Here is a 288,358-nt window from a genome sequence, read left to right as displayed (position 1 = left end):
CGGGTGGCTCAGTGGTTAAGCATCTGCCTTTGGCTTGGGTCGTGGTCCTGGGGTCCTGGGATCGAGTCCTGCATCGGGGTTCCTGCTCAGCAGGGTATCTGCTTCACCATCTCCCTCTACCCCCTGCCCATGCTCGTTCTCTCTCTCTCTCTCTCTCTCTCTCTCATTCTATCTCAAATAAATGAAATCTTAAAAAAAATAATAAAAAATTAGAACTAAAAAAATCTATAAACTCAGTATCTTCCAACTGTTGGTTCATTAGCCACATTTCTTACCAGTAAAAACTGCATGGGCCCAACTCCACAAATTTCCAAACTGCCCCATTTCACATCTATACGGCATCCCAACACATGGAAGACACTCAAAAAGTTATTGCCCATTAGCAGTTAGTTGAGTGTCTCCTACCAGCATGTGCTCTCTCTCTCTCTCTCTGGATGCTAAAGTGAGAAGTTACCACTAAAGGAGAGACGGGGAGGACCCTGTCATTATCAGGCACAGACCTAACTGACCCTTCCAACAGGAGACAGGTGAGGGGAGGCGGGCCTCAGGCTGGAGGCTGCAGGAGGCCGGCTGCAGGGGGAAGGCTGGAGACGGTAGGAGGTGCTCTGATGTGAGGGAGTGTGAATGTGAGTGTGTGTGTGTAAGTTCAGAGTGCTCCAGAAGGGAGGGCCCGAGGGCGATAACATTCAGGTCCTGACTCACAAAGGACACACATGCAGAACCAGTGCCCTACAATGCCACCCTTCATCTGACGGCCGTGCGCAGGAGAGGAGAGGCCAGGAACCGCACAGCCCTCCACGGGAGCAAACAGCCTCCGTCAGGCCCTGCAGGTCAGAGAAGGAGTATCAAATCAAACAGAGATGAGCCCACATTGCAAAGCAGAAGACTGCCCGTGAGCGTCTTTTTAAAGTCAGCAACTTTGAAAATTAAAATAAATCAATTTTATGCTAAAATTAAAAATGTAAAGCCACAGATGCAATGCTGAAGTTGCTTTAATTCATTGTTACCTGTAATCAAAAATGCTCACCTTTTTTTTTCTTTGGATCCTGGTAGTGTAAGAAACAGCAATGAACAGGACACTGCTTCAAAAGGCTATTTCTTGGGGCACCTGGATGGCTCAGTGGTTGAGCATCTGCCTTTGGCTTAAGATCCCGGGGTCCTGGGATCAAGTCCCACATTGGGCTCCTCTCTGCTTCTCTCTCTGCCTGTGTGTCTCTGCCTCTCTGTGTCTCTCATGAATAAATAAATAAAATATTTAGGGGGAAGAAAAAGGCTATTCCTTCCGAGGTAGTACCCCCAATCATAGATGACAGTAACAGTAAGAATCACTCACACCCATTATTCTAGGAATCTTCAGTCTTGTATGTGTGTGTGTGTGTGTGTGTGTGTGTGTGTGTGTGTGTTTTACTCAGTCTGTGTTTTGGTTGATTGTAGCCAACCTCTGGTGAAGGATTGGAGGGACGTTAGGTACATTGTTATTCTCCTTGAAGGGAGCCCTTTCTCCAATAAATGAAACAACAGCTTGGTAATAAACCCAGTTTCCTTCACAGCATCCTTAGAGTTCAGCAATAATTCTTGGGCACTTTCCACTCTCACTTTGGCACTTCTGGGAGCCAAGAGGAGATAGTGAGACACTTCAAGGACATAAAAAATCTACTGAGTTTCGCTAAGCTACTGCCCTTGTCAACACTACAGGTTGGGTATCAGAGAGAGAAGGGGAACAGCTCGTCCCCGGGGTGAGCCAGGTCGGTAGGGCCACTATTGTCTGAGCACATCCATGGCTTTCATCTCTCACGAATAATTTCGAGTCCTAGCCTTTCACATCTATATAATGGGATGCCAGCCATTTATAAAATTTCAAGCTGTCTTAAGTGAAGAAAAAACAACCTAATTACACACAACCAGGAACACTGCCATTATGTTAAATACATTAAAAAAAATATAGATCTACATAAGCCGTAGGGGCCGTGAGTAATCCTGGAATGCCAAACAGAAGGGGCCTGCGGGTTGGGATGGGAAGTACAATCCCATTTCACTGAATATGCTTTTGTACTGTTTCCCCCTCCTAGGATGAGTTATTTTAAATAGATCCCAATTTCTGGAAATTTAACGTAAGCTCTGTTTGTAGCAAACTATGTTCAAAAGTTCAGCCCCGGGGCACCTGGGTGGCTCAGTGGTTGAGGGTCTGCCTTTGGCTCAGGTCATGATCCCAGGGTCCCAGGTTCGAGTTCGACAACGGGCTTAGAAGTTATCAAGCTCAACGCGAGAGCTGTGGTGCGAGTGCTGGGCATGAGGCCATGTATGTGCGGCTCCTGCCCCATGGAGGTGGGCTGACCAGGGGAGAACCCCCTGCCCGTGGCACCCAAGGCGACCAGAGAGAAGTCTCCAGAGCCCAGGAGCCCAACACACCGCTGGCTTCCGCATCCTCCTCCCTCTGAGTGTCCATTCCCGACTCCAAAGTGACTCCAAGGTCTACCAGCTCCAGAGGCAAAGAAGGGAATCTGGTCACATCCTCCTTGACCCTGACCTTTCTATCCTGCTCCCCTGCTGCTTCTATTTGTAACTTTGCCTGTTGCCACTCTGAAATGCTCCGCCAGGACACCTGTCATGCTGAACTCCATCGAGCCGGAGATCCCACTCTCCAGCTCCTGTCTGGGGGTAGACAAGCTGACCATGGCATCCCCACCCCAAGGTGGGTGCAGGACAGCAGGCTAACCCAGGCTCACCTGCCATGCCCTACAAACTGGCCAGCCTGGACGTCTACCCATCACCGGCTGTTCCCTGCATTGCTCCCCATGAAGACCAGTGGGACAACAGCGAATTGCAGGGACCTTTGCCCCTCACATTGTTCTCATTTGCCCGGCAGCCCTGAGTCCCTTGGGAGGAGTGAACCGTAACCCTGATTGTCCATCATCCCATTTCCTAAGGAAACATGACAACTGCTCCCACAGCCTCTCTTCATAGGCAGGGAAAATAGAAAATGGAAAATCCATGGGCTCTGGACTGAATCCCAGCTCAACTTAGCTTTATTCTGGGGCAGCTTCCTTACCTTGTCTGCAAATGGGAGTAGTTCCTACCTCGTGTTTGTGAAAATCAAATGAGTCATCCCCCTCTTTATTCCTGACACATCCCTCTCCCATTTCAGCCCTCCAGCTAAATCCACCAGAGCAGCCCTGACCTGGTACTATTTGGTGATCAACCTTTAACACAACATATGAGGGATGCCTGGGTGGTTCAGTGGTTGAGCGTTTCCCTTCGGCTCAGGTCGTGATCCCAGGGTCCCAGGATCGAGTTCCGCATTGGGCTCCTTACAGGGAGCCTGCTTCTCCCTCTATGTCTCTGCCTGTCTCTCATGAATAAATAATAAAATCTTAAAAAAAAAAAAACCCATAGCATATGATTTCAAAGTAAAAATCCTATTTCTGATATTCTCTTCCTATCAAAAGGGAAGTTTGGAAAGTCTTGTAAGCATATATTACGAGAAACCAAACCAAAAAAAAAAAAGGAAAGAGAAAGAAAACCTGCTTCTCCTGGAGAGCTACAGAACCCACAGCCCCAGCAGCACACGGAGTGACAGGAACACATACACACCTACCTGCTCTTTGGAGACCAGGGTTCCCTCTGTCGCTGGCCTTCTTCGGGGCCTGCTTACCTTTACCTTCCTTATAATGGTCATGACTCAAACTCCAAAACCCTCCCAGATCACCTCCCTCATTTTTGATAAGAGAAAACAAAAGGCCCAGACAGTTTAAGTGACTTGTTCGAAGTTGCACAGTGAGCACATGGCAGGCAGCTGAGTAACTTTAGCCCAGCTGGTGAGCACAGCAAACAGAGCACCTTGTGAACCGCTCAGGTAAGAGGAACCACACTGCAAGGCTGTATTTCAGGGAGCCTTAGCAGACTCTGGAGATGTTCTGTGCATCTCAGCTTATGTTTTCAGCATGGAAAACAGCAGACTATTGAAAAATACGGATCCAAATTCCAAGAGTCCACTTATCTGCAGATTTTTTTCGACAAATATGGCAGTGTTATTAATGGGTTTCTCCCCCTTATGATTTTCTTTATAATATTTTCTTCTCTCTAGCTTACTTCCTTGTAAGAATACAGTGTATAATATGTATAACATACAAAATATCTGTTAATCGACTGTTTCCGGTTATTGGTAAGGCTTCTAGTCAACAACAGGCTATCTCAGCTAAGTTTTCGGAGAGTCAGAAGTTAACAGATGCATTTCTGCCCGCACGGGGGGGGGGGGGGGGGGGGGGGGGGGGGGCAGTGTTGTTCAAGGGTCAACAATATGCGTATTTATTTGCCAGCAGGATTTCCCAGATCTTTGGTGAATTTCTTAGAACTCCTGCTATCTAGATCTCCTACCATTAAATGGCACTCTGAGAAAAATGGAAACGCACATCTTCTAGCATTTTTAAATACCTAGAACACAAGTTAGATTTGCCTACAGGGCACTTGACATGTGCAAGTGAGGAACTGAGGGGCTTGAATTTTTCAACACTTTTTACATGGTAAAATACACATATAATTTACCATCTTAAATCATTTTTAAATACACACCATAGCAATACTGAACATATTCATAATGTGCCACTATTGCTACACCATCCCCTCCACTGCTCTCTTCATCTTTAAACTGCAACCCTATTCCCATGAAACAGTAACTGCCCCTTCCCTCTGCCCTCTGCCCTCCTCAGCCCCTGGCAACCACCAATCTACCCTCTGTCCCCAGGATTCTGATTACTTTAAGTACAACCACACAGTATCTGCCTTTTTGTGACCAACTTATTCCACTTGGCATAATACCCTCAAGGTGAACCAAGTTGTAGCGTGTGCCAGGATTTTTTTCCTTTTTAAGGCTGAATAATATTCCACTGTGCATAGACACATTTTGCTTATCCTTTCATTAGTCAATAGACATTTGGATTGCTCCCACATTTTAGCTATTATGAAGGCTACTAACAATACCGGTGTATCTCTAGGAGACCCTGCTTTCAATCCATTTGGGTAAACAGCCAGAATTGCTGAGTCATCCGCTAATTCTATTTTTAAGTTTTGAGCAAGCGCCATATTGTTTTCTATAGCAACTGAACCCTTTTCTTTTCTGCTGAGAACACCCAAAGGTTCTGATTTCTCCTCACCCTTGGCCAATATTGTTGTTTTCTGGGATTTTGTTTTGTTTTTTAACTTTTTTGATAGCAGCCATCCTAATGGCTGAAGTGAAGTGCTATTGCATTGTAGTTTTGATTTGCATTTCCTTAGTGATCAGTAATGCTAACTGTATCTTCTTTGGTTCAATGTTTTCATTTTATTTCACTGTAATTAGGTCACATTTAAATGGCCCCATGTGGCCAGGGGCTTCCACAGTGATTCTCGGGGCAATCTGGAGACACAGTGCAGTAAATACAATGAGCTCTGGAGCCACGTGGATCAAGTCAAGTACTTTCTAGTTCTGTGGACTTAGCCAGGCACTTAAACTTCCTACACCACAGTTTTTATATGCATAAAATAGGGTTAGGACAATCCAGATTACTACAGCTACGAATGAAATGACATGCATCAGGCCCCAGTATAGTCTTAGCATACGGAAAGAATCGAACCCAATGGAACGGGCCTCCCCTCCTTTCCCAATGCCCACCAAAACTGGACACCTAGGAGGTGGACTTTAAAGACACTTTCTCCAAATGGGCTGCGCCCCCTGCCAAAGAAATGGGACTTTCAGTTCTAGGAAACAAAAATCTTTTAGCTCCCACCCAGTGAACCCCAAAATGGAGGGCAGACAGAGATGAAATCTGGAATCCTGCCCCTCTGATACTCAGTGAGTCTGACTCTGTCCCAATCCAGACTTAGCAAATCACCAGCAGGTTACCAAAATCCCAATTTTAGAATTCCTGGCCATCTCCTCTGTGAAGTAGCCAAAAACAGACCTGCAGGGGAAGAACCCCTTCTGGATGTGATGCATGGCTCAGGATAGCCCTGAGATGGGTTCTGCGGGCCCGAGAGCCCCAGGCCCCTTACCTGACGCCGCAGTGGTGGGGGTGCTGGCCGGCGCGGGCTGCGAGGGGCTGCTGCTCTCGGCCATCAGGCACGGGTTGCTACCACCGCTCTCTCTCTTGACAAGCAGCTCGGCGGCGCTGGGCAGCGGGATGGGGTGGCTGATCCCCAGTTCTTCCTCCTGGGCCTGCTGCCTTCTCAGGGCCACCTGGGAAGCACAGGGCAAGCAGGTCAGCCTCCCGCGCTCCAGAATCACTCACCCGGCTTTGCCAAAACCCCCGGAGCCCCGCTCATCCCCAGACATCAGGAGTTATGAGCTCCGGAAGCAAGGTCTGAGAGTCTCTCGTTCCTTCTGAACGGCAACTAGGTAGGATGTGCAGCCAAAGCCGAGGCGTGGCTGAGAGCGCACAGCAGAGTCAAAAAATGTCCATTACACAAATGAGAATGTACAGCAGGAAATAAGGTTGGTCCAGGAGAATCCGGAAAACCTGTAGAGTCCGCCAAGCAGAGGAGGTCAACCTGAAGAGAGGTCAGCATTGACGGATTAGGAAGGACATTTGTAAAAGGCCACTGTCCTGGGGCCAGCGAGCAGCAAGATTCAGTAGGATCAGATGAGATCCCAAGGTACTCACTGACAAAAAGCAAAAATAGGAGTTGGGCAAACATGCAAATGCAGCTTAACATGAAATGTGGCAAATACCCCAGGAGAGGGACACATCGATCCTACAGCAGGGCTCGCAAGGCAGAAATGGCTGTAAGCATAAAAACTAGCTAGAAGTGGAACTAGAAGAGGATCCCTGGATAGCAGAATGACTAACACCTGGACAGGCAAGAATGAAGGGGCGGAACTATCCTGAGCAAGGGAGCAGGGTGGCCAGGAGAGGCAAGCACTGCTCAGGAAACCCCAGAAGGGCCCTGCTCTCCGGAATGGAGGGAGCATGCAGGGCAGTAATGCGGGAATGGGGCTGGAACAGGGCGCTGACGTCCATGGAGAAGGAGGAGGCCAGATAGAAACACAGGCAGAAGACAGGGGCTCTATGCTAGCAGGACAGAAGGGGCTGGAAGCCAGGGTGTAAGGGACCTCACCTACCTAGGAGACTCCTCAGGGTCCCTCTTCATTTTATCTGCTTTTAAATAACATTGTTAAAGGTTGCAAAAAAAAAGAAAAGTGTAAAGAAATTAAATTGTACTTTTGCCTACCACATGTAACAAAAAAGGAGACTTTCTGTTGAAACTTGACTACTGGTGATGGTGAAATGAGAAAGTAAACTATCCGTGCCTCCCTCTGAGGCCCAAATAAAAGCAAAAAGCCAAGATCAAAAATGTAAACCAGAAACACAAACTGCTATTTATTGTTTTAAGGAAACTGTAGTCCAAGGTTAGCAAGCTGATCAACTCACAAATAATTTTACTCATAACATGACCCTTCAACTTACAAAAAAAATCTTAAATAATCAATTAAGATTAAATGATCCAGCTTTAGTCTTGGATTTTCTATTATTAACCAAGTTTAGAAACAATATTAAGGATTTGGCCAAAAAATAGCAACAAAAAAACTCCACAAATCTCTGAAGTATGTCAATGAATGCTTATATCCTGATTCAAACAAATCTCATGGATGCACAAAATGTGGATATTTATTTTATATGCCATAAACGGAGGAGGACATTTTTATGAAAGCCTCTCCAAGATTTTAAAGAAATATTATTTAATCAGGGAAGACGGGCAATTGATTAAAATGCAGTTAGTAGGGTCATATTGAAGATCCATTTTGCACTGTTTCAGAATGAAAAAAACAGCTGGTACAGGGGAATTTTACAGGATTTCATCTAGGACAGCACAAGCCTTTCTGGTGTAAAAAATGCTTGTTTCATATTATAGAAGTAATCCTGAGTCGCTTTTGTTTTTAATGTAGCAAACAGTTTTTTTCCAAGTTGGTGCCCCTATGAATAAAGCTTACTCAAAAGGAATGGCCCTACTTAAATACATGCTTTTATTACATTTTAATACATTTCCAGGAAAATTAGTCTCCGAAGCATATTCTCCACACAATAATATTTAAGCCAACAACTCAATGTTCAGAAGATTTTTCTGTCTACAAATACAACTTCAACGTCCCTGTCTTTTTCAGTAAATGTGATGCATTTTAAGGCTGGATGAGTATAATCTGTTCCCCCACTATAGATCACACTAAAAATCCCCAAAGAAACAGCTAAGGAAAACCTGTATTCCATGACTGCACTTGCAATCTGCGAAGCCAACATATTTCCAAATTCAGACACATTTTTTAAAATGAGGTGTATATAAAGAGTAGAATCTTTAAGCATTTATCTGGCCTTTCTGTTACACACTTGGATGAATTATTTTCCACGGAGGTTATTCACACGTTCCCAGCCACAAGTAGCACCTCGCGTTAGTAAACTTTTCTTTGCTATCTTTTCATCTTAAATAAACTGTCTTAAAAGGATGAAACAAATTTTAGCTGGAAAGAATGTATATTATTCTCTCTCTCTCTCTCTCTCAAAAAAAAAAAAAAATCCTTTCAGGATACCAAGACAATCATTTTGGTTTAAGATGCTAAATTACCGAACTGCCTAGAATGTTTTTTTTTTTTTTTAAATTACAGATCTAGCCTCAAACCGTTTCCTATTCCCCCCCCCCTCCCTTGCGCACGCTTTTTAAAAACTTTTCAGCGTGCATTTTAAGCCAGACTCCAAGCAACTCGTACCTGAGTGAGTCAGGTGCAGAGGCTGGAAGGCGAGGAGAATCCCCGCGGTGCGCAAAACGGCTGGGGCGCGCGGAGGGCCCGCGGGCGGCGACCCCCGGAGGGAGGGCGCCCGGGGCCGCGGGGACCCCCCTGCGCCCGCCCGCGCTGCCGCGGCTCTTCCACAAGGACCGTGCGGCCCGCCCGGGCCCGGAAGGGCGGCGGCACCCTCCCCGGTGTGCACCTCTCTGCTCCAGGTGCGGGGGAGGCCGGGCACCCTGGGGCCTGCTCCCGGCGGGAGGGCTCCCAGCTCTCCACTCGGACCGCCAGGTCCGAGGTGCGCGGGGCCCCCGGAGGGCCGAGCCCGGCCACTCTGTGCTCTGAAAGCGGGAGCAGAGATCCTGGGGGACTGGGGGGCCGTTCTCCCCCGCTCGAAGGGGCGAACCCGGCCACTCTGCTCTGCAAGAGGGAGCAGAGATCCTAGCGGGTCTGGGGGCCCCTCTCCACCCCCCCCCCAAGAGGCGAATTGCCACTCCGTGCTCTGAGCCAATGATCTGAGACCCTAGGGATTCGGGGGGCCTCCGAAGGCGCGAACCCCGCAAGTCTGCTGGAGGACGGGATCGGGGACTCCTGAACAGGGCCAGCCCCGCGCCAACTTACTGCTCGGGAACGGAGACGGGAGATCCTGGGGACGGATTCTTGAGATCTCCCCCCAACGGGGCATGCACCCGAACTCTCGGCCGGAGCGCCCAGCAAACCCCGCAACCTCCCTGCTCCGCGGGCCGGACCCCAGAGGACCGGGAGCTCCGCGAGGCTGGGAGCCCCGGGCCCCGCGCGCCTCTCCGGAGCCCCGCACCGCGTGGCGCCCGCCGGGCCCCAGGGACTCAGGGGGCGGGCTGACCCCCGCGCCCCGGACGCCGCACTCACCTGCGCGGCCATCACGCGCTGTCGCTCGGCGATCAGGTTGCACTTCTTGCACTGGCAGTCCCGCCACATGCAGAAGCGCTTGTGGCCCTTGAGCGGCGACGCGTAGCCGTGGTTCCTGCATCGCGCGCACTTGGGCAGCCGCGGGGACTTCTTGCTCGCGGAGCCCATGCCCGACGCCCCCGAGCCCGAGCCCGAGCCCGAGCCCGAGCCGCCGCCGCTGCCCCCGGCGCCCGCGCCCCCGGTGCTCCCGACCAGCGCCCCGGCCGCTTTGCCAAAGCCCCCGGCCTTGCCCTGCGGCGGTGCCCCGGCGGCGGCGTGCGGGGCCTCCGAAGGTGCGGAGGGCTTGCTGAATGCGTCGTCGTTGGGCATGGTGCCCCAGGGAGAAGCGCCAGGGCCCTCGGGGCCCCTCTCCGGTCTGGAGACGGCTGCAAGGAAGAGCGCAGCCGGGGCCGAGGCTCCGGAGCGGAAGGCGCAGAAGGCGTGTGCGCCGCGGCCCGAGGTGCAGCCGGAGTGGCGAGGTCGGGACTCACAACGCCCAGACTGGTGGGGGGTTGTGCCCTTTTTTTTTTTTTTTCCTTTTGGCGCGCGCGCAGCGCAGAACTTTTGGATACTTTTCAGAACGTTCCCGGGATTGCCTGGGCGGGAGAGGGCGCGAGGGAATGCGGCCCCGCCCCCCGCCCCCCAACTCTAGCCTCCGCGTTCCAGCCGGGAGCCGGCTTGCACTGGCTGCAAAGGCCGAGGGCGTGGCTGCAGGTGTCTGCAAGCGCACCTCGAGGTGCAGAGCCCCGGGGAGAGCGCGATCCCCACGCTCCCCCAGGTGCCCGAGCTCGCTGCACACGGAGGAAGCAGAGCGAACGCACTTGTGCATCCTCGTGGCGCACGCTGCTTGGAGGAGGTGCAGACCACCCCGTGGGGTCCTACAGCTCCCTTCCCCCACTCTCCGCGTTAGCTCCGTTAGCTCGGGAGGCCCCAGGTTGGCAGACGCCAACTCCGGGAAAAGGGTTCTTCCTCACTTAAGAGAAGTAGGGGATTGTAGGCCCGACAAAAGTCTCTGCCCTTAATCAGCAACTAAGACCCTCATTGTGTGGGGCTCGGGCGCACGAAAAATCGGGTCTTTCTGTTCTCCAGTCACTTCTTCCTGCCCTTGTGTTCATTCGTTCACAAGATTTCTACCTGCGGGCTCCCAATGACTCTGAAATCTGAAATTCCAGCCTTTGTGGCTTCTCACTTCAAATGCTTCGCATAGAAAAAAAAATGTTTCACATAGGATCTGCACGCAGGGGCGTGAAACTCAGCCCTTAACAAACCTCATTGGAATGGGGTTGGGGGGTTACTTAGCAGATGAAGACCTTTATCAAAATTCATTCTACACTTAAGAAATGTGCATTCATTGTGTACAGTTATACCTCTAGAAACCCCCGGTCGTCTTACAGCCTCCCCCCAACCCGTTCCTCTCTGTTCACTTACACAGTAAATCCATCCCTAAGGCTGTGGATCAGATGATTTCTTCCCTACACACCCACGTGTCCCTGCAAACAACCAGCCCTCCCCATGTCTGGATCTGTGGTAGCTTCCAGCTCCTATCCCTGGTTCTTGATCTTCCAGTATATTCCACACAGTTAGCTGGCCTCTGTGGTGGTTGGATATGGCTTGTCTTGTGAAAAAAGTTAAAGACCCAAGGCTGTGTTTTAAAGGGCTTCAGTGATCTCCCTCTGCATTTCTCAGCCTCAGAGTTTCCAACCAGCCGAAAAGAGCTGTGTTGGCCCTTTACCTACCTGTTCAGTACCATTTCCCTAACCCCACAATGGCCTTTATCCAGCCAGGGGGTTGCCCTAACACCTCTCCTCCACTTTCCTTGCTTTTCCCCAGTATTAGTTCTCAGGCCCCAAATTCCAGGCCCCCAGCCCAGGGGGAGGGTAGGTCCGCAAAGAATGGAGACCATTGCACTTGGCTCCTCTCTTAGCAGAGGAACATTTTCAGCACTGATCTTGGAAATGCTCTAACCTACTTTTCCTATTATTCTGAAGCCCCTCTCACAGGCTCCTTCTTCGAGCCTGAATTTTCTCCCATTGGTGCTTCCTGGCTGAAAATATTTCCCAAAGAAACTTCTAGCTTTACACAGTACCTCATATCTTTACCATCAAGCCAGTGAAGCTCTACTCCAGACAGAGGCCAGGGTGCAACAACCATTCATCTCATTCTGGAACCTGTTAAAGGATAACCACTATTTTATTGAGGAATATTCCTAAATCTTCCATTAAAACACACATGCCAACTGCTGCTACCTATCATTTATCCTTTTCCACATATTTATACTTCAATACCCTAGCTCGAGCCAAATCATTCCCAAGGTTCAATCCAGTTTGAGAGAATGAAGTAAATGCTGGAAGCAGTGGCTGTCATATCCCAAATTACAGGGGGACACATGTGTCTTTTGAGCCTCCCATCACTAGAATCTGTGATGGAGAAATTTAAGGCTACAGAAAATTTGGGGCTAGGAACCTGTGTGAACAAGGTAGTAAAACATAAAATGTGACGAAGTTAATAGCCTAATAAAGCTTTTATTCACAAACCATAGAGGAGGTACAGGGCACAAGGTTATCCAGAAGGGAAGTAGGGAGCCCCTAAGGATGAGCAAGAGTGGTTCTGGATATTTGGAGTGGTCTGCCCCTGTTGTCTTCTTTCTCCCCTCCTGTCTTTCCAGAAACCAGAGCTATGAAGGTGTGCGTTGATGATGCAGATCAGTGTGCGTTGAGTTAGACAGATGGCCAAGACATACTGATGAGTGTTGGGGAAGGAGGGGTCTGTTCTAAAACTTGGTAGGATTAGGCAAAGACTTCTTAGATATGATACCAAAGCACAAGTGATAAGAGCAAAAAAAATTACAAACTGACTTTATCAAAATTTAAAACCTTTGTGCTTCTGAAGGTAGCACTTAGATATTGAAAAACCAAATGCTGGAAAAAAAATATTTGGAAATCATCTATCTGATAGAGGACTTATATCCAGAACACATAAAAACTCTTGTGATTCAATAATAAACAGACAACCCAATCAGAAGCATGGGTAACATTTTGCATGGACATTTCACCGAAGAAAATGTTTGAATGGCCAATGTAGACATGGAAAGATGCTTGATATTGTTAATCATTAGGGAAGTGCGAATCAAAACAACAGTGAACCATCACTGCACACCCACCAGGATGGCTATGATCGAAAACACAGTCCAGTAGCAAGTATTGGCTAGGATGTAGAGAACCTGAAATTCTCAGATATTGCTGGTGGGAATGTAAAACACAACCATTTTGGAAAACTTTGCAATATGATCAAATTTTCACTCCTAGATATCTACTGCAGAGAAATGAAAACATACATCCACACAAACACTAAGACATGAATATCCATACCAGCATCACCCATTTGGAACAACACAAATCCTGCCCCTTTGGGGCTGCATGAAAAAAAAAAAAAGGAACAACACAAATCCTTTAACGCTTCAATGAATAAACAAAGTGCTATATACATACAATGGACTATTATCCAGTCCTCAAAAAGGATGAGGTAATGATACGCTCTACAGTAAGAATGAACTCTGAAAAAAAAAAAAAAAAAAGAATGAACTCTGAAAACAGTATGCTAAGAAAAAGAAGGCAGATTCAAAATACCATATATTGTATGTAACCATTTATATCAAATGTCCAAAAGAGGCAAATCAATTTAGGGAGGATAAGCCATCACCAGGGGCTGGCTGGGAACAGAGAGGAAGTGCAGATGGGTATAAGGGGTCTTTCTGGGGGTGATGCAATGATCTAAAATTGTATTGTGGTCATGGTTGCAAAATTCTGCAAATTTATTAAAATTATTGGTATGAAAAAAATTATAGGTATGACTAAACTGAGAGAATTTTAAGGTATATAAATTATGCCTTGGGGCACCTGGGTGGCTCCGTCAGTTAAGTGTCTGCCTTAGGCTCAGGTCATGATCTCAGGGTCCTGGGATAGAGCCTGGTGTCAGGCTCCCTGCTCAGTGGGGAATCTGCTTCTCCCTCTCCCTCTTCCCCTGCTCATGCTCTCTCCTGTCTCTCTCTTTCTCAAATGAATTAAAAAAAAAAAATCATGCCTCAACAAACAAACATGTAAACGAAAAACACCATGATATACAATGTGGTTCCATTTCTGAAATGAGAGCAAATGTGGATTTATATTTGCTTGATAGGCTAATAACTCTCCCTGGGTTACCGGATTATGGGTGATAATCTCCTTATACTTTGTTTTGTTTTTATTTTGTTTTTGCAAAGTCGATCCAGATTCTGGCACCCTCCATTCTGTCTCTTCCCCCCATGGCTGTGTGGTAAGAGCTGACATCCGGGTTGGGGCCAAACTGGCCCTGCCTCAGCCCTGTGGTCAGCCCCAGCTTACCAGCATTCTTAGCATTAGAACTTGGAAACCGGGATCCCTGGGTGGCGCAGCGGTTTGGCGCCTGCCTTTGGCCCAGGGCGCGATCCTAGAGACCCGGGATTGAATCCCACATCGGGCTCCCGGTGCATGGAGCCTGCTTCTCCCTCTGCCTGTGTCTCTGCCTCTCTCTCTCTCTCTCTGTGACTATCATAAATAAATAAAAATAAAAATAAAAGAACTTGGAAACCAAGTTCATTGCACCAAAAAATTATTACATGTTTTGCTTTACAGTTGCCATAGTTCTGTGATGCTTACACTTTACTAACTGATTTTTAAACACATTTAGCAGGCATTACTTTCACCATCAGAAAAAAAAAAAACAAATATATTATTTTATTAGTGAGGCAGTATGGCATCATAATTAAATGCCTTGCTTTGAATCCCATCTCTGTGACCTTAGACAAGTTTCTTAACCTCTCTGTGACTCAGTCTGCCTATCTGTGATAGGAGCATAATAATATCTGCCTCAAAGGATTGATAGAAAGACTAAATTAGTTAATAATACTCAGGACGTGCTTAGAGAAGTATTTGGAACCCAGTCACAAGTCTGTTGTTTTTGTTGTTAATATTATTTCCATATTGGAAAGAAAAAAAAGAGGTGGGAGAAAGCAGGGCATATATACATATAGCCTCCCACATGTTAGTATAATTTAGTGAGGAGGGAGCTATATTAGAAAGCGTTTATGATAAATTTCATCTACTTTGCATTTCGTCCATGGAAAGCAGCCCTAGCCCCTGGTCTTGGTGGGATCACAGGGAAAATTCTCTGTGCTGCTTCTGACCATATATATGAAGCGAGACAGTGTATGAGTCAAAATACTCAGCTCAAGGGCAGCCCAGGTGGCTCAGCGGTTTAGCGCCGCCTTCAGCCCAGGGCGTGATCCTAGAGTCCCACATCGGGCTCCCTGCATGAAGCCTGCTTCTCCCTCTGCCTGTGTCTCTGCCTCTCTCTCTCTCTCTCTCTCTCTCTCTCTCTCTTTCTCATGAACAAATAAATAAAATCTTTTAAAAAAAAAAAAAACTCAGCTCAAGGGTCAAGTGCGGAGCACTCAGTCCACTGGCCTGAACGAAAGACTCCGCGTGCAGCTGCATGTGGGCAATGCCCTGTGATATGAGCAGGAGCAATCTGGGGAGGAGCAAGAGGAATAGAGCATCGGGCACTGTGTGGAGGACCGGAGTAAGAGGAGGACTGCCCTGTGGCCTGCAGTGTCGCAGGATCTGAGCAGGCACAAAGGGGAAAACAGAACCTTCTAGGCTGTGGGAACGACAGATGGGAGGCTGGATGCTGAGACTGAGCCTGCAGGTTGGGGGAGAGGGCAAAGGTATGCCAGTCTGGAACAGAAGAGTCAAGCTGGAGCCCAGCAGGAGATAAGGGTGGAAAGATAGCGTGGCACCTTGCCTGCCAGTGAGGAATTTGGCCTCTATCCTATAGGCAAATGGAGAAGGATGAAGGTCTCCATCCTTGAAGTGTTTGAGGAGTGGAAGTGGTGGCTCTGCCAATCACCGTGTGATTTGGACAAGCCACTTAAACTCTCTGGTCCCTGTGAGGCGATGATGACAATATCGGAGGGATCAGTTACTGGTAAGATGCCCAGAATCGTGATGGGGGTGGAGGATGGGGGATGGCAGTCAGCGCTGCAGGGCGGGGTCTATAGGAATGAAGGCTGCCTGTGTTAGAGTCACGGCCTTGCCACTTACCAGCTAGTGCTGCTCCTGGGCAGGTCACTCACCCTCTCCAAGCCTCCGTTTCTTCTACTGGACTTTGGAAAGGACCTGAGAATTGTAATGATGCAATGACTTACATATGTAAAGATGTGTGCAAGAGAACAAGCATGATCGTAGTGTGAGCGGTTGTTTCAGAATACTACAGGGGCAATCTAGAAGCACCGGCGGAAGACGAGGGGGGCCCAGCAGGCAGCTCCGAGGATCTGAGCAGTTGGCTTGTTCACCCCAGGAAACTGTTCCCAACAGGTCAGTAATTAGGAGCCCAGCCTGGCACCTGGAGACAGAAATCCGAGTAGCAAACATCTATCGCAAAGCACGCTGTCCTCACATCATCTGAGCATCTGGGGCCAGCTCAGGCCCCGAGGAAGGCTGCGGGACACAGTAAAGTGCCACTCAAAGGCAGCACGGGGGCAGAGCAGCAGGGGTGGGCGCCCATGGGAGGGAGGAGAAGCACCCTGGCAGGGGGGGCTCTGCGTTACCCAGAGCACAGACCCCGAGGGCACCCCTGTTTTCTAAGACTGGGCAATGAATGGTTTCTCACAAGTAATGCCCCACTGTGAGTTAGCAACAGAAGTTTAAATCCTGTCCTATTCCTTACCTTTTGCTTAAGAAAAGAATATAAATGTTTTATAATTTTTCCCAGTTAGGGACACCTGGGTGGCTTAGCGGTTGAGCGCCTGCCTTCTGCACAGGTCATGATCCCAGGGTCCTGGGATTGAGTCCTGCCTGCATCAGTCTCCCCACAGGGAGCCTGCTTCTCCCTCTGCCTATAACTCTGCCTCTCTCTCTGCCTCTCTCTGTGTCTCTCATGAATAAATAAACAAGTAAAATCTTAAACAAAACCCAAAAAGGAATATTTATTTTAGGGGCACCTGGTTCAGTCAGTTAGGCCTGGACTCTTGGCTTCTGCTCAGGGTCATGATCTCAGGGTGGGGGGGTTGAGCCCCTCCTCCTCAGGCTTCTCCCTCAAGGGGCATCCGAGGGAGATTCTCTCCCTCTGCCCCCTCCTCCCACTCGCCCATGTGCTCTCTCTCTGGCTCTCTTTCTGCAATAAATAAATAAATAAATGTTTAAAATATATATTTAGTGTAGATGGGGATTAAAGAGTACACTTACCATGATGAGCACTGACATGAATAGATTTGAATCACTAAATTCTACTTTTTCATTTTAAGATTTTATTTATTTATTCATGAGAAACAGAGAGAGGCAGAGACACAGGCAGAGGGAGAAGCAGACGCCCCGAGGGGAGCCCGATGTGGGACTCGATCCCAGGGTCACGACCTGAGCCCAAGGCAGGCGCTCAACCACTGGGCCACCCAGGCGTCCTGAATCACTAAATTTTGTACCTGAAAGTAATATTATACTGTGTGTTAACTGGAATTTAAATAAAAACTTAAAAAATAACTTACTAAAAAAAGGAAAATTTTAAGTTCAAAAAAATTATTTTACCAAGCTTAATTAGGTGGAGGAAGAATAACAAGATACCTTTAATGTTTGATATTTGTAAAGAGCAAACACATTCAAATTGCTATTTGGATTTTAATTTACAAATGCCTTATTTTAATTGACCATTTAAAAACAAAGGTGTCTACTTTTTAATGTTAATAATCCCCCTGAGATTACTATTTATGTCAGTTCTTTCTCACACAGGGAAGGCTCTTGAGGCTCTTGGAAGAGTTTTGCTGAGACTAGTTTTAAAAGATCAGAGGAAACAGTGAACACAAATCCTGAAATAACATTTAAGAGTTTCAAATGAATTGGAAGTTAAAATGTATATCAACAAAGGTGCTCAGATACATCTCCCATTGGGTTCAACAGCCACTATCTTGCCGATTTCTCAGTTTGCTAACAAAATAAAAAGAAGACAAACAGATTTGCCATGCTAATATTGCCAAGATAAATAACAATGTAAGCTCGCCTGAATTTTTACCACAGGCCACCTACATGAGGCAGAAGGACTGAGAATAGTAAAATGAATATTTTGTGGCTGATTCCAAGTTTAAAAATTGAAACCTTTAGTAGACACATATATCAGTTATTATGTGCTTTACCAAGCTTCTTTTTTTCCCCCAAAGAAGGCCTTATCAGGTTTCCAACTTTCCCAACAAATGGATGAAAACTACACCAAGTTTTAGAGATACGTTAAAAACACAAAAATTCATCTAATCCCAGAATGATGAGCCAAGAATCTAGATAGTGAGAATGATGATGGTATGCAGATGACAAGAACTAGACTAACCCTAATCGCTGCAGTTGTTGGCACATATTTCAAAACTACTTGCAAGGGACCTGGGCAGTTCAGTCGGTTGACTGGACTCTTGGCTTCAGCTCAGGTGGTGATCTCGGGGTCCTGAGATAGAGCCCTGCTTTCTTCCAGCTCTGTGCTCAGCACAGAGTCAGCTTCAGACCTCTGCCCCTCCCTCACCTCCAAATAAATAAGTAAAATCTTTTTTTTTTTTAAGATTTACTTATTCATGAGAGACACACACAGAGAGAGAGGCAGAGACATAGGCGGAGGGAGAAGCAGGTTCCCTGCAGCGAGTCCGATGTGGGACTTGATCCCAGGACCCTGGGATCACACCCTAGGCCAAAGGCAGATGCTCAACCGCTGAGCCACCCAGGTGCCCTCAAGTTGATTACTGTATGTGGTTACTGTCAGAATTGACACCCCTAACCAAACATGACTTCAGCTACACTATAAAGCATCTTCCTGGGGCTCAGAAAACAAGACAAACCTGTGCAATAGTTCACCAAAGAAAACATCAGTAACCATTTGGTTCAAGAAATGTCTTGGGGGCAGCCCCGGTGGCACAGAGGTTTAGCACCACCTGAGGCCCAGGGCGTGATTCTGGAGACCCGGGATCAAGTCCCGTGTCGGGCTCCCTGCGTGAAGCCTGCTTCTCCCTCTGCCTGTGTCTCTGCCTCTCTCTCTCTCTCCCTGTCTCTATGAATGAATAAATAAAATCTTAAAAAAAAAAAAAAAAGAAATGTCTTGGGTTGGTGCAGGATTCACCCCCACCTGAACGGTGGCATTAAACGCTAAGGAGTTTAGAAAACACTGAAGACTGGAGGGGCCCTGGAGGGCTTCCTGGAAGAAGGAATTTGGATTAAGGAACCAGTCATGAAGGGGTGGTAAATTGATACAAACTAGAACTGCATCTTCCAAAGGGGGAAATGGGACGGCCTGGTGATGGGGACATTCAGGCAGCCTCTGCCCTGTTCTAGAAATTTTCATCCCTGGGGTCCTCATTCCTTACTGCCCTATTTGGATGACATTCCTACTGGATGCGTTCCTCCTGCTTTATTAGACTCAGGAAGAACAGAAAGCCTTTGCTTTCAGGAACCTTACTGAGACAAGGGTGGAGTATTTGTTTATTACTATTTAAAAATATGCATAAAAGCTGAGAAAAACAAGGAGATAATCCCAGAGTGTAGTGAGTGGACACACTCCCTCTTGTAAAGTGTCATCTCCTACCCCTCCTCCCCAGGGACTCCAAGGGGAAGGGTCATTGGTGGGGGTGCTCCCAGGCCACAGCCAGGCTTGCCACCACAAGCCAAGCACTGCCTTTTTTTTTTTTTTTAAGTTTTTTTTTTTAATTTATTCATGAGAGACACACAGAGAGAGGCAGAGACACAGGCAAAGGCACAGGGAGAGGACCTGAAGGGGAGCCCGGTGTGGGACTCAATCCTGAGACCCCAGGATCACGACCTGAGCCAAAGGCAGATGCTCACCACTGAGCAACCCAGGCATCCCCAGGCACTGTCTTTACTCAGTGTATCTGCCAGCCAGTATGTTTGCCCCACATGACTGTGCCATCTTACCCATCTTACCCACATGAGCTGGTGTAGGGGGGTCCTGGGTGGGGCAAGGAAGCTTCTCCTTGCTCCCCTTCAGGTCCTATTTCCTGCCCAGAAGACAGGTAGTGTCTGTGTGTCCCCCCTACAAACACTGTAAACCCAAAGGGGTCTCCACGTGGGAATATACACAATTAACTGTAGTGTAGATACCAGCACAGTGGTATTAGAGGTGATGGGTGGTGGGAGAGTGGGATTGGTAGCCTTATACTTAATAAATACTACTGATACCCTCTAAAGTAGGGGTGCCAGATGAAATACATCAATATTGCATGGGACATACTTAGGCTAAAAACTATTATTCCTTGTTGATCCTAAATTCAAATTCAATTGGGTGTTCTGTATTTTTATTCATCAAATATATGGAAACCCTAATATTATAGGTCCTGAGAAGCACCATTTCCCCAAGTCTTCTTAGGAGTCAGGAGGAAAAATAGATTAAAAACCACTTTTGGACCAGGGGTCCTCTAGGTATATTCCTGTAGGACAAATTCAGATGACCACAAGTTTGCTATAGCTTGTAGGCTCAGAATGGGTTGTACATTTTTAAATGGCTGGAAGAAAATGAAAAATAGAATTTTTGTTACATGTGATATTCAAATTTCGGTGCCTGTAAATAATGTTTTATAGGAACACAACTACACCCACTCCTTTATGTACTGTCTATGGCTGCTTTGGAGATAGGAGGGCAGAGCCCAGGAATTGTAATAGAAGCCAAATGGCCCCAGAGCTTAAAATATTTTCTATTTGGTCCTGTTATCTAAAAAGAGTGTGATGGGCAGCCCCGGTGGCACAGTGGTTTAGCGCCGCCTGCAGCCCAGGGCTTGATCCTGAAGACTCAGGATCGAGTCCCGCATCGGGCTCCCTACATGGAGCCTGCTTCTCCCTCTGCCTGTGTCTCTGCCTCTCTCTCTCTCTGTGTCTCTCATGAATAAATAAATAAAATCTTTAAAAAAAAAAGTGTGGATTCCTGCTATGGGCCTCCATTTGTTTTGGGGGCTCCCAGGATGATTTCTGTTTTTTTTAAGACAATATTTCAAAATGGGATAACACATTTGGAGGTACCTTCAAAGTCTTTTGTGGACAGCAGACTTGGTCTAAAATGATGGACCTGTCTTTACACTCAGACTCCCTCTCTTCTGACAGGTCCCTGCTGGCCCATGGGTTAAAGGAAGCATGACATTGACCCTCTCTTGCTAGAGCTTCTGAATCCAAAGGAAACAGCCACATAAATAAAGTGTTCTTCTTTTTAATATTTTATTTTTTATTTATTTATGAGAGACACAGAGACATAGGCAAAAGGAGAAGCAGGCTCCCTGTGGGGAGCCCGATGTGGGACTTAATCCCAGGACCCCAGGATCACGACCTGAGCCAAAGGAAGACGCTCAACCACTGAGCCACCCAGGCATCTCTATAAAGTGTTCTGCTAGGTGTGTATTAAGGAAGTGTATCAAGCCCGGGGAGGAGAGGAGTCTTGTGTAAAGCCCAACCCTGCCAGGCAGGCAGGGAGGGCAGGAGTCTTTATTTTGGCTCAACAGGAGGATAAAAGTACAAATGCATGCCAGCCTAGGATATACTCCAGAAATGAAGGAAGTTAGGCAACAATTAATAAAATTTGCATGGAGCTTTCCTAATGTCCAACACTGTAACTAGGGGTTTCTCTGTTAATTTGCTGAATTATCACAAGGGCTTTTAACATAGGTCCTGTCATTATCTCCACATTATAAATGAGGAATCTGAGGTGCATAGAGGTTAAGTGGCTTTGTGCAATCTACAAACAAGGAGCATGTGAGGAGGTGAACCCGGGCTCACATTCTTGACCACGTTAAGAAAGGTCCAGCTGCTTACCTGTTGTCTCTCAGATACTGGCAGGGGGAACAAAGTGAGTAGTGGGAACAGAGAGGTGGGGTGTTTCTGGGGTCCCAGGCTTATCTATGACAAGTGTGCTACAAAAATTAATAAAATGAAACTTTATTTAAAATGGAGATGGGGGAGGGGAGCCTGGGTGGCTCAGTGGTTGAGCGTCTGCCTTTGGCTCAGTGTATGATCCTGGGGTCCTGGGATCGAGTCCCAAATCAGGCTCCCCACAGGGGCCTGCTTCTCCCTCTGCCTGTGTCTCTACCTCTCTCTCTGTGGCTTTCATGAATAAATAAATAAAATCTTTTAAAAAAAATAAAATAAAATAAATAAAATGGAGTTGAAGGAGTGCCTGGGTGACCCAGTCGGTTGAGCATCAGCTCTTGATATTGGCTCAGGTGATAATCTCAGGGTCATGAGATTGAGCCCCACATCAGGCTTAGGAAGCTCTCTCTCCCTCTCCTTCTGCCTCTCCCCCCTGCATGCTCTCTCTCACTCTCGCTCTAAAATAAATAGACATTTAAAAAAATAAAAATAAATTAAATTAAATGGAGTTGGGAAGCCAGAAGGGAGAGCCCTGGTACCCTACCACTTGGCGATCCCAAAGGAGGAGACAGTACCTTGCATTCCCAGCAGGAAGAAGCCCATACTTGATTACTCCAGCAACAAGGAGGAACATTTTCTTCTTGCCCAGGAACAGCCCAGCCAATGAGAGACGTCACAACTTGGCCAATGAGGAGGAGCCACGATGCTTGGAACTGCGAGTTTACTCCAAAGGGCCTTCTGTTTATAATAGCCCCCCTCCCTCCATAGAAAGGTATTCCTTGATCTCAGACTTGCTTTACTGTTTTCCTTTCCCTCAGTTTGTGTGTGCCCTGTTGTAATTCCCTACCATTCCTAGATAAGCTGCTTTTTGCTGGTAAAGTAACTGACAGTTTATTTTATTTATTTATTTTAAGATTTTGTTTATTAATCATAGAGACACAAAGAGAGAGAGGCAGAGACACAGGCAGAGGGAGAAGCCGGCTCCATGCAGGGAGCCCGATGCACGATTCCGGGTCTCCAGGATCACACCCCAGGCTGCAGGCGGCGCTTAACCGCTGCACCACCAGGGCTGCCCCTGACAGTTTATTTTTAAGGTCGGGGCTGTGAACAGTGACAGAAACTTAATTAAATTAGGGTTATTTGCACTGAGATCCCCTGAAGCCACAGCAAACAAAACAAAGGGGGAGGTAATTAACAGTTATGTGTGATGCAGACTAAAAAATGCTGTAGAAAATCAGAGAGGAAAGGAGGGGGAGATTCCGGGCCATCAAGGAGTTATGACTGATGGCAGGGCAGCTGGCTTTGAGCTGGCCTTTTGGACACTTGGAAACAAGAGGCATGAAGTCTACAAGTGTCTTTTCCATGTTTTTGTTTGGTCTTGTTTACCGCTGTGTCTCCACCACCTAGCCCAGGCCCTGGGATGCCCTAGGGGCTTATTAGTGTTTGTTGAATGAATGAGTGGATTTTATTTTATTTTTATTGAAAGATTTTATTTATTTATTCATGAGAGACAGAGAGAGACAGAGAGAAAGAGAGAGAGAGGGAGAGAGGCAGAGACACAGGCAAAGGGAGAAGCAGGCTCCACGCAGGGAGCCCGATGTGGGACTCGATTCCCAGACTCCAGGATCACGCCCTGGGCCAAAGGCAGGCACTAAACTGCTGAGCCACCCAAGGATCCCTGGATTTTAAAATAGGCATGTATTTTTGAATAGATAATACAGCCTCATGGTTCAAAAGTTAAGAGATTCAAATAGCTGGAGAATGAGGGGCGCTTGGGTGACTAAGTTGTGTAAGTGTCTGATTCTTGATTTTGGGTCAGGTCAGGATTTCAGGATTGTGGGTTCGAGCCCCACCTGGGGCTCCATACTAGGCAGGGAATTTGCTTGAGATTCTTTCTCTGTCTCCCTTTGCCCCTCCCCCTAACTTGCTCTCTCTAATAAATTAATGAATTTTTTAAAAAAGAGCTAGAGAATGAAGTTCCTTCCTGCCACTGTCCCCAGTCACTCAGTTCCCACCACACAAGCAACTAGGTTTTAAACTTTTTGAGATTTCCTGTTGCTACTGTGTATGTACACAAGCAAATGCTTTGGGTGTATGTTTTTATTCTCTACTCCCTCTGCCCCACACATTTTTTTGCGCGTGTGGTAGCATAGTTTACACACTATTCTGCATATGGCTTTTGTTCACTATGTGTGTATACATATAAATATATGATTTATGTATTTATTTATTCATAAGAGAAAAGAGAGAGGCAGAGACACAGGCAGAGGGAGAAGCAGGCTCCCTGTGGGGAGCCCGATGCAGGACTCAATCCCAGGACCCCAGGATCACACCCTGGGCCAAAGGCAGATGCTTAACCACTGAGCCACCCAGGTGCCCCTATGTTTTTTTTTTTTTTTAAGTTTATTTTTAGTAATTTCTATACCCATTGTGGGACTCAAATTCAGAACCTTGAGGTCAAGAGTCACATGCTGTTCTGACTGAGCCAGCCAGGCACTCCTTGCTGTGTATCTTTTTTGTTTTTTTTTTTTTAAGGTTTTATTTATTTGAGAGAAAAAGGGAGAGAGCACAGGTGGGAAGGGGCAGAGAGAGGGGCAGAAGCAGGGTCTGACTCAGGAAGCCAGAGTCAGATCTTGATCCCAGGACCCTGAGATCATGACCTGAGCCAAAGGCAGACGCTTAACCACCTGAGCTACCCAGGCGCCCCTCACTGTATATATCTTGATATTACTCCCTGGCCTTCTGTTTTAAGGCTGTGTCCACTGTGTTGACTGCCATACCTTATCAGTCCTCTTCCTGGACATGTCTGCCTTTTTCTTCCTTTGCTCCAGAGAAGGCCCAGCAAGGATGAATGTATGGTATGGAGTGAGGAAAGCTTGGGATAGAGAAGTAAAATGTTTTAAGAGCTCAATGATTGGGGGGCTCAGGGTGTGATCCTGGGGTCCTGGGATCAAGTCCCTCGTCAGGGTCTCAAGAAGGAGCCTGCTTCTCCCTCTGCCTATGTCTCTGCCTCTCTCTCTGTGCATCTCTCATGAATAAATAAATAAAATCTTTAAAAAACAGCAACAACAAAAAAAGAGTGCAAAGATCACCACCTTCCTAGATCGGCTGCACGTCGCCCACCACCGTGGTTGTGAAATCCCACCCTCAGCATCTGACAGCTCCAGGGGTGGTGACCTGGTCAAGTGAGAGGTGACAGGCTTCTGGGGGGACAAACCGGAATTCCTGTCCACGTTCTGCTCCTTACGACTCGCATTCCCCTGGAGAAGTGACTAAGTTCCTCCGCCTTCCATCTGAATTGGGGATAGTCACATCTCAGGCTCTGGAGCTTAAATGAAACAAGAAAATGAGGTGCGTGGGACGAAGGAGGGACCCACTTCTGGCCATTTCTTTGTGCTGCCGTGCGGTGACCCTCTGGATTCTCTTCCTCACGCCCCCTCCGCCCCTTCATTCCACCTCCCTTGCCGAGAACAACTGGATGATCTGGAAACCTCCAACGTGGCTGAAGCTTGAAAACATTATGCTAAGTAACAGATGCCGGTCACAAAGGACCACATATTGTATGATTCCGTTGACATGGAACGTGCAGAATAGGCAGATCGATGAGTTGATGGTTTTTTGGGGCTGGGGGCAAATGGGGCATGACTGCTAGGGTGCAGGGTTTCTTTTTGGGGGAAGTGATGAAAAATGTTTTAAACTTGATGAGGGTGCACAATGTCAATGTGCCAAAACCCAGTGGGTTAACTGTACACTTTCAATGGACAGATTTTATGACTTGTGAACTATACTGCAATAAATGTGTTATTTAGGGACGCCTGGGTGGCTCAGTAGTTAAATGTCTTCCTTTGGCTCAGTTCCTGATCCTGGGTCTTGGGATCGGGCCCCACATCTGGCTCCCCGCAGGGAGACTGCATCTCCCTCTGCCTGTGTCTCTGCCTGTGTGTGTCTCTCCTGAATAAATAAAATCTTAAAAAATAAAATAAATGTGTTATTTAAAAATGCCCTGGAGGCATAGAATGAATCAGGAGCAGCAGAGAGAAAGGGCTGAGCTACAGGTGCAGGTTCAGAGCAGTGATAAACACCAAGGGCTAAACTCTAGTACTGGTTCAGCCTCCAGCTGCTGGATGACCTTGGAAAAGCCCCCTCACCTCTCTGTGCTTTGTTTGCCTCCAGAAATAATAAAATGAAATAAAAAGAAAGAGGTAGGAACTTAATGACCTAGGGTCTCTTTGCCACCTGAACGTCTGCAATTTGCCTCCTGCCTGGGGCGGGGGGAAGGGAGGAGAGAAGCCAGAGATACTGGCTGGGCCTCTTCCCTCCTCTCTCTGCCCTGCTCTGCACCCTGCCCTCCCCTTGAACCCTAGGTCTTTGTTCAGCTTCCCTCAACCCTGGAAGTCCATGCAAGCAGGGGAGAGAGTGAGGGCTGGGTCAGGTCAGGGTCAGGAGGAGGCCCGGGCAGGAGCCATACTCGCAGATACGATTCTACTTGCTGGTAGAGATTATGGACCTTGGGAAAGAAGGAACTTGAGCAAATGAAAGCAGAGAGCTAAGGCAAGCTCTCTGGGCAGAGAAATGGCTTTCCATCTATCATCAGGACAACATGGCCATCGTTAAGGTTAATTAGCATCTTTAATATATGAGCGTGCCCTCTACCAGGTCAGGTGTGTGCATTTAAAAAAAAAATGTGGTGGCAGGATCCCTGGGTGGCTCAGCGGTTTGGCACCTGTCTTCGGCCTGGGGCGTGATCCTGGAGTCCCGGGATCGAGTCCCACATCGGGCTCCCTGCGTGGAACCTGCTTCTCCCTCTGCCTGTGTCTCTGCCTCTCTCTCCCTCTCTCTGTGTATCTCATGAATAAATAAATAAAATCTTTTTAAAAAATTGTGGTGGCATTTACATGAAACGTTAACCATTTTGTTGTGTGCAGTTCAGTGGCACGAAGTGCATTCACACCATTGCACAACCATTCCCCCCATCCATCTCCATTTTAAAAATTTTATATTGACATAGAGCAAAAACAAAGTGCAAGAATCCTAAGGTTCCTGTCCATGAATGTTTACATTGTATATACCCAGGTAACCGCCATCCAGATGCAGATGCTCAGGCCTTAGCTACCTCTTGACCCCTCCCATCAATTATATTCTTTTTTTGCTGAATTTAACTCTTTGGAGGGAAGAAAAGTTCCTCTGCAAACAACTTAGGTGGTTTCGCAAATTGCATAGTCAGTATCTCCATGTTTCTTTCCTGAAGGGTTCAAGTCCCAGTGAACCCGGACAGGAAGGCCCTGTGCTAGGTCAGTGAACAAGTTGCTCTCCAGGAAGGCTTGCTCGCCCTCAGCCAGCTGGAATCCTGTGAGGCGCATCCAGGGGCCAGTTCAGGGAATGAGAAGTTCTCCCTGGAATGTGCTCTAACTCTCACTGCTGATGGAACAGAGGTGATAGCTCTTTCTGCTAAACAGAATGCAGAGATTTTCTTCCCGTTGCAGGTAACTTGTTGGGTGAGGTGTCCAAACCTATGACCCATCAGCAACATTAGAATATCTTCTTGGGGGCACCTGGGTGGCTCAGCAGTTGAGCATCTGCCTTGGGCTCACGTCGTGATCCCGGGGTCCTGGGATCGAGTCCCTCATCGGGCTCCCCGCAGGGAGCCTGCTTCTCTCTCTGCCTGTGTCTCTAGCTCTGTGTGTCTCTCATGAATAAATTTTTTAAAAAGTCTTAAAAAAAATGTCTGCTGGTTCTGCAACTGCCTTAAAAGTAGCATAGCCTAGCCCACTTTACCATTTTGTAGCAGAAGCTGAAAGCTAAGGTTAGCACCAGCCTATGAGTTTTTTTCCTCCAGATTTTAAAGTTTAATTTTTTATGGTGATGCAATTGGCAGGAACATTCATTGTAGGTGTGTGCCATAAAGGTTCCAGGTTTGTATATACTATAAAATGATCACTCTGATATGTTTAGTTAATGTCCATCAGCCGCACACACAGCTACACATTTTTTATTGTGATGGAAACTGAAGATCTACTCTCCTAACAACTTTCAAATATACAAAACGGTGTTATTAACTGTAGTCACCATGCTGCACATTACATCCCCAGGATTTATTCATTTTATACCTGGAAGTTTGTACCTCTGCCCACCTTCAGTGGGCATTTTTGGATTTAGTGATATCGAGGCTGCTTGCAGGTGAAGGAAGAAGCAGAGAAGGTAGGGAATAACTCATCAGGCTAAGAGAGCAGCCCGTAGGAAACTAGGGAATACAGATGAGGAAAGAAGCTTGAAGGGCCAATCGTTGGAGGATCATATCGATCCCAGAGAGAGAAAGAGATCACACAGCTCTGGTCAAGGAATCTGGAAGAAGGCAAAAACAAACCCCTGCCCATCTTCACCTCCAACTTTCTTACCTGCAAGCTGGCTCTGTGTGTTGTTTTACCTTTGCCAGAAGCGCTGGGAGAGCTGGTGTGTTTTACTCACCACTGTCTCTCCGGAGCCTAACACGGGGGCCTGGCATATGGTAAACCATCAAGAACCAGTGAACAAAGGAGAAAGAACCAGCTGGGATGGCCCATTTCTTTTTTTTTTTTTTTAAGATTTATTTATTTATTCATTCATGATAGACACAGAGAGAGGCAGAGACACAGACAGAGGGAGAAGCAGGCTCCATGCCGGCAGCTGACGCGGGACTCGATCCTGGGACTCCAGGATCGTGCCCTGGGCCAAAGGCAGGCGCTAAACCGCTGAGCCACTCAGGGATCCCCGGATGGCCCATTTCTAAGTGGAGAAAACAGCCAAGGCAGGGATAGTGGAGGCAAGGAGGAAGGGTCACCAGGGAAACTGTCCCCTGTTAAGAGTGAGCCGGACTGCTGCGGGCTTCCCAGGGTAAGCAAAGGTACATGGGGCAAGAAGGAGATGACCTTAGGGGATTTTTTTTTTAAAGATGGGGGAAAAATCGCACTTATGTGTGACAAGGGATGATAACTGGACTCATGTGGTGATTGCTTTACACTATATACAAATACTGAACCATTATGTTGTACACCTGAAGCTAATAGAATGTTACCTGCCAATGCTCTCTCAGTAAAAATAAATAGGAGCAAGGGAAGTAAATACTTAGAATGAATGAGGCAGAAGTGCCCTGGGAAGATGAAGAAAAAGCCTTTGCTTTAAATCGATGGGAGGGGGCAGCTGGGTGGCTCAGTCTGTTGAACTTCCGACTCTTGATTCCCACAGGGAGAGGGGTGACCTCAGCCCTGCGTGGGGCTCTGCGTGGAGTCTGCTTGAGATTCTCTCCCTCCGCCCCACCCCCCTCACTCCATCTCTAAATAAATAAACAAAACCTTTAAACCAAAGGGAGTAGGGCAAAAGAAAAATCTAAGAAAAATAAAGGGAAAGCAAGGCATATATTTAAAATTTTTAGCCTTCTTGGCAGAAGCGGGGAGTAAATGGAACCATACCCACAAGTGCTAAATTTCTTTGACGAATCAAAACCATGGAGATGGGGTTTTTAAAGTGAATGCTGTAAGCTTTTCCAGCTACAGAACAATGGATGTAATTTGGTTTTCCTAAAAGTAAATTTGGAGTTTTAGAATTTATTAAGCTTTTCTGTGTGACTTAATACATGATCAATCTGGAGGCATATTCTACAATTATTTTTGTTAATATTTTATTTATTTATTTGAGAGAGATAGAACAAGCAGTGGAGAGGGGCAGAGGAAAAGGAAGAAGCAGACTCCCTGCTGAGCAGAAACCCTGATGCAGGGTCTCAACCCCAGGCCCCTGGGATCATGACCTGAGCCAAAGGCATAGGCTTAACTAACTGGGCCACACAGGCACCCCTGTTCTACAGTTATTTAAAAATATTGTTGCTCTTCTAGGTATTTACCCCAAAGACACAAATGTGGTGATCCGAATGGGCACCCTTACCCCAATGTTCATAGTAGCAATGTCCACCATAGCCAAACCATGGAAAGAGCCTAGATGTCTGTTGCCAGATGAATGGATGAAGAAGATGTGGTGTTGGGATCCCTGGGTGGCGCAGCGGTTTGGCGCCTGCCTTTGGCCCAGGGCGCGATCCTGGAGACCTGGGATCGAATCCCACGTTGGACTCCCGGTACATGAAGCCTGCTTCTCCCTCTGCCTGTGTCTCTGCCTCTCTCTCTCTCTCTCTCTCTGTGTGTGTGACTATCATAAAAAAAAAAAAAAAGATGTGGTGTTATGCGTGTGTGTGTGTGTGTATTACAATGGAATATTACTCAACCATAAAAAAGAAGTCTTACCATTTGCAATGACGTAGAACTAGAGGGTATTACGCTAAGTGAAATAAGTCAGAGAAAGACAATTATATGATTTAACTCACATGTAGCATTTAAGAAACAAAACAGAGAAGCATAGGGGAAGGGAGGGAAAAATAAAACAAGACAAATTCAAAGAGGGAGACAAACCATAAGAGACTTTTAACCATAGGAAACAAACTGAGGGTCGCTGGAGGGGAGGTGCATGGGGGGATTGGGTAATTGGGTGACAGGCATTAAGGAGGGCACGTGGTGTGATGAGCACTGGGTGTTCTATGCCACGGAAGAATCACTGAACTCTACCTCTGAAACTAATAATACATTCTATAGGTGGGATGCCTAGGTGGCTCAGGGTGTGATTCCGGGGTCCTGGGATTGAGTCCCCCTCTGCTTTTCCCTCTGCCTATGTCTCTGCCTCTCTCTGTGTCTCTCATGAATAAATAAATAAAATCTTTTTTAAAAAAACACACACACTCACAACTTGAAAATTTCCATTAATTGTTTTTTAACACAACTTTATTGGGGTATAATTTATAAGCCAAGCAATTCACCTGTTTCCAGTGTACCACTGAGTGATTTTAAGTAAATGTGCAAGTGCTGCACTGGTCATTGCAGTCCAATTTTAGAACATTTTCATCACATCGAAGAAACCCCCTGTGTCCATTTGCAGTCACTCAGCCCAAGGAGCCACTAATCTACCTCTGTCTCCACAGATTTGACTTGCCTGGACAGCTCATAAACAGAACCGCATACTATGTGGCCTTTTTTATTCTGACTTTTATTGAATGCAATTATTTTTGTGGCTTATCCACACTGAATAGTATTCCACTGTTTGGAACACCACTGTATTCATACATCTGGAACATTTTGTTTATTTATTAACCAGTCAGTGGACATGTGGGTTTCTTTTTTAATATTGTGAATGATCCTACAATAAACATTTACATACAAGTTTTTTTTTTATACAAGTTTTTTAAATGCATATATTTTCATTTCTCTCAGCTAGACCTTAGGAGTGGAATAGCTAGGTTACATGACAATTTTATATTTAACTTTTTAAAGAAAATGTCAAATTGTTTCCCAGCGGGGATCCCTGGGTGGTTCAGCGGTTTGGCGCCTGCCTTTGGCCCAGGGCATGATCCTGGGGTTCCGGGATCGAGTCCCGTGTCGGGCTCCCGGCGTGGTGCCTGCTTCTCCTTCTGCCTGTGTCTCTGCCTCTCTCTCTCTCTCTCTCTCTATCATAAATAAATAAAATCTTTAAAAAAAATTGTTTCCCAGAGTGGCTATCCTGTTTTACCTTCCCATCAGCAATGTATGAGGGGTCCGGTTTCTCTACATCTTCTCCAACACTTAATGATTTCTGGATTTGTTATTATAACAATCCTAGTGGGTATAAAATGTATCTCATTGTGATTTTAAATTTCCATTTTCTTGCTGACAATAATGTTACACATTTTCATATGTGCTTATTGATTATTACCATCTTTGGTGAAATAATTATTCAAATAATTTTCTCATTTTTTAATGGGGTTATTTGTCTTATTATTCAGTTTGAAGAATTCTTGCTCTAGGGCACCCAGCTGGCTCAGTTAGTAGAGCATGTGACTCTAGATCACAGGGTTGTGGGTTTGAGCCCCACGTTGGGAATACAACCTGTTAAAAATAAATAATAATAATTCTTATTCTGGATACAAGTCCTTTTTTTAATATTTTATTTATTTATGATAGTCACAGAGAGAGAGAGAGAGAGAGAGAGGCAGAGACACAGGCAGAGGGAGAAGCAGGCTCCATGCACCGGGAGCCCGATGCGGGACTCAATCCTGGGACTCCAGAATCGCGCCCTGGGCCAAGGGCAGGGGCCAAACCGCTGCGCCACCCAGGGATCCCTGGATACAAGTCCTGTATGAAACATGATTTGCAAATATTTTCTCCCAGTCTGCAATTTGTCTTTTCATTTTCTTAGTGGTGCCTTTGGGAGTGTAAAACTTTTGAACTTTGACCGAGTCCGATCTATCAATTTTTTTTCTTTAATGTCTTATGTTTTTGAGTGCCGTAGCTAAGAACTCTTCGTCTAGCTCAAAGGAAGACCTGGTTTGTCCCGTTGTAGGATACGCTGCTTGCAAATAGGAGGTGACATTTCTAGGTATTGATGTGATTTTAGAACTCGCTTCCTGAATACTTCTTGAGGTAAATATTTGAGTTCATGTCTGATGAGGAATGGTTTTTTACCTTCTTTGTTTTTGACCTTGGGCGATTTCCCTTATTTTCTGGTCAGCTGTGGATTTATAGGTATCTATAATATTTTATCCAAAATTTATAAGTCTTTCATTGTGAGAAGTTGTTCCAATATCTGTTCTGCCTTTTATTTTTTTCTATTTTCATTTTTTTGGAAATGGGAGTCAGCCAAGAACTATGTTTTTATCCGCCTTCGCATTTTCCTCAATATCCAACCCAGTACCATACAGAGGCTGGATGCTCCATCATAAATGATGGTCACAGGAGTGTCCGTGCTATTGTCAAGAGAAAATATACCATCACACGAAGATAGGTTTGGGTATCATCTTTTAATTTTGAACTGGTACAAATCCATTCTCCCAAGGGAGGTGACACATGGTGGGAGTTTTAGTGGAGAGTAGGGGAGATGTGATGGGAGTGGGAGTGATGGGATTCAAAAGCATGGAGAGCCTCTCAGGAAAGCCACACCCAGGCAGGCTCCTGGGGGGACCCAGGAAAGGGACGGGCGTGTCCAGAGACAGGTCACTGCCGGTCAAGGTCACTGTTGTTCACTAGAGGGACTTCTGCTAACCCCGTCCAACTTTTATGAATTTTTGTACCAAGGGCAGTTTCTTGAGTGTCATTTTTCCTCTGAGCAAGTCTCTGAAGATTTGTTAGGAAGATTAAGTGAGGCAAGAGCAGAAGTTAAGCTTTCTTTTCTAGCTTTTGTGGTTTTGTTCTAAGGATCAAGGGTCCTTCTGAGGAAAGTAGGGAGGAAAAATAAATCCCAGCTATTTCCTTTGGGTTTTGGGGAAGAGAATCTTAGAAGGGACAGGACAGGCATGTTTTTTCACTTTTACTATTTGTTGAACACCTCCCAAGTGCCAGGCTCTGTGCTGTGAACATAGCAGATGAAGAACGGGCTCCCTGGAACTTCTGTTCCAGGAGCGGAGACTGATGTTTTCCCAAGAACCACAGAAATAGATGTCTGTGTACAGACTGTGAGGAGGGTTATAAATGAATCCGCTGAAGGGTGCAGGGACAGATTGCAATCAGAGGGCTGATGCAGATGGGAGATCTAGGAGGGCTTCTTGGAGGTGGTGATTCTGTGCAGAGGATGAGCCCTAGAGGTCAGGCTGATGTGTGCAGAGGAAGGAACAGCTGGAGGAGCAGTGTGTGTACAGTTTCTCATTAGAGATAACCTCTTTGCAGAAGATACTGGGGCTTTTGCTTCATCATAATGAGACCTGACATTTGGTGGTACTTCCTGGCTTCCCGAGTGTTCTCCCAGAGTGGGGCAGGCTGGCATCATCACCACTTTCTTTTTAAACTTTTTAAACTTTTTATTTTATTTATTTAATTTATTTATTCATGAGAGATACATAGAGAGAGAGAGGCAGAGACACAGGCAGAGGGAGAAGCAGGCTCCCTGCGGGAAGCCTGATGAGGGACTCGATCCTATGACCCCGGGATCATGCCCTGAGCTAAAGGCAGCCGTTCAACCACTGAGCCACCCAGGTGCCCCCATAATCACTACTTTCATGATGAAGGAGCCAAGGCTGTGCGTTGTCCTGTTCCCTGCCCAGATCACACACTGAAGTTAGGATGGAGCTGGGGGCTGTGCTCTGGTAGTTTAAGTGCCTCATGTTGGAAAGGAAACTTTGAAAGGTCCCCAGACACAAGTGGTTTTATTTCAGGCAGCAGTCTGGCAGCTCATTTGACGCTCACCAGAAATAACTAGCCGTTTCTCGAAATAAATGGCATTTTGAATAGCACAGAGGCCTAGGAGGAAGAGGCCCTGGCTGTAGATTTAACTGTAAGTCATCATCATAAATATAACTTGTTTCATCAGGCCTGTAATAAGGTTCCTCTGGGCAGAATGAGCTAGGATGCGGCTGTGGCGGGTGTGGGTTTGAGTAATGGGTGGGAGCACCAGGCTACTGACACCACCACACATTTCTATGGAAATTACTTTTAATATTGAGTTACTACAACTTAATGGCCACGTTTTTCTAAAGATTGGCTAAATCAAAGAACACAAACTCCTTTCATCACTCATAAAATTAGAGATGGAACAGCAGAAAGGGTCAAATCCAACCCCAGTCAATGAAAAACACAGTGTCGTGCCTTTCCTTTCATTGCTAGAGATGTTTAAATATGTGCCACAAAAGGGACAAAGGTACTGTTCCTCACCTTTGTTCATGTTCATGTTCATGTTCTTTGTTCATGTTCATTTTACCCCCAAAAGAAAATACTTTAAGTTAATAAAATTATTATTTATTTATTTTTAAATTCTTTATTTTTTTTTGAGATTTTATTTATTTATTCACGAGAGACACAGAGAGAAAGATAGAGGCAGAGACACAGGCAGAGGAAGAAGCAGGCTCCATGCAGGAGCCCGACGTGGGACTCGATCCCCGGTCTCCAGGATAACGCCCTGGGCTGAAGGCGGCGCTAAACCGTTGAGCCACCAGGGCCGCTCTATTATTTATTTTTTAAAAAATATTTTATTTATTTGAGAGAGAGAGAGCACAAGCAGGGGGAGCACTGGGCAGAGGGAGAAGCAGACTCCCTGCTGAGTGGGGAGCCCCGTGTGGAGCTCCATACCAGGACCCTGAGATCATGACCTGAGCTGAAGCCAGCCAACCGACTGAGCCACCCAGGTGCCTCTAATTTAATAAATTTAAATTAATTAAGCTTAAATAAGTTCAGTTCTATAATGTGAAATCCATAATATGTAATTTAATTTCTTCCTAGTGAGAGAAATTAAATAAATACCGAGGAATAAGATTTTTGTCAGAGTTTTGCTTTGGAGGAACACAAGTCTTTGTACCATCTTGGAATTTTTTGTTCCCCAAGAAATCAATTTTTATCTCTCCCCCTGTTGAGAATTCATGACCTAAGGACAAGCATGGAAAGAAGACACAAACTGTAGAGCTACAACATCCTGTGGTCTTTAAAGGATGACACGACATGGAATTCAAATGGTCATTGTGCTGGTTAATATTACGTGTCAACCTGGCCAGATTACGGTGCTCACGTGTTTGGTTAAACACTCGTGTTGATGTTGCTGGGAAAGTATTTTGTAGGTGTAATTGATATTTACAATCAGTTGACTTAAGTCCTTATTGTGGGTGGGTCTCATCCAATCAGTTGAGGGCCATAAGAGCAAATACGGTTTTCCCTAAAAAGAAATTCTTCCCAACAGCTTCAACATAGCAATCCTGTGTAGGCATCCAGCCTGCTGTCCGGCCCTACAGATTTCTGACTCATGACCTCCACAGTAGTGTTAGCCACTTCCATAAGGTAAATCTACTTCCCTCTCTTTTCATAGTGACATCTAGTTGTCATCTATCTAGCTATCATCTATATATCATCTATTCATCTAATCTGTCATCATCTATCATCTATCTATCTATCTATCTATCTATCTATCTATCTATCATCTATCTATCATCTATCTATCTATCTATCTATCTATCTATCTATCATCTATCTATCTATCTATCATCTATATCTATCTATCATCTATCTGTAATTTTGGTTTCAAAGGAAGAAAATAAAATTGAGTTCCTCTTATGTGATCACCATTCCACTCTCACTGGACCCTCCTAACAAAGCTGTGACGTAGGTATAATCACCTCCATCTCATAGATGAGAAAACTGAGACACACAAAGTTGACATAAAACCTGCCTAAGGCCATGTCACTATGAATTGCCAGAACAAGATCTGAATCCAGGACTTCCTGACTTCCGAGCTCCCTGCTTTCCCTCCGAGGCCATCCCTTGCTCCCTGATCGCCAGGTAAATGGTTTCCCCTAAGCCTCCCACGGCACCGGGAGCAGGAAAGACTTTCCTAGTGGGGCCTGTAGCCGCTACTTGCACGGAACGCTTGGCTGCAGTGGGAAGTGTTGGCTTGTAGTATTGGTCTTCTGTGCATAAGAACCTTAGCAAGCACCTACTGTCGCTGTTCACCTTTTTCTACCCCGGTGGCGTGCTCTTCCCACTCTCTTGGGGCTGTTTCTTGCTGCAGCAGCTGCTTGTCCTGCACAGGGACGAGCAGCAGTCTGATGAACAGTTTCGGGTGTGAAGCTTCCTAGCGTTGGCCTTTTTTTTAAAATTTTTACAAAATATTTTATTTATTTATTCATGAGAGCCACAGAGAGAAAGGCAGAGACACAGGCAGAGGGAGAAGCAGGCTCCATTGCAGGGAGCCCGACGTGGGACCCATCCCGGGACTCCAGGATCACGCCCTGGGCTGAAGGCAGGCGCTAAACCGATGAGCCACCCGGGCTGCCCATATTGGCCTTTAGACAAAGGACACGGGGAGACACAAAACCTGAACCCCCAGGACTGAATGGTGGCTTGAGCAGGTGGGCAGAACTTGAGCAGGTGGTGGACGTGGAGGCGGGATGGTCAGGGTACCGACAGGAGGGGACGGCACTCTCAGGGGGGAATGGAGAACCGAGTGAAAGCACAGTTAGCGGGGGTGCGAGGACAGGGCAATCCATCTGGGATGGTACAGCCGGGAGCCGTCACCCCCTTGCCCCGAAGGGCCAAGGGCCGGAGCAGGAATAGTCGGGGCCCCCCGGGATGCCGAAGGCTTGGGGAGGACCAGGCCCACCAGCACTCACGGGAGGGCCTGACTCTGCCTCACACGGGGCTTAGCTGAGGGCGAGCCCTGAGCAAGCTCTCGCAGAAGACTCGATTGTCAGAAGAGGGACTCACGTCCAGGGAGCATCCGTTCACATTCCCAGGCTTCTAAGGAAGGAAAGAAGGAAGGAAGTCCGATTGGGGGATTAAAGAGATTAGAGGATTTGTAGATGCTCAGAGGACAAGAAAAAACCCGCCCTGAAATTGGGGCACGTCTAAGCAGTGCAGCCAAAATCCAGCAGGTGGCATAAACAGGCTGCTCATTTGGAGGGACTTCCATTCGTCATAGTCTATCTCGAGATTTGGGGAGTTTGTTTTTTCTTTTCCGTCCCTCCCTCCCCGCTTACATACAGAACGGAGAAAATCCTTATCAAAAGACCCACTGAACAGGGGCTCCCTGGGTGGCTCAGCGGTTTGGCGTCTGCCTTTGGCCCAGGGCGGGATCCTGGAGTCCCGGGATCGAGTTCCGCGTCAGGACCCCGGTAGGGCGCCTGCTTCTCCTTCTGCTTGTGTCTCTGCCTCTCTCTCTCTTCCTGTATCTATCATGAATAAAAAAAAAATTAAAAAATACAATTAAAAAAAAAAGACCCACTGAACAATCCAAATACATCATTTTCCCCCCTTTTTCTCTTCTCTCTTAGCGTTTTCTGGTCAAGATTCATGGTTTCCAGACATTTCTATGTGCATCTTCCAGCTATTTTACCAAATACATACTGCCCATTTCATCAATACAGAGATTAGAAGTTTTATATGATCTTTATTTAGCCACGTTAGATTATTTTTAAAACTCAAAGCAAGCTACTTTCCAGAGAGCCAGATATAAGGATGAGCCCATGGTATCTTTTTAAAAAAATATTATTTATTTATTCATTCATGAGAGAGACACACACACACAGAGGCAGAGACACAGGCAGAGGGAGAAGCAGGCTCCATACAGGGAGCCCGACATAGGACCTGATCCCAGGTCTCCAGAATCACACCCTGGGCTGAAGGCGGCGCTAAACCGCTGAGCAGGCTCCATGCCCAATGCAGAGCACGACACAGGGCTTGATCCCATGACCCCGAGATCATGACCCGAGCCCAGATCAAGAGTTGGACCTTTGGCGGAATGAGCCACCCAGGTGCCCCATTCCTGGGACATTATTAATATACTTTTCTTTATGCCATTGCCTAGACTTCAAAACCATCATTTAAAAGCAAGACACAAAATTCCACCAAGTAGATCTTTATTAATTAACTTTGCCATTTTGCCTAGGAAAGTCATATTCTTCTAACAAATATCCCTGTGTGGCAATATATGCTTAATCAGAAAATTGCCTCCTTTTAAACAAGTTGCTTCACCATTATCGTTTCTAGCTGTTATTGATTTGGAGGTTATTGCACTAGACCTTCTTGCTTCTCTTAAGAAAGTTCTTTTGTAGCTGGGGCATTTGGCTTCTTTACATTGTAATGAAGTTAAGGAGAAGCAGAGTTAGATAATTCTGTCAAATTTAAGACCAAGCACAGAATGAGAGAGCAAAGTAAGAATTTCACAGCGATCAAGTCTTTCCGCTTCTCCCCTTCAGAGATCCTATCTCCCTATGAAAGGCTAGGATCAGGAACGCTATTGTCTGAGGCAGGAAAAATAACATTTCTGAAGCTAGTGAGCTTTGATCTGCACTTCTGTGCTCTGCATCGGAAGCCAAGGAAATCTAGCAGAGCTTTGCTTCAGAATAGAAGGAAGGAGTACACAGTGGTTTCTCCAGTTTGCCCGTGTTCTGTTAGGTGATTAGAACAAGGCTGCTCCAGACTTGCTGGTATTTTCACGGTTCTGGGAACATGATTGTTTTAGAGAACAATTTTATCAAGGAGCTCACTCTGTGGTTTTTAGCAATGGACGATGCAAGGATTTGCACCCTGTGAGAGACCTGAGTGCCCTGTGCATTTATGGTTAACTTGATTTTGTTGTTATTTCTGATGGTGATGGTGCCCCAGGCTGCGTAGCCAACTTGGTGTGCCAAAGACCCTGTGCGTGTGTCCGATGGAGCCAAAATCCTTTGGATACTTGGGGGTCACTCACCAAATAACTGGGTGCATGACACTGGCAGGACAAGGGTCTGCTTGTCTTACTTAGCAGCTGCTAACACCTACTTTAAAACACTTGGATCTTCTTTTATTATCTGACCATAAGCCTCCTGTAAAACTATATCTGTGTTCCATTGTCTATCCAAGTTATAAATTCCCTCCTGGGCTGTTTGGGCTTAGATTTTGAATACTGGAAAAATTTTAAAGCTTATCTCAAACTCCTCATTTTTACAGATAAGGAAACAGAATTCAGAGAGATTATAGGACTCACCCAAGGTCATTTAGCTAGTTAATATTTATTTAGAGGTTGTGTGTGTGAGTGTGCTTTTTAAAGAAATCCAACATTATTTTCTTTACTTCTAAATCAGCTTTGTCCCAAACAAAGACCAGGTTCATACTGGCAGATTTCACTGAGCCACTCAATCATTTTTCCTGGAAATAAAGCAAAGATATCTGTTGGGAGTGGAACTGGGTCCCTCAAGAACTCATGTGCTGGGGCACCTGGGTAGCTCAGTGGTTGAGCGTCTGCCTTTGGCTCAGGTCATGATCCTGGAGTCCTGGGATCGAGTCCCACATCGGGCTCCCTGCATGGAGCCTGCTTCTCCCTCTGCCTGTGTCTCTGCCTCTCTCTCTGTGTCTCTCATGAATAGATAAATAAAATCTAAAAACAAAACAGAAACAAAAACCTCATGTGTTGAATTCCTAACGTCTTTCAAAAGTTCAAATTCAAAACTTGGCCTGCTTTGGAAGTGGGGTCAGAGTAGGTGTAATTAGTCAAGTTGAGAAAAAGTGGAGCTGGAGTAGGTTAGGCCCCTAATCCAGTAAGACTGGTGTGCTCATCATTGGGGGAGATCCGGACACAGACATGCTCTTAGGGAGAAGGCTGTGTGAAGATGAAGGCAGAGGTCACGTTGATGAGTCTACAAGATGCGAAGATAGCCCCCGCCCAGGACGGATCCCTCCCTCACGGCCTCAGGAAGAACCCACCCTGCCTCTGTGTGTCCTCTCTTGATTTTGAACTTCCAGTCTCCACAACCGTGAGACAGAAAGTCTCTGTTGCTGAAGCACCCTACTTTGCTGTCTTTTCTTTGCAGCCTGGCGTGCTAATCCAATACCCACAGCTGCTGGTTATCTCATGAATTAGGGAGTCCAAAAATAATGTGACTGTGCTTTCGGGGAAACTTGTAAGACCCTCATTGAGCCCTCAAATACCTAATATTAATATAATGTTGTTGGAGGAAGCTGGGGACTGAATTTCAGCATCCTGGCTAATTCTTTGGATTTTTATGGGTTTTTGCATGTTCTAACCTGATTTCTATATAATACAGCACATGATAACGACTTTAAATTTTGTTCCCTTCCTTTCCTGGGAGCCATTCCCTTGTATTTTGGGAAGAACCATAGTCTTGTTCAATTTAAAATCTTTCTCTCCCGGGGCGCTTGGGTGGTTCAGGGGCTGAGCGTCTGCCTTGGGCTCGGTATGATTCTGGGGTCCTGGGATTGGGTCCCGCGTGGGGCTCCCTGTAGGGAGCCTGCTTCTCCCTCTGCCTGTGTCTCTCTGCCTCTGTCTCTTGTGGATAAATAAATAAAATCTTTAAAAAAATAATTCTCTCCTAAGTTGTCATTTTCTTTAGCAAGTCCCCAACATGTCACTGCATATTCGTGTGCAGTGGCATAACAGAGGGAGATAACAGCAAGAGGGACGTTTGTTTCCTTTTTAGGTCTACTCGCACCTGGACCAAGGACAGCATAGAACCCTTCTATGGTTCCCCAAAAGTCCTGCCAGGAGGTGACCCCAGGGGACCCCGATGCTTGGCTGGTATGACCAAATCTCTCTTAGGAGGACTCAACGTGAAAGTACAAAGTCTCAGCACAAAAGCAAGTACGGTATAACCTTTCGAAGCCTTTGTCCTATTAGAGACTATTTACCTGAGTTGGCAGGTAAAATTATGGCCAGGAGGTGAAACTATGGAGTGCAGCAAATGAAAGAATTAGTGCACTGTTCAAATTAGATTTGTCGATCAAGCAGGGAAACCTTTGCCCGCAGGGGCTGCTGAGGACGGTCTCCCCGGTCTCCGGCCAAGGACACCCCCACGGCCAGAGGAGAGGATTTTTAGCACATTTCAGGGGGGCCCTTCCAGCATCCACCTGCGCGCTCTGCCCTGGCACTAGCTCAGGAAGGGGTGGATTCTGGGTGGCCTCTGCCTCGAAAGCCCTCCCAGCCACCCCCTCCCACCCGGCCCTCCACCCATTTCCTCACCTTTGGGGGTTTTGTTTTGTTTCTTGGTTGTGTGTGTGTGTGTGTGTGTGTGTGTGTGTGTTTCCTGCTTGGCTCTGATAATGATTCTGCTTATCAGACCACCTCTGGTTGGGGTCCCTGGAATGCTTTTGCTTTTTCAGAAAGCAAGGAAATTACCAAGAATTATCAAAAGGCAAGTCAGAACCGTGGCATTTAGAGAACAACCATATTACTCTGCCTGGCCTGGCCTTTGGAGAGGGGAAAACAATTGAACCAGTGGCTTTGAATACTGAGCCGCTTTGCATGACTCATTAAACTGCCATTTTGAACACTTTTGCCTCGTGCTATAAGAATGACAGACTCCTAGACCAATCTATATGCTTAAATTCTTTTATATCTGGAAAGCCTCGTGGTACAAGTGCCTTCAGACGTGAGCACAATCATCAATTGAAGTACAAGACAGTCATAATAGACCTAAATTTGATAAGCCATTTGAGCGTGACCCAGGCAGCCCGGCCTCTTAAATCAGGACACACACAACTAATTGCTACTCTTTTATTTATTATCTTTAATCCCTCATTGGATACAGTTGACTTGCTACTTCCTGGGATGAGGCCACAGCGAAAGCGGCGGAGGGGTGCGGAGGGGACACTGGGGGGATGAATAATTTTAAAATTACGAACTGATTTCTTCGTTACAAACCAGGGCTCAGACAATGTCAATTCCAGACATGTCCTTTACCCAGTGCAGCACCCTCTGAACTTGGGGAGGGCATTCAGTTTTCCTTCCTTCTACCTCTGGGGAGGGGCAGAAAGCCAGGCAAGTCTAGATCCTGGAAGCCACTGGTGTCTTTCTGGTCCTCACCAAGGAATTAGCATACTTTCCCAGGATCTCCTTCTTGACACCCCAAAGGCTCACTCACACCTATATTATATTGAAAACAGGAAGCCTCTCTCCTGAGTGAACTTGCCCCTTCTACAGCTCTCTTCCAACCCACCTCCAACTTGGTTTATTCATTCCCGGTAATTTGATCAAGGCCTGCTCCTCTCAGGAGGTAAGATTTCGCACCTTGAACTGTCTGATTTTTTTTTTAAGATTTATTTATTTATTCATGAGAGACACACACACACACACACACACACACACACACAGAGGCAGAGTCATAGGCAGAGGGAGAAGCAGGCTCTTCACAGGAGCCTGATGTGGGACTCGATCCTGGATTCCGGGATCGCGATCTGAGCCAAAGGCAGCTGCCCATCCGCTGAGCCACCCAGACGTCCATGTCAGATGGTTTTGAGCTGACTTAGCCTAATCAATCACCAGGATTTGATTTCCCACGCGTGGGAAAACCACTTTCCTTCCTGCTTATTTAATAGCATCCGCTTTTGTCTTGATGGTGTCTGAAATTCTACTGTTAGGGATGTCATCCTTTGTCTCTGTTCCCTGGTAAAACATATATTTTCGTGGGAAGCCTAACACTTCAAGCATTAGCAATCTTTTACTGTTGAGCCTGAATAAGTTCACAGACTCCCTATTTTGAGAGGAAGCCAAGTAAGGGAGAAAGGAGGGAAGTGAAAAGATAGGACGGCAGTGGTGGGGGAAGGACCACACACAGTGGGGAGATGAAGAGAATAGACAAACAACCCTTAACCTCCACTTTGGGGCTGCGAGGGCACTGATGTTGGGAGAAAAGGATTGGCAGTATTTGATACATTTATGTATTCCAAGATCCTTCTTTATTTAAAAAAAAACCTGTTTATTCCTGATTATAAGGCATTGGTGCTTATCATAAAAAACCTCATAAGATAGTTAAAAATAGGGATGCCTGGGTGGCTCAGCGGTTGAGCGTCTGCCTTAGCTCAGGGAGTGATCCTGGGGTCCTGGGATCGAGTCCTGCATTGGGCTCCCCTAAGGGAGCCTGCTTCTCCCTCTGCCTGTGTCTCTGCCTCTCTCTGTGTGTCTCTCATAAACAAATAAAATCTTCAAAAAAAAGATATGTAAAAATATAAAAATGCTCATGATCTCACAGTCTGGACATATCTAATGCTTTGCTGCAATTTTATGTGATCAATATCGTATTTTTGTGTAAAGTTGTCTTTATTCCGTCTCTCTCAATTAACATTATGTTGTATTTATCTTCCCACAGTGGTTTTTCCTGCTACATAATATTCCGTTGTTGATTTAACTAGTTCCCTAACACTCTCCGCTATTAAATAGGACAACAGCCAACACGTACAAAGCTTTCTCAGTCCTTTTCCAAATGGCTTACATGGGTTAACTGACCACACCTTCACAAGGGCCCAATGAGAGGTACAAGTATTATTCATATTTTAGAGACGAGGAAATGGGTACGGAGAGAGGTATCTTGTCCAAAGTCACATGCCAGCAGGGAAAGAGGAGAGTCAGGATTCAAACCCTGCTGCTTGGCCTCCAGGGCCTGGGTTCTTAGTATTTCTGCACAAGAGTGATCATATCCCTAGGTTGCCCAGAGATAAGAGCTTCCAGGTCGGGGTTTCAAGAGCATGTTCAAGGCTCTTGAAATACTGCTCAATTGCTTTCTGCAAAATTCACTCGTTTGGCAATGAGTTTCTTTTTTTCCTTTCCTTTTTTGATGTCTAAAAACAAAAGTCAAAGACAAAACCACCTGTGTTGCCTTCACTGAATGGCTCTATTTACATCTTGCCTCCCCATCCCGGGCGGGCAGCAGGAGGAGAGCCGGAAAACAAAGGTTAGTCTGCGCAGGAGACCTCAAGTCCTTGAATTATGGCAGTTTCGGGCATTTCTGAAAGCACATTTAGATCGGGCGCATCCTGAGCCTTTGGGTTGCCTTGGAAATGAGGCGAATTATCAGTGTGCCTCCCTGTGGGCTGCTTTTCCAACCGCAGGCTGGGCTGGGGAGTCAATGACCAGGAGTCCTCCAGCGCTCTATCTCTGGGGTACAGAGTGTGCGCTGGGCCTCAGGCATCCAAATGGCCTGGGGGGCCGGGCCTGCCGGAGCCCCAGCTAGGAGGCCCTGACTTTCACAGGGTTAGTGGCTTGTCTGCAAGCTTGATGCTTTTTTTTTTTTAAAGATTTTAAAAATTTATTTATTCATGAGAGACACAAAGAGAGAGGCAGAGACACAGGCAGAGGGAGAAGCAGGTTCCCTGCAGGGAGCCCAATACAAGACTCGATCCCAGGACCCCGGGATCATGCCCTGAGCTGAAGGCAAATACCCAACCACTGAGCCACCCAGGGATCCCTATTTTTTATCTTATGTTTGTATTCATTGAATTCAAGTGAACATCCTCGAATCCAGTGAACATCCATTATTATTATTGTTGTTGTTATTTAGAGACAGAGAGCATGCATTAGTGGGAATAGGTGAGAGGGAGAGAGAGGTTTTTTTTTTTTTTGGAGAGAGAGAGAGAGACTCTTAAGCAGGCTCCATACTCAGGAGCTGGATGCACCTCTCTATCTCATGCCCTGAGATCATGGCCTGAGCCAAAATCAAGAGTCAGATGCTCAACAGACTGAGCTACCCAGGCACCCAAACATCTATTATTTTTAAAACTAAGTTAAAACCAATAGAGAATTGGCAGTGAGGTAGAGTACCTGGGGCATAAAAATTTAAAATACACAAACATACAAACTCACATTTACAAATAGGGATAATTTATAAAGAAGAAAACGAGATCTAGTACAATCAACACAAATCTAGTACAATCAATGCACAAATACTTACTGAGCTGGTATTTGGGTCATGGAAGTGTGTTTCCTCTTGCTGCATTTCCTAAATGTTTGCTAATGTAATTGTATAACTACTCTATAATATTTATATGCTTTAAATGTAGCTGTAATGAAAGAAGAGTGAAATTGCATTAAAAGTAAACCAAAAAGGCAACTCTGCACAGGGAGAGTGTACAGGAGCAGCATGAGTGAAGCCTGGGGTCCAGATTCCTGGGTCTCCCCCAGGCTTGCTGTGTGACCTGGGGCAAGTCACTTGGCCTCTCTGGGCTTTAGATTCTTTATCTAGCCTGGAGGGTTCTTAATCCTGACTGTGCATCAGAATCACCTGAGGAGCTCTTAGAACCAGCCCTGGCTTCTTTGGGGTGGGGCCTGGGTAGGCCCCCAGGTGATGCCGGTGGGCACATAAGGTAAGAACACCCATCAGCCTGAGTTCAGGGCACTGTTACCCTGAAGCCTCTTGACCCAGACCCAGAAGCGATTAGTGATCATTTAAATAAATAAATAAATAAGGTGATGTTTAATGCAGCTCTTGGAGAAGCAAAAGTTTGAAAGACACCATTTGGCTGGATCACCTCTTGCTTTGGAAAAGTGGTTGCTCTTTGCTCATAATAACCACTTTCTGTTGGGATTTTCACTCAGCATTTGGGTGTAAAGAGTATGCATTTTTAAAGCTGTCCAAATGCCTATTTATGCAGCAGACCATAACTCCTCTCTGGATAGGCTGCTATGCTTTATCAAATAAATGATACACATTTAAAAAACTGTCTGAAGGGGCATTTACCTGAGGGACTGTTATTGTGTTAGGATTTTTTTTTTGAGCCCTTATGGTTCATTGGGTAAATAATAACTTTTAACCAATTTTTAAATAGACGTGTCTAGCAAGATGCCATTTAATCAATCTTATCCATTCTCATACCCTTCAAAGGGGGCTCTTTTAGGCTGTTTTTATTTTAAATTTTATATTAAGATACTTTACAAAAAATAAAAAATAAAAAGGATCAGATCTTTAAAAATGGAGCATAAAAGCAGCACCTGGCATCTGACTTTTTTCCCCCCTTTGGGTTCTTAGAACTTTATTTTTTCTTCTGTGGGGCTACTTCAGTTTCTGTCCTGAACAAATCCTCGTAAAACCCTCTAAAAAATTCAAGACATGTTTGCCTTTGAGGCAACAGGTCCTAACCCTGTCCTTCAGTGAGCATTCCTGATTTGATTATTTTTGGACAAAGTGGGGAGTTTGGGACCATTCCAGAACAAGGGGGAGTTATTTAGATATGACAGTGGATGGGAGGATGGGGTTTGTGTCAGCATGAGTCATGGCACTTCTGAAAGCAACAGAGTCAGGGATGGAGAACTGATCTGAAGACCCCAGTGGAGGACAGCCCCGGTGGCTCAGTGGTTTAACGCCACCTTCAGCTAGGCATGATCCTGGGGACCCCGGATCAAGTCCCACGTCGGGCTCCCTGCATGGAGCCTACTTCTCCCTCTGCCTGTGTCTCTGCCTCTCTCTCTCTCTCTCAGTCTGTGTGTGTCTCTCATGAATAAATAAAATCTATAAAAAATATTTAAAAAAATGAAGACCCCAGTGGAGGCGACGGGAGGCATGGGTAGAGAATTACAAGAATGTTTAGGGCATCGGTACAGAAACCCAACAACCTCATATGAATCACAGTTCTTAGTTGCAGACAACGGAAGTCACTCAAGCTAGTTCCCAGCAAAAGGGGTTCCCTAAAAGGTATTAACTGATGCACAAGAACTCTAGGAAGGCCACACCGGCTTTGATACACATGGGAAAGTATACAAAGGAATAGTGCAGCCACCGATAGTGCACCCAGGAGAAATGGGGAATGAGACCTCAAAATAGAAGGTTTTTTTTTTTCTTTTCTCTCTTGGTTAATTCCCTTTTCAAGTACATTCTTTTGAAAATGTGCACGTCTATTGATGTGCACATTTTCAAATAGACCATCTCTTTGTTTCGTAGTTTTGTATTTCTTTTTTTGTTTTTATTTTTTTTTAATTGGAGTTCAATTTGCCAACATATAGCATAACACCCAGTGCTCATCCCATCAAGTGCCCCCCCCAGTGCCTGTCACCCAGTCACCCCCCACCCACCTCCCTTTCTACCACCCCTTGTTCGTTTCCCAGAGTCAGGAGTCTCTCATGTTCTGTCTCCCTCTCTGATATTTCCGTAGTTTTGTATTTCAAAAAGCAAAATAAACATAAAAGCAAACTATGTCCAGACCTAAATGCTCTGCACAGAGGTGGTCCGGGGCCTCTGTGGAATCCACCTGCAATTCACTCAACTTCTCAGCACCGTTATTGTCCTTTGTCAAGTAGGGATGATGAGGGTCAGCCTCCTGGCATTTAAAAAAAATTTTTTTATTTATCCATTCATGAGAGACACAGACAGAGAGGCAAAGACACAGGCAGAGGGAGAAACAGTCTCCCTGCAGGGAGCCAGATGCAGAACTCGATCCCAGGACCCCGGAATCACACTCTGAGCCAAAAGCAAACGCTCAACCGCTGAGCCACCCAGGCATCCCATAGCCTCCTGGGATTTTTGCAGCAATGTAATGAGCTACTGCATGTTAAATTATATAAAGCCTGGCCCAGGGCAAGTGCTCAGCTGTGAGGGCCTCCTACCAGAAAGCCGGCTACCATTCTGGGCTCTGGTAAGATCTTTGACTTTAAGATTACGAAGACCTTTTCTTTTTGAATTCCATGGCGGAAGCCAAGGCACCTGCCCAAAGGATCGGCCAGGGTAGCCTTCAGTGCTGCTTTTCTGGGTTGAGGTGGTGGCTGGCTGGCTCACCTACTTTGCCTCATTCCTTTGGGAATCCTTGGTAACTACAGAGCCATCACCACTGTCTTAAGTCATCATAACACCTTCCTCCCCTCAACCTCTCCCACTCCAGCAGAATGGCTTTAAACTTGCAAATCCTGGGGCACCCGGGTGACTTAGTCAATTGAGCATCTGACTCTTGATTTGGGCTCAGGTCATGATCTCAGGGTTGTGACATCCAGCCCTACAGCGGGCTCTGTGCCCTGCAGGGAATCTGCCGGAGATTCTCTCCCTCTCTCTCCCCCTCTGCTCCTCCTCCTGAGTGTGCTCACTCACTCTCTCTCTCAAATAAATAAATAAATCTTTAAAAAATTGCAAGTCCCAGGGTTGGGCGATTTAAAGAAAATACACAACTAAGATAAAATAGAAGAACAAATTCCCATAAAACCCTCTAAAAATATTTCTGTTATAAATCTGGATTAAATAATCTATTATACCTGAGTGCTCACCTGCGGATCCTTCCCACTGGCCTCTTCCTCCAGAAAAAGCTAGCAGGTCTGAGATTCCGTGGGAGATTGGAGTTAGTGAGCTAGTGGCACCAACCACATGCCATGGAAGATACAAAGTCCAACCTTCATGTCTTGCCCAAGAATGCACTTCACTGGTGATATGATTGCTTTATTTATTTTTTTTTAATATGATTGCTTTATAATCTCCACACAGGTTCTGGGGGGTCAGCGATGGGCTGGAGACCCCAATGCTGAGCAGATAAGTGACCCAGAGCCTCCAGGCCACCAGACCTCAGCAGGTTGCCAGTCATGGGGGCCCGAGTGGTGGCCCTCCTCCCATTTTGTGCCAATACTGGTCCCCTTTCTCTTAATATTCTCTCCCATTTGCTCCAGAGCTTTATTGTATCAATGAACTATTTTTACCCACTTTCTTTTTCTTTTCTTCTTTTTTTGAGTGCTTTAACTTAAACCTTTATTTGTAGTTGTTTCCTCCTCCTCCTCCTCTTCTTATTTGTTTATTTATTTATTTATTTATTTTAGACAAAGAGAGAGAGAGAGGCAGAGACATAGGCAGAGGAAGAAGCAGGCTCCATACCGGGAGCCTGACGTGGGACTCGATCCCGGGACTCCAGGATTGCGCCCTGGGCCAAAGGCAGGCGCTAAACCGCTGAGCCACCCAGGGATCCCCCTTCTACTTCTTCTTCTACTTCTTCTTCTTCTTCTTCTTCTTCTTCTTCTTCTTCTTCTTCTTCTTCTTCTTCTTCTTCTATGTTGAAGTTTCCCATATGCTGATTCACAGACCACCTTTTTTGGAAGACAGGTATAACCAGTGAAAATAAAAGGCAAAAATGTACACTCATCATTCAGCCCCTTCCGGCTACAAGGGGGCCTGAGAGTGCATCCTTGCTGTGCACCCAGAATGGGAGAAAATTGGAATGCCTAGTGAATGCCACCAAAGGCCACCGCACTCTACCCACCGGCCGCCCCGCATTCAGCCTCCCTTCCTGCTGTGCACAGGATATTCTCATCCCTCTCTCATGGCCCTGGGAACCCAGGCGTCCTATCCAGTGTCAGTATCCAGTTCAAAATCTGGGATCTCACGACAGCCTGTACTTTAGTGATTGAGATGCAGTCTCATCCACTTGGAAACCAGGGGGCTAGCATGCTGGGTTACCTGGGGACCCCCCTCCCCACCCGCCGACCCCACATGCAGCAGTGGCTTCAGGATAGGATTCATGCACTCACCACTCCTTTGCAGAAGGAGAACGGGGAGCTGCACAGCATCCCTGGTGCAAGGCCTGATGCAGACAGAGGGTACGCAGACACTCCTCTGCCTTTGCAGGGAATTCTCTTTCTCGAATGGACCCTGCCTGATTCAGGGGTCATTTCCCCATCTGTGCTGCCCATGGCCTGTGGCTCTGCTTGGTTTTTTTGATCACTGTCCTAAATGTCATTTGAATAGGACATGAGTAGAGGACACCCTTGGGGATGGGGAGGGGCAGCTTTCTCAGCCTGCTTGCTGCCCAAAGGTCGCTGAGGAACCAAGGGTCATTTAAAAATCTCAAGCAGTAGGGGATCTCTGGGTAGCTCAGCTGTTCAGTACCTGCCTTCGGCCTGGGGCACGATCCTGGAGTCCCGGAATCGAGTCCTGCGTCGGGCTCCCTGCATGGAGCCTGCTTCTCCCTCTGCCTCTGTCTCTGCCTCTCTCTCTCTCTCTCTCTCTCTCTCTTTGTCTATCATGAATAAATAAATAAAAAATCTTAAAAAAATAAAAATCTCAAGCAGTCACAGTTTTAGGAGAGGCTGGTGGTTAAAAAAATATATATATATTATCACCACAAAAACGCAGTCAACTTCTTACCTGAGTCTAGTCAGCCTCTTGTGGAGGAAGCCCTACCTATGGATCTTTCTAGACATACCTGTTAGATCTGCATTAGTTATTGGTCTTCGTGCCTCCACGTCTCTGTGGGCACTTGAGCTTATCAGGTTCAGGGGGGGAAAGACTCATCTTCATCTCTTTCTTCAGCCATGGAAACCAGTAGCGTTCCAGAAGGTGGTTGTTCCCCTGGTGGGGTCCAGAGGAAGGCCAGTAGTAACACCGAGCAGAGCCCCTGGCTGATCCTTGATGAACATGTAGTAGACATGAGAGATGAACATGTTGTGGGTTAAGCCACTTTTTTTTCCCTTTAAATTAAGAAATCTTTAAAAATTATGGTAAAATTCATACAACATGAAATTTACCATCTTAATCATTTTTAAGTGCACAGGTCAAGAGAGTTAAGTACATTTGCATTGCTGTGCACTGGTCTCCAGCACTCTTTTCGTCTTGTAAAAACTGAAAATCTGTACCTGTTAAACCAGATACCTCAGCACCTGCCCCCCAACCCCTGGAAATCACCATTTTACTTCATGCACCTAGGAATCGGACTGTTCTAAGTTCCTCATCTCAGCAGAATCATGCAGTATTTTTGTCTTTTTGTGACTGGTTTAATTTTATTTGTTTATTTATTCATGAGAAACAGAGAGAGAGAGAGAGAGAGAGAGAGAGAGGCAGACACAGGCAGAGGGAGAAGCAGGCTCCATGCGGGGCCTGAAGTGGGACTCGATCACAGGACCCTGAGATCATGACCCGAGCCAAAGGCAGACGCTCAACCGCTGAGCCACCCAGGCGTCCCAATGACTGTTTTAATTTTACTTGGCATAACGTCCTCAAGGTTCATCCATGTTGTGTAGGTGATAGAATTTTCTTTCTTGCTTTCTTTTTAAAAGACTATTTATTTATTTATATATTTGAGAGAGAGAGGGAGAGAACATGAGCAGGGAGCGGGGCAGAGGGAGAGGGAGAAGCCGACTCCCCACTAAGCCGGGAACCCAACATGGGGCTCGATCCCAGGACCCTGAGATCATGACCTGAGCCAAAGGCAGATGCTTCACTGACTGAGCCCCCCCAGGCACCCCAGAATTTTCTTTCTTTTTAAGGCTGAGTAATATCCCATTGCAGGTATATATTATACTTTGTTTATCCATTCATCCACCAATAGACACATGGGTTGCTCCTTCCTCTGGCTATGGAGAATAATGCTGCCATGTGCGTGCTTGTGCAAATATCTCCTTGAGACCCTGCTCTCAATTCTTTTGTGTATCCAGAAGGAGTCACTACAATTTTTCTGTTTTTTGTTTGTGTAGCGTAAGTGATCCTATCCTGTGCAGGACCCATGGATAGCTGAAGATGGATTGCACTTGTATTGCTTTTTTTTTTTTTTTTTTTTAAAGGATGGGCTACGTATTCTTCCTGAGTTACCCAAACCGACCTCCCCCTTGGGGGCACCTGACTCAGTCGCCAGAGAGGAGGCTTGGAGCCCCCCAAACACGTACCCTCCAGTCAATCAGACCCTCCTGCCTCCGCAGAGTTCTCTTCCTCCCTCCTACTTCAGCCTTCATGCTTCATCCTTCCAGCCAAATGATTATTAACATTTATGTTTTTATCTCTAGCGCCTGGCAATGTGGTTGAAATATAACTACAATTTCTCCCTTACTATCAAGGATTTTCTGGGGCACCAGGGATGTAAATCTTAAATGAGGGTTGTTCTGGGCTCCAGGGGCATAAATATTAAAGAGGACACACTCGGCGCTGCACAGCTCCCCAGGCCCAGCCAGATCCCCTCTCCACCTCTCCACCCTGCTCTCCCCGGAGGGTGACTGTGTAGACCACCTCCCTGGGCCTCCTGGCCTCTGGCGTCGGTTTGGCCGATCGGGAGCCCCGGTAGAGACTGGGGGGCAGGACGGGAGTGAGGCTGGGGTCTCCGTTCCCCTGGACTGTCCTTTCCTGGCCCCGAGGGCTGCTCATGTCCCTCAAGGAGGCTCTTTTCCACATGACTCTCCCCTCGTGGCTCTGCTGGCTCTGGTACCGTGGCATCCTCTGTGGTTTCCCCTTCTGCCAGCCTTTATCTTGCCAAATTGTCCCTTATGAAGTCCCCGGGGAGCATCCCAGTTTGGCAGTGGCACCTGTTTCCTACTGAGACCCTAACTGGGCCACAGCTCTGTCCTATGAAAGACGACAGAGAGTCAGCAGTGATGCAACCTATGTTGTGATGCCAACGCTGACACAAGAAGCCGCAGGTGTTGTAGTGGGTGGGTGAGAGGCAGCGTTTAAATGAAACTGCATCTGCTGTCCCCAGAGCAAGACGCCTGATTTGGGTATCTTAGAATTCAGTCGCTCACTACTACCACGTTCATAGCAGTGTACAAATCTAGAACAGATTCAGATTTTAAGACTCTTATCATTTTGATAAAGAAAATAAAACAAGGGACACCCGGGTGGCTCAATTGGTGAAGCATCTGCCTTTGGCTCAGGTCATGATCTTGGGGTCCTGGGTCCTGCTCAGAGGGGAGTCTGCTTCTCCTCCTCTTTCTGCTCCTCCTCCCCACCCCTCCCCCCGCTCATGTGCTCTCTCAAATAAATAAATCAAATCTTTAAAAAAAAAAAAAAAAGCCCCACAGTTTCTTCTAGAGGCTGCCCTTTGTCTGGGGCTATGGTACTGTGTTGGAAGAGAACCTCAACTAGGATGTGGAGAACTCGGGTTCTGGCTTAGAACCCATTATTTTTGTAACATCGACTGAAAAATCTCATTTCTCTGGGTTTCCATTTTTGTATATTTGAAGAGGGATAAAAATGATACTTCTATCAGTTGATTCTTTAGAGGCAGGTATAAGTCAATCCACCTCCATCTGGCTTTCTAGAAGTTCATTGTTCAGCATCTAGCAACTTTAGCCTAGACTTTCTTACCTATCACAGCAGTTCCCCTGTAAGACCTGACTTGGTTTCAGAAGGGGTCTTCCCACCTACATCCTGCTGCCACCACTGCCTGGACCAGAGTCTCTGGTGGTGCAGGGAACACCGCCCAGGATGTCAAACCAGTTCGCAGGGACCAGCTCCTTCCTGGTTTCCCTTTACTCTCTCAGCAGCAGGAATGGACCCAAACCCAGTGAGGCCAATCAGTTTCTTCTCTTTAGGGATTTGGAAGTGGGACTCCACGAGCTGGATTGATGGACCGACCTTCTCCCCAGGTTCGGTCAGTGAGCTGTTCTACTCATTCTTTCATTTGTTCAGGAAGCATTCACTGTTGTAGTGACTTGTGGGCACTTTAGGTTATTTCAATCTTTACGACGACATCACAACGACATCACACCCATGTGGCTTTCTAGAGGTTCCATGGCGACAAGTCTGAAGGCAGGCATTCTTATTATCACCTGCGTGCTACGGGTGTAGACACAGAAGTCTCAAAAAGGGAAAGTAACTTGCTCAGAGTCTCAGGTGTAAAGGAGGAAACCAGGAGAGAGTCTCGGGCTTGATTCTAGGGTTCCTGCACATTCCCCTGCTGGAGTGTCATGGTGCTAGTTCTCCCATGACACGGGGGCGGGCTCGGTCTGCGGCTGGGTGCCCACTGCTGGCGCTGGTCCTGGGGCTGGTGCTGGTGCTGGTGCTGGTGCTGGTGCTGGTGCTGGTGCTGGTGCTGGTGCAGAGGGAGAACTCCGCCTTTCCCGGACCGGGCGGTGCTGAGGATGGTGCAGTATCCAGATGTAGACACAAGGTGGCAGAGATCCCCAGGACACACAGCTCCCTTGGCCTGGGCCCCTTATGGTTCTGGTTTCTAGATTCCTGCCTTTTACATTAAGAAAATGATATGTACAACTATTCAGTACAGATGTAAACTATAATGTGTCATGATTTACTACAAGAAATGGAGAATTGTAGAGGGAAAAACAAATATGGAGAGAAAAAACCAACAGTAGTGACAGTTATCAGCAAAGATTCACTTAAAACTGTCTTTTTGGGGACACCTGGGGGACTCACTGGTTGAGCGGCTGCTTTTGGCTCAGGGCATGATCCCACTCCTGGGATGGAGTCCCCCATCGGGCTCCCTGCGGGGTGCCTGCTTCTCCCTCTGCCTGTGTCTCTGCCGCTCTCTCTGTGTCTCTCATGAATAAATAAATTTAAACAAAATCTTAAAAAAATTTTTTTTTAGTATGGTTGTTTAGATGTCACAGTGCAAGAATTTATTATTAAGTGATATTTCGATTCCTTTTTTTTTTTTTTAATAGAAGGCAAGTGCTTGTATGTCAGTGCAGAGCCTGACACAGGGCTGGATGTCACAATCCTGAGATCATGACCTGAGCCCAAATCAAGAGTCGGTCGCTTAAGTGACTGAGCCATCCAGGAAGAGTATCTTTCTTCTAATTATGGACCAGGCAGGGTATATAATCTCATTTTATAGGAAAGAAGTCTACTCAGATGGTGTTTTACTTTAGTCTTACAGTGTTTTTGAATGTTAGTACTGAGACTCGTAATCAGGTGTTTCTACGACGGCAGGCGAGAATAGACCCATTGCTCCCTATTGCCCACAGAGTGAGTGAGGTTAGGGCAAGAGGCAGATCTCGTGTTGCTGACCTAGGGAGCCCTCTTTGGACCTCACCTTTCTTGATATGAAGCACGGTATGTTCGGTGGCCTACAAGAGGAAAGAATTTTAGCCTTTTTTCCAAAGAGCATAGAACACACTTTCAGAGATGAAGACTCTCCCACTTTAGCCATAAGCACGGTCTGAAGCATTCTCCTCTGTGTGCCATCATTACTGGTCATGGAAGCTTCACTAGTGACAAGATACAGCCAGAAAAGCAGGTTCCAAGAGTCTGGTCTATGAGAAATGAGGGACGACAGCTACCAGCCAGAGAACAGAAGCAAGGACTCTGTGATGCTGAACTCCCTTCATGCCCTGGAACAAGCTGGGAAGGGAGGCCTGGGTTTCCCTTATAAAACTGGATTCATGTCTATGTTGGCCACCTTCCCTCTAGATGAATGGATATAGAAGGGGTGCACTGTTTTGGTCCACCCTGATTGTCTACCGATGGATCTGCTGGTAAGGAAAAGGCCACCCTTTACCATCCCGGTTGGGGCCATGCTTCTCCGCATGGCACAGACACATTGCTTGGTGAAGAGACCAGAAATGAGAGAACCTAAGGAGCCTCAGTGCTTTGTTGAACACACCAGGGGGAGAGTGTGAGTAACCTAATTTTATTAAAGTGGGTGACCTGTGTCTCTCTCTCTCTTTTTTTTTTAAAGATTTTATTTATTTATTCATGAGAGAGAGAGAGAGAGAGAGGCAGAGACACAGGCAGAGGAAGAAGCATGCTCCATGCGGGGAGCCCGACGTGGGACTCGATCCCGGGTCTCCAGGATCACGCCCTGGGCTGAAGGTGGCGCTAAACCACTGAGCCACCCAGGCTGCCTTTTTTTTATTTTTATTTTTTTAATGATTTTATTTATTTGTGACCTGTGTCTCTAAGGTCACAGGGACCCATGTGGTGATTGGGTTTAGCATAGTTGGAGGCTCTGGGAGGCGTGTGATGGGTTGAGTCCAAATTATGGAAGGCCAGGCTGAGGAAGATGTGAGGGAACTACTGAGGGCCTCGAAACAGGGAATAGTGTAAGCTACTGAAGATGGACAAGCTGGTGGTGCAGAGACCACTTCCTGTGCTCTCCTTGCAATCCAGGAGTGAGGTGCCCTGGAGATGGGGACAGACCCAGAGGCTGCTAAGGAGGCAGGAGCAGGGAGCTTGGTGACAACCCAGCTCAGAGGATTGGGTGAGGTGCTGCCTGGGAAGTGCTTAGTACAGGATCAGGCCATGGGAGAGAACTGGCCGACATGGGCTGCTACCCCATGGTAGCAGGGGTGGGTGGGCAGTGACAGGGGTTGGGAGCCTGGAATGCAGCGTCACAACCCAGGGGAGGGTGGAACCAGACCCTCCAACACTGGGAGGGCACAGGAGTGCACAAGGGCCCCTTCCTCCTCACGCCCCACAGAGAGGTGCCAGGTTCCTCAGGCATGTCTTCTCACCACCCAGTGGCCTCCTTTCCTTTCTGCCCACCATCAGCGCAGCCTGCTGGGGACCATCCTGTGTTTGAACAGGGAAGGTCCACAGAGCAAACGTCTGCCCATCAGTCCAGCTACTGTCTGTGCTCATGGGGAGCACGGAGGACACTCTGTGTGAGCATCTGGGTGCCCTAGGGAGGAACACCAGTGACTGCAACTTGAAATGAAAAGCTACCCGACCTCAAGGAACAATGAAATGCCCCTACCCTCGGCAAAATCTGCTGGCCCTGCTGGAGCGCTTGGGGGGGTTGACCAGATGACCTTGTGTGATTCCTCATCACTTGCTTCTCTGGGCATAAGAGGCTCAGTGTAAAGCAGCTATGGAGTCTCCCTGGCTTTCCTTCCAGAAGCTTCTCTCTTCCTGACCAAGTCACATGACCTGAATGTGACCCGGACAGGCCAGTGGGGGTGCTTGTGTGGCTCTTCTGGGGTTTGTGCGGCCCTGGCAGAGTGCTGTATTCTGCACGGCTTTCCTACGCCCACAGAGTCTGTCCTGCCCTAGCACTGGACCCAGTCATCTGGCCTCAAGGGCGCCCACCCACAAAGACTTCTGGGTGAGAGGGGGTATCACAGAACCCCAGAGGATAGTCCTGGAGCTGCAGCCTCTTCTGCTTGACTGTATCACCCAGATCTCTCTGGTATCTTTACTGCTCACAAAGGAGACATTGGCTAGCGCTGGTCGAGGGGGTGTGGGGGGTGGTGCGGGCCAAGGTGGTTGAAGAGAACAAATTCAAAATGGCTCAATACACACAACAGCAGAGCGTGTGTGCCCTCGTTTGCTATTTCAGCGATCTGCGCCACAAAGGCAAGGCTGGAAGGCAGCAAACTGGTGGCTTTCGAAGGGCACCTTGCAGACGTCTTATCACAGCTACAGCCCGATGCTCTGTGGCAGGTGAATAAGTCCTGTCCTTACTGACGGATCAGTTGAAGTCCTTAGACTTGCGGGCTGAAACCACCCACCACCTGGGGTGCTCAGCAGGCCACACTGCAAGGACACACAGTTCCCCGCGGCTCAGTCCTTCTAATAATACATTTTCTCGGCACTGCCCGTAAATAAGCATCCCTGCTTGTTTTGCTGGAGACAGCGGGCTTGTCTCCTGTATTCTCCCTCCTTAGGGTGGGGGTGAGTCCCTCATCACTTGCCTTTCCACACAGAACAGACTTGGAGAAAGCGCCTGTGCTTTGGGCTTTTGTTCTAGAAAGTTCTGTCTTCCTAGTCAACAAGTCATATGACCTAAGTAGAACTGGGGCATGATTGTTGGATGCTTGCTTCTCTGACCCTTCTGGGGTCTGCAAATCCCTGGCCCAGCCCCAATGACAGTGACTGTTGTAGGCTGGCGCCCGAGACTCAGACATATAGAATCTGAGTCATTGTACTTGGAATAGCAAAAGCATCCCTGGAATGAGACTTCTGTCTCATTCTTTAGCTGAGCAGAGTCTAGAATAATTTAGGGAACAATTTTGGGCCTGAAGGGTTTACATTTGCCCTGTAGTTCCTAGGTCATCTGGCCGGGGGAGGAGACTGTCCCATGAAACCCATGCAGAGTTCAAGGCCACAGACACTGGCTGCAAAAAAGGCAGGTGTGACTCAGCTTGTAGTCTTTCCCCTGGAATAAATTTGTCTTCCCGGGTTAACCTCAGACAAAGGGCAGCCTGATTGATTTCCTCTCTGGAATTCGAGTCTCTAACACTAGAAATGTAAACCCAGGGATCCCTGGGTGGCTCAGTGGTTTCTCGCCTGCCTTTGGCCCAAGGCGTGATCCTGGAGTCCCGGGATCGAGTCCTGAGTCGGGCTCCCGGCATGGAGCCTGCTCTCCCTCCTCCTGTGTCTCTGCCTCTCTCTCTCTCTCTCTCTGTCTATCATAAATAAATAAAAATAAATCTTAAAAAAAAAAAAGAAATGTAAACCCACTGGATGTCCTGCTTTGGTGAAGAACGCGTTTCTCTCTGCCAGACGGGCAGCATCTTGGAGTAAGTACGGGGATTCCGGAGCTGGGCTCCTGGGCGGCCCAGCTCTGGCACTTAATAGCTGCGTGAGGTTGGGCAAGTTACTTAACGTCTCTGCTTCTGTTTCTCTCTCTGTAAAAAGGGGAAAGTAATGGTATCCATTTAGCGGACAGGTTTACGGTGAGGCGAAAATGAGTTAACATGGATAAAGCACTCAGAACAGTGCCTGGTATACAGTTAAGGTGCTATATAAGGGATTGTTATTTTTCGCTATATGTGAATGCAAAATAAAGCAGAATGTGCAATAAAGGGGTGTCAGGCTGGTAGCTTGGTGTAGTGACCATTTGGGCCCAGGAGGCAGGAGACGTGGATGGACGTGGAATCAGGCTTCCCATTAAGTAATGGGTGACTTGAAGCCACGCAAAGATTTAGTTCCTTCATTTTTTAAGATTTACTATTATTTTTTTATGCTAAGTGAAATAAACCAGACATGACCAGATGCGTGATTTCGCTTACGTGAAGCATCCAGAATTCACAGGAAGTAGAACTGGGGCTACCCAAGGCGAGTGGGAGTGGGACGAGCTACTGCTCCATGGCTAGTTTCTTGCAGGTGAGGAGTTTCGGAGATGGACGGTGCCCATGGTTATTCAACAGTGTGCATGTACTTAATGCCGCTGAGTTACACACTCAAAAAGTGGCAAACTGCATATTATGTGTCTTTTACCACAATGAAAAAAAAAATCAAACATCAGAAGTGAAAATAAGAGAGGGAGAGACAAGCTTTGAAAGAGAAAGGTACTTGCCATAAACTTTGAACTTTTATAGTCCACGAGGCCGTAACTAGGGGTTGCCAGTGGGAAAAATGAGGTGGTGACATTAGCCCGAAAGCCCTGTCCAGCCCCAGCCTGCCGCCAGGTAAACTCCCTTTCGGCACCTTCATGCCCTCTGCTTCCTTCAGGACACCCACCTGGACAGATCTTCACAGCCCCTGTGCCTCTGCCCGCTGAGCTCTCCTACCCACCCCAGGCTCCACCTGCCAACCTTCCTCAGGTGCCAGCTGCACCCCAGCTTGCTTTTACTTGTGTGTGGCCGTTTATCAACTACATTGTGATCCTCTGGGTGGGGAGGTCGGGTCTCCACTTTCTGCTGCCCCCTCCCCCCACGCCCCAGCCCAGGCCCGGACTTAGAATGAGTCGCAACAGGCACTTGAGAGGCTTCCTCCCTGCTTCCCTGATGAGGAGCTACAACCCTGGCCCGGCTGCATCACATGCTGGACTTGGGTTTTGCAAACTTCGTAGACTTCTGCTCTGCCCACTGCGACCAAGACATCCTACCTTGGGACCCAGAAGGTACACGCGTGCATGTGCGTACACACACACGGATGCAGTTCCATGAACTATTACTAACCGTTGCTATACGTAGTACAATCTCAAACTCTGGATTTATTGGATTTTTAAAAAATGATTGTAGTGACGCTTTGGCAAGCCTGACTTTCTGCTGGGAAAGCACACTCAGTAGGAGACTGGCCCGTGCATGGGTGCGTCCACCACTGGCCACTAAGGGGAGCTGACAGGTCAGGATGCTTGGAGATCAGAGTGACCGGTTGGTGGCTTAGAGGAAATCAGAGAGGAAGTCTCCGCGCTGCTGGGACCTCAGGATGCCCACGCAGGCTCCCACACCCCTTCACGCCAGCGGAGCCCATTCCGATTGAAGTTGATTTAGCTGAAGGAGCTTTAACTGGTTCACCTTTTATTGAAGGGTAGCCGTTTAACTGTGTTGTGTGCCGGGGGTTGGATTTTTGGCTCAGTGTCCTGACCCTCTTTCTCTTGCAGGACAGAACTCCTCTTCTGATTACACAACTGCCCTTGAGATGTGTGACCGCCACCTCGCCTTGAACAGCCTCATGGGGCAGGTTCTGAACCGTCCTCGGGGCCGGGTACCCTCCTCCCCACCACAGCAAACGAGGCCACTTCTGCTGTCCATCCTGGTCGTGGGGAAAGTGGGGCCCCTAGAGGGGAACGGAGGTGAGAGATCCTGGCCCTGGTGAGCCTGGGACCCATGGTGTCTGAAGAAGGCATCCCCATGAGCCCCCAGGCCACTGGCTGTGCCAGCCTTCCTCTGCAAGGGCCAGAAGGCCACCCTGTGACTGAGCGTTTACATAGGTCTCTTGTCTTACTAGCTCTGCTAGTTCTCCCACAAGCATGTTTCTTGTGCGTGACCAGAGTGATGATGCAGTCAGCTTGACCTTAACAGTGGAACCTGGGAACACAGGCTTCCATATTTTGAGGAGATTCAGTAAACAGTTTATATCCAGAGCAGTCAGAAAGGTTATGCTGTCCTTAGGCAGTGAGAGATAGCTTTCTTTTTGTTTTCTTTTTTTTTTTTTTTAAAGATGTATTTATTTGAAAGAGAGAGAGAGAGCGCGAGAGAACAAGCATGCAAGCAGAGGAAGGGGCAGAGTGAGAGGCTGAGAGAATCCCACTTGAAACCAGCTCCCAAACTCTTAGGACAAGTCGTGTCTTCCAGCTGCTTCTGGGCTGCAACTCTCTGCCCACCGCTGCCAGTTCACAGTCACTGGCCGCCCTGTGGCAGGTGAGTCTTGTTTGGGGCTCCCCTGCGGCGGTGCTCATGGTAGTGATGACGGCAGAAACTTTCCATGAGGTGCCTACCGTGGAAAAGCTCTGCAAACACCAGTTAGCCTCAAGGAGGGACCAGATTTACCATCTCCACCCTTTCCCACAGGTATTTATGGAGGGTAATAGAAGCACGTCTATTTAGCAACACCCAAATCCCGGCCAGAACCACGCAGGGGGAGGGTCTTACAGTGAAAAATGTATTGCATTTCATGGCTCTGCCTCCTTCACTCAGTCAGAAGTCGAACATTCTGACTTGTGAAACTGCAGTTCTCACTAAGGAGGCCTGACCTGTTTCCAACTCTCCTTGAATCTGGGCTGTGACTCGTTTGGGCCAAGACCATGTCCAGGACCTGGTGGGGTGCCAGCTCTGGACCTAAGGCTGGGGAAGCTGTTGTCCACTTACTCTTCTTGCATCTTTGTCATGGCTTCGACAGCATTCTCGGGCTATTCAGCTGGAGGGTACGAGTCGCAGTGCTGCACACCTCAGCCACCTGAGCAAAGCCAGCTTCAATCAGCTGACAGCCCAAAGCACGACTGGCCAAGGTCAGCAGAGCCGGAGGTCAGTGGGCTGCTCAGACATGTGAGCAATAACAGCTCCTGGTTGTAGGCCGCCGAGGCTTCGAAGGCTGCGTGTTACATACAGCTTCACTGTGGCTACAGACAACCGACATGTCCACTGATAAGTCAGATGATGACGCACCCTCTGAAGAACTAGTAGCAGCAGCTTTCACCTTCAAATAAAATGGGTCCCTACAGATGGCTCTTCACTTGCACTACCTTGAGCTGAAGACCTTTCACTGGCCTTCAATTCTACAGATGTGATCCTGGAGACCCAGGATCGAGTCCCACGTCGGGCTCCCTGCCTGGAGCCCTGCTTCTCCCTCTGCCTGTGTCTCTGCCTCTCTCTCTCTCGGTGTCTCTCATGAATAATAATAAAAAAAAAAATCTTAAAAAAAAAAAGAAACCACAGAATGAGCACATCAAGAAGTAAATATCATTCTTTATCAGGCATCAGGTCAATGGAGATGGGAGAAGCAAAGCCAAGAAAAGTGATGCCTCCCCGTATTTGCACAACTTCAGATAGTAGGGGACAGACCTACCTCTACCCAGACGGGGTGGCTGTTTGCAGCAAGAGATGTTCTTCATGTTGGCTTCTGGATAAAACTCGTCTTCACGTAGAGGTCAGCGTATGTACAGATCATTGAAAGGGAAACCCTGTAAGACTTACTGGTAAGCAGTGGTGGTGTTTGGCTTTCCTAATTTCAATGTGGATCAGAAGCACAGATAAGAGTCTGGCAAGACAAATTCATGAACCAAAGTCCGTTGTTCTAGCCATCGCAGCCTCACTGGCCTCCTGAGCTGGAGTCTCCAAACTCTTAACACATAGAGACAAATAAATAAAAGTATTCTGTTCTACTGTTTGAAATATTATGCGGACCAGAAAACACTGCAGGGTTTATATGATCAACACCAAGCTTCTGGCTATTTGGTTATATATTTCGTCATGTACCCTGACGATGATTGAATGGGGCATAGGAAGGAACTTCATTAATGTTCTTTGGTCAGCCAAGGCCTGCCATCAATCAGTGTCAGCAGGTGCACTTCCTGAAAGTGAGTCTTGTCTCTGAGATTAATTGACAGATGGGGGAGGATATAAACAAGTTGCCTCTGTTTCCCTGTGAAACACTAATTTCTCCTTCTTTTTAAAAAAAAGATTTTATTTATTTATTCATGAGAGACACAGAGAGAGGCAGAGGGAGAAGCAGGCTCCCTGCAGGGAGCCCGATACAGGACTCAATCCCACGACCCTGGGATCACGCCCTGGGCCAAAGGCAGATGCTCAACCACTGAGCCACCGGGGTTGCCCCTCCCCTCCCTCTTCTTACTCATCTGTGACCCCAGAACTGTGGACATGCCCTATTTGTGCCTTTGGGTGGGGAAATCCCAAGTTGGTTTCTGGTCCCGTGGGTCCCAATGGCTTTCCTTCACAGATGTCCCTGTCTCTCAGACCCTAGCATGAGCGCCCAGAATGACCGCCGCCCTGGCTCTGCAAAGGGAAGCCACTGTGCCTGTGCCCGATGCAGGACAGGAAGAGAAACAGGAATTCAGGGGCAGCAGCTGGGAGCACATCAACACAGCCCACCCTCTCCTTAGTGTCTCACTGGGGTTTCAGGAAGAGACGGTGATTTTTCAAATGAGGATTTATGATGGGGTGCAGCCAACACAGAGGGAAACTCAGTGTGATCACATAAAGATTTCTTTCTTCCCAAGTATAAATGTGTGCCTCATTTTTCTTGCAAGACTGCTGTGATTCCAGTCAAGGCCCCTGGCTGGGTTCTAAAGCCCCATTCTGGATGAACACAGGATTTATGAACACTTGACGTGTTCTACAAACTCTAGAAAGAAAGAAGGGCCAGAGGCAACAGCGCTTTTGTACGATTTTATTTTTTTAAAAAGATTTTATTTATTTATTCATGAAAGACACACACAGAGAGAGAGGCAGAGATGCAGGCAGAGGGAGAGGCAGCCTCCAGGCAGGGAGCCCGATGTGGGACTTGATCCTGAGACCGCCGATCACGCCCTGAGCTGGGGGCAGGCACTCAGCCGCTGAGCCACCCGGGCATCCCCGATTTGATTTTTAAACCGAGAAGCCAAGGGTGTACAGCTCACGGGCTCACAGTGAAGTCTTGGTCGCTGGAAATTACAAACAAAGCCCACAGAGATTACTGAATACAGACCTCTGGGATGCCCATCCAGCAGGCACCTGTGGTTGACATAAGAGCATTTCCTTTTAATATTCCTCCCCCGTGGGACGCCTGGGTGGCTCAGTGGTTGAGCCTCTGCCTTTGGCTCAGGTCATGATCCTGGGGTCCTGGGTTCGAGTTCTACATCAGGCTCCGCACAGGGAGCCTGCTTCTCCCTCTGCCTATGTCCCTGTGTCTCTCTCTCTCTGTCTCTCATGAATAAATAAATAAATCTTAAAAAAAATACTCTTCTCCCGTGAGCAGTGTTCTTAATGTGAGGTCTCCAGACCAGCAGCATTGGCATCGCAGGGGAACTTGTTTCCAATGCTCGTTCTCAGGCCTCCTCTGGGATCTACTGAATCAGAAACTCTGGGCTGGGGCCCAGCAGCCTGTGCTGTCACAAGCCCTCCTCGGGACTCTCATGTGTGCTCTAGTCTGAGAACTACACGTTCATGAGATACCATCAGCCCCACCAGGTACACAGGAAATGGCTTTCCTTCCCAGAGACTAGTCATGGTGCCCTGAGGCGTCTAGGTAACAGGCTCCCTTCTCCCCTGAGCATCGAGGATGGTAGCCACTGGCACGTTCCAGCCTCGGGAAAATAAGGAAAAGCGTTCACTGCTTTTCTGTGTTCTTGACTGAGCACACAAAGCCAGAGTCCCTGCTGTCCATACAGTATCTGCCAAGCCACTTGGGTACAGCAGCACCCACTTCCCAAAACCAATTTCTTTTTTTTTTTTTAATTAAGATTTATTTATTTATTTATTTATTTATTTATTTATTATTTAAATTTATTTTTTATTGGTGTTCAATTTGTCAACATATAGAATAACACTCAGTGCTCATCCCGTCAAGTGCCCACCTCAGTGCCCGTCAAAACCAATTTCCTTATCAGTGAAGAAAGCCTACACCACACTGTGGTGACACCCCCTGCTGGCGGGGGGCATGCTCTACTCTGCGAAGTCGCCAGGGGACGGGGGCAGGAAGGGGGAGCTGAGTCCATCTCAACACTTGCTTCCATGAACACCATGGCTGGAGAAGGGGACACGATGGCACGCTGGCTTTTCAAGCTCCTGCCTACAATTGACACATCACTCTCACTAATGATCTGCTGCCAACACAATCACATGCCGAAGCCTAACTTCAAAAGTAGGCAGGTAGTACCCAGAAAAAGCTCCGGGATATCTGGAAACAGACCAAATGATTACTATCCAAGGTTATGAGTGGGTCACAGCACCCCTTGTATACACAGCTGGGTATTAACATTAAAGAAACGGTGGGACCAAGTTGTTTCTAATTTTATGTTCACTCTCATTTTATTCCTGCTCACTTTTTTTTTTTTCGTTTAAACTCTATGCCCAATGTGGGGATCAAACTCATGACCCAGAGATTGAGAAGATTGAGAGTTTACATACTCTACCAACTGAGGCAGCCAGGCACTTCTGTTCCTGTTCAGCTTCGAATCTACAAAATCTATAACCTCCCCACCTAAGAGCTTTTTTGATCAAACTTTTTCAAATTTAGGGGCACCTGGGTGGCTCAGTTGGTTAGACGTCTGCCTTCGACTTGGGTCATATGATCCCAGGTTCTGGGATTGAGCCCCGCATCGGGCTCTCTGCTCAGAAGGGGGTCTGTTTCTCCCTCTGCCCCTCCCCTGCTCATGTTCTCTCCCTCAAATAGATAACATCTAAAACTTCTTCAAATTAATTTTTTTTGAGAGAGCGTGTACGTGTGTAAGCAGGGGGGAGGGGCAGAGAGAGAGGAAAAGAAAATCTTAAGCAGGTCCCACGTCCAGTGCAGAGCTGGACCTGGGGCTCAATCTCATGACCCTGAGATTGCTACTTGAGCAGAAATCAAGAATCAGATGCTTAACCCACTGAGCCACACAGGGGCCCCTAATTTTTTTTTAAATTAAAAAGAAAATGAAGTTCATTTACATGCAGAAAAGTGCACAAATTTTGAGGATACAGCCTGTTGAATGACCACAAAGGCAACGTAAAGAGTATAGCTACCTCAAGGGTACAAAGCAAACCATTCTAGGGAATCACCAGTTCCTCACAGGCTCCCCCCCACTAGTGTCTCCCCCCCCCCCCAGTACTAATAGTCTCCTGACTCTCAATGCTGCCCCCCAATCACTTTTACACTCATTTGTTCAACTAGTACTGGTCAGCCAGGCACTAGAACTTCTCTGTCCCGGCAGGTGGTGTTCCAGACCCAAGCACGAAAGCTGAACTTGGGGAGCTTCCTTCTGGAAGACTGGGTGTTTTGGGGGTGGTGGTGGTGACATCTCTTAAATAGGATTGAGGGACTCAGTCTAATTAGTGACTATTGTCTCTACTACCTGTTTAAGCACATCCTTTCATAGCGGAGCGGATGGATCACAGCCAGAATTTCTCTGCTGCCTGACACACGAGAAATCAATGGCCCGCCCAGCTGGCACTTGGTGTTGAGCTGCCTGACAACCCTGCCCATCTGCGCTCAGGGCTCCTCCTCATCCCATACAGCCTCACCCTTTCAGGTAGTTCTAGGGCTGGGCAAACTGGATCTTTCTGGGTTGGGGGTGGTGAACATGTATAAAACTTGTTTTTGGCTGCAATACAAGACTGGCATTTGGTCTTCAGAGTATTTCTTATGTAACTTCCATTACCCGAAAACGAGGGATGTAGTTCCCATTCCCGTGCCTATTAAATCGTCAAAGATCTTAACAAAAAGGCAGTGGGGGCAGCTGGTTTTCTAAAATGCCAGCTCCTCCGCCAAATGTCCTCAAAATCGGACATATCCGTACCAGCACGCACCCATAGAACGTGGTATTTTGCTTTCTAGCTTCTCTGCAAAAATCCTTGCAGGGATTCAGGTCAGGAATCTCGGGGACCCCACGGCAAGTGTTGGATTCCACCCTTCAGGCTTGCAGAGCACACTGCGACTTCCCGATTCCACTCCCTGGGAAAGCGCCAGTGAGTTTGGCGGGGAGGGAGTGTGAGTGTGTGCAGTCCTAGAACACCGTGGCCAACGGCTCAGCCACATCCTTTTGTGGTAATCATCTCCAGCAAAATGGACTGTAAATATATTTCTATAATCGGCTGGCTTCTAAATTACAGCCACGCTGAGTAACAACAGAGTAAACATATGATTAGTAATTTCCTTATGGCAGAGGATAGTCTCTGGCTAAGGCCCAGGGCCTAAAAAGAATTTTCTCCCAGTAGAAAAGAAAACAGAACACTCTATTCCAAAGCCAACACAACGGGTCACGGCCTTCTTCCTGAGCAGAAATGGTCCTGCTCCTCCAGGAAGAGGGGAAAGCAAAGATGCACGTAAGGAAGACCGCCGAGCAGTCTGGCTGCTCAGTCGCAGCCCCTCACGTCCTGGGCCACCCCTCCTCCACCGCGGCAGCCACGGCTCCTGGCCTTCTAGAAAGGACTGCTCCAGCATTGCAGAAGTGCCACCAAACACAGAGAAACACCAGGTAGGGGCTACGCTGGCTCCTTATACAGCAAAGATCAAAGATGAGGCATCATATTTCTGGTTTTGTTCTAGCTCTCTCCATCCCGTCTAATTTGGCTGGAAGAGAACCATGGTAGTGTCTCCTAACTTGAGAGTAAAACCATTCTCAGTGTGCACCCAAGGCCACCCTGAGAAATACCTGGGATGCTGCTCCTTGGGGTGGGGCCCACGATTGGCCCCTCATAGCTCTTATAATCGGTTCTTATGCACGCAGTGAAGGCAAAAGTTCTCACAAAAGCATCATGAAAATCAAATGTGCTCTGCTTGCAGCAGGCTCCCTGCAGCCAAGAACCCATTAGGATGGGATCCTATCTGTGAGTGTTAGCACCTGTCTGCGGTATTTAATGCCACAAAGTCGGGGGTGAAACTGTCCCCCTTAGACTGCGGGGGGGGGGTCCCCAAGAGTCCAACACTTGGTTTATCTGGGGGACCCGTCTAGACAGCACGCTCCTGCTAACTCACTCCGGCAGCAACACACCCCCCAGCCCTGCCAACCCCCGCACAGGGTTTACATTCCTTAAGTCACAACGGAGGCAGGACGACTCGTGTTTCACTTTCTTAATGTTAGAAATCTCAAAGTTCCCACTGCTTTATTCCTTTTGTCTGGGGGAGGATGCCGGCCTTCAGCTTCTAATTCTACAGGGCAAGGCTGCCTGAAAAAAGAGGCTGCCACTTAAAGGCTTTGGCTTCTCCTCGCGTCAACCAGAAATCCACCTCAAGAGTCTCCAGGCCTACACTGGCCGCACTCGGGGAGCCTTGGCCAAGTGGCCTGCCTCAAATCCCTTTATGGACACGCACCTCCAGAAACTGCAGTGAAACCAATGGGGGCGAATCAGCCTAGGTTTATATAATGTGCCAAGATCCCAAGATAAAAAGCCTTCTAAGTGCCCAGAGTAGACAAGGCAGAGGAGACAAGGCATAAGGCTGGCATATCCAGAAGCTAGATATGGATTGAAAGAGACCTCACTCCATGATAAAACAATCGCTCACTCTGTTACTGCAAAATTTAGTCTATGGCATCTGAATGCAGCACAGGGATGTAGGATTCATTTTCTCGTGCACGGACAACATGAACGACTTACTTTCTCACACAGAACAACACCCTCAAGACCTCAAACCACCTGAGATACAGCCCTGCCTACTCAAAAGGGATGTCATGCCATTTAAGGGGCAGGAAACCCAGACCTACTTTTCTTTAAACACAAACGCTCTTCTGCTTTAATTTATCATGTTATTTCAGGTCTGAAGGAGCCTCAGTAACGATGTGAATCGAAATTTAGCCCCAATCCTGTAGCTAGCGGATCTGTCCTGGGATGGACAAAGGTGCTCATGCCTCCAGGTAGCTGCAATCTCACTTTCATGGTCCAGGTCCAGCGCCCTTCTGCCCCAGACACCCCAGCATGGGCCCCAGGTGGGGGGCATCTCTTACCGTCCCAAGTAGGCCTCAACTCCTAGCACCACTTTTCCCAGCTCCTCTGAGTTCTTCCTCTAAACGACGCATTCCTCCCAGCCCGTGAAACAGGCTTTCCCGGACAGACACCATGGGGCACACCTGCTGAAAAAAAATCTGTCCTCTGTTCTCTTTCCTGAGCTCAGCAGTGGATGAACAGATGAGAGGAAAGAAAGGTGTGAGAAAAGCCTCCGTGATATTTTCCCCGGGGCACCTGGTTCTCACAAACAGCCTGGGTTAAAATTCACCACCTGGGCCCGGGCCCAAACATCTCATCTACATTTCAGCCTTCATACTTCTTCATTTTTTGTTTTGAATTAATTTTTTTACGCTTCCTTATAACGGGATGGACTCAGTGCCCTTTAACTTTGTAAAAAAGACTGCAAGCCAGCAGCTGCACCCAAAACGAGGTGCAGAGGCCAGTGCTCTGCACCTGAGAACAGCTAACTTGCCTCCCCTCGGAGATTACCTGTCTAATGAGCTGCTTGCCAAATACGGTCTCACGCTTCTGATGCGCAATGGGCAACTGGGCAAGGGGCAGAGCTGTTTGTACAGGGTGGTGCTCTCGGGAGGGGTCCCCTCTCGGTCGAGGGCAGGGGCAGCTGGCCAGCGCTCCCCACCCGCACCCTCTGCCGGCCTGGGTGCTGCCACCACCAGAATTCAATGGGGCCAGGCAGGCCGCTGTCGGAGACGAAGGAGGGACAGGTGGAAGGGCTTAATGAAATTTTATTTTGAAAATATGGCAAGAGTCTAAGGCACTTCAAACATTTAAATACACGTAAGACCAAAGTAAATGTGGCTTAGTAGAAAGGAATCCATAAATACGCAGAGAACTACACTAGGTTTCCCCAGAGGCAAATACAGAGCCGGTTCCTCTAACACGATCCAACCTTTGCCATCAGACGTGGACTTGGGCGATGATTAATAAAAAACACGGTAACGTAACACGTAGTACTTCATGTCTCAGTGACTATGGAATATAAAAGTCGAAAATACTGCTGTCATTTCATATAGATACCTTTCATATAAAAAGTCATGTAATACAGCCACCTAGATCAACCCCACTGAAAAGATTTCCTTTCATAAGTTTTCTGCTTTTTAGAGAGTCCCGCTTTTTGAGTTTTAAACCAGAAATCTCCCAGACCAGGCCCCAGGTGCTGAAGATCGGTCACCTCCGCTGCCAAGTAATTACTTTAGAAGAGTAAATACACACACACGTCAACAAAACCATCCTGGAATGGACTTTTCAGAGAGCTTTCCAATGGAAAATTTATATTTACATCAAGTAAATATAAATACTTGTGGAACATTTTTAAATTTTAAAAACACCGAGCCGGTGACAAGTGGACACTTCCTGGTGGGGGCCAGGGGAGGAGGGAAGGAGGAGACGGTGCCTGCTCAGGTCAGGTTACGACATCCTACGACTGTACATAACGGAGCAGAGACTCCACAGCAACAGAGCCGGGGGGCGGGGGGCGGTAAGCACACCCGAGGCAGAGGGAAGATGGCCAGGAGGGAGGCGGCAGGGGCCGGGGGCAAGCTCCTGCTGCCTCAGCCTCCGCTGTGCAGCTCCAGGCCTCAGCCCTCCCGTTCTGTTTGCTGGTGAGCTCAGGCACGATACATATACATTCAGTATCTGTCACCCCAACAGGAACATTTAGCAGCTTAATGGTGGCATGTAAATGGACGGTTATTTGTGTATCATCAGTCAAAGGAACTTCGGTGGGTGGGAGCAGGAGATGTCTTCCTTCCAAGCCTTGGGGTGCCCTAGAGACCAGGAGAGGGGGAAAAAAAAAAGAATGCAGGGTTAGCACATGACCTCAGGCAGTGTCCTCTGTGACCTAGGAACTCTGTCCACCACAGCTGACAACCACCCAGGAGCCAGAGCGAGGACAGCTGGAAGGTGGGATAGAGACCCACTGGCAGCGGCCACGCTGGAGCCGGCTGGGCTCAGCAGGTGCCACATCCGACTGTTCTGGGAGGTCAAGGTCCTGCAAAGTGCAGACTCTTGGACCACAGGTCGCTGGTCACTGTCTGCTTTAGGAGAAAACCCAGGAAAGGAGCAGTATGTACTCATGGGCACACGATGTGCCATTTGGGTTCATTGTGTTCATAAACCCTTCACGCGAGGGCTTTGGAGCATCTATCTCCTGGGGACAAGCAGAGGCCCAGCCCGTGCTGCGCTAACCTTTAGCACTCCCAGCCATCTGGGTATGGCAAAAATAGCGAACTCTTAAGCTCTAGGCTAAAACTTCCATTTTCAGAGTCGTCAGAAACCCCATGTCTCCCGTCAGCTCCTTGAAGAAGGGGGGACCACCCACCCGGCGGGCTCCAGCCCGTTCCCTAATGCCCCAACGCGCAACACTGACCGGAGACGGAGCCTTGGCGAAGTTGACGTGGGCGTACAGAAGAACCGCAATGTCCTTGTGTCCAGCCTCCAGGGCTATGGAGAGTGCGGTGCTGCCATCCTTAAATGGAAAAGAACAAGCCAGGGTGGGTTTTTCAAATTTCCAGATAGCTGACAGGTGGCCCAACAAATACTCTCTAAGATCCATGAAGTTTTTTATCCGTGGTTTGTGTCACAGAGGCCAGTGTGTAGGGGCGAGCCCTGTGCACCCCCAACAAATGCAGGCAGCCCTCAAGGCCCTTACACACCTGCTCTTCCCACCAGCTGGAAACCAAAGTTTCTTTTTTTCCTATCTTTACAGCAAGCAGGTAGTACCCCAGTGTATGTCTGGACAGCCTGCAGTTTGCCAAAGGTCTCTCAACTGTGCCCTTGGGGCGGGAACCGGCCCTCCAGCCCTAAGCACACCCGCCCAACGCTGCGAATAATATCTACATGCCATTTACTTTCTGTCTGGTCTTAGGGTAAGGAAGGTCTTCTGGTCACTGGCAGCAGGAAGCAATTCTTGTCCTTACAGTCCTTCCCGCCTACCTGGAATTCTCGGGGCTACTTGTCCTGGGAAGGCCAGCTGCAAGGCCTCCTCTTCCGTGAAGGGTGAAGGACGCAGACAATTAGCTGAGGGGACTAGCATTTCTGGAAGCCACTGTGGCTCTACCTACTTGTTACGTGTTGTTACTTACATCTACAGGCTGTTCTTTGCTGAGAGAGAGGGAAAAGCCAACAAACAAAAATCAAGACACGTGAAACACAAAGTCCTCCTGAGGAGAGGTGAGCTGGAAATGCTCCCTCCGTTCCAGAGGATGACGGGAAAGGTGCCTGGAACCAGCGCAGCTTGCTCACTGCTGGGGACGCGTTGGCCACCGTGCAAGCCCACCACCAGCCCCCCTGTCCTCGGTGCCAGTAAATGCCTGCTCTGGTTTGCACTTCCTGCTGGCTCGGGCCCAAGGGAATGTGACGTTTAGTGCAAAAAGGAGTATTTTCCTTCTAACTTTTCTACATGTTTGGAGCTGGAGGAAGCTCTGGGCGAAACCCGTGCTCCACTGAGATAAACTTCCCAAAAGAACCAACCCAGCCTGACCTCTGCGACATCTGCACTCTGAACCCTGTCACCACCCAAATGCTAGTTTCTGTGCCTTCACCTACAGATACTCCTCCCCTTTGGCCCGAAGCAGCAGATCCCCTTACAGTGTTTTCCAGGCAAGGGGTTATCTGGAACAGGGACGGCGTGGGAACCGGAAGACCAGATGGGGGCTATGATGATGGAAAAGCCAGACAGGAGTGGAGACATGTGTTCAAAGGAGCCTGACGGTCTGCAGGGCCAAGCTGACGAGATGCTTGGGCCATTCACTCCAATGGGCCCCAGGGAAGGGCACGGCTGTCTTCATTTCGGGCGTGGGAGAGTACTTCACTGCGCTAACCATTGGCTCTAGTCAACCAGGAATTTGGCCTGGAACGACCAGCAACCCAGATTTCCAGACACTCTGGGGACCTGGTCCTCTCTTCTTCATGGACCTGTGAGTTGCCTACACTAAACCTACTCTGTGCCATAAATCTGTGCATTCCCCTTCCACGTGCTGGTGCTCGGACGCACCCGTCACCCCCTTCCTGTAATGACTGTGGGGGCTGAGGCCTGACCGTCCTGCCTTTGGCTCTAGCTAACGGAAATGCGAGCTTGTCCAGAGGAAATGCTGCCAAGCTGGGCTGGGAAGGGAGGCAGCCCGGACCACCCCACGAAATCCCTAGTGAACATCTTGGAGGAAGGGCTCTTCTCCCTCCACCAAAGGGCCCTGGGGGGCAGGCCCAGCGGAGGCCACGGAGGCTCACTCACATTGTCCTCCAGATGGCCATTGCAGCCCGGCTGAGCCAGCAGCAGCTTGACGATCTCCACGTGGCCGTGCTCGCTGGCGCACATGAGCGCAGTGGAGCCCTCATCGTCCTGGATGTTGACGTCGGCCCCGCAGGCCAGCAGCCCCTTCACCATGTCGATCCGCCCGTGACTAACGGCCAGCATGAGGGCCGTCTGTCCTGCCTGTGGTTGGAGGGGGGTGCATCAGCAGCTTATATGGGGGCTGGGGTCATGGGGGCAGGAGGTGGTAGGGGGACAGCGTGATGATAGATGGAACACAGCAGGCCAGGAGTTAACCTGGGGCTGGGTGGTGGCGGGCACGAGAAAGAGTTTCTAATTCTGAGCTCCCAGCCATGCAAGATCATAAAGTGACGAGTCAGTTTCCCTCCTGTCATTCAAGGATCTGTCTCATCATAACAAGGAGCTGGAAAGTTCAGAGGTGCTTAAAAGTCCAGCTGGGGACACATATGGACCAGGGCCACTCCGTGCCTGGCGTGCAGACACAACAGGGAGACAGTGAGGAAGCAGCCACCACCGGGTAGCCGGTGGGGCTCCCGGGCCCTCAGATGCGATCAGGGCCAGGTGTGTGCGTGGACTCAGGCAGCAGGTGCGCTCACCTGGCTGGCTTTGGCGTTCACGTCACCGCAGCCGAAGAGTTCCTCCACAACACGCATGTCCTTCTGTGCTTCCACGGCAGCAAGGGCTGCCAGCATGATGGGGGTGTACCCCGCCTTGTTCTGGTGATCCACGTTACACACATCTGCAAAGACACGAGGCTCGTCGGGGAGAAGCCGCCTGGCGGCATCCATTCTCCCCACTGACCAAAAGAATGGGGTTCATTGGAAGAGGCCAGTGAAAGGGCTCCAAGGGCTCCAAGTCCCAGGGTGACTCAGAAGGAACTGAGAGAGATGTTTTCATACTAAAGGAAAAAAAAGGTTTTCCGGTATCCTGTGAGGCCAGAAGCTGAAGTGAGAGTAAGCCTTCACGGCACCTCTTGGTCACAACTGGTGGCTGAACGGCAACAGCCCAGAAAGGGTCTGAGGGGTTTGTTCTCAGGATGGTTGCTTTGAAGAGCCCATGGTAATGGGATGTGGACATTCCTCTGTGTTTAGGGCATCGTGGTTTTGGAACGAAGGCCGCAGGGAGAGCTACGAATAGCAAGGATTTGTAAAGGCTTGTGTAGGGAACAGACTATGGCATCACCCACTCAGAAATCACTACTCATTCTGAGACCCAGAGTTCCCTCCTCTGACTTGCTGGGGGCCCTTGAAAGCTGAATTCCAATCCCATGACACCTAGAGCTTAGCTGTTTAGGAACTGTGGTCTGAGGGCAGACGACAGAGGCCAGCGACCAACAGACACAGTGAACCAGACCTTTTCTGTCTCTGTAATTCTTACGGAGGCGTTGGGGTCTAAATAATCCTGTTTAAATTCCTTTAGCACTTTCTAAAAAAGTGGAAAAGAATGGGGAGTGCTGGGAGGAAGCTTTCCTGTGTGACCAAATATAGTTAGAATTGCTCAGGATGCCTCCATCACAAGGAGGTAAGAAGTACCATGAAAACTTCCCCTGAACTCAAAAACAAACAAACAAACAAACAAACAAAAAAACCCCAAAAGCCCCAGCATAGTAGGGACATGACAGCATTTACACACAAGTGCATGCCTTTTAATGTAGAATAGGAGAAAGAAAAAGCTATGTGATGGAGGAGCATATGGGCAGATGAGCTCTCTGAGGCTCCTCCTTATCTGTGATGTTTGGTCCTTGACAGATGCTGCAGGCACCTGTGTCCTATGCAACCCCAGTCTCACTTCTAATGGGGAACAGTACAGGGTCCGGTTATATCCAGCCAGGTGAGTAAGCAAAGCTATCCCATGGTGGAGCTGAAATCTTAATTTACCAAAAAACATCTTGTCCACACACATTTTCCAAGGGTAGATCACACAGTTACTTGCAAGAGCAATCTGAAATCTTGTTTTTTGGCTTTTCTGGATATTATCCACTTCTCTGTTTAAACAACAACGTGGGCTGACAGTACCAGCAGCTCTGTTTATAGTCTGGGAAGTCTAAAGGGAAGGAGGCTTGGAATTCCTCTAGGACGGAAGCAATTTTAGCCTCATGTAGCCCCATCTGTTGGGAATGAAGCAAACTTAGAAGGGGAGATAAATGTGCTTGGTGACTTCCATGCATGAATCTGATTTCCCTGAAATGGAGTAGAAGAAATTAGAGAGAGTTGGATCAAGAAGTGGTATGGGGGGGATTGGACAATTTTATTGCATAAGCTAAATCAAATGTTCTCACTGTGTTCTCACTAATTAGATCGAGGTAGCGTAAAAATTCTCTATCAGTCACATACTAGAAGTAAAAACACATATTTCCAAAAATAAATCAGAGGGACTTGGGGACTGTATGTATCACTGGCTACTGTATTTGAACAAAAAGTTGAGAGCTCACTACCCTCCAAGGAGACCCTTCTATGGGGCACACCCTTGCTTCGGGTCTACAACACGCAGTGGCTGGATTCTGGGATGGGATGTTCCAATTAGAAACCAGAAGTTTCACTGTTCTCATTCCTGTGGCTCAGATACAAGAAGAGCACTTTCCTCACTCTGTGCTGAGTCCCCAGTAACAGGGCATATTTTGGTGGCAATGGTCACGATTCTGCTACAATCCATGACAACGGCTTTGCACGGCCCCCGTCTGGGCTACCGGCACACTGCCCGCTGCAGAGTGGTGGGCCGGGGTCGTGGAGCGAGGACACAAAGAGCAGCCCGCCAACACCGAAGCCGTGACTCTGGTCGCGTGAGCAGAGATCTGTCCCCCGAGCGTGCACCTGCCCAGCCTGCGTGATGCAGCTCAGGAGGGGCCCCGAGTCCTGCTCATCGCCGGGGATACAGCTCGCCCGAATGCAGCTGGACAGCTGCAAGACGATCCCCCAAACCTCCTTCCAAAACGGACCTGGAATCTGTGTCACCAGCTCTGTGGCGAGGTCAAGCCTGCCCCCCCCCCCGACCCCCGCCCCCCCCAATGACTCAGGAAGGCTCTTCTTGCCACATCCTGTGGGAGAGCAACAGAAAGGGCCCCGGGGAGCGGAGCGACCAGCCTCTCGGAGCGACTCCCGACCCGGCGGCCCACGCACCGGCGTCCAGGAGCAGCTTCACGATCTCGAAGTTGGAGTGGGACACGCTGTAGTGCAGGGCCGTGTTGCCGTTGCCATCGGCCATGTTGATGATGTAGCGGAGCACGTCCGGGGAGATGGCCTCGAAGGCGGCTATGTAGTCGCCCACCATGGCCGGGCTGGCCGACTTCTGGCTGGACACGCGGAACCACTCGTGCTGCAGGGTGTTCAGACAGAAGCGCTGCCAAAGACACCGCCAAGCGGCCGTTAGTCCTTCTATTTATAGACCTTCCCGGGACCCAGCCGAAAGCCCGAGAAGCGAGGCCTTTTATAGTCAGAGTGTGTGCAGTTAGAATTGGCTGTCGACGGACAGCTAAGGAAACCCAGGGCCCCGAGAGGGCCTCAGACTCCAAACGGGAGCATCCCTCCTGATTTTCAACCACAGACATGATCTAACTCTCTAGAAGAGGCCATATGGCACCGTTCAGGGGCTCTACCAGCCACGGTCAAATGCCGGCTCTGCTACTTTGTGAGCTCTAGTCTCCTGGGGAAGATACTTACTCTCTGCCTCGGTTTACTCATCTGCAAAATGGGGGCAATAAAAATACCTTCTCCCCACAGGGCTTAGGATGAGGACAAACGAGGCAATACACATTAAAAAGAAAGAAAAAAAAAAACTTAGGCCTGGCTCTACTGATTACTGAGCCATTAATATTATGTAATTATGCTGGCCCTGCACATGATTTTCAGAATAATCAGGACAGAAAAAATGACTTCACTCGCACTTAATTCTGCTGCCTTCTTCCTATGCAGACCACCCTCAATTCCTTCCACATCCCTGCAGCGCTGGGCTGAAAGGCGGGCAGTACGTAGCCAGCCCAATCCTCACTCCAACCCCAAATACAAATATTCAACCATGCAAAGGGATTAAAAAACCGGTTCAAGACAAATTACATCTCCCATTTAGGAGTCTTCTGCATCTGATCATGAGCCCTGCATGCCCTTGCTTAGGCTGTGGACACATGAACACGGGGCTTATTTCATGAGCAATCAAGTCAAACCCGGGCCACATAAAGTTCAATGCAGGTTGTGCATGGCCAGGGCTGGTGATGGGAAGAGCTATAATGCTCTGTCCGTGAGCCCTCTTTTACACTAGTCTACCGTTCATTTTTGCTTCGCTTTTTTAAAGAAAGATGGAAAGCCTGTATCAACAGCACCAGAACCCAGAAAGTCCCCCCCCCTACAGAAAAGTTGGAGCTGGAATTGTACTGGCTTCTGCATCTTTATCGTCCTGCTACTAACGATTCAGTTTCAGCCCATTCAATCATATTTTATGTCACTTGGTGAAAAGGGTCTTGGGAGGGAAAAAAATTCATCTAACGTTTTCTTTTCTTCTGCTCACATATTCAGATTTCCATTTCTGTGGAGTCCGTCCTTACACGGGAAGAAGGGAACTTGTGTCATCTGGGTGTTGAATTCTGTTCTGCTCTATCTGTGGGTGGCTGTCCTGTCATGGTTATTGGCTCTGGCCACTGTGATCATTCACTTGTCTACCACTTTCCATGGCACAATTCCTTAAGCACTTTTTCACCAAAACAGTTCAACTTAACCAAAAAGGTACTGACCACAGTGTTAATATACTTGGCAACCTGGGGCCAGAGAAATGGAAAAGTTCCTCCCTGAAGACCACATAACCCCGTATTTGGAGAACGGTAAAAGAAAAAATATATTGCAGCTATAATACCTAAGGTCTAGAAGAACCTGTTCTAAGTTCACATTAAACCTCGTGGGAAATATTAACAATGCTGTGACATTTCATGGTTTTGCTACCTGTGACCGAGGCATAGACAGAAATCTACTTTATACTGATGAAGTTCAACAGGTACTTCTGTGTCTGCCCTCGCCCCAGGCTAGGGATTTTATGTAGTGTCTTCTTCTGTAAACATCACCACTGTGTTCCTCTCTCAGCACACTGACTCAATGTCAAGACACAGCTGGCTCCGAGAAACTTAAGTTTCTACAGCAATATAAACAAATATGAGAAGAAACCATAATTTTAAAGAAGGATGTCATATGATAAGGTAATATGACACAGGATAAATAAAACAGGGACAAGTATTCGAGAGGTATGTTCTTGCCCCAGTACTAATTGCTAGTTAACGAACTCTTGACAAAACCCATAACCTTTAGGGTCTCAGTTAAAGTAGAACAGGGACGCCTGGGTGGCTCAGAGGTTGGGCGTCTGCCTTCGCCCAGGGCGTGATCCTGGAGACCCAGGATCGAGTCCCACATCGGGCTCCCTGCGTGGACCCTGCTTCTCCCTCTGTCTATGTCTCTGCTTGCCTCTCTCTCTGTGTCTCTCCTGAATAAATAAATTTTAAAAAATCTTAGAAAATAAAGCAGAACAGACCAGAACAGCATGGCCTCACAGGCAGGTATGCTCACGTACCTCTCACACCCGTGACAGCTGTCCCAGTTCTTTCTTATAGACTGTGTGTTGTCCATGAGGAAAACTGTGCCTTTATGGGATGAGGGAATCCCTGATGTCCCTTCTAGTTCTAACATTTTTAAAAAAAATATTTTATTCATTCATTCATTCATTCATTCATGAGACACACACAGAGAGAGGCAGAGACACAGGCAGAAGGAGAAGCAGGCTCCCCTCGGGGAGCCTGATGCAGGACTCGATCCCAGGACCATGGGATCACAACCTGAACCAAAGGCAGATGCTCAACCCAGGTGGCCCTAGTTCTAACATTTTTGTTTCATGGCTTTATCATCTGGTGAGACTCATAAATCGACTTTCTCACTAGCTGCTGATTTGTGTTATATGGCATAAAACTTCACATTGATAAAATGTACAGATTCAAATGCCAATTCTATGTAATGTAACATGAGCATCTACGTCTTCCGAATGCACCAAGGAGAACTGCCAACCAGAGGCTGGTCTGGGTCTGACCTGTAAGAGAAGCTGCACCTCAAGACTTTCACCAACACACAAGGGAGGGACATACTTGGCAATGGTGTCAGATTCACCATCTGCCACAGAAATGCTCCTGTGTCCTGTGCCTGTGTCCTGTGTACTACTGAAGCAGCCACCGGCTTCTCTGCCATGTGCTTCCGAGTCTGTCAAACCAGGCAAAGAGGACAAGTGCAGTGACTCCTAAGTTTAAAAATAGTGGCCGCCTGCATTCCACATGAGAACATAATATGCACTTGCATAATTGAAAGGAATGCTGACCTCGGCCCAGAGAGGTTGCTTTTAAGAAACTGTATGCTAACTTAAAAAATAGAAAAAAGAAAAAAAAAAGAGAAAATTCTGGTGACTCTTCTCCCTGGATCACAAGGCTCTGTGAATGGAAGCAGAACACGTAGAGAGCTGACCACTGAGTACGATTAGCCCTCCCTCCCAGAGGCTTCATGCCTGAGCAAAGCACAGTGTGGGTTGGGGGGGATGTCTGATGTTGGGCCCAAGGGAGATGTTCGCAGTGTGAGGAGGGCAGTATGATGCTTGCTCCACTACACGAGCTAGAAGTATCTTGGGGGGGGGGGAAGCATGGGGGTGCCAAGAGTTCAGGGGCAGGCGACAGACACCCTTACATTGCCATCTGCTCTGGCACTTTGTACCAACTGGGGACAAGGTCTGATGGGCCGACTCACCATATCTTTGCTGGTCAAAGCTTTGGGGTCATTTATGTTATTTTTCAGTAAGTGGCACGCAGACAACATCTTTTCACTTAATTCATACCTATAACGGGACAAGATAAAAGAAAGAGTGTTCAGGATTGGTCATCAAAGGAAAGGCATTTGTTTTTCAAACCCTGGAACCCTTTCAAAGGCAAGAGGCCCCACGGTGTGTGTGGTGCTTGCCTAGAGGCCACACAGGCATCCCAAGGACTTCCAGAGCTCATCAGGCCTTTCCCTTAAGGGCAGCTTTCAGCTTTACCTGTTTGGCCTTTTTGACGTTATGGGATAACACCTGGAGGAACCTTTTCTTCTAAGTTCTTAAAAATATTTTTACCCTTAAGGTGTTGACGAGGTCAGAATGACCACGTATCCAACTATGCTGACCCAGCAAACCACACATCTGAGCTTAGAGAGTGTTTAACCCCCCATGAAAATATGAACTTACGAATCGGATGACATGTGGTATATCAATCATAGCTCAACAAAACTGTTTAAGAAAAAAAACCCTAGATGACAAGATTCCAAGCCATGTGAAAATACTTGGAAATATGAGCTAGAAATACTTACCTTGTGTTAATGCAGTTACACTTTCATTTGCAAGATTAGATAGAAATTTTCTGAAATGTTCTATTTATACTTCACACAGCGAAAAACCATCTTGAAATTTCCATCTGTTCTAGTCTCTGTTTTATAAGCACCGGTTCCACGTTTGCTAGCAGTCTTTAAAATGCACTACACCCCTAGGTACATGTTTCAGCCAACCAGAGTGTTTATTTGGTATCTCAGCTGCTTGTTTAGGAGACTCCCGAACCCATTCTTGGGGTGTTCCCTTTCACTCAAGGAGCCACAAGATGCAGACATGTGACTGATTATATCATGTCTGCAGTGAATGTGATCTTTGGCTGAGGCCAAAAAATGCGCTCCTCTCACACACAGCGATCCCATCGTAACAGTAATGACATCTGTATCGAGACAAATGGCTGATGATAAAATCTGAAACCCGAAAGAAATGCGCCGGCCACACAATATTCTAACATGCCTTCAAGTCTAAGCGGGATTGTTCAAACACTGGAGACCATCGTGGCACAGGACAGTTCTGTGGGCGGTGGCTCTGCACGTTAAAATGAGCTAACACACAAATGTAAAGGCAACAAAGGTGACAGCTTGATTAGGCCCTTCTCTTTGGGAAATCTCAGAGTTACCTCCCTCTGCACCTGTATTTATCAGCATCACGACACGACAGTCGTGCCTCTGCGTACGTACCCTCCTTTGGGGATGGGAGAGACCCAACCTGTAGTTACAGCTGCAAAATCTCCGAATCGGCTAATTCTCTCGCCAAAGGACATTGAAAAGTGGGAAGGGTTAGGGAGGGAAGGGGAGGGTACCACACCTCTCTCTGATTTCCACCTTCTCAGGTTCACATTCTGGAACCTGCATCTCATCTTCCGCCCCGGCGGACTTGAAACCTTCCATATTAACTGCATGCTGCCCTTCTGCCACTCCCCGGGTGTCTTCCTCCTCCTCCTCTTCCTCCTCCTCTTCCTCAGGAGGAAACTCAATGACATCACACTCGTCATCTGACTCGGAGGAAGAGCTTTCATCCGAGCTGGAATCATCACTTGAAGTTGTCTCATACCTAGGTGGCAATTGGGAGTTCAGGAGATGCAAGGTGCGCCCAGAAAGACCCCGGGACAGAAATTCTTACGCAGGGAAAGCCGCTAACAGACTCCAGACATTTGACCGGTGGCTTTAGACTCTGCATTTAGAAGTTCAAAGGAAGGTCTATTTAAAAATATGGTGGCTTTGAATGGGTTCTGACCTGAAAGGGGTAACATGTGTTGCCAATTGGTATCGTTATACTACTTGCAGGAAAAAAGAAATACATATATATAGCATGTCTGGCTTAGTGCAGGTCAAAGGAAACTTACTTCACGAAAGCCAAGTCTGCAGTGGTTCATTTTTTCTGTTCCTTTTTTTTTTTCCCCTTACATTCTTCCTATTTTGCTCCATTAATCGTCCCAGTGTCATGATGAACAGATTACCAGTGAACAGATTACATAAGTAATCAAGAGTTCCTCTGGTACATGTCCCGCTCCCCGCAAACCTCCTGGGCCACGCTACCCAATTAAGCTTCAAAGATTCAGAAAATAGGCCCCATGAAGTTAAATGTCAATCGTACGCTTTGCTATCAACGTTATCTCAACTAACTGCATCACTGCTTTCGTGTCGAGGCCGAGGCCGTGTCCAGATTAACAGATTAGCTGCTCTGATTCAACTGCAGGAGGGCAAACAGGCTTAACTATTTATGTGGCCCAATGAGAAGGAATAGACAGCCAATCAAACATTCTGGTTAGAAGGTAAACCACTGACGGCACAGCCAGATTATGGGTCAGGGGACAGGACCTACAATTTTGTACGTAGGCATGGAGAGCGAAGCCAAAGAACCCATTTTGAAGGAGTGGATGCCCGTCACCGGCCCGTGGAGAGATGCTCTCGCCTCTTTCTGTTGGTTTCTGAGTCTGACACGGGTAAGACCAAGCTGTCCAACACCGCAGGACACCTGCTGCCTGCGGCTTTTGTTGAAGACTACCATTTTCAGACCAGAGGCGGGAAGATGCCAACCGCTCAGCGTCACCAGGTGTCCTTTCGAGAGTGGCATATCCTTAGAGACAGCATGGAGAGGAGAAGAGAGAAGCCCAGTGCACCTTTCTGAGGGGCTCATCCGTCACCAAGATGTGGCTGCAGCCCATCCCGGGCCCCTCTGAGTGGGACGTGAGAAGACAGGAGGCCCAGGAGACAGACAGAGCACATACAGACCGCTGGTGGGCCATCTTTCCTTACCCTCCATTAATGCCGACAAACTGGAGATTCTTCTTCGCTCCATTTGAATCTCGGTTGCCATCCTTCTTCTTCATGATAGACTTGAGTGTGTTTTCACTATTTGTACATACTGCGAAAAGGGGAATCAAGCGGAGCAAAATGAACACAATTCACACCCATCCAAGTTAAGGGAGCAAGAAATCTTTTTTTCCTCACATTCATTTTTTTTTCTCTCATTCACGTAAATCTAGGATAGATCGTGGCACGTGCATATGAGAAATGTGCCCAGAATCCACTGGAAAGATGTATGCGTGTAAAGAAAATAATCTGCAGTTCTTTAAATGGGAAACTCCCCCCCCCATTAGTACTTCTAGACAGAACAAAAGCAGTGACAACTAGTGTTTAAATCAGGCTCCACTGTTTTTAAAGTGAAGTCGTATCTCACTGAGGCCTCAAAAACCACGAAGGCACAAAAATAGGGATTGTAATTGTTCTTTTCCTCCAGCTGAGATAATCTGGGGAAAAATTATGCCTGCCAGACAGCGAAGGAGTGAAATGCTATTTAAAATATTTCACAACTTTTTAAAAAAAAAAAAAAAAAAAAAAAAAAGGGATCCCTGGGTGGCGCAGCGGTTTAGCGCCTGCCTTTGGCCCAGGGCGCGATCCTGGAGACCCAGGATCGAATCCCACGTCGGGCTCCCGGTGCATGGAGCCTGCTTCTCCCTCTGCCTATGTCTCTGCCTCTCTCTCTCTCTCTCTCTCTCTCTGTGACTATCATAAATAAATAAAAATTAAAAAAATAAAATAAAATATTTCACAACTTACAAAATCTGAGGAGTTTACTTCAGGGGACGGCCCACTCCCCTCTGTAGCCATCTTTTTAAAAGATATTCTAAGCCAACCTTTCTAACACTTCTCAGGTTAATGGCTCTTCCAGGTCCATCTATGAGGCACTCGGCCATGGACTGCAGCGCCGGTCCCGGGATCCCCTAGCCGAGAAGGGCTGAGGGGGGAAGTTACCATAGAGGCCGGCGGCGATCTGGTCGTCCGTCAGGTTCACGGGGGACAGCGTGCTCTCCTGAGGGGGGAAGGCGTCCTGGCCGCCCGGGGGTCTCCCTTCCGTGGGCCCCACCGCCTGCTCGTGCCGCGACGCCTGACTGCTGAATGGAGCTCCTGCCGGAAGGCCTCCGCACCTACAGGTGTGTTCCAAACTTCCTGTCAGGAAGGAAGGTGCAGAAGCATGTGACGGAGGGCCAAACAAAACGGGCTAAACAAATTTTTAAAAAATATTTTTGCAACTCCTCATTTTCTCAAGTGCCTTTCTCTGTTTTCTTTTTTTAAATTTATTTTTAAGATTTTATTTATTTATTCATGAGAGACACACACGGAGAGAGGCAGACACACAGGCAGAGGGAGAAGCAGGCTCCCCTCGGGGAACCCGATGCAGGATTTGAACCCAGGACCCCAGGATCATGACCTGAGCCTAAGGGAGATGCTCAACCACTGAGCCAGCCAGGTGCCCTCTCCCTGTTTTCTTTTTTGCATATAGGGCAGTCCTATGGAAGCCACCCAAACCCCACCCCAAGGCCTTCCTGACCCTTACCCTTCCCTTTGTCTCCACATCCGGGTCTGCCCAGGCCTGTCCGTCCACTCCCTCTCTTCTCTCTGCGCCTGGTGCCCCCGCCCAGCCCGGGGAGGACCCTCAGCGCGGGATCCTGATGGCCCTCTTCTTCTACCACAGCCTCTCAAACACACAGCTGCAGAGTGATACCCCAGCCCCACAAATCCCAGTGCAATCCAGCTCCAACAGACTTGTGCAAAGCTGAAAAACATTGCTTTCTGCTCAGGAAACGCCACCCACACTACTTGGCCACATATTCTGGACCATCCACAAGCTGGCTCATCTCGTTACCTCTCCACCTTTATTTCCCACTACACCTGGGGTCCCCTTGGTGGGCAGGACTGCCTTTCTCCCCAGGAATGGGATGCTGAGGGTGGGGGTCTTTCATCTTCCTGACAGCACGTCTCAGGGTTTGCTGCTCTACTGGGAACACTTCTTGCTCCCCACCTTCGTGGGGTCAAGCCCTCCATCACCCTCTCTTCTGAGCCTTCCCCAACCTAACTAAAAATGGCTTTCCTTCCCCTGCCTCTCCCAGGCCAGCTCTCAGACCCTCTTAGAGGATCTGGAAGACAAAGTGCTAGAGGACTCATGGGACTGCCTGAGACGCCCTTCTGTCTGTAAGGATTGTGAGGGCACGAAACCATTCGAATCAACTTTCTCTTCTCACAGCTACTAGAAGGCTTTTGTGTATTTTGGGTACTTAGTACTTGTTCCCTGACTAAAGCAGAAGAATCAGATTAGTTAAGTGCATATAATTAATGTCATAAGAATATCACGATATTTCCAATGTGGCTGACACGGAAAGATTTTTACAATGTATGGCATGAGAAAAGCAGGTAATAAGATTCTACATAAGTGATCCTATTAAAAAATATAAAAAAGTTATCTGGAAGCTATGGAGATTTTAACTTGTCCCTGTATTTGACATTTTTTATTATTTATTCATAAGAGACACACAGAGAGAGGCAGAGACATATGCAGAGGGAGAAGCAGGCTCCCCGTGGGGAGCCTGTGCAGAACTTGATCCCAGGACCCCAAGATCTTGACCTGAGCCAAAGGCAGATGCTCAACCAATGAGCCACCCAGGTGTCCCGACATTTTTTTTTTAGAGCAAATAATAACTGTGTTCAAAATCATTTTAAAAACTAAGAAAATCCTTTGACTAGCAATTTGCTTCTAGGAATTTTATCCTAAAGACGTACAAAAAGATACAAAAGGATTTTCATTGTCTCCATGAGTAAAACAGTGGAAAGAGGGAGATATCACAGAATGTCAACAAGAAACTGGTGAAATAAGCTCTGGCACATTTATATAAATAAATTCTATGCAGCCAAGAAAAATTTTGATGTAGGTGGACATTTTTAGCACAGAAAGAAAAGCATAATGTGTGAGTTTTAAAAACAGGTTATTAAATTGCTTGGGGCAAATAAACCTATTTTGGCGAAATTCTATTTACATGTATATATATTAGAAAAAGTCTGGAAGGACACACAGCAAACCTGTTTATGCTTTTCTAAGGCTAAAGAATTCTAGATTGTTACAATTTTTTTCTTGTGTTGATTTCCTAAAGTATGCATTATAAATATGTTATTAATACAAATAAATTTAAACCTACCCACAATGTCATATAAGAATATGATCATAACTCTTTTTAATGCTCTGAAATTGCTTACCTCCTCAGAAGAAAAGAAATTTAAATACTGATTGTATTTTGAGGCAATTAGGAAAAAAGGAACCACCATAGATTCTACAACAGTTCTCTTCACACTCTACTGTTATGAATGGGCTGGGATATTTGCTAAAATGCAGATTCCTAAGCACCTGCTGCCATAAGACAATTCTGTACATCTCTGATGAGCCCCCAGGGGTGGGCGTTTCTGACATCCCCACCGACCTGTCCACAAGAGACTCTGATGCACGCGGCCCACTATGGAAAGTACAATGACCCTCTGATTTAAAAAAAATGTGGAGGGAGGCAAAACTGTTCATAGTAAGACATTAGAAATCACCTAAATTGTTTTTTTTTAAGATTTTATTTATTTATTCATGAGAGACACAGAGCAAGAGAGAGGCAGAGACACAGGCAGAGGGAAGCAGGCTCCATGCAGGGAGCCTGACTTGGGACTCGATCCCAGGTCTCCAGGATCACAACCTGGGCCGAGGGCGGCGCCAAACTGCCGAGCCACCCAGGCTGCCCATGTTTTTAAAAAAGATTTTATTCATTTATTCACAAGAGACACAGAAGGAGAGACAGAAATATAGGCAGAGGGAGAAGCAGGTTCCCTTTGGGGAGTCCGATTGGGGACTTGATCCCAGGACCCGGGGATCACACCCTGAGCCGAAGGCAGATGCTCAACCACTGAGCCACCCAGGTGACCTGAGATCACCTGAATTTTAATTCATATATCCAAGCTAAGAATTCTGAACTTCGCAGCTAGACCAGAACCCACATTTCCTAATATGTGAGCGGGTATTGTGTCTGAGAATCAGTAGCACAAGTGGCCTTGTCCAGCTCTGTAGGCAAGGGGCCTCCCAGGTGACCCCACAAATCCACCTCCCTCCTCGGCACACACCTGCAACACTGAATGGAGCCCTCCAGATAATATTTAGTGCTCCTGTGACCTGATGTGCTCCCCCAACAGCAAAAACAAACCTCTGAGACTCCCTATGACTTACTCTGAGCAAAGTAAACAAAGCAGAGCATCTGCCTCTGTTCCTCCGTTCTCCAGCCCCACTCATCAATGTGGCAAAGTTACCTCCCCAAGGGCTCAGCAGTACAAATCCCCACGTACCAGCACACTTTTCCTGGAGAGACACTCTTGCTGAGCACGTTCCTATTCAAAACCAGCGAGGACTTTTAAAATGCAAATACACCAACAGTTTTTTTTATTATTTTTGAAACCAGAGACGTACAAAAGCAGACACCAGTATAACGAATCCCCGCGTGCCCATCATGGGCTTCAACAGCCATCAGCACTCTCCCTGGCCCCAGCCAGCCCCCTCCACCCACTCACACGGGAGTGCTGTGAACAAGAACTAGAGGGCAATGGCTCCGTCCATAATTATTTTAGCATGTATTTCTCAAAGAGCTCTTAAAAAATAATTATAGTGCAAAAAAAAATCCTAATTTTTTTTAAAGATTACTGCATATTTGGTCAGTATTCAAATTTCTCCAAGGTCTCAGAAAAAACTTTTGTCAGATATCAGAATCGGGATCCTTGTCACAAATTTCCACTGGTTGCTCTGGGTTTTAAGCTTTTGGATCTATAGATTTCTCTTTTTTCTTTTCCTTTTTAAAATTTGTTAAAAAGATTTTATTTATTTGAGAAAGAGTGAGCTTGAGAGAGCATAAACAGGGATAGAGGCAGAGGGAGAGGGAGAAGCAGACTCCTCGCTGAGCAGGGAGCCCGATGTGGGGCTTGATCCCAGGACCCCTGAGATCATGACCTGAGTGGAAGGCAGATGCTTACTTAACCGACTAAGCTGCCTACGCAACCCTCTTTTTAAAATTTAAATACAGCTTTCACAAGATATTTATAAGTTGAGGTATAATTTATATACAAGAAAATGCACAACTGTGGAATTGATGAGTTTTGGTAAATGCATATACCTATGTAAGCACCCTCCTCATTAAGATACGGAACATTTGGGACACCTGGGTGGCTCAGCAGTTAAGTGCCTGCCTTCAGCTCAGGGCGTGATCCTGGAGCCCTGGGATAGAGTCCCACATTGGGCTCCCCTCAGGGAGCCGATTTCTCCCTCTGCCTGTGTCTCTGCCTCTCTGTCTCTAATGAATAAATAAATAAAATCTTTAAATTAAAAAAGATACAGAACATTGCTAACAACTCGGTAAATTCACACTGCCCCTGAGAGTGCCCACCTGAGGCACTGCTCCTCCTCACCAGGGCTTAGTTGTGGGCTTCTTGAAGTTCTCCCATGTAGGGTCAAACCCTGAAGGGGTCATGGAGGGTCCTTCATAATGAATACACTGCTTCCCCTCGCCTGTGGGAGCTCTAATCATCAACTATTCCTACCCTCTATGGCTTCACGGTGCTCATGTGACTTCATCACTCTCACCTGTGCCCTTGTTTTCTAGAATGTTCTGCAGGCCTGGAATTTCAGCAAACGTCACCACATGACCTTTAACTGTAATCTTTTCAAGGCTTGCCCCAATTCTACTTCCTCTATAGCCTTTCTTGGATGGTGCTGGTCCACAGGGCTCTCTTTCTCCTTCCATGTCCTGTAGCACTTAATCATCCAGGCAAAAGCAAGCCCGCCCTCTGTTTTCTTGGCTTCGAGGGCATCTCCTCCATAAGAACGTAAGCTCCAGGGGCACCTGGGTGGCTCAGATGGTTCAGCGGCTCAGGTCAAGATCTCAGTGTCCTGGGATTGAGTCCTGCATCGGGGGTGGGAGTGGGACTGGGGATGGGGGTGAGTGTGTGTGTGGGGGGTCTCTGCTCAGTGGGGAGCCTGCTTTTCCCTCTACTCCTGCTCTCTCTTGCTATCTCTTTGTCTCTCAAATAAATAAAATCTTAAAACAAAACAAAACAAAACAGAACATAAGCTCCTGGAGTCCCTTGTGCTAAGGCCTTACTTAGTTGGCTGCCTCTTCAGTGCTGAGGAATGGAAAGCCTTCCATAAGTGCCTATGTAATTCGATGCAATGTCACCAGGGTTCTGTTGAGACTAACTAGCAAGTCAAAGAACAATGTTAAACATTAAACTAGTCCTCATTCACTGGGTCCAAAGGGAATGTGGCACTTTTATTGCCAGAAAATATTTTTCAGATGGGGCTGAAACTCTAGTTGCTCTCGAATGGCCCATAAACCGTCTGAACTTGATAAGGACCCATCAAAGTTAGACAGGACACATCAGTGACACATGCACCAGCACAAGACTGGCAGATGATAGTTGTGTTCACTTCAAACACAGGAAAACCACAAGAAAACCAAAATAAAGAGGTCAACCACAAAATCCCAATGGTCTCGACCCTGGCTGTACTTTAGGATCAACAAGCCTGGGGGGTAGGGCTCTTCAAAATACAGATATGATGGACTCTCTCTGTAGGCGGGCCTAAGGGTTAGTACGCAAAGAGCTCAAGTCATTCTAAGGTGCAGCCAGAATTGAGAACCCCTGAATTAAATTAAGGAATATAAAACCTGCTGAGGGGTGCCTGGCTGGCTCAGTCAGCAGTACAGCATGCAACTCTTGATCTCAAGGTCATGAGTTTGAGCCCCATGTTGGGCCCAGAGCTTACTTAATTAAAACAAACAAACTTGACTGCTGAAAAGCAGAGTTTAGACTTCCCTTTGGTTTCAATCCATCAACTTGGACCATATGAATTCTTAGGAATTACTGGAGTTTAGTTAACAGGCCTGGATCAGTAAGGGTAGAAGTCCAAGACTACTAGTAAATGCTATCCCAAACGACATGGGTAAAACAGAAGTAGCCACAGAATACCTGCAGAATTCCAGTACTCTGGGCCTAGATGCTCCAAGCTCAGTCACTGCTGGGGAGCCCGGGAACAGGGGAGTGGGGACAGCGGCGCTTTGGTCTTACAACTTATCATGACCATAAATGCCAATAAAGTATGGACCTCATTTTACAAGTTGACCAGATTAGTAATAACTAAAAGAGAGTGAGTCACAGGAATCTCTGGAAAATAAGAGCACCTGGAAGCATTTGTTCTAATTCTAAAGTACACCGTAGCATTTAATATATGGATAATTATACTAGCTAAGGCAAACTATAATGAAAAATAAGTCACTTTGTCAAAGTGAAAACTTTGTGTACGTTCCTGATTTGAAAACATTTAGAATGCAACATTTAGAAATGTTAAAAGCAAACTATTTTTGTTTTTTAAAGATTTTATTTATTCAGGAGAGACAGAGAGAGAGAGAGAAAGAAAGAGAAAGGCAGAGACATAGGCAGAGGAAGAAGCGGCAGAGAAGAAGTCCTGATGCAGGACTTGATCCCAGGACCCCGGGATCATGACCTGAGCCAAAGGCAGATGCTCGACCACTAAGCCACCCAGGTGTCCCCAAAAGCAAACAATTTTTATAAGAAAAAGCCTTCAATGGAAAATAGAACTGGAAAAGTGTTTTTTAACAAGATCATCCTCTCCAGTTTCCTCTGTGACGCTTCTCCACCTACAATTTGTATTAGTTCTTGGAATACAACAATGTGTATCTATACTTGTTGGAAAATGGATTTTAAAAAATGGCTTTTAAAAATTGCTCTGTTCACATATTCCAACTCTTCTTTCATGCCAACCCATACTTTTATTTCTTTTTTCAAGATTTTACTCGAACACTTGTCCTTTGTTACAAAATAGCTAAAAAAGAAAAGAGCCACACACATTTATTCCCTTCCAGAAATAGCTTGGATTCATAAAAATACCATTACTGGCTGACACAGGAGGCCACTGGGCAACTAAATTTGGTATAAAAGGAAAAAGTATGAATTTTCATCTTGTGCAGACAGAATTTATTCGAGAGTGAGCAAAACAGAAAATGAGCACAAATGGGGATAGGGGCAGAGGAAGCAGCAGACTCTTCAATAAGCAGGGATCCCAACGTGGAGCTTGATCCCAGGACCCTGAGATCATGACCTGAGCCAAAGGCAGACACTTCACTGAGCCACTCCAGTGCCCCCCCAGCCAAGTGCTTTCTGAAAGCACAACTACGAACACTGTGGCCAGCTAACTAAAGACATTTTTTTAAAAAAAGATTTTATTTATTCATGAGACACAGAGAGGGAGAGGCAGAGACACAGGCAGAGGGAGAAGCAGGCTCCATGCAGGGAGCCCGATGCAGGACTCAATCACGTCCTGGGCCGAAGGCAGGTGCTAAACTGCTGAGCCAGCCAGGGATCCCCTAAACACATATTTTGTCAAAACTGCAGCTTGACATTCTGGTCTGATTTTTAAGGAACATGTAGCTAATTTGTCAAGAAGTAGACCTGAAATTTTGGATTCATTATGGCGGCCATGCAATCACTTAGGTATTTTCCCCAAGTAAAACTAAGAATTCAAAGGAATCTGAACACATCTAGTTTTTCCAAAAAGAAAACGGCTTGAGCACAAATTCACGCTTTTCAGCCCACATACTGGCTTGGGGAACAGATAGGAGAGATTATTCAGGAAAGATCACCTGCTTCTTTGGTACGTACCACCTGTGGGAGAAGGTATGCCTTTGATGGAGGGCAATCGTATTCTGACTCAAGGCTCAACATTCAGAAAACTGTCCGAAAGGCCAAGGGATGTGGCCACCAATACAGTCAACTTGAACGGGAGAGTTTCAAGGGTGAGAGCTGCAGTTTAATAATTTCTAGGGCCATTTTAATCTTTTCCTGGGAACATTCCAGACAGCTGTCATGAATGTATCTAAAAGTGGGTACTTAGAAATTAAAATGCTAGAGTGGATGAAGAATCAGGTTTTCCTTCACCACAACCCCACCTACATTTAATGACATGTCATCCCAAGACGTGACCCAAAAAAGCCACACAGACAGGCTGCATTGACTAAAGTTAAGCATGGGTGTACTTCCAAATACAGGTAAGAACTTCATCTCCTCCCTAGACCTCAGGGGGCCTGGCTGCAGCTGAACTCTTGGAGCACTTTCTATTTGCACATTATTTGGTGGCTAACACATGCTGCCACAGGTTATCGTTCATATTTCTGGTATACGTGTCTTGGCTTGGATTGGTCTAACTGGATTGCAAGTTCTTCAAAGCACAGACCCTGTAAGATCTGTGTTGCAGTACCACACTTTGCACAGACTTGACAGTGAATGGGTAGCTATCAACTGACCTGAACAGAGAAGGGGACAGAGCAAAGTGTACATATTTTTACTGAGGGGCACGTGGGTCAATCCGTTAAGTGTCATGTCAGACTCTTGGTTCAGCTCAAGTCATGATCTCAGGGTCTTGACATCAAGCTCTGTGTCCGGCTTGGCGCTCAGCCCAGAATCTGCTAGTCCCTTTCCCTCTGCTCCTGCTCTCTCTCTCTCATAAATAAATCTTAAAAAAAAAAAAAAAAATCTTTACTGAGATATGAATGACTAGCTACTTGGAGGAGGAATAAACAGTTGTGGCCACTGTCCAATATCAACAAATTCACTACGTCCTTTATGACGGCACATCCAAGAACTCACTTCAGCTCTTAAAAATGATCCATCTCAAAAAAAAAAAAAAAAAAAAAAAAAAACGATCCATCTCTATGCTTTAGCCAGAAACGAAGGGTATGCTCTAGGATTCAGAATATATGTCAAAGTAAACTTGCATCTCTTTCCAGAGTTGCATGTCCATGTCACCAATATCCATTTAAACCAATAAAGCAGGGCAGCCCCGGTGGTGCAGCGGTTTGGCGCCTCCTGCAGCCTGGGGTGTGTTCCTGGAGACCCGGGATCGAGTCCCACATCGGGCTTCCTGCACGGAGCCTGCTTCTCCCTCTGCCTGTGTCTCTGCCTTTCTCTCTCTCTCTGAATAAATAAATAAATCTTTAAAAAAATTATTAAACCAATAAAGCATCGGTTTTTAAGAGCAAGATTTTCTTTTTTAAAAAAGATTTTATTTATTCATGAGAGACAGAGAGAGAGAGAGAGAGAGAGAGAGGCAGATGCAGGGAGCCCGATGTAGGATTCGATCCGGAGTCTCCAGGATCATGCCCCGGGCTGAAGGTGGTGCTAAACCACTGAGCCACCCAGGCTGCCCAAGAGTAAGATTTTCAAACATGTGTCCACTGATGATTCACAAAGGTGGTGGACAGATTTTAAACCCTTGCAAAAGATTTTGCTTTGGGCGGGGGCACATTTCCCCAAGGTTTGTCCCAGATGTCCCACACAGATCAGCAATTTCAATTTTTCAGAGTGTCAGCTACCTCTTTTGAGAATCTGGTGATAATTATTCTATGTCTTCACAAAAATTGTTAGCACAAAACCGTTCATGAAGCAATGGCCCCCAGATTAAGAGGCCTTGCTCTAAGGTGGTTTATTCCAACAATTTGCCCTGTAACAGGGCCTGGGTGTGCCTACCAGGTAGTGGTGATGGTGGAGGGTGTGAGAGGGGAGGCAGAAAACCCATGAATTTTAGAAAAAAAAACCTTCTTAGATGAATCTGATGGGCAGCCTAGTAAAGAGCTACTTTTGGAGAGTAATTCTGCTGAAAGGGCTTCAAGCAAGAAATGGGGAATCCAAACTTCTCATGACACAGGAGGACACGGGACCCCCGACTCGTTCTCTTTCCACCAACATTGCAAGTTCCTGAGCAGCTACTTCTGGGTCAGCAGGCTCTCCCCTCCATCACACAAGGTTTCAGAAGCATTTTGTTTGGATTATAGCATGCTCTTGCAGCATGTATTTAAAAAAATTGTAATGAAAAAACCTTCAAGTCCTAGGACAAGTAAATGGTATATTATTTGAGCTGAGAGAAAAATCACTAGAAAGGATGTTTCTAAAATGACTTTATTTTCCTGATTCTGCTTTGGCTCAGATCTCTGTCTACCAAATCGCTTTCAGAGTTACGGGAAGGACTTCAATTCATTCTATATCTATCTATCTATCTATCTATCTATCTATCTATCTATCTATCTATCATCTATCTGTTATTTATTTATTTACAAACCCAAGATAACTGAGGGTGCAAATATGGAAGCTTATCTAAAAAGCAGTTCTGAGTATAAGAGATTAATTTTCTATAAATTGTGGCAGTTAAGTTACATTGTTACAGATAGTTTTGTTTGCATTTGTTCAGAGAGAGTTATATAGTATTAGGATAAGTGCAAGTCATTCATTTAGGATTTTTCTCTCTCCAGAGGGAAAAAGGAAAAAAGAAAGAAAGAAATATTAATTTAGTAATTCACTCCTCAAACCAAAACAATCCAACTGCTTTACAGGAAGAATAAACATTTTTTCCTAAGGTTTGTATGAGAATAGAAACTTATTTCCTCTCAACTTCTTTTTTAAAGATTTTATTTATTCATTCATGAGAGACAGAGAGAGAGAGAGAGGCAGAGACACAGGCAGAGGGAGAAGCAGGCTCCATGCAGGGAGCCCGACGTGGGACTCGATCGCCAGTCTCCAGGATCATGCCCTGGGCTGAAGGCGGTGCTAAACCGCTGAGCTACCTGGGCTGCACGCCCCCTCAACTTTGTAATTCCATAAAAGAAAATATTAAGTACAGGAAACTCATACCACGAGGAATCAAGAAGTGCTCTATGGATATATGCACCTTGATGTTTACTGCAGCATTATCAGCAATAGCCAAACCATAGAAGTGGCCCAAGGGTCCCTTGACTGATGAATGGATAAAGATGTGATATTAGAATATTATTTAGCCATAAAAAAGAATGACATCTTGCCATTTGCAACAACATGGATGGAGCTAGAGAGTATAATGCTAAGTGAAATCAGTCTCAGAAACACAAATAGTGTATGATTTCACTCACATGTGGAATTTAAGAAACAAATGAACAAAGAAAACAAGAGACTAAATACAGAAACCTGATGGTTATGTGGGGGAGGGAGGATGGGTGAAATATTTGAAGGAAATTAAAAATACACTGAGTACTGAATAATTATAGAACTGTTGAATCACTATAGTGTGCACCTGAAATAAATATAACATTGTATGTTAATGATCCTGGAATTCGAATTTTAAAAAAGATATGTTTTGGAAAAAAAGTATAGAGCATCTTTGGTCATGTGAAAAATACATAGAAAGAATATGTATGATTCAACTTATGTTAAAAAGAGATTAGATCCCTAAAATAGAGCCACATGCACACACACGTATACACCAAACACACAAGAGGTTACCCCAAGAGACCACGAGGGAGGCTTTCACTCTTTATGCTCTTCTGAACCATTAAATTGTTACAAGCACGTAATCCAGTTACAATTTTAAGAAGCTGAATCGGAGGGATCCCTGGGTGGCTCAGCAGTTTAGCGCCTGCCTTTGGCCCAGGGCGCAATCCTGGAGTCCCGGGATCGAGTCCTACGTCGGGCTCCCGGCATGGAGCCTACTTCTCCCTCCTCCTGTCTCTGCCCCTCTCTCTCTCTACGTCTATCATAAATAAATAAATAAATCTTAAAAAAAAAAAAAAGAAAAGAAAAGAAACTGAATCAGAGTGCTAGGCATTACAGTGCTACAACAAAAAACCTCTTTTGCCCATGAAAAAGGGACACTTCTTAGGGTGCCCAGGTGGCTCAGTTGGTTAAGTTTCCAACTTTTTTTTCCTAAAAGTATGTTGCATGCTAGGCACGCAGGGCTTGAACTCGGGACCCTGAGATCAAGACCTGAGCTGAGATCAAGAGTCAGAGGCTTAGTCAACTGAGCCACACCCCAAGAGTGAAGCCTACTTTAAAAAAAATTTAAAAAGGCAATGCCCCTAAATCTCCAACCTAGAAAAATTGAGGAAAAGTCTCTGGATTGGGCACAAATACAGGTAATTCAATGTAAGCTTTGTTTTTAGCTTTTATTTTTTTTTTTTTTTTTTTTTTTTTTTTTTAATTTTTATTTATTTATTATAGTCACAGAGAGAGAGAGAGAGGCAGAGACACAGGCAGAGGGAGAAGCAGGCTCCATGCACCGGGAGCCCGACGTGGGATTCGATCCCGGGTCTCCAGGATCGCGCCCTGGGCCAAAGGCAGGCGCCAAACCGCTGCGCCACCCAGGGATCCCTGTTTTTAGCTTTTATACAGACTCTGACTCAGAACTGAAAATTTACTTACTTTGTGTTTTCCCATTTTTACCAATATTTTTCTTTATCTTGATAAAACTATTAGTAGGGGAGGCATAATAAATTGAGAGGGAAAGGTGACAGCCAGAATTATGAAGATAAACATTTAGATTAAAAATAAAAGACCATCTGTCCAATCTTTGGCAATTTGTTCTATATCTACATTTCCATTTCTGGAAGTACTAAAAACAGTAACAGCAATGACAGCCAGCATTTCTTGAGCATCTACGCTCTGCACTGCAGACTATTACAAATGCTTTACTCATACTGACTCATTAAATCTTTACTTCCACCCTAGGAAGGAACAAAGACAACTTGTCCTACTGGCAGAGAGAGAATCTGAACCCAGAATGTCTGGCTTCAGAGCCCAAACCTAACTTTTAAAAACACCAGGTTCCCGAAAGTGATCATTTATATGCTCTTCTGTGACGTTAAACTCTAATTCCACATCGTTTCATTTGGGGAAGAATATGTTCATGGTCTACGTGCCTTTTGGAGTGTATTCTAGACTGTGGGAACAATATTCCACATTGTATGGAGCCACCAGTAAGCCCCAGTGCATTGTGACACACCTTCATTCTTCCCAGCTTCCAAGTGTTGAAAATCTCTACTAGATCGAGCTGCTTTAATGTTCGGTCCATATAACCACCACCAAGTAATGAAAGTTTAATGCTCTGGGTGAAGGCCCAAACCTAACTCCTTCTTCATGAGAACTTTAGAATGAATACAGGGGCACCTGGGTGGCTCAGTCAGTGAAATGTTTGCCTTTGGCTCAGGTCATAATCTAGGGTCCTGGGGATCGAGCCCTGCACTGGTGGTGGTGGGGGGAATCCCTGCTTAGCAGGGAGTCTGCTTCTCCCTCTACCCCATCCTCTGCATGTGCTCCCTCTCAAATAAATAAGTAAAACCACTTTTTAAAAAACTTAGAATACAAATGTGAATTGCAGAAATACTTCAAAATCATTCTTGTGTGCTCCGAGAGGAAGCTTCCACCACGACCAAATAAATGCTATTGAAAATATTTATGCAGGTCTCATAGATTCTAGCAGATTAATTAGATGTTCCTTTGCAGCATCAGATCGAAACAGCAATGTCTGGAACGTCAGTGTGCCTGGAAACAGACCACAAGGTACTGCGATGCAGCCAGACAAAACCCGCTCCCTGTTCCTGATGCTCAGGGTGTCAGGCAGATGACGGCAAGGGTACAGCTAAATATTTTTGGTAGGAATGTGAAACAGAAACCCCAGTTTGGGGAGGAGGGAGGAAGCCGGCAGGAAAACGTTCTTCTAGTGGCTGATCCACTGTGCCATCTGTGTCTGAGGATATTTAAGAGTTTTATTTTGACTTCACATCTGACATCATGATTTTTAAAAAGAAGTGGAAACAGACATGTTATTAGTTACTCAGGACTCTGCCTCAGTCCACATGTCATTGTAACCCTATTTATCCTAAAAAATGACCTCTGTGTGTGTGTGTGTGTGTATTTAAAGATTTTATTTATTCATGAGAGACACAGAGAGAGAGAGAGAGAGAGAGAGAGACTCAGGCAGAGGGAGAAGCAGGTTCCACAACCCCTCTGTATATTTACTGGATTTGATTCTTTAAAAGGCAACCCCCCCCCCACACACACACACACATCGGCTCACTCATTTTTTTCATCTACGACAAGCTATCGGCTCTACAGCATGTCTACTAAAAACTAGTAACGATTCAGGTGTGGAAGTAGAAACCTGGGAAGATAGAAGAATAATCAATTTTGGTCTATTTTCACCATTACCTTTTTGACTGTAAATGGAAAGAGGGAATTTAACATTTTTGTTAGGGGTTTGCTAACCAGCCTATAAACTACACCTTTTCACATCAAATTTAATTCGGTATGCACTATACAAATCATGTGAACCACTGACATTCATTTTACCTGAGGCATTTGGTCAGAGCGGAGAGTGTGTTTCTGGTAGCTTCCCAAACCTCAACAATAGTTTGGTTGTCAACAAAAGAAGCCACAGGCAATGCGCTATGAGCACCACCACCAATGACTACGAGGGCCTATCCTGAGCTCCCTGCATGTCAGTGGTGAGCACAATGACAAGGGTGGGTGCCCTTCGAATTCCCATTTTACAAAAGGTATAGAAAAGGGGGGCTTTCCCCTCTCCAGGCCATGCTGGTTTGAGAGAGCTGGAGAGCCAGAAACAGAGCCCTGTCCTAGGATGACATGATGACCACTTAGGGACACATCATGCAAAGGGAAGTCATTTTAACAAGGCCAGTGGGGAAATATTATATGCTGTAAAATCTTTCAGGGTAATTTCTCAATTAGTTTCAGTTTAAAGAAAAGGGTGGGGTGGGGGGTGAGCCCGAATCCCAATGAGTAAAGGAAGAGAGACAAAAATGTTAAGCACCTATCAAAATGAACCGTGGGAAAGGCTCCCTTCTCTGGCTCTGGAGGTCCTCATCAGAGAAGCCTTTCTGGACCACCCCATCTCTCCAGAAGCCCCCACCCTGACCATCACCAGTCACTCTCCCTATAACCAGAGTTCTTTTCTTCATGGCACGTGTTACCTCCTGACACATTTCAGGTCTACTGTTCATTGCCTGTGCCTTCACTGGAATGTGAGCCCCGTGAGGACAGAAGCCTAGGCCTTATGCCTGGAACACGGCAGGAAGACAATCAGTGTTTGCTAAATTAACACATGAATTAATGGAATACCTCCCCCTTCGTCAAAGCCTTAATTAAGAATGTTTTATGCCAGAATTTTTTAGTGATCAAGTACTGGTAACTATGGTAACAAACACGGTGGGACTTTCCCAGGCTGTCCTGTGCAAAACGAGCAAGGACGTAACGAGAAGACATTGCAGCAAGCCAGCAGGCCGGCCAACCCAAGCGTGTGCTTTTCTGCTCCTGGCCACTGTCCTCAGCCAGAGCCCAGCGACACCATCAGACAATGGCAATCAGCAGAGCTGCTTACAGGTTTCGGTCCTTGGTGTTCACTCTACGCACTACCATTCTGAAGCTTCCTCCAGGGTTCCAAAACATGGTTCCAACAGGTAAAAAAAACAAAAACAAACAAAAAACCCTACCTCCTGGAAGTACATTATCCCCACCTCTCCTCATGCCCAGGAGGGGTAAAGCCACCTTTAGCCACCTACCTGTGACTTTACCCAGACTCATCTTGGGGAAGTCCGGGTTCCTCAGTTCCTCCGTACTCGCAGACTTCATGACAGAGTTGATTGAGGACAGGGTGCTAATGAGCTGTGAGTTCAGAGAGCCAATCTGCGAGTGCGGCTCCCCAAAGGCCTCTGCCAGCTCACTGTAGTTCTCCGCCAGCAGCATCTGCTGCTCTGCCAGCAACTTCTGGACGCGCTCAATGTAGTGATCCAAGCCGGTCATCATTCCAGGAGGAGCCTGCAGCTGGGGGCTCTCCATGAACTCGCCAACAGGTTCATCCCCAACACCTACGCTCCTCCTGCTGGCTGCCAACCCCAAGGTCAACTGGGGAGGACCACAAGCTATGGTCCTCATCTTGAGACCAACCAGATAGTTGTCGTTAATATTTATCTGCCCCACGCCCGACTCTTTGGTCTTCACAGCCGATGGCCTGTCAAACCCAGCACTGCCAGAGAGCACTGTTCCAACCCCAACGGACCGCATCTTGGCGGAGGAGTTGACATCCTTAACCCGGCCTTCTCCTATAGCCACCGTCCGCGTCTCCACCATCTGGGTGCTGGTCTGCTTGTCCAAAGTGCTGACGGAAGTGTTGGTGCAAGATTCCACAAGGGTGGCCACCTCAGTGTTGGTGGCCTGGTTCACCTGTCCCAGGACCGTGCTGGTGTGCTGGCTTGCGGTCTGAGGCACTGCCGTGACAGCAGCGTCTACCTGGCTTATAGCCTCCGTGTTCACGCTGCGGGAGGTACACTCCTTGGGGGGACAAACCGTCACGTCAACAGAACAGTCTCCGCAACCAATGGACCGCACTTCTTTGAGATTCAGGTTGGTCTTGAGGAGCGAGAGGTCATTCACAGACTCCTCTGTGTTGCTGCCTGTCTCACAGACGCTGGTTTCCACGCCCACGCTCTTGTCACACATCTCCACGGATCGGCTGGTGCACTGGTCACGGACGTCCACGCGTTCCTTAACGATCCAGCAATTCATGGGCAGCTCGGGCCCAGCGAGCCTACTCTCCCGGCTGGGCTGGCAGGAGACGCCCACGCTGTGTGTCTGCACCGAGGTCCCGACACACGCGTCCACCACGTCCAGGTGATGGCCTGCCATCTGGTCCCTCGTGGGCACCACGGCCTCCACCATCTTGTCGCCAACCAGCGGCTGGGCCATCACGGCCTTGTCCACCTTCTTCCTCGATCCGGCGGCCTGCAGCTCTTGCTTCAGTTTAGTCATCTCGCGGTCATGCGTGGTTTCCTTAAGTTGAACTTCCAGGCGGTAGATCTTTTCCTTCAAGGCTTCGATGGTCTGCTGCTGTAGCTCTATTTCTTTGTCGGCCTCGGTGGTCACTCCCAGCATGGCCTCGGTCACGCTGATGGCACAACTCCTCATCTCGGTGGCCGTCCCCACGGCGGCGTCCCGCCGGGACCCGGCGGCCCTGCGGTACACGACCACGCTGTCCATGGTGTCGTCGGCGCCCACAGCCACGGACCGGCCCTCGGGGGCGGGCTGGCAGCCGCTGTCCTGGATCTTCCGCTCCAGGGCCTGCATGTCGGCCGCCAGCTGCCGGAACTCCCGGATGCTCTGCGCGCTCTGCTCCACGCTCTCCATCTCCTCCTCCTCGTAGTCGATGTACAGTTCGCCGCCGCTGCGCCGGGCCCTGGAGAGCTGTTCCAGCTGGGACGCGTTCCCGGCGCTGTAGGACCGCTTCCTCACACCACAGGCGTCGTTCTGGGCTGTGGCTCTCTGGTTTTTCAGCTGTGAGGCCAACTGTCTTTTCTCCTCTTGCAGGACGGAGATCTTCACCTGGAGCACGGGGATGGTGCGCACCTGCTCCTCGAGTTCCTTCAGGCGTTTCAGGGCCACGGCCATCTGCTCGCGGATGTGCTGCAGGTGCATGGGGCTCACGTTGGTCACGGGGGTGGAGATCCCTGAGCTCAGGGGGCTGTGGCGGATGGAGCTCCCCATGGAGGAGGTGGTGGCAGTAGCTGGGACATAGCCCCCATAATCCCCGTTGCCTTGGTATCCATTCTGAAGTTGGTGCATGGCAGGATTGTGGTTTCCTGAACCCAGAAAGGAAGACAACGAGCTCGTAGAGCCCATGCCTCCAAAACTGGCCAGCCTGGGCCTTCGGAACTCACCCGGTGCCACCTGCATGGTGACTCTCTCCTGTTCCAGTCTTCTCCGCGTCTCCATCAGTGTCTTGGTGACATGAAGGTTGTGCTTTGGGAGCTGTGGGGAGGGTGGTGGCAGCTGTCGACTTTCTGGGATGGTGAGAAAAGTGGGTGAGGTCTCCAGGGGGGCAGGCGGCCTTGGGACTGGAGTCGACGTCACTTGGCTTCTGGCTAGGAGGAAGTGGGGGCACTGCTTGTTGTCATCACTGTTGGAGGATGAGAGGGACTCAGTAGAAGTCCACACACCTTGCTGACCGGTCGTGGCCCGGCTTTCCGGGCATGGCACAGATGGCTTCCGCCTCTTCGGGATGTTCAGTTTTTTGATGGTGTTTCCTTTCTGTATGTCATCCACGTACTTGAGGAAATCCAAGTCTAGTTGATAACCGTAGGGGGTCTCCACAAAATAAGGATCTTTCTGTTCCTTGTCATGATCTCCGTTCAGAACATCCTCTGCTTTTCCTAGGAGAGCGAGAAGAGAAGATTATAATTCATGTGAGACGCTCGATGATTAAAAACTACTCTCTGTGTATGCTGCAGCGTGGCAAGCTAGCATGCTTTAAGAGTTGACGGACTTCTTTCTCTTCTAATCCTGGATCTACACTCTTAACAGCTGGGTGAGTAAGTTAATAAAGCCCTTGGAACTTCAGTTTCTCCCTGAGTAAAAATGGCAATACAAGTATTTACCTCATAAGGTTGTTACAAGAATATAATGAGACAGTGGTTTTTAAAGGGCCAAGCGTGTATGAAGTCCTTACTAAACACTTTCTTTTTGAAAAGAATGCACTGAAAAGACTTGAAAGCATTTCAAGTAGATCATTTCTTTTCTTGTCTACAGTCCACTGAAGGAGAGAGAGCAGTCCTTAAGACGCCTATTTTAGAAAGTAAATTCTGAGGCACAAAGAAGTGAAAAGTCATGATAACGGACCAAATCGGTGCAGATCCAGGAAGCCCGGGATGTAAGTTCTTACAGCATTGCTCTTTTGCAGACTTTCTAAATAGCGAGTGCACCCCTGTACTTGAACACCTCCACAAGAGTATGATTTGCTCTGACGCCCCCCCCCCACCCTTCCTTGCTGAGAGATCCGGGACACAGGACAGTGAGTGATGAAGTCTAGCAGCATGGGTGCAAGAACACAGTCGGAGGACAGACCTCAACTCTATTTAGTGTCTTCCCCTTTAAAACCACCACCGCCACCAAAACCCTGCCCCAACCAGAGAAAAAGTTTCCTCCTCTTTGACTTCTTTGGGATAAAACATTCGCTATCCCGAGAATACCTCGTTTTGTATTTGTAACACATCCAAGCAGATGCAAGAGAGAATGAAAATAAAAGCAAACCTATATGCCAAACACTGGATCATGTGGCATTCAGTAAATGCTACTTCTGGCTAAACCAAACATTTAGAAGAGGAAACACAGGAACTTTTCAGGGCACAGACCTTGCTCCTGACCTGAGCTGTGCATTTCAAACTGAAAAGCGAGGCCGTTTTTGTTTGTTTAAATTGCAGGATTAAGTAATGTGTTTCCCTAGAGTCCTAATAACAAGCTCTGCATTTTTTGAGTTATGGAAAGGACCCAAAAGCAAGGAGTGAAAATGCAAGCCATTTGTACCCCTGTTCCTACCCTGGGGGTAAACCTCCCCCCACCCCGACTGCTGTCAAGCAATTTGGGTTGCCTGCCTGCCTGCCTGCTCTTCCCAGTCCAAATACTGCTGAGCATTTACACCTGATGGTGTGAATGCCCGAATGCTCTGAGCAAACCTTTCGCCTCCTATTCACCCTCTTTCCTCTGAAACGTTGGAAAGAAAAATACAAAAAAGACTGCCAGGTAGCAGAGTAAAAAAGGTGGTGTGTTCTTCGTGTCCTGATTTAAAACAATAATAAACTGTTCTTGCCGATCGCGTTTGGCACTTGATTTTATTTCTGAAACGTGGAAAGAGAATTCTATTTGAACGAGGTGCTCAGCCTCAATCACTTTCTAACCTAAGTAAGGGTGAGCTGACCACGAGCAGGCACCCGGACACTTGGGGCTCATGCTAACGCAGCCCGTCTTCCCTTCCTTATTTCTTTCCTTTTTAACTCCACATGGACAACACGTTCACTCAAAATATGCAGCCGGACCTGTTTCCAGGGCTGTCTGAAATTCCACAAGCAAAGAGAAGCTGCCGGCTCGGGTGTCAAGCAAAAAGCAGGCATATCTGGGACGCCTGGGTGGCTCAGTGGTTGAGGGTCTGCCTTGGGCTCAGGGTGTGACCCTCGGGGCCTGGGATCCAGTCGCATATGGATCCCTGCAGGGAGCCTGCTTCTCCCTCTGCCTGTGTCTCAGCCTCTCTCTGTCTCTCATGAACAAATAAATAAAATGTTAAAAAAGAAAAGCAGGCAGATCTGACCCACGGAGCCGGCCATTGGCCATTCTAAAATTGAGCCGAGGCTCCTGCAGCCCACAGAGGCGAGGTGGGGGTGAGGGTGAGGGGTGATGATGGGGGCGGGGCCGCTCAGCCCAGAGACCGGGCCGGCGTGCACCCACCCCCTCTGCTCACCTCTGCGCTCCTCTCCCTGCTGGGCCCACAACCCCCTCAGGGGCGCACACCGCCCTCCTCCGGGGCACACGCCCTCCCTCCCCGGGCACACCCCCACCCGGAACGCACACCTCCCACCGAGGGCGCACTCCCCTTCCCGGGCGCACACACTCCTACTCGGTGCAACCCCCCCCTCCCGGGCGCACACACCCCTGCTGGGCGGACCCTCCCCTCCTGGGCGCACACCTCCCTGCTGGGCGCACACCCCTCAGGGCGCACCCCCTCCCTCCCGAGCGCAAACACCCCTGCTGGGTGTACCCCCCTTGGGCGCAACCCCCCTCAGGGCGCACATCCCCCCTCCGGGCACACACCTCCCTGCTGGGCGCAACACCCCCAGGGCGCACCCCCTTCCTCCCGGGCGCACTCCCTCCTCCCAGGCGCACAGCTACCTGCTGGGCGCACCCCCCCCCCCCGGGCGCACACCTCCCTGCTGGGCGCACTGCCCCCCCCCCCGGGCGCACCCCCTTCCTCCCGGGCGCCCGTGCGCGCCGCTCCCCGCCGGCCTGACCGCCTCCCGGAGCTCACCTACCCGGCGCCCGCTGCGCGCCGCTCCCCGCCGGCCGCGCACCCCTCCCCGGGCGCCCGCTGCGCTCCCTACCGGCCCGGCGCCGCGGCAGCGGACCCGCCCGCTCCCCGCCCGCTCCCCGCCCGCTGCCCGCCCGCTCCCCGCCCGCTGCCCTCCCGCTCCCCGCCCGCTCCCCGCCCGCTCCCCGCCCGCTGCCCTCCCGCTCCCCGCCTCCGGGCCGCCCGCCCCTCACCGGCTGGCTCGCCGCGCGCCGCGGCCCCCGCTCGGGCGCCCTCCGCGGGTCTCCCCGGGTGAAAGGAGGTCGGACGTTCGTGCGCGCTGCGCGGGGCCGCGGGCCGGGCCCTCCCCGGGGAAGTGCCTGCGGCCCCGGGACGCCGCCCGCTGCTCTCCTACGGACAGCGGAAGCCGCGATCCGGGGAAACGGCGCGGCCTCCGTGCGGGTCTTGCAGACGGACGGATAAAGCCGCGACTTGAGGCCTGCGCGCAGAGGCTCGGCGTGGGCGGCACCGGCCCCGGCCCCCCGCGGGGAGAGCGCGCCGGCCGCCTAGGAGCTCCGCAGCGCGGGGGCCACCGAGGCGAGCGCCAGGCGCAGGGCCCCGCAGTCCCGCAGGTCCGCGGCGCGCGCCGTCTGGCCCCTGGCCATGAACCAGTGACGGCCGTTCTCTCCCCAGTGAGCCTGTGCCCCTGATGGAAAGGTCTTCGACCAACCTCACCTGTTCCCAGTACAACAGCAGTCCACGCTCATATATGTAAAAAAAAAGAAAAATCACCTACAGGCCATTGAAAGAAGGAAACATGTCACGTTTCCCCACTTAGTGGCAATATCAATATTTTGGTAAACTCCAAGATTTTTCTGTGTATTTCTTAACATGGTTATCGCACCCATTTTTCAGTAGAAAAGGTTAACTTTTGTTTTTATCTATTTCTCTTCAAAATGCCTTCTTTAAAAACAAGAAACAGATTGTATTTATTTATTCATGAGAGACGCAGAGACGCGGGCAAAGAGAGAAGCAGGCTCCCTGCGGGGATCCCAGGACCCCTCATCATGACCTGGGCCAAAGGCAGACACTCAACCACTGAGCCACCCCAGCATTCCTTCAAAATGCTTTTTTTAAGATGTACCGATTGAATGTCAGGATTTAGAACACAACAGAACGCATCACATTTTTTCAGTGGAACTTAACAGGCCGGCCCATCTCTGGTTATTTCTTTAGTTCACAAAAAGGCATATCATGCTGAATTATCCCACAAAATGAACTCTGGACTTGTAAATCTGGAAATCAGGAAAGGTTAGAATTTAACCATGTTAAGCTTGATCATTTCCTAATGCTGCTTACGGCAGACGATCCTAAGGACCTACAACCCAAGTTTTAGCCTCCAGCAACCCGTGTTTCTCGTGGTGTCATTTTTACAATCAACTGTCCAGCGCATGTTGGGCAATTAAAGACATCCAGGGTCATTCTTTACCTCTTACTTTCTAGTGTATCTTCACATACAGGAACACATACATGGCACTTATTAGGGGCCTGAGTGACTTCCCAACTTCTCCCCATATGTATGTCTTGTCTCTCTGTGCTTGCCTAAGTACCTGGAGAGCAACAAATTTAATTTTTTTAACAAATTTAATTTTTAAGATCTCCTTCACTGCTCCCCCTTTCCAACCACACACATCAGTTAATAAGAGGTGGGAAACAGAGGAAATGTTTAAACATGTTTACTGCAGGGACAATGGAACATAAATAAGTTGTGTATAATCAATTTTTAAGAACATCTTAATACTCTGTAGGCAGAAATTGCTCTGCATTAGTATTTAAGACAATTCTCACATGACGCTGCCTCAGTGGTTATCTTTAGGTTGTAGAATCCTAGAAGGTTTTTATATTATTTTTTATATTTTATAAATTTTTGACATGTAGTTATTTGTCTTTTAGAAAAATATTTATAAGAAGTTACTAGAAAACAAGAGAAAATGTATTGAAATAAACTCCAAGACAATTCGTTTAGGAGGGGGATGAACAGGACAGCCATGGCAGATAGCCAGACGTTTCTCAGTACGTGTTATCTCATCTTTGAAACTAATACAACCCCTGGTCTAGTTGGGCATATATAAAGACTACATTTCCCTGGTCTCTTTTACTGTTAGTATGGCCCATATGCAGAAACCTCATAAAACAACCCCCTGGAACCTCCCTTAGAAAAGACAGGAATAGTTAGTTCTTAGGCCTCCTTTCTTCCTTGTTACTTCATTCATCTTGCTGCCTGGAATGCAGATGTGATGACTGGAACATTTGCTGCTTTACTGGACCATAAGTTCATACACAGAGATGGCAGAACAATGTGCTAGAAAAAATCTGGGTCTCTAAGAGCTTTGATGATCAGAGCTATTATACTATCTCTGGAAAGCCACCTCTATAGTTCTCTGTCAAAGAGATATAAACTTCTCTTTCGTTAAGCTATTTTATGTGTTGGATCTCTGTTCCTTGGAGCTACTCTGAATTCTAATGGATATAGCAATCTCTCCCCTGTGTCTCCCCTCCTGCACAAAAAATTAAGACCAGATCTTGAAAAGAAGAAAAATGTTAAACGATGAACTGGGGAGATGTTACAATAAAACATTTTATTAGAGAAATTTTTATTAGTTCAAGAATAATCAGGAAAGAATAAAAACAGCAGTTTTAAAAAAATCTCTAAATGGGTTATAAAGAGATTCTTAACTGCCTGAAACCTTTTTTTTGGTGGCGGGGGGACTAACAAGGTTATGCCTGTTTATATATAGCCAAAAATCACTAGCTGTGTCTGCAAATGGAATCCTGAAAGTAACAGCTTCCAACCAAATATCCTGGAATCAGAGGGCCGTCCCCTGGGGTTTACAAGAATTTTCTAAATGTCTGGAAATCCAGTGGTGGAGACTGCTCCTGGCACCACCTCTGCCTTCATTATATAGTATTTATTAAAAGCTTAATTGGGTGCAGAAAATGGCCCTATTCAGTGGAAAGAGTAGGAGGAAGGATTATAAGAAATAAAAGGAGGTATAGTCTAGCTGGAATATAAACGCCAAACATCCTAAACACTAATTGAGATCAGCTACAAAGGCATATTATCAACAAGAACAATATGATTGTATGTGAATAATTAATCAAAACAGAATGGAGTTAACCAAGAGCTGACTTTTTAAGATAAGGCAAGCAATGACACAGTAAAAGGAAAGAGGGGGTGGACGGCCAAGAGCCAGGGCAGAGAGGGCTGGTACAGCCTGGGAACATATGAGTTCAGAAGAGAGGGGGATGGCTGGGTATGAGAGAGGCCACCAGACTCAGGTCCCAGACTTGGGGCATCATGTCCACTTAGAGTTCCCCTTAGGTGAATACCCAGCCCCATGCTAGAGGTTAAAAAGGCATCGATGAAGACTGGCTTGACAGTGTGTGTGGATTAGATCAAGGTAGGCAAAGAGATTAAATTCAAGGGGACCAATTAGAATGTTATAATCCTCAATTGTGAAATGAGGATGAACCAAATAAAAAATTTCTTCATTCAACTTTTAATTAATATTCATGAAGAAAAACAATCTTAGTAATAATATCCATCCATCCATCCATCCATCCATCCATCCATCCATCCAATCCATCTATTGTCACTTACTATTTATCAGGCACTGTTCACACAGTGTGAACAAGAGTTGAGGTTCCCACTTTCACAAGGCTCACAGTCTAGTGGGGAGTGGGGTATATAGGAATAAAGCCCCAATAAAGTACAAAGTAGAAATGAAGCAAAGAGGTAGAATCACCAGCATTTCTATTGTTGCGTCAAGATAAGTAGATGGGTCACTCCACGTGGGTCCATGGCTTCCTGGGTTGACATCATCTTTGAGCTGACATACTTCCTAAACACAAATGTTCCCTGAGTCCCTCTCTTCCCTCTCTCATGACGCACTTTGTACGGTCTGCAATTTGGAGTAACCAAACACCAAATGAGACACTAACTAGAGACAATGTCCCAAGTCCAGACCGAAATTAGAGACAACGTCCCAAGTCCAGACCAAATTCCCCTGTGTTCAGAGAGAAGCTGAAATCAACAAACTGATGGTAATTCTACTTTTTAGATATTTACCACCTATAAAACTTAGCACTCCGTGAGAGAGGCCCAATTTATGGCCTCAAGAAAAATTTAAAATCTCCTTGTAGTTTTATCTGCATTAGTAAGGTGTAATGGAGATATGGAGATCTCAAAAATAACCTTTTTGAGAGAGAGAGAAGGAGAGAATCTCAAGCAGGCTCCATGCTCAGTCCCATGTGGGACTCGATCTTGTGCCCCTGAGATCACAACCTGAGCTGAAATCGAGTCAGCTGCTCAACCGACTGAGCCACCCAGGTTCCCAACTTCATCTCTGCTTTTAAGCAAGCTGTATGCCCAATGTGGGGTTGAACTCAAGACCCTGAGATCAAGAGTCACACGCTCTACTGACCCAGCAAGCCAGACGCCCCAAAAATAATTTCTTTTAGATGAACAAAAAGTATTATATGATCTTACTTTCCAAACAATATTTGGTTTGAGCAGACAAAAAATATATTGATCGGGAGGTGGGAGATTAGACTAGATGTAGTAAACTAGTCACAGTATTAACCTAGTAGTGGTGGTTCTCAAACGGGGTGGCGGGGGGTGGTGATTTTTGCCTCCCTATGGGCCATATGGTAATGTCTGGACACATTTTTTTTTCTGGACACATTTTTGGTTATCACCACTGGAAGGGTGGTGCTACTGGCATATCGTGAGTGGAGGCCAGGGCTGCTGCTGAACATCGTACAGGGCACAGGACAGTCCCACCCTCCTCGACAAAGGATGATCCAGTCCAGGATGTCAGTAGTGTTGAGGTGGAGATGGCCTATGCTAAGGACACTGAGCAGAGTAAAAACTTCCCACAGGGCGACTGAGAATGTGGGCCATAGAAGTCACAGTCTTGAAGACCCCCACTTCTCAGTGGGACCGTAACATCATGTTCCAGTGACAGGGTGAAAAATGCCACTTGTAAGAAAACACAGAAATCCTTTTCTACACATTCTACCACTGTGAGCCATTCTTTCTCCCCCCCACCTTTTTAAAAAGATTTTATTTATTTGAGAGAGAGAGAGAGAGAGAGAGAGCAAGCATGAGCAGGGGGAGCGAAAGAGGGAGGAGCAGACTCCCCACTGAGCCGGGAGCCCAATGAGAGGCTTGATCCCAGGACCTCAGGATCATGACCTGAACCAAAAGCAGACGCTCAACCTCCTGAGCCACCCAGGTGCCCCTGAGCTATTCTTTAACATGAGCAAATATTAAAGGTTTCTGATCGAATATGTCCTGGTAGATTTTTAAACCGACAAGCCTTTTGCTATTATTACTTTATCTATTAGGATACAATGACTTCTCTGTTCTGGTTTCCCTGTTGCACACTCTAGGCCCAACTACTGACTGACTGACTGTACCATGAAAAATACTTACACCCATGTGCCCCAACTTCCACACTTGGTGTGTTTGTCTTCACCAGATACTCTGCTGAAAACCGAAGAACTCTGCTAATTCCCATAACCTGCGCTGTCTCCACTCCCACGAAGCACTGAGGCTTTGCCCCGAGAGCTGAGTCAGTCCCTGAGAAGCACATAATTATCATGGATTCCCATATTTAAAAGCAGCTGAGTTGCAAGCATCCTGTTGTGGGAAGCAGTCAGAAAGGTTCCGCATTAGCTAGGGCTGAGAGGCGGGAAAGAAAACCAGCAGGATGAACGAGGGAGGAGGGAAGAGGGGAGAGAAAGAGAGAGAAGTGCTCACAAAGTTAATTACTCAAAGTACAATAGCAACTGAGTTATTATTAGCAAATCCACTTTTCTGGGCTCGCACCAGTGGCAATGAGGAAACAGTAAAGTGCACTAGATCCTTCTGGACAGGTTTCACAGGAAAGTTCTCCTGATGACATTGTCAGCACTAAGACTTTCGGCCCCAAGGACCTTCCCTGTTACCAAGTCTCCAAGCAACACCATGTGGTGGAGAACGCACAAGAAAAAGGAGCACCATGTGAGTGTCCCTCATTCTGCTTTTTTTTTTTTTTTTTTAAAGATTTTATTTATTTACTCATGAGGGACACACAGAGAGAGGCAGAGACACAGGCAGAGGGAGAAGCAGGCTCCCTGCAGGGAGCCCAATGTGGGACTTGATCCAGGGACCCCTGGATCATACCCTGAGCCAAAGGCAGACGTTCAACCGCTCAACCGCTGAGCCACCCAGGCATCCCCCTAATTCTGCTTTATTTTATTTTTTTTTTAAATTTATTTATTCATTCATGTGACACACAGAGAGAGAGAGAGAGAGAGAGAGAGAGAGAGAGAGGCAGAGACACAGGCAGAGGGAGAAGCAGGCTCCATGCAGGGAGCCTGATGTGGGACCTGATCCTGTGTCTCCAGGATCAGGCCCTGGGCTGAAGGCGGGCTAAACCGCTGAGCCACCCAGGCTGCCCCTAATTCTGCTTTAAAATAACAAAAGACAGATGAGATTTCCTCCTGTTCTTTCACTTACCAAAGAGTTACTTTTGAACCTGTTCTTTGTCCCTCCCAGTTAACAAACCCATCCATCCGTTCATGCACGTCAGGAGCACCTACCAGGTGTCAGAGCCTGTTCTGTCAAGCCTGGATTCCTGTTCCCACGAACGTACCTGATGTCACCTGGACGTCCCCAGGTTGCAGCAATTTTACCCAGCTACCCACGTGCTTCGTGCATGGAAAGCGACGAGAGGAAAGAGAGCAAAGGTGCAAGCCAGAAGGGCGTGGGAAATGCCAGGCCAACTGAGCGGTCACACGCAGCCTAAGTACGATTTTATGGGCTTGGCCTGTTCACGCGGCTGGGCTGTACTGTGGTCTTGTTTCTTATCTCTGTAACTCTTTTTAACTTCTTTTGGATTCTCCCTCTAAATGTTTACGTTTCCTCTCACGGCTGATCCCATCTCTGCTTTTTTAACCTTTGCCCACAGACATTAACCCACACCCCATCCCCGCATCTTCTGCTGTCTGCCATTATCACCCCCTCTCCATGATGGCTCCATGATCCCACACCCCATAAAGGGCCTGCTGATCTAGGGAAGGTGCAATGAGTAGGACGCAAGAAGGATTTGGTCCTCTCACTCAGTAAATATTTATTAAGTACCTACCGTGTGTGCCAAATCCTGCTGGGAGCTACTAAGCCACTCAGACCTAGAGCTTGTCTGGGAGAACCTGCAAAGTGCAGGGGGAGACACCCGGGGGCTGTAGAAATGAAGGGCCAGTGGTGAGGAGCACCATGAAAGTCAAGTACAAGGGAGCACGCTGGACAGAGCTGTGGGGGCTGTGGGGGCCAGAGGTGGGGGGCTCCGGGGTGCTCTGCTGTATTTGAGGAGTGCACTGGGCACCGTGTAGGGTGTGAGCTTGCACGGGAGAAGAGGACAGGAGAAGCTCTAGCTAAAGAAACTTTCACATGACAAACCTGCCAGTTTTAGACACTGAAAGGAGGGCTCAGCCCCAAGAGAGGCAGAGAGGGGGTTGCGCCCCAGCCATGCAGAGCCGGGGGAGTCAGGTTTTTGGCTCCGAAGTGCACTGGGAAGGTATTGAAAGGTTCCAAGCAAGGGAACAAAATGACCAGATTTGCATTTTCTTTCTTTTTCTTTTTCTTTCTTTCTTTCTTTCTTTCTTTCTTTCTTTCTTTCTTTCTTTCTTTCTTTTTTTAAGATTTTATTTCTTTATTTGAGAGAGAGAACAAGAGAGACAGAGTGAGCATGAACTTGGGGATGGGCAAAGGGAGAGGGAGAAACAGACTCCTTGCTGAGCAGGGAGCCCGATGTGGCGCTCGATTCCAGGACTCTGAAATCAGGACCTGAGCCAAAGGCAGATGCTTAACTGACTGAACCCCCCAGGTGCTCCCCAGATTTGCATTATAAGAAGACTGCTCTGGCTAGATGCTGGGGTATGGATTAAAATTCCCTTTAGCATTCTCTAGTAGGTTTCCACGGATTGCTCCAAGCCCCCATGAATTTTTCTCCCAGCATCACAAATTCCTTTGCATGGAGTGAGTTTCAAAAACAATTCGATAAGTGCTAGCCATAGTGTTAAAACCACCAGAACTTAGAATTTGCATTTTGGGACGACCTGTGGCCTACTGAGAAGACTTGACAACCCTCAGCTGCTCTGGGCTGGGCTGGAGACCAGGACGGGCTCTCGGGACTCATGCTCTGGGGCTCTATCCATGACCTCATTACACTGTTAAAAAAGAAAATATTTTTCTTTAAACCAGTGGATGACTCACCACAGAGAAAAATGATAGGATTTCCTTTACTGAAGGTCATTAAAACATGATAAATCTAATCTGGGAGGGACACGTGTGGCATGGACGAGGGTCTGAGTTGGTGCTCTGAGATGCAGGGTACAAATGGGCTCGGTGCTTCAAACTCTAGGATGGGAACTGTAGGGACCGAACATGTTTGTGAAGCAAAAACACTGCCCCTGACAGCCAGCAAGCATCTCTGCACAAGACGGAAAGACAGGCAGCACGTTACTGCCACCCCTAGCGCTCCCTCCCACCCCATCCCATACTTGACCCACACCTGCCCAGGGACTGATTCAGCTAAGGGCAGAGGCTAAAGATAGAGGGTAGAGTCTGGAAGAACCTAAGCAGTACACGCTAAAAATCCAAGACTTCCACTCCCTAAACTGGTCTCTGAGCAGCTCAATTTCAAGCCAGGTTGTCCCTAGCATCACCTGTCATAGTCTGCCTCTATGACAAGGATCTCGCTGCAGGTGGCTGCCATGGCATGAGGCACACACAACAGCGAGAACTCAGAGAACACACACTTGCCCATTAGTTATTCTCAAACATCAGCACACGTCAGATCAGCTATTTAAAGACAGTGTCAGGACACCGGGCTGGCTCAGTTGGTGAAGTGTCCGACTCTTGATTTTGGCTCAGGTAATGATCTCACGGTTGAGATCAAGCCCCACATGGGCTCCACGCGGTGATTGAAGACTGCTCAAGATTTCTCCCTCTCCCCTATCGCCACTTGCTCTTGTGCTTTCTCTTAAAAAAAAAAAAAAATACAGTGTCCATCTGGCTCAGAAACTTTCGGGTTCTCACTGTCCCAATCCGGGAAAATTTCGGCATCAAAATGTTATGATTAATGATACAGCAGATTACAACCTGGCGAATAAAACAGGGACCTCTGAGCCCATGATGTTATAATAAATAAATACACTAGATGCCAACTACTGAATAAAGGAATTATGAAAACAGAAAATCATCACATAACAACCGTTATAATAGTGCCTGGTTTGGGGGGGTATTTGAGTGGCTTAGTGGTGGAGCATCTGCCTGCAGCTCTGGGTGTGATCCTGGAATTTCAGGATCAAGTCCCACGTCGGGCTCCCCACAGGGAGCCTGCTTCTCCCTCCACCTATATCTCTGCCTCTCTCTCTGTGTCTCTCATGAATAAATAAATAAAATCTTTAAAACAAACAAACAAACAAAAAAAAACCAGTGGCTGATTTGGGAAGGAATCATCATCACTGGATCCTAAAGCCGATGACCAGAGACTTTCTCCCGACGACCCGGGTACTGCTGTGGCATCACAATACCTTCCCATAAAGTACTGATCAATCACAAAGGGAAACATGGGGGCTCTGTGGTGCAGGAAGCTGACAGACAACCAGGTGGACCAGGTGGTCAAGGCTAACATCACGTGCCCCTCACAGCAAGCTCTGAGAAGAGCACAGCATCGTTTCTGTGGTGTTCCTACCTAGAAGGAATGGTGAGTCTGGAAATCTTGATGGATCCTACCTGAAAGGCATCCTGTAGAATAGAAGGGCTCTCCTTAAAACCAACAAGGTCAAAGCTCCTGGGAGGCTCAGTCCGCTAAGCATCTGACTCATGGTTTCAGCTCAGGTCATGATCTCAGGTCATGAGATCGAGCCTGGTGTTGGGCTCTGAGCTCAGTGGCGAATCTGCTTGAAATTCTCTCTCTCTCCCTCTCCCTCTGCCTGCCCAACCCCCACCCCAGCTCACTCTCTTGCACACTGTCTCTAAAATAAATAAGTAAATCTTAAAAAAAAAAACAACCCAACTATCAACGTCATGCAAGAAAGGGAAGGTCAAGATCTGTTCTCTAAAGAGATATGGGCCAGGCAGGCCTCCACACACACGGAACGAAATGAAGCAAATGTCCTGAAATTTTAACCACTGGGGGATCTGAATCTGGGTGAAGGAGGTATGAGAATTTCTTTACATTTTTGTTAAGTTTGAAATTATTTCTTAATAAATTGTATCCATATACATATAGGTAGAGAGAATGAGAGATAGAGGTGATGGTAAGCTTCCTTCGCTTGCGCCATCAATGTCTTTAGGGGAGGAGAGCAGGGAGCCACTCCCCAGGAGCACTGCCAACCCTCTGGGTTGCTCCTAAATGCAAATAATAAGGCAGCCTGGTTGTTTTTTTTGTTTGTTTGTTTTGTTTTTTTTTTTATCAGGGCCTGGTGCCCCTGCTCTTCTGAATTACATACACTTCGAGGAATTTGACATTTGTTTGAGGTATCCCTGGAAACGGGAAGACCTTCTTCATTATTAATGTTGTAGATGGATATGCCAGGAGCCCCATCAGAGAGAATAAAGTCTACACGCTCCTTTCTGTGGTGCTGGAAGTCTTCGACAATTTGGCCCCAATCTGGCAGCTTCCATTTCCCTTCCCACCCAGAACCTCAGCCTACGGAACGACTTTCTAGCCTATCCACCTTCACTCATTCTATTCCTTCCACCTGCACTGCCCTTCCTGTCTGTCGGAATTAGCTGCATGCCACTGTCCTGGCCCAACCCAAACAGCCCATCCTTCGTCAAAAGCTTCACTTATCCCCAGCCTGCTCTGTCCTGCGAAGAACTGGTCACACTCTTCCCTCGGGTCTCAAACACTTTCCCTGCATATCCTGATCAGCAGGCACATGTAGGTCCTTTCCCCACCGGACGGATGACGTCTGGGGCATAAGGGAGGGTGCGGGAACGAAATAGAATTCCTTTTTCCATCCCTGAGTGCTTGGCACATGGTACACTCAGTATGTGTTGAAATGAAAAACTCTGCATCAAGGCATCTACAGATTAGTAAGGGATGGCGGAGAAAGAGACGTCATGATGAAGAACAGCCATTCTGGGGCTGGGCTGCCTGGGTTTGAATTTTGGGTCTGCCACTTTCCAGCTGCTGTTGGCAAGTCAGATCCTATTTCAGCTGCATAATTGTGAAAATAACAGACCTGCTTCACAGCGTTGTTGTGGACTGCTTCGATGGATGCCTGCAGTCTGTTATTATTACTTACTATGACTGGATCACCCTCTGTTGTTTGGTGAGGTGGCCCAGATGATCCAGAATGCCTTCCCGCTATCCTGATGCTTCTCTCCTACTCCATGAAGCTAGGGATTGAGGTGTTTAGAAAATGAGTCTGCTGAAACTTTGAGGTCTACACTGGACTGTGCTTCTGGGAGTGAATGGGGGAGATGCTGACCAGGCCCCACAATGGGGTCATGCTTGTGTGCAGGGTGCATGGAGCACAGAGAGCAGGTGTTGGGTAGGGGCAGACGAAGGCCTGGCCCAGCATGAGCCATGCAGAAAGGAGGTAAGATAAAACAAAAGCAGAAGTAGAGGAACATCCCTAACCTTTAAGAACCAATTATGGCCAAATTAAAGCATTCTCTTCTCATAATAAGGAGACACAAATCCACATTAATTTTTCTGGCGCAAAACCGCTGAGCCACCCAGGCTGCCCGTTCTAATTTTTCTTAACAATCTCATGCTCTCACCTCTACTAAAGTCCTAAGAGGAAAGCACTCTTTAACATACTGTGCAGACGTGGCCTTTGGAACCACAGAGCAGGGGCACCTGAGAGGCTCAGTAGTTGAGCAACTGCCTTCGGCTCAGGTTATGATCTCGGGGTCCTGGGATCGAGTTCCGCATCAGGCTCCCCACAGGAAGCCTGCTTCTCCCTCTGCCTATGTCTCTGCCTCTCTCTCTGTGTCTCTCATGAATAAATAAATAAAATCTTAAAAAGAAAAAATAAAAGAACCATAGAGCACATCCCCATGGCAGTCTAGGTTGGCTTGCCTGAATTGGGGAAGGTGTAATTTTCATAAAGCAAGGAACAGGAGCTATAAATATTTCCCAGGTCACAGACAAGCCACAGGCAGCAGGGACCTGAAACAGCACAGGGCAGTGACGAGGTCTGCATGTGTAAAATCAGAGGCTTGGTGGGATGCTGTAACTCCTGGAAGTTTCTCTGACTACACTTCCCATGGAATGTCGCAGGTCTGCGCACTACGTGATGCACCGGAGAAAGCAGGGCATTGCACCAGGTGTCAGACCAGATGCGCACAGGCAGACACTGGTGGTCTCATTCTCTGCGCATTTCACTCTGTAGCATCCTTCCAGATGCATCACCACAACCGGCCCAGCCTAACCACCCCCAGACGCAGCTTCCTTTTGCCGTCGTTGGCTCAGGGCATGCCGGAAGAGTCCAGAAGCCGGGCTGCAGGTGAGCAGCTGGAGGGAAGCAAGTGGAAAGGGAGAGGAAGGGCTATGTCTTCATCAAAGGCACTCTGTGTTCAGGAGGCACATGACACACAGGGGCCTTGAGGCTGACACAACAGCCCTCTTCTCCAGCGCCAACTCTCAGACACAGCCACTCTCTGTCCCAAATCTGTCTGGAAGTAGCTACGGGCACTTCGGGACCTGCCTTTTACCGCCCCCCCCCCCCCCCCCGCCCTCCCCAGGCAGTGCTTTCTCATGTTCACTCTCTCATCTGAAGAGACACTGCCGAAATACAGCCTGAATCTGTCCTGCATGCACAGAAGAAGAGAGCTAGCCTGGGGCCTACAGGCTGTTTTCCAAACTTTCTTCAAAAATAACAGGTTGCTCTAAGTGTAAATAGGAAATGTGGCAGTTCCAAGGAGAAGTCTGTGGAAAGCAGAGGAGAGGCACAAGCTGGGACAGTGAGGCAGAAAGGGCTTTTCTAACAAAGCAGCACAGGAAGGTTTTTTTGGGGGGTGGGGTAGGGTGGGATGGGAGAGAACTGAAGTAATTGTATGAATCACAGCCTGTATTTTGTTTTATGGTGTTTATATAAGCACAAGAAGTCAGCTTTAAGGCACACAGAACAGTTCCCCATGAGAAAAACAGAGCTGAAAACAAATGACCAAAAATGGATTTAGCCACACACTCACACACACACACACACACACACACACACACACACACACACACAAGGGGGACATTCTGGAATTTAAAGAAACCATAAACACAAACCTTAGCATATACGTACAACATTTCACTCGCGTGACAACGACATCTCTATGTTGAAGCCAGAGCTCGAGCTGAAATGATCAGTGGACCAAAAAGTCAAGTGCTGAGTTATCCTCTCCAGCTTGTAATCAAAGCAAACACTTCATAACACACAGAGCTTGAGCTCATACTGCACCAGCACCCCCGCTCCCCAAACTTCTCGCTCGCCTTTTTTTTTTTTTTTTTTTTTGCTTCTTTTGGCCTTGCTTACTCACCTCCCCAGAAACAAAGTCACTGTGATTTTCAGCCAGCAGGAAGCCAAGTCTCCAGCATACTTCCCTCATCATTAAACGGACTACACACAGCAGCAGGCAGAGAGCCCAGGAGCTGCCGCAGAGAATTTATTTATACCCATTTGGAATTTCCTGACCAACTAACAGCCTCCTGGCTGCGGGGTCTAATTCCAGCACTCCAGGCGTCAGAGAGACAGCAAAACCTACCAACCAACAGAATCGCCAGCAAGGACCTTAACAGCAACAAATAAAGAGGTGAAGACAGATCTCTCCCAGACCCCTTCCGATTTTTCCAGCACCCTATCCTCATTTTCTTTAGACACTTGAAATGCTGACCTACAAATACCGTTGCAAACCTGCTAATTCTAGGAAGGACTGAGGAAAGCGACAAATGCTTTCTGCTTTCTCCCCTAACTTTATTCCCTCCCCCAAAGCCTCCAGGGTTGAGAAAGGCTCCCTGTTATAATCCGAGCAACAGCTCAGCAGCCTGTCTGCTTCGGGTCGTGATTCAGTCCTACACTGAGCCCAGACTGGGTGAGAGGCGAGGGGTTCCTCTGCTTGCTCTAGTCTTCTTTAATGCAACGTGTGATTTGAAGGCTAAAAACACTTCTGGTTGTAAACCACAGACCCGAGCTTTTATTTATTTATTTCAAATTCTCTGACACATTTTTGTCCAAATTCGATCACATGACTTTCAAGGACGCAGACTCAGGCCCCAAACAAGTGCATTCTGTTTTAGGATGACATCTTTCAGCAGCATGTGGTTTATATGTTTTAAAACATTAAGAATGATATGTTGCTCCAATGGTTTAAATACATCATCTGAAAAAGAAAGGAAGGAAGGAAAAAGAAACAGAAACAGTACTTTAAAACATACTGTCTACTTGGCCTAAGAACACTGGATAAAAGCGACTTTAGAGGAACAAGATTTACTGAGCTCTGTCTATGGGGCAAACAAGCAAAACCCGTTCTAAACAATAAAACAGAGATTAACAAAGATTAGGGAAGACTCTAAATCGCCTGCTTTGTGAAATTCAAAAAGGGTACAGCTACGTGTGTGGAGAGAGGCAAAATTTTATAAGAATCCGCTGAATTAATCTTGTTTGACTGGTTCATTTTAGTGGCTGTACACACGCACCTCAGTCCATTTACCTTCTGATTCCATTCTCCTGGTCCAGGTCTGGTGGACGGATGGTTATCTTTAGGACACACATTGTCCTGTGTGAAGCTACAAAGACTAAACTTTTTTTTTTTTTTAAAGATTTAATCTATTCATGAGAGACACACAGAGAGAGGCAGAGACATAGGCAGAGGGAGAAGCAGGCTCCCTGCAGGGAGCCCGATGTGGAACTCTATCCCAGGACCCCGGGATCACGCTCTGAGTCGAAGGTAGATGCTCAACCACTGAGCCACCCGGGTGCCCCCAAATTTACTTATTTTAAAAAGCATATAGTTTGATGAGTTTTAGTAAATGTATAGTTGTGGCATCCATCCCCACAAACCAGTTTTAGAAAAAGCCCATCATCCTAAAAATCCCCTAATGCTTGTTTTATCATTTGCTTTTCACCAAGAAAGTAAGTTTTTTCCTCTGTACTTATAAGAAAACTCTGGTATTACTCAGTCATGTGATTATATTCCAAACTAGGGATTATTATCCAAAGACTTGTTCTAAAGAACTAAATGGAAGAATGCATCTGAACGTAGTTATTTCTCAATCCTGCAAAAGAGATTACTGCTGAACTTTTATTTCATAAACATTGTGTTCTGGTAAGGACACAGCTTATTCTAGAAAAAGAAAAAAAGGAATATAGATTCTTCCCCAAACAGCTGAAGGTAATTGTTTTGTATGTGTGCTTCCATTATTAAGGAGAGGTCTAGCAGAGAAAGTCATAGTATACAAATGACTATCTAGCCCTTTACGAAGGATGACAAAAGTCCAGAAGGAAGAAAAATTGAAGATAGGTGCTCTTTCTGCCTGGAAAGCACCAATCACACAGGCTCTCATGGTAGGGAGAAAGACACACCTGCCTGCCTTTGCTCTCTTAATTTACACACAAAAGCAGCATCCAAATGAGAGGTGGGAGGACTGGGTGGGTCCAACTGGGTGCAAAGTATCCGGGAAGGGTGACTCCCAGTGAGAGGGGGGAAATGGGCCAGAGGAAGCCTCCTGGGTCACCTGGCTGGCCGAGTCATCTCCTGGGGGGCGGCTGCAGAGCTCTGAGGCTGCAGGAAGCATACCTGAGCCTGCAGCTCTGGCTCCTGCTTAACAGGATGACTGCAGCAAGACTTGTCTCGGGACGCCTGGGTGGCTCAGCAGTTGAGCACCTGCCTTAGGCCCAGGGCGTTATCCTGGAGTCCTAGGATCAAGTCCCACACCAGGCTCCCCTCAGGGAGCCTGCTTCTCTCTCTGCCTGTGTCTCTGCCTCTCTCTGTCTCATGAATAAATAAATAAAACCTTAAAAAAAAAAAAAAAAAAGACTTGTCCTCTTGGAGGTCCTGACCCCTTGTCTAGAAAGAAAACGGACATGCATGGGATCCCTAGGTGGCGCAGCGGTTTGGCGCCTGCCTTCGGCCTAGGGCACGATCCTGGAGACCCGGGATCGAATCCCACATCGGGCTCCCAGTGCATGGAGCCTGCTTCTCCCTCTGCCTGTGTCTCTGCCTCTCTCTCTCGCTCTCTGTGACTATCATAAAAAAAATAAAAAATAAAAAAATAAAAAAAAAAAAAGAAAACGGACATGCAGTGAGGTAGTGAGGGTGACAGTGAGTTACATTATGGACACCTTAAAATGTACATTTCCCGACCTGGCCTCAATGTACCTTCCTCTCCTAGTGTGGTCCTCTTCTCTGGGTTAGTGAGTGCTAGCACCCCTCCACCCCCCAACAGGGCACCCTGTAGCTGGGCTCTGAGGCTCGGGGCCACCGTTCGCCCCCATCTATCCCGATCACCCCCAGCATGCATGCAGTTCTTCTGGCCCACGCTGTGCTGGGAGCTTCAGACCAATGTGAACTCATCTCCCCATCCTGAGCTAAGTGTGATTACTGGCATTTTACTGAGGATGCTTCTGTGGCCACTGCTGCGTGAAGGCTACCTGGCACTGAAGGGCTGCATCCGAGGTATGCTCTCCCCCCCTTCACCCTTGGAGGGAAGAGAAAAGTGGGGGTGGGGTGGGGGGGAGGAGAATGAATGTGTTTTTGCTTGGATTGTTCCTTCTTTTTCTACTGCATTTCCCCTGATCTTCTCAGACAAAATCCTCCTCCTCTGCACAGACCAGCTAAGTATCAGCTCTGTCCGAAGTTGTCTCTTAGCCTTCCAGCCACCTCTTCCATCCAGGCTCTCAGAACAGCTCCTTCATCTCTCTGTTCCAATTGGTACCCACATCTCACATCCGGACTAACTTAGAGGAGCTTTGTCCTCTTCATCTCAACGAGCACTGTGTGTCCCCCCTCCCCTGCACCTCCCTGCACTGCAGGTGCCCCGGGCCTGGCAGTCAATTCAATTCCTCCCAGAGGAGCCAAACTCTGCGTGTTACTCTTTTCCTTTTAAAGAGATGTACAGGGATGCCTGGGTGGCTCAGTGGTTGAGCATCTGCCTTTGGCTCTGGTGGTGATCCCAGGGTCCTGGGTTCGAGTCCTACATCAGGCTCCCCGCAGGGAGCCTGCTTCTCCCTCTGCCTGTGTCTCTGCCTCTCTCTACGTTTGTGTCTCTCATGAATAAATACATCCTTTTTTTTTTTAAAGACACAGATTGAAATCAGGATGTTCTCACTCCCAGGGAAGGCCTGGGTTATGTTTGCAATATTTTAGCCTCCCACCCTCACTCCCTGGATCTGTAAAGAATCCAAATACTTCATTGTGCTACTTCCCTCCTGGGCCCTCAGGCTGGTGATGGGTGTGACACCAAAGCTGGTGTCTAAGGGAACCCCAGGGAGGGACAGCAGTGTGGGCAGGGCTCCCATCCACATCCCCAGTGGCTCCTTCTCCACCCAACCTCCACCACAGCCCAAAGGGCTGACAGGGCTCCAAGGGGATTACAGGACAGGTCCAGCAAGGGCTTCTAGCTCTTTCTTGTCCCGGTAAGTGTGTACAGTGTTGGGTTTCAGAAGAGGACTCCTCCTTTACACGCCTGGATTGGAAGGATCTGCTTTTTCTAAAATGTAAGGGGAGATTTTCCAAGCAGAGGCCACAGTCAATGAGAGGAGGGTGTGCCCAGCAGGGGTGTGAGGTTCTGGCCAGGGGCGTGAAATGATGATGAGGACATTGTGGGTGACTGGCATATCAGAAAAATCGCCAGGAAGAAATCCTCTGCCTTCGTTATACCTTACTCAACAAGGCGCATTTCCTTGAGCACATTTAAGTCTTAACACCAGAGTCACACCGAATCTCTACACGTCAGCCTTTCTTTACAGCCTGGGGTGCCCCAGGATTATTACTTTCATCAAATTTGGACAAGAGACCACCTCAATATATTTTCACCTGCGTCTTGAAATCGGCATTTAAAAAGCCTGGGACAAAATGGATTGAGGCATGAAATAAGGGGATTAAAACTTCAAATTAGATGACCACAAAGACTATAAATGCTGCAAACAATAAAGGTCTATTTAATATTTATTTGTTTACGGATAATAATTATAATTTATTAATTATAATTTATTTAATAATTATTTACTTAATGAAATAACCGTTTATTTCCTCCCATCTAAGAGGGCACCTAGATCTGTTAAGAGACCTTCCCAGGAGAACTGTGGGAAAGAACGCAGCCAGACCAACCGGCCATACATACTCCCAACCTTTGAGGCCACCAACTTGGTTTCTCATCCACAGTTCCAACAGCCCGCCAAACCTGACCAGGTAACCAGCCTGGGGCAAAAAGAACTTAGTAGAGCTCCAGCTGCTCCCTCGGGCTTGGTCACTAATGAGAAAGTGGTCATGGGAGCTAGAAAGAACCTTCCAAATGGCCTGTGACAATCATCTTCCCTAGACAACCACATTATGCCTGGTCACCTCTCCCCGGGACCCAAGGCACTTAACAGACAATGACATCTGAAGCCTGCCTCAGAGCATGTGATGGAGAGAAAGCAAATGTGAAGGTGAGGTAAGAGGAGGAAGCCTGGCAGTGAGCGTGTGCCACGGTATGAAAGCCACCTGTTCATCCAGGGGAATAGGCAGGTGTACAGGCTGGGAGAAAGACGCATGGGGAGCAACAACATGAGATGGGCAAATGGCAGGGCTCAGTTCAATGGCTTAGATTCTCAGGCAGGCCCTGTGCCCCTGCCCGGCTCTGGATCGGAGGCCGAGCCTTCATGCCATCACAAAGTAGGCGTGCTGCAAATACGTGCTGGCTAAATGTGGAGGCTGCTGACTCTACGCTGAGTACCGAGCAAGCCACAGTGGGCACACCAAGGGGCAGATGATGTGACTCTTGCCTCCTGAGACCTCAAACGCTTACAGATTGGTGAGGTGCGTGACTGTACCTCTGCATTAAAATACACAGCTCTCCAGGAAGAAAGAAGAGGAAGGGGTGAAGTCCCCTTGGGAGTACCTGAGAACTCGTGTTGGGACAGGTGAGAGAGGAAGCAGATCTTGAAGGATAAGAAGGGCTTACAGTAGCAGGTATGGGAAAGACATCCAGGCCGAGAGAGCAGTGCTTGGAGCAAGCCCCTCGGAAGGGAGCAGGATAGGTGGGCTGGGAACCAGCAGTGGGGTTGGTGCAGAAGGCCCCATTTGCTCCAGGACTCTCTGACCCGAGCTGGTCTCCTGCTGCCTGGAGCCCTGGAGGGCTGGGGAGGCCCACCGTGATTTTTGCAGGCACCAGGGCTGAAGAAACAGAAATAGATCATGAGTTCTGTCCAAATAAGGCCAAAAACAAAAGTCCAGAGTTAAGAGGAGCGAACAGAGATTAAAGTTTGTGAAAGCCAAAAATGTTTGGAGAGACAAAAAAAACAAAACAAAACAAAAAAAAAAACCAGAAGAATACAAAGTTCAATGGTCCTTAATCTTGCCAGCCATCCTTAACCAAAGTCATAATGAAGTGACAGTTAGGAAAAGACAGACCAACTTTCATAGGACCTTGGGGTTGGTCCCTGTCACAAAGAAAAGGGAAACAGTTGCCCTTCTGCTAAATACATTTTTTTAAAGATTTTATTTATTTATTCATGACAGACACACAGAGAGGCAGAGACACAGACAGAGGGAGAAGCAGGCTCCCTGTGGGGAGCCTGATGTGAGACTTGATCCTAGAACCCCGGGATTATGCCCTGAGCCAAAGACAGACGCTCAACCACTGAGCCACCCAGGGCCCCTGCCAAATATATTTCTGTGCTGTCATTTAAAAGTGAGCTCCTGAATGAATGAATGAATGAATGAACTCACTGCACTAAAGTCTTTTTACTGAGTTTTGTATCCTTCTGGTCATTCCAGAATGAATGAATTCCTGATTTCATTCAATCCAGCACTATTTGGAAAGTCTGCTTTTTCATCATCAAAGTGGCCAAAGCACAGAAAACCAAAGAATAACGCCCTGGAGGAAAAGCCCCCACCTTTTGGCCACCCACCTCACCGCCCCTTCTGCCCCAGTTACCTTTCTGGAAGATTTTCTGTCTGGGGATTCTTCATTTAAAATCAGTATCTGTGCTAGTTTCTAGCGCCCCAGTGACACGTGAGCACCCCCTCTCAGAGAATCCACGGCGCCTGTGTGCGTGGGGGACGCCTGAGAGTGTGCAAGCCCGTGTCCTGGAGGGAGCTGGTGGGAGGTAACCAACCCCAGAAGCTTACGAATGTGCTGTGACCGTTTCCCCCTCCCATCTGTCCCTGGGGCGGATCTGGAAGCTGTGCAAAGCCTGGTATTGATGGAAAAACTTGGTGGCACAGGGCTTTGGTGTTTTGCAATTTTTTTTTCCTGTAAGCTACATTGTTGGAATGGTTGGGCATGCAAACCGTTCCCTCCGCCCCTACCGGCCCGCGGACTTCCAGGTCTCCACCCTGGTGCGCTGTGACAACCGGTGTATCATCGGGCTGACTCACCACTTGCCGGGGCGGAGTCCCTGTCGTGTACATGTGCACAGAGCCGGCAGGTACTACGGCCTCCCTGCCAGCTCCCGGCAACACAGACCAGTCTTTGTCCGCCCAGCTGGAGGGGGACGCGCCAACTGGGCTGCCTCAAAAACACATCTCCCTGGTGTGTCACTGATTTGATTAATGCATCCCAGTCGGTCAATCGGGAAAGCCGGGGAAAAGGAAAGAAATCAGCCACGCTTGGTGGGTATATGGCCTGAGCTGAGGAGGATGCTGGCGGCGGAGGAAGACAGAGGATTCTTTTGGTTTTAGTTAGAAGTAAGAAGTGATGCACTTTTAAATATGGGTGTGAACACACTATGCGTTTGGGCTTAGGAATTGTTAGAAGTCTCGCATCTCTCTCTTTTGTATGTCGAGCCTATGGAGATGTTGCTCTCCTTTTCTTCCAGGAGACTCTTAAATGTGCCCTTGGGCCTGCTTGTCCACTGACACTTAAAATGCCTTCACCTAGTGGACAGCCGTTGCTGTTCGAAAAGGCATTCCGAAAAGTGGGCAGGGATGGGAAAATCTGACAGCCCAAGCTGAATCAATGTTTTCACAAAATTATCTGCAAAGCTGGTGGGATTTATTCACGAAGCCAAATACTGTGAGACTAGGTTCAGAAAACCACAGGGCTGTCTCTTGATTCTACCCAACAGAGATCAAGTCCAAAGTTTGAACAATCCCTCAGAGAGAAAACTTTTTCACTTAAATGAGATCACGAAAAGGGACCTAAAATAAACTCAGCACTTGTTACTATTCATAGCAAATTGCTTCCATAAACCGTCACTCTAAGCGCCACTCTTTTTTAAATAAAGGCTCACAGGGCGAAACTCTACCAACCTCCGACCCAGCCGGGAGCAAAGTCACAGGTCACTCAAATTTGGCCTGTCACAAATAGGACAGAGTAAGAGTATACAGATTTGGGGCAGCCCGGGTGGCTCAGTGGTTTAGCGCTGCCTTCAGCCCAGGGCGTGATCCTGGAGACCCAGGATCAAGTCCCACGTCGGGCTCCCTGCATGGAACCTGCTTCTCCCTCTGCCTGTGTCTCTGCTTCCCTCTCTCTTTTTCTGTATCTCTCATTAATAAATAAATTTTTAAAAATCTAAAAAAAAAAGTATACAGATTTAACTTCGGGATTGAGAGCACATCCCATCAGTCTCCCCATCTATTTATTGGCCCAGTTTTCCATCACGCTTATACTTCTGCTTTTCTATCTGTTGGTTAGAAAGGCTTTCTATTCATATTAGAGAATATTATTTAATCTTTTCCAAGAGCTGTTAAGATTAGAAATCTGGTCACAATTTAAAAACACATCCTAAAATAACTGCATACTTATTTTTAAGTTGTGAGATCACTTGTCCATACAGAACTACCAGCTGAGATGATGGTGAGATACAAATGGGCTGCAGGTTTAAAGCATTTCTTGTCTTCTGGACTCACAATGAACTGCACCCCAAAGCAGAACCAGGCTTAGCCTCTAAAACATGAACACACTTTTCCTAAATCATATGGAAATGAGTAAATTAGTTCCAGCTCATTCCAAAAATATCCAGCAGAGAAGCCAAGAGAGGAAAAACAGGATCTTCCAATTTTTTTTTTTTAACTTCGACTATCTACAAGTGTGTGAATGAATTCTATCAAATCTCATTTCCTGGCTGGCTCTTCTACAAAGTTTTTATTAGAGGAGTCTACTCAATGCAATTTTTTAGGTATGTTGCCAGAGAAGAGCAAGAATTTACAACCTCTGTGAATTTGAGAATTATGCTGATATTTTTCGCAGCAGATCAAATCAAACAGCCTCATGTAGAGAAGGACCCCAAAGCAGAAACTGTGAGCTACAGTCATTCATTTCCCAAGCCCACACAAACTCTTCTCAGGAACTACATAAAATATATGAACTGGAATTATCTGGGACAGGAAGAAGGCAGACCCTTGGAAAAGAAGCTAACGAGCTATACCATAGATGGGCTCAGCTGGCCCACCCAAGTCCTTCGAGAAAGAGGGGGAATGCATAATCAGAAACAAATGCCAATACTCACGATGAGAAAGAAGTCTGCGAATGAGCAGGGCTCCGAATATTCAAATCGTACAGCTTCAGACTGAGAGCAACAGCTCAAGGTTTTAACATCGTAGGGCATCTCCCTACTGGGTTTTTATTTCGTGTTTTTTTTTCTTGTTTGTTGGCACCCACGGAGCATCTGGGCAGAAGTCTCCAAAGGAAGGGTGTATCTCTGCCCAACACCTGGGACTGGCAAGAGTCTGGATTCTACTCTACCTACACCCAAGTAGGCTGGTACTTGCTGCCAGATAAGGCATCTTTCCTCAGCTCAACTGCAGAGTTTAATCGCCTGTCTGAAATTTGAATGATGCTTAACCCATTAGGACTCGCTCACGGTCTGGAGCAACAAAGCTTTAGAAGGCGAAGCTGGCTACTGGTTAAAACGGAAGCCTTAAGAGTGTGTAAACCAAGCAAGCCCCAACGAGGGAGGGACTCTTCAGAATGTCTCTGGGGGCTGGATGAATTCTGGGGTTCTGATTCAATCAGAAAGGCAAGATTCTGAAATCCAGGTGTGTGTAGGTGGTCTTGGCATTTTACCAGCTATGAAACTCAAATGCAACTAATAACTTAAAAAAATAACTGTCTTCTGAAACACCATTGCTATAAGAAAATAATGATTTCATTTGTAAACTTCAGTGTGAAATGAGCCTTTAATAAACAAAAAACTAAGTTTCATTTAAAGTTGAAAGGCATAGTCTAATTGAAATCCGATTATTAAACATACCAAGTAAAAGGATGAAGCTGCATGATGTACTAAATACTGCTATGCTTATCAATTTGTCTCTATGAGATAATTCACTCTAAGAAGAAAATAACTTACCAACATAACCTCTATCAGGGAGGACATTTTACTCACAACTGTTCTACTTTTGGGTTTCATGTAGTTTCCTGAAATACATACTTTCCCCTTGATCTATTTAATAAGGACTTCACAGACACCACACTTTTGATTTTTGACATCAACAGAATGTGCCAAACAAAGGAAAAAGGCTCTCTGTGTTCAATGTCTGGCTTAGCCATTAGCTATCTGGGTGAGCTGGGCAACTTGTGTTTTGTGATCTGAAAGTAGGGACAGGTGAATCATAAGGACCCCCAGTAGCCCTTCCCCCTGTTTTTATGTCAGGAAACTTTGTTGTAGCCTCAGCTCTTCTGATGCACCACTGAACACACCACTTAAAGGGGAATGCAAAACACAGATAGGAACACACATTCAATCCTTTGGCAGACTTTTGCAGGACACCCTGGAAGGTCACGGATGGTACTCACAAATTAAAGCAGCCTCGGCTTCTCATCAGCTCCCCTTCTGCCTCTCGAGTAAGGCTAATGGAGACAATAGGCCTAAGACTCACCAGCACAAATACACCACCTCTGCCAGGCTGAGATTTTCTTTACAGATGGTCTCAGAAAACCCCGGGGCGGTTCCAGCCAGACCAGTCAGGGCAAACTGGTCTTGCACTTGACAAACAGCAGGCAATTCCTGCTGTTGGCTTCTCGGCTGGCCGTGGGCTCAGAGTTCTGTTTGAGAAATGCTGCTGCCCAGGAAAAATATTTACACAACCGAGTGGGCTGCACAGCATGGCAGTGTTTTCTACTTGCTCGGCCAGGAGTCTGTGGCTCTGTCTGACCAGGTCTTATCAGCGGCCTTTGTACCTCATTTAAGATCAGCATGGAGACAGAACCTGGAGCCAAATAACTGACCAGAGTAACGATAAGACTTTGTGAGATGTATTATATGAATTTAAAATGACAACCAAATTTTTAACACAGTTCAATAAGTACCCTAAGTAAGAAAATATATAGCTATCTGGAAAAGATATTATAATTATATAACATATAAAAATAAAAATATAAATACAATATGTAATATATAATATATATGCTTAAATCTGTATTATATACTATATATTATATATATAACATATATAGATGCACTTGAAAAAAAATATATATAGGCTGTGAAAGCAAAAATAGAAAGAGGGGGAAAAAAACATGATAAACTACCAAGGGCAAATATTAGCAAAAATAAGGCTGGTGATAGTAGGCATAAAAGGTTACTCCTTAATACTGATTTATTTATTCAACTGTAATACAATTCTTACCTCAAAGTCACAGTATCTGACAGGGCCTGGCACAGGGGTGCATAAACAGGTGCTTTTCAGACCAAGAACTCAGGACAGAGGTAGAACAAGAGGGGCGGCAACTCCCCTGACATCTGACCAGCCTTACATCATAAGAAGTGTTTTTCTGGCTATTGTTTTATTTTTCCCTCACAACACTCCTGTGAAGAAGGTGGGGTAGGTATTTTATCTTCATCTGACAAATAAACCACTTGTTATTTAGCTTCTAAAGGATCCGAAGCTCTAATTAACATTTCACAACATTAATTAGTGTTTACAGAGGTAAACAGTGCATCGCGATTCAGAAACGCGATTTGCAACGCGATTCAGAAACCCAAGAGGCAGCAGACCATCCCCCTCCCCGAAGCAGAAATACAGCTATTTTCTTCACCAATTACACCCATGTAGTTCCTAGGAAGCCACAGAAAGGGGATCATCTGTAATGCTTGTACCTCATCACATTAACAAATGACAGTAGGGGACTCTTTGTCAAACCCTAGTAAAGTGTGTGCAATTCATGAAAACAAAACTGGACCAGTCACCTGGAGTGGGATGGAGATCTTGTGGAAGATAGGCAACACAAAGACAAATGATTGACAGTGACCGTGTGGACAGTGAGGAGGAAGAGGAACAGGGGACAGGTGCCCAGGTGAGGCTCCCACGTGCAGTGAATAAGAAGAGAGGACACCCAGCTAAACTTGAATTTCGAATACCCAGTGTGTACTTTTTTAGTATAAATCCGTCCTCTATTTAATCCGGATGCTCTGTCCACAGAAACCCTCCGATTCTACTACAATGCAAGGTCCTCAAAGGTGGGAGTTTTTGCTTGTTTGTTCACTGCTGGATCCCCAGCACCCAGAACCGTGCCTGGTGCCCTGGAGGCATTCCATAGTACCGGCCATGAACTAGGGAAGTGTATTTCTTTTCTTTCTTTTTTTTTCTTTTTTAAAGATTATATCCATTTATTCATGAGAGACACAGAGAGAGAGGCAGAGACACAGGCAGAGGGAGAAGCAGGCTCCCTGTGGGGAGCCCGATGCGGGACTCGATCCCAGGACCCCAGGATCATGCCCTGAGCCAAAGGCAGATGCTCAACTGCTGAGCCACCCAGGTGTCCCATATTTTAAAATTTTCTAAAATGACCATCACATATATGTATATATACATATGCATATGTGTGTGTGTGTGTGTGTGTGTGTGTGTATGTGTATAAGTGTGTATGTATAACTAAAGTAATTGTGTATGGCTAAGCCTCTCATCAGATTGCTTATGGAGGTCATGGTGACTAGAATAAATACTACTGTCCCTTGCCTGGTCCAGACACCTGTCTGCAGGAACCATTCATCCCCTGACACCCCAGCACTCACTAATCAGAGAGCATCCCCTTGCTTCCAAACTCAGTGCCCAGACCTGTTAGGCAGGGGGAAAGGTTATAGCTCGGTCATCAGACTTTAAGAACAAAGGGGACACTCTAGGACAAGTGGAGTTGAAAAGGAGCTGAGGGCAAATGAGGTAGGTATCTAAACCCTTGAAGACAGGAATGTGCCAGAGAGGCCAGAGGGTCAAGGTCTGAGGGCCCCAACAGTTCCAGGCCCCCCTTTCTCTGAATGTGTGAATTCAAGTGAGGGCAGGAGTGGGATGGCAGAGCATCCATCACAGAGGACTGAAACTCACCCACAACACTCAAGAAAGTTCACAATGCTTCAATTTCCTCCCTTATCAAATACTTCACTAGAGAACCAAGGAATAATCCTGACTTGACTTATTTAGGTAAGTGACTGAGTTTCTCTGCCATCACCTAGGGATGGTGGTGGTGGTAACCATATAATCTCCTAGGATTACCGTAAGGATTAAGCAGGATAATGCAGGCAAGGCATCTAGGCCACCATGGTACACAGTAAGTGTGCATTAAATGTTAGCTTTTGTCATTCATATTTTCTTAGTGACAGCTGTCCTGAGCACAATCTATAAAAGTCCCGAGAAGCTGGGCAGTAGAAAGGGCAAGTGAAAGAATAAATAGAGAAAGATCAGTTGTCCCAGAATGCACCACCAAGTATGGTTGGGTTTGGTCTGGGGCAAGCTACAGTGTTCTCACCAGAGGGGATGCTTGCAGCTGGGATTGCTGCAACAGAAAGTCACAGACAGGTTGGGTATGCACCCTTCAGAGGGCTCCTGCTGCTCCTGTCTTTACCAGAGCTTTCCAGCTTACAGGGCACTTGTAAGTCCATTTCTGGCCCTCATGTGGTCCTAACCCTCCAGGTAGATGTATTTACTGACGTTTTACAGGTGGAGAAATAGTCCTGCCCCATATTTCATGGTCAGTGCTGCAGATGGGCCTCTCATTCAGGGCAGAATGTGCTCAGACCAGGAGAGCCAGGACTGGGTTCAGCCACCACACAAGAGCTCCCACACACACAATCACTGCTCTCACACATTCTGCTCTTTGACAGGTTACCCAAGACTGGAATGTACACCTGGCCTGCTATTTTGGACAGGTGGTGGTCTCCCGCCATATACCATCTCTTGAGAGGCTTTTCTCTGCTTTTGTTCTATAAATTTCTCCCAAATCCTGTATAAGCAATGTTGGAGGAGATATGAAAACTACACAGGTCTCTCATGTAACCAGAGTAGAACTAAGAACAAAGTCTTTATGATTCACGATATGGCTTGTTGCATATTCTTCTCCGGGAAAGTGACTTCAAATACTATGCTCTTCCCTAGCCCCTCTTTCTCTTTGTGTGGCAACATGATACAAAAGCTGCCCGGGAGTGGATACTAGGAACTGGCTTGAAGCATCCGGACTCATTTCCCCTCTCGTTGCTCAATCTCTCATCAAGAAGGAAGAGAGGAGTACACATTACACTTGGATCAGCATTCAGGATCTTACATTTATCTTTCAACACTTCAATAGAACTGACTGGGGTAATAATTTACCTAACTGATTCCTGTACATAAAGACTCTAAAGATAAAAGCAAATTATCCAAGAGATTTAAAAACAAGAAGAAAGCACAAACCCAGCTTCAATGGATAGAAAATCTTTGAAAGCCTAGTTATCTAGGCAACTCGCTCATGTATACCCATTATTCAAAAAAGAAATTAAAAATCAGGTTGAGCAAAGGCATACACTTGCTCTTTTACACACACACACACACACACACACACACACACCACAGACCACAGAGTTACCTGAGGCACAGCCGTTAACCTTTGTGATGTGTGCCATGCTGGCTGCAATCCAATGACAGGTCCAGAAAGAAGTAAGGAGTCATGCAAATTTTATGCATCAAGTTCCCAAACGCATTCAACCTGAAACAATAAAGAGAGCCCCATCAAAGCGGATCATTTAAAAGTATGTACAACACTAAATCTTAGACGTGTGTTTATAAAGATGGCTGCCAATGGAGAGAGCGGATCTGAGGTGGGGGGGAAGAGGCAGCCCATGAATGGTGGTGGTGGCTGCCCAGCCCTGCCACCCGGTGCTGAGAGGATCGCACACCCATAGATGTGCCTGGGGACGGGCACCCAGGGCAGGTCTACAGACCCGACACTCTCAAGGGAGACAAAATTGGTTCTCAAAAAACATGACATTTTTAGGAAGGTGGCCTTTAAACACCAATGGCCTCCTAGTGGGTTATGGCTCCATAGCCCCTCACAAACCATCGTTTCCAAATGTTGGCTTAACAATTTCATTCACTAACTGCACTTTCAGAGTAGTTGCTATTGTACCAAGCGTTCACATTTTTAAAGGATTAGTTCATGGGAACCCTTGGAGGTATTTCAGTCTTGCAAAATATAAATCTGATCTGGTCACTCTCCTCTTAAAAAAAGTCTTCCCTGTCTCCCACTGTCCAAGCAGATAACCTTCAGGTGACATAGCATGGCACACGGTTTGGAAACACAGGGTTCATGTTGGGCACCGTATTTCTTACTTTATACGGATCTTTTATTTAAAAGTTAATCGAGGGACACCTGGGTCGCTCAGTCGGTTAACCATTCGGCTCTTGATTTCGGCTCAGGTCATGAATCTTAGGGTCGTGGGATCAAGCCCTATATGGAGCCCTGTGCTGGGCGTGGAGCCTCTTTAAGATTCTCTCTCCTTCTCCCCTCTCTAAGAAAATAAAAAAAATAAAAGTTAACTGAGATCACTGCCATAAGATGTATTACAATCACGGAATTGAAAATAAAAAAGAAATGGGAACAAGAAACGAACTCTGCTCCAACCCTGATTTTTCGAAATGCCTTTTGGAAAATGCTGGCAAAGAAAGCAAACAATGGTGCAGATAGAAGTATTCCATTTCTGCTATGCCCAGATCCTAACTCTAGACCCATGAAACCCAAAGAAATTGATCTAATGAATTCCACGTTGAGATTTCAAGCAACAGTTCAGAATCCCCAAACGACCTGCCAACAACAGGAGGAATGCTAACATAACAACACATCCATATACAATGGGTTCTAATGCAGCCACTGAAATCATTTAAGAGCTTTGAATAATGTAGTAAACTACTCAGGATGCCTGGTGGCTCAGCGGTTGAGCGTCTGCCTTCGGCTCAGGGTGTGATCCCAGAGTACTGGGATCGAGTCCCACATCGGACTCCCTGCATGGAGCCTGCTTCTCCCTCTGCCTGTGTCTCCGTCTCCCTTTCTATGTCTCTCATGAATAAATAAATAAAATCCTTAAAAAAATGTAAAATACTCAAAGGACAGTGATAAATATTGCATTCTGTCATAAACCCAATATTGTTAAAAATGTGAAGGTATGTATTTACATTATTTACACATTGATTTAAAACCATTAGAAGTATACCAAATTGTTTGTTATGGTTGCTCCTGGGTGATGATGCCATTAGGGATGAGTTTAGCTCCTCTATTACTTTTGTATTACTTTTGTAACAGTAACTTAAAAAAAATTTAGAGACTTCTTGTCTTGGGTTTTATTTGCTTTAAAATGGACAGGAGAAAGAAAAGAGTATTTTCGAAATGCTACACGAAAGGGAAACTACCAGGCCACAGTCATGCAGATGGTAAGAGGTGAGAAATACTAGTCAATCAGAGGAAGAGATGGCTGATCCCTGTGGTCACACAGGCTGAGCATGTCTTGCTGTAGAGCCAGTGAATTTTTCTTCGCTGCCCGAATGGGTTTGCACTGGAACTCACAGCTAACACACTGTTCCCTGGCTCGGTGGCGTCTCCAGCTCTGGTGACAACCACCAAGCCCACCCGCAGGGACCTGATTCTCGGCCTCCCACATCAGGCCTCAGGGCTCCCTGCTGGTCCCAATTTTTGGCCTGGCAGCACACCAGGAGGACAGGACGGCTTGCTTCTTTCCATGTGGCAATCACATGACATTCTGTCGGAAACAGGCACTGGCTCAGGTCCAGGGCACTGAGTTTGGGAAGCAGTCACCCCTGTGCAGGCAAACCTCGCTCAATCAAATGGTGGGTTTTAGGGATTAAATTAAAAAAATATATATATATATAGGGACTGGGAGGGCAGAAGGAGGAGGAGAGGTAGCAGGGGGATGAGGGGGCAGAGAAGAGAAGCCCAGCTTCTGAAATTCTTCAACTAATTACACTTTTAAAAGCCAACAAAAACAAGACCTAAGCAAAAACCTTGATTCCTGACTCCCTTCTAGACCTATGTGCTCGTGCTCTTGCTTCATAATGGCTTGTAAATACCTCCACTTAAACTCTTGAGGGCAAACGGAAGGCAAGAAGAAACAGGCTGTGTGTGTTATGGGTGCGTGAAGTAGGTGTCAAGGTATTCGGATGGAGATGTGCCCAGAATCTTGGGAGTCAAGCTTCATTACACTTCGGTCCAACGTTCCTCTCCTGTTGGTGAACCTCCTTCACCTGGCAGAGGATTTTTATGCCAGATCCAAACTGGCTCTCCCACCCTCCCTCCAACTGAACAATAACCTTCAAATGAGGAGGAAGCCCCAAATGAGGAACTACAAACATGCCACTGGTATGATAACATGACACGGCTGTCGCTGGGCGTGGATCCTGGTGGCGTCTGCACAAAAACAATGGCTTTATACTGTGTATTGATTTTTCCCAGTTATTGCTCATGCCTGACAAGTGGCCTTAAACCATGAGGACTTAGTCTTCCTAATGATATGCAGATACTTATGTCAGGGCATTATATAAACCAGAAAAGGTTTGGCCATGATCCATTCTCTGTTACAGATCAATAAACTGCTTCTTTTCTTCGCCAGAGAAGACTGCAAACAGTAAATCTTCAGTGGTACAATGGTGGCTTAGTTCTGCTCACTAAGAAAAAGCACTTCTTTGAAAGGCTTTGGGAAAATACATCAATACAGAAACTAAAGAATTTGTCTTCTCTGTTTATTTCAAGAGACTAATCTGGAGAACATTTTAGTAGTTCCCTAGTATAGTGCAGAGAATAATACAGACACTGCATGAATTTGCCCCATAAATACTTTACATCACGAGCTTACTATGGAACAAATGTGAAGAGCAGCTTGCTAAGTCTTATTCAAAGGATGCAGTTATGAAAACAAACAGATGAAACTGAGATCTGATATATAATCTAGGCTGGCACTGCCAACCACCCAAATGTCACTGCCTTGGGTAGAGTCCAGATAATGATGACGGGGACACCGCGGACGACCATGCAGATGACAGCTGGCATTTATCGAGCTCTTACTACTATCAGCTATTGAGATAGAAACAGCATCTACTCTATGGTGCACCATTATTTTAAGGATCGCCGACTGAGAAAGATGTTCATTAAATGGCCAGAAAAATGCTCCTCAAACACTAATTATTGTAAGACATAGCCTCATATTAGAAGTGCTCAAAATGTGAGAAATGTGCATCTTAGAATTTGCGAAATGATGGGACATTCAAGGCGCTTTGAAAAGCACCTAACAGTTATCACCTCATTCAAACCTCACAACAACCCCATGAAGTATAAAAATTAGCTCTCCTCATTTTACAAAAAGGAAACCGTGGCCTGGGGAGGTTAGAAGACACCTGGCTCAGAGAACTAGTAAGCGAGAGCGCCGAGTCCAGAGGTAAACCATCCAGCACCGGTGGTCATGGGCACTACTGCTTTAACAAGTATGAATTTACGTCCATAAATAAGAGGAGCCCCTCAAGGAGGTCACCTGAGGGATGTATCTGGTTATGGCAAGGATGCTTTGCTCAAATTCCTTTTAGACAGAAAGTTGTTTCAGAACGTTCTGGAGTATTGTTTTGGGAGCATCTTCCATCTTATTCCCTGAGATTATGTGTTTAAGAGTCTGAGGAGGGACTCCTGTGACACCCAGGAAATGTCTCAGGACATGCCTGCCACACTCTGGAGTGTGGAGACTCCACAGGACACCAGCCAGCCTGGCTACCCACCTCGTTCCTTAGACTTTGCTCTGGATGTCATCTGGTTCCTTCAAAAAATTAAGTACCTTTTCAACCAAACAACATTCTCCACCCTGGAGGATAGGTGGGAGGCTCCCAGTGGGATCATAGGAATTTCAAAAATGGATAGAAGCTGGGCAGTGAAATTGGAATACGAACCCTGCTGCTCCAAGGACAACTGGGAAAGGTGAAACAACTGTTTTGACGGGCAAGGTCTGGGATGTCTTTTGCAACATGTCATAGGAATTTTTCTTTCTTTTGCTTCACAAAAGTAACAACATCAACAGTTGTACCTAAAATCTGGAAAAGACAGAATCTGAAAAAATAATCACTCATTATCTCCTTGGGCCAATGTGGCCACCATGACCACCTGAGTTGATTTCTGACTCTGTATATTTTTATCATCTTACCATGTTTTAAAGACCTATAACTCCTAGGATTCATGTCAGCCGCATTTTATTTCTACTTGGAGACGTAAACTAAACACTGTATCATCCTCACAAGTTCGCACACTAGTGCTGGAAGCAGACAGGCACAGAATCAAAGGAGAAAGCCCTAGAACAGCAGTGTACACACAGTTAACTATTCCACAGCTTGGAGCTACTACTTTGCCTCCAAAGGCTGCGAGTGGCCAAAAAAAGGTAACTATTAGAGACCACTTGGCCTCAGTCTCAAAGGATCAATGAGTGTTTTCCAGGGGGAGAAAGAGGGAAGGGCATTCTAGACAGAAGGAACAAAGTCAAAATCTTGACATGCAAAGTCAAGAGCTACATGATGAGGCACCCAGATGGCTCTGTCATTAAAGCATGTGACTCTTGATCTCAGGGTTGTGAGTTTGAGCCTCACATTGGGTGTAGAGACTGCTTAAATAAAAATATTAAAAAAGGGGAGGAGGGCGCCTGGGTGGTTCAGTCAGTTAAGCACTCAACTCTTCATTTCGGCTCAGGTCATGATCTCGGGGGTCGTGGGATCGAGCCTCGCACTGGGCTCTGTGCTCAGCAGGGGAATCTGCTTGAGGGTTCTCTTACTTCTTCTGCCCCTTCTACTTTCTCTCTCTAAAATAAACACATAAATCTAAAAAGAAAAAAGAGAAAGAAAAAAGAAAAGGAGAAAAAGAAAAAGAAAGTGTGTGCTAAGTAGAGCTGTGGCTAGAGCACGGTCTGCTTACATGGGGGGCTTTGCTGTAAATGAAGTGAATTGCCTAAGAAAAAGAGCACCAAGGCCTGAATGCTAAAGAGAAGAGTCTACACAAGCCAGAGTGGAAACACACACACACACACACACACACACACACACACACACACACAAATACCTTTACCCTAATGAAACGTGCAAAGCTCATTTATTTCTTCAAATAAGTCTGTCTTTCAAACACTCATCCAAAAACCTGTCTAATTTATTATACACAATCTATTGTTGCCCAGATATTTCTGTCCAGAGTTTAATTAAACGTACTTAATTAAAAGTATGTTTGAGTGCAAACTTTGGCCACAGTTCATCATCAGATTATCTTCTGGTGATTTCTAACACCGGCTCTTACCACAGAAACTATGGTGGCAGTAATGTTAACCAGCTCTTGGTTATTTTCCAACCAAATTACCTAATTATGACCCAAACCCATTTACCTTTCTCAAATACAGCAGATAATTTTCTTGGTATGGGTGGCGTAGAGGGGAAAGGAGATCTTAATTATCCATCACGATCTAAGTTGGAATCCTGGACACTAGTTTCATTTATAATATAGGAAAATGATGGGTTTTGCCCATTAGAAAAACTATTTTTGCCATGTTTGCTCAGTTATGTTTACAACTTATTTCTTGGGGTAACATGTAAGAGGCTAGAAGAAGTTTTTCTATCACAGAAACGAGTTAAAATGAAGACACTAAAGAGAAAATATGGGAGAAGCAACAGTAAATGAATTCATTTATTCATTTATTTGTTTTTTTAAAAAAGATTTATTTATTCATGAGAGACACAGAGAGAGAGACAGACAGAGAGAGAGAGAGACAGAGAAACAGGCAGAGGGAGAAGCAGGCTCCATGCAGGAAACCTGATGCAGGACTCGATCCTGGGACCCCGAGATCACGCCCTAGCCAAAGGCAGATGCTCAACCTCTGAGCCACCCAAGTGCCTCTCATTTATTCATTTAACAAGGAAGCCCGCAATGTGCCAGGCACAGAGGATGGACCTACAAGCAAAGGAGATGCCCACCTCCCCACATGCCTCCAAATCATCTAACTAGAGATCTGTGCTTTAGGTTGAGAGATAATTGAGGTCTCACAGTATGCGTAACAGATTAGCTCTACTATAAGCCAATTCCTTGCTCCTTTTTCCTGCCTTATGAAACTCAAACTAGGCTCTTAGAAAAACAGCCATATTCTAAGTGGTCTAAAGTATGAAGACTGCCTCTCCTACCTCTACTCCATTCTCAATGATAGAATGCCTGTGCTGTTTCAGGAATTGAAAACTTTGTTGTTTCCCCAATGGGGGCACAGACCAAAGATGTTGCATCGCAAAACATTCCCATGTTAAGATCTGCCTCCTTGTGTTCCTAAGTGGGCACAGCCTTGCCTAGCCCTCCCATAGACCCTCCTGGGCCATCCACGACCACTCTAGATTGTGGAAGTGCATCGGGATCTTTCTGAGAGTATGCATAAGGACAATGCTCCTAACCAACAGGTTAAAGCCACTTCAGAGCCGCAAACACTTTCAGAGCCTGGCACTGGCGCTGTACCAGCAGGGTTGCTGGAACTCACACTGCTTCCTGAACACTTAAAGGAAAGGCTGTTGGTAAATTTTCTTTCCAGGAAATTCTCAGTGAAGAGAGTTTATCAGAACATACCAACCTAGGCTGAAAAGTAGTTGTTTTCCTCTGCGGAAAAAATGAAAGGGGAGATAAATGAAAATTAGAATTATTGAAGTTTTTTTTTTTTAAAGCTTATCACCTTTATGCTTTTTGTTGACCTCAGAGGAAAATACTCTTATGATTCAGTAGAGGCACACAAAATAGTACGTCCTGATTTGCTCTGGTTCATTTCTAAAGGGTTGAGGGAGAAGAGACCACAGCAGAAACCTAACTCATTTACAAGTAGGTCCTCGTTAGTGAAGTCTTGCTCTTAGCAAGCAACCCTACTGCCAGTAGCTTACGAGCTAAAATGTCAGTGCTTTTGCCTATTCAAATATTAAAGAACCCAAATGTAACAGCCATGGCTGTAAGAGAATTAGTTTATTGTAGCCTGAAAGGCTTTTGTTCATTTCCTATTTTAATTATTTAAAATGTGAAGTTCTCATTTATTTACTGCTGTAGCAGACATTTTCCCTCTAATTCCTCTGGGATTGGGTTCTTATAGGATACTCTCTGTGATTATTATTCAATGGCAAGTTCAAGGGTACTTGGGACTGTCACTAAGGAAAAAAAAGGATCATAACACATCCTCAGGTTCTTAACCTTCAAGCAGAGGTTCTCAAAATGTGGTTCCCTGACAGCAGCATTATCACTGATCTTCTGGGAACTTAGAAATCCAAGATCTCAGGCCATCCCAGACCTACTGAATCATGAAATCTAGTAAGATTCTGTATCTTAACCAGCCCTGAGGTGACTCTGATACAGGCCAAAGGTTCTTAAAACCACTGCCTTAAAAGATGGGTTAAATGAGAAAAAACTAAGTCCTAAGGCTTGAAGAGCCAGGAACATCAACTAATTTTAAGAAAATGATACCCAGTGATTTGCACAATGTTCCCCAAAGGGTTGACTTTTTTTTACAATTTATTTACTCAAAACATATTGGTTGGGCACTCAGCATGTAACAGGCACACTGTTAGAACTTGAGTGGTAAACACGAGAGACTCAGTTTCTGCCCTCTTGGGCTTAGAGGCAGGAATTTCACACATATGACTCACACACAACGGCCAATTATTAACACATTGTGCTAAATGCCACAAAGGAGGAAGAAAAATAGATGTTGAGTGAAAATAACAAAGGTCAAACTTCTTAGGGTTGATGAGAATATGGAGATGTCTGGGAATGGGTGGTCCTTATGAGCATCTCTAGGGAAATGACACTGAAGGTGAGACCTGAGGGACATCAGACTCGAGGCAGGTGTGAACTGGGGGCGTGTGGGGAACAAGGCTGGAGTCCAGAAACAACCCGACACATAGATGCTCCCATAAAGTCTCCACAGAGGCATATAGAACCACCCAACAAGGGAAGGAAAATCTTTTCAAAGAGCCGTGCTACAGCAGATGGCCATGCATAGGCAATATAACAAACCTTGACCTTAATCTTTCACACCTTATACAAAAATCAATTAGAAAGGACTCATAGCCTTGAATATAAAACAAACAAAAACCCTATAACTTTTAGAAGGATAACGCTGAAGATCTTCAAGACTTAGCTAGGGCTTGAAGAAAAGTTTAGAGAGGAGAGATCCATAAAAGTGAAAATTGATGAAGTGATCTTCCTTAAAATTAAAATCCTTTTTTCCTATAGAAGCATGTCCAAAGGCACTGGCGCAGGAAAACCACTCTATGTGTTTGAGCAACTGAGTTTATATAAGAGAGCGGAAGATAGGGCAGCCCGGGTGGCTCAGTGGTTTAGTGCCCCCTTCAGCCCAGGTTGTGATCCTAGAGACTTGGGATCGAGTCCTACATCAGGCTCCCTACATGGAGCCTGCTTCTCCCTCTGCCTGTGTCTCTGCCTCTCTCTCTTGCTCTGTTTCTCATGCATAAATACATAAAATCTTTAAAAAAATAAAAAGAGCAAAAGAGCAGAGAGGGGAGTACAGGCTAAATCAGGACGTCTGCTGGGCTTTGCTGGACATGGGAAGGAGATGGGGGTTTATTCTGAGTGCAAAGTCACTGAGCATTTTAACACCAACAAGTAACACAAAATCAATGATCTTACTTTTAAGTATTTTGATTAGGGGAGTCCTGGGCAGCTCAGTTAGCTGAGTGTCTGACTTTTGGATTCAGTTGGGGTGGAGGTCTCAGGGTCCTGAGATCAATCCCTGTGTGGAGCTCTGTGATTGGCATGGGGCTGTGGAATGTGCTTGAGATTCTTTCCCTGTCCACCTCCCTCACCCACCCTCCATGCTCACACTCTCCCTAAAATAAATAAATAAAATCTTTTTTTTTTAAGAAAAAAAAAAAAAAAGGCTCACAGAGAGAGGCAGAGACCTAGGCAGAGGGAAAAGTAGGCTCCCTGTGGGGACCCCGATGTGGGACTCGATCCCAGGATCCCGGGATCACCATCTGAGCTGAAGGCAGGTGCTCAATCACTAAGCCACCCAGGCATCCCAATCTTTTTTTTTTTTTTTTTAAAGGTTCTAAAAATGGTTACAGGAAAATCTGGAACCAAAAACTGAATCCAAAGACTTACAGAGGAAGACCCTGCTTTCTGTGGTGCCCCAGCCACCCTCAAATTCAAATTGCCCTTAATACGTCATGTATACTGCTCCAAGAAAGCTTGACTGTCGCTTTCGTTCACTGAAACCAATCTAACTTAAGCTTTTCCCTTTTTAATAGAGAAGACTCAAAACCTTCTCTGCCTTTTTTATTATTTTTTTATTTTTTATTTTTTTGTCTCACGCTTTCCTGCTGGAACAAGCACACTGCTTTCATGACTGCAAAAGTGCTGCCCATGTTCGTCGACCCATGTTAGGTGCGTAAACGCCAGGGCGCAGGCTGGGGGTGCTGGCATCTGTCATGGAGATGACTGCAAACACTGGGTTCCTGCCAGCGTCTCATTCCACCGAGGCATGCTTGGGATAACAGCAATAGAGGGACAGCCTAACCAATGACAGGCCACGCCCAGGAGGGAAAGTCTTGTCCCCTGGTCAGTACAGGAAGGGAAGACCCCTGGGGTCATTCCCACCAATTCCAAGTGGTCAGAGGCCACAGACACATCCTCTGAGGGCCAATTCAAATACCATCAATCACTCAACACTTTAGCCATGTTCAGTTGGGCAATGCAACAGGCCTGGGGAAGGCGACTCTGCAGCTGGGGACTCACCCTGAGATCCTGCCTCTTTCTTGTCCCACCTCTCCATTCCTTCTTCTGAAAGGCTCTGACAGCAACGTCTCAACTCTACTACACTTGGAAAAGTACCAGAGGATGGAACCTCCCAGAGAGGAGGCTTCACTCCTAACCCAGAACAAAAAGGTTGGGCTCAAGCCAGAGACACAGGCTGAAGCCATGTCCCCAGAAGGCTGGCTCCCAGAGGGTGTGATATAACAGTGGGACAGAGCCAAATGCCATCTGCTCCTGACCTGGGGGCCTTGGAGCTTTACTGAACATCTAGCCTCCTGAGTGTTAACACCTAGTGGGCGGGGGCTGAGGTGGTGAAGAAACAAGACCGGATCCCAAAGATCCTTCTCAGAAAGACCGGGAACACTGAGATCTAGATCTGGGGGGCGGGAGGGGGGGGGGTGGAAAGAAAGGTCTGTGAGCATATGTGTAGCATACCAAAGCAAAATTAACTCAGAAACATTTGTGTGGAACTACAGAAAGGGGATAGGGAGAAGCCAAAACAAAAATTTCTAGCCATCAAGGGAAGGTAAACATTCATTCACGGCAAAATATCTATTATTTCTAAATTTAACATGTCTAGCATCTCAAGGACATTGTTTTAATTTGTTCTACACTATTTTAAAAACATATATATATATATATAGAGAGAGAGAGAGAGAGAGAGAGAGAGAGAGAGGGAGAGAGAGAGTGCATGCGCATGAGCTCTCTCTATATAAAAATAGAGAGGGAGAAGGGTGGAGGGCAGAGGGAGAGAGAGAATCTTAAGCAGGCTCCACACCCAGTGTAGAGCTTCACAACCCTGAGATCATGACCTGAACCAAAATCAAGAGTCATCCGACTGAGCCACCCAGGTGTCCCAAAAATATAATTTTTTGAATATAAAAATGATGTGTTGATAGGCAGTTTCATGTGTTTGTTAACAGCTTCTAAGCTTCATGCTATTCCAAGTGTAGTGCCTCCTCCCACCCCCTACATCCCCCAAACCCCCCACTGCATGCCCAATAGCAGTGGCATCTACCTAACTCGTTGCCTTGTGGAAAAAAGCAGAATCATGGACCCCAGGACAGACCTGCTGATTCAGAACCTACAGCCTGACAAGACGCCCAGGTGATTCGCACACACCTGAAGTGTGACTCCTCCTGGGTTAGCCCTACTTTCCCTAACAGGCTTTACACGTCTCCTAATGGGCTTATCTTATATCCTGAGAGAGCCAGAGCAGTAGTTCATGACCTTGACAGATGAGGGGAGTTACTGTCCAGGCCCCAGCACAGACCAGTGAAGCTGGTGGAACTAGCTTGCCAGGTGGGACCCTGGCATCAGGAAGCTCCCCAGGGAGATTCCAATGTGCTACATTTGAGAGTCACTGGTTCCAGAAGTTCTCAATATGTGGTCCCTGGACCAGCTGCATCACCATCACCAGGGGACCCAACAGAAATGCACATTTCTTTCCTTCCTTCCCTCTCCCTACTTTTGATATCTCTCTCTCTCTCTCTCACATACACACAAACTGTGACCATGCTTAAAGAAAGGGAGCCCATTAAAAACTCAGGAAATTCTCAGAAGGCAGGCATCCTGGTATCACTCTTGCACAATATACTTGGTACCTGGAATAAAAACGTTTGTAAGGATGGCCCAAAATCCACTTAGAAATTGAGGATGAAGCGATGCCTGGGTGGCTTGGCGTTTGAGCATCTGGCTTTGGCTCAGGGCGTGATCCTGGGGTCCTGGGATCGAGTTCCGCATCGGGCTCCCCACAGGGAGCCTCCTTCTCCCTCTGCCTGTGTCTCTGCCTGTCTCTCATGAATAAATAAATAATATCTTAAAAAAACAATTGAGGATGAAGCCAGGAAGGTACATTTGTAAAAACTGACGGAGTCATTGGCTCGAAGCATACAGTGGATGAGGAGGCCGTGGCCTGGAGGTGTCAGCCACGTCTACTGTTCCATGGGGCTCTGCACCGCTGGTCCGATAGCAACAGTGTTTCCCCAAATCTGCGAGTACAGCATCCGGTGACTCTCCCTGGAGATTCTGGTTCCCTGAGTCTGGCATGGTGTTGAAGTTCGTTATCACAGAAGAATGGAGAACATGGTACTTTATAGGACTCTTAATCCTCATGTCACTGTTCCTCGAAGGGTGGCCCTGGACCAGTTTGTCACCTGGGGATTTATCAGGAAGGCAGGTTCTGGGGCTCCACCCCGGGCTTCCAGATCAGAAACTTCAGGTGGGCCTGTGGTTGGGGTGTTAACAAGTCTGGCAGAGATTCCAAAACCATGGTATTGGGCCATTTTCAAACCTCTTCCATCTTTTAAGTGGAAATGACCTCCTGTTATCCAAACACCTAGTTTTTGGTGAGAAGCACAGAGAAACACCAGCCTCATCGTGGTGGGGGCCTTGGCTTGTGTCTTCCTTTTATGGAGCAATGGTCTTCCAAAGAATGGGTCGGTTGAAGGAACATGCTGAAGACACTCTACCGTGCAATCATGAATTATTCGTGTGGGTAGGAGCAGAGTGGAGTCTGAGCACACTGCCAAAACAAAAGCAGTTGTGCCAGTGTGGCAGGGTTTTTAAAATATCATGAAATTAAAAAATAATAATAATAAAAATATCATGAAATTTATGGGACGCCTGGGTGGCTCAGTGCTTGAGCATCTGCCTTTGGCTCAGGTCATGATCCTGGGGTCCTGGGAGCGAGTCCTGCATCGGGCTCCCCACAGGGAGCCTGCTTCTCCCTCTGCCTGTGTCTCTGCCTCTCTGTGTCTCTCATGAATAAATAAGTAAAATCTTAAAAAAATAAGATTAAATAAATTAAAAACTGAAATCTTTCTTTTATTGGAAAGATCATCTAACAGCAACAGGAAACACGGAAAACACTGTCTTAATGTGATGAGGTGTGTTGATGACATTCTGAATTGCTGTCCTTTCTTTTCCAAACTTGTGTTGTGTCAAGAAACATATTTACCGCAACGGTATGAACACTGGTTCGTTGTTCCCTTAATGTTCAAATGCAAGGAGACTACTTGAAAACTTGTGGAATGCAAGACCAAGAACACTGACCACACAAGGACAGGCTTCAGAGGGTTTCTGAAACTCCCCAAATTAAATGCAAAGTTGGTGATTTTTAGCAAACACATACCTTTCAAGGGAGAGCTTTTACTGCCTTTAGTCGATACCCCAAAAAAAGGCCAGGACCCAAGGAAAGTCAAGTATCTCTGAATTTCAGCCTTTTTCCCTGGACACAAACCTGGACAGAAGGCCTCACAGTGTAATGTTCTAAGATGTGAAAGAAAATCCATTCCCTTACCTGGAAATTCTTTTCCCCTGGCTTTAAATGCTGCTTGTGAGGACGTGGGTGGGGGGGTGGGGTGGGGGGGGGGTGCTCATCTACAACAGTAGAGCCCAAGCCCAAGAGCCTGGAAACCATGTTTTAATTTCCACTCGGCCTCAAACGACCTCCAGGACTCTGGCAGAGTTACTCAAATGCTCTGGGCCTCCAGTTCTTGATGGCGAGGCTAGGACAGCTCTGTAATAACAACTCCAGGTCTGGCAAACATTCTGGGTTTCTGTAATTCGGCTGCGGCAATCCTAGGCTCCCCTGGGCCTATGTTGCCAAATAAAGTCAGACCACACGGGACGTTGGGGATGGGTCAGCAGGACACAGGTCTTGCCTCCCCAGCCCCACCATGTCTGGAAGCTCCTCCAGCCACAGTGATGACCACAGAGTATGACCACCAGGCAATGGTGAGGAGGTACTGGGAGAGCAGGGCTCTGGATTCTTTCCCAACTCAGCTCTCAGAGACGCTGCTTTTGCCCTACTCCCTTCCAAACGGAGGGATCTTTCCTCTTTCAAGGCAATAGTGGTACATTTTCAACAATAAAGGAAAGTCTAAGAGAGAACGTGAAAGATAAGCTATAATTCTACTCACTGCCATCAACATTTTGGTGGGTAGTGTCCTAATTCTCCCCTGTGCTTGTACACACACGTATACATATTCTTTCCCAAACACGTTACTTTATTTTTCTTTAGTTTCTTCTATTTATTGTTGAGTAGTATTTTTTATGTTTTTAAAAAGACTTATTTATTTATTTGAGAAAGAGTGAGAGCAAGAGGCATCAGAGAAGGAGACGGAGAAGCAGACTTACCACTGAGCAGGGAGCCCGATGTAGGGCTCAATCCCAGGACCCTAAGATCATGACCTGAGCCAAAGGCAGACACTTAACCAGCTGAGCCACCCAGGTGCCCCCGTGGAGTAGTAGTATTTTTTATTAATATATTAGAGTCTTTTTATCCATTCGCCTATTGATGTTTCTGGTGTGGGACAATTACGAATAAAGCTGCTACAAATACTCTCCCACAAATCTTCTTGTGAACATGTGTTGTTTATTTTTATTTTTGTTTTTGTTTTTTTTTGGTTTTTTAAAGACTTTATTTATTTATTCATGACAGATACATAGAGAGAGAGAGGCAGAGACACAGGCATGGACAGAAGCAGGCTCCATGCAGGGAGCCCAACATGAGACTCGATCCCAGGTCTCCAGGATCATGGCCTGGGCTGAAGGCGGCACTAAACCACTGAGCCACCCGGGCTGCCCCGAACATGTGTTTATACACTTAGAACTGTTGGATCATGGAGAACATATATTTAACTTTTTAAAAAAATTTTATGTATTTATTCATTAGAGACACAGAGAGAGAGGCAGAGACACAGGCAGAGGGAGAAGCAGGCTCCACGCAGGGAGCCCGACATGAGACTCGATCCCGGGTCTCCAGGATCACGCCCTGGGCTGAAGGTGGCGCTAAATCACTGAGCCACCCGGGCTGCCCTATATTTAACTAAGAAAACACCCCAACTTCTTTCCAAAGTGGCTGCAACATTTTCTATGCGCATTGCGATGTATACAAGTTCAAGCTGTTGTACCTCGTCAGCAACACTAGACACCATCTGCGGCTGTTGGCCATCACTGTTGACGGTCTGACATGCCTCTGTTTCCCTAATGACCACTGCTACTGAGCACCCAGTGCTTAGAGGTCATCATAGACTCTCTTCTGCAATGATTCTGTGCAGACCTTTTGTTCATTTCTGAGTTATTAGTCCTTTTGTTTGAATTATAGTAATTCTTTATATATTTTGGGCAAGAGTCCTTTGTCAGATTTGTAAGAGTTAAAGTATCACACGTACTTCCACGGCAGACTGTCGCTGTTCCATTTGTTTTCCTGATGTCGCTCTTTTAAAGAACAGAAGTTTTAAATCTCATGAAATGCAACACATCAGTTTTCTTCTTCTATAGTTAGTACTTATGGTTGGTCTTCTGTTAAGAAATCTTGCTTCCCCTTCAGATGTGGAGACATTATTTTCTGTTTTGTTCTAGAAGCATTATGGTTTTAGTCTTTTCTATGCTTCACCTCAAATTAATTTTTATATGTGTATGAGACAGGAGTCCAGTTTAATTTCTTTCCATCTGAATAACTAATTGTCTCAGCACCGTTACTGTTAATTCTTTTAACATTTATAAGAGCCATTAAAAAAAAGATTTTATTTACTTATTTTAGAGAGATAGAGCATAAGCAGAGGGAGGGGCAGAGGGAGAAGCAGATTCCCTGCTGAGCAGGGAGCCGGATGCAGGACTTGATCCCAGGGTCTCAGGATCATGACCTGAACTGAAGGCAGATGCTTCCCACTGAGCCCCCCGGGTGCCCCTGTAAGAATAATCTTTTGAAGACAATACCTGTATTCTCCTTATTAAGAGCTGTAAAATGTTCCTTTCATACTTGGGACATGTTTTATTTGACCTTCTTTTGTTACTGAATATTTAGATTATTTCCAATTTTCTCATATTACAAATACACTGAGAACTATACTCTTACATTCAGCTTTGTGTACCTGCCCAATAATTCACTATGGATCAATTCCAAGAAATGGATTTATGACATGAAAAGACAGAGCCTGTGCATTCTGACGGATGTAATACCAGGTCACCCTGAAGAAAGGTGAAACTCTTACCAAAACCGCATGGGTGGGGGCCAATAAAACTATAATCCATGTCTATCTTTATTGCTTTTAACACAGTAAACACACCACCAAAACAATGCATTCAAAATCTCTTTGCATAAATATGTTCTTATGAAGTTTGAATTTAGTATGGCAATTTTCATTGTTCAACATGGGATTCTCTGTTTATTCTTCAGCCTTGGCTCAGTGTAATTTATATTTTATCAACTCAATTTCTGTATTATAGTATTAATGTTGTCTCTGGGGTTAAATTTATAGAAAATGTTTAATTCTCTCATCCAGAAGTCTAAGAATGATAAATCTTTTTTTTTAATTTTTTTTTTTAATTTATGATAGTCACAGAGAGAGAGAGAGAGAGAGAGAGAGAGAGGCAGAGACACAGGCAGAGGGAGAAGCAGGCTCCATGCACCGGGAGCCCGACGTGGGACTCGACCCCGGGTCTCCAGGATTGCGCCCTGGGCCAAAGGCAGGCGCCAAACCGCTGCGCCACTCAGGGATCCCTAAGAATGATAAATCTTACAATGACTTACAGTGGCTCATTCATTACCTACTATATTATATGGAGCTTGGCATGTAACCAATTGGTCAGAACACAGATGGGAATAAATTCTAGGATGCCTGGGTGGCTCAGCAGTTGAGCGTCTGCTTTCAGCTCAGGGCATGATCCCGGGTCCGGGGACTGAGTCCCCCATCGGGCTCCTTACAGGGAGCCTGCTTCTCCCTCTGCCTGTGTCTCTGCCTCTTTCTCTGTGTCTCTCATGAATAAATAAATAAATAAGATCTTAAAAAAAAAATCTATACTCTGTCCTGAGACTGAAGAGGTCATTGTGTCAAAAGAACACAGTTAAGTACATACATTTGGACCCTTGGTACTTTCTGGAATAGAACTTTATTTGAAAGAACTTTATTCTTTCATAGAAGTATCTCATGCACATACATACACCCCCAAATAAGCAGATGGTTAGGAAAAATGCTGGTAAACCACAGAAGAAAGTTCTCGCTATTGCTGCCACTATGAGGTCAGGTTCCTTAGATGAGTATCATGCAAGTAGAAATTATTACAGCCAACTATGAATTCTGTAAGAATTTTTTTGAAGCTATGAAACAAGTTTTTTTTTAAAGAGAGCCAAGGGGAAAATACGAAATGTACATATATTAACACACACATATTTTGGAGGTGCCCTTACAGAAATAAAACCACATACTTCAAGAAAAGACATATGAATATATTATATGTAATGCCATATGATTATAAAACTCTTGGCTGCCATGGTTTAACATGCACTCTAAAAACCATCTAAGTTCAAATCCTGCTTATGCAGATGAGACTACTTCATGAAATAACAGAGGTTAGGAGCCAGAATACAGTCACAGAAACTCTTAGTGGTGGTCTTGTGTCCTTCCAGGTGAAGAGAGGAAGGCACCTAACAGCTTTTTCCTATGATGGAAAGCAGCAGGAAATGGATCTTTCCTCTCTGAATTTCTCCTAATCTCCTATTTATTTTCATACCCTTCTGCACCCCCCACACTCCTTTCCTCCTAGCGCTTAACTGCTATAAAAGAAGCCAGGTCCTGGAATCCCAAGTCCGTGAAATGTGTTATTTCTTTTTTTTGTGTGTGTGTGTGTTATTTCTTTATTCTCTTCATTGGCAGGAACACTGGGCCTCTTTGTACAGGACACTGGAAGGTTCTGGGAGAGACTGAGAAGTTAAGCCCTAACCGGACAGTTCTTCTCGTTCGAGCCTCAGCAAAGCAGTGCAGCTCTTGACATTACAGGGTCCTGCCTGGGTCACTCTAACTTGCCTGCAGCACAACAGTGACATCCAGAGTCAGAGCCAGCCGAAACACCCCTCGGAGCTGTCAGAAGCAGCGGGAGGGCCCCAGCCTAGCAGGAAGACACCAGAATCTGCATTCCCACAACTGCCCACCCTAAAGCAGAAGCACTGGTTTATCAGAGATCTTTACACCACGTTTGCAATTCTAGAAAGTCTGCTTTCTGGGGAGAGCATAAAACGGACCCATTCCATCGATTCTTCTTTATTTTCTGACCTTCTGCTTTCTCTTTGCAAGACTTAATTCATATATATTTCTTTAGGGCTCATGAGCACAGAGGCCAACCCCAGATTCCAGAACAGCTGTCGACAGAGAAAGGCAATCACACATTTGCTTTTCACCAACTCATAAGTTGCACTGAACTTTTTGCCAACTGCTCTGCTATGAAAATACTGGGACTGCAGATACTAAAATAGTACAGTGAGCAGCTCTTGACCTTTTTACAAATTCTGCATTAAGGCTGGTGGGAAGGGGCAATTTCATTGTCATACTAGGGATTGCAAGGGGACACAGCACGATTTTCTCCTTAAGCTTCTGCCTCTTTCTGTCTCACCTTCTAATTTAAGGGAGGAGGAGGAGGAGGTGGTGGTGGAGATGCGGCCTCGTAGGCCGGTCCCTGTGAGAGGCCACCTCCTTGCCCCCCGCTCACCCAGGGTTACTCTATGAGAGCTGCAGGTGTGAGACCTGTTTCACCCCACTTGGCGGGTTGTAACGGTGAACAATGGTCAAAACCGAGATGGATACGGAGGCACCTGGCTGGCTCAGTCCATAGAACATTCAACTTTTGATCTCAGGGTCTTGAGTTCAAGCCCCACGCTGGGCGTAGAGCTGACTTAAAGACATAAACATGCAAAAAACCCAAGACGGATACCATCTCAATGCAAATATTCATACTGCGTGAAACCTTGGTAGGCCTTTAAGAAGGAATGTTGAGCCTTCAAGCTCCAACAAGCCGAGTTAGGATGGAAACCGTCCGGGTGTCAAAGCTACCATTCTGAGTGAGCCAGGGTGTGCAAATACATGTTCTAGTCTGCACAGCTCATTTGGAAATGGCCTGCCACGTGCGCTGATCATCAGACACTCTGGACTTTAATCTGTAAGTTGCATTCCAGGATGTTACAGGACCAAACCCACTCTCTACGTCAGTTATCATAGATTTTTACAATTCCACTAATCTGCTGGCTCCAAATGTCATGTTTTTGGAAATGTCTTGAACCAAGGTGAACCATATGACTTCTGATCCAAATTGGGACACTTTGGAGAGTGCTAAAATGTTAAGTAGATGGGATGTCGGAATAACAGGCGTCAGCTAGGATGGTCCCAGGCAAACCAGGACATATCATGTCCACGTCTTTAAGAACTAACAGAAAAAAGGGAGGGGGGGGATACTAATACAGAGAAACACTGAGAGACTGTTGTAAAAATGTCAGAACTTAGACATAAAACAGGCATCTTATACATATCCCAGGGCCACGGGGCTCTCTGCGGTCTTACGAATGGATAGAGTAGAAATATACTATGGTCTGAGAAAGGCTGCGGTACCACATAATGTCAAACAGAGCTATGCACGTCTCACCGTCCTCACCACTGAGCATAATGCCAATGATAGGATGTTCTAGAATGGGTGGCTCTGAATAACACAACCTCCACCATTCTCCTGGAGACTACATCCCACATTGCTGTGCATTGTTTCCCCTCAACTCAGAACCTCAGAGCTGGATTATCTACACGGTTTCAGGACAAAAAGTCTCTCACCTTCTACTTTAAACCAAACCTGGCAACACACTCATCCTCACTGGACCATTTTACGATGTTTTCACAAGCGTTATTGTAGCCAAGCTGCAAAAGAGCTTCGTAAGACATGTTCTCTCTGTGACAGATAAGGAGGCTGGGTTCACAGGAGTGAGCTCCAGTTAGCGCCTGGCCCCGGAGTCAGGGCACTGACTGGCTGGCTGGTGCTGCTCTTCTCACCGACCACCCCCCAAGCCTGACTGGCAAGCTGAGCCCCCGAGCCTTGCCTGAGCTTGGCAAGTGCAATGATCGTCCTAGTTTTCTAAGTGTCTCACACTCAGAGCCTAGGACAGCCAACGTTCAAAATTATTTTAATTAATCAAAAATTATTCTTTGAGTGAATGAATAAATTGCATAAGAAAAGGAATTGGTATGTTTCGGTTCTTGTGTCTGTGTTCTGATTTTACGACCCAGAGAAGGCAAATATTAAATACTATCTATGCAGAGTATTTTTAAAGAAATACTGAGATGATCCTACTAAAGAAACAGAAAAGAGGGGTGCCTGGGTGGCTCAGTTGGTGAAGCATCCGACTCATGATTTCAGCTCAGGTCATGATCTCAGGGTTGTAGGATTGAGCCCCGTATCGGGCTCCGCACTGGGTGTGGAGCCTGCTTGTGATTCTTGCTCTCCTTCTCCCTTTGCCCCTCCCCCTGCTAAAAAATAAATAAAAATAACAAAAGAGAAAAGAAACAACTTTACTACTATGTAGTTAACCCAGCTTCTAGAAAGAGTATCCAGAAAAAAAGCATGTGAAAGCAGAAGATTGAAACGTATTAGATCAACCAGATCCTTTCATTTTGACCTCATTTCCTTGGACTTGAACAACAGCTCTGTAAAAAACACTTTCCCCAGGCTACCCATGGAAGGTCCTGGATCAAGGCTGGTATTTCATGTCTCTGCTGTAGTAAGTGTGGGCCAGAAGAAAAACGAAGGTCATTCAGCTCCTTCTTTAGTATTTGTTCTGAGTCAACAAGGAAAAAATAGCGTGGAACACTTCATGGGATTACAGCGAGAGCTTTTGCTCCTACAGTTACCTTTCAGTACTAGTCCTTAGTTGATACCAGGGATTCATACAACTGTAATAAGAGCTTTCTTTTCAAGACCATTCCCTTAAAGCCAACTGGAATGATTAAAAAAAAAAAAACCCACAAAAACAAAAAACAAAAACAGTGTGGGGATTAAATACACACTGAATGGAGCAAGAGTATGTATAATAAAAACTGCACTTGTTTTCTGTAGTTTTTACTACTTTAAGATACGATCGGTGCCAAGGATCAATAGTTACAATGGATTAAGTTTCATGAAAATACAGAGAAAAACACAGAGGTATAAAAGTGACAGTCCTCTTCAATTTAAGCTCCCATACTTGAGAAATAATAAAACATTCTTATGTGATAATGACATAACTACCCAGAAGTTAGGTGTCCTGCTTAGAGCACTAATGAGAATAGAAAATAATCATATACACAGATAAATGATCACAAATAAATCCATGAACTTTGCTTATGCTGAAACCTTAAACCCAAGGCCAATTTACTCCCCTTTCACATGTGATTCTATTAAATTTGGCTGTTTGGCACTCCTTCCCCCACAGCCCAGTCAGATTACAAGTTTGGGGGATTGCTTCAGAAAGTCATGTAACTCAAAGGCAAATTACTAGAGCAAGGGAAGAGATGTTCAAAGGGTGCTTGGGTGCCTGGGTGGCTCAGTTGGTTGAGCATCAACTCCAGATTTTGGCTCAGGTCATGATCTCAGGGTCATGAGATAGAGTCCTGCATTGGGCTCTGTGCTGGGCATGGAGCCTGCTTAAGATTCTCTTCCTCTCTCTTGGCCCTTCTCCCCATCCTGCTCACATCCTGCTCCTTCTCTTTCTAAAATAAAAGCAAAAGTAAAATAAATAAAATAAAATAAAATAAAATAAAATAAAATAAAATAAAATAAAATAAAATGCTAGGAGCACCTGGGTGGCTCAGTTGGTTGAGTATCTGCCTTCAGCTCAGGTCATGATCCCAAAGTCCTGGGATTGAGCCCCAAATCAGGCTCCCTGCTTAGTGGGGAGCCTGTTTCTCCCTCTCCACCCCGCTTATGTTCTCTTTTGCTAACTGTCTCTCTCTCTCAAATAAATAAAATCTTAAAAAAAATAATGCTTGAAAAAAAAATAATGCTTGAAAAGGGTGAAACCCCCTGCAAACTGTACAATTCCTAGGGATGTTGTTATTACTATAGCACAACATAATAATTATGATTGACAATGAAAGGCCTAATTTACTAAGAAAAGCTTAAACTATGTTTAATAGATTGCTTAAGAAAGTATGTAAATATGTAATCAATTTCAGAAAGTTTTCAAACCAAAATGGTTCAAGTGAGAGAAGGATGGAGAAGACACGATTACAGGAACAAATCCTGAGCCATTTGGAAAGTTCAGCTAACCAGAACAGCTTATTCTCTGATGGAGAACTATAACTATAGTTATAATGTATAACTATAATGTATAAAGCATATAACTATGCTTTACTACAATTTAATTTTTTTTAGGTTTTTATTTATTTATTTGAAAGAAAGAAAGAGAGAGAACGCCAGAGAGCACAAGCAGGGTAAGGGCCAGAGGGAAAAGGAGAAGCAGACTCCCCACAGAGCAGGGAGCCAGATGCAGGACTCGATCCCAGGACCCCGGGATCACAACCTGAGCTGAAGGCAGATGCCTAACTGCCTGAGCCACCCAGGGACCCCTACACTTTCCTTTTAAATTTAAAAAATATTTCTTGGGGTGACATTCATATTTTCCAAAGGTGTGTATGACTGTTAAAACAGGTGTCCTCAGCAAATGTAGAAAAACACAAAAAACAAAGTGTCAAACAATGACATTATTAGTTGACTGCCAAGCCCTGAACTGTCAGCCCCTGGGGTTTGTCTACCACCAGTGCTTCAGTCCTTATGCCAGGGTAGCCTGTCTGGGGCTCAGCACTGGGTGTTTAACAAATGGCTGTTGAAATACCTATGTAATTTTGTGGCCAAGTCAGATCATTAAGGCCAAAAATATAATTCGTGGTCAAATCATGAAATATCTCCTTTAAAAAAACAAAACAAAACAAAAAAAAACTTCCTTAACCCTTTAGCTGTTTTTGTCACAAAAAATAAATTTTCAAACATTAGAGATTCCATTTCTTAAAAATGTCACCTCTCTTATTTCGCTATTAACTTGAGGCTTAGTGTTTGGTTTTTTTTTTAAGATTTTTATGTATTTATTCATGAGAGACACAGAGAGAGAGGCAGAGACACAGGCAGAGGGAGAAGCAGGCTCCCTGCAGGGAGCCCAATGTGGGACTGAATCCCAGGACCCCGTGATCACGACCTGAGCTGCTGAGCCACCAAGGCGTCCCAAGGCTTAGTTCTTAAACTCCTAAAAATATCAGTAGAATTCAATTCCTTTTTACCCAGGTTAATGGTAATTGATGCTTGTTCTCAAAACAGCAGCACCTCCACAAAAATCACAGGTACTTATCACCTTGATTGAAACCACAGTGACCACATAGATTTAAAAAGATCTGTGCTTCCTTGAACTGCTTTCCCAGAAGACAATTAGCCTCTGCCAGACCCACCAGGCCAGGACCCTCTTTACTTTATTATCAATGTTAAAAAGGACTGATTTTTACTACAAACACCATAGGGAGAAGCACCAATATAACAGTGGTAAAGAACGTCACTTGTTCTATATAGTGAAGCAACAAAGACTGCACTTAAATATACATTTTCCCACATGTAAAACAAATCAAAGTTAAGTCTTGTCCATTTACCTTAAAACCCCTCACTTTTAAACATAATACTCATGGGAGAAGCTCCCCAGAATGGAGACCAAAACTTTGAGCTGACAGTAAATTAAACCAAAAAAAGGGTGTACTGCAAAAAGCATCTCATTCTGCAAAGGAAGCATTTTAAAGAGTTAATACTGAAAATTGTTTTGAAACAGCAAAAGAGCAGATCTTAAATACGGTAAAAGTTTATCATCAAAAAGATATTTTAAAGCAGTGGCTTTGAAAAGCTTATGAAAGTTACAGATTTTATCAACATAATGTTTAGATATATACACACACACAGACACACACACACAGACACACAAATTTACTTGAGCTTTCAAAAGGGAGATTGAGAGGCAAGACAGTCACCCTCACCCTGAACAGATCCATGGTTCAATACTTTGGTTTCGAAGTATAAGATCTTCCCGAATTGCGATCTAAGCAGATGCTTAAAAATGACCTTCCCTTCACTCTATTTGTTTCCAAATAGGCTCTCCCTCCTTTTTAGTTTTATTTATAAAAAGGTTCAGAAGATATTAAATAGGAGTCTATAAAGTAGGGAAAAGAAAGATAAATTTACTCAGGCATAAACTGCATTTAAAAAAAAAATCTAGAACAACCAGGATTACTTACCAGTGCCATCGCTTCGACCCTTGCTCGTAGAGAGGAGAGGCTGCCAATTGGAGGCACAAAAATAAAACTCTCAAAATACCAAAAGGAAACACTAACTTTCTTCCATCTATAGAAGCTTACCAGATGAAAGAGAAAAAAAGCAAAGTGACAAGTACCTATTTACTTTGAAGGACAGAGAAAGAAACAAATTTGCCTTTGGACATTCAAATAAATTTCATATAAGAACTACCTGCCACAGGAGGTCTTGTCTTGCTTGAATTTTTCTCTTGCTTAAAGACCAGGAATCCTATCAGCTGGCCATTCATGGAAATGCAAAGCATTGCTCAGTTCTGGTGACTAAGCAGGTCCATGAGCCCATCTTTTGGGGTACCAAACTGACAGAAGCCAGCTCATGCACTGCTGGGATTTAGCAAAAGCAAACACTTGTTCAAAACCAGACCTGCCACTCAATACCGCTCTCCTCTTTCCAGTTTTTAGTTTGCCCAAATGTATATTAATTCAGAGAAGTTGCTGGAAAAACAGTATCTGGGTTTTTTTCATTTTGTTTTGTTTTGTTTTTCAGACAGAGAGAGAGAGAGAGAGCATGCCTAAACTGGGGGTGTGGAGGGGTAGAGGGAAAAGGAGAGATTTTAAGCAGGTTCCACCCCCGAGCTCAGAGCCAGACATGGGGATCAACCTCAAGATACTGAGATCATGACCTGAGCCAAAATCAAGGGTTGGATGCTTAACTGACTGAGCCACTTAGGCTCCCTAATAATGTGTGTGTTTTTTAAGGGTAGAGAGGATAAGCAAATGGATCTTTACATGTCACCCTCAAAGAGAAAGGCCATTTATTCCCCCGCCCCCACACCCTTCTATAGCACAAATGGAGTAAACAGAGGATGCCGCTGTTCCCAGCTCCGTAAGTATTGGGTCATGTGCCTTAAAAATCTTTGTAATCCCAATGCTTAGAATACCCCGAACACAGTTCCATTTACGTGTTTATGATGTTTTATGATCTTATTAGCCATTTCACAGAACAAACCCATCGCTTGGGAAGGATATAAAGGATACCAGGAAAAACGGGGGATCAGCAAGAGGGATGCTCTACTTTACTTCCAAATGACCAAAGCAAACATGTGACAAGGTGGATTCTAACACAGGAAAAACTTACTTAACTAAAAGACTTTCATTTATTTATCTGATAAAGACACTATACACTTACATGTCCAGACTACCTCTAGACACACCGTGCACATCTAATTGTATTAATTATCACTTCCATGGGGGACCTGGTTTCTTATAGGTGAACTTCTCACAATTGTGGGGCTTTTCCCCACACAGAGCTGTATACTTTCAGGCTTGAGGCATCACTGGTGGAAAACAGGGAATTGGTTGAGGCTATCAATATGGCCCTTGGCCACATCTATTTAAAAAAAAAATGACATCAAAACCAAGCATTCCTTTTGAGAATATCATTATGGCATACGCAGACATTCAAAAATGTTGGTGTGTGTCCTAAAAAGGAATTTCCACTCAAACACACTGCACCTGTCTGAGTAGTTAGGATGAAGGTTAGTGGCCAAGAGCCTTGTGATTCACAGAGCATAGGATTGGGGATGAGAGCTTTCAGGTTGCTAACTCGGGTGTAGAGTTATTCTAAAGTGGGGCTGCGTCCAAGGAGATCCAGGGACCTTACCTAGAGCCTGAAACAGACAGACAGACAGACAGACAGACAGACAGACATATGCCCTCACACCCTTCAGCAAGAAGAGCCGAAGGGTGTGGCGGTGTTTGGTAAAATCATCCAAGATCAAATCTCCATATGGGAAGAAGGTGGGTACTTGGGAAACTGCTTACTGCCGAAGATAAGAATGAGAGAAAATTAAAAGGGAGGTGAATATTTAAATAAAATGGAGTGAAATGCAATCTTACAGTAACATGATAGCTAGAAGAGACCTGGTATAGCTTGCTGAAGCAAAGCACTTAGCAGCAGATTTGTAGGGGAAAAGTGCATCCTAAGATTGCTTTTTTATGGGGCTCCACGAGGAACATAGAACCTCTATCGAGATATAGGTTGTTTTTTGTTTTTTTTTTTTACATACTATGCATTTTTGTGAAGCTTCTAAATAATTAACCTTGTTGAGGTAAATGTTTTAAAATACACAAAAATAAACATAGTCAAATCTATTTGCTCAGTCTTGAGTTAAAAGGAGCAAACTGTCCCTAAATTGCAGACATCGTTACACTCTTTTTTATATCGGTTCTTAGCAGTGGCATGAATTGAATAGCAGGAAGAGGAATCAGTCCCTGGAGAAATCAGAAGAGGACAGTGTAATACTCACATTGATTTGGGGACCCGAGGAAGATACAGAAGAGAATCATGAGAAACCAAGTGCTTCCCAAAAGGCAGATGTCAAACTCGACACGTTTACGAAAGACAACAGAGTCAACCAAGTTTGAAAGAACAGACAATTGTACGTTTGCCCAGAGCCTGGGAATCAAGGACCAGTACATTTCTTGCCAAGAGACACTGGACACCATTCCCAGAGCTGGTGTCAACGATGTCATTTGAGCACCAACGGTCAGGAAAAACTCAGGTGAAACTCTGTTTCTAGGCTTATCCTGAACAAAACCAGCACATCCTTGACACAGCAGAGGGGCCACACTGCAGTTACCTTCTTGAAGAGAAGCAAACTTCAGGGAAAATGCAGGACTGGAGAAAAGAGAAGTGGCTTATATGGTATACATAGGATTTCAGCCATGGAGACTTTACTGGCAGCAGGAGTGGGGTCCTCCATGAGTGAGGTCCATTCCCATTTGGTAGTGTCCTGTTTTGCAACTAGCCTCAGACACAGAGAGCGTGGCTTCATCTGCAGGCTTGTGCTGTCATTTTGGACAGGCCAGGATTCCAGACATGACACAAGATACTGGTCTTCATGACACTAGTCTGCCAAAAGAATCACTGGAACAAGAAAATTCTCTGATTCCCCCTGAAAGTACTAAGTCGTGTAAGAAATTGATGAAGATCCTCAGTTACAGTGGAGGTGGAGGAAGAACCACAACAGTATACTTCTTGAATGAGCAATATCTTCCTCTGCCACTAAGGATGGAAGGCACATAGCTAAATTAACTTGCCCCTCAATGACTGCTGTGCTCACACCTTAGCCATGATATTTGATAAGCACCCCATGGATCTTCTGTTTCAGTTGCCCCAAGAGTTACCACTGCTACATACATAAGGCGGGACACAAGATTCATGTGTATCTGGATGTGATGCTTGGTACTTCTGCAGCCTTTTTGCCCCCATGCAGAGCAAGTCTGAGGACCACTAGCATATGGTGAAAAACAAAGCAAAATGACAGTAAGAACCTGGGTCTTTGATGATATCACTAAACATAATGTGAAAAGATAGTCTTCGACTTATTACAGTTTGACTTAGGATTCTTCAACTTCATGGTGATGCATTCAGTAGAAACCATACTTCAAATTCTGAATTTTGATCTTTTTCTAGGCTAGCCACATGTGGTATGACACTATCTTGTGACGCTGGGCAGGGGCAGCAAAGCACCTACGCAGTCAACCACACAATTATCGGAATGAACAACTGGATACACTGACACTTATCTGGACCCTACAACCATTTTGCTTTTTCACTTTCTGCAGAGTATTTAATAAATTACATGAGCTATTCAGTACTTCATTATAAAATGGCTTTGTGTTAGAGGATTTTGCCCAACTACAACCTATTTACTAGAGGCTAATGTAAGTATTCTGAGCACATTTAAGCTGGACTAGGCTAAGCTATGATTTTTGGCATATTAAATGCATTTTTGAATGATAGTATTTTCAAATTATGATAGGGGGTTTATCAGAATATAACCCCATTTCAAGTCGAGGAAGATCTGTACACTCATTCTTGGGTTGTTCCTTGATACCACATGACAGTGGTTCTCAAAGTATGGTCCCCAGATAAGCAACAGTACCATTGCTAGGAAACTTTTTAGAAATGCAAATTGTCAAGCCTCATCCCAAACTTACTGAATCTGCAATCCTGGGAGTAGGGCCACAACCCATGTTTGAGTAAGGACCCCTAGGGATTCTGATGCACTCTGAAGCTTAAGAACCACTGCTGCAGGAAACGCCACTTACGACATCAGCTACCAGTTATCATTAGGCATAATCAGATGAATGCTAGATTTTACAAAATGGGTCAAAGAGGGACCCTTCTACCCCGTTTTCTAAACAAAGGTCGTATTGCCAGAGGTGAAGAAAGGTGAGAGGTAAATGAACAAATATCCAACAAGTTTTCAAAGTAAAGCTTTCACATCATTACTGCATAGAGGTAATGAGAGTATTTGCTAGTGTCTGAAGAAAGTAGAAGACCCACGAATGGCAGGCTTGAGAAAGAATGGGGTGGGGAGGAGGACAACTTTTCCAATGAGCCAGGCCAAGTTTTCTTCCCAAGAAAGAGAGAGTAAGGAGTTGTTGGAGTAGAAGACAGTAGAAATTGGCTGGGGGCGGGGGGGGGAGGGAGCAGGTGGGGAGAGGGAGATACACAAATGGATGGCATAAAGCAGTAACTAAATATTTTTGTAAGTTGCAAAGATTTGCAAAGGGGGCTGGGAAAAGGCTGGTGAAGTCTGAGGTGGCCTGGGAAAGGCTCTGGGGAAAAAGGTGGCTTTGGGGGCCAAAAGGAAGGTGCACGGTCAATCTGGCACTTACAGAACAGAATGCACAGCAAGGATGAAAGTGAACAGTAATATCCAGCATCTGGGCAAAACCACCCTGCTGATGGAAAATGGGTGAGCCTCTGTGATATCCTGAGTGCCGCACTGAATCCTGCAGAGCAGATGGGAGATGCAGGGATGCTTATAATCCAGGTGGGGAAAAGGAGGAAGGGAAGGTAGGTAATCAGACACTAACCCATAAGAAGTCAGCGCACAGCTTGCACGATCAGATGTGCTGGTGATGAGAAACCATAGAACATGGCATCAGGGATCCCTGGGTGGCGCAGCGGTTTGGCGCCTGCCTTTGACCCAGGGCACGATCCTGGAGACCCAGGATCGAATCCCACGTTGGGCTCCCGGTGCATGGAGCCTGTTTCTCTCTCTGCCTGTGTCTCTGCCTCTCTCTCTCTGTGTGACTATCATAAGTAAATAAAAATTTAAAAAAAAAAAAAAAAAAAAGAACATGGCATCAATCTGGACAAGAACCCTGAAAAGTTTGAAATTATTCTGATACTTCTCACCAAGAAGGGTTCTACATCTGGATATGCAACAGTAGTGATCTCAACCCACCTGTCCACAGAATCTCCTGGGGAACTCTTAGATCCCATTTTATAGATACAGACAGGACCCTACCCCAGACCACCTGGCCCTGAAGCTTGAATATGACACCTAGATATGCATATAGTAAAGACATTTTTTTGAGAGAGAGACAGAGAGAGAGAGAGAGAGAGAATATGAGTGCTCACAATCAAGTCAGAGGGAGAGGGAAAGACAATCTCAAGCAGGTTCCATGCACAGTACAGAGTCGTACATGGGGATCAATCTCACCACCCTGAGATCATGACCTGAGCCAAAATCAAGAGTCGGCTGCTCAACCGCCTGAGTCACCCATGAGCCCCTATATATGCATATCATGAAAAAGCTCCTTCAATAATCATCATATATGGTAAAGACTAGGAACCACTGACTGAGAATATTAGAAAAACAGTGAAGACTAAGAAAATCTAAAACCTGTATGTACCATTGCAGAAGTGAGTTTATGATTCCTTAGACAAAGGACAAAAAAATAAATTGAGTGCATAAAGAGAGAATATTAATGTATTGCAAATGTCACTTGGACTTTTCCTTATTCTGCTGATATGGAATTCTTCTCTAATAATAGAAAGGGATGAATATTTTATTTTAAGGACTGGCTCTAGTCTCAAAGGGGCTTATTAGGAATAGGATGTTAAGAACATTTCCTTCAGTGGGTTGGATTAGGAACATTTTGGGGAAAGGGTTTGCACAAATAAAGTCAGGGTTTGTGGTTCTCTGGAAAGTACATTAGGAAACAGAGAAGCACAGACATTCCCCCAAGGACCTTAGAATCCAGCTGGGAGACGTGACCTTCACACAGGGGTCAGATGTGCAGAACAGAGGGAGGGCAAAGACGGAGCTGAGGGAACGTGGGTAAGGGTTTAGGAGTGCCAAGAATCTGGAGGGATGCAGACACAGCTTGGTAAAGCCACCAAGGGGAGGCCCCAATGGCAGGGAGTTGGGGAGGGGGAGCAGGGTTACAACAACAGGAAGGAGGAAAGCCCTGGAGTCCTGAGGGCCAACTTTCCACCTCTGTTCTGCCCAGGTTTGTTACCATAGTGACCTCATTCCCCTTGCCAGTGATAGATTTAGGAAAGGACTGGTGACTCCATTCTGGTCAGTGAGATGCAAAGAGACTTTCTGCAGGGAACTTCTGGGGAAAGATTGCCCTGATCCTGAAAAGACACACCATGCCCTGTCTGGAAGTGATGCTTCCCACTTCTGTAGCTGTCTTGCCACCACACAGAGGACACATCAGAAGACAGTGGACAGCACGGAGGAGGGACAGGAACCACCTGAGCACTGACCACTGGACCACTTAATCAAACCACTTTTATTAATCTGGAGTCTTGTAAGAGTGGCACTTGTTGGTAGTAACGTGAATGGCACAAAAACGAGTTGGAGTGCTTATTAATAGTTTGTAAAAGGTTTCATTCCCTAATTTTCTTATGGGCACTAGAAATGTCTACAAATTCAAGAGTGCACAGAAAATGGTCTAGAAGCTGTAAAAAAAACAAAAACAAAAACAAAAACCGTAGGTTGCTTTATTTTGCATGAAATCTCCATCTATACCAGTTATGATACATGTAATAAGCATTTATTTTCTCTATGTTCCCAATAATTATCCTCTCTCTCTAACCAGTTTTTAAAGTATTTCCCATTCAACTTTTCCTTTTGGGTGAACAACATAATTACTAAAACATTGATTCCTGTAAACTCTCCTTTTAGAACCCCAAGGTAAAAGCGCAATTATCTTTTTTTTTAAATACTTTATTTATTCATGAGACACACACACACACAGAGGCAGAGACATAGGCAGAGAGAGAAGCAGGCTCCCTGTGGAGAGCCTGATGTGGGACTTGATACCAGGACCCCGGGATCATGACCTGAGCCAAAGGCAGACGCTCAACCACTGAGCCACACAGGTGCCCCAAAAGTGCAATTATCTTGACAAATAGTGACATGCAGTAGAAGTGTCGTTCCAGAGATCAAAATCAGGCAGGAAATTTCAGGAATATTTTTGGTCATGAAAATCTAGGACAGTTAGCTGCCAATATCTGATGTCAAAGGAAAATATGAAATGTGACTTAAATAGAAATTCACCGACACCTTCCATAGCTTGACCGACTCCCAGTCATCTTCAAATGGAGTGCCAAATGTCACCTCGTTTTCATTCAAATCTTTCAGAGACCATTAGGAGCCAGATACACTGTTCGTCCTAGGGAGATGGGGATTAATGGTACAGCCTTTGTCCACATGGACAAAGAAATGGAAGGGAAGTTATTATGACATACTTCAATTTAACCACATGTCAAAGAGTTATCCAAAAGGCATCAGCTGAGGGAGCTAGAGAACACAGAGGGGTGGTAGATAATCCAAACTGAGATGTGGGAATGGGTTATCAGAGGGCATCGCCCCTTGAAAGCAGTCTTGAAGATGAGTGATTGGCCCTGAAGCGGAGGAAGCATAGTCTTCAAAGAAGACATGCAGCAGACATAAAGGCAAGAGCCCCCAGGATGGGGTGTGTAGGAGGGAGCTGTGGGAAACTGAGCTACGTACGAGCTGGATGACTAAGGGCTTTGTGTACCAAGCCAAGGAGTTTGGGTTTTGTTTTGAAAGTACTGGGAGTCACTCAATGTCACATGAGCTCAGAAGCCACAGGACTGGGTATGTTTTTAGGGATTACTGCTCTGGCTGAATGAAAGAAAAAGGCCTGCTTCTCCGAGGAACAAGGGCCCTCCTTGGGAACTGTTCCATCGTGGAAGTGAACAGCAGTGATGGGGGCAGAAGGGAGGTCTGAGATGAGTGTTTCGGGATGGTTCGGCCCGAGGCTATAGTGGATGGACGTCCAAGAGAAAGGAGAAGTCTTGAATCCTGAAGTGGAATTCTGTGGAGTGGAACTGTGGTTAGGGTTGCTCAGTGGAAGCCCCAGTGATCCTGGGATGCTCGTGAGCCCATGCAGCATTTCATTTTTTGTGCGGGCCACATAATTTCCCCAGACCATTGTCTGCTGGGCATAAACCGCACTGTGGATTTAATCTGTTTGCAACTCAACTTGTCATTTCACGCCCTTCGTCTCAAGGGCCAAGGGCTAAGAAAGTATTTGTGAGCGGGTGGGATTCAAAACATGGTATCACTGAACCAAAGCAACAACAAAAGGTCCCCATCCCTCCTAGAACTGCTTACACCAAGCCATCTGCTCCTGTCAACCACTCGCACCCTTCCTTGGCTTTGCCTTTTTGTTGGGAAATCTCCCAGTGCCAGATTTTGAACAAGCTTTCTGCAGACTATCTCACTTCCCGTTTCTTACCTTCCACCTGAAATCTGCCAGTGCTTTCATTTTTTTTTAAGATTTTATTTATTTATTCATAGAGACAGAGAGAGAGAGAGAGGTAGAGACACAGGCAGAGGGAGAAGCAGGCATCATACAGAGAGCCTGATGTGGGACTCGATCCAGGGTCTCCAGGATCACGCCCTGGGCTGCAGGCAGCGCTAAACCGCTGCGCCACCGGGGCTGCCCCTGCCAGTGCTTTCAATGATTACCTTTTATTCTTATCATCACTCTCTTTGTTTTTTTGTTTTTAATACAAGCACTCACATTCCCAATGGACAAGCTGCTAATATATGTCAAGTGCCAAGTACAGTGCCTGACGTATAGAGGGCACTTGCTAAATAAGTCGTTGGGTGTCTATAACACTTTCCTTTCCCCAAACACTGACAGGCCATGGGCCTGATTCCCCTCTCTACATTGTTATCCCCTCCTTTCTCTGGAGGTCAAGGGGAGTGTTCTAGCTCTAACAGGTTTGTATAGAGCCTGCCCCTACGCGTCACAGTAACTGAGAACGGAGTAGCTGTCCAGCACCCCCACCACCAGGAGGGAGAACTGGGCATTTGTTATTTGTATTTGCTCCAGAGACCAATGCATTTTCTCTCAGGACACACGTTTGGTTATTTATAATTTGTCTGTCTCTGATGTGCCCTACAGGAGGCAGGAGCCACGATGAGAAAATGTCATCACTTTCCTAGCAACGCATCCAAGCAGATGGCAAATAACTATTTTTACAGCTTGTTTCTCTATTCCATATAGAAATATTTATTAACATTGTATTTCTGTCCTCTGGGTGCAGGCAGCAAGAAACTAAGTTAGGTAGCTGCCAGGGAGGCTGGAGGAAGGGACAGTGGATGGTGACACAGTCTGACTTTGTCTCAGCAAATAAGTGAGCCTCACTCAAGCTGGGCGGTGGGGAGCAAGGAGCCCCCACATATTCTCCAGAAGCCACACAATGCTAAGCAACGCAATACCAACAGCCATCCAGAGTGCCTCTCACCATACAACACACCATGTTTCATCAAATGTGACCTGTCTTCATCAGGTGGGCATAACTGGATGTACCACCGAGAAAGCAAAAGCACCCAGGGTTTAGTAGGGTTGTCCCCCCGCCCCACCATGAAGCTAAAGCACTGATGAGCCACAGAGAAGTAAGTTCATCACATAGAAGGGGATGTCAGGTAGGGCCTGGAACTGGGTGTGGAGGGGGGATCCCCCCTGGGGTTTGAACCATAGCCAGTCTGCCTTGGATTTGCATTCTGAATTCACATCACCAGTGTGGTCCAAACATCCTTCTGCAGGGACCGTAAACCTTGGTCTCAGTCTGTAGTGTCCTTGGGTAACCAGGGGCTGTGAACTCTTGGGAAGAAGTGGACTTCAAAGGTGAGCACAGGATGCATCTCGTTTCAGATCCCTGATTGCATAAGAGTATGTGCACCTGGGAACCAAAACCCAGGAACCTCCCTCACTCTGAGGACCATCCCAGGAGTTCTTTGGAATTTGTAGCTGAGAATCCCAAAACTAGGAAGAGGGGAGACAGAAACCAACGTATCGAAAGCCAGGACTCCTCGGCTAGGAGCAGGTCCTGATGAGCAGGCTGGGGTCTGGGCTCAGTCTCTGCTGGTTTTTCTGGCTTCACGAGCCAGGAAAGAAGCTCACTCGGCTTTGATTCAAGTCAGAAAAATGCAGAAGATACCTTGGCTAGGATTACTGAGGAAATGAAACAAGTGACTGTATTTTAGAAGTGTTTTGAATACCATAAAAGCACTGTGCCCATTCAAGTTCATACTTACTACTCTACAGACAAATATTCTTTTTTTTTTAAAGATTTTATTTTATTTTATTTTATTATTTTTTATGATAGTCACAGAGAGAGAGAGAGGCAGAGACATAGGCAGAGGGAGAAGCAGGCTCCATGCACCGGGAGCCCGATGTGGGACTCGATCCCGGGTCTCCAGGATCGCGCCCTGGGCCAAAGGCCGGCGCTAAACCGCTGCGCCACCCAGGGATCCCACAGACAAATATTCTAAAGGTCTCCTTTACTCTTAACCAATGTTATAAAAATTTTTTTTGATAACTTTCATATAGCAGAGTACTGTGCATAAATCAAGGACTTAATAAATTCTTATTAAGGGAATAAATACTGTTAACATGTGGCCCTGGCCCCTGTTCAGGTCTAAGTTCCTGAGGGTTAGTCACTACTCCTGCTGAAAACAGAAAAGAAAGGAAAAAATAAAACTCACTAGCCTAGGATGTGAGGTCTTTATGCTTCAGCAAGAATGCAGATCCCACATGTTCCTCAGTCTCCCTAAAATGCACACCTTTGACAAAACCACACCACCAGTTGGGAGGATGGTAACAATTGAAAGAAGGTTCCAGGAGCCAGCTCACACCGGGTCAGAGAGGAGAACAGAAGGGCAGCTTCAACATGGCAAGATTGCTCACCACTGGCAAAAGGATGACCTGTATCATTAAAAAAACCTCCTTTGGGAAATAAGACCTATGTTGAGATGTCTTGGAATATCCTGGCATCTGCCTGTCAAGCTTATTAATAGGGGCCAGTAGGGAAAAGGAGAACCTGCCACAGCACAGTTAGAATTGGGAGAGGAAAGACAGTACCAGGTGGAGAGTGAGAAATCAGAGGCCAAGACATGGGTTTCCTTTTCCAGCGTGAATGGTCCTAATTCTACGAGGCCTGTGCTTTAGGGAAACTAAAGTTTTCTGATGCTTTAGGGAGCTCCAGAAAAAGGGCCAAATTCTGAGTCTTCACATACACCGTGTCACCCTCACGGCAACATTCAGAAGACTGATCATTTTTTTTTTTATCACGATTTTAGTTTTAAGTTATCTCCATACCCAACGCGGGGCTTGACCTCATGACCTTGGGACCAATAGTTGCATGCTCCACCAACTGATGCTGATTCTTGAGCATCTTACAGATGCCAGTTTTGCGGACACTCATGTTAGGTTCCCTTGCCATTTCATAATTTAGAAGTTAAGGAATAAAAAAAGTTGAGTAGTTGGCACGAGGGCCTAAAATAAGGCCATTTTAGAGCATGGTCCATGTCTGGCAGAGGATGCCTGAAACTTTCCATTCTTTTTACTCTGAACACTTGTCCAAGTAACTATTTCAGGACATTTCTAACATGGCTATTTTAGTTAGCAAACCAGGGAAACACATTTAAACTAATTTAAGGTATTAGACCACCTCAAGTTCTGGCCTTTTCTAGACATTCTATGCAGAATCTGGGATACAGAAATACAGGACTTGGGGCACCTGGGCACCTGGGTGGCTCAGTAGCTGAGTGTCTGCCTTTGGCTTAGGTCGTGATCCCAGGGGTTCTGGGATTGAGTCCCATATCAGGCTCCCCACAGGGGAGCCTGTGTCTCTGCCTCTCCTTCTGTGTCTCTCATGAATAAATAAAATAAAATAAAAAAGAAATATAGAACTTTTAACATTGAACAACTATCAGAAGACCCAATCTACAAGTTTCCTGTGGATTAAAAGAGAAAACACACACACACACACACACACACACGTGTGGAAGCCTAGGCTGAGGTCAATAAGAAGAAATTTTTCTGGGAAACTTGCAAACAAGGTTTATTTCACCTCCTCCAGACTGTCAGCCAGCATTTTTGTTGGACTCAAGTTCTTACAGATTTAAATGGTTCCTATTCGAAATCGCTGGCCTTACAGCTAAATACTTAATGGTTCTTATCTAAATGTCCTACTTGATAAGGACTTAGAAAAACATACTAAAAAAAAAAGTTTAATCAAACTTTTTCATGATGGTAGCTATCTTTTCCTCCATGAGGAAATCTGGCTCTTATCTGCAGGAATTTGCTGCCAAAAAAGAGACACCTCTGTGGGCTTCAAGGGTCTGCCCTGGACATTAACAGTCTATATATATATATTCAGAGAGAGAGAGAGAGAAAGAGGCAGAGACACAGGCAGAGGGAGAAGCAGACTCCACACAGGAAGCCCAACGTGGGATTTGTTCCCTGGTCTCCAGGATCACACACCCCAGGCTGCAGGCGGCGCTAAACCGCTGTGCCACCGGGGCTGCCCGACATTAACGATCCTAGTTGCCACATACTCTCTGTGAGACCTTTCTGATTCTGAAGCATCTTACAGATGCCAATTTTGTGGACACTCACATTAGGTTCACTTGCCATTTCATAATTTAGAAGTTAAGGAATAAAAAAAGTTGAGTAGTTGGCACAAGGGCCTAGAGTAAGTCCATGTCCAGATTTAAGATTTAGACTAAGTACTGGAGAGATGGGCTCTCACTGGCGGTTTGGTAAGAAAGTTTTCTGTGGTTGTTATTATTTTTAAAGGAGGTTTTGGTTTGTTGTTATATTTTAATGCAACTTTTCAGATGTTTTCATGCAGCTTTCCAGGTACATACAGGATCCATTTGAAATTAATCATTTTTGCCTTTACTGTTCGCTCCCATTGGATTTTTTTTTAAGATTTTATTTATTCATGAGAGACAGAGAGAGAGGAAGAGACATGGGCAGAGGGAGAAGCAGGCTCCCTGCGGGGAGCCTGATATGGGACTGGATCCTAGGACCCTGGGATCACACCTTGAGCCAAAGGCAGGCGCTGAACCACTGAGACACCGAGGTACCCTGCTCCCATTGGATTTTTAAGCTTCTTCCAGAGCAGGGCCCATGCCTTATTTCTCTACATGTGGATCATCGTTCATGACACAGAGCGCAGTGCCCCATCACAGAGAGCTCCAGAGGGGCATGAAGCAATGAGATGCAATGATGACTAGCTTCTTTTTGCTCCAAGGGAAGTCTTACATAGAGATTGAAAACACAAGTCATCCATTTCAAATACATGTAATCACGCTGCAGGTAGTGCTTGGCTGGCCCAAATCACATGACCACTTCCTTATTCCCTTCTGATTTTCATCCCTTGTAAAGTTCCATGACCCAGCAGGGCAATAAAACTCTAAGAGCAGCACATCATATCTAGAAGCACAAAGAATAGTTGAAAACTTTTCTAATAAAAAACGAACTTCATATTAAGAAAAATGAATACATTTTAGTCTTAAAACTTAAGGCTCAGCATGTCTCTGAATATCTGCAAGATTTGCATTCTCTCTCTGTCATAATATGCAGTGTATGCACAGCCACCAAGGATGCAGAGCAGTGAGTCACAAATCCAAAGACCTTAGTTACGTGGTCTGAGCTCTGTCAGCAACAATCTATGAATTACTCAGCATCTGAATTTATAAAAACCACTGACTTGTTTGATCTTTCTATTTATAAAGATACATTCCTTTTTTCTTCAACCTCAGAGCACTACTGAAAAAATTAATATTTCAATCCATGTGATGCTTCAAAACAAGAAATTTTACAGAGTCTTTTAGTAGTATAATGTGCATGAGTGATACATACAATAGGCTTTTACAGCAAAGATGTTACTATCCCGAAGTAACCATTTAGAAATCCAGTAGATGGGATGCCTGGGTGGCTCAGGGGTTGAGTGTCTGCCTTTGGCTCAGGGTGTGATCCTGGGGTTTGGGATCGAGTCCCCCAGTGGACTCCCCACAGGGAGCCTACTTCTTCCTCTCCCTGTGTCTCTGCCTCTCTGTGCGTCTCTCATGAATCAATAAATAAAATCTTAAAAAAAAAGTAATCCAGTAGAAGTTCAGAATTATTTTTATTTTCCCCTCTCTGCTGTTCTATACTGCTGAAATCTGTTTAAGTATACATGTATTATTCTTACCAAACTAAGAGTCCTATTTTTTAAAAAAGATTTTTATTTATTTATGCATGAGAGAGAGAGAGAGAGAGGCAGAGACACAGGCAGAGGGAGAAGCAGGTTCCATTCAGGGAGCCCAACATGGAACTCGATCCTGGGTCTCCAGGATCACACCCCAGGTTTAAGACGGCGCCAAACCGCTGGGCCACTGGGGCTGCCCAAGTCCTATTTTTTTAAATGCAGATTTTTCAGGACAAGAAAAAAAAATGGAGAAAAGAGGTTTTTTTTTTTTTTAAACAAATTAAGAATCTCATGATACTGAAAAAAAAGTACGGGCAAAATCCACAGGTACACAGATTCAAACCAGGTGTGCTAAAAATGGGTGCGGGACAGAGCCTTAGTGATACGTAGGGTCCCGGGGCAGATGGGAGCTTTAAGACACCCATAGGCTTTGAGGTTGAACAGCCCAGTGGTTGCTTCTCAGAACTGTCACCAGCTGGATTGAGACTTTGCATGTGCATTAAACCTTCCCTGAGGTCTCCCAATCTGCAAAACAGTGACTAAAGGCACATTTTACAAGGTGTTAATCAAACATGGAATCATATATACAGCACTAAGTGTGAGGGGAATGTTCTGTGAACAGCAGTGGCTTGCACACAAGCAGAAACCCAGGCCCCCCTAGAGCATGGTTAACATCATGGGGTAATTGGATGTCTATCCCTCGGCCTCCTCCACAGGTGTGTAAGCTCCTGGAGGGCAAGCATCCAGACACTTAGCATGGCTGCCAGTTCAGGAGACTCTGATCCGATAGGTCTGGGGTAAAGCCTGGGCAAGTGTATTAAAAAACAAAACAAAACCAACCAACAAACAAAAAAAACCCCGAAAAACTCACCAAGGATTGTGATGATGTGGGAGTGCTGAGTGGGAGCCACATGTGGGAAAAGACAAACACACCTAGAAAACCTCTTCCAAATATCCTTTAACTCTTCTCTTACAGGCTCTCCCTCCAAAGAGGTGAGGAGCTTCACCGTGAGCTTTAGGAGCTTTGATATGGTTACAAAGCAGAAGAACTCAGCAAGGGGGTTTTTAGCTATAACCTGCCTGTCCCATCAGGGAGAGCCTGTCACTCACTCCTGTCCTAGGTTTCTGTAGGCAGTTTTTTGGATTTGTTCTGTCTCTCTCTCTTCCCAAGAGGCTTGAGGAATAGCAGAGGTGCCCAGGACAAATGGCAGAGCATGTGGGTCGCATCTCCTGTGTCAGAACGGTATCCCCTCCACCAGCAAGGGCACAGCTTACATGGGAAAGTCAACAGCAAGAAAGGGCAGTGCAGGAGCAAGGCAGAGAGCTGGCACAGCTGGAAAGGGGGGTGTGAGCTGCTCTCAGGGTCGGGTCTGCTCAGGAAGGAAGAGGATAACTCGTGCCCTCACTGAGAGAAAAAGAAAGAAATCTGGCTGTCTTCTGGCTGCAGGAAGGCCTGTCAGTCATGCGGAGGGAAGGCAGGAGTGATGGTGGGGCTTCGACTTCTCGTCTCTAGCTGCTTAGAACAGCTGCTCCGTGACAACTGGACAACAGAGATTTACCAGAATGAAATGATGGAGGCTTGAGGCCTTTGCATATTTTTTTTTATTATTCTACTCTATTCTATTCTTCCAGTAATGGTTCCCAAGGTCCAAAATCCCTGTGCAGACTCAGGACCTTTTCTATCATGATGACTTAAGAATTTTCACACCTGCTAAGTCAGTATTACAGGGGAACCCAAACCAGACTCCAGAGCACCTTGAGGCTTTGCTGACACTTGTTTTACTATATAGTCAGCAATGCTTCATAAAGCTCAAGTTTAATGATATGACTTTGGCAGAGTGGATATAAATAGCTCGATGATTAATTTCTCTTCGATTGTGATTACTAACCATTCGGCCTAGTAAGGTGTTATCTGAGAGCTGTCCGTTGTTCGGTTAACAGATGAAGCTCTAAAGTAAAATTCTCAGCCACACACATCCTGGCAGTACATGCGCAGGTTGGCCCTCAAATGAGGATTTAAATAGCCCAGACGGAAGACAACAAATTAGAGAATCTGACCCAAGAGGCTTACCTCTGGTAAATCAAATGGTGACTAATTTCCAATATGGAATTCAATCAGTTCAATTAGCCAACTGGTGCCCTGTATTTAGGTCAACAGCAAAACTTTGTTAATGGGCTGTAGTCGCTGCAAAAAGACGTGGTACTTTTTATTCCTTCAAACCTTCCATTGCTAATTCTATGCAACTCCGATATATTTTTTTAAATTTTGTTTTGCTTTTCTTGTGGAGAATTACTTGGTGCTCTCCAGGGGCCCCTGCAATCAGGTGTCAGGTGATGGGTGGTTAAAGAGTTAATGCCCCATTCCAAGACAGGAGTGGGATGTGGTTAATAACCCTGAGTAATACAGAGTAAGAGCATTTCAGAAGACACCAGTGCCTGCACAAAGTCCTCTGGCCTGCTCAGACCTGAACTTGGCAAGTAAGCACACAACAGAAGATGTTAAACCAGCTAGATATATGTAGTGAAACAATCCTACCTGAAGGAGAGTCTCTTTAAAGTATTTAAAACATTTTTTTTGAAACATTTTATTTATTTGAGAGAGAGATAAAGAGCAGAGAGAAGCAGATTCCCCACTGGGCAGGGAGCCTGATGCAGGGCTCAATCCCCGGATTCTGGGATCATGACCCGAGCTGAAGGCAGATGCTTAACTGACTGAGCCACCCAGGTCCCCTAAAGTATTTTTAAATTATAGCAAATTGTTAATATTTTAATACATTTAACACGGGAATCTATTGTATATAAAACCCTAGAAAATTTCAGTAAGGCTCATTTCAGTAAGGCTCATCAGTGAGGCCATCTGTGATCTGCAGTCTGTACGCACCCCATAAACCAAAGGCAGAACTACTTGTGGATGAGGAAATATTTTTATCCACTATGTCCTTAGCTGGATGCTGCTAGAAAGCTACTATGATTATAGAGTGGCTCATTTGATCCTAAAAGAATGGCAGATTTAGCTATTCTGAAGGAATGTCAGCTCTTCTGTGTGTAAATACACACTTTCAAGGCATAAAGCAACTGGGCCGAGTCAAATCTGACGATACACAAAGGGTCAATTCTGTATAGCATGTGTACCTAGGAAGATGTTGTTACGCCGCCAGCCCATTGCTGCTGTTACAGCTGTGATATGAGCCAACCTCATTTTCTCCCACCTCACCTTCCAACCAACAAGTTGGATTAAGTATTGTGCCTCTAAGTACTGCATGGCTTGAAAAATAACATTTATAAAAACTATTCTCGGGCAGTCCGGGTGGCTCAGCAGTTTAGCGCCGCCTTCAGCCCAGGGTGTCATCCTGGAGACCCGGGATAGAGTCCCACGTCAGGCTCCCTGCATGGAGCCTGCTTCTTCCTCTGCCTGTGTCTCTGCCTCTCTCTCTATCTATGTCTTTCATGAATAAATAAATAAAATATTCTAAAAAATAAATAAAAAATAAAAACTATTCTCAGGGCAGAGATAAGACCCCCCCTCCCCAACCATCCACCAAGCCCCCAAATTCAAAAGTACTATAAAAATCTCCTACTCCTTTAGGACAAGTATTGATTCTAAAGAAAGAACTAGAGTCAGCTCTACAAGAGGACTTTTACCTGGCCTGGGTAAGTGTTCTTTTATAAACAGAGGCTTGCACTTAGGTATGGCCATTTTTTTTTTCCTCCCAAGAGTGCTATGGATTTTTACCAATCAGACAGTGAACCTAAGTTCAGGGAGTGTAAAATCCACATTTAAAAATGTTCTAAGTCGCCATAAGTTATGTTTAGTCATGAATTCTCTATTTCTCCACTTTAACAAATTCATTTTCTGTTTTAAGGTGGCATAGTAAGTTCGTTCAAAGGATCAGAAGCAGCCCATTGTCCTTGGGATGCTAGGGTGGAGCCAATTTTGCCTCAGGACAGACATGAGCAGTTAGGAGCCAGGAGAGAAAGGCTACCTCCCCACCCAGAGTGCACAAGCTTTCCTAATGAATCAAAACCGCCCTTCCTGGATGACAAATTTGGGTGTTGTAGTTGAAGATTAAAAAAAAAAGAAGAAGAACAAACAACAAACAAAAAGACTGAGCAAGTTCTATCACTCATCATCATTTAAAAATTATTTCATGGGTACCTAACTGAGTGCATGAGGCAAAGAATCGGGTGCTTTGGAGTGAATATATGTATTTTTTAAAGACTGCAGTCTTTGCCTTAAAAAAAAAAATTAGGTCCCGATAAGTATTTTGACAACAAGATCATTCCTGTTTCCTGGATTAAAAATGTGGCCTGGGACTGAGAACACACTGCCTTTCTTAAAGGAATGGCACGTTTTTACATCATAGAAGGTCCGGATCTATCCATTTTATTCTGGGGAATATTGATCTATAATCAAGGAAGCTGAATTGCATGGGTAGTGCTAGTGGAATTAAGCCTGAGGATGAGGTCTGATGTGCAGATGGATAAAAGCAGAGAGCTGGGGAGCCAAACATCTTTGATAACTGCCCACAATCAGCGTGGCATCCGGAGGCTGGTTCCATAAATACTGTTGACTGACAAAAGCCAGAATTCACTTCTTCCTCTGCTCTGCCCACGACCTCTTTCCATAAGGTATTCCATTTTATAAATACGTGCTGTCATCTTGACCAAGTGCTAAGGCCTAAGTGGGACCTACTCCCCAGAGCAGGGAAGGGGGAAGAGAGAAGATATAATTCAAAGTGTGTTAAACGTACATGCCAGGAACTGGCCCGTTGAGTGCTTGCTAAAAAAGATAGGCACACGGCATCAGCCTATCCGTCTGACATTGATGGTGGGAAAAAATCAGCCCAGGAAGCTTTTTTTTTTTTTTTTTTTTTTTACCAGCCCATTTTGCTTGGGCCTCTCCTAGAGCCAGCTGAAAGCAGCATAGCTGGGGGCTCCTTGTCACCATCAAGTAGCTGTAAAAAAAAGGTGACACTGGGCAATTCCTTCCAGGCTGGCTTCTGACCAAGAGCAAAAGTAACTTCTCAGACTAAGCAGAAATACCCACAGGAGCAACAATTGATGTTTTAGACACAATTAATATGGAAATAGAATCCAAGATATTCAACATTTGTCATTCACTCATTTCTTCTTCCAGAAACTTTCCCTCCACTGACTCCATTTACCTTGTGAAGACAATAGACCTGTCTGGTTCCAAAAATAAATGTGTGCCAGCAAAACCAAAAAAGTGACTGCTGTAGAATACAGATTGTTAAGCCACTGTAAAGAACTGGACACTAAATAAGTTTAATGTTAAAGATGGCTCAGCAATATCAGACACTTTATTATACTTTATTTTATATATAATATATATAATATACATATGTTATATTATAGTAAATTCTTCACAAGAATGAAAAAAAATCAACCTAACTGATCTACCATTCACTTACGGAACTATACTTTGAAAAAAGAAACAAAAATTGCTTTCTTAAAATACTAAGATCTTGTAGGGTAGAAACCCCATGTTTTGAAATGCAGTGGTTACATTACTCTTCACTAAAATTTCCTGTCCCTTCCTAAGGAGGAATTACACATCCCCTCAATGGAATTCTGACACATGACTTGCTTCAGGCAATGACCACGTATTATTTCCAGGAGAAAACATGAAGAGTTGGCACGAACCCTTCACCTTGCTCTCTTTTTCTCCTGCTCTAAAGAGTAACAATGATGTAGATGGAGGCTGTTCCATCAACAGATTGAGGTTAACAATGACCAGAGCTGCAGATGACCCAACACAAACATGGTGCTTAAGAGAGAAGTCAACTTTGGTTTTGAAAGCCACTGAGATTTGGGGTCATGCAGAAGAATTACTGCCTTGATTGATTTTGAATGTACTCATATGGGGTTCTTCATAGAGCTTGGCTGGATATCTAGATGACAGGAAGTACTCAGAAAATCAGTGGTGAAATTTGGTGAAATTATATTTATCTGGTAGATACCAGATACATATAAATCTAATCTTTCTTTACAGGGTACGGAAACAATGAGCTGTTAGGTTAAGTGACAACCTGCAGAAGTGGCAAACAAAATAAAGGTTTTGTGAATTCAAATTAAAACCCAGGTTACACAGTTGGGAGTTATTTGACAGCCTTTCAAGTGTCTAGTTTAACAATCTGCACAAGATCCGCCATCTTTAATCTCGTGGTTCCAGACATTCCAGACATAAACAGACCATTAACCAGTTCCTGAGGAGTCACTGAACCAAATGCCAAAATGGCTTCACTTTGGTCCCTATGGAAATAGCTTGTACTATGGTAGTTCTAGGGATGTATCAAAGTGAAAAGCCTAGTGAACCAAACAAGTCCCCAAGATTACCTAAACCTTAAAATTCCATTTGGATGAGTGAACCCTTTAGCTTCAAACAGAATTTCTTAATTGAGCTTCAATGGCGGGTGTGGGGCCAAGCCCATGGTCTGTGAAGAGGTGGTAAAGTAATGCTGATAGGATAGTTGCAGAAGTGCCTGCTGCTCCGTAACATGACACACTTGGTGCTGGAAGAGCTTGCATTGGGGTGCAGGGAATCAACTCAAGTGCAGAACTTACATTACCAGTTGGCACAGCCTTCAGAGCTTGGCATCCTGTGGACCAGAAGCAGATTCATAGTCTTCTACCTGGATTCAGCAGGTGCTGCCCCCTTCTCTCTTTCACTACTCAAGGACTGTTGTGAAGGTCAGGGGCCACTTGGGATCCCCTCTTCCCCTGTCTTCTGCCTTCTTCCCTTTCAATGGGAAGATATAAAATTTGCTCCTGACACCCTGGCCATAACTAATGGTGATGTACATCTGGAAGCTGGGAGTGAATGCACCGATGCAAAGACCAACTAGGGAAAGTGAAACAGGAAACATGTCCACTAATCAAGCCTTTACCAAGAGGATGTACCAAGGGCTGGCCCTTGTGCTAGGTCCCATGAGAACATTTGGGAATCCTAAGGTCCAGGTCTTAAGTTCAAGGGGGTGTTTTTAGTTTAGTTGATGAGAAAAAAGAAAGAACAAAAGGAAGGAAGGAAGGAAGGAAGGAAGGAAGGAAGGAAGGAAGGAAGGAAGGAAGGAAGGAAGGAAGGAAGGAAGGAAGGAAACACATTCTTCTCAGCTAGCCCAATTTACAAATGAGTACCATGTGGGTAACAAATCATCCCTCTGGGGCAGATGAAATCAGCAAGAGTGAGCAAACACAGACAAGGATACCTCTCACCCAAATAAATTCTCAGGGGAGGGAAAAAGTCTAGCAAAAAAGGAAAAATCTATGATGTCAGATGGACCAAAATAGCAAAGACTACAACTCACCCGAGTTATCTGTTTATTAACAGTTTCTGTTGAAAATGCAAAGAAAGACACTTTCATAGTTCTCAAGAAAATGATACTCAAATTCACCTGAGAGAAAAAGAAATTGATATAACTTTAAAAAGGGGAGGGGAAGCAGGGTGGAGAAGGAACTATCTGGTCAGGACATATAGGTGAAACAGAAAGACCAGGAGTACAAAAAAGTGCATTATGAGGTTATACGGAAAGTATACCAAAAAATTTTATGTGCACAATTTTATGCTATATAAAAATTGTGTTGGGGCACCCTGGGGGGCTCAGTCGGCTAAGTGTCTGACTTCTGATTTAGGGTCAGGTCATGATCTCAGGGTCCTGGGATTGAGCCCCACGTTGGGCTCCATGCTACTGTGGAGTCCGCTTTGGATTCTCTCTCTCCCTCTCTCTCTGCTCCTCCCACTTGTGCTGTCTCTCTCTAAAATAAATTAAATCTTTAAAAAAGAACCTTCGTACACTGTTGGTGGAAATGCAAGCTGGTGCAGCCACTCTGGAAAACAGTATGGAGGTTCTTCAAAAAGTTGAAAATAGAGCTACCCTATGACCCAGCAAGTGCACTGCTAGGTATTTACCCCAAAGATACAAATGTAGTGAACCAAAGGGACACCTGCACCCCAGTGTTCATAGCAGCAATGTCCACAATGGCCAAACTATGGAAGGAGCCCAGATCTCCATCAACTGATGAGTGGATAAAGAAGATGTGGAATATTACTCAGCCATCAAAATCTGTTATCTTGCCATTTGCAATGACATGGATAGAACTGGAGGGTATTACGCTGAGTGAAATAAGTCAGGGAAAGAGAATTACCATATGACCTCACTCACCTGGAATTTAAGAAACAGAAGATCATAGGGAAAGAGAGGAAAAAAATAAAACAAAATGAAATCAGAGAGGGAGACAAACCATAAGAGACTTTTAATCTAGGAAACAAACTTAGGGGCGCTAGGGGGGGATGGGGTCACTGGGTGACGGGCATTAAGGAGGGCACGTTATGTGATGAGCACTGGGTGTTCTATGCAACTGATGAATCACTGACCTCTACCTCTGAAACCAATAATACATTATATGTTAATTAACTGAATTTAAATTAAGAAAAGGGGCTGTCCCGGTGGCTCAGTGGTTTAGCACCCCTTCAGCCCAGGGTGGGATCCTGGAGACCCGGGATCGAGTCCCACATCGGGCTCCCTGCGTGGAGCCTGCTTCTCCCTCTGCCTCTCTCTCTCTCTCTATGTCTCTCATGCACGAATAAATAAAATTTTAAAAATAAATTAATTAAGAAAAGGAAAAAATCTTTTAAAAAATTGCGTTTATGTACAATTGAAATGACCATTCACAAACAAATGAAAATGAGAAGTTGAAGGTGACAAGTTCGTGGTAGGGATTTTTTAAAATATAAAGTCATTGATTCACTTTTTTTTTTTTTTTTTTAGATTTTATTTATTTATTCATGAGAGACACACAGAGAGAGGCAGAGACACAACAGGCAGAGGGAGAAGCAGGCTCCATGCAGGGAGCCCAACGTGGGACTCGATCCAGGGTCTCCAGGATCACACCCTGGGCTGAAGGCGGTGCTAAAATGCTGAGCCACCCGGGCCGCCCGGATTCACATTTCTTTAAAAGATTCTGCCCAGGGAAGTCCACAGGCCCCACAACTTCCACCCAAACCTCAAGCTGGGCAGTACCACCTCCCCTGCGTCGCCCCCTCAAGGAGCCGCGGGGAAATCTGCAGTACCGGGTGGTCACAGTGCCTGCGGGGCACTCCTGGCACTTCGTGGCCGGGGGCCAGGGATGCGGAGTGCCCTGCAACACAGGGGACGGCCCCACAGGACGCGGGGCTGTCTTATTCAGAACACCTGCAGAGCTGCCCTAAATAAAATGCCCCAAGCAACAGGACAAAAAGACCAGTTCTTCTATCACTTCTCACACGTGACCCGAGACATAATACTATATCATTCCTACCTTTCAACCAAATGCCATTAATTTTATACCATCGTGATTTTAAAATTTAAAAAAATCGGGATCCCTGAGTGGCGCAGCGGTTTGGCGCCTGCCTTTGGCCCAGGGCGCGATCCTGGAGACCCGGGATCGAATCCCACATCGGGCTCCCGGTGCATGGAGCCTGCTTCTCCCTCTGCCTGTGTCTCTGCCTCTCTCTCTCTCTGTAACTATCATAAATAAATTTAAAAAATAAATAAATAAATAAAAATAAATAAATAAATAAATAAAAAATCATTTAAAAAAAACCACTCTGAGAAAGAATGTAATCCCCCCTCAAAGAAGGAAATGGGCCAAATTCGTTTCCTGTGTGTTCAGTGAAGATGGTTTTCCTACTTCCCTGCATTTGGAGTACTTAGGAGATTCCCGAGCCTATTTAATTCTCAAAAGGCTGTTGCTACTGCCATCTAGTGAACGCAGGCCTCGTGACAGCAGCAAGCCAGAAAAGCCTAAGAGCTCAGGGCCGGCTCTTTCTAATCAGGGAAGTGGAAGTGTCCCGTTTCGGATGGCATTGAAAGTATTTATTTTACACCGAGAATGGGGGAAAAGTTACCGATCGGAAGTCTGTAGGCTAAGTAGTGTTCGGCCAACCTGACTTTCCCATAGAGCGGGCGCACTCTGCTGTCCCCCGGGGTTAGAGCTGTACGAGGGGCCAGCATGTGGTTGACGCACGGCCACTGTCCCCCGTGTGGTACTTGTGCTCCTCCTGAGTCATTTCCCGAATCTTAAAGACCCTGTGAAGTGCATTCTGGTCAGGCTTCTCTCTGCCTTGGCTATTACAGAGCGGGGACAGGCTGCTGGCACCCACAGTACGTGCCGTCCCGATCCGCATCCGCACGGCTCACTTCCCGCTGTCTTCTGCGCTGTCCCAAGACCCTCACCCGCTGATGTCTGATTTCACTCCACATACCTTTTTAAGCCACCATAAACTGTGTTCTGAAACGACGGTGGGTGCATACGTGCAATCCCTCACTGTTACTGTCCTGGGTACAAGGCTGCTGCTGGGACCCCAAGCAAGTAACCACAAGCACGGGGAAGGCAAATTTCACAGGTCACGGTGATTCCTGCCTTATGTGACCCCTGGGGCTCCCTGCCCTCTTGTCAACTCATTAGCAGAACTGCCGATGGTCTGAACGGAGGGTCAAACTAATGCCATCACCGGAGATATTCCTCACTCATAATTGCCCCATTATTCGTGTACCTAAGAGGTCTTCATCTCAGGAGTTCAGGTTAAATTCCTGCAGTTCTTCAATGGAGCAGACGCCTGAGTTCCCATCCCACAAATCCACTGTGTCTCACCACATTTGTATTTTGTCCCCTTTCTTTTTTTTTTTTTTAATCTTTTTTTTTTTTTTAATTTATGATAGTCACAGAGAGAGAGAGAGAGAGGCGAGCAGAGACAAAGGCAGAGGGAGAAGCAGGCTCCATGCACCGGGAGCCCGACGTGGGATTCGATCCCGGGTCTCCAGGATCGCGCCCTGGGCCAAAGGCAGGCGCCAAACCGCTGCGCCACCCAGGGATCCCTTTTGTCCCCTTTCTAAATGGTCCATGTATTCCAAATTATGATGTTTTCTTTTTCATATGAAAGCATTCTTCTTCTTCTTCTTCTTTTTTTTTTTTTTTTAATACAAAGGCTTATTCAAAGGCTGAATATAAACTGTTTTAGCTACAGGCATGAAGATAATACCAAAACCCCAAAGGCTTTCCCTTCTTTCTCAAGAAACACTCAGGATGAGCTGGCTACCTTATCACCACCTGGGCCTATGTCATGCTTATCTAGAAGTCCTGCCTGTGTGCTGTGGAACTGCATTCCACTGGTGTTGCTTCGAGAAGGACTGCCCGTGAGAATTCACCACTGGGACATCTCAGACTTGGTATTGAAATTTCCTTTCTTATTTCTAATAATTGGCTGTTAAAAAAAAACACACACAGATCGTAAAAATTACATTCTCAATCCTCCACCCAAGAGTCACCACGCTTGGCTCTCTATTTTTTCCAAAACTGCCCAAAGCACAAAACATCATTTACCATGAGCAAAGCAGAGTATGGGAAGCGTGGTGGGTGGGTGTGCAAGGTATCAGAAGCAATATGTGTGTTCATTATGCAAATAAAAGCAGGTGTTATTTTCCAACATCCTAGTTTTCTATGGACAGCGCGCACAAGGTTAAATGGTAAAGATGACATAATACTCAAAATTTACTGAGAAGATAAACTATCCAAAAAACTCTTGGAAATGGAATCTGAAGGTCAGAGAATCAGTATTCAAGGCTCTGAATTTGAGACTTAACTCCTATCTGATGAAATAGGCACTGTCTTTTGTTAAAAGGTAAAGGGAAGCAGAACTCCTTTAGTGGCTTCTCTGTTTGGAATTCAGCTTCTGTATAGGCTGAGAGCAGAGGACTCACAGTTTTTATTCTAATTTCAGGAATCACTTGATGCCCCCACCTCTTGCCACCTGTGTCGTAGATGGAATCTGGGAGATAGGTCTAGACACCCAATTTTACAAGTTGGAAACTAAGGCACAGAATCAAGGGGATGCCAGCCCAGAAGCACGACTTAGTTCAATGACAACTTTCTGACTTACTTAAAGATCCTCTAACTGACCTACTATTTTGCAGGTAGAAAGCAGCGGACTGGGCCCAATACTAGCAAACTGAATTCTAGGGACTGACAGCTAACATCTCCAAGGGTGAGAAGGTCACCTAATTATACTCAGGCCAGAGTAGCAAGTGAGCCTATACAGGACACAGAAGACACCTCCTTCTAAAGGCAAATCATTCAAAATGATTCAATAATTGTGCTCGCTTCGACAGCACATATACAAAAATGATTCAACAAAACAACCAAACAGGAGAACACCACTGTATTCTTCTTCTGCAAGCTCATGGAGGAAATTATTTCCAAAAAGCGGTCTTATATATTGGCTTCTTTCCCTTTGTCTAACTACATTTCCTAGAAAAGTTGAAAAGACCTCAAACATGATTTGTACCTAGGGGTCCAGGAGATAAAATCAAATGTCAAAGAAACTCAAGGTCATGGATGTGCAGCCAGGACTGTGTTCTTCCCTAAGCACACCTGAACTGCTTCCACCCATCCACCCCCACACCCCGGCCTCTGGTCCAGTCATCACTCCCAAGGCCTGGGATATACAATTCCTCGCTTATCTACAAGGATTCTTCAATGACCCTTATGTCCAGAAAAGCTGGGGCCTGCTGCTTCCAGCCATGTCTTGATCACAGTGAAGAGGACATGAACATCATGAACACAGGAAACTACACGTGGTCAAACCAGCAGCTACAGAAAACCAACAATGGGTAACCTCTACATCTTATCCAAAGGGGAACTGCTCAGATTCCGATTCTTAAACCAAATAAACCAGTACTTTATTTTTTAAATACACAGTACTGCCACCCCTTCTAGATCATTCCACTCACCAGAATCACCTTTTCTCATCCCACATTATTTTTGCTTAAGGGCTCACCGTGGCTCACTTTGGAGAGTGGGACTCAGGTCTCATGAAGAATTTTAATTTTAAATACTTCTATGTCATTCTAATTTATTAGGATGATCATGTACTACACTTTTTATAATTTAGAAAGAGTCTTTGATAATTATAAACTCCTTCACCAAATCAAACCATGCTCATACTTCTAACGTAGTGATTTTTTTGGTGATTTTTATCCCGGGGAAATAAGATTTTACTGCCACGGTGTCTAAAGTATCAAGGAATTTTAACATTAGAAAGATAGATTATAGCAAATTAATGTGATTCAATATTATTTATCATTATTATTGTAGAGGCTTTGTCAAACCCTGGAAAACTGTCACATCTTAAGTAAAAGTAGTATTCCAAATACACCACACAAATAAAATGAAACTAGTGGTGCCTGGCTGGCTCGGTCTGAAGGGCATGTGACTCTTGGTCTCGGGGTTGTAAATTTGAGCCCCCTGCAGGATATAGAGATTGCTTAAATAAATAAAGCTTTAAAAAATAAAATAAAATGAAAACTAAAATATATAAGAGGATATAGAAGAGGAAAACATGCTTGTATCAGAGTGACAAAATTTACAAGCAATTTGAAAATACTTTTGATTTTCTTTAACAAAGAAATACAAAATACTTGCTAACCTGTGGTATAAGGAAAATTATTTTCGCTCTGGTTGCAAACAGATACTGACTTACTTCTCCTTTATTTAGAGTTAATTGTAATGGAATTTACAAGCTTTCCTGAATTTTACTGAAGTCCATTAAAGGAAATGCAAGTACCACCAGTGGGTTAAAAGGATCAGTGTCTATTGAATGTATTTAAAATGTTCTTGAGACCACAATCTAAAGTTTACAGAACTCCCCCCAACCCACCCACCAAAGACTTACAAACACATCTGTATCACGAATAAGCCATCACCTTATCAAAGCACTTTCCAAATTAAAACATTGTTAATGGCATCATAGCAACACCACCACTATTATCAGTTTCTGCTCAAAGCCAAAAGCTATATGGGTAGACAGTCCTTTCTTAAAATTTTCATTTATCATTTCAGCAAACTTTCTGAAATGGTAGGAGTAAATTTTTCTTCCATCTGGGGTTTTAAGAATATCAACATTTTCAATGATCTCTCAAAGGCTCAGGTCCCAAAAGGTAGCTGGGCACGGAAAAAGGGCAGGAGGCCAGCGGTGACCCAGAAAGCTAACGAGAAGCCTGAGTGTGTGCTCATGTGTTATTTCCCATGGTTCCATCCAAGAAAATGCTGTATTGGAGCGATGTGTATGAATGCATCCATTATCCCACTCAAAGTCTTAACACTGGAGCAGTTTACTCCCTTGGAGACAATCTAGACCATCAACTGGGGTGGAGGCTCTTAGGTAACTTTATGAGTTGGCTTCATCTAGGTAGCTTCTCTGGTGTGTTCAACAGCCACACCCTGAAGGCTGATAACCTTTTGTGAGTAATTTGTCCTGTTTATCCCGTTGTTTTGAAGAAAGACCCAATCAGCCTGGGTGATGACCTCACTGGTCCTGAAGCGGGGACCCCAGGTAGAGCCCACCTTGTCTCCAACTGTCTTGACACATGCCCCATGCACACGCCTTCATGTTAACCATTGTCATCACTTATGCTCTAAAACAATGACATTTTTCTATATATAACATTGGTCAATAGAGATTATTCTTAAAGCCAAAATATTTCCTTTAGGTCTTTAAGAGAATACACAAATATTGATAAAGGAAAATTATTTTATTACCATGTGAAGTAAATAGAACCATAGAAACTGTTCTATTACTATCAAATGAAGTCATTCATGTTACAATTTTGAAAGTTTATACTCTTCCTTTCAAAGGTTCCATGGTAGTGGGTAAGTTACGCACATAGACCCACCCCCTACAAACACAGGTTTCTACAAGGAAAAACAGAGGTTACATACACACAACCTGGTAAGAGTAGCAGGAACATGAAAGAGGGTTGCTCTGGTACTTCCTATTTCAACACTATGCCCCTTTCAGTGCATTCTCTTTGCCTAAAAATCCTTGCTACTCCTACCGTGACATTCTGCCCCAATTCAGTAAGACAGGAGAACAAGGAAAGCAAGAAGTTACAGAGGTTCTCATGGGAAGCAAACTGTTCTGGAAGTCTGCTTCTGGGCTGGGTGAAGACAACAGGGCTGGCCTCCTGGACTGGGGTGAGGCCGGTTTGTGCAGCTGGTCCTGGAGTAGGGTGGAAGCAGGAATCTGCACAAGACCCAACAGGCCCACTCAAGAGATGCCCAATCGAACTGTGCTTAGTAGACATAACCCACCTGTCTTCAAGTGGATTACGAAATGCTAAATTCAACCTTCGTGCCATTCTGAAGGACCTAGTAGCGTGCAGAGGGATTAAGGAAGGTGAAAGAGGGTGTTATTTACTAACGACCCTTCTATAGAGCCAGTTTTAAAGAAGGACCCATGAAAATTCATAAAGTTGGAATTTACGTTGTATCCCCAAAGCACTCCTTGGGCATCAAACACTCAAAAATAAAAATCAGCGTGAACAACCTCATTTCACCAGTTTCTTCTTAGTGTTTGGAAACAACTCAGGAGCTGGTCATATCTCGTCCAAATCCACTGGAATGTCAACACCATGGGAGTGGAGACTGTTTTTTCTTCCTGGTGTTTCCACAGCAGTGAGAAAAGTGCCAGGCCCAGAGACGGTGCTCGATACGTACATGCTCAGTGGGTGAATACATTTTAAGACCTCACTAATATTGCTTCTCTTCTTCAGCTGCAGTGGTCATATGAAAGCAGTAACTTATTTTTGCTACATATATATATATGTAGGGAGAAGCAGGCTCCATGCACCGGGAGCCCGACGTGGGATTCGATCCCGGGTCTCCAGAATCACGCCCTGGGCCAAAGGCAGGCGCCAAATCGCTGCACCACCCAGGGATCCTGCTACTTATATTTTTAATTTTTAACAATTTTATACAACATATATACTTAAATATTCTACGTATACAATTCAAGCTGATTTGTATCAGCAGAAAGCTCCATGGTTTTTCTCCCCTTCTTTTTTTTTTTTTTTTAAGATTTATTTATTTGACAGAGAGAAAGAAATCAAGTGTGCAGGAGTGGGGGGAGAGAGAATCCCGAAGCAGAACCCCCACCTCCACCCCTGCTAAGTGTGGGGCCCAACTCAGGGCGATCCAGGGCCCTGAGATCATGTCCTGAGCCCAAATCAAAAGTCAGCTGCCTGACCAACTGAGCCACCCAGGCACCTTCCGGTCTATTGAAGAGGAAAGCATGCTCATACTAATTGGATAAAACTGGCCAGAACTGGAATCCAGTCTGTGGCAGAGTCTGCTTAACCACCACCCACTCTGATGGGAAGGGAGTCAGGACACAGGTGCATGTAATACAGAGAGACCCGCTGCTCCTCCAAATGCCATCTGGAATATGGAGATAAGTTAATCTTGTTAGCAAGATTCTCTCTTCCATCCTAGTCACAGCTTAATCCATAATAAAATCATTCTCACCAGATATTATTCATCCACTTACAAAACCATTCTGGGCAGTTACTCTTGAGTGAGCCGCTCATTTCCTCATATTCTAAGCACTAAGGGAGTGCTGGCCACTAGGGAGTCTCCTTCTCCACCCCTTCTTTTCCCTGGCACTATGCTCAGCATCACTAGAATGAAGCATCCCTTTCACTTCTTGGGTGAATCTGATGTCTCTTCTTCTTTTTTTTTTTTTTTTTACCCTGAGAGTTTTCCTATAGTATGGAATTCACAACCATGCATGGCCTCTTCATCTGCAGAGAACAGTGTATGCATATACATACGTACAATTTTTTCCCCTAGTGTTCATGTTCTTTAATTTCCATGCCTCTGCCTAGGTTGATCATTCCGCTTACCACACAAGGTCTCCTTCTGCCTTTTGTCCCACTCTTTAAGACCCTGTGTAGACACCTCATCTTTTGGAAGTCTTCCCTGGTATCCCCTACTGGTTAGGGCTAGATGCTTCTTCCCTGGGCCTCCATTGTATCCTGTGTATAATTTCAAAGAGCATAACAGACTGTTGAGATTTTGTTTTTACTGCTGTGGTCATTTATTGTGGTTCTTTCTTCAATTAATCCATTAGTTTCCTTGAGTGATGGAGTCTTCTTTCTTTTGTTCTAGAACTGGCCCATCTAGCACTTAGGCTGTACCCACAAAATGCTTGGTCGACACAAGAATAATTCAATGAGCTCAAGTTGCTTGTACGTATGTTGGTGACTTCCTATATTTTATGCAAGGTGGCATACTTCCCAGTGCCTGTCTTCCATCCCCTGGAAATCAGGTATTAAGACTCCCTCATATGACTAGTCTATAGAGTCACCATTACGGAAGACCAAAAAGTGATTGGCAATTAGAAGTTATGCCTCAAGCAATATATTTTCATATAAAGCATTTCTTTGGCAACATTTTAATCATACTTACAGTATATATTCTTTCCAAAACATATTAGGACATGTTCTTATAGTGAGATATTTTTTACGAAATGAATTTTGGCCTCTTTAGGAGATGGATCCAACACACTCCAGCCACATTACTCTGAAATTGCTCATTCCACTGCTTGGGGGTTGTTTCCTCATATTTGCCATTCTTACTACTACTCTTCAAGATCCAGAATCAAATACCCTTCTTCGATGCAGCCTTCCTTCATCTCACTAGACAGAAAGCATCCCTTACTCTCTCACCTCCCACGGCACTCTGTGTCTCAATTGTCTTTGTTTCATGTGCCACAGCATCTGACATCATGCCTGGCACATATTCAGCAGATGTGCAACAATCACCATAGCAAGAATGGCCCTTTCTATATGACCCTTATATTTGTCATAGAGAAAACTAGAAAAAGACTCGATATCCAACACCAGAGGCCAGCTTAGCAAGACCCATGGTACATCAGCACAATGGGATATTATGTTCCTAATAAAAATGACCACTATATGACTCCTGCCCATTTGTGGAAATGTTCATATAATAGTTTAGAGGGATAAAATATACAAGCAGATGAACCATGGCTCCAATTTTTAAAATTTCTGGATACACATTGACAAGGCAATGTGAATTTAAGTAAGTTGAAATTAACATTTTTAGCTTACATTAATAGTATCATGTAACATTCATCTTTAAATTCTCCAGCATTAAATGTGCAGCCAGAAGAGCCTCACTACCTCAGAAATCATCAAACAGCATTCCCAATGACCAATGGCTGGGAATCCTTTTAATCACTTTAATGTAACATTGTTGTTTTAGTTCAAATTCCTGAAAACAGATGTAGAGAAGCTTAACTAGCAATTCCACACCTGCTTAAAACACACCCTATCTGAAACCATCAGTTTAAATCATCCAGAAAGCCTTATCCTCAAAGCTGACCTCTGTAAACCTCGGCTTATTAATGGATTCAGTAAACAGGAAGGTTAGGTCAAGTCAAGGAGTGCAAACATATCAATGAAGAGAGGATGAGAACCACAAGGGGAGGTAGAGGGAAAGTGGTCTCTGTTATTCCACAAATGCCCATTATCTGAGGCCTACTCTCACCTGCCCTGCCCTGCCCTGCATGGGGGAAGGAGAGCAGAATGCAATCCCCTCCCAGGAGCATGTGAGCATCTTACTGCACTGGGGCCAGGGCATCCCAATGTCTTGAAACAAGAAAATTCTAGGGATGCCTGGGTGGCTCAGTCAGTTTAGTATCTGACTCCTGATCTCAGCTCAGGTCTTGATCTCAGGGTTGTGAGTTCAAGCCCCATAGCAGGCTCCACGCTTAAAAAAAAATAAATAAATAAAACAAGAAAATTCCAACGATAAGAGGTCTTCCACGTTAGAATGCATCCAACTTCAGGAAAGCCAGCTCCAGTGTGTTCTATTTATGCCAATGCCCCCCAGATTTTTAAGCATCTGCAAATAGCACATATTCGATTAGAACAACGAATTTCATTTCTCCTGAAATTTCATTTTTTTTTGTTTTTTGTTTTTTTGTTTTTGCAATTTCATTTTCTAGACACTTCTAGAAGTGTGATTTAAGAGACAAGGTGATAACGCGAGATTTCCCACCACCAACAAAAAAAACAGACCAGGACCTACTGCTTCTTACCAGTACGACCTTTTCTTCCATAGTTAGTACTGTGACAAGGTCATTCTCTGAAATATCAGCTTGAAATAAGTGCTCCTGTTACCCACCTCAGAGGCAGGCACAGTCAGCTTAGAATTCTGACAATTCGTTTTCTGGCTCCTCATCTAAGTGTTCCTCATGTGAAAGTCACATGATGACTTTACACCCAAACCCATAGCCAAATACGGTCCTTTAGAGTTCAAGTTATTTGTGATTGCCTTGTTCATAAAGTGTCCCCGATGTCTCTTTTTAGGTTAAGAAGAGAACTTGAAGACTATGGAAGCTAGAGAGCTCCTTGAAGTCCCAATCATCCATCATTCAGCAAAACCCTTTTACATCTTATGCCCAATACCTCTGGCCCCACTTTTCCAGAACCTGTAAGGCAAGTTTTTAATTACCTGCTGGAGGAAGATCCACCCTCCTTTCTCAAGACTTCCTTCTTCCATGGATGATCTCATTATGAGCCCAGTATAATCAGAAGCTCACATCTTAGAGATTCAGGAAGGATAAATGCAAGGGAGGTTGAACTTAGGGCTTTTTATTTATTCCAGATAAGTTCCCAATTGCATCATTTGCCGGGCTTCCTAAATCCAAATTCCATACAACATTGCTGGGGGCAGGGTGACCCAGGGGCATTCCCACCAAAGGTCAAGGCAGTTACAACTGACTCATCTTCACAGTCTATATAAAGTCATGTTCACTATTTTATCCTTTCTGCCATTAAATGTAATGCTCCCAGCCCTAAAGTTTCTACTTACAGGAAAGCAAGAAAGTCTAAAAGAGAAGTCATACTTTGCTTCAAGAAAATGTATGACTGCATCATTTGGGAGCAACTACCTTTATCTCCAATATTTTGTTTAGAAACTAAAGGTGTAACAATAGCTGAACCCCCAAACACCTAACATTAAGAATCATTTAAAAAATGGGGCACCTGGGTGGCTCAGTGGTTGAGCATCTGCCTTTGGCTCAGGTGGTGATCCCAGGGTCCTGGGATGGAGTCCTGTGTGGGGTTCCCCACAGGGAGCCTGCTTCTCCCTCTGCCTATGTCTCTGCTTCTTTCTGTGTGTCTCATATGAATAAATAAATAAAATATTTTTTAAAAAATGAGGCTCCTGGGTGGCTCAGTTGGTGAAGCATACGACTCTTGATCTCAGCTCAAGTCTTGATCACAGGGTTTTGAGTTTAACCCCATGTTTGGGGCTCCACGCTGGGAGTAGAACCTCTTTTAAAAAAAAAATAATTGTTTAGAAAATACTTTGAAGTATCTCAAAAGTTTAAAAATACTTTGAGGGAAAGGTGATCCTAAAGGCATCTTCCTCTTTAGTGACATGAGGACAACCACAGTATGCTATATGTGATAAGCACTGACCTTTGACAAAACCCAAGCTGTTCTCTGTGTAATCTTGGATGAGTTATTTAACATTTTTTATTCTTTTTTTTTTTTTTTTTTTTTTTTAGTAGGCTCCATGCCTAGTGTGGAGCACAGTGAGGGGCTTGAACTCACCACTCTGAGATCAAAACCTAAGCTGAGATAGAGAGTTGGATGCTTAACCGACTGAGGCATCTCAGTGCCCCAAGTCACTTAACGTATTAGGAGGATTCTATTGGCAAACTATCCGACACACTATCTGGCACAGAGTGATGATTCAATAAGTGGTTAGGATTAGCATTGCTGTTAATATTTGCTATATCTCCAGAAAAGAGATGGAATCAATCAATAATCAGAGTAATTAGAACAGTAGTTGTTTGGTGCTTTGAATATTAGCTCTGTTACCTTAGACACTAATGCATCAATGAATTGGTCCCCCAAAGTGAAGATTCTATAGGATAAGGAAGCTTTTTGCTAAGTTCAAGGGCCACTGATATGCCACCCACCTCTTCAACCATCACTTAGTGGAAAAAAAGAAAAATCAGGCATGGTACAGTGAATTTTTTTTTTTTAAAGATTCATTCTATTTATTTTAGAGAGGGTGGAAAGGGGCAGAGAGAGTGGGCAAGAAGCAGACTCCCAGCTGACTGCAGAGCCTGATGCAGGGTTCCATCCCAAGACTCTGAGACCATAGTAAGGTGAAAGTTTCAAATGAGAAAAAAGTTAAGTCCATTTATCCTTTTAATTAATAATAGGACCTGCTAATTGTTAATATAGTAGGTAAAATATTCCTCTGTTCTAGAACAAGAGAAAGGTAAAGATAATAGTAAAAAAATACCAAATGTTAGTGGGTGTCTCTCTACACAACCACAGTTACAGTCATACACTCCTAACCTTTAAATTGGATGCAAGATACATTAGCTGTTCTAGCAAATTCTTCCGGCTGAATGATCATATAATGATTAGTTACCAAAACTACTTCAAGGCCTCTTACTGCAAAGATAATTTACACATTTAGAGGTCAGAGTCAGCCAGGCATATTTTCAAAACATGACACCACCAGGCTTTAACTGACCAGCTGGGGTTTTTACCACATTGTACCTAACCTCACTCTCAAACTGAAGTATATCAAGGGTGGGAAGAATACGGAAATTTCTTACAAAATGACAAAGTCAAAAGGAAAATGTCCCTGAAAGAGATTCACCTTTTAAATGCTGATATAAACTCACTTTTCCATCTATATTTCCAAAGAGGAACAAGAAACACTTTCTCCATATACAAGAAACAGGTGGTTAGACCCAAGAATGAGCTCTGAAATACAGCAAAACCCCTTAAGATCCTTATTGCTGCAGACAGATACACTTTGTAACTATTATAATCCTACCACAAATCACATGTGAAATGTGCCTTAACTTCATGCTTTGTTTTCACAGAAACTGGTGGTCAAAAGAGCTGAGATGTAGTAACAGAATAGGAAAAATTACAGAGGAAAAAAAGAGTCACATTGGAATCTCATCTAGGCAAGCCCTCTTCTGAAAGAACTAAAAGCAGCAAAGAAATTACACTGACTCTCCAAGAAAAAGAGACCTTCAATGCTCATAAGTAATAAAAAATATTTTATCAATAGCTTGACTATAAGATTTCATAAATAAAATTATAAAGACATAACTAATTTATCAAAAGTTTTGTGCCACGTAATATCTATGCAAACATAATTTATTATAGGAATAATCAATCTGTACTTAGACATTGTATAAAACACTCTAATAGGGATACATCAGGTAGTATTTAGCTTCTATAACTAACAGAAAGACCAAGAGTTACTCTTATTACCTTAAAATATGGCATGGGCTAAAAGTGAGACTGAAAAGTCCATGAAAGATTATTAAAGGAATGTTAGGAATGTCTGGATGCTGACACCAGCCTTTCAATGTAACAATGTTTTTTTCCACAAAAAAGTTAACCCATTCCATTTACAGTCCAGATACCTATTTGTCTACAGCTCTCTATGCGCAACTGATTTTAATGACCCACCATTACATGGTCTGATCAGAATGATTTTACACCAAAATGATTAACTGCCCAACAGAGTCAAGAGAGCAAGTTTCAGGCCTGCCACAACTGTGCTCATGGGGAATAGCTTACTTCAAAACCGATGGAAGATTTTGCAATGATAGACCAGATACGATGTACACACCCAACACAGATACTGGTTTCTCAATACCATTCTCCACCAGAAGGATCCAGCCTCCTTGAAGAAGTGATTGACTCCAGGGCTAGAGCAAGAAAACTACAAGATGGCCCTGGAAAATCTGGAGGTGTCACAAAGTCAGAAAGCCCTGGAAAAAGGATAGGAACATATCAAAGGACATCGGGGCCAATCTGAAAGAACTGTCAATGGCCAAAGCGAGAGCAATGTGAGTAACAAAATCAATAATGACAGCACTGGATTAGAGCCATTAGACTAAAATAACTATCCATGAGCCCACACTGATGGATATATAAGAGGACAGCTCTTCCTTATGTAAGAATGAATAAATAAATGTATAAGAAATGAAGGAGATACCAAATGGTTCTTAGGCCAATAGCACATCATAATTATTGTAGGCAAGACCCACAATGGATGCTAAAACCAGTGCATGGAAGCTTGAGAAGAAACAAGATCACTGAAAGACTCAAAAGATCTGATCTACCCCCGAGATATTTATTAATTACAAAGAGACTAATTTATTAATCACAACAGCAACTTTATAGTGAAGAAACCCAGGAGATACTATGTGAATTAAGCAATCACGATTAGCATCACCACCGATAAGAAAAACTGACATCAAGGAACCACTCATTGCCTCACGAGTAAATGTCAGAAAACATCAGAATACCCTCCAATTCAGGAAATCTCTTTCAACCAAAGAACTAACCAGTACTGTTTAAAGGTATTAAGATCAGGAAAAATAAGGGAAAATTAAAGAACTGTGGGAGTCTCAGGAGGCAGAACAACTCACATCAACGGGGATCCTGCACTGGATCCTAGAACAGAGAAAGGATATTCGTGGAAAACTGGAAGGGAGGCTAATAAAGTCCTATAGTGTAGCCAGAGGTACTACAGCAATTTAAATCTGATTCTGATCATTACACTGTGGTTCTGTAAGATATTAACACCGAAGGAAGCTGGCCAAAGGGTACGTGTGAACTCTGTGCTCTCCTCGCAACTTTTCCCCAAGTCTCAAATTATTTCAAAATAAAAGGTGTATAAAAAAAATTTTTTATGGACGCCTCGATGGCTCAGTGGTTGAACGTCTGCCTTGGGCTCAGGGCGTGATCCCAGAGTCTCCAGATTGAATCCCGCATCAGGCTCTCTGCATTGAGCCTGCTTCTCCCTCTGTCTGTGTCTCTGCCTCTCCCTTTCTCTGTGTCTCTCATGAATAAATAAATAAAATCTTTTTAAAAAATATTTTATTTATTTATTCATGAGAGACACACAGAAAGAGGCAGAGACATAGGCAGAGGGAGAAGCGGGCTCCCTCTAGTGAGCCTGATGCAGAACTCGATCCCAGGACCCCGGGATCATGACCTGAGCTGAAGGCAGATGCTCAACCACTGAGCCACCCAGGCATCCCAAAATAAAAGATTTAAAAAAATGGATGGAAATGGAAAGCAACAGAGTTTGCTCTTATTCCTCACTTCCATTTGACTTTCTCTTCTTTGGGCCTTTTACAAAAGCATCTTCCTCTGTTTTACTTAGCCACAGGAAAAGCACAGAGATGTGAGATGTGAGACTAACACCCCCCGCTCCCCCAACCAGAACATCAGGGTGACCCTCTTTCAAAATGGATGTGGTCTGCCTTCTGGGCTTTAGATCAGCTTCTCAGTTAGACTTAAACAAAAACAAAGTCTTTGCCTCCAGAATGTGTTAGCAAATTCCCAAACTGGTCTTTCTTGGACTTTGCCAGAGAAGAGAACACTGGGTGTTCACAGATTCTATAGACAAGCGAAAGATCTTTAGGAATGATGGCCAGCAATGGTGTGTGTGTGTGGCGGGGGTAGATAGTGAGAGACAGGTTAGGAGTGGGGTGGGGTGCACAGCAGGTAAGAGAGAGAAAAGCCCAGGAGGCACTTTTGTGCTCCTAGCTGCTTCCTCACCTAACAACATTTAGTTGGGTTAACAACACATTTAAAAACACTCTGCTCGCATAGCTCATAAACATACCCAACAGGGTTTCATTATTTACATTTTATTGAGATTATGTGTTACCACATTGCACAGAGAATAAGAAGGGCTAGACATAGCCTCATTTTCACATTTTTTTCCGAAGCATTTAACTACTCACTGTGAGTTCTTAAGTATTAATTTTTTTTTGTTTTTTAATTTTTTTTTATTTATTTATGATAGTCACAGAGAGAGAGAGAGAGAGAGGCGGAGACATAGGCAGAGAGAGAAGCAGGCTCCATGCACCAGGAGCCCGATATGGGATTCGATCCCGGGTCTCCAGGATCGCGCCCTGGGCCAAAGGCAGGCGCTAAACTGCTGTGCCACCCAGGGATCCCTCACTGTGAGTTCTTAGATAAGGGTAGATAGTATCTATGCCCAAAATAAACAAACAGAACAAAAACACTGTCATCCACCAAAAGATATTATGTGTCTATTCTTTGCCTCAGCAATTCTACTCATGGGAAATTACCTTCAAGACACACACAAATATGTATCAAAACAGGTACAACACTGTTAACTGTTGCATTGTTTGTAACAGAAAAAACTGAAAACACATCAAATGCTCATTAAAAGAACATTCTTCAAGTATAGTACATCTGTACAACAGGATACTCTGTAGCATTTAAAAAAGAATAATGTAAATCTAGATGTACTGACCTAGAAAGATACTCATAATCTACACTTAATTTAAAATGTAGACAAAGTATGTTATGAGTCTACCCAAAGGAAGAAGGTTTATTTGTATGTGTATGTATAGAAAATATATGCAAAGATACATATCAAACTTAACAGAAATATATGGAGGGGTAGTGGGGTTCTTACATCATTTTTTAAAGTAGGTTCCACACTCAGTGTGGAGGCCAATGTGGGCTTAAACTCATGACCCTGAGATCAAGATCTGAGCTGAGGGGCACCTGGGTGGTTCAGTGGTTGAGCGTCTGCCTTCAGCTCAGGGCATGATCCCGGGGTCCTGGGATCAAGTCTGGCATCGGGCTCCCCACAGGGAGCCTGCTTCTCCCTCTGCCTGTGTCTCTGCCTTTCTCTCTGTGTCTCTCATGAATAAATAAATAAAATCTTAAAAAAAAAAAAAAGATCTGAGCTGAAATCAAGAGTTGAATGCTTAACTGAGCCACCCAGGTGCCCCATCTTAAGGCATTTTTAAAATAACCAGCAGAGATAATTATTTTAACTTTAATTTTTTTTATTTTTATTTATTTATGATAGTCACACACACACACACACAGAGAGAGAGAGAGAGAGAGGCAGAGACACAGGCAGAGGGAGAAGCAGGTTCCATGCACCGGAAGCCCAATGTGGGATTCGATCCTGGGTCTCCAGGATTGTGCCCTGGGCCAAAGGCAAGCGCTAAACCTCTGCGCCACTCAGCGATCCCTTTAACTTTAATTTTTAAAAATAAAAACAACACACAGGCAGTTGTGCTTCTCTACATCAGGAAGGAACAATTGGAAAAGGACATCAAGGAGGCAGATTTGTTTACAATTGCATCCAAAGAATAAAATATCTAAGAATAAATTTAATAGAGGTGAAATACTTATACACCGAAACTATGAAACAATGCTGAACAAGATAGATGTAAAAAATGGCAAGACACCAAGTGTTCATGAACTGGAAGACTTAATGTTGTCAAGAGAGTAATACTACCATCTGGAGATTCAGTGCAATCTGTATCAAATTCCAACAACAGCCTTTTTCCCCCCCAGAAACAGAAAAACTGATGCTTAAATTCAGATGGAACTGGAAGGTGCTCTAAATACCCAAAGAGATACTGAAAAAGAACAAAGTTGGAGGATTCACATTTCCCAATTTCAAAACTTATTACATAGCTATAGTAGTCAAAACAGTGTAAGGACAGATATACAGACTAATGGGGAAAAAACTAAAGGTCCAAAACATAAACCCTCACACATATGACCAATTGATTCTTTTAAAGAGTGCAAAGGCCATTCAATGGGGGAAAGAGAGTCCCTTCAACAAATGGGATGACTAACCACATGCAAGAAAATTAAGTTGGACCCCAGCCTCATACCTTATAAAAATTAATCAAAATGGATTAAGACAGAAAAACACAAACTCAATTCTTAGAAGAAAACATAAGGGTAAAATCTTCCTGACTTTGGATTAGGCAGTAATTTTTAGATATGACATCAAGAACATGAGCAACAAAAGAAAAAAAAATAAATCACTTGAACCTCATCAAAATAAAAAACTTGTGTGTGTCAAAGAACATTACCAAGATAGCAAAAAGACAAGAATGGGAGAAAATATTTGCAAGTCATACACCTGACAAGGGTCTAGTATGTAGAATATACAAAGAACTCTTACAACTCAACAACAAAAAGACAACCCAATTTATTGTTCTTAAATATGACCCAATTTAAAAATGGGCAAAGGGTGGCGCAGCGGTTTAGCGGTTTAGCGCCTGCCTTTGGCCCAGGGTGTGATCCTGGAGACCCGGGATCGAATCCCATATCGGGCTCCTGGTGCATGGAGCCTGCTTCTCCCTCTGCCTATGTCTCTGCCTCTCTCTCTCTCTCTCTCTCTCACTCTGTGTGTGACTATCATAAATAAATAAAAATTAAAATAAAAATAAAATAAAAATGGGCAAAGGACTTAAGCAGACGTTTCTCTAAAGAAGATACACAAATGGTTAATAAGCACATGAAAAGATGATCAATGTCATCTGTCATTGGAGACATGCAAATCAAAACCATAATGGATATAATGCCTGAGTGGCTCTGTGGTTGGCCTGCCTTTGGCTCAGGTCGTGATCCCAGGATTCAGGATGGACTCCCCCATCGGGCTCCCTGCAGGGAGCCTGCTTCTCCCTCTACCTATGTCTCTGCCTCTCTCTGTCTCTCATAAATAAAGAAGTAAACAAATAAATCTTTAAAAAAAGAAACATAATGGAGTATTTCATAGTCACAGGGATGGCTACAATAAAGAAAAAAAAAACAGGAAAAAACAGCATGTGTTGGCAAGGATGTGGAGAAATTGGAACCCTTATGGGAATACAAATGTAAATGGTTCAATGTCTATGGAAAACAGCTTGATAGTTTCTCAAAAAAAGTTAAATAGAATTAGCATGTGACCAGCAATCGCATCTCTAGGTATATACTTAAAAGAACTGAAAACAGGCACCCAAATACTTATACATCCATGTTCACAGCAGCATCATTCACAAGAATCAAAAGGTAGAGAAAATCCAAATGTCCATCAGTAGATGAATAGGGGCACCTGGGTCGCTCAGTTGGTTAAGTGTCTGGCTTTGGCCCAGGTCATGATCACGGGGTCCTGGGATGGAGCCCCAAGTCAGACTCTCTGAGCAGTGAGGAGTCTGCTTCTCCCTCTCCCTCTGCCCCCTACTGGTGCTCTGTCTCTCAAATAAATAAATAAAAATCTAAAAAAACCCAAAAACAAAAACAAAAAAACCCAGACGAATAAATTAAAAATTGTGGCATATCCATACAACAGAATACTATTCAGCCATATTCTACGGCATGGATGAGTCCTGAAAACATGCTAAATGAAAGAAGCCAAACACAAAAGATTGCATATTATACGATTCCATTTATATGACACACCCAGAATCAGTAAATTCAGAGAGACAACAAGCAGATGAATGGTTGCCAGAGGCTGAGGGAGGAGGGAATAGGGAGTTACTGCTTCATGTCCAGGGTTTCCTTTTGGGGTAATAAGGCTTTGGAAGTAGACAGAGCGGGGCAGCTATACAACACTGTGATATTCAGAATGCCACTGAATTGTTCATTTTTAAAGTATTTGCTTTTATGTTATGTGAATTTCATGTCATTGAAGACACACACAATCGAAAAGAAGTAATACATGGGTAAGAGCAAAAACATTCCCCACTGAATTACCTTCCACTCGAATAGTAAGACGGTGGTACCCATGCAGATGGGCGTCTTCTCCACCCAGACACCTCCCTGGGCAGCACTCTGGGTGGATAAGGGACTGTCACCAGGGGCAATGACACATACTCAAAACCAGTGACTGCTAATGATTAAACACAGGCCCCGGGGCAGTAAAATGATCCACTGCCTGAGAAACAACCCAGAATAAGGGCTGGAGGTCACACAGCTCTCTGTCTCCAGACTTCACCCACAGCGACCAACATCTAAAGAAATCCCACAACCTCCTTTATAGGGGCAGAAAATGAACTACGCAGGCTCCACGGCCCACACGCAGGACCCCTGGCAGGGGTATACAAGATTTACTGATCTTGTATAAAAGCTGTTTTACCAAAAGCTCTAGAAATTAACATTGCCCGTATTCCCTCAGCACAAATCTCGGGGGTCATCTGTCAGGAAGCATACGCTCAACAGCAACAGGATGGCTATGCAGTGTATTTCCCGGTTCTTGATCTTTTTGTGGAGGTGAAGTGAGGGGGCAGGGGTGCTCCTGCAGAGGCATGAAGTCTCCCCTTCAGAAAGCTTTCATGGCCACAGACATTCAAACCAGGAAAAACACTGTCCTTTGAGCCACTCATTTTCTGGGTCCTATAAATTAACTCTTAAATTACTCCTTCTCTCAACTGATACCAAATAAATAAATAAAACTACATTTTATTTTCATTTTTTAAAAAGATTATTTATTTGAGAGAGAGAGAGAGAGAGAGAGAGGAAGAAGGGCAGAGGGAGAAGCAAACTCCCGATGCAGGGCTCAATACCAGGACGGGGATCATGACCTGAGATGAAGGCAGATGCTTAACTGATGGAGCCACCCAGGTGCCCCAACAACTCCATTTTAATTTAAGCTATTTGCTTTGGCTATTTCAATGGGGTTACCTGGAAACAAGAGAACATCAGATCAAAAGGCAGCTATTCAAAACTCTTTCAAATCAAAATGTTTCTTGAATAAGAAACAACGACAACTTCAACATATGGTATCTTTACTTGTTAATTCTCTTGATGAGAATAAATAGGTCACCAAATACAAAGTGGCTAAATCAAAAGCATTTCTTTTACATTAGAGGAGGCTGGGAAAAGAGGCACAGGGAACCTCGACTCTCCATATTTTTCCTTCGATTGTCCACATTTTCCCTCATTTTAAGTGTCATTATTACACATTCCTAACTGCTACTTAGAAAAACTCTAGACTCTAACATACGAAACCTCATCTGGTATTTTTAAATATTCAAAAATATCTACACTCGTGGATCTGAGTTTAAGGAATTAAAAAAAAAGACTAATGAATTCTCTACTTCATTTCATTGGATCTTAAGACATTTTATGAAATATAGACAAACTGAAGCTTATTAGCAATTAGAGATTTTACAGTGTTTCTGCTTCACTTCAATCCTTGGCAGGGCTGGTTTCCATCACTTCCTCAAGAGTCCCTAAAATGAAAACCCTCCATTAAGGTTTAGATTTAGAGACTTACAAAGTCAAAAAGAAATCATAACTCCTACACTTTTAATCATCCATCCTCCTGATCCATGATTTACCCCCTACTTCCCACCAGGAAATGAAGAAAGTTTTGAGGAACGAGTTATTTCCAATGTAAATCTCCAGCCAGCCTCTGTCAATCATGTTCACGTTTCTCCCCCGGGTAGCCTTCCTCCACCTCCTGCCTGGAAACTACATGACTATTTAATTGCTTTGTGACTTCACATTTTATTAAGCAGCAGAAAAACATAAAAAGCTAAAACAAGGAGATAAGCCCACGGCCGTAAATTGTCCCCTTAAGCAATGAAACTGGCCTCTCTGGTGCAATAAGGGGGAGAGGGAGCACGGTGGCAAAACCCCCCAACAAGTGCCATTCTGCAGATGGTGTGGGGTCCCCATCACTTACAGAAACCCCTCTGGATCCCTGGACTGCAGCTCCATAGATCAGACCCCAGGCCGGTCAGCGGCATGCTTCCTGCTGCCTGTGTGAAGGACACAGCCTGTGACCCAGTCCACCCCATTGATGTCTTCTATTCTCAAGGATCAAAAAAAAAAAAAAAAGAAAAGAAAAGAAAAAAGAAAAAAGAAAGGCAGAAGGGAATGACAGAGAAAAATTCTATAACTTGACAGCACCCCAATCTGCAAGCCCCTCTCCCTAGACATCAGCCTACATGTTCTATAACCCATTGTCGCTGAATGTGTACCCTCATGAACCTTCCTCACCCTGCTGGCTCCCCCTCCCCCCGCCCCGCCCCAAGTCCCTGTTTCTTCCTTTGCAGTGAGATGGAGATCCTTATCAGATGATACCACATTCCTGAGTGCGCCTGAGCCCCTGCCCTCTGAAAGATTACATCCAGTGACTCACACCAGCTAAGCAGGACTTGGTGTTTAAAGGTCTGGGAAAAGATCAATTAGTAAGTTCTCTAACATGCTGCCAGCTAGAAAACAAAGGCTTCAAATGTTTTTAAAGCCCACTGATGTGTACAAGAAAGTGGGTTTATGACATCGTTCAGAAAAAGCATGCAAGTATTTGCAGGGGTGGGAGAGAGTGTGTGTGTGTGTGTGCGCGCACCTTTGTGCATGTGTATAGATCTAAGCATACAAAAGCCTGATAGGACATACTACTATAAACTTAGAAGTGGTTATAGTAAGGGGTGATCCAGGAGGTACAATCCACCAGTCAGGTTTTTACTGTATCCATGTTTTCTGTATCCATATTTCTTTTTAAAGATTTTATTTATTTATTCATGAGACACACAGAGAGAGAGTCAGAGACACAAGCAGAGGGAGAAGCAGGCTCCCTGCAGGAAACCCGATGCGGGACTCGATCCCAGGACCCCGAAGGCAGATGCTCAACCACTGAGCTACCCAAGTGCCCCTTCTGTATACATATTTTATCACAATGGGTATGTCTTGTTTTTGTCACTAATATTAATCATGAAAGGTAAAATATGGAAAAGAATAGTGACCAGTCTTTCCAAAACAAAAATTAGAATACATAGTCAGCCAAGGCATATTTGTCCCTCACCTAAATGCAAGAGGCAATTAAGGGAAAATAATTTAGTCAGTGGAATGTGGAAGTTTCAAGATTTCAGTAATTTTTTAAAATGGGAGACAGAACATCTAAAACAGCATTGCCTAAACTATCTAGCTGGTTCAGGAGCATTAGGTAATGAACAATGGAACATGTCTGAGAGTCAGTAACACCATGTCTTCCTTCCTCGTTGGAAGACAGGCCATGGGAAGTGACCCCAGGAGCATCTTTCCTGGTACTGGGCCATTACACTCATGAGGAATTGTTTGAAGTCAAGGAACAGTTTCTGCATTTACTTTTTGTAAAAGGATGATGAACAAAGGAGAGACAAACAAACAAAAGAAAAAACATCAGAGTCCCAAAGGAATTTGGGTCAGAGCTCTCTTAAAAAAAAAATAGTAACAAAAATTGCAATGCACTACCTCATGTGGGGGAAAAAATTCTGCATTCATATTTCAAACCAGACTTGAAATTAAGTTTCACACAGATGAAATATTTAAAAATGTGAAATAAAACCATCAAACAACAAGAATACAACGTAGGTGAATTTCAATGCAGTCTCTGATTGGATATGATGATATTCATTCATTCTTTCGACAAATGCTCCAAGCAAAGCATCAGAAACCTCGGTGTGGACAACAATCTCAGCCCCTGCCCCTAGGGAGCCACAGGCTAGAGAAGAAAATAGGACAAAGTAAATTGATGCAAAATAATTGCATACTGGTAAGTCTCAAAGGGGACCAAAGGGGATTACGAGATCGAGAATGCCAACCAAGGCTGGACAGGACAGCGTCTCTGAGAACTGAAAAATGACCAGGACAGTAAACCACTAATGTGCACTTCTGTGCGTGGGGTCAATGTCTATGACCTTTGCATAAATTCACCTATTTATTCCTCCCAGCAACTCTGAGCTAAATAAGGACTACTATGATGATGACTGTAACACTCCAGGTGAGGAAGAGGTGAGTGCATCCAAGGGCACAGAGCTGGTGAACGGGGAAGTCAGGTGAACCCAAGCAGCCTGCTCTGTGTGGGGCTCTCTCTCAGGAACTGCCTCTCTGAAGGAGATAGAGTCAGCTGCAAGTACCATGTGTGAACACAGGCGCTACTGTGTGTCCATGCATGCATGTGTGTGTTCACATACAGAAGCACATGTTCAAGAAAAAGGAACAGCACCTGCAGAGTCCCAGGGGCAGGTAAGAGGTTGGGATGGTCCATGATGGAAAGGAGGCCAGGGGCGCTGGAACACCTGGACAGAGCCTAACAAAAGTGAGGCTGGAGGGCAGGCAGAGCCAGGTCATGGTAAGGACACTGCCGTGACAGCTCAGGCTGGGGTGTGCTGAGAAAGGAGGACGCTTGAAAGAGGTCATTCCGCCATGTAAAGGGTAGTCTGCGGGGGGGCGGGGGGGGGGGGGGACGGTTAGAGACATTCCTGCTTCCTAGTCAGTCTATATGGGAACCACAGGGAAAAGATTTCACTACTTAAAATTAAATATTTACTTCTTTTTAAAAACACCATGCATAATTCAAAGGCAAAGGACATAAAAACTTACAATATTTTATTTTATTTTTTTAAAGATTTTATTTATTTATTCATGATAGACACACACACACACACACACACAGAGAAAGGCAGAGACACAGGCAGAGGGAGAAGCAGGCTCCGTGCAGGGAGCTCAACATGGGACTCGATCCCGGGTCTCCAGGATCATGCCCTGGGCTGAAGGCAGCGCTAAACCGCTGAGTCCCCCAGGCTGCCCCAGTATTTTAATAATAAAAGATATCTTGCAATAAAAACACTCTTGCAAATCAGTAACAAAAAAGCCAACATCCCTCTAGAGATATGGGCAAAGGACATGAGCAGAGAATTCACAGGAGGAGAAATAGGAATGGTTTATAAATACATGATAAAAGTTCACTTGTCCATAAAACCAGATAGAAATGTTTTTTATTTTTTAAATTCTACTCTACTATTAGGAAGAGTGTGGGAAAGATAGCTCTTGCATACTGTCAGTGGCATTTGTAAACTTGTTCAGATTTTTCAACTTATATCAAAAATGTCTTTCTTGAATTTACATTAAAGATTATTAAGAGCAACCTCAAACACAGCTAGGAGGATATGCATTGACATTTATGTTGTATGGTGACAGACGGTGGTGAGCACTGAGTAATGTAAATGTATTGTCAAATCAGTATGTTGTATATCTGAGACTAATTTAACACTGTATGTCAATTACATTTCTTTTTTTTTTTTTAAGATTTTTTTTATTTATTCATGAGAGACACACACAGGAGAGAGAGAGAGAGGCAGAGACACAGGCAAAGGGAGTCCCCAGACTCCAGGATCACGGCAGCCAAAGGCAGGCACTAAACCACTGAGCCACCCAGGGATCCCCAATTACATTTCAATAATAAGAAATAAGATTTTTATCTTATTTAGGCATAGTAAAACCTTTGGAAGAACATTAACAGTGGGTATTTAATGGTGGTAGGATTATGCATGTTAAATCTTTTTTTATTTATCTATCTTTAATTTATATATATATATATATATATATATATATATATATATATATATATATATATATAATTGCTTTTAATAGCAAGCAAAGAGAGCAGCCGGGGTGGCTCAGTGGTTTAGCGCTGCTTTCAGCCCAGGGCGTGATCCTGGAGATCTGGGACTGAATTCCACGTTGGGCTCCCTGCATGGAGCCTGCTTCTCCCTCTGCCTGTGTCTCTGCCTCTGTGTATGTGTGTCTCTCATGAATAAATAAATAAAATCTTTAAAAAAAAATAGTAAGCAAAGAAAGTATCTAGATCCTAACGTAGAAAGGCTCACCCATCTAGCAGAGGGAGTCATAAACAGGAGACTCAGTGTAGACTGCAGCTGAATCAGGAAATGGTGAGGTAGAAAGGGACTTCTAGAAGCATCTATGTAGTCTAAAACCTCATTTCACAGATTAAGAAGTCATTTACTCTCTCCTCGCTTCACTTATCCAGCACCTGACAATAAGCATAGCCCTCAACAAGGTTTCTGGAACCCAAAACTGAGATCCATTGCTTGCCCATGTACTCATTAAAACATCCCGCACCACATGACAAGAGTGTGTAAATATGGTCACTTAACTTCTGAGTGACATTATCTGGGTCTTGCTTCTTCTGCCTTGAGATCTTTGGCAGCCCTTCGGATTCCCTGGTCCACTTCACACATAGACTATTCTGAATAGATCCTCTTTCTCAGATCGGAAACTGCAAGCTCCCTGCTCTTAATCTCAACAAATGCTTTCTCTTTCTCCATTCAGGAGATCCTAAGACTTGAGCCCCCTCACATATTCCTTTCTAAGTCAAAGCATCTGAGTCTACATCCTCCATCCTTTTGTCCTTCCTTCCTCCTCTCTTCCTCTTCATTATGTCCCGAAGCACCCAGAGTAAGGGTTTGCAGTCAGAAAGCCTGAGGACACACCCAGCTCTGCCACTGACCATTTCCATGACCTTAAGTGAACGAGTCACTTCATTCCTCCTCTATAAAACGAGGTTAATAACAGCTGCTCCAGCTCCTCACAGCCGTGCTGTGAGGACCCAGGGAAGTAATGCGTGGGAAAGTGCTCTCTGAGCTCATAAAGCACCTTCACATTCTACTTACTTCACATGCCTGTTATTACTGTCTCCTCATTACCTGTGACCTGTCAGCATCCACCGAAGCAGAGACAGCTATTTGCGACCTTTAGGCTGCTCACGGTGTCAACACTAACGATACAACAATGTGAGCATGTTAGATGCTACTGTGAATTGCAAATTTGATCATAATCATATGTCATCCAAACAAGTATAACCTTTTTTTAATTTTAGGAATATGGACCTTGTTTTAAGATTATTTATTTTTGGAGAGAGAGCGAGCGAGTGCATGAGTAGAAGGGGCAGAGGGAGACTGCACGCTCAGCATGGAACCTGAAGTGGGACTCAATCTCACAACTCTGAGATCTCAACCTGAGCTGAAATCAAGATTTGGATGCTTAACAGGCACCCCTGAGCATGGACTTCTGGAAGACAGTCCTAGCCAGTAATTAACTGGACACATACCAAGAGTCAGGCACTGTTCTCAAGTACCTTACATCAGCTATCACCGGGCAGCATGGTATGAGAGGTTTTAGTATTATTTCCATTGTATTGATGGGAAAATGGAGGCAGAGAATACAGCTGTGATTCAAACCCAGGCATCCAGCTCGAGGGACCATGTCCTTCTTATCCACTGTCCTACTACTCCTTTGTGACCAAGGACAGAAGTGGGGAGAGAAAAGCCAAGCATGAGATCACCGCTCTAGAGTATAGAGGCGAGAATATGGATATGAACAAGGACACCTGGAATCTTCTGGAAAATAAACAAAACTGGAAAACAAACAAAACTATTCAAATTGCTAAGCTACCAATGTTGCTGAGGGCTTAGGGTCATCAGGCACTTCCATATACCACTAGTGAGAATATAAACTGGTACAACCTGTTGAGAAGACCATTAGTAGAGTGAATTGAAAGGTGAACGATACATTCCCACATTCCTGCTGACTCAGCCAAGCCACTCGGAGCAGTATGTCCCGGGGAGATAATCATGGATGTGCGCAAAGGTTGCACATAAGGAGACAGGGTAGGGGAGTCATTGCATTGCCAAATACGTGAACAGTGCACACTTAAAATGATGCTAAAGAAAAAGGAATAACATATTCTTAAGGAAAAGAGGTATGTGGAAAAAAGCCCATTAATGAGGCTTTCTTATCTGACTAGTTCAAGTTCTGAGTGGGTTTACCAGCTGTGTGAGCATGGGCACATTATTTAATTTCTCTGCACCTCAGTTTTCTTATGTTTAAGTGGGGATAACAAAAGACTCACTTTACCAGCTTGTGAGAATTCATAAATTAATATATGTCAAGTGCTTGGGATAGAGCCTGGCATAAAGCAAGCCTGTGATCAGTGTTACTTGTTTGCAAATATCAGACAAGTTACCACAGTTAACACACACAGACACACATCATTACAAATATTTGTGATATAAATATTATGAGTAGTGCACCAAAATTCTAACAGAGATTATCTCTAGAAGTGGAAGCAGAGACTTTTCTTTTAAATTTATTTCCTAGATTCTCTTTACTTGAATAAAGCCAGCAATATATTAATATTGAACTACCTCTACTTTTTTCAAGTGGCCTTAATAACACTCCTTTCCATCTATTAAGTTTCTCTAATATAATCCACTCTCTGCATACTGTGTTTATGGAAATAAGGTACTTTCACTGATTTAATCTGAAGAGTCATACATTTTCCCCTTTATTCTTCAGAGCTAAGCAGCTTGCTCGTATTTCATCTCATAAAAGTCTTTCCTGCCCTCCTATACATTTACAGATGGAGAGCAATCCAAAAGGCTCACTAAAGCATAAAAGGTATGGGGAAAGAGTGGATTAAGGTCCCCAGAAAGCAAAGTTAGAGGACACAACCATGACAGCTTCAGGACAGCCATACGGAAAAAAAAGTATACCTTACCTCAATTAGGGCAGGCCGGAAAATGACTGTGATCAGTATTTCAGCTCCGTGGACAATTTCCCTCGTGTGGCCCGATGATGGAGGCCATTCAGCCGTTCAGCAGGCCGACCAGCACTGCGACAATCATGCTGAAAGGAAAGGAATCTTGGTGAGGGAGATGTGGTAGCGTAATAATATCCTTGCCAGGCCTGAGACCTGCAGAGGAGGGGAATCAATCACTAGAGACAGCTAGGGAGCAGAGAAATCACAGTAGAGTTAAGTTGTTTTCCATGGGGGTGGGCGAGTGGGGTGGAAGGGACGGCCCAGAATGACAGATGATGCAAACGGGGGTCTCCTTTGCTCTGGGGACAAGCTTGGATGCTCGCTCTTGGGGTATATCCCCATCCCTTCCAAGACAAGGGCTGGTTCCTTGCAGACTTTCACCTTTGCTTCCACAGCTGTTCCTGTATTTGTCAGTACGTACACAAGTCAGCTCACCAATACCACCGACTTGTAGATTCCAGAGTCAGACCGCCCCCTAAGAAGCACATGGCCTTTCTCTGAAAACAAGCTCCACAGAGGATTTTCTCTGTGCATGGAGGTTCCCTGGGATTAAAACCTTGGGATTATTTGTAAGCCACTACCACCCCCCCAATTCTGAGATCCATCCAGCACCACTTTCCCTTGCAATGCCCTACTGCTCTGTGCCCTGTGCTCGCTCTGGTCCACCACCATCTGGCCAAACACCGTGGGGCCCCCAGTTGCCTGCAGCAGCAGCCAGGAACCTGGTCTCTCTCTGCAGATCACTGCCCACCCAGTGTCTCTCGCAGAGCAGGTGGGCCTGTCCTCCTACTCCTGTCACCAAAAGTCCTCTCTCCCCTGGGTCTTAGTTTTCTGAACTACAAAATGAAGGATGGACGAAAATGTTCTCCATCCACATTGTGCTTTGAGGTCAGATGCCCCTGCATTTAAAATCCCAGTCCAGGGATCCCTGGGTGGCTCAGTGGTTTAGCGCCTGCCTTTGGCCCAGGGCACGATCCTGGAGTCCCGGGATCGAGTCCCATGTCGGGCTCCCTGCATGGAGCCTACTTCTCCCTCTGCCTGTGTCTCCGCCTCTCTCTCTCTCTCTGTGTGTGACTATCATAAATAAATAAATAAATAAATAAATAAATAAATAAAGCATTATCTTTAAAAAAAATAAAAATAAAAATAAAAATAAAATAAAATAAAATAAAATAAAATAAAATAAAATCCCAGTCCAGGCACTCTGCAAAATTCAGACCAGTCACCTTTCCTCAGAGCTCAGTCTGTCGCGTGTAAAAGGCGAACAAAGGTATTGACCCCTCAGGTTACTATAAAAGCAAGAACTACGAGATTGTGCGCCTGGCATACAACAGATGCTCAAGAAACAGAGTACTTCCCGCCCCGCCTTATAGGACACCTCCAAATCTAGACCTTTCTGGTCTTCCAAGTTTCCAAATCTAGCATTCTCTTACATCCGGATCCATGGAAGTAATGATACTCTCTTCTGTTAAATTTAAGCTCCTCCACTGACTCTCAGCTGCTTCCCAAATCTGGCTCTATCTTATCTTCCTCCAACTTCTAACAAATGCTGTCTGTCCTAGTCAGGCTAAGTCCTACTATGTTCCAAAGAACATACCCTGAGACCCTGCTTTTGTGCCCATCACCCCCCATGCAAGAGATGGCTTTTCTTAACTCCTCTTTCAAGGCCCAGGTGAGCCTGTGTCCCTGTAACCCTCACACAATGTCCTAACAGCACTGTCCATTGCTTTGTGTTTATTAAGCTCAGGGGGCCAGCTGGAAAGGCACTATTCTAATTATTTTAAGTTTTTCACTTTAATGTTGGCCACATTTCAGTGTTACAAACCCAGTATTTTTTGGATCAGCTTTGCAAATGCTTTTTGAAATTCATATGCCTTTGTACATTGAGATAGTAAGATCTTTTATATTTTTTAATATATCTTTTAAAGATTTTATTTATTTATTCATGAGAGACAGAGAGAGATGGGGGCAGAGACACAGGCAGAGGGAGAAGCAGGTCCCATGCAGGGAGCCCAATGTGGGACTCAATCCGGAACCCTGGGATCATGCCCTGAGCCAAAGGCAGACACTCTACTGCTGAGCCACCCAGGCGTCCCAGATTTATTTATTTATTTTTAAAATTAACTCCATCATTTCCCTGAAGAAGCTCATACAGGAGCTTATTTCCTCAGCAACGAGTAAACCATACATAGGCAATCCAGGGGTCTTCTCTTGGAGCCAGGAGAGGATTCTAAGTACATCCAATGCCTGTAGATTTTGTGTCAAAGAGAATGTGTTCTAATTTGGAAAACCATCTTGTGATCAAACTCTCATCAAGCAACAGGGATGACTCAGAGTAGAGAAAGAATTGGCTGCTACTTTTTACCTCAAGAAAGATGAGGGCTAGACTTTTACCTCAAGAAAGATGATGGCTTAGAACTTAAATGAAAGTTCTAAGGGTGATGACAGAAGACACAGGAATGGATCAAGGGACCCAGAGAAAAAAACCACCTCTGAAGGAGATACCGAGGCAGGAGAGTAACCGTGTGCTTGGAGAGGCACATGAGCCCAGAGAAATATGAGTGATGCACAGGCTGTGGATGGCAGACTAACAAGATGACACTTAACCAAACCACTAGTAAGGAGGTCTCTTCCCCTGAGGACAATTTGCAATATGCTGGTACAGAATACAGACTGAAGGGGATCAAGGAGACACCAGGAGGGCAAGTGCAGACAAGCAGAGACTTTGCTGTCAAGGACCGGGGTGCCCTTAAGCTTGCCTAACCTAAACCAATAAAAGTACCTCCCCTTGCATATCCTCTTACTCTTTGCTTCACCATATGCACAGATCTCAGTCCCCAAATATAACTGACCACAGACCCTTCCAACCTCTGCCTCCCAACACCACCCATGTGTGCCTGGTTTTGGGTCTCTAAGAAACCTCTCAGAACTGTTCAACAGCCATATGCTGTCAACTCTCAGCTCTAAATTCTATTTCCCTGCTTCAGGTCAATGATAGTTATCCATTTATCAGAGAGAGAAAAACAAAAACAAAAACCAGAGACTATAATGTGACAGGTCAAAAGGAACAAAAGTCCAGATTCAGGTCAGATACCGGATGACCACCTCTGTGTAAGCCATATAATTAATGCTAAACTGTCAAAAAGATAACTTCGGGGACACCTGGGTGCCTCAGTGGTTGAGTGTCTGCCTTTGGCTCAGGTCACGATCCCAGGGTACTGGGATGGAGTCCTGAATCCGGCTCCCTGTAGGGGAGGGACTACTTTTCCCTCTGCCTCTGTGTGTGTGTGTGTGTGTGTGTGTGTGTGTGTGTGTGTGTCTCATGAATAAATACATAAAATCTTAAAAAAAAAAGTTAACTTCAAACCTTCAAACATTTATTTTCTTTCTTCAAAATAGTGCTTTACTCTCAATTTAGAAAAATCAAATATGTACCTCTGAAACTAATAATACGCTATATGTTAATTAACTGAATTATGAAATGAACTGAATCAACTGAATTTAATTTTAAAAAATTTTAAAAAGAAAAAAGAAAAATCAGGTATGAATAAATACCTCTACTTTGGTATGTGTGCATGACACATTTATGAACGTAATACACAAATGTGTCTCTGTTGACCTAAAAAGAGACTCGGTAACAGAATTATTGCCAACTGTGTTCTTAGTAATGTTTCTCTCCCAACGGTAACTCCAGTCTCTCTGCCAACAGCACACCAGGTTACCAGCTTCTGCACCATCCGTTCTTCTATCCTCTGCTTTCGTAAACTCTCTTCTCCCTCCTCTGTTATGTGTCTCTACTATTAACGAGCCACGCTGGTCGCAAGATTAAATATTCCTGGTTAGGAACTGAGGCCACTTTATCAGCCCCTACAAACTTCACCCCATGACAGTTTACTTTCCAACATTCCAAACACCCTTAACAGCTCTTCAGCTAGTTGCACGTCAATGACGTCTGCAGTAACAGTATCCACGCAAACCTATGCTTTTGTCCGGGGTTAAGAAGCACTGCTGCATAAATACTTGATGTGCAGCCTGTGCTGAAATTCTAGTTGAGGAGGCATTTACCCGTCCTCTGTCATCTGCTGGTTGCCCAAGGGGGCATAGTTTTATTAATGCTGTGAGCCAGCTTTGCCACCTGCTATACTGAGGGTTCTCGATTTAATCCTAAATATATCCCCCCACACACACACACATACCTCCCAAACATTTCTATTTTACTTTATTTTTTTTAAGATTTTATTTATTTATCCATGAGAGACACAGAGAGAGAGGCAATGACACAGGCAGAGGGAGAAGCAGGCTCCTTGCAGGGAGCGCGATACGGGACTCGATCCTGGGACCCCAGGATCACTCCCTGAGCCAAAGGCAGATGCTCAACCGCTGAGCCACCCAGGCATCCCTATTTTATTTTTTGATGCGGTAGTTGTGCTGTGGGCCAGGCCGCAGATGACATAATAGCAAAGGATGGTGGCTGGTCAGTGAAACCGTCTGCAGCACAAAGTCTGAGGACAGAAGTGCACGGTGTGTGGGAGCCAGGTAGGTTAGTCTCCTCACAGCAATATTAACAGAACAAAATCATCCACTGCCAGAGAAGGGAAGAGGAAAGCTCTCCTGATACTTTTATGAATTCACTGAAGATCTATGGAAAAAATGCCTAGGAATTTGAAGGCTAATCTTCTGGAATAAACAGGTTTCCAAACAGGCTTTGGAAACAGCCCAGCAACAAATGCCTTTTATGTACCCAGTTTGGAGCGGGTACAGCCACCCACAGATGTGGAGCCATGAGGATGAGCAGAAGGCATGTCAAAGTGGGGATCTGACCATGGGGCACCGTTGCTCACAACCGCAGAGGAAGCAGAGCCTACTCACCGCCTGGCTGCGGCTAGCACATCAACTCTGGGGCAGGAGGCTCCTCAGTACATTTGTCTCTCTCAACTTCTCTCATTCCTGTGGCTGGAAGGTTCTGGCATCCCTCTATCAGAGAGGCCATGGCCAGCTTTCTTAAGGAGAAAAGGGCTTTAGAGGAGAGCAGTCACTCCCCCCCAGATGAAGAGGTTCTTGCAGGAGAGCTGAGTATGACACTGAGAGCAGCAAACAGCCACACCTGCTCGCTGGCTGTGCCCTGAGACACGCAGGCGCCCCAAGGAATGGCAGGGTGCTGAGCGTGGACTCCTCCTGCGACAAAGTGACCTCCCCACATTCAACTGTGATCCAGAAGCAGCAGGGATCAGTGTGATGAGATGACCCAGGGCAGGGGGCTTCCGAATTCATGACACATAGCAGGAGCCTGGAACTCTGACACGACCTTGGGATGGCGGCATGGGAAAGAGACCCAAGGTTAACCTGCCTGTTCCACAGTCGAGGACAAGATACGTTGACCCAGAAAAGCACAGTATTGTTTGCCACGCTGAGTTTGTGTGGACCAAGATTCATTCCCAGTCTGAATTAACAACCGAGTAAGGGAACGAACTCACAAAGCCAAGAGGATTACTATCTAGTAACCTATATATTTTTCAGACAGTATTAGTTCAAATTCATTGATTTCCATCAGTGGATCAGAATGTTGTTCAGAGTGAAGGATGCTGCCAGAGCAGAGATTCAGGAGGCTCTTTCATCATGTGGGCATTTACCCGTGAACTTCAGCCTTGCTCTCATCGAGGCTGTTTAAAGGGTCTGCGCTGGGACACCTGGGTGGCTCAGCAACTGAGCATCTGCCTTTGGCTCAGGGCATGATCCCAGGGTTCCAGGATCGACTTCCACATCAGGATCCTCTGTCTATGTCTCTGCCTGTCTCTCTGTGTCTCTCATGAATAAATAAATAAAATCTTTAAAAAAAAAAAAAGGGTCTGTGCTGACAGAGACAGGTATCACTGGAGGCATCACCTGCTGGCAGCCACAAGGCCTCCTGGGGTGGAGTCACTCTGGAAAATTCACTGTCATCTATGATCCTGATTCTCAGTCTAGCCCAAGAAAATTCAGGTCCAACGTCCAGATTTTCTTGAAGCCAAAGATGATTCCTCCCCCAGAGTGTGAAGTTAATGAATAAGCCCACAGCCACATTAATGGTATGCGTGGGGGGAATGCTGCTGTCCTCTCCACATGAATTACTCCCTTCTTTGGAATTTTCTGGCCAGCTACAGGGTCAGAGGTGACTCTCCCATACCGTCTCGCAGCACACACACGTCTCACCCAGCCGTGGCCTCACGGGGCATATAAAGACATCCGACCTGTGCTAAACAAGATGCTTCTCTAGTAGGGCTTCAAAGCGGTAGTGAAAGAGCCACTGGCCAGGTGCCAGAAGCAGGTGGGCCTGTGGACAGATAGAGCTGGTCTGCAGAAAGGTGGGGGTGCAGCTGGTGCCAGTCAGGACAACACTTGGTCTTACACCTTCCTTGTGCTTTGCACTTTTGATTCTAGGTTTTCTCAAGGGATCCTGGTTTCTTGGGGAGGGTATTTCAGTATCCTGAGAAAGCCCTCCTCAAGTCGGTTTTGATCCTCACATCCAAAGACGCCCAAGTGAATACCATCCTTTCCCTGTTACCATGTTCTTGAGCACTGGACCAGACCAGAGAAAGCAGAGCCAGGCTGGGCATGGGGGGCAGAGGAGGATGTACGGGGGCTAGCTCGTGTTATCCATACTCTGAACTGGGAACATCACCAGGTCTAAGTCTTTCATGCTGTCCATTTCAGCGTGTCTCTCCTGCCTGTCTCCCTAAATCCTGTTTTTTTCTAGGCTTGCATGCTGAATACCCTACTTTAGCTGACATTTTACACAGACACATATAGCTGAATATAGTCCATTCTTCCTCCTGTTTGCAGCTGTACATATCCTATTAAATCAAGACATAGAGGTAAAACTCTGAGATGATGTCAGTGCTCTGCTCGGTGCCCACCCTAGTATAGGCTTGTCATCTTAAACATGGAATTGTTAGCATAGCTTTGGCCTACATTACAAATATGAGTTAAACATTATACAGAAGTGGGAGAAAAGTAATCTAAAGTAGTATTAGTTTTTTTGGTGGCTTTTTTTTTTTTTTTTTTTTGACAGAAAACAGGTAGGGTCTGGAGTAACTTCTATAAACCTCCACATACAATTTCTTGATATGGTAAAGAATAGTACAACTTGGTCATGGATATTTTCTTTGCAATCATCATACTTGATTTTTCTTTAAAAACTTGCAATGGGGGGGGGCGGGGGGGCGCCTGGCCGACTCAGTGGTTGAGCATCTGGCCTTTGGCTCAGGTCATTATCCCAGGATCAAGTCCCACATTGGGCTCCTTGCAGGGAGCCTGGTTCTCCCTCTGCCTATGTCTCTGCCTCTCTGTTTTTCATGGATAAATAAATAAAATCTTAAAAAAAAAAAAAAACAAGAAACTTGCAATGGTCTGGTAACAATGTATGAAGCTAGCTGTTTATGACTCTATCTATTTAAAGAAAAATTGAGTCAGATATATTGTTAAACTGCAATATTGTCCCAGGGGAAAAATTTAAATATATTTAACTTAAAAATTTTTATATAGAGGGCTCAAGAAAAAAGCTTTTCTCTTTTAGGATTAATCAATCAGAAGCAAAATAGTTAACTATGTACACTAAACTACTAATAAACATAATTTTTTTACCCTCTGTGGCTTGGCAAGGGCCAAAGACAAAAAAAAAGGTTACACTTGAGAGATTGCACAGGGAGTAAGGGGCACTCAGTCATCCAAAGTATCCTTCCTTCCTTGGTATCTAGCTTCATAAGGGAGGAAGAACATTTACAACTTAAAGCAAAGAAAACAAACGCCAAATGAATGCTTTTGTGTGTCTGTGTGTGACCAGGTCAGAAAGTGCTTTCTCTCTGATGGGGTTACCACTTGCTTGGTTCTGCCCTTTCAACTGTAAGCCCCAGGATGGAAAGTTCTGGACCCTCTGGTAAAATTTTACCCTCCCTGCAAGAAGCCTGGTTCTCTCTCTTTCTGTGTCTCTGCCTCTCTCTCTGTGTTTCTCACAAATAAATAAAGTTTTTTTTTTTGAAAAAAATCCCAAACAGAAGCACCTGGGTAGCTCAGTTGGCTAGGCAGCCAACTCTTGATTTTGGCTCAGGTAATGATCGTGGGGTCCTGGGATTGAGCCCTGCATCGGGCTCCACACTCGGTGGGGAGAGTGCTTCTCTTTCTCTCTCTCTGCACCCCCACCCCCATCAAATAAATAAATCTTTAAAAACAGAAAAACAAAGCAAAGCAAAAAAATCCGAACCCCTAAACCCAGTGGTTCTCAAATCTAAAAAATCAAAAGCATCGATCTATAAAAGCACAGACTGCTAGACCCAACCTGAGCTTCAGGGTCACTAGGTCTGGAATGAGGCCTGAGAATGTCCATTTCTAACAAGTTCCCAGGTGATGCTGTGCTGCTGGTGGGGCTGGTAGGGCTGGTGGGACTGGTGATGGGGCTGGTGGGACCACATTTTGAAACCATTGCCTTAAACAAGGAAGCAGACAAGGCCACGAGCTCTCTAGGACATGATACAGTCTGCGTTAGTGATATGGACTTCAACAGTTGTTAACCAAGCACCTCACCTCATGAACAGGGAATCTAAGGCTCGGCGAGACAGACGGGGTCCTGGCTCCCCCTCCCACATGTCTCTGAGGTAGAACCACTGTTCCAGGGAGAAGCAGCAAACTTATTAGCAGGAAGCCTCTGCATCTCAAGCACAAACCACACGCCCTGGGAGCTGGTGTGCATCCCTGAAAGGAAATTCCAATGCCCACCCATTACCAATCAAAGAAACAAAGCTGCTCTTGAGAGTGAGATTCCAACCAGATGTGATGAAGTAGCCACAAGGTGCGAGGGACACAGTGACGGCACAGCTCACGGAGACCCAATCGTGGGAGGGGAACAGCACCCGGTGTAGCAGAGGCATGTCAGACACCAGCTCCTCCTCTACTTCCTGACCCATCCGCTCTCTGTACCTTGGAAAGTCTGCTTATAGGGGCCTGTGAAGGGTGTCTGTGCCCGGGCTGCCCCGCTGCTCCCCGCCCTGTCTACCCTGAGATCCCGGGCAGATGGTGGATGATCACCCCAGTGACTCAGAGCATTCAGAACGACATCAACAATTATAGGAAGACTGTACCAAACCCACGCTTCTCAAACCTGGGAGTGCATCACAAGTACATGAAGGGCTTTAAAAATACAAACTGCTCAGGATGCCTGGGTGGCTCTCATGAATAAATAAATAAAATCTTAAAAGAATACAAACTGCTGGACTCCTACACCTCTTGAGTTTAATTCAGTAGATCTGGGGTAAGGCCAAAAATTTTAATTTCTTTCTTTTTTTTTTTTTTTTTAAGATTTTGTCTATTCATTTGAGAGACAGAGAATGTGCACAAGCAGGGGGAGGAGCAGGTGGAGAGAGAAGGAGAAGCATATTTCCCGCTGAGCAGAGAGATCTATGCAGGGCTCGATCCCAGGATCCTGGAACCATGACTTGAGCTGAAGGCAGATACTCAACCAACTAAGTCACCCAAGCACCCCCGAAAATTTAAATTTCTAACAACCTCTCAGACGATGCCAATGATGCCGGTCCAAGGACCATACTTTGAGAACCACTTGTTAAGCTATTCCCTGCTATTAACTAGAACACTATCTTCTTTAATTTATTACATGAAAGGGAAAATTCCTCTGTCAAGGACTAAGAATGTGGCTTTTATCACCAACCATGTGGCTGTACTTTCTCTGTGCTTTAATTTTCCATACATAAACTGAGATCACTACCTCCAAAATACTGTAAATCTGACTAAAGCTTACTACTACGTAATTTAAAAGATGTTACCAATTACCAGCTGCTACTTTGTCTTTTAAAATATTGTTGACTGCTTTAATAGAAATAATCTGTAACATTTAAGACAAGTACCCATACCCTTCATTCACCAGACAAGATGGGAGAAACTTTTATCTTTTAAGAAAGATAAAGCCCCCCCCAAAAAAAAAGAAAGAAAAAAAGAAAGATAAAGCCTACCAAATGTCAGCTTTCCCAAAATCTAGAATAATCAAAGATGCTTTTATGAAAATAAAAGAAAAATAAAGTCAAAAATTTTTAATTTAATTTAGAATTAAAAATTAAATTAATTTAAATTTTAAATTTAATTTAAAATAAAAAAATAAAAAATTAATTTAATTAAATTCTATTGTATATATAATGACAAAGCAAAAGCACACAGGTTTCAATTTGAAACATACTATTTTTTTTTTTTAAAGAGTGTGTACTTTCAACAAAGAATTACAAAATATAATGGCTTCTTCCCAATGGAGAACACATGCCTGTTTCAATATTAACAATCATATAAATGCTGGATTTCAATCTTGGGAAGTAAGAGCAGGAATCAAGGCCCATTTCCCCAGAGTGCCCCAAGTCAACTGGGTCAAGCAGTAAAGTTCTCCAAGGAAATGGTCTCTCAACCTCATTAATTATCAGAGCCCAGGCTCTGGTATTTCAAGAGAGATAGCTGGCACCCTGCCCACCCACCATCCTACTGCTCCTCAGTTTTTATAGAATATTACAGGCATAGACCTCCTGTCACCTTTCCTAAGAGAGGAGTGGGTCTGAGGGGGCCTTTCAAATATTTGTAATCCAGGGGTCAAGCGAGTCCATGTAGTGATGATCGATGAGTCCTAATGGGGCAAAACGACTTCTTCCACAATAAGACAAATGCAGGTGACCAGCAAACATCCTGGAAGCAGAGGGCAGAGGTAGATGGGCACAGCCAACTCCTAGCTTCCTTCTCTGAGCCTCTAATTGAAGCTAACTGCAATCACAAAGACAAGAAATGTGTTCATTTCTAGTTAACCAAGTGTAGTATTAAACATTTGCAAAGCATGCATGTGTCACCACTACCCTGTAACGTAGGGAGGCTGGCCCTGTTCCATCAGTCATTCCTGCCCCAGGGGTAATCCCAGGATTTCTAAATCAAATTTCAATCTATCTCTGGGAAGACGGCTGAGCTAGAGAACTCTGTCAACCATTTTAACATTTTCCTTAAAATGCAAACAGAACAATGTCTGTGGCTTCTATAATCCCTGCTGCCCTTGCCACCATTCTTTCCCCACCAGTAATGACTTATGTTACTTCCAGCACAAACAAAAACCTAACAGAACACACAAAGTCCTGGTTTTTAATTTATCACATAAATCTGGAGACTGCTAACACAGTGATTTTAATTTACTAATCTAGGCTCTCCACATTGACAAGTTCCCTTTTGTTCTTTCACTGTAAAGTCCATCCTTTGGTCATGGCATAAACTCATTGAGGACATAAAGGCAGCACCTGACCAATTACAGCAACATGCCGGCAGCATGAATTCTGCAAGTCAGATTCTTTTCCACCCTGTCAGTATCTAAAATTTATACCAGCTCAAATACTCTTCTCAAAACATGCTGGAAAGTTAATTTCCTGTTAAACCTAACCTTTACTGTGTTAGGACAATATTGTGGAAACGTTCGGTGAAACTGCAAGGAATAAAAAAGCCATTCCTGGGGCGCCTGAATCAGGGCTGTTGATACAGTATGTAACTCTTGATCTCAGGGCCGTGAGTTCAAGCACACATTGGGCCCAGAGCCTACTTAAAAAGAAAAAGGCTGGGGGCCTACGTAGCTCAGTTGGTTAAGCATCCAATTCTTGATTTCGGCTTAGATCATGATCTTGGGGTTGTGGGATCGAGCCCCATTCAGCTCAGAGTTGGCTTGAGGTTCTTTCTCTCCTTCTCCCTCTGCCCCTCTCTGTCCCATTTGTGTACTTTCTAAAATAAATAAATCTTAAAAAAAATAAGTAGAGCAACTCCTAAACAGATCTGCCACTTGACACAATCTCCCCTTGTACTAGCCCAACAAGAAATCAGATTTCAGAAAGCTTCTAATATAAAGATAGAAGGATGAAAATAGCCATTGTCACCTCATCAGGTAAAATGTACTAATGCAAAGAATGCACTGCTGTATTAAAAATTCTCACTTAATTTACGATAAGGAAGACAAAAATACAATAGGGAAAGAACAGTGTCTTCAATAAACAGTGCTGGGAAAACTGGACAGCCACACACCCAAGAATGAAACTGTACCTCTACCTAACACCATACACAAAACCAACTCAAAATAGATTAGAAGTCTGAATGTGAGACCTGCAACCAGAGAACTCCTGAGGTCGGTCTTGGTGATGATTTTTTTTTAAAAATCTGACCCCAAAAGCAAGAGCAATAAAAGCAAAAATAAGTTGGACTAACTCAAACTAAAAAAGCTTCTCCACAACAAAGGAGACCATCAATAAAATGAAAACCCAACCTCCTGAATGGGAGAAAATAATTGTGAATCATGTATCTGACAAGGGTTAATATCCAAATTACATATAGAACTCATACAGCTCAGGGCGCCTGGCTGGCTCAGTTGGTGGAGTGACTCTTGATCTCAGAGTTCTGAGTTCAAGCCCCATGTTTGATGTAGAGGTTACTTAAAAAAAAATCTTAAAAAAAAAAAAAGAACTCATACAACTTAATAGCAAACAAAACGAAACAACCCCACCATCCGATTAAAAAATGAGCACAAACTGAATACTTTTCCAAAGAAAAGGGATGGCTAACAGGTACGTGAAAAGATGCTCTACAACATTAATCATCAGTGAAATGCAAACCAAAACCACAATGAGATATTATGTCACACTTGTTAGAGTGGCTAATATCAAAAAGACAAGAAGTGGGGCACCTGGCTGGCTCAGTTGGTGGAATGTTCAGCTCTTGATCTCAGGGTCATGAGTCTGAGTTCCACATTGGGTATAGAGATCACTTAAATAAGCTTAAAAAAAAAAAAGACAAGAAGTAACAAATGCTGGTGAGCATATGAAGAAAAGAGACACCTCATACACTGCGGGCGGGAATGTAAAGTGGTGCAGCCACTTTGGAAAACAGTAAGGAGTTTCCTCAAAACCTTAAAGTGGAGCTACCATATGATCTAGCAATACCATATGATCCAGCGATTACAGTTCGGATATTTATCTGAAGAAAATGAAAACGATACTTTGAAAAGACATCTGCACTCTCATTTCCGTGCAGCATTATTGACAATAGTCAAGATATGAAAACAACCTAAATGTCCTTGATGGATGAACAAATAAATAAGATGTGACATATATGTACAGTGAAATACTACTCAGCCATAAAGGAGAATGGGATCTTGCCATCTGTGACAACATGGATAGACCTGGAAGGTATTATGCTCAGTGAGATAAGTCAAAAAGAGAAAGACAAACACCATATGATCTCTCTTATATGTGGGATCTAAACAACAAAAAAACAAAAACAAAAAAAAGCAAAACCAAACTCACAGAGAACAGATTGGCAGCTGCAAGGGGAGGGGGGGGGAAGGGGCTGAGTAAACTGTTAGTTATTGTTTAAATAAAAATTTCTATTTAATTGCTACTTGACATGTATGTCTTTTTTGATTCATTATACAATGATTTTTTTTCACACTTCTTTCAAGTTTTTCAGTTCCAGTAAGGCAAGACATGTATGCCTTCTTAAAAGCCTAAATGTATTTTAAATCACTGTGTATTATATATACAAGCTAGAGATATCTAAGTCAGGGAAAAACGGACTTTCCAATTACATCTTGTTTGCAAGTGAAATGACTGAAAAAAGGAAAACCCACGTGTCCTCCCAGCAACCTCTTGAGTGAAACAGTGAACACACACACTCATCTAGTGTCCCTAGGCTGTTCTGACCTGGGCCCACAGATAAGATGGGAAGGGTATCACTTGGTGAGTTTAGAACTTGATTTTATGAGACAAAGAAGCTAAAGCACAAAATCTGGGTCTTTATCAAATATTTAAATTTTTCCTATAAACACTGATTTCTGCCTTCCTGATTCATCTGTGTGTGTGTGTGTGTGTGTGTGTGTGTTTTAAGATTTACTTATTTATTCATGAGAGACACAGAGACATAGTCAGAGAGAGAAGCAGTCTTCCCACGGGGAGCCTGATGTGGCACTTGATCCCAGAACCTCGGTTTCATGACCTGAGCCGAAGGCAGACGCTCAACCACTGAGCCACCCAGGTGCCCCTAATCTGTGCTTTTTAAACAAAATTGTTTTTAGGTTTCTGATAAATTAGGAAGCACATCTCACTCTGTGTATCTAAGTTTCTCAGCTGTGACTTGCTCCAATGGCATTTCAACATTCATTTCAAAAAGCAGAATTGTGTGTTTCCAATTGTAAATTTACACAAGATTAGAAGTGCCTGGGACTGGAGAGCCAATCTTGGTCATTGTTTCCCTGCTAAAAATGTGGCCTTAAAAATATTTGATTGAAAAGAGACACCTGGCCTATTTCCTTATCTATTAAATTGAAAAAAGCAACTCTGTTCAACATGTGATCTCCCTTGCTAAATCTTAACAAGTAACGCATTCCTCAAGCTTTTTATTTTACTATTTTATTTTTCAGTGTAGGTGCTCGGAATTTTCTTGACAGTGCTCCTGTGTCGGAACAAACCCACTAACACCTGTTGCCAAAGGAACAAGATGTAACTTCATCAGGACCACGACACCCGGCATTTGTAAAAGGTCCCTCCAGTGAAGCCTTTCTCTGGCTCTGGGATGTACGTAGCTGTATCCAGTACCACTGTTGTCTTGGTAACAATGCCTTTTCTTGTTTAGACATATGATACCACCTGTTCACACAAATACCCTATAGTAGGGATTAGTCCCGGATAGAGCATCGCACCTGGGTGGATGAGCACTGAGATCACCCCCAGGGGCTAGGTGGGAGACAGGCACTCATTCCCCGCCACAGGAGGGGACACTAGTCCCATTTAAAAGAAATAAATTTGGCAAAATGCATCCAGAGTCTTTAGTGTGTTATAGTTATTTAATACTATTTCTATAGATGTTCATATACATATATACACATACACAACTTCGTGATTTCTAACCCACTTTGCTTCTAATGACACATATTAAAGAAATAATGTTCAAAGAAATCCCACAAAGATTTAGGCACAAATATATTTATTGCCCCCCACTACTACCACAATAAAATGTCAGAAACTTAAATTACTATTAAATATTAGGCAGACGTTAAACATGTGTATGAAGCCTTATGAAGAACTAAGCCAAGGAGTCTTCAATAACTTTGTTAACGTGAGAAGCAACATAGTTTAGTCTCTCTATATATCCTACACACTTACAAAAAAAGTCACATTTTAAATTGCTTAGTCTATGTGACTATTAATGCAAATTAATGGAAGCAGATGGTGTTTAAAAAAATAAGTGTCCAGTGCTCAGCTTTCATAGTAAATATGATAAAGCAGGATGCATCTAGATTTTTATCAAAAGCATTAAGAAAATCATTTCTGCCTTTTATAGTGATGAAAGTGCCTCTCACAGATAAACTTTCTGATCAGAATGCCTCCCAGAAAGGGTCTAGGTCACAGATCAGGTTTCTAGGGACCTGGGTCTTGATTTCTGTCTACAGGCCGGGCGGGCACCCTGGGTAACAGTGCAGCCAGCCAGCAAGACTCTGTGACCTCAAAACTGTCACCTCCGCTAGGAAAATAAATCTTCATATTCAGAGCATGCCAAGGACACCACATTTTCATAGTAAGTAAAGTATAGGTGCAGTTTTTTAAAATTAAGTCTAAGTAAATTTTATAGAGATACACCTTTTCCAAATGTCCCTAGATAATTTACTATATATAATTATCCTAAATACCAGACATAATTTATGTACTTATATCAAATATACATATATAGTATTATATACTAAAGAATTTAATAAATTCTTCAAAGTAGCAGGGCACACTCCAAGCACAGATTAAAGCCCCTCTCCCTGCTTTAAAATAAAATAGTCGGGGTGCCCAGATGGCTGTTAGTTAAGTGTGTGCCTTCGGCTCAGGTCATGATCCCATGGTCCTGGGATAGAGCCCCACATGGGGCTCCCTGCTCAGTGGGAAGTCTGCGTCTCTCTCTCCATCTGCCTCTCCCCCAGCTCATGCTCTATCTCTCTCAAATAATAAAATCTTAAAAATAATAAAATTCAGTAAAAAGTAATAAAATAAAAACCAATCAAAGAAGTGTCTATCTCTTATTAGGGCACCTAAGTGAATAAGAAAAAGGAAAGCACTATGACATACTGAGGGATGGAAGTAAGAATGATGAATGATGTAGAGACAAGAAGTTAAGCTTTTAGAATGGACTCGACACAATGGAAGGGCGGCAGAAAGACTAGTAAAGGACACATCTAGCAGTTGCAAACAGATGGGTGTCATGCAGATTGAGGTGAGGTTTCTGCCCCAACAGCTTCCCATGTCCCCCGTGGCCCTCCACCTCCCTGCACCCTCACCCCACAGGCAGGGATGGTCCTGGTGGAGTAGCACTGGGACCACCGATCCCGCCCCCAGGGGCAAGGTCTACAGGGAAACTAGTGTTCACTCACACTGCCCCGGGGTGGATATTGGTCCCATAGTCAAAAGAAATCAATCAGGCAAAATGTATCAAGGTATTTTAAAGTTATTACAGTTCTTAAATATAACTTTTGGCCCTATAACGCTGCTTCTTTTTTTCTTAAGATTTATTTATTTATTCATGATAGAGAGAGAGAGAGAGAGAGAGAGAGAGAGAGAGGCAGAGACACAGGAGGAGGGAGAAGCAGGCTCCATGCTGGGAGTCCGACATGGGACTCGATCCCGGGACTCCAGGATCGCGCCCTGGGCCAAAGGCAGATAACACTGCTTCTAATAATACACATTAAGAAAAAGCTGTTTTGGGCTGCCCAGGTGGCTCAGCGGTTTAGCGCCGCCTTCCGCCCAGGGTGTGATCCTGGAGACCCGGGATCAAGTCCCACATTGGGCTGCCTGTATGGGGCCTGCTTCTCCTACTGCCTGTGTGTCTGCCTCTCTCTCTCTCTGTTTCTCTCATAAATAAATAAATTCTTTAAAAAAAAATAAAAAGAAAAAGCTGTTTTAAACTCTCCTTTCCCAACAAATGCAGTAACATATATATTCACCACTCCACTATTATAATAGCAAAACGTTAGAAACTTACATTATTACACAGACTCGCTTCATGTTTGTGAAGATTTTATTAAGATGAGGAGATGCTTGTTTTATTCAGGTAAGTGAAAACTGGGTATAAGGTTGATTCTAGAAAAATATATACAAGTGACTAGAAGGAAACCAATGTTTTAATAGTGTTTGTTCTTGGTCTCAAGACAGTCTTGGGAGACTGATTTTTAAAACCTCTGAGGCTTAGAGGCACTTGGGTGGCTCAGCTGGTTAAATGTCTGATTCTTGATTTTGGCTCAAGTCATGATCTCAGGATCATAAGATTGAGCCCCAGGTTGGGCTCCATGCTCAGCAGGGAATCTGCTGGAGATTCTCTCTCCCTCTGCCCCTCTCCCTGCTCGCTCTCTCTCTCTCTCTCTCTCAAATAATAAATTAAAAATAAAAAATTTTGAGGCTTAAGTGTGCTGAGAATGAGTAAGATTACACATGTTGAACTGCACACCATCATACCTGGTAACATAGTTATTAAAAGAAATCTAAGTTATCATCACACACGACCACCTTCTACCTCACACCTGGCTAGTCTGTGATTTTAGTCAAATCAAAGCTTCTAAGCTCTATTTTCCTCTCCACAAAGTGGGAATAATCATGGTTCCATAGTAGTGGCATGAAGATGAAATGGAGCAAAGAATGCAGAGTGTTGAACTCAGGCATTCAATAAATGTTGATGTTCTCTCCATCTCCTGGGAAGACTGAAAATTTTGCTCCTGCTGGACAGTTCTGAGCCACTTAAAAAAATTAACTCTAGGGATGCCTGGGTGGACTCAGTGGTTGAGCATCTGCCTTTAGCTCAGGGAGTGATCGCAGGATTCCGGGATCGAGTCCCACATTGGGCTTCCTGGAGGAGCCTGCTTCTCCCTTTGCCCATGTCTCTGCCTCTCTCTCTGTGTCTCTCACGAATAAATAAATAAAATCTTTAAAAAAAATAACTCTAAATTCAACAGCACTTGGCCACTTAAAGTTACAGAACACGTGCAACTGTCCATACTACAGGAATACACTCCTATGAGGTCTGATTCTGAGAAGCTCATGCATTGCTCCAGGTGGCTGCAGCTCTAGAAAGGGCCAACATCATACTCACATTCTACAAGGAAGGGACCTAGAGGGTGCTTTTCAAAAGAAAACACTCCCGTGGGTGCATTGATAGGTTTCACATTCCCAAACACCTGCTTCCTTTATATGGCCCGTCTGAACTAGGCCACACTGTTCCAGTGTTCCTCGCCGGCTTGCATCTATGCAGAAGAAATGAGCTGTGTTCTGCACAGGGAATCTTTAAGGCCCAGTCTGCATGAGGCTGAATGGGAACAAACATGAAACCGTTCGCTGCTACTGCAAGAGCTATGGGTTAAGTTTGCTAGATGCTGCTGCTACTGTGTTCTCCCTGGTGGGAATAGGACAGGAAAGGTGGACGGGTGGGTGAGGAAGAGCTTTATAGACATAAATGGTCTCCAGCTCTCTGGTTTACTGAATTTTGCTGAATATGCCTAGTGATCTTTTAAGGGATGGAGGCATGCATTTGCAAAGGAAAAAAAGAGGAAGCCAGACTTTAGGGTCTCTTCTACAGCCATCGACACATATGTGGAAAGTTGGGCCACCATCCCAGCCTCACCAGGCCCCGCCTCGGTGGAGCTGTCCCACCCACTCTCCTTGCTGCCTGACAGCCATGCCTGTGCCAAGTGACTTTGTCCCACTTGCCCCAGTGACCTGTGGGGGACAGAACGGACATGCTCAGAGAAGCCAAAAATACAGTTTATCAGAGATTCACAAGAGGTGACCTGACAAGATAAGGCGAAAATGGGCAAATTGGAAGGCTGACTCTAAAGAATTTGAATGATGCACAGAGGAGGAGGAGTTAGCAGTGAGGCCATCAGCTGGACAGGGTGTTAGGAGGTGGGAGGGGAGCCATGAAAAACTGAAGCTGGGTACAAACCTAAATTATGAAGAGGCCAAAAGTAGGAAGGAGCAGAAATAAGCATACAGTGTACCCTTTTAGATATCAGCTAATGTTAATATGAAGCCATCATGGTTATTGATATTCATTCATTCATTCATTCATTCATTCATGAGAGACACACACACAGAGGCAGTGACACAGGCAGAGCGAGAAGCAGGCTCCACGCAGGGAGCCTGACGTGGGACTCGATCCCAGGTCTCCAAGATCACGCCCTGGGCTGAAGGCGGTGCTAAACCACTGAGCCACCTGGGCTGCCCGGTTATTGATATATTTAAAAACACTTCATTTCATCTTACTTTAGCATTGCCAAAATTACATATAATTACATGACATGTGTTTTATATTATCAGTGTAACACAAATCAGAGCATGTGTCCTCATTATAGAAACGTGCCTATGTATAATTTAGATTTAAGTGTCTCTTTTGAGGACATGTGCTTAAACTGTTTTGTATGAATGGAAATGTCTAAAAAGTTTAAAGACCTCTACCTTGACAAAGAAAGTACACAAGCCAGTAGCAAGAAGCTAGGATGCCAGAGAACAAATAAAACAGAGACTGTGTCCTCTAAGAGCTCACAGACTATGACATGTTATAGATTTAAAAAAAAAAAGGAATCTCTGATTTTTATCAGTTTCGTGACAAATATTTGGGCAGCACCTCTGAGCATCCTGCCCTGGTTGGTCTAGGTGTTTCTATCATTTCCTAGTGATCCAACAAGCTGGCAGGGCTGAATCCAATCTGGTGGGTCAAAGTCCCTCATCCTTCTGGACCACAGACTAATCTGAGATTCTGATAGAAAAAAAAAAAAAAAAAAAAAAGAACTTCTCCCTAGTGAAGCACATGTAAATGTAATTCAGGATTCAATTTCACTGGCACTTCTCACCTAAAACCCAACGATAAGACACTCATTCTCTACCACCTATTTGCAACTACAGGAACATATATATAATCATATAATCCTAAACTGAAATATTTTATGTTTCAACAATGCCAAGCACTTTTGAGGTTTATTCTTTGGCTTATCTTTTCAATAACATCATATTAGTAGTGGCAACGAGAGAAGTCCCACCAGAAAATCAAACAGCACGTTTATTCTCGAACACAATGCATGGAACTGACACAGACAGACTATCACTCCAGTTATACAATGGCTATTCAGAGTTCTCAGTTAATGGAACATTCACAGTTTAAGTCTCAACACAATGCACAAAGAACAGAAATATAGACAAAGTCGCCGTATTAGGGATGTGGATAACAGAATTAGCTTCCTGGCAACAGAGACAGCAGTGAGGGCTATATATAAACAAAAAATTATTTTCTATTATTAATGGTCAGAAAATAAAGTTTGACCAAACATTTCATCAGTTTGTCCTAAGTTACTTTATGCAGCAGAACTATGGTCTGCAGGCTTGCTTCGTCTTTTCTCTTAACCAGAGAAAGTACTTGATGTGATCTCTTTTCCATGTGCCAATGGCTACCAGCCAAGGGGTTCTGCACCCCAGCAGAACCTCTCACTGGCTGATTTCTACAGTGATTTTGATGAGAAATCTGCATTACTTTCCCTACAGACTAAGACTGAAACCAGACACCTCTAGATAAAACCACCACCAGGTCATATATAAAAACTTTTGTGCCCTTTGTGAAGGGATCTTAGACCGCTGTCCAACATACAACTCATTGCCAAAATCCCCTCTGCACATCTCTGACTTGGGGGTAATCCAAATTCTTGAACACATCCAGTTCTATTGGTAAGGCCATTTGGCAGAAAGTACCCAAAGTCTTAAAAAGAAGAATGGGTTGGGGGGGAAAGGTTAACTTTGAGCAAGCTATTCTATTTCTGAGAATTTGTCCTAAGGAAAGAACTTGACACACAGTGATGGGAATATCTCAAAGATATCCATCACAGTGCTGTTGCTTATGATACTAAGAAACTGCAAACCACCAAAATGAGTGTCAGTGAGAGATAGTTTTAATTAAAGGTGTATTTGGGGCACCTGAGGGGGCTCAGTTAAACATCTGCCTTCAGCTCAGGTCATGATCTTGGGACCCTGGGATTAAGCCCCACATCAGGCTCCCTGCTCAGCGCGGAGCCTGCTTCTCCCTCTCCCTCTGCCTCTCCCCTCTGCTCATGCACTCTCTAATAAACAAATAAAACCTTTAAAAAAAAAAAGGTGTATTCATATAATGGGATGCTATGCAGCCATTAGAAAGAATAATATAGATATAGAAATAAAACATGAAATGATGTATATACTGCATTTGGTGGAGGAAAACAATTACTAATAAGTGTATACAAGATCTCTATTTTCTTTGTGAACACACAGAAAAAAACCTTGATCATCGACAGAGAAGAGAATGCTCTTACATCTATCTCAAAGTTCCAGTTCTGAGAAGTTAGTCTGCTCTCCCTTTCCATCCCACAGCCTTTCAACTATTCCTGGTAGGACATAGTTTCTAGGCCACTTTCCACCCTGGTTGCCCTCTTAAAATGTAGAGCTCAGAATTGCAAGCAGGCCCTCAGAGGCTGCCTGACCAGTGCAGGAAACAAAGGCATGATTATCTCCTTTGTTCTGAATACTGTGTCATTAATGCTGTTGGAGATGGCCAACCATGTCAAACGGTTGGCTAAAACTTGGAATCTTTTTAACAAGAGCTGCTATTGACGCAGGTCTCTCCATTCCACAACACACAATTTTTTCCCTATAACCAGGGATAAGGAAGTTGCATTCAGTGGAGTTTAATTGTATACTTGTTCATGTTGATTGTTTTTGACTTTTAGAAACCCTTTTTTCTATCCTGATTTCTGAAATCCTAACAAGTGGGACAGACACAAATGGGATCCACCTTTCTTTATCAAGACCACTTTCTCAAGCCAGGACACCATGTCCTGGGAGGGCTACCAAAGTATCTTATGACAACTTAAAACATTTTTATATTAAAACAAATATGAATGTTAAAAATTAAAGTACAAAGCAGGTTTATCTTTGTGCAAAAACATGTAACTTTAAAGATACAAGGTGCCTAGTTACAGCTTTCAACCTACCCTACACTTCTGCCTACGACCGACCCTGTACCTTCCACCCCTTTACATCTTTCCCTACTAAGCATAAACTCTCCTTTTCTCAAATACTACTGTGGTGGGAAAATAAGAATAGCACCGACAAGGCAGTGAATTGCAGAAAGTCAAATGGCTAATAAACCTGCAATATATCTATGTATCTTATTATAATCAAGTCTGTATTTTCCCAATTTATCCATAAAAGGATCTGAAGAAACTCAAATATCTCGTTTTATTCTGGTAGCCCCTAACAATGATATTACTGAAACTCTTTCTTCAATAACTAACTGATTTGAAAGAAAGAAAAGAGAAAAGAAAAGAAAAGAAAAGAAAAAAGAAAGGAAAAGAGAAAAGAAAAGAAAGAAAATGAGGTTAGTTTAGGAAAGGCTTCTCTTTAGGAAACCCATGCTACTTCCTGAAACCACTGGGCCTCTTTCCCAGGTAATCCCAAACTATCCCTTCTTCCCTCTATTCTGTTCCAAGATCATTTCACACTTATTCTTTTGAAGGCACTCAGCTGAAGTCAATGGGAGATGAAACCATGAGTAAGGCAGAAGCTTATCTTCAGGGAGGTAAAGAGATCACACACACACACACACACACACACACACACACACACACACACACACAAATGACTCCAATGCAAGGTAAAAATGCTCCAAGAAAGGGGTGCCTGGGTGGCTCAGCTGGTTAACTGTCCAACTCTTGGTTTCAGCTCAGCTCATGATTTCAAGGTCATGAGATCGAACCTTGTGTTAGGCTCTGCGCTCAGCAGGGAGTCTGCTCTCTGCCTCTCCCTGTTCCTCCTGCTTGTGCTCTCTCTCTAAAATGAATAAATAAATCTTTTTTAAAAAATGCTTTAAGGGGCAGCCCGGGTGGCTCAGCAGTTTAGCGCCACCTTCAGCCCAGGGTGTGATCCTGGAGACCTGGAGACCCGGGATCGAGTGCCATGTCAGGCTCCCTGCATGGAGCCTGCTTCTCCCTCTACCTGTGTCTCTGCCTCTCTGTGTGTGTGTCTCTCATGAATAAATAAAATCTTTAAAAAAAAATGCTTTAAGAAAGTTCCAGACCAGGGGAGCACTAGCCTGCAGGAAAAAAGAGTTCTAACCTAGGGAGACCACAATACACATGAAGAACAGGTATAAAGGTAAGAATGGGGCCCATGGTAGAGAGCCACAGAGTCAACCTGACTCAGTCAACCTGAGAAAGCTCTATTGATTGCTAAGGGAATCACTTTTAAAGAGCTTCTGCACCATACCTGGAAAAAAATCTTTCATTTCTCATTTTCTTTTTCAGAAAATTAAAATGTTTTCCATTTCTAAAGAACATCCGCCTCTCTCTTTGCTCTTGTTGACCTTCCTTCTGTCCTCCAAGATTGCCAACATAAGTCTACAAATCAGAAAATATTACGCCCTTACACTTTTGACAGCATTTTTAAGTTTACAAAGCATTTTCAAGTAGATTATTTCTGGAAGGACTTTTTAAGTGTCCTAGATATGACGAAATTGGGCCTCGAGACTCAAATTCAACGGAAGTATCCCTGCATTTGGTCACGTCCATCTACATTTGTTTCACTCTTTCCATTTAAAGGTCATCATCCTTGGCTTTCCTAAGCTCAAGCAGAAAACGAAAGTGAGTAACAGTATTAAGTCTGTCATTAAAAACTTCAGTGTGCAGAAAAATTAAACGGATGAGCACAGCAAGAAATTCAACATGGCTCCCTGTGATTTTTAGAGTTTAGAATAAATCAGTAAGACCATAAGAACAGACCAGACACTTTACAAGAAAGTGGACAAATCTGTGGCAAAAATATCCAATGCCAATGGATAAATTACCCCCAAAAAAAGGCTTGCAAAAAAGGAGTAGATCCTCATTACTCATGGTCTCCATATTTGCAACGTGGCCTGCTCGGTGAAATCTCTGACCCCTCAAATCAATACCTGATGGTCACTCATGGGCTTGTGCAGTGCAGTGAAGTATTTGAGTCACTCTATGCATGTGCTCCCAGTTGAGGCCAAACAGGGCAACACTCCGCCTTCTTGTTTCAGCTCTCCTATGGTAAACAAGTGTTCATTTCACAATCACCTGGTGCCATGGGTTTTGGATTTTTGTGCTTTGGGATGATCATTCAGTTTTTTGACATGGCCCCCGAGTGCAGTGTTGGAGTGGTAAGGTCCCCGGGTGCGACAGGGCCGTGACTTGCCCTGTGGAGAGACCCTGTGTGCTAGGTCAGCCTCGCTCATGCCTGAGTTACGGTGCAGTTGGCCCTGAGCTCAGTGTTCACGGATCAACAATATGTATTCAACAAGGTGTCTTTAAAACAGAAACACATTGAGGCACCTGGGTGGCTCAGTGGTTAAGTGTCTGCCTTTTGGCTCAGGTCATGATCCCAGAGTCCTGGGATCGAGTCCTGCATTGGGCTCCCTGCATGAAGCCTGCTTTTCCCTCTGCCTATGTCTCTGCCTCTCTCTCTCTGTGTTTCTCATGAATAAATAAATGAAATCTTGGGGGAAAAGAAAAACAGAAATGCATTTAAACATTTAAAACAATGCTATGTATTGGAACTGTTGATGGAAGTGTTAATGACCAAAGCTCATAGGAACCTAAGCTCCTCTTTCTCTCCTTAGGAGCAATAGTTTAATATTTACTGATTCTGTGCTCACAGCACTTTACAGAACATAAATCCCATATATAATTGGCATCGACTGTATAACAATTTTTTTCGGGGGGGGGGTAGTTTCCCTCTCAATTTTTCCATATTCCTCATTATTTCCTAGAATGAGCAGTTTTGCTACTATATGTCCCCTGTGATATTATAGAAACCTCCTCCCCCAACCGGAGCCCTAGGTCTATTTTTTTCTTACTGTATCCTCTGCCCGAAAGAGAACACTATCTTTTAATTTAACCACCTGCCATTATCAAACCCTAACAAAATTAATAATTGTCTTATCACTGAGAACTCAGTCCATATTAAAATTTTTGTGATGGTCTCAAAAGTGTCTTTTTTGCAGATGGTTTGTTCAAATAAGAATCCCAATGAGGTCTCACACTGCATCTCACTTGCTGGGACCGTTCGGAGGCTACAACACAGGGATGAGTCCTAAATGAGTTTGGAACAAGAGAAATGGCATTCATACGACTGAAAGAATTAAGGCAGAATCCCAGCCCACGAAAATGGACAAAATAAACAGAAGTGGTACAGTGCCAGAAAGTCAAAACCAGGGCAAGAGCCAGAGATAAGGCACCAACAGGCTAAGAGCTAAAGTTGAGTAAGGAGAGTAATTGGATAAATTATTGAATTATCTTAATGGAACAAGGACATTAGATTTTAAAATCCCACTGTAGATCAACAGAGTAATGGAAGACCAGCTATTAAAAAGGAAAAACCTTACAGTCACTATATCTGATTCGTTTCACTTCCCAAACCTTAGTTTTGTAAGCACGTTTTTACATCGTGGCACCCTAATAATTACACTATTAGTTCAAAAAGATCATGGATAGAAATTTTATTTTATTTCACAGGGACTAAAATAAGTAAAACAACATATAAGGTAGTGACACTGGTACAACTGATTATTCTCTAGCTCCTGGATTCTTTTTTTTTTTTTAATTTTTTTTATTGGAGGTCAATTTGCCAACATATAGCATAACACCCAGTACCTCCTGGATTCTTATCCAGATCACTCCACAAATTCAGAATGTATGCTTACTTTATTTATTTATTTATTTATTTATTTATTTATTTATTTATTATTTATTTTTGCAAAAAGAAAATGAATATAGTCACACAACTTATCAGGATGATAGCTACCATTACAGATCATTTACCAAGCTGGGCACTCCACAACCACATGAGGTCGATAATATAATTAGATCTAAGAGATGCGGAAACTGTGACGCCATGGTTAAATGGTACTGGTAGGGTCACATCTCCTAACTGACAGCAGCAGGACTCTAAAACCAGCCTGGACAACCAAGTCCGGAGCATAAGACTCAAGCCACCCTCAATCAGAGGACAGCGCAAGAAACCAAGGTTCCCAAATGTTTCGCCAGCAACCTCTGAACACACACCACTTCTCTCTGCACAGCAGACACAGACACACATACAGAAACAAGGGAATTTTGTACATGAGCAATACGTTCATTAATTTAAAAATAAGAAAATTAAGCAAGACAAACTAACAAATTGTAACAAGGAACCTGCGTGCACTGTAGGCATGAACTGGTGCAGACAGTATGGGCGCTCCTCAAAACATTAAAAATAAAATTACCATACGATCCAGTAATCCCACTACTGGGTATTTGCCCAAAGAATACAAAAGCACTAATATGAAGAGCTATATGCACCCCCATGTTTATTGCAGCATTATTTATTTACAACAGCCAAATTATGGAAGCAGCCCAACTGTCCACCAACAGATGAATGGATAAAGCAGCGGTGTGTGTATACATAGTCCATTATAAGGAATATTACTCTGCCATAAAAAAGAATGAAATTTTGGGGTGCCTGGGTGGCTCAGTCAGTTAAGCATCTGCCTTTGGCTCAGGTCATGATCCCAGTATCCTGGGATCGAGCCCCTGCATCGGGCTCCCTCCTTCTCCCTCTCCCTCTGCCCCTGCTCATGTGCTCTCACTCTCTCTCTCAAATAAATAAATTAATTAAATCTTAAAAAAATAATAAGATCTTGCCACTTGCAACCACATGAATGGAACTAGAGAGCATAATGCTAAGTGAAATAAATCAGAGAAAGACAAATAACCATATGATTTCACTTATATGTGGAATTTAAGAAATTAAACTAAGCAAGAAAAAAAAAGGCAAACCAAAAAATAGACTCTTAACTATAGAGAACAATCTGATGGTTACCAGAGGGGAGGTGTGTGGGACAGGTGAAATAGGTGACGGGGATTAAGGACTGTACCTGTGTCCTCTGGAAATGCTAAATCACTATTTTATACACATGAAACTAATAGAACACTGTATGTTAACCATACTGGGGTTTTAAAAAATTCTAATAGGTCTCAGATTTTTTTTTGAGCGTTCATTATCAGAAGTGCCTCCAAACTTTTCTCTCCTCCCTAAAATAAGATTTTCTAAAATGCCTTTATATTTAGTCACAATTTTGTTTTTCCCCCACTTGAATTAAAACAAGACAAACTCTAGAGAAGGAAGAAATAAGAACTATAACTTAGCACCCCCTCCCATCAACTTTGCAATATTTTAATTAGAGGAGTAGGACTTAAAAAATAGTTGTCTTTAGCACAGCTCTGAAAAAGTTTAATGATTACTTTAAATATGATCAATGGTGCTTGTCTACATGAAAATTAATGATGTTATTATAACATTGTGAAGGTTAAAAGATTTTGTTTTGCTTCTTTTCTTAGAAGAAAGGTTGCCAGCATCTTTATCACCACTAAAAGGTCATTTCTGCATTCCAAAGGAATTTTTTTCTAATTGTATTTTGAGAAACAGATTTTCAAAAACATTTATGCACCAGGAGCCCACAGATCGTCTTAAATCAAATACTTCATATTCCAGTACAAGTCTGGACACATCAAATCTGAAAGAATTTCTTCAGGCTTACAAAACCAGCCTATGTGATTGAATTTCCAGCCAAATAGGAATCTTAAACTTTTCAGTTACTGTAAGGAGAGAAGGAAAAAGCCAGTAACACCCTGGCACTGAAACATCTCACCCAGGGGCACCCGGGTGGCTCAGTGGTTGAGCGTCCGCATTCAGGGTCCTGGGATGGAGTACCACATCGGGCTCCCCACAGGGAGACTGCTTCTCCCTCTGCCTCTCTCTCATGAATAAAGAAAAAGGAAAAGAAAAGAAAAGAAAAGAAAAGAAAAGAAGAAGAAAGAAAGAAAAGAACGGAAAGAGTAAAGGAAGAACGGAAAGGCACAGTAAACTCAAGCCCCTCCCCGCCAATAAAGACAAAACAAGCAAAAAGAAAACGACAATAAAAGCACATCCCTCCCACTACACTACCCCTAAGCCAAATGAAAAAAAAAAAGAAAGAAAAAAGATCCCCCCCCCCCCCCTTGTCCTTGGTCCTTGTAAGGACCATCAGCATAATCTAGGAAGTAGAATAGTTTACCTATTGGGTTTCCAAATCCTCATTTACATTTACTCATTTGACTCCTCTAATTTAACAGGATGGGCAATTATGGCAAACATCCAGCAAAGGAGTTTCACCACTGTATCTAAGTCCCATGCCACCATGTATATGGTGTGGGAGGGGGAGGAGAGGCAGGTGACCCCCGTTTTCCCAACAGCGAGGATGCCACTGTGCTTCGGGTTGTGGATGTGGTGTGAGGCCAGACAATGACTCTCAGGGACTAGCCACAGGCTCATCTAACTTCATTAGCACCTATTACCGTCCCCATACTAGTGATCCTCAACCCATGGTGCGCAGGCCAGCCACAGCACCCAGAAAATTGTCAGAAATGTACATTCTCAGACCAATCCCTGAATCACAAAGTCTGGGAGCAGGGCCCCTCTAAATACAGCCCCCGTGGGATTCAGAGGAAGATGACAATTGGAGAATCACTGCAATAAATGATCTTTGGCTCAGTGATTGAGCATCTGCCTTCAGCTGAGGGCATGATCCTGGGGTCCTGGGATCGAGTCCCACATCAGGCTCCCCGCAGGGAGCCTGCTTCTCCCTCTACCTCTCTCTCTCTCTCTCTATCTCTCTCTCTCTCTCATGAACAAATGAAATCTTAAAAAAAAAAAAATTAAGTGGTCATTGAGACTGCCATTATACTTGAGTTCAATTTCCACGAAACCCTGAAGAACAGTTTACTGGTCTTCAAGTATTCCTACTGGAAGTAGAGGCAAACACACAGGGAAGCTCGGACGTACAAAAGTTTTGTGCAAGACGGGTGACCAAGGAGACAGTGAGCCCTCCACGCTCCTTTCTCTTCTCCGGGGTCCTCACAACAGCTGGTAGGAAAGGTCGCTACCCTAACTCCGGCCTCCCTGACCCGCTAGGTGACTCTGGTGGCCAGCGTCTGAGGAGACTCCCAGCACCCGCCTGCAGCGCACCCGACCCGAGGGCCAGAGGTGCACGGGCCCGAAGCGCAGGGACCCGAGCGAGCCTGAGCTCACATCCCAGCTCTGCCACGTTTAGGCCTCAGTTTCCCCACATGTGCAACAAGACGTACAGTACAGCCTTCTCCGCAGGGCCACGGTCAGAGCGAGGTAAAGCCCACCGCCCCGCACAAAGCGGCCCTCCGTGCCAGGCAGTCGTTTTCCTTCCGACCTACCAGAACTCTGCGATTTTAAATACCTTGGGATATACCCAAGTCTCTGGAAGAGAAAGGCTGCACACGCCTAAATCACCTTCTCTACAAAAGCGCCTGATTAATGGTTTTTTAAAATAAAGGTGACAAGAACCACAACCACATTCATTCCTGACGAAGAATCACATGATACAAAAAGAGCTCAGCCCTGCGCCGAAAGCAGTGTACACAGCGTCTAACCGCAACACCTTGATCAAGAGAAAACATTTCAAAATATTTTCTTTAGACATCCCTAAGCTGTTACGGGGGAAAAGCCAAGGCGCCGTGCGGACTTGCGCAGGTTAGTCAAGAATGTGATTGGATGAATTAAAGAAATTACAGCCTGGCAAGGCTCAAGCAGGCAGCAGGCGGGATTCCAAGTTTCTGCTGGCTGACTCCGTAATGAGTCCTCCCCCTCTTTTTCTGCAGTGGGTAACTTAATAGCCAATCCCATTTAATATTCTAATTAAAAGATCAATAAGCCATAAGGAAAGAAAGCTTCCACTGAAGAATGTTTTAAACACGTTGGGGGTCGACATGAATATCATTAATGAATATTGTTTAACGAACACTCAGGAGACGATAACTTTAATCTTCAGAGAGACTTGGGTTTGAGTCCTGGCTTAGCCATTTCATGGGCCAACCAGCCTTGGGCAAGTCCCTGAGCTTCATAATTGATCTACCTGCTTTTACTTTTGTCCTCATCTTGTCCATTCTACACCAGTCACAGAATCTGAATCTGTTCTCAAGCAGGCTGAAGACCCTTCCTACCTCAGGGCCTTTGCACATGCTGTTTCTCTCCCACCTCACCCCCCAGCGCAACAGAGAGCTGACTTCATACTTGAAATCCTAGGAATCATTCTTATAAAACCCAACAGCCTCATATACCAAAATGGGCATTAAGTAGCATCATGGGAAACAACTCTGTCTCCATGCAGTCAATCTAGATGAAAGAGGGAAGAAGCAAATTCATCTGTTTTCCCTTTGCTCCCACAGTTGCCTTTGCTCTTCCAGCCTCATCTTTTCACCCCTACTGCAACTGAGAAAAGCCTGAGAGAGGGAGAGAGGTTTCCTAACTTTGGCTGTTCCCAGCCAGACCGGTGGTAGTAATAATTAGTCATGAACTGTCATCCCCCTTCATGCCCACCTCCATCTCAGCTGTCCTCCTCGGCCCCTCATCTCTCCTCCTGCTTTCCCTTCGTCTCCCAAGACGGGAGACACAGCAACACAGAGGCAGGAGGGCTAGACCTCAGGACCCCTAGAGCTACGTGATCTTGGAGAAACTGCTGCACAGGTGGCAGGAAATTCATCTGGAGCCCAGGAAAAGGAGGAGAGGAGTCTGATCCTGTCCAGAGACAGGCTGTTCAGGAGGAGGATGAAAAAGCAATGGGATAAAACAGAGTGATTACAGAGCTTTCTCCCCGACTGCTGGGCCTTTAAGCCCTGCCACCCACAACCCAAAGACCCAGAGCTGAGAGGCGGCAATGTTCACAGGTTGCCAGGCATGGCCTCTCACTCCTCAGAGAATCTAATCTGATAAAGGAGTCCAGGTTCCTTTGGGTCCGTGATGTTTCAAGATGACTTATCTGTTCCTGCTGCTGCTGGACCTGGAGGATTATCCGGCTGAGTATCTGCAGTCAAGCTTCTGTCTTAATGCGGGAGGAGTGGTGGACAGCACCGTGTTATTAAAGAACGAGTGGAGTTTTGTAATCGACTTTCATAAAACCCCAAGATGAGAAGTTCTCTTTTAGAATTACCGATACCTAAAAAGGTACTAAAAATTAAGACCTCATGGTGGGGGGTGGGGGGGGTGGGACTTACCACAGGTTAAGTCTGTATATTTATTCCACCTACAATGTGACTTTTTTTTTTCTCCAATTTGGAACTTTTCTTTTCTTTTCTTTTCTAAGATTTTATTTATTTATTCATGAAAGACACACAGAGAGGCAGAGACTTAGGCAGAGGGAGAAGCAGAGGGAAGCCAGATACGGAGCTCCATCTCAGGATCCAGGAATCACAACCTGAGCTGATGGCAGACGCTCGACCACTGAGCCACCCAGGTGTCCCTGGAGCTTGTTTTCTGACTCTCTGCATCCAATCCAGTGCTGTTGAGACTGCTGACATTCCAGGCATGCCCATATAGAGAGAAAGTCCTCACCCCAGAGGGCCTCAGTGATGTGGAAAAGACCCAAGCCCACCGAGAAGGTCTTCCCTGGGGAACGTTCTGACCCCAGGACTGTGTGTACAATCCCCCAACCCTAATTAAGGATCATTTTCCCCCTCTAGAAGCTATCAAAAGATGAAAGCTGTCCCAGGAAGAACCACGCTCACTTCCTCTGGACAGACAATAGGCAGCCACCTGCTTGGGCTTTATTCACCAGCTTCGGAGTTCCTATGTCATGGAGTCACTGCCGTTCATACACCCCAGAGGACAAGGAGGAGAAAGAAACAAAGGAGCCAGGTGGCTCGGGCAGAGAGAAGAGTGGGGTGGCTTCTCTCCCACACCCCCACACTGCAGCCTGGGGCTCGCTGCTGCCCATCTCAAGCTGTGCGCAGACAGCTGTGTCAGCCACAATAGGAAAAGGAAGGAAAAATGGTCCTTCCTAAGGATTGCCTGGCTTTTTATTCTAAGGGAACAAAACCTGGTAAACATGAAACATAGCCTGTCTTGAAACACCACTGAGGCGTGTTAGTTGGTAACTCCTTTACCAGTTAGGTTTGATCTGCCATCAACAATTCCTTGGCAAGTAGGGCAGAGTCTGCGGGGGGGGGGGGGGGGGGGGGGGTGTAACTGGCCTGAGGTCATACCTACGGCAGGAAGTCAGGGGACAGAGCTTCACAGTAGGGTCTGGATGGGATACTCTCCACTCTCTCTATTGGAAGGCTCTGGAAAAATAGGCCCGGAAGAAGAACTGTCAAAGTGAGTGTTAAGAAGAAATAAAGTCATAGAGAAGAAAAGTTGAAAATTCATCATATATGCTTTATTTGCCTCCATTTTCCTGTGGAGTAAGTAGAAAAAGAAAATAAACTTCTTTGAAATTAGTGATGATATTAAAATGAAAAGAGGGTATAGGATTTCATCTATAATTTCATGCAGTATCTAGTTCTTGAACCAGACTTTAAAATTCCTGCTCTTTATATATTTATGTCTATTTTCCCCCTCCATAATTATTGCATAAATAAAACATGTTAAAATTCTAGTCAGAGGAGCATTTGGGTGGCTCAGCAGTTGAGGATCTGCCTTTGGTTCAGGGTATGATCCCAGGGTCCTGGGATCGAGTGTCGCATCGGGTTCCCCAAATGGAGCCTGCTTCTCCCTCTGTGTCTCTGCCTCTCTCTGTGTATCTTTCATGAATAAATAAATAAATAAACAAGACCTTTAAAAAAAATCCTGATCAGAAAAAATTTCCACTAAATTAGTCTAATTCCAAAAAAAAAAAAAAAAATCCCTTTACCACGGTTAACACTTTAGGATATGCAAACGCAGATATATAAATACTTGGTGAGTTGTGAGAGGACCTTTGTTTATAAAAATTTCTTTGTACCTACTAGGTTGTTTTTTTTTTTTTTCACACAAGTCGTGAATATCTCTTTGTTGAAATAAACACAGATTTGTTTGCATTCTCTTTGCAAACATTCTTGGCAAATATCCCTGCTATTTACTGCTAAAGCAGTCCTAGAAAGCAAACGGGGCATCTACGCACGCTGCCAGAGATCAACAGCCTAGAAGAACCAAGTTTGCCTGCTGCAATCACGGAATCAGGAACCCTCCATACACCACGAACAGGCCTTTAGAAAGCCCTCCAGAGTTAGTAACTCAAGTAACCCTAACAAAGGAGTCTGGATTCTTCCCTAAAGAATCACCTGCTGGTAGCCTGAAGGAAGAAAAACCTCCACTCGTCATTTCCACAGAGGGTCTGCAATATGGTTTAGAAGGACGACTGATGTTACACAAGGGTAGGGATTCTCCTAATCACTCTCTCTCAGTTATTTAGCCATAGAAGATAGCCTTTCCTCAAAGGAATTACCATCCAGGATTTTTAGTACATGTTGCAAAAGGAACCAGCCAAACCAAACGACAAATAGTCTTCCCCCTTCCCCCTTGCACGGCACGGGCTGGTCCGCCAGGGAAAATGAAAAGCTCTAGTGTGTTTCATTACCGTTTTGTGGGCTTGTAGATGGAGTTAGGACTTTACAAACAAATACCCCAAAGCCATGCTTGTGTCATCTGTCTTGTGGTATTCAGTGTGCAGGAAGAGAAGTCTTATCAGCCCTATCTATTTATTTATAGGAAAGACAATTTAATTGGAAGGGGCCTGAAATCCATCTCTACATCCAGCAATTAATTCAGAAAGGACCCACCCACGACCAAGGCTCATTGCGTGCAGTCCAAGTGGCCGGAGGCTCATTACTGTCGCCACCAATTTAAAATTAAGACCCTTCTCACGCTCAACCCACGAAGTCTCACTGCTTTGAGCACTCTTTGCTGAAACTTCACATTAGGCCTGTTTTCATTTCGCTCAGGGGCTTCAGGTTTACCCACTGTGGCAGGGTAAAATTATTTCTGAAAACGGAAAAGACTGCTGGGCTCTTGGAACTCACCCAGGACTCTCCTCGGCCGGTCTGTTTTAACAGATTTTCATCAGGTGTCTGCCCAGCGACAGGATGTTGTGGCACGTTTTCCTGTGCATTGGTCCCAGGACGCCGCCAGCCTCACGTGAGGGACTCGCAAGACTCAGCAAGCCCCTGCAGTGTGCAGAGCACAGGTTATCCAAGGAGCAGCTGCAATCTGAGAAGGCTGGAAAGGGACAGCGACAGGGAGCCGCCCATTCCTTCCTCTCCTCCCCCTGCCCCGACTGTTCCAACCACGACTGACCTGGGAACACAGTTCTGACGTTGCTGAGATAATGACCTGATCTGTTTCCCCAACGCTGGGGGGGGCTGCTGCAACCCTAGCTGGTGAGAACCATCCGTGCTCTGTGCTTCCCAAAGCCAGGAGCGAGCCTTGCTTCCCAAGCCAAGAACACTTCCTGACTCTCCCTCCAAGCCTGCCGGTCGAGGGGCCCCGCATCCAAGCCTTATGGCCCCGACAATGAACTGCGGGCTACGTTAGATGCGCCAGAGCGACAGCCGTCTCCCCGCTGCCAGAACAGGTTTCCCGCACCAAACGGCAGCAACACACAGATGCCTTACAAGGTGCTCAGAAATCAGGACGCACCAGTACCTTGCATCATAGTACTGGGGCGGGGTGGTGGGGTGCGGGTGTGGAAATGCCTGCAGGAGACAAGCGACAACCCGATAAGGAAGGTGACATGGCCGAGATGAGGAGACAAGAGGAGGGCAGCCACAGATGAGGCTGGGGCACAGGCCAGGAGGACTCTGCTCCCCGGTTCACACCTGCAGGTCCTGCCCTCCCACGCCCTCCACTTCACACGCAAACATCCTGAAATGGAAAGGTTCACCTCCACCGAGGTCTCTCAACCTTTGTTCAACCAATGTTTCGGGCTGGATGCGTCTGTGACATGGGGGCTGTGCACCGCAGGGGGTTCGGCGGCACCCCGGGCTTCCACCCACCAGATGCCTGTAGTGCCCACTCGCTTGGTTCGGTCTGTAATAAGCAATAAATGTCGTCACAGATGGCCAAATCCCCTCCTAGGCAGAACTGTCCCCCACTGGGAACTGCTGAGCACCCGAAGCCACGGCACGTCGGGGTTCAGTGTGCACACCAGACAACGGCGCTGGCTAAGGGGGGGCGTGTGGCAGCGGCACCATCACCCACGGTCCAGGGACCGTGTCCACCCCCAGGGGGCTCCCCTTGCTTCTAATGCCCTCAAAGGCCAGCAGGAGCCCTGCCTCACACGTGAGTCCATTCCCATGGCTGCGTGGGATGGGATGCCGGAAACCATGCCCTTCTGCAGGTTTCCTCGAACCCCCTGGGATCCACATCCTCAGGCTCCTTTGCAGGGTGCTCTGCAGGGGCTGGCCCTAAGCCCCCTCCTCCCACCGTGGGCCTCCACCCCCAACTGGGTGATCTTGTTCCTTCACAGCTGCAGGGATCATCTGCACGGGGCGGGGAAGCTCTGCACAACCTGACCCATGGTACACATTCTCTTTTCTGAACTTGACATGCACAGTTCCCACTGACACTTCCCTCTGATATCCTGCAGACCCTACAACTCCACTTGCCCCGAACTGGGCTCATCTCCCTACGCCACACCCACCCCACACCCTCCTAGAGTCCTCCCACTTCATAGCAAGCAGCTGGGCCCCCCAGGAGCCTGGCATCGCACCTCTTTCACCTCACAGAGTTCCTTCTTCCACACCTCCACACCGCCCACCTCTCTCTGGCCCCGTGGCCCCAGCCCAGGCTAGGTTTCCCTTACCCAGTGCTGCTACAGGTGCCCTGCTCCTACCCCCAGGCTAGAGGGCGTTTCCCAATCTGGGCTTCTAGTTACAGAACTCACCCGGCTTAAAACTCAACGATTTCCCACCACCCTTGAGATCAAGTTTAAAATTCCTTTTTTTTTTTTTAAAGATTTTATTTATTTATTCATGAGAGACACACAGAGAGAGGCAGAGACACAGGCAGAGGGAGAAGCAGGTTCCCTGTGGGGAGCCCAATGTGGGACTCGATCCCAAGACCCTGGGATCACACCCTGAGCCGAAGGCGCTCAACCCCTGAGCCATCCAGGCATCCCAAGTTTAAAATTTCTTAACATGGCTAACCAGGCCCTTTAGGACCTTACCCCTACTCCACGCACTTCCCCGACCCTCCTACCCAACTCTACCCTGTAATTCAAAATCGAACTCAACTCAACTCTTGGGCTGTGAACAAAGGATGCTTTCCCACCTCTGTCTGGAACAGCCAGCCCCTGCCAAATGGACGTCACCTGGCTAACGGCACCTCATACAATAAGACTTCACAGAGTGAACCTCCCGGCCCCCCACCCCACTGTTCCAGTACTCTGCGATCCTAGCAGAATGTACTGCCCTCCCCCTGGGGGAGCATTTAACTCTGCAGCCAAACATGCCAGATCTCCTCGCCACCACCTATCAGCTTCTGTCTGGCTCACTCCTCCGCACGGTGCTGGCAGGTCTGCTGCTCACTGCTAACCTCCAATCTGCGATGGCTCATCCTCATGAGTGAATACCAGGGCCGGGAGCCATGGTGATGGCCAAACACATACAGGGTGTGGAACTAGCCTCAAGGAAAATATCCAGGCAGGGAAACGACATAACACGAAGAGTTATATGCACTCAACAGTATGTCTCCAGACGGAAGGTAGGAAAGGGGCCACCCGGGAAAATAATGGATGTTAGGAGATGCAGAAGGGGACAATTATCAGGACCAAGTGGAGACAGTCTGGAACCTCCTGCAAGACAAGGACTAGGACTCAGGTTCTGAAAGTGGTGAGGGGCAAATCAATGGGCATAGAAATTAGCCCAAGAGGGGTTCCGGGGGCTAAGTCGATTAAGCATCTGCCTTCAGCTTGGGTCATGATCCCAGGGTTCTCCGCATCGGGCTTCCTGCTCTGTGGGGACCTGCTTCTCCCTCGCCCTCTGTCAAATATATGAATAAAATCTTAAAAAAAAAAAATTAACCAGAAAGAGGTCAAATTTTGCAACAATTAACCTCTTTTGTAATCAGTTGAGTTTATCAGGTTTTTTCAAGTGAAAACATCTGGTTTGTGCCCCCCACCCCAAAGCACTCCTGTGGTGTGAGAACCATGGGTCACAGGGTAGGCCGACTCTCTGCCATAAAAGCACAAGTAGCAACAAATCCAAGGCTTGAGGTTCTTCAAACATCAGTCTTCTCACAACAGACACAATTGGACAGAAATACTAATAAACAGAGTGAAAAGTTGACTCGTTACCTCCCCTCACGCTTTGGTTACACGATATTGAAAAACTGGAAAAATCTCAACCAATAACCTTTACGGGTATCATTTGTGAAGGACATACTGTGCCAGGCGTCTTGAAATATGCTTTTGCTTAATTCTTACAGCCAGCCTCTGAGGGGAGTACTAGTATGTCCGCTTCACAGGTGGGAAACAAGTTCTGAATGGACATGACAATTCTCCGTCAAATCTGACCCCTAACCCTTTGTTCTACGTCTTCTCAACCAAGTAACTGACCGAGGAACAGCGCCCAGCTGCTGTAGCCCACCTGTTTGAAGGGACTTCGGCAGGTATCTATAATTAAGGCAGGAATGTTCCAACTTGAACCAGTTGCTGTCATTTTCCTTTTAAAATTAGCTCTGGCCTGAGGCAAAACCTGCCTCTTAAGTACTTCAGATTTTTCATCAATCGTGGAGAAACCTTTACTAAAAAGCTGCAAGTTCTTTCTTTCTCCTTTCTGGATGGTTGAGAAAAAAGAATCCCGGAATGCTTACGACCTCTGCTTCTCCTTTATATGCAACTTGTTACCCAAAAAAGGGGGTCCTAGGCCCCTTGGACTTTGTGCACAGTCTCCTGATCAGTTGTCTGGGAAAAGAAGCCATTTACTCTGCGCTCATTACACATCAAACATTTTCCAACACTGTCTTTCTTAAATACATTCGTATCCTAAGTTGGGTGCTGTGATCACCTCTACTTTACCTCTACTTTACATGTTAGTGAGCAGAAGCTGAGAGGAATCCAAAGTCTGTGCTCCTTCCACTCTGGAGACCATGCTGACTCGGCCACAGTCAGCCTGGCAGGCTGTCGTCCCTGCAAGAGCTCTGCTCCAAGACCAAAAAAGACAAAGATCTTAACAAGGATGGAGGGCACTAAGGGTAAGATGAGAAAATAAAAGGAGCGGCCCTGCAAAGAAATTAGATCTATGTGCAGTGTTAAAAACTCAGCAAAAGGGGCACCTGGGTGGCTCAGCAGGTTGAGCATCTGCCTTTGGCTCAGGTCATGATCCTGAGGTCCTGGGATCTAGTCCCACATCGGGCTCCCTGCAGGGAGCCTGCTTCTCCCTCTGCCTGTGTCTCTGCCTCTATCTCTCATGAATACATAAAATCTCTTAAAAAAAAAAAAACACAGCTAAATAAGTGGAAAATAGAAGACCATCCCCCTATAGGTCTCTCAGCCTCGGCACTAGTGACTGGCTGGATAACTACTGGTTTGGGGGCTTCCCTGTGTACTGGGTGGTGTTTAGCAGCATCCCTGGCCTCAAATCACCCAATGCTGGGAGCACCCCTCCCCTGAATTGTGACAATCAAAAATATCCCCAGACACTGCCAAATGCCACCTAAGGGGCAAAATCACCACCCTCCCCTGCCACCACCAAAGCCCCTTGAGAAATACTGCTCTAAAAGAGGTGCCAAAATACATAGTAACAACTGGTCATTTCGGGGCCTTATCTTCACAAGGCACACATTTTCCAAAGTTCTTTTTCTACATGCTAAGGTGTAAATCAGCCAAATGCAGAAATCATCTTAAAAGAAGAAAAGAGGGGCAGCCCCTGGTGGTGCAGCGGTTTAGCGCCGCCTGAAGCCCAGGGCGTGATCCTGGAGACCCAGGGATCGAGTCCCACATCGGGCTCTCTGTATGGTGCCTGCTTCTCCCCCTGCCTGTGTCTCTGCCTCTCTCTCTCTCTGTCTCTATGAATAAATAAATAAAATCTTAAAAAAAAAAAAAAGAAGAAAAGAGTGCCCTCAAATTATTCATTCATCAGGACATTAGCGGCATTTAAGAGATAGTGTTTACATTCCCCCAGACCTGTGGTTTGTCGAGAAATTAATTTATCCCATCCAGGCTTTGATCTTCAGGCAAATTATTTCCTGAGACAAGATTTAACTTGTGACGGACCCTACAGGCTAACCAGCTGTCAGAGCGGAACTGGCATCAAATTCCAGGTGGCAAGGGGAGAGTGTGCTTCCCGACCCTGCAGAGGGACTGTGCGCAGTAACACAACCCAATGCCACCGAGGGGTCTGATTTTCCCATGAAACTGCGATACAGCTTGGCTTTGTGTTCAAAGGAGAAAGAGCTTTTTAGGAGGTGGGTCAGTTTTATGTACCAGCACTAGTATTTCTGTGACGGAAGGCTTTTGTTGTTCTTGTTTTTATTTCTTAATTTCACAGCAAAGAGAGTCACACCCAAGTAATCTCTTTGCTATTTTTTTTTTTAAAGATTTCATTTATTTATCCATGAGAGACAGAGAAAGCGACAGGCAGAGACAGAAGCAGAGGGAGAAGCAGGCTCCCTGCGGGGAGCCCGATATGGGGCTCAATCCCAGGACCCCAGGATCACGACCTGAGCCAAAGCCAGATACTCAACCATGGAGACACCCAGGCATCCCGATCTCCTTGCTTCTATGGCTGGTTTTCACTTAAGAGGAAAGGAGGAAGCTTCTAGTCTTCCAACAGCTCTTATTCGTCTTACACCTGTTCTGCAAGGTATATGCTGCCAGCCAGATGGAACAGATGAGCCCTGAATAAAACACTTGTTGTATCAGCATCTGCATGCTTAGCCTATAAGAATGCTGACTGCAAGCGAAGACTAAAGAGTTAATTTTACTAAGTATTCATACCTTATTTTGTGTAGTACACAGAATAAAGCACCCCTACAGCCCCACCAAAGATACCCAAGTCTTAATTCCCAAACCTAAGTATCTTATCAATGAGGTCATTGAAGATGTGCCTCAAGTTAAGGACCCGTGAGCTGAGGAGTCGCTTTTGTTATCCTGGTGGGTCCAATGTAATCATGAGTCCTTGAGAGCAGAGCTCTCTGGCTGTGAGAAGTCTTCAGAGAGACAGAAATGGGGCAACAGAAACAGTAGCTGGAGAAATCTGAAGTGTGAAAGGGATTCAATTCACCATTGGCGGCTTTGAAGATGGAGATAAAGGGTCCTGAGCCAAGGAAGGGGGTGGGGGGCTCTAGAAGTTGGGCAACGAGGAAACAGATTCTCTCCCAGAACCAGCCCTTCCCACCCCTTGATTTGATTCCAATGCATCCTATGCTGACCTTCTAACCTACAGAACACTAAGATAACATATTTGTATTGCTCTCGGCCTTAAATCTGAGGGCTCTGTCATGGCAGGGATGGAAAACTAATATAGTTTTTGGTGGCTGGAAGTGGGCTGCTGTTGTAACAAAAACCAAGAATCGTGTCAGTGGCTTTGGAACTGGGTGGTGGGTGGGCCTGCCGGAATTTTGCGGAACGCTGTGGAGAAAGTCCAGACAACCTTGAGCATACCTGTGAGGAGACACAGGGACAGTAAGGAGAGCTAGGGAGACGCTCAGAAGGAAGTGAAGGCCATGGAGGAGGAACCCCAGATTGCCATCGAGACACCCATGTTGTCAAGAGCAAAGGAAATCACAAGGACTACCAGTCTAGCATCCGCTGCTTGCTGTGGACTGAGAAAGAGCAGCCCCCAAGGGGTAGAAGGCACCTGAACATCAGAGGGGTGATCCCACTGTCCTGCCAGGTGACCTGGGGTTAGACAACCCATGGGAGCCACACTTGGGGATGACCACAGCACCCACCTCGCAGTAGATGGGATTAATGAGGTCACGTGGGCAGAGCTCTCGTCCAGTGCCTAGGACAGGACAGGCACTCAAAAATTCTTGTATCCGAGCTTAGAAAGAAGCTTGGCTAGAGAGGAAGGCATCCTTCCTTTCTCCCACAGGAAAGCATGGGATAAGTCTTCCCTAGGGAGGACTGAGGATCCATGCATAAAAGAAGGGAGGAGAGGCAAACCTGCATGTGCAGGAAGCCAGTGTCACATAAATCAAAGGCAAGATTCGGGAACTCAAGGCAGAGAAAGACAAAAAGGGGACCGAACTGTTTCTCTGGGTGACTCTATTACTGGAAATGTGCCAACTGCAGCCTGAGAACACTGGGCAGAGATACTGTGCCCCTCTCGGTGCCAACTTGGACAGGAAGTGATGCGGCTGGGTCCCACGGTCGAGAAGCCAGCGGGAGGGGGTGACGGGGGGCATCCTCAAAGAAAGACATCATTTTTAATTCTCCGGCTGGGCTTCCTACCTCAGCCTCCCCCTCGCCCCTGCCTCCCACCCATCTCCATCCATGAAATTATAATATACAAGGAGCATTAGAAAGACCATGATTGTTCTGACAGGGGCCCAGCAGAACAAAAATTTTGCAGACGCTCCTAGAATTTTGTACGTAGAAGGAGTGACAGGTATTGTCCTATTGGAACAATATATTTTTTTTAAGTCTTGGTGCTTTCCTAAAGTTTCTGGGAGAAGACATCCCAAGGAAAGAAAAGAAAGGCACCAAAAGCATTTGAATATCCCTTCTGTCTTTTTTTGCATCTGTGCCCTCAACTATAAATTACCCAGGATTCGCAGTCGAGAGTTAAATGCCAGCCAGCAGGGTAATGCATAACTAAGAGCAAGAAATAGGCACCTTAGAAATGATGAAGATAAGGCCAAGCAGCAAGGAATGACACCAGTCTCCCCTAGTAGGTTGGTAAGATAGGTGTCTGCCCACACAGTCCTCCTTTTCTGCCTAAAAGTCACTTTCTTTCTTTGAAGAAAACCTCCTAGCACCTGCAGAGAAGACACCACTCTTCCGTTTCTGTCTGCTGGCAGTAAAATGCCCAGCCTCCCGGGCAGCGTGATGAAGGCACGCATGTTTATGAGCCAAGCACATGTACCCACTGAACACAATGATGCTTTCAAAAAAAGAACAAGTTTCAAAAGTTCTGCCAACAATCCCATTGTTTTGGATTCACAAACTGGAAACGCATACATTTCTGCACTACATTTTCTGAATTTTGTCAAGTTGGGTAGATCTAAAGGCCCATTCTTCACACTCCCACGGTTTGTCACTCAGTGCCCTTTCCAAGTAAACCCAGAAAGGCAGTTATCGGAGCAGATGCATTATCTGGGTGGGCACAACAACAGAACTGGATCTTATCTCTGCCCACCCCCACCTTTCTCTGCTCCTCAAGCTGCAAACTTCTGCTCACCCTGGGGATTAAAAAAAAAAAAAAAAAAAAAAAGCAGCAGACTAAAGAGCTAGATGATTTACCCTCTCCTCCTTATCTCAACCCAAATCTCTAGAATCTGGGAGTGTCAGCAGGTGAACCTCCAGATCCTCCTGAAAGGAGGATGTGCCTAGTGATTTGGTTTTGCTTTTCATAAACATGAGAAGGAGGAGAATGGCTCGGAGACAGTAAGATAATGAATCTAGCTACTGAAAACAAATTCCAGTCTACTGCTTGAAGAGGAAAACACCACGATGGGTGGGAGGTGTTCAAAGCTCCCAGGGACCTCTGCATCTGCATCGCCCGCTCCCATCAAGAGCTAGCAATGCTGCCCCAGTTTTTTTTTTTCTTTTTTTTTATGCTGCCCCAGTTTTGACCAAGCTGGAAGAACCAGCCTCTCCTATCTGGTACTTGCCACCAAGGTGATCTAGACACCAGAACATAATCTGGTAAAAATGATTCAAAAAAAAAAAAAAAGATTCACAATTCAAATAAGTCAAATAGTTCAGGATTGGGAGATCTTAGTGTTTTTTGGAGGATAAAAATACACATGTATGAGACATACACCTCTTCTGGGGGCATAAGAGCTTTCCTAGGTTAAGTACTCGGACTGTGCCAGACATATTGTGCATTATTTGATCAATTCCTTACAAAGAACCAGTAGCTCAGTGTTCATTCTTCACTTGAGGAAACCCAGGCTTAAAAATGTTCAACAACATGCCCAAAGTCACAAGTCGGTAGACCTCAACTCTGAACCCAAACTTAGGCTCATACCCTAAGGATTAATGCCTATGATACACTGTGCTCAGCAAGAGAACTCCAAGAACAGCAAGGAAAGGATTCCTTCCAAACCGCCCCGGGGGCCCAGCAAATTTTACTGACAAAATTAATGATTATCTCCCTTTTTCAACCACCTTTGTTCCTGCAGGTGAAAACCTCACACACCCAGCTTTGCCTCTGTCTGACAAGACGTCACAATAACTCCCTGGCGCTACTTCTAAGCAATGCACATATTCCAGAATGCCTTCCTCTTGAAAGCATCACCACCCCTGCGTGACAAGACTCCGATTCCCAAACTGCCCTGACCCGCAACTGCATGGCACCTGGTGCAACACCTTCTGGGTGTTACCCAGCCTCCGACCACAGCCACCTGCCACCTCCCACCTACAGCTGTGTGTACACGGTTTATTATCCCACAACGGCTAGTGCTCCTCCTGGCTGAGAGAGAAGAAAAACACAGTTGATTGAGGTGCTGCCGTTGGGAAGGAAATCTCTCAAGTACTCCAGAAATCTGGAAGTCCCTCTCTTCGTAAGAAGCTCAGGTGGTTTTACCCAACTTTCCAGAACGAGTGAAGACTGACTGTATTTTAGTCCCAAGCTTAACCAGCAAATTGTAGGCACAAACCACGTAGCCTAGTGAAGATTCTCTAATAAGAAATGTGACAACTGTAGATCCCAACATTCAAAAAAATTATAAAGTAGAACGGTGGTTGTCAGGGACCAGGAGGAAGGGGAAACGGGGAGTTAGTGTTCAATAGGGACAGAGTTTCTACCTGGGAAGATGGACAGTGGTGATGGCTACGCAGCAATGTGAATGAACTTAATGACACTGAAATGTACTAAACGTGGCTAAAATGGGAAAACATCAGCAAAACTTATCTTGCCATTCAAGTGTGTCCTTTGGAAAACTCTTGCTTACAAAGGGAAAGGAGGCCACAGCACCTCCCAAAGCAAATCACTGAGACATCCTGGCACTACATGGAAGAATTTAAACGTGAGTTAAATTTTTTCAGAGCTCCTGAAGAAAAAAAAAAAAAAAAGATGAATGCTCTTGAGTTAGTTTCTACTCTGCATATACTCTATGTCTAAGTGAAGCCAAAGTCCTCTTTGAGTCCCCTAAGGAAAGGACTGACTACAGCGCCTTAGAGCAGCCCGCTCATTCATGTCTGGGATAAAATCTTGCAAAATTCACATGTTGAAGCCATAACCCCTAACGTGATGGAATCTGGAGGTGAGGCCTTTGGGAGGTGACGGGGTTGAGGGGAGGTCATGAGGGATCAGTGCTCCCAGAAGAAGAAGTAGAGTGACCAGAGCCCTTGGTCTCTCCACCACATAAGGACACAGCAAGAAGCACCAGCCAGGAAGCAAAGTCACTCTCCCCGGAACCCAACCATGTAGCACTTCCATCTTGCACTTCAGCCTTCAGGACTTGTGAGAAATATGTGGTTGTTAAGCCACGTAGGCTGGGGTATTTTATTATAGCAGCCCAAGCTAAGACAGGTCTCCTCTGCATTATATCTGCACTTGTACTCACATCCAGTTAACGGTTCCAACTCACTGCCATTGGGAGAAAAACAGTTCCTAAAATGACTCACTCGTGCACCTGTACTTGGGGCACCACAGCTAAGGTGGGCATCCACACGAGTTCTCTTCTCTTTCTTGGTGTCACAACACAATATGTCTGCAGCCTGGCTCCTACAGACACACACTGAGAAGTGACAACTGTTTCTTCCACTCTCAGAGGCTTTTCAGAGTAACACTGAGGAGATGTCAAAGGCTGTCATGACTCAGAATGAAATGGTCTCTAGTTCACTGCAATCTCGTTTTTTTTTTTTTTTTTTTTTTTTCATCTCAAATGAAGGTTTTGCACTAGGAAAACCACCAAGGCTACTGCATCCCCAGCTGATTACTGATACTGGATTTTCAACACCTGAGAATGAACTAAATTGCATCTCAAATGACTCAGAGTCCCCACCATCAAGCCTCTCACCCAACTCTCCAACTTAAGAGTTTTGCTTTGTGATTGCTGACCTATTTAATCGTTTTTCTTCCCTCAAGACTAAATGCTCTGACTTGTAAACCAATCTTGATCCCAAAAGTGAATAATTAAGTACTTTTTACCTGTTTTGGTATCTTGTTTCCCCCCACTGGAAAAAAACAAAAATAGTAAGCTTAACATTTGCAAACCCTAAACTGTACTAACATAGGTCCGTTACTCCTGAGTGACATAAAATGCTGATTGGTCTCCTTTAAATTTTCCACAATTCACCTTTAAATGTCACTGCAAAATTGGCAGTTAATATCCACATCAACAATAAAATAAAACAAAATAAAAACCTGATCCTCCCTAATATCAAAACAGGTTAGAAAACCCTTAATAATGAGAAGTGTCACATTAAAACGTGAATAGCAAGGATGATCAACAGAAAAGTCAAGAAATGGACACAACTAGCATGTGGGATTTAATATATGATAAAGGTGGCATTTCTGACCAAAGGAAGTAAATGGATTATTAAGTAAATGGCTGGGAAAACTAGTAGCCATCTGTGTTATAAACTAGTAGGGATCCCTACATTGTAAAATAAATTCAAGATGGGTGAATAATATAAATCTAAAAACTGAAGGCAAAGAAGTAACAAAAGCAGCCCTGGACAATTAAAAAATAATAACTTTAGGGTAGGGAAGGCCTTTTACTCTTTATGGTATTAAATTCAAAAGCGTTAAAATAAGCAGCTGATAAAACTGTTCTACCTGGAGAAATGCAATATAATCCAAGTCAAAAGACAAATGGTAAACTAGGAACATCTCCAACTCTCATCACACATAAGGGGTTCATTTCTCTTGTACATAAAGTGACACAAATTGATAACTAACAGCCCAATAGCAAAGGATAGAACAGTTCACAGGAAGGTAAATACAAAGAGCTCCTATGGGCTCATGAAAGGATGCTCAACCTCCTAAGCGAAATGCAAATTAAAACCACATGAGATACTGTTATTCACTTATCAGATTGGCAAAGATGAACAAGTTTCATAACATAACACATTGGCAAGGATGTGAACAGACAGGTATTTTGTACCTTGCTAGTGAGAGTAAATATATTAGCACAGTTTCTATGAAAGACATTTGGGGCAATATCTACTCCAAGTACAAATCCCATGTATCCTTTTACACAGTGATTCTGTATTTAGGATTTGATCATATGTGAACAAAATAATATATGTTCAAAGTTATCTCTTGCAGGATTGTCGCAAATAGCAAAATCAAAAGGAAACCAATTTGACAAAATACAGAGTATTTGTAATAAGAAAATACTATGCTGCTCTGTTTAAAACTACAAAAATGTAAGAAAAACTCTATCTGGAGGAATTTTAAGATGTTTGGTTATATAAAAAGAGTAAGGTGCATAACAATATGTAAAAGTATGTTATTTGGGATTTTAAAGGGGGGAGAGAATATGACAACATACACACACACTTTTTTATTTAGTGTTTTTTAACTTATGAGTATCATCAGTAGCAAGAACCCTGATTTCTGAGGAGGGAATATGATGGCTAGTGGCAGGAATTGGGAGACTTTTCATTCTACCCTTCTATATCATCTAAATTTAAGCCACTTGTCATCCATTTGAAGATTGTCTTTTAATTCCACAAAATGGTTATAAGTAAAGCTGACGAAATTTACCAGAAATTGGAATAAGAAGATAAAGACCTAGAAAACAGAACAGAAAAAGAAAGAGGATTGCTTCAGAAGGACCAAATATTTGAAAATGGAATTCAATCAATAGAAAAGAGAGAAAGCTATCAAAGATAATTAAAGAAATTTTCCAATAACTAAAAAATATAAGTTACTAGGTTGGGAAGCCCACAGAGAGGCCAAAAAAAAAAAAAAAAAAGTCAATGAAAACAGGCCAATATTGTATCTGGGACAAAGAAAAGACCTAAAAGCTTTTGAAGAGAACAAGGGGTAAAGGTTCCAGCTTTCATATAAAGATGGAATTTTTGGGGAGCAATCTTTTGAAAGATCTCAGAGAAAAGAATTTCTAAGCTAGGACTGTATACCTAGCTCAACTATCAAGTGTGGGTCGGGGCAGAGACAACTTAGACATGTCAAATCTAAAGAAACATCTCTTCCATGAAACCTTTCTCAGAAGCTATTGGCCAATGCCCTCTACCAAGATAAGAGACCAAAAGAGACAAGGAAAGAGGAATACCACAGGATTCAAGAAGGAAAAACACAAGGCATCTCTGGGTTGATGGGAACACTTCATTAGGACTTTTAAGAGCAATGGATCGGATAGCTACCCTCTGGTCTTCAAACATAAAGAGAAGGTTAGACTTCCATTTGAGGGTAAATCAGTGAGATGTGCATACAGCTAAAAAACAAAACAATTATTAACTCTGGGTAAGAACAAGCTGTATGAGGAAGGAAATGTTTCAATGACACATCTCAGTGGTGAATCATTTTCATAGTAATAATAATAATATAAACATTATACATTAATTAAACAAAAATTGTATTCAGATGATTTGAGAAAAGAGTATTGGAAGAAATTATAAGAACTACAGTCTCGGGATCCCTGGGTGGCGCAGCGGTTTGGCGCCTGCCTTTGGCCCAGGGCGCGATCCTGGAGACCCGGGATCGAGTCCCACATCGGGCTCCCGGTGCATGGAGCCTGCTTCTCCCTCTGCCTGTGTCTCTGCCTCTCTCTCTCTCTCTCTGTGACTATCATAAATAAATTTAAAAAAAAAATTAAAAAAAAAAGAACTACAGTCTCATCTTCCACAGTACGAAGACAGTAAATAATATCTAAATAACCTATCCAACTGAATATCCAAAAATAATGTAACAAAATAAACATCTAATTTTTATTTTAAAATGACTAAGATGGAAAAATAAAACAAAAATTCCTAGTGCTTTTGTGTTCTCTGACACCCGATTTCTGTGAGAGGTGGAAACAGGGAGATATGTGGATCTGTACGAAGAATTTAAGGAAAAACAACTTGAACAGGAAACAAAACTAATTTGTCAGAGCCAATGGCTCTAGGTAATAGGATTTTTTAAAACATTTTATTTAAATTCAATTAATTGACATATAATGTATCACTGGTTTCAGAGGTACAGGTCAGTGATTTATCACAAACTAAAACTACAGCTCCTTCAAGTACCAAATTCAATTTGTTTAAAAACTAGGTGTGTGGTTTCCAAAGAGTTACTGGGCAATCTCCAATCTGGTTCTAATGATGACAGTGGCCATGGGAGCAGGGAAATTGGCACATCCCTTGATGCTCACTATCCTAGAGCACAGTGCCCACATCACCACATGCCTGCTTAAATAAGAGGACAACACTTACTGGAGTCATTAACTCAAATTTGGCCAACTCAGAAATAGGAAATTCTGCAGATTTTCATAAGCATCTATGTGACAGAACTTGCTAAAACTGTCCAAATTAAGAAGAGATTTCTCCAAAGATTTTAAGCCAAGGTGAAGTTCCAGAAAGACTTTTAAGCTATGGCTCTGTTTATTCCACACAACTGCCCCCATTTGGAAAGCATGCACTAGGACATCTGTTCTTATGTGTCCCAACTGAACAGCCTACCATTAATTTAATCCTCTGGGTTTTGACCAACAACTTATTTTGTTGAACGGTGGCAAGAAATTCTTCAAAGGATCTTCTGTCAGAAATTAGTATCCTTGGGTCTAAAGAAGCAGAGTTTGCAGTTGACAGTAGCTTACAAGTATATTAATACTTGTACGTGTGCAATTCAATCAAATAAAAGCTTGGAGAGGTAGCATATGAAAATCACTGTTTCAGAGGACTCATCAAACCTGTAAGCTGCACACTCCCTAAAACAACGGTACTGATCTAGCTGAGGCTCAAAAGAAAGCCAGCTATAAGCAAATACCTTATATAAACTACCTCTCCTTTGCAGAGTGGATTTGAATTCTTACACACCATTTATGCCCAAAGGTTACTTTGAAGGGTCTAATGATAAAAGACATAGTTATTGTCAAAAAATGAAAAGAACTCCCAGACAACTTTTCATCAAGTGAAGGCTGGGGAGAGGGCAAAGGAGAAGAGGGGTTGTATTATTTTACCAACATAGTGAAGTAGAGCTGAGCATCAGACTTAGCTCCTGGCCTCCTAGTAGCCAGAGCAAAAAGGGAAATATGATGAATTATGCAACTTTCATAACTGGGGAAAAAATTAAAAGTCCCCATTTATCAGGGAAAGAGATTTTTTTTTTCGTAACATGAACTGACACATACAGCTTCCCTATAGGAGGGACTGAATGGGACAGTGAACCCTTTTTAGTAGTAGCTCATCCAACAACAAATATCTATTAAGCACCTTCTGTGTTTCCAGGCTCTAAGAGTTTGGTATATGTGAGCCAACAAACCAGATAGAGAACCCTACCTGGGGGAAGGCCATATTCTGCCCAGGTAGAAAGACAATAAACAACAAACATAATAGTAAGTTCCATGATGAGGGAGGGTTCGGTCAGGGGGCTAGAGGTAGTGAGAGGATGACGATTTCAATTCTGAATCCACAGTCAAGGTACAGAGGACAGTGACATGGGAGCAAGCACCCAGCATGAGCAGACATGGGGATGAGAACATCGGAGGCAGAGGAAGCAGCCAGTGCACAGGCCCTAAGGGGAAGCACAGAGGCAAATTTGAGGAAGACCAAGGAGGCCTGGGCTGTTGAGCAAGGGTGAGGGGTGAGTACAGGAGAGGAAGGTAGACAGTACCAAGGGACTCGCTCGAAAGAGTCCCAGAGTTCACTGTAAAAACTTTTATGAAAACAGGAAGCAAAAAGGGGGTTTGAGCAAAGTCCCATCATCTGACTCATCTCAACATTTGTTGTTTTTAAAGAGCCACTATTGGGGCTCCTGGGTGGCTCAGTTGGTGAAGTGTCTGCCTTTGGCTTGGGTCATGATCTCAGGGTCCTGGGATCGAGCCCCACGTCAGGCTCCCTGCTCAGTGGTCGTCTGCTTCTCCCTCTCCCGCTGCTCCTCTTCCTGCTCACGCTCTCTCTCAAATAAATTAATAAAATATATTTTTAAAAATTTTAAGAAAATAAAGAACCACTGTTGAGAATAGATCTCAAGGACAGAGACAGGGAGACCAGCTACAAGGCTCTTGTAGTAATCCAGGCGAGAGAGGATGGTAGAAATGGAGAGGAGGAAGATTCTGGATAAATTCCTAAGGGAGAGTCAGCAGGATTTGCTAATGGACTGAAGTGTGAGAGAAAAGAGAGTGAAGATAAACACACAGTTTTAGGGTTTTGCCATCAATGGAAACAGGAGAAGCTGTGGGAAAAACAAGTTTGAAGATAAACCAGAAATTGTTTTGGCCACATAAGGTGGCCACAGAACACAACTGGTGGAAATATGAGGAGGTAGGTAGTTGGGCATATAAGCATGGAGTTGGGGAAAAAGTCAGAGCTGGAGAAATAAATGTGAAATTGACCAGAATATTAATAGCACCTGAAGCCATGAGACTGGATGACATCACCAAGGGAATGAGAGTCTACAGAAAAGAACAGATCAAGGACTGAGCCCCCTTGGGCCCTCCAAAAATCAAGGAGACGAAGAACCAGTAACGGAAAGTGAGAAGGAGTGGCCAGTGAGCTAGGAGGAGAACCAGCAAGCGTACAAAATTTGTAACATGAACAGGCTTTATGTTGTCCATCAATAACAGCGAAGGGCATCTCGTCAAAGTTCAGGGAAAGTGCTTCTTGGAGAAGCTACGGCACAGCTAGCCAGGTATTTAGCTTCTGGCCCATTCTGGCTCGGTTAGCAGGAGCTGTCAGCACCGAGGGAGGCAGTGAAGGGAAAGCCAGAGCAGGTCACGGGCTGGTGGTCATGAGAACACGGACAGGCACACGCTCCTAGCCCAAGGAGCTTCCCAGGGCCTGCAGAGCGACCTGGGTCAGATGCCAAAGCAGCTCATCGCAAAACACCAACCGCCAACCCAGCGTTAGTGTGCAGTGCCTTCCCGAGCTGTTCCTGCCCACGGGCCACCGCCTGCTGCCAGTTTAACCCCACTGTCAGTCCTGGGCTTGCGTGGCACACCCCACAGCCCACCACGAGCCCCTTCCTCGTTAGCGAAAGGGCCGGGAAAGAGTCACTTGCTAGAGACTCGGTACAAGAGCCAGAGACCCCAGCAAGCCGCGGGCATACACACCTGTTTGTGAGAACAATGGACAAAGGGCACAGAAAGGGGATTTCTTGTCTCTCCTTCGCTCTCTGTGCACACTTCATATACATTTAAGGGCCCTCTTAACATGCCTGAATGCACCCAGTAGGCACACTCTATGTATTTATATCCAGCCTTGTTCTGGAAAGGGCTTCAGGCAACTTTCAAAATGAGACTGAACGATCCTTACCTTAAGTTTAAAAATGGAAAAAAAATGTAAAATGCAGAACAAGGGAAAGTAGAACGGAATAGTAAATAAGGTGTAAATTAGGAAAAATGGCAATCATGAAACTGTACATGGTTGTTTAATAGCAGGATTACATTTGGTCAACACAGTAAGAAAATCAAGGTCTCTGATGAGATTCGTATCGTTCAATAAATCAACATCATCTAATATGGGGGCCCAGGGCAACTTTCCTACTGCTTCTTCATAAAAGAGCTACTGAAAGACACGAATGAGATGGATGTGTTAGAGTTTCCCATGGCCATCCTTGAACTACTTCCTATCCCTCAATAATGCAAGCTAAGGACCTAACACATGGCAATTTAACAGGAAATCAGAAAGTAAAACCGGCATCGAAAGTACCCAATGCTTTGACAGGAAATGGTGTGCAAAATCCTTTAGAATTTCACAAATGGACGCTATTTCTCAAAAACAAGTTTTCATTAATACTTGGGGCTGATTAAGTGTTACCCATCAAGGGTTGGTCCACTTACCTTAGAAGCCAACCAATTATAGTTAATAATACTGGGTTATTTGAAAGTTGCAGAGTGATCTCAAAAGTTCTCATCACATCAACAGACACACAAAAAGCTGCTCGACATCACACATCATCAGGGAAATGCAAATCAAAACCATGAGATATCACTTCATACCTGTCAGAATGGCTAAATAAACAACACAAGAAACAACAGTGTTGTCAAGGATGTGGAGAAAAAGGAACCATTGTGCACTGTTGGTGGGAATGCAAACTGCTGCATTCACTCTGGAAACCAGTATGGAGGTCCCCCAGAAAGTTAAAAACAGAAATGCCCTATGACCCAGACTACTGGGTATTTACCCAAAGTATACAAAAACACTAATTCAAAAGGCTACAAGCACCCCTATGTATACGGCAGCATTATTTACAATAGCCAAAATTATGGAAGCAGCCCAAGTGTCCATCCACAGATGAATGGATAATGAAAATGGGTATATACATACAATGGAATATTACTCAGCCGCTCAAAAGAATGGAATCTTGCCATTTACAACAACATGGATGGCTCTAGAGAGTATAATGCTAAGTGAAATCAGTCATAGACAAATACCACATGATTTCACTCATATATAGAATTTAAGAAACACACAAAGGAAAAGAAAGAGAGAGAAAAATCAAGGAACAGACTCTTAACTACAGAGAACAGACAGATGGTTACCAGAGGGGATATGGATGGAGGGCTGGGGAAATAGGTGAAGGGGATTAAAGAGTATATTTATCATGATGAGCACTGATGTACAGAATTGCTGAATCACTATATTGTTCACCTGAAATTATTCTAACAGTGTTTATTAGCTAATTGGAAATAAAATGAAAAACTTTAATAAAAAAGTTCTTATTACACGGAAAAAAATTTGTAATTGTGTGGTGATGGATGTTAACTATCATTCTGCAAAATACATAATATTGAATCATTATATTATACAGCTAAAGTTAATATAATGTTTATATCAATTATATCTCATGGTTGTTTTTGTAAAAAAAAAAAAATTCAACCAATCAGAAGAAGTCTCAGCATTCTTAACAAAAATTACAGAAACTAGGGGCACCTGGGTGACTTAGCTGGTTAAGCAACTGACTCTTGATTTTGACTCAGGTTGTGATATCAGGGTTGTGAGATCAAGCCCTGCATGGAGCTCTGTGCTTAGTGGGACGTCTGCTTGAGATTCTCTGCCCCTCCCCAAATAAATAAATCTTTAAAAAAAATAATAACCAGAAACTATGCAAGACTCTTGCCTAAAGAGATGGCCCCCCACTCCACAAAAGGCTGTGGGGGCAAAACTCTAAGCATGGCCACGTTTCCCTGCCGGGCTCCCAAAAAGGGTTCTGAATCTCCCCAACACGCAGATGGGAGATAACCACTCAAAGCATTCAAGTTTCATACCTCACAGCATGTACAATTGCAATTTGCCATCTTTCTTCAAAGGGTTCTGATTTTGTCCTTTGTCAACACTAAGACAGAAATTCCCCAGTAAGGATATTGACAATAGCTCAGCAATTTCACTTAAAAAAAAAAAAAATACCAGGACAGATTCACTAAGCCCTAATAAATTTCAGTTTTCTCAAAAAGGCTCATGTCTATTCTTCTTTTTACAGTGTCATCTGCCATCGATTGGCTGCCAAAGCCATATTACTTCAGGCAATTAAACCAAAGACAATTGGCCAATAAGATGGCAATAATACACAGAAAATCAAGATATAAAAGTCAAGAGAGTAAAAAGAGTAACTTCCTGTTTAAATTCAGATGCAGACCCTTAAGAAACAGTGAGTGGAAAGTTACCAAATTGTGAGCACAGCTCTCCAACTCATAAAAGATTAATCAGTCCTGTATAAAAACTAGACTCTGTTTTCCATATGTAGGCAGATTTCTGAAGCATAACTTTTTCAAAACAAACCCCGAAATACAGATGTAATCAGTTCTAAACACTGTTTCTGAATCAGCATACAGGCCATTAAACTTCTCAGAATTAAAGACAGTTTTCCATTGTAGATTATGTTGTCGTTTCAATTATCTGCTGCAGTCCCTATAAAAGGATTATACTCCCCATTGTCATGTGACTTACAGTGTCTCCAGATGGAAGAATTAACTACACCAACCTCGCTGTTGGTAGGCTTCGCCATGTGACTTGCCATAGCCAAGTGAATGTGAGAAGTGACTTATAAACAGAAGCATTAATAGCCAAGAATGGATTGGTCATTCTCTTTCTCATCCTCTACTATGTCCCAGAGTGGGGTGGCTCGTGGAACCCAGATCTGGAGCTAGAATACTGAAGGCCTTTGGAGCAGAGCCACAGCTATTATGTAATGAGTTAATGATCAATGGAATAATATGTAGAATGAATATGTAATATTCATATGGATATGGATATGTAATGAATGTAGAAAGACATGCAGGTCTTACCGCCAATGAATTCCCATGCTAATCAATTGCATAACATATATGATAAACTGAAAATAATGTCTTTTTTCCAATTAAAGTTTTTACCTTATAAATATGTGCTTTAAAAAGAGAGGGGAAACTTAGGTTACTTGTTTGACCTTTAGAAGACCTTGTCGAGAACAATGGTAGGTTCAAAGAAGATAAGGTTCAACAGCTCAGCCTTCCATAGGCATGTAATTAATCTCTAACTGATGGGGGGATAAAACAAGAATCAAGGTTATAAACTTAACCGGCATACCAGTCTCCCAGCAAAACAAGGAAATGTAATTACCTGGGATTTTATGAGATGTAGAATTCAATCCCAAAAAAGTCCAGGTTTATTTTAGCTTTTTACTGTTAGCCTCTGCCTGGAAATCTTACCAATATGAGTAAGATCTGATGGTGCAAATAGTTTTTTAAATGAGCAACTAAAACATAAGGATGAAAATCAAGATCTCGCAAACTTTTTTCTAGAAGCCAAAGGAAAACAATGCTTAAAGACCCTTCTCATAGCTACTCTGATGAATATATACAGCAATTCATTTAAAAATTTCATTGCTAGAGGAAAAATTCAGCACATCTCCTGCAAATTTGTGGTGGGGTTTGGCAAGCTGGATGCCCAAAGAAACTCAGAACCCTTACTAGGACTAAGCTGACCCAGGAGAGTGGGAGAGAGAGAATGCAATATACTCTGCCTTGGGAAGTCCTAAATCTGGGGATCATGGTTCCCACCATTATGGTTACCCAGTCCACAATAGTTATCAGGAAGGCTGTTTGCATTGCCAAGTTCAAATCAAGTTAGGAACACTATTTCCTACCATTGGAGAGAAAGTTGTATCCAGAAGGTGTGAAACTTCATGCACTTGGGAAACTACTTCATAATCCCCAAATGATACAAGATAATAGGTCCCTCTGTAAGGCTAGATTGTGGAAGATCTTGGTAGAGATCAGCAGGGGGCGGGAGGAGAGAGCTAGAGCAGTTTGGCTGGAGAAGGGTGTTGTGATGAGCAAGGGCTGGGTTGCCATTTTCTTACTCAAGCAGACAGAAGAAGATATTCTGTCGAGGAAAGCCAAAGTATGGTACAAATGCTAGAGACAAGATACTATGCGTGACCAAGAGGAATCAACTTCAGGTCCTAACTCTCAGGGGGACTGGCTGGGCTATTACGTTCTGGGGTTTCACTGGGTTCCTCCCAACAAACTCCTTCTTGTTGATGCTTGGTTTGCCTCCGCCAGTTTAAATGAGTGTCTCTTTTTACACAGCCGATAAGCCCAACTGGTTTCTTATGAATCTTGGCTTATTTAGTTTTAAAGGCTTGATCTTATTAAACTTTTAAAATTAAGGAAGACACACACAGAAAAGTATAAATCTTAAATATTTAATCATGAGGAATTCTTACAAATGAACATATTCATGACACCAGCAGCTAGCTCAAAGATAGAGAACGTCATAAGGATCCCAGAAGCCCCCTATGTCCTTTCCCAGTCAATAGACCCCTCACCCCAGGCCCCTTGCCCTATTCTTCTATTCACCAGTGATTATTTTTGCCTCTTTTTGAGCTTCATATAAAATAAATCATACAAGGGGCTCAGTGGTTGAGTATCTGCCTTGGGCTCAGGTAGAGACATAGGGTCCTGAGATGGAGTCCCGCATCAGGCACCCTGCAGGGAGCCTGCTTCTCCCTCTGCCTATGTCTCTGCCTCTCTCTGTGTCTCTAATGAATAAATAAATAAAATCTTTAAAAAAAAAATCATAAAATATGTAAACTTTGGCTTCTTTTACTTAATATCTATATTACTCAATAAAATGTGTCTCAATATTCATGATGTTGTTCTGAGCAGCAATACTGTTCTTTTTTATTGCTGTAAAATATTTCATGCATAACCCTAACACAATTTTTTTATCCATTCATGGGCATTTGGACAGTTTCTCTTATGTGTCTATCATTGTTATGAGCATTCTTGCAAACACTTCTGTTGTACATACACACTCATTCCTGTTGGGCATATGTATCTAGGATTTTAAGTCATAGGACATGTATTTGTTCAGCTTTATAATAAAGTCCAAAGTGATCAAACCAATTCATACTTCCACTAGCAGTGAATGAGAGTTTAAGCTTTTCCTATCTCCATTAATACTTGGTTATCAGGGTTTGTTCTTCAAATTTGAGCCATTTGAATATGTGTTCGCATTTTATAGTAGTTTTAATGTGCATTTTCCCAATGACTGACGATACTGAATGCCCTTCTCACTTCTAAAATTAGGTTTTGTTGGGATGCCTAGGTGGCTCAGTGGTTAAGCATCTTTTGGCTCAGCACATGATCCGCGATCAGGGTCCCTGCAGGGAGTCTGCTTCTCCCTCTGCCTAGGCCTCTGCCTCTCTCTGTGTGTCTTTCATGAATAAATAAATAAATCTTTTTTTAAAATTAGGTTTTGCGGGATCCCTGGGTGGCGCAGCGGTTTGGCGCCTGCCTTTGGCCCAGGGCGCGATCCTGGAGACCCAGGATCGAATCCCACATCAGGCTCCCGGTGCATGGAGCCTGCTTCTCCCTCTGCCTATGTCTCTGCCTCTCTCTCTCTCTCTGTGACTATCATAAATAAATAAAAATTAAAAAAAAATTAAAAAAAAAATAAAAATAAAAATAAAATTAGGTTTTGCGGGGATCCCTGGGTGGCCCAGCGGTTTAGCGCCTGCCTTTGGCCCAGGGCGCGATCCTGGAGTCCCGGGATTGAGTCCCGCATCGGGCTCCTGGCATGAAGCCTGCTTCTCCCTCTGCCTGTGTCTCTACCTCTCTCTCTCTCTCTCTATGTCTATCATGAATAAATAAATAAAATCTTTTTAAAAAATTAGGTTTTGCTTTTCCTGTTGATTTGTAGCTGTTCCCGACACATTCTGGATAAGCTGCTTATTGGATATATGACAAATATCTTCTACTTTGTGACTTGCCTTTCCACTCTTAATTTATACAGCTAAATCAAAGTTCTTAATTTTAATGAACACGAGAAAAGGCAAAATAATACATGTTGCTGTGAAAAAAAGACCCAATTCTCTGGGTATATATATATATATGTATATATATATATATATATACACTCATTGACTTAAGAAAGGTAGTTAACTGAATGGGACCCAGCTTTTGCTCAGGCCTTGGACTATAAATACAAAGTTACTCTCCTCAATTCCCTCAAAGCTTCAGATACAATGAATCATTGATTTAAAAGCCAGTAATGTACCCACAGTTTATCAAGTATATTTGGAAACGTTATTATAAATGATGAATGGCTTGCACACCAGCCCTTAAAAGTCCCAAAACACGCTTTCAGCACAGCCCTGCACAACCAGCATTTGTATGGAGGTGCTTCCTTGGAAGAGATGTGCAGAGCACCAATGTGGGGTCCCAAGAATGTAGCTCAACTCCCCCATCCCAGGGCCTCCAGAGATGAGTACCCCAACCTCAATAACCAACAGCAATTACCAGGAATCCTATCGTCCCACACAATCACTGAGCCTTCCTGGCTGGGATAGCAGGCGAGTGATCCAGATTTCAACAAAGTTCCGGCAAGGCTCACACACCCACGACCTCACTGATCACCTCGGCTCCTTGGTCCCAGACCTCTCCTTACATCCATGTTACAGGCAGAGACAGATGACCTTGCTCACCCAAAACTGTGGAAGACCTTGCAGAGAGGGGATAAGGGTGGTGGCACTTCTCAGAATCGGGGTCCCTGAGCCTGTCTCGGCCCTTTAACTTGATCCCAGGGTGCTTTCATCCACTGTGTGCTGCCTGGGACAGCAGAACTTTCTCTGCTCCTCTGGCCCTAAGCAAACAGGACAGCTCTTTTGAGATGTTCTTTTAGGGAGTTTCACAGTTAGGAAACACCGTATCTTAGACTTTCCTTCCTTTATATTTCCTTCCTACCTTCTCCACCCTGCTTCCCCCACCACCACCCCCCAACACCCACCCAACACCCACCTAAACACCACGGCAAAATGATATTGTTTCTTTCCAGACACAAGGAGGCAAAGGAAATATACTCCTGATGGGAAGTGTAAGAGTTGAGACTCTTAAGCCCAGGCTCCTGACCACTGCCTGTATTGAATCAGATCCTTTCAACCTGGCCAGCCCAAAAATAAAGGTAAGGAGGGCACCTGGGTGGCTCAGTGGCTGAGCACCTGCCTTCAGCTCAAGTCTTGTTCCTGGGGTCCTGGAATCGAGTCCTGCTTTGGGCTCCCCACAGGGAGCCTGCTTCTCCCTCTGCCTATGTCTCTGTGTCTCTCATGAATAAATAAATAAAATCTTAAAAATAAATAAAAATAAAGGTAAAGAAACAGGGAAGAAAGTAGGGACGAAAAAGCTGCCCTGGGCCACGGAGGAAGAAGAGATGTTGAGAACAAAGCAGTTTCCATGGATTCAGCCACCCTCTATCCAGCCTGGAACCCAGGCTAGAAGAGACATCTGTTGGTCACAGCTCAAAGTCAGGCCAAATCGGATAAACAGGTAAGCCTGGTTATTCGGTCAAACTGGATGTGAGGCCAGAGGCTCATGACACCTCTTCCTTGAAAGAGGAAGTTCCTATGAAAATGATTCCAAAACTATGTAAATGTCAAGCCCTTAAGCAGTATTTCCTCCTCTTGCTGGCAAAGCTGGGAGCTTTGGGACAGGTGATGGGACAGGAAAGAAGGACATTTTTCCCCCACTGTAGTAAAGCTACTGTAATGCAATGGCTCTGGGCTGGCTAAGAGTCCTCAAGGCCTTCTTACTCATTCCTGACATCGAGGGGGGAGCTGCTGGCATGCCCTTCCCAGCCGTGGGCAGCACCAAACCCAGACACAGCAGCACTCTGTCTCTGAGTGAGAGATCCTCTTCTCTGCAAGGTGGGAGACAGCTTTATGAGCACACGGGATTTCATTAAAGGAAAACAAAGTCCTTCCAATTAGGCTCTCCTGGCTTCCCTGGTTATCCAAACAGTAGCCTTTTGTTTCTAGAGGCTGGCTAAAATAAACCTAAGAACAAACAAAAAGAGATCATTCTGCTTCTCTATTAACCTGAAAATGATTAAAACTCTCCTGAGGGTGCCTGGGTGGCTCAGTCAGTGGAGGGTCTGACTCTTGGTATTGGCTTAGGTCATGATCCTAGGGTTGCGGAATCGAGGCCCGTGACCAGCTCCAGGCTGAGTGTGGAATCTCTTTGGGGTTCTCTCTCTCCCTCTCCCTCTGCTCTTCCCCCCTGTTTGCTCTCTCTAAGATAAATAAATAAATTTTTTTAAAAATAAAAAAATAGGGATGCCTGGGTGGCTCAGTGGTTGAGCACCTGCCTTTGGCACAAGTCGTGATCCCAGGGTCTTGGGATCAAGTCCTGCATCAGCCTCCCCCCCGACCCCCGGGAGCCTACTTCTCCCTCTGCTAATATCTCTGCCTCTGTCTGTGTCTCTCATGAATAAATAAAATCTTAAAAACAAAAAACAAACCAAAAAAACCCATAGCAGAACACAAGTGCATATGACTTCGTGAAAGGATTAGTCTTGAATTCCCTCAACTTAAAAAAAAATCTACTTTTTAAACAACATACAAAAACTCCCATAGCAGTAAACTATTTTAATTGCTTCTAGTTGGGATCCCTGGGTGGCGCAGCGGTTTGGCGCCTGCCTTTGGCCCGGGGCACGATCCTGGAGACCCGGGATCGAATCCCACGTCGGGCTCCCGGTGCGTGGAGCCCGCTTCTCCCTCTGCCTGTGTCTCTGCCTCTCTCTCTCTCTCTCTGTGACTATCATAAATAAAAAAAAAAAATAAAAATAAAAAAAAATAATTGCTTCTAGTTGTTACTGAAACCCTGCCTGGGCTAAGAAAATTTGAGTTGTTTCAATCATTTCCCTCCCACCCTTCTCTCCTTGATGGAGATCCTGCAAACTCCCTCCCCCCCTTCCTGAACTATAACTCTGAAAGGAGGTCAAAGGGTGGGGGTCTCTGGAGGCAGAGAAGTCTCATTCTGCTCTTAAGGTCAGAAGCCTGTGTTTTCTAAAGACCCTATAAGCTATGCCACACAGGGCTGAATCTTGCCACCAACGGGCCAAAGAGTCCCTACAAAAGCCTTAAAGGCCCTGAAGATAAACAGTGCCTGTCCCTTGATCAGCAACACCCCTAGTGATATTCAAAGGAGGAGAGGATGTTTGCACTAAGTCTGAAGCTGGGCTGCCTTCCTTGAGAGGCATACAATCCTCAAAAAGAAACAATTGAGAAGATAAAATAGGCAGCTTCAAGTAGAAGATGAAGGATGAAATTTCAAAAGGCCAAGAGGAAAAACATCAAAACAAATTTCAAGCACATCAAATCACATGTTAAGTATCATCAAAACGACTCATTCCATTTTCTAAAAAATGGCAATTGCCACTGAACCAACACAATATCCAAAGTGTCCCTGTGTGGACAATCTCCTTCTTTTCTGCCTTTAAGAAATGATGAGTCAAGAGTTCAAATTTTCTGTTGTGCTACCTTGTGGAAATTTAATTCCTGGTCATCTACAGAGCATGACTTAGACAAATTCTCCTATAAAAATGTCATAGTATATGCCAAAAATCAGTAAATCGACTTAACAAATCAGGGAAGTTCAAAGGATAAGATGGCATAAGCAAAATTTCAGCCTTCAAATATACTGAAAGCCTTACTGCTCAGGACCTGCAGAGTTTATTCATAATGTTTTGTTGACTTTTATTAATAGTAAATCTCTTGACGTGCATCTCCTACCAAATTAAAAGAGAAAATACCATGAGAACTGAATTTTATGACACAGAGAAACAAAAAAGCTAGACTAGTTAAAAAGCTGACATGAAATCTTTAGATGAATTCTTTAACTGGTCTAATCTTTTCTATTTCACTATGCCATAACATGAAAAGAATATGAGCCCTTTTTTTTTTGGAGTCTGGGGAATTCAAGAATATATATTTACCCAACTGGTTAGAATAAGACAATGGAGAATAACAAGCATTCGAGTGAGAACTCACACAGCACTGCTGGGAAGATAGATGAATACAGCTGCTACAGAGATCTCTACCACAGCAGAACTGTGTGCAGCCAATCTGGCAACTTCGTTTCTGGATGTGCACCCAACATAACTGTATACATACGTTCACCAGGACACATGCACAGACTTGTTCGTGACAGCACTGTTCATGCTGGTCCCAAACTGGGAACAACCCAATGTAAGTCTCCAGGACGATGGATAAACAGTGGTATAGTCACACTGCAGAACACAATCAAAAAATGCAAAGAACACTCCATTGTCACATAAGATCACATGGATCAATCCTACAAATACAACATGGAGAAGAAGCCAGACACAAAAGGGTACACACTCTGCGATTCCACATATTAAAGTCTAAACACTGACAAAACTGACCTGTGATATTAGATGGACAGCCCACGGGCGTGATACAAAGATGATCAGCTTGGGTCCATGGCTCTATTTGGGGGAAGGGAGATGAGCAAGCATTTAGCAGAAAAATGACTTGTAGCATCACCTAATAGGGTCAGTCACCACCCCTAAAAAGGGCTACTCCTAAGGAGTTGTTTTGATAGGAAAGAGCTGTTGAGGAGGAAGAGGAGAGAAGGAAAAAGGGTCAGGAGGAAGATAGAAGGAGAATGAGAAAGAGGGAGGATGGATTCAGCTTGATTTCTACCTTTGCTCTCATTATTTTTTCATATTTTCCCCAAGGTCAACAGGTGAACTAGTCAGAAAGACCAACAGAAATCTGAATAACTTTAGTCCAAAACGTAATGCAGATACCAACATATTTACCTTCTTACCTCTAATCAAGTCAAAAATTATATACAAAGGAGTTTTATCTGCAATACAACAATGTAAACCAACAAGAATAGAGGCTCTTGTGTGCTTCTCAGGGGATCAGATAATTATAAAAAGGGATTAGTATGTCTTCTGAGCGTTAAACTAAGCCCCACTGCTCAATTCCATTAACTAATTAAAAAAAAAAAAAAAAAAAAAACCTTCCAACAGGGTTTCTGACACTGAAATATATAACTGTTTCCAATTACCTGATTGCTCCTGTAATGAAAAAAGCATGAGGATACTTAGTTCTGATAGGTTCTTCTGGTGTATGTTATCCATACACAAATACACAACTCAACAGTGTATCTGTTTTAAGATTCTTCATCAGTGAGAAAGCATTCATACTTGAAACATAAAGCTCAAGGAAGAAAAAAGGCAAACAGGTATCAGAGTTTAAAAGCCAAAGAGAAAATAAGAACCACTGGATTATGTCACCTGCTGTGCGCATCAGGGGACATGCTCGCAAGCAATTCACACATCTAGTGACTGGAGTGTTTTAATAAGAGCCTCTCTGTTAGGGCCTCCTCGTAGACAGTTTTGTTCTTTTCCACTGCTTGAACATACACGCACACACTAAACAAACCTCATTTTTCCATGGCCTTGTCAAGTATGGAGTGCTTTATTTAAAATTATAAAGGTAATTGAAAAAAGAGAACTAAAAATAACAAGATAAAAATAATGGGATATCTAATAAAACTGGGGAGAAGAAGAGAAAAGAGGTGGGGGTAATATTAATTCCCTTTCTTCCTTACTGGAGAATGAATGGAAACTGCCAAGTTGGTTGAAATCACGGGTGCACTGTGGCAGTTTAAGAAGGCTGCAAATGTGCGGACACTCTTCCCATCAAGTGGCAGGTCCGTGTCCCCTGGAGTTGGAGCAGACTTTTGATGGACCCAATCAACAGAGTTTGAGGACAGGAAAGTCATGTAACCTCTGAGGCTAGGTCATAAAAGGCCAGGAAGCCTCCAACTGGTTCTCTGGAGGTATTCTAGCTCAAGTTAATTGTATCTGTCCATCTGTAGAGTATCTGAGGATGAGATTAACATTTAAGTCAGTGACTACTGGGGATCCCTGGGTGGCACAGCGGTTTGGTGCCTGCCTTTGGCCCAGGGCGCGATTCTGGAGACCCGGGATCGAATCCCACATCGGGCTCCCAGTGCATGGAGCCTGCTTCTCCCTCTGCCTGTGTCTCTGCCTCTCTCTCTCTCTGTGACTATCATAAATAAATAAAATTAAAAAAAAAAAAAAAAGTCAGTGACTACTGGGTTAAGCAGACTATTCTCCATAACACAGGTGGGCCTCATCCAATCAGTTGATGGTCTGAATAGGACAAAAAGATCAGCTTCCCCGAGCAGGACAGAATTCTCCAGCAGACTGTCTTTGGTCTTCACCTGCACTACTGGCTCTCCTGGGTCTCCACTCTGCTGGCTCACATTGCAGATTTTGGACTCACCAGCCTCCATAATCATGTGAGCCAACTACTTAACATACCTCTTTTTTCTATAAACATGCACACACCCTACTTGTTCTGTTGCTCCAAAGAACCCTGATTAACGCATGAAGGGAGCTGGGGGCCTTGTGAGCAGACTTGAGTACCGATGGAAGTTGCCATGTGTAATAGACACTCTGGTCAGCAGTCAACCCTGAGCCCCATCTCCCAGCCATCCCTGCCAAGGCACGAGGCATGGCAGCAAAGCCTCCTTGGACCCTCCAGGCCAGCCCATTCACCAGGTGGTTGCTACACAGAGATTGCACCACCACAAGGACACTCAGCCAAGCCATGCCCCAATCCCCGAGCCATGGAATCCATAACACCATGAAAGAATTGCTTAAGCCACTAAGGTTTGAGGTCATTTGCTCAATGACATCCACCAAAAGAACATACAACAACAATAACAACAACAACAACAAAAAAAACCAGAGAGTTAACACCCCATAAGAGACTATAGCTGAGCAGGGATCAGAGAGGAGTGACGAGGTTTTTGTTTTCATTTTAAATGCTTGTTGTTGGCACTATTTTCTATACAAATATTACTTCAAAAATTTAAACAATTAAAAATTAAAGAAACAACAGTGGACATATTCAGCATTAATGGTGTACCAGGTAGTCTTTGAAGTGCTCTCTATGGTTTTTGTTTTCTTTTTAAAGATTTATTTATTACAGAGAGAGTACGCACACAGGAGGGTTAAAGGGAGGGGAAGAGAATCCCAAGCAGACTCTACACGGAGCATGGAGCCTGACACGGGTCTTGATCCCAACACCCTGAGATCATGACTTGAGCTAAAATCAAGAATTGGATACTCAACTAACTGAGCCACCCCAGTGACCCTCTAGCATTTTAACTCCCTTAATCCTCAGGTAATTCCATGAGGGGACTGCTTTTGTCATCCTCGTTTTATGAACAGGGAACGGAACCACAGAGAGGTTCAGTAACTGTGCCAAAAGTCACACAGCAAGCAACACAACCTATACTCACATCAGCCAATCTGGGCCCAGAGCAACATGTCCACAAAGATAACCAGGTTAGCCTGGCAGTAGGAAGCCACTAGACAAAGAGTATAATCTCAAGCTGCCAGTCACCTGAGTCTCCAAAGAGGTGACTGACCAAACTATTACATCAAGCCCTACCAGAAGCCTTTGCATTTTCAAAAGCTATGCCCTAAAATGCAATGCCCTTTGCTCTAATCTCCACCTGCCTACATTTTCCAAGGCCCGATCTCCTTAAATATCACACAAACCTCTCAGCATTAATTTTTCCACCCTTTACATTTCCAGGATGGGCCATTAATAGCAAATATTTCCATCCTTCTGCCTCCTACTATAATTCTCTTTCTATCTCCCCACTTGCTACGAACTCTGTGAGGGTCTCTGGATTTCCTCACCAGGGTCTTGCATAGAAGTAGGAAAGTATTTATTATTTTCTAAAGGTAAGCTGATATTGGCTTATTCCACATGCAAGTTTAGGGAAATTTTTGCTGCATTTTATTTGAGAGGAAAGAGTGAGTTTAGAGCCATATAACCAGGCAATGCAGAAGCCCACTGCATGGTAATCTTTGGCAAGGATTCATAATCGAACCCCATGATGCTGACTTGAAAGTAAAAAAGTTTTCTCCCCAAAAGTTCTAATTATTTTTTTTTTGCCTTCATGTTAGTTCACCAATTTTCACTATATTTCAGAAAAAGAATAAGATTGGCATCATTCCCACTGTCCAGAATGGGCTGTGTACTGTTCATCTCCCTTCCTGAGATAACTCAGTGGTATTTTCTTCGGAGATATCTGCTCCCTCACCAATTTCTAAGGATCCCTTAAAGCTCAGCTCAAGTCTTACATTTCAGAGAAGCCGATCCTAACCATCCTGGCAAGAAAGACCTCTTTTGATTCAGAACTCACAGAAGCAGTCAATATCTGGGAAGTGAACTAAACACTCCTTTGTCACATGAAAGGATTCTGCCTAGATGCTACTTTTAATTTTTGTACATAATTTCTGGACAACCAGCTACTTAACGGTATGATTCCTCTTATACCCCCTAAAACTCCTAGCTTAGTACATTTGCAAAAAAGCATAATATAAAGAAAAATCACATGACTGGCAAATGAAGTTACAATAGTCCCATTTACACTATTTAAAAAGGGGGTATCAGGGTCAACTTCACTGTTACTTCGAGAGTTACATTTTAAACCAATTAGACACCTTTTTTGCAGGTAACATATTAGCCACCTAAAGGTTACTTTAAACAATTCTGTACTAGATTCAAGGACAGCTGGGTTCTGCAGGTAGTAGTTTAACCACATGGACCCGGAGCCATAAAACGGAGAGTCTCTAGTTTATGAAGTGACCCAAACAAGAGGCAGGGGAGGAAACTATATGCACAAAGATGGTTTTTGTAGCAATATGTACAACTCCAAAAAATTAACACTCATTTCCGGTTGTGTGTGGGGGCTTATTAAATGGAAGCCTGTCCACAGGATTGTGGATGTGTGCAGGAATTTGAAAGTCACAGAGACTGAAGCAATATTAAGACATACTGTTAAGAGAAACAAAATACCAAATTGACTATTATGACTTCATAAAAACAGGACCAGACGTAGAAAAGCACCCAAAGTGAACACAACTGAAATAATCTGCTAGAATGGGGCAAATATGGGTTACCTTTTGCCCATCTGTGAAACTCTTTGTAGATTTACTGCTTTGGCAGTTTATTTTTATTTTTTTAAAGGTTTTATTTATTTAATCCAGAGAGAGAGAGACAGAGGCAGAGACACAGAGGGAGAAGCAGGCTCCATGCAGGGACCCCAACGTGGGACTCGATCCCGGGTCTCCAGGATCACGCCCTGGGCTGAAGGAGGCGCTAAACCGCTGAGCCACCCGGGCTGCCCTGCTTTGACAGTTTAAAACAGGACAGAACTCTCACATCCTGCTCTAAGAAGTATTAACCATACAACCGCTTTGGGATGTTTCGCATGATCTTCTAAACTGAAGAGTCTAGAACTCAGCATTTCTACTCTTATGCATATACCCTAAGCAAATGTGTACAAGTGTATCAAGACATGTGCTACAATGTTCACAGCCACACTACTGGCCATAGTCAAAATTTGGCAACCACTCAAACGCCCATCAGCCCTAGAACAGATAGCTAATTTGGGGCATAGTCACACAATGAAATATTGCACAGTAAAGATAATGACTGAATTAGAGCCACGTGCAACACGGCTAAGTCTCACCAAAGTGATTTGGTGAGAAAGAAGCCAGATTGAAAAACAAACGAACAAACAAAAAACATACTAGATTATACCACACACAGAGAACATGAACAAAATTGATCTATGCTGGGACACTGGTTACCATGGGAAGAAAAAGCGATGGGAAAAGAGCAGGAGTCTTCTGCAGTCTGGCAACATTCTGCGTCTTGATCTCAGTGCAAGTTATAACTTTACGTTCACTGTGAAAATTCATCACACTGTACACTTACGATTGGTCTGTATGCTATAGTTTAACAATTACTTAAAACAAAAAACAGATGGCATAAGCTAAGCCACCCATGCCACAGAGGCATAAAATGTCCCACAACATTTGAAACCAACTTGGCTTCTCTGATTGCAGGGCCAAAGAGAAGTGTAAAGATGGTTGTGTCATTTGGGCTGCTTCAACTCTGCTCACCACTGATTTTTTTTTTTTTTTAAACATGCACAAATAATCCAACAGCTGCCTGAGTGATGTGTCTGTAATTTCTCCCTGAGATCCCCCTTGCTGCTTCTGAACCTGTTTGCCCTACAGGCCTCTGCTCCCACAAGCAATTGCCTGTGTCAGCCTTGCTCCTACCTCCTCCCCAATTCCTTGAATTTCCTCAGCTACACCCTCGCCCATCCTCCCCCTCCTCCCTGGACTAAGGAGGCTAATGCAAGAACACATCAGCTCGTGGCACTATTTGTGAGCAAATGCTGACATTCACAAAACGAACCTAGGTCTTGACTGTATCGATTCGAGTGGCCATTTGCCTGTGGTTTCTTTTCTTTGGGCCAGTTTGGATGATTTAAAACAAAACTATTTTTAAAACCTTGCTCCTTTTTGCTCTATCATTTTTCCCCCTGAAACACACACACACACACACACACACAGAACAGAACTCACTTTTTCTGAGGTGGAACCTCCACTAGAGGGGTTTGTGAACTTCACAAAGTGCCCCAAAGCACCCCTGTGCCCCCCCCCCCCCACCTGGGGGATAAAATGCATCCCTCATGGAAGTGCCTCTTTAGGAGACCATCACTCGCCACTGGCCCCTTCTGCATCCTTAGACACTAATCTCACCACAGGACAGCCCCTACTTAAATTTTCTTCCACCGCCTCATCGGCAGCACCTTCCCTCAAATCCATTAACTAAAAAGGGTCTGAAGTTAATAATCTCTCAATTTCTAATTCAATCTGGGAAAAACTACACCTTAAAATGAAGGAAGGAGGCTGCGGGAGGGTGAAATGAGGAATCACTGCTAATGGAGATGGGGTTCCTTTGGGAGGGTGACGACAATGTTCTGGAATCAGTGATAACCGTGTAACTTCGTGAATACACTAAACACCACGGACTTGAACACTTGAAAAGGGTACATTTAGGGCATGTTTATTACATCTGAGTCTTTAAAATAAGTACAACGCGGGAGCGCCCCACTTTCCGGTAGTGAAAGTTGGATGAAAGGAACAATTAGCAGATGAGCAGCTAAGCATCACCTAAGAAATGAAGGTGGATAAAACCACGAATTGACAAAAGAGGAAGCAGGTTCTGATTTCCTCCCGCTCGGATGCGGGGCAGCGAGGCCGACGAGAAACCGCACAACCGCGCGCGGGTGGGCCGCCCCGCCGTGTGGGTCTCGGGCCGTCGCGCCGGTCGTTTCACTAATTAACAGGAGAGACGAAGCTCGCGGGGACGGGGTGCGGGGTGCAGGCCGCCCGCGCTGGGGGACGCCCCGGAGGGTTCCCGTCGCGCCTCACCCCGCTGCGGGGCGGCTCCCGCAGACTCGCAGGACCCCCGCGAGGAGCCGCCTCCGAAAGCTCCCCGGGGCCCAGGGCCAGCGCGGAGGGCGCCAGCGGCGGCGGCTGCCCGGGGCGCGGGACCCTGCGAGTGCGCCCAGGTGGCGCGGGACAGGGGACGTCGGGGACCCGCGCGCTCCGGGGCGCTCGCAGCCTCCGCGGACCTGACGCCGCGCTGGCCCGGGGCGCGCCCCCGCCCTCCCCCTCCCTCTCCCGCCTCCCTCCCCCCGACCCCGCCGACCCCGCCGACCCCGCCGACCCCGCCGGCCGCGGCCGGAGCCAGCGCCGAGTCGGCGCAGGGCTGGCGAGCGAGGCCACCTGCCGCTCCGGGACGCAGGGATCAGGAGGCCGCCCGCCGCCGCGCGCGCGGAGCCGAGCCCAGAGCGCCCCCCGGAGCCGCCTCGGGGAGGGTCCGCACCGGGTCGCGGGCAGGACAGGCCCCCGGGGTCCCAGGCGCCCCCCGCCCGCACTTTCCCGCGGCCGGCGGCTGCAGGGCCCCAAGCAACCCCTGGGGCCGCGACCCCGGGCCCGCCCCGAGGCCGCCGGGGGCGGGGGCGGGGGCGGGGGGCAGGGAGCGCGAGCCCGCGGGGTGCCCTGGCCCCCGGCGCGCGCCGAGCCCGCCTGCCCGCGCCCACCCCGCCGGGCACGGGGCGCAGCGCGGCGCCGCCTCACTCACCTCCGGGCGCGCTCCCCGACCTGCGGCTCCGCGCCCGCCGGGCTCCCGGACCTCGGCGGAGGGGGCGGGGCGCGGGGGGCGGAGCCGGCGCCGGCGAGCAAGCGCCAGAATTAAACCCCGAAACGGGCTGCGGCTCTCGGGGCCCTCCGCCCCCGCGAGGGCGAGCCAGGCGGGGAGGCCCAGCCGCGCTCGCCCGGGGAGGGGCGGGGAGGGGCGGGGCGGGAGGGACCCCCCTCCCCAGGCGGCTCCCGAGACCTCCGGGGGCCCCCGCGCGGCGCCGCGCTCCTTTGTACCCCGGGACCCGGCCGGCGGGCTGGCCCCAGTGCGCCTGCGCGCCGCCCCAACCCCGCCAGGCCCACGAGGCACCTTCGCGCACCTCCGCCCCCGCCCGCCCCCGGAGCGCCCGGCAGGGGAGCGCCCTCCGCGCCGCCCGCCCCCGCCGCCCGCGTGTGCCCGCTCTTCCCCCCGGGGAGGGCAGACGTGCATCCCCCGCCCCCCGGGAAACTCGACTCGGTCGCCACCGACCGTCCCGACCCGGAGGCACCGCGGCTAGTATCCCCGCCCGCCTGCCGCGCGGCTCACTGCCCCCGCACCCCTCCGCTGGGGTCGCTTGTGGCCCCAGGTGGTCTCGCAGGGCCCTCGCTTCTGGCAGGTGCCCGAGCAGGACCGCCCCCGGGGTGGCCAGGGACCTCCCGCCGCCTTTCCCAGGGCGCGCTCGGCCGCAGGACCGGGGGGGGGGGGGTGGGACGGGGAGCAGAGTCCAGAAGCGTGCATGAGCTGGGGGACCCCGGGGCGGGGAGGGAGGCGCAGTGCCCGCCTCGGGAGCTGAGAGCCAACTAGGAAGTCAGGCTCCGATTCAGAGCAGTCGCAGCTGGGAGAGAGAGAGGGACAGAGAGAGACGTGAGTGGAGATTGGGAGACGGTGGCTTGAGTCCTCTTTCAAACGAAAATGGTTTGAATAAACCGGACGGAAGAACCAACTTTATAAAACCAAGTGTTACTGAGACAAACACAACAACAACAAAAACCACCACCAATAACAAAAAACCATTAATGCCAGCTCTCCAGTGGATCACCGGTTTTCTTGAGGGCGTTAGGGCCCCCACCCCCAACCCCACCTCTCCAGCAGAGCACACACCAGCAAGGCCCCGTACACTGGGCACAGTTATTTTGCAAGTAGGTTAAAGTGAGGAGTCATCAAACCTCAAAAAGTGAAATGCTGGTCCTTGGGAGGAAGAAGCTGTGAAATCAGTGCTGCTCTGTGTGTTCAGGCAAAGCCCGCCTGCTAATTCCTGAACTGATGGCCCTGACTGTTAAAAGGACAGGCAACAAGCAGCTCAATGATACGTGGGACATTATATGGTCTCATTCATTTGGGGAATATAAAAAATAGTGAGAGGGAATAAAGGGGAAAGGAGAAAAAATAAGTGGGAAATATCAGAAAGGGAGACAACATGAAAGACTCCTAACTCTGGGAAACCAACTAGGGGTGGTGGAAGGGGAGGAGAGTGGGGGTGGGGGTGACTGGGTGACGGGCACTGAGGTGGGGACTCGACGGGATGAGCACTGGGTATTATTCCGTATGTCGGTAAATTGAACACCAATAAAAAATAAATTTATTTAAAAAAAGATACGTGGGGTGGGGGGACAAGGAAAGCGCATCAGTCCTTTTGCAGCTCATGGGAGAGGGGGGCAGTGAGCAAACTCCTCCTTCTGGGCCTGTTTCTTCGTCTGTAGAATAGGGCGTATTGGTTTAGTAGATTCTACCCTCTCTCTGCCCCATGTGCACAATTCTGTGAAAAGAATCTTTATCCCCCAGGTGATTAGGAGTAAGAGGGAGAATGGTGTTGGGGGGCTCCTGCATGCACACAGTGCTCTCCATCCTGTGTTTTTCTTTCATTATATTTAGTCAGTGAGTATTTATTTCACAGGCCCTGAAACATAGTCAAACCGAATCGGTCAAAAGTAAGGCAGACTCTAATTTTTTTTTTTTTTTTTTGGTGGATTTGTATTTGAAAATTTCCTTCATTTTTAGTCCTTTTTCTGCTGAGATGCAATTCACACATCATAAAATTGACTCTTAAAGTTTACAGTTTGGTGGTTTGGAATATACTCATAGTCCTGTAACCACTGCCACTCCCTAATTCCAGAACACTTTGATCAATTCCAACAAGGAACCCCACACCCATCAGTAGTCACTCCTCAGTTGTCCCCACAATGAGCCCCGGGCAACCACTAATCTGCCCTGTCTCTAGGAATTTGCCTTTACTGAACATCTCACATAAGTGGAAACATACAATATGAAGGCTTTGTGTCTGGCCTCTTAAACTGAACATAGTATTTTGCAGAGTTCATCCACACTGTAGCTTGTATCAGTACTCCTTTTTATAGCTGAATAATATTCCCTTGTATTGATAAAACCACATCTTTGTTTTTCCATTCATCCTCTGGTGGACATTGTGGATTGTTTCGACTTTTTGGCTCTATGCTGCCCTGTGCTGCTATGAACGATCATGTACCAGTTTCTGTGGAAGAATGATTTCATTTCTCTTGGGTCTATATCCAGGGGTAGAATTTCTTGCCCATATGGTAACTCTATGATTAACTTTTCAAGGAATTGAAAAACTTTTCCAAAGTGATCATACTATCTTACCTTCCCATTATGACAGTTCTGATTTCTCCAAACCCTTGCCCATGGTCATTGTCATTTTTTTCATTATATATATTCTAGTGGATGTGAGGTGGTATCTCGTGGTTTGACTAATGACCAATGATGCTGAGTATCTTTTCATATCCTTTTTTGGCCATCCATATATCCGCTGTGGAGAAATGTCAGTTCTGATCCTTTGTCCATTTTTACACGGGATTATGTGTCTTTGTATTGTTGAGTTGTAAAGGGTCTTCTATCTGATAAGGAATACTAGTCCTTTATCTGGTATATGATTGGTAAATATATTCTCCCATTCTGTGGATTGTCTTTTCACTTTTTTGATAATGCCCTTTGAAGCACAGATATTTTTTATTTGATAGTTATGTTTTTATGCTCTAACATACACTAACAATGTTATAAGTGAAAACTTAGTAGTTTTTCAGACTATAAAAGTAATGCATGCCCATTATTAGAAAAAAAAACTTTGGGAAAATATGAAAAGGATAAATTAGGAATAACAATCATTTATGGCTCTATCACCTAGATACAGTTACTTCAGATTGTGGCATATTTCTATCAGGCCCGTTTTAAACACACATTATTTATTTGCTATCACACCGTGACATCATGTGGCCCTGTACCCTACACTTGGGGTCATAATGAGAACTGTCTCCCCATGTTTAGAACACTTCTCCTCACTCTCCTTTTCCATCAAAACCAATGTCTCCTGTGCCCATTCCCTCAGGATTCAGTTAAGCTATCTGGTATATTAATAATAAACACTACCAGGAGTTATACAGGCTTTGCAATAAAAGGGCATCTGCCCTGGTTCTGAGGTATATACCCCGTCAGACCATTGGCATGGTGGACCTTCATGTCATGCAATTAGTCTTCTGCCATATATAGGGAATTGTGTGCAAGTAGCGGCAGCCAACTCTTTTACCTCCCTACCACTCAAGCTTTTTGTCTGTAAAATGGAAATAATATCAACCTCACATCACCATAAGGATCAAACCCCCCAGAATGAGTTGGACCAGAATGGGCCTTGGGTATGCCGCAGGTAGGAATATGGCGCCCTGAAGGCCGCAAGCATTCAAGCCAAATGAGGTGCATGGCAGCAAATCAGGAAAGAGCAAGGAAGACCGCTGGGCCAAGAGATCTCCAAAGTAACACTAGTCCTTTGGGACAGGTAGAATTGAGAATCCTTTCTCATCCTCTTCTTTATTTCATTTTTTTTAAAGATTTTATTTATTTATTCATGAGAGACACACACAGAGAGAGAGGAGAGAGACACACAGAGACAGAGACAGAGAGAGAGAGGCAGAGACACAGGCCAGGGGGAGAAGTAGGCTCCATGCAGGGAGCCTGACGTGAGACTCGATCCCAGGTCTCCAGGATCACGCCCTGGGCCGAAGGAGGCGCTAAACTGCTGAGCCACCTGGGCTGCCCTCATTGACACTTTTCTTTAAGTTTTTGTCATTCTTAAATATTTTAGAGATATTTGATATTTAGAGATATTTCCTCAAACACTTTTAGGGAAAGTGTTTTGTCTGTTTTATGTCCAATTATTAAAGAGAAGTCATAGTGGCAAGAATGTGTGTGTGCACTTGTGCGTGTGATGGAGTGTGTATGTGCAAACATGGACACAAGTGAGTCTCCCTCAAAGAAAAGGTAAATGGGGTGAGGGGGGTGTATTGCGCAGTTGAGACCACTGGATTCATCGCCTGTATAGATCCTTTTCCAAGGCCAACCTTGGAGGTTCTAGATTTTATTAAGGGAAGCTATATGTCTCTCCCCTTTGCTCAGTTCCTACTGCCACTAAGGAGTCTTCTTGCTGAAGAACATTTATTAATATTACAAAACCTTAGTCCATGACTCACAGTCTGGAACACTTACCTACTGCCAGTGGTTCTTTGTGGTTCTCTGTTCCAAAACAGCACTCCAACCTCCCTTGCTGGAGAAAGCTAAAATAGAGAAGCAGAAGGGAATGGCCCATAGAACCAGCTCTGCTTCTTTCTATGTTCTAAAGCTCACAACCCAGACTTCACTAGTTTGCCATTTAGTTATAAGCATTATGAAACCGAGGAAATGATTGTAAAATAATCTAGTTGCTGTGTCAGAAAACATGGAATTATTATCTAAATCTAGAAAGAAAAGAAGTTATGGCAGCCTACAACATGATAGCCCCACATTCTGGTTCCTGGAAATTACTGCCTGAAAGGTAATGAATACATTGATTCACTTGCTTTATTTGGCAAAGTCAGTTAGGGTTTAGTTGGTACTAAGCTGAAACCCTGGATGAACAAGTTTTCTATACTGCAGAAGGACATAACCCCCAGTTCAGAAAAATTTGAGCTAAGGGTACTCTTTATTCATAATAATCATCTTCATTACATTCTTGTTACTAATATAAAATATTTATAGAGTATTCAAAAGGCACATGACATTCTCATAGGTTTCTAACTAGAGAGATTATGTGTACAAGCCTTTCCCTGCAGACCCACTATATTTAGGACATTTACTTATTTAACAAATATTTCTTGGAGGCTTACTGTGCCCAAAACACTGGGTTAAGTTTTATTTATTTTTTTGAGATTGTATTTATTGTTCATGAGAGATAACAGAGAGAGGCAGAGACGTAGGCAGAGGGAGAAGCAGGCTCCCTGGAGAGAGCCTGATGCAGGACTCCATCCAAGGACCTCAGTATCATGCCCTGAGCCAAAAGCAGATGCTCAACCACTGAGTCACCCAGGTGTCCCCAGAGTTAAGCTTTGCAAAGGACACAAAGATGAAGAAACAGAAGAAAGTACCTATAGTTTGGAGGAGTTAACACATGTACAAACTTCCCTGTAATATAAAAGACTTTGGCTTGAAAGAGGTATAAAGCATCATCATGAATTTAATTTCAGTAATTAGTTACACTTACTGAGAGCCTCATCGTCTTGCAAGGCAGGCATGATGATTATTCACATAGCAGAAATGAAGACAGGGAGGTTCAAGTAGCCACAGAAAGCCACAGTGCTAAGTGGTGAAGGCAGGATTCGAACCCAGGTTGCAAAGGCGCAGAGTCAGAATTCACCACTCCGGTCGCTTTCAGCTAGTACACGTGTGCACTGCATTGGACGTGTCTTGTGTTGTTGTTCGTATTTATTTCAATCATAATAGTGATACCTTGCACTGAGTCATTGTCACTGAAACACTGTCTCCTTTGGGAAGGAAATCCTGCCCTGGTGACTTTTTGACCTTGACCTCAGCACCGTTCTCTAACCCGGGAGTTTTCAACCAACCAAGTGGTCTCTTGAGCCTGGCTGCTGTTTCATCAAACAGACTTTTAATAGCAGATGAAAATGAAGGTCCTCTGAGTGCAGCTGAACGGGGAGCGGCATCTTCATGGGTGCTAGGGTGACTGAGAGGGTGGAAGGAGGCTGCCCCACATTCAAGTGAGGATTAGCACAGCTGAAACCTAATAAGGAGCACCGATGTCAAGACAACCTCATTCTTGTTGCTAAAGAAGTGCTAACCTTCCCCCCAGTGGCATCAATAGATGGATGACCGTGAACCTGATGCGGTGTTAGAGGTGACCGTGTTTACTGTTCCTTGATAGGGTAAGCACAGCTCCCTATATCATATATTATCTTTTTTAAGGTGAAAGATGGCTTGCAGACCTGGTGGTCCTCTGAACCTTGTCGGGAAGGCTGGGAAAGTCAAATGATGGGCACCAGAACCAACCATGCTGGGGAAATGGTGCTCCCTGCTTGGAGGATCTGGTTACGTCAGAACCTTTCAATGAATGCCACATTCAAGAGACCCGAGATGTGTAACGTGGTGATGCATTTCAACAAAGAGGGGCGTAGTCAACTTTTTCCTTCCAGCCACAATGGTGGAGTCTGACAAAGCACAGTCGGAGGGGAGGAGAACACTGAGACAGGAGGCAGACATGCAGAGTTGGGAGGTCAATGGCTTTGGTTCAGAGACACCCTCCCTGAAATTCTGCTTTGAGACTTGGAGCCAAGGCAAGGATTTTTTTCTCCCCAAGGTTTTATTGTTTATTGTCATTCCTGTATTTCTCCAGGAATCACACAGAATTCTAGAAAGCCATTGTCATTATTATCTTACCAGTGACATTCACCCAGCTCCTTTGTACTCACGATCTTAGGTCAGCCTAGAGGGCAGCTCTCTTACCTACCCTGTGCGAGAGTTCGGGTTCCATACCTGGGTAGTCTGGGTGCCTCAGGAGGACTCGGCCCCTCTGTGTTGTCCATCTTTCAAGTACCTCAGGGCAGGGACTTAGTCCATGGGACTCTCAGGACACTGGCCAGCTCATGGACACTACTTTTTTTTTTTTTATGGGCACTACTTTTGTTGTGCCAGTTATTTGGAAAACTGAAACTAACTCAAATGTCTTATAATCAGGAACGTCTGAGATGATGTGACAGAGCAATAATGAAGAATGCTACAGAGCAAGTAAAGAATCTAAGAATGTTGCAATCTCTTGGTACATATGAAATGACTCTGAGGGGGGAATCAAACAATACATTGGTATATATATATATATAGTTTGAGGCAACAAGTATTGATCATCTCACCCAGTGTCCTTGGTTCAGGAATCTAGGAGCTGCTTTGGTGGATGTTTCTGGCTCAGGAGCTCTCCGGATGTGGCCATCTGGCTACACTGGCCTCCCCACTGTTCCCTTCTATCAGTGAGGGCTGCTGTCATCTGAAGGTTGACCACGCCCATTGGATCCACTTCCAAAAAGGCTCTGACTTACATGGTCCTTGGCAAAAGGACTCAGTTCCTTGTCATGTAGACCCCTCCATAGGGGGCGCCTCTCCATTGGGCTGCTCATGACAGGACAGCTGGCTTCCCCCAGAGAAAGTGATGATTAAGAGAGAGAGAGAAAGAGAGAAAGATCAAGATCATAGCGGCAATGCCTTTTTAATCTTAAAAATGACGTGGCATCACTTCTGCCATATTTATGGTCACATAGACCAACCCTTATACAATATGGGAGGGGACCATACAGGGGTCTGAATCCTCAGACACGAGATCATGAGAGATAATCTCAGAGGTTGGCTCAAAGGCCATTGTTGCTCAAAAGCATGTTTTAGTTATTCAATATACGTTTTGAATATACATCAAAATAGGTATTCCAGAAGACCCAATTCTCCTGATTATACTTTTCAAGAAATAATGGTATCTATTTAGTACTTCCTGGGTGCCAAGTGCTGTATCCAGATTTTACATGGACCTTCCCTACAACCCTCACAGCTTAAAAGGAGGCACTTTGAGTGATCTAATTTCACACATTTCAGAGCCAGAACCCAAAGCACAGAGGTTAAGTACCTTGCCCCAGGTCAAGGAAGCCAGAACAGGAACTCAAATCTATTGATTAAAGCACATCTATCTTCACCAAGCTGTGCTGATTCCCCTGGTCACAGTTTTGTGAGGTAAATCTCAAACCTAACAATGCTTTACAAGTTAAGAGCCATCATTCCAACTGGGTAGTTGAGGATGACCCTGCAAACACAGAGTGAGTAAACTAAGACTCAAGTTCACAGTTAGGTTCATGGGATGTCTCATCATGATTAAGACAGTAACAGCGACTGGGTCTTCTCTCTTCCTATGGTCTTCCCTCTCTCTACTCTGGCTACACTGGCCTCCCCACTGTTCTTGGAACACTTCTGGCATGCCCCTGCCTTATGTCTTTTATGTCTGATGTTTGTCTTCTCATCCCCCAGATCAGTATGGCTCCTTTTATCACCTTCTTTTCCCAAATGCCACCTTGCCAGCAAGGCCCACTGTTACCGTGCTACTTAAAATGACCACTCCAAATAAGGAAATATCCCAGATGTCCATTGACATATGAATGAATAAAGAAGAAGTGATAGATATAGATATATAGATAATGGAATATTACTCAGCCATAAAAAAGAATGCAATCTTGCCATCTGCAATGATATAGATGGAACTAGAGGATATTATGCTAAGTGAAATGAGTCAATTAGAGAAAGAGAAATATCACTTAAGTGGAATTTAGGAAACAAAATAGATGAACATAGGGCAAGGGAGGGGAAAATAAGATGAGATCAGAGAGGAATACAAACCATAAGAGACCCTGAACTCTAGGAAACAAACTGAGTCTTGCTGGAGGGGTGGTGGGTGGGGACATGGGGTAACTAGGGGCTGGGCATTAAGGAGAGCACTTGATATAATGAGCACTCAGTGTTATAAGCAACTGATAAATCACTAAACTCTACCTCTGAAATTAATAACACACTCTGTTAATTGATTTTAAATTTTAAAAAAGAAGAGAAAAAAAATGACCACTCCACATTCCTTACTCCCACCTTCCTTCCCCTATGATCCTTTCCGATAGAGTTCATCACCATCCATGTCCTACAAAATTCATTTATTTAGGATGCTTATCTTTTTCTCCCTATTCCCAGGATATAGTCTCCACCAAGGCAAGGCTCTAGGTCTGTCTTGTTCACTGACCCCTACTTTGTTCAGTGAGGATCCCTAGCACTTAGGGACGGTCTTTGTACACAATATATACCCAACATTAACTATGTGTTTCTAGAGAGTTGTTTCCTGTCAATAAACATTTTACACCTGTTGCCACGTGTATTCATGCTTCAACCAGAGGAGACGTATCAGACATTTTTAGAAACAGCAAACACTCTGGAAACAGAAGATGCTCTTAACTTAGAAGAGAGATAAACCAGGTCACCACTCCAATAGTGGCCTATTCCTCTGTCAAGTGACCCTATGAAACGTGAATGTTTACTTTTGACGTTAGAAAAAGTCAGTGAAGAAATGACATTTCATAATGATTGAAATGAAAGAACTTCCTTCCTTTATTTCTTCTGGGTAATCTATTAACTTTGAGTATGTTTTGTTTCCCCAGACATAGAGGCATTGTTTGACAGAAGGTCACCATTCAGTCTGACTTGGCTCAGGTCTACCTAGAACTATTAACTAAAATCCTGGTCACCTCAGAATGCCAATTTACTAACTGACAATATATTCAACGAAGGTCTTGGTGATATTTTTTTTTTCTTCAAACCAACTGCACATATCAGCTATAGAAGTATAGATCCCTGCTAAGTGCTAGTCGTCATACCAAATGATCTCAAATACTTTCAGCAACCCTACGGGAAGCACACTACGGTTATGAAGCCAGGTGAAGTTCAGCAATCTGTTAAGATTACACAACCAAGGGATCCCTGGGTGGCGCAGCGGTTTAGTGCCTGCCTTTGGCCCGGGCGCGATCTTGGAGACCCGGGATCGAATCCCACATCGGGCTCCCGGTGCATGGAGCCTGCTTCTCCCTCTGCCTATGTGTCTGCCTCTCTCTGTGTGTGTGTCTGTGACTATCATAAATAAATAAAAATTAAAAAAAAACATTAAAAAAAAGATTACACAACCAAGGCAGAGACTCACACCAAGATTATCTGTCTGATTCTGAAATCTGGGTCATATTCAGGGTTCCACTCTCTGGCCCTAACCATCAGCCTAAGCACTGGCCTGATGTGGTTATCTTTCTAGGAGGCGCAATGACTTACTACTGTGTGCTACTCATGTGCACTTGAAAAAATGTCGTTCTTCATCTGAAATTCAGTCTTCACTGGGTGTGAATGTTTTGTGTTTTTATTTGCTGAACCTGGCAACTCTGCAGGGAAGGAATCTTGGGGGTTGTTGAGTTTAGCAGTTGTCGGCCAGGAGTGCTTGGCAAAATGACCCACAGGGCTTTTCAAAACACATGCACAGGTTCTACCTCATACTGTATGAGGATTCTGGAGTGTACCCAGAGCTGTGAATTTTCATAAATTTTTATTCATTCATCAGAAAATTATTGAGTACCTACCTTGTTCTGAAGGTGCTTTTCTATGCCTTGGAAACGCAAACAAGAAAAAAAACAAATGTACTACCTTTGTGGATCTTCCCCGGGGGGGACGTTAAAAACTCATCCCAGTGGGGGGGTTGGGGGACGTCATCAGTTGAGCATCTGACTCTTGATTTTGGCTCAGGTCATGATCTCAGGTTGTGGGATCAAGCCCCCACACTGGGCTCCATGCTCAGCGGGGAGTCGGCTTGGGTTCCTTATCCCTCCCCCTTTCTGTGGGTGCACTCCCTATGTAAAATAAATAAATTTTTTTAAAAAAAATCTCATCCCAGTTATAAAACAATGGGGTCAAGCACCCTGGTTTTATAGATGGGGGAACGGAAGCCCACAAGGGTGCCACCATGGCTCAAGATCAGGGACAGATCTTGAGGGTCTGAGAAAGGAAAAGAGATCAAGTCTCTGAACTCCCAGTTCGGCATTTTTTTTATAATATCTCTCCATATTTCCCAGAACACTCCCCCTTTTTTAGTATTCCATTGTTCCTTAAATTACCAGCTTTGATTTGCAAAATATAGTCCCAGAAGCCTTGTCATTCTTGGGATCATACACGTAATATGACTTGAGGCTCTCCCTGTAACATAATGCCCCGATGAGAGATGTCAACACGCGTGTGCAGTAATAGAGAATCGCGACCCCAGACACAGGGGCC

The 288,358-nt window shown here is 45.1% G+C and overlaps 2 protein-coding genes and 2 long non-coding RNA genes across 17 annotated transcripts in view; 2 read left to right on the top strand and 2 right to left on the bottom strand.

Annotated features, from left to right (window-relative positions):
- Window positions 1-10,169, bottom strand: part of DMRT1 (doublesex and mab-3 related transcription factor 1) — a 113,418-nt gene extending 103,249 nt beyond the window's left edge. The window contains exons 1-2 of one of the 5 annotated variants that reach the window (XM_038527159.1): window positions 9,635-10,169; window positions 6,028-6,211 (exon numbers count right to left, since the gene is read on the bottom strand). In XM_038527159.1, coding sequence (XP_038383087.1) covers window positions 6,028-6,211; window positions 9,635-10,003 — 553 coding nt within the window. In that variant the 5' untranslated portion in view covers window positions 10,004-10,169. The remainder of the gene's footprint in view (window positions 1-6,027; window positions 6,212-9,634) is intronic. The other 4 variants (XM_038527161.1, XM_038527162.1, XM_038527158.1 and 1 more) reach the window with 4 other exon arrangements.
- A 47,447-nt stretch (window positions 10,170-57,616) lies between these two features.
- LOC119869545 lies at window positions 57,617-61,971 on the top strand. Its single transcript, XR_005353183.1, has 4 exons — window positions 57,617-57,945; window positions 59,754-59,945; window positions 60,314-60,513; window positions 60,992-61,971. It is a non-coding gene; the product is annotated as an uncharacterized LOC119869545 (long non-coding RNA).
- A 6,989-nt stretch (window positions 61,972-68,960) lies between these two features.
- KANK1 (KN motif and ankyrin repeat domains 1) lies at window positions 68,961-277,242 on the bottom strand. Of its 10 annotated transcripts, none has more exons than XM_038527148.1 (13): window positions 277,154-277,242; window positions 207,595-207,722; window positions 131,926-132,045; window positions 98,631-101,273; window positions 83,146-83,340; window positions 82,147-82,255; window positions 80,696-80,941; window positions 79,279-79,366; window positions 75,640-75,859; window positions 73,120-73,262; window positions 72,485-72,685; window positions 70,622-70,720; window positions 68,961-70,019 (listed from the first exon to the last, which is right to left on the bottom strand). In XM_038527148.1, the coding sequence occupies exons 3-13, from the start codon at window positions 131,960-131,962 to the stop codon at window positions 69,957-69,959; spliced, it is 4,044 nt and encodes a 1,347-aa protein (XP_038383076.1). In that variant the 5' UTR covers window positions 131,963-132,045; window positions 207,595-207,722; window positions 277,154-277,242; the 3' UTR covers window positions 68,961-69,956. The 10 variants fall into 10 exon arrangements, with proteins under 10 accessions (XP_038383076.1, XP_038383077.1, XP_038383081.1 ...); XM_038527149.1 differs by lacking the exon at window positions 277,154-277,242 and adding an exon at window positions 241,610-241,768; XM_038527153.1 differs by lacking the exons at window positions 131,926-132,045; window positions 207,595-207,722; window positions 277,154-277,242 and adding exons at window positions 117,238-117,305; window positions 117,489-117,623.
- Window positions 113,618-118,638, top strand: LOC119870839. Its single transcript, XR_005354245.1, has 3 exons — window positions 113,618-113,709; window positions 116,242-116,467; window positions 117,521-118,638. It is a non-coding gene; the product is annotated as an uncharacterized LOC119870839 (long non-coding RNA).
- Window positions 277,243-288,358: the final 11,116 nt, after the last annotated feature.

This window comes from Canis lupus, chromosome 1, assembly GCF_011100685.1.
Source record: "Canis lupus familiaris isolate Mischka breed German Shepherd chromosome 1, alternate assembly UU_Cfam_GSD_1.0, whole genome shotgun sequence".
Taxonomy (NCBI): Eukaryota; Metazoa; Chordata; class Mammalia; order Carnivora; family Canidae; genus Canis; species Canis lupus.
This window is presented reverse-complemented; position numbering and strand designations above follow the sequence as displayed.

Coding starts and splice junctions, on each gene's coding strand:
- KANK1 (XM_038527148.1), bottom strand. CDS start 131,962: ATGGCACACATCACAAAGGTTAACGGCTGTGCCTCAG. Junction 73,263..75,639: donor GAAGCTGCTCCTGGACGCCG/GTGCGTGGGCCG, acceptor GTGTCTTTGCAG/ATGTGTGTAACGTGGATCAC. Junction 70,721..72,484: donor ATGGCCATCTGGAGGACAAT/GTGAGTGAGCCT, acceptor TTTCCATTTAAG/GATGGCAGCACCGCACTCTC.